Source organism: Haliaeetus leucocephalus, unplaced genomic scaffold (genome assembly GCF_000737465.1).
Source record: "Haliaeetus leucocephalus isolate CR32 unplaced genomic scaffold, Haliaeetus_leucocephalus-4.0 Scaffold657, whole genome shotgun sequence".
In the NCBI taxonomy this organism is placed as follows: domain Eukaryota; kingdom Metazoa; phylum Chordata; class Aves; order Accipitriformes; family Accipitridae; genus Haliaeetus; species Haliaeetus leucocephalus.
The window spans coordinates 3,034,921-3,281,692 of NW_010973093.1; the positions used below are offsets into that span (position 1 = coordinate 3,034,921).

Here is a 246,772-nt window from a genome sequence, read left to right on the forward strand (position 1 = left end):
TCATGTACTTTTCTTTTTAGTATAACCCCTGTAAGCTCTAGGTTTGCAGGATTTTTCCGAGACAGGAACTTAACCTTACACACATGACTGTAGCATATGCTGGAAGAAAATACATACACCACTTTCCCCTCCCTCCCCCCCCCGCCCAAAGGCCAACATCAGTTAAAGTGCTCTTTTATTTCCTCTGGAAAATATATCTACTAAGCTTAAAAAGTTGGGAAATTTGGGCTTGTGAATGCTTTCACATGCTTTGACTCATAAAGAAGTAATGAAAAGTTCTTTTCCTGACATTTCTGCAATCAGAAAAAAAACCCCTAGACACTGGATTTCCTGCTGTGTTGAATATCTGAAGAGTAGTTCTTAACACTTTGGCTATTACCTATTTACTTATATAAAAATTGTTTTTAAAATGGCTGTTAAACTTCTCGCTGATACAGAGAAATACCTGATGTATCGTTTGCTGAAACACTAGTAAACTGGTAGAAGGTTGTATGTGACCTGCAATGTGCATTAGTGGGTGCAAACAGAACTTTCTTTCCTTTCAGACATTTGGCATTTTCAGCTGTGTTTATTCCAAAATCAGTAGATAACATATTTTATTGATCAAAAATCATGTAAATATTAAGGCCCATTTTTTTTTTACAGTTCAGTGATTAATTTAAACACTGTAGCTGTGGTGGTCTTTGGTTCAGGTTTACTTCCCCTAGAAACTTGTATTGGCAAAATAAAATCCCTTAATCCATATCTCAGTTGATTTACAGCAGTTGCTATCATGATTTTAACATCTGAAAATATATTATAAATCCTTGCAGTATTTTGTTTGAGAATACATGTTCTGTGTTGAATATTAGAAATGAAAACAGTTCGTTATTTAAGTATGTAGCAAAACTGTGGTTGGGAAACAATGTGTTTCACTTTTTTCTTCAGAAAATAATAGAAATGGTTGTGAAATGGAATGTGTTGGGTTCACTGCTCTAAATTGATTCATAGGTGTGTGAGGCTGTTTTCTTAATTTTTTTAGAAAAGCATTAAAAATATTTCTTGTACAATATTTGAAGAGTTTTCTCTTTTCCTGCTTGTGTGTTGGTTAATTTTTTCCCACATCTTGCTTAGAGGTGGTACCTTCTAGTTATCTTTTTCCTGAGGAGCCAGCACTGAATTCAAAGTTGGCCTTAAGGATGTGAAAACTCATGGAGAAACTTGTAGAAAGGTGCCAGAATTTAGGAAATATGTAAAACTGAAAATGTGTAAATGTTTTGAGGATTCTATTCCATCTTTGCAGAAGCTCCTAGACAGCATGCCGAGAAGTGTGAGTGTAGGCATCCAAATGGTTTTTGTCCCGGAGCATTCCCAAGGCTATATTAAAAAGCTGTTTCTCTACATTATCACTGCTCCAGGAATTATACTGTGTTTGAATATGCTTGAATATAATCCTAATAATTTGGAGGCAGCCTGTGTGTGCCTTAAAAACAGTATTTGCTCTTAACTGGGCTATTATACAGAAAGGAGAAGTAATTGTGAAGATAAGGTACTGCAGAAATGCTGCAGTATCTCCTAGCATCCGCTACAAACTTGCTAATCTTGTGAAGAAACCATCTGATAGGTTTTTAAAGCAGAACACAGGAACAAAATGATGAAGAGATGATGAGCTTCTGCATGTTTCAGCAAAGAGGTAGGAAAATTTTAGAGGCGCTCTAGATTTTTTAATTATGCCAAAGATTTGCAGATTTTCTGTCATCTTTTCTTTAGGCTTTCTAATACAACCAGAGTTGTATGTTAGTGGGGAATTTTTTTTTTTAATATACTGATATTGATAAAAGTTATGCTGTATTTATACCATTTGTGTTGATAGTTATTTCTGTTAGCTGTTCTGGGCCTGAAGTAGTTCTGTATCATTACTGCTTTGTAAATGTAGTTTTTACAGGATGCCTTTTAATTGCCTAGTTACTCATAAAAGCATTAAAAATCTTAAATAATTCAACATACATTATCAAATTCCCCTATATAGCTTGTAGTAGAGCTGATCAGAAGTGCTAATTTAGGATCCTAAAATGCAATTTAGTAACAAAACAAAATAGAATGGGTACATAGCCTAAAGGTGTTTTTATTGCCTTGTTGCTCTTAACCACACCTGCAGTACGGGAGGCATGTGTGTGTTTGGTATGTGTGAGAAAGTACATATTTTTAAGGTAAGTCTGTTCTTGTTTAACTCCTAGGCATATTTATTGAGGAACATTTTTCTTCTGGTGAATGGCAAAGCAAGGAAAAATAAGTGACTGAACACAGTAGTTTTGATGCATACTATGTGGACTGAGGAAACTTTAAATGTGTAACATGTTTTTGTCAGGTGTTAATAGTCCATTCGTCTCACTCTAGTGGTGGGGCTTAATCTTAGTGGGATATTTAATTGTATATAAAATTATTTTGGAAGCTCTTTGCTTCTTTAAATCCCTTGGCACAGGAATTAAATTTTTCCTGTTGGAGGTATATTTGTAGCAGGCTTGCAGTCAAGAGATTTCTGTAGCTGGTTATGTTTAGTTTAACATGGAGATCTCAAAAGCTGTTGGAGAAACAGGGTAAAATACTCAGCAGTGTAGCCTGTACTGTGTCTTGGCTGTCAGTGTGTGGTTGCTACTAATAACTAAGCTCGCTCACGTGTGTCCATCTGTCGTGCTTCTTAGCAGTGACCAAAGCGTTGATGTGTATGTGTCCTGGGTCGTCTAAATCATGAGCTAGGCTTGTGCAGTTTGGAGACGTTCAGTGCCAAGAAGTCCCAAACAGGATATAGAGTTCCCCTAGTTATTCTGCCCTTATTCATGTTCTACAAATTCTGCTTCACTTTTTAGAGGTTCAAAGCAACATGAGCTGTTTGAGATAATAGGTGCTGTGGTTGCACCTGCATTGAGCTTGTGTGACCAAGCACTGAGCTGGATGGTTCAGAGAGCTGAGCTGGCTGAAAACTAGTGTCTTTTATTCCACCACCACTTACCCCCCCCCCTTTTTTTTTCTCTTCCATTTTCTCTTGAGTGTTTTTTGGCCAACGTTGGCTGCCTGCATGATTGTATGGGTGGGAGGGGAGGGCTGGGCCACAGTATCCTTGACTTGCATTGACTTACAAAGAAGTACAAATGTACCCTAAGACTCTTTTCCTTTTATGCTATTTAAATTAGTAAACACTACAGATTATTGCAGGAACATTAAAAAGTATTTTAGAACTACATGCTTGATATATTGTGGTTTAGAATCTCTATATTCTCATGTCTGTTTTCCCTGTTTTAATTGTAGGCACAGTTATTTAAACATGGCAAAAGAGAAGATTGTTTACCGTATGGTAAGTTTGTAATAACCCGATTTCTGTTTTTAAAGCCTTTCCAATAAAAAAAGTAAAAAAACATTAAACCGATAACAAGTGATGCTGTAACGAGTGAAATCAACAGGGAAGTTATAAAGCATGCAAAATGAGGGGAGAAAAAGAAGAGATGACAGTGAGGGAGGAAGAGACACCACTGGGGAATGTTATGTTGGAACAGCTCATCAAAGGATTTGGCAGGTGATCACATTGGCCATTGCTATAATACAGGAGCTGAACACAAAACATATAAACTATAAGATGTGGAAAATATTTTTAAAACTTCATTAGAACATAAACTGGTATTCATATTACTGCTGAAAATTTTGCAGAAAATCTTCAAGTTTTAATATAAGCACAGGACTTTGGAAAACCCAAGTTTAAAGAACCTGGTGTGTACAGCACCCAGCTGGAATCATGTAGCGATACTGTTGAAATGAGAAAAAGGTTTTAGTGAAAAGAGATTATAATGGATACAGTTAGGGATAGACGGGTACCCAAAAGGAGAGCACAGAAGTTTCTGAACAGTGTAGCTGCATGTTGGAGTTATATTCATCTCCTGGTGAATTGTGGAATATGGTCAGAACTGACTGCAAAATACTAGCTTGTTTTTTATTGATAGCGGTAAAGAGAGGTAGGGAAAGATGATGGCTAATTACAAAACACTACAAAAGACTTGTCAGTTTTGTGGAGCTTATCAAAGCACCAGAAATGTTGGCTTGTGCTATTCACGGGAATCAAGCAATGATGTAAATTCACTTTAGAATGCTTATGATTTCACTTAGTAGAATTATTTTGACTTCCAAGAAGAAACTTCGTAGATCTAGTGCTGGAAACAGTTTCATTGTCCCGGTTACCATGTTGGAGATACAGACGCTTCCTTACAAAATGCCTGAGATATGGGTAAAGATGGAGATAAGATAGTGAAGACAAACAGAATGGAATGACATATGTGCTATACAGCTGGTCAGGAACAAATGGAAAATACTGAGGAATGTCATTGCATAGAAATAGCAGACAGCACTGTGGAAGCTTAAAGAGTAATAAGACTGCCAGATAAGCAGAATAATAAACAGGCTAGATAAAATATGGTACAACACAAAATTATGTAATTTAAAAGATGCAGCTGTACAACACAATGGTCATAATTGATATGAAAAGAAGATACTTGGCTCACAACATTAACCCTGCTGGTAAAATTAAATGTTTTTGCCTATGGCATATAGAAAGACTATTAAGTAGTTATGAGTCTGGTAATAAGAGAAACATCGGGGCATACCAATGAATAAATTTACCATAGAAAAGATAGAATGCTCACAACTAAGAAGCAAATATTCAGACAGAAACTGTTGGGGATAAGAAAATGTGAGAGACAAAAAATATCAAAGATATTTAATTATCACAGGTTATGGCAGATCTGAGGATCAAATAGAAAAAAATAATAGACAAATGTCAAAGGAAGATACTGTTAGAAATCTTTTGCAACATAGAACTTGATTTAAAATAAGCACTAGTCCTGAAGCCATTTGCATGGGTCTGTAGATATGTTAGTGATTCACAAGTTGGCAGGACTTGGAGGATGTTTATATTTATGTATTCTTAATTTTTTTTCTATCTGTGAATATTGATGTTTCTGCAGTCTCTTCCTCCAACACCATTAGTCTCTCTAGCTTTTACAACTGGAAAAAAATCCAGGTTGCTGGAAGGTATCGAAGTAATAGTCATTACCGGCTTTACCTTTTTGTCTGCATGTATTATTAATATTTTAGTATGTCCGGATAAATCATAAGCCTTTTTAAAAACAGATTTTTAAGTCACGTCCTACAATTTCTCAGCCTTTTAAACAATTGTTCTATTTTTGATCTCTTAGTGTTTTGAAAACCCTGATATGAGACTGGAGTAAGAGGTTGCAGAGTATTTTGGCAGTGTGGTTCCATATTTCCAGTGCTTATAGCAAGAATGCTAGGTCCTTCAGAGCCCAAGTTGTTAGTTTTTATTAACTAATGATCAGCCTTCAAAACAATCATTAATTGTTTCAGGCTGAAAATGCAAAAGGACTGGTTTTTTTGTAACAGGAATGTGTCCCTTGTGAAAATTTTAAATCCTGGAACTTTATACTTCTTAATCTAAGATGCTCCTTTTGTCTATGTTTTTTTACTTTGCTGGACAAATAACTTTGTTACCTTTGATGTGCCCAAATGAAAGGTTTTGTTGCTGATTGTTTACACATACACATTATTTCTCATGTCTAAATGTTTATAGACATTCATTGTCATAAAAATTTCTGTGCCAGAGGAATTAAGTTGGTGCTGCCTGAAAATAATAAATGAGGAAAGGGAATGCTTTCTTAGTATGCAGAAACTAGCTGCAGAGTAAACGAATTAGATTTTCTGACTCTTGGTTCTGTTAGACTACTGAAAAATCTTAGACCCCAAAAGATACTTGAATGTGTTACTTCCAGTGAGAATTAGAGACATAAATACTCTCAGAATCTAGAATCATTATAATTTTCATAGTCAAAAGTAATCTTTAAAGCAATCCTTCCTGTTTGGTAGGTAGAGGATATTACCACTATTTGACCAGTGTCAAAGCTACTACAAAGTAGGTAATAAGGCATTTGCATTTCAGTAATACCTTTAAAAATCTAAATCTTCTAAAGAACTTTCAAAACTTTACAAAATTTTCTTACTGAGATTTTTTTTAAAACCAATTTTTCTAGAGTGTTTATTTTCTTTTACAGCTGCTACTGTACTTGAGTGTCTTGATAATTGCAAGCTGTCAGAAAGTAATCAGATGGTTCTTCGCAAGCTAGGGATGAAACTTGTTCAACGACTTGGACTGACATTTGTGAAACCGAAGGTAGCAAAATGGAGGTTAGTTTAAAGCTGAAAGAGTTTAAAAAACCAAATAAATCCAAAAGCACTCAAAAAACTTAAAAGTACCTAAATCCATACATTTGACTACTGGCCTTCTGCCCTCCTGACCTCCCCTCCCCTAAAAGAGAAAGAAAGAAATCCCTCTGTTATTTGGGAATGAATACATTCTTCATTTGCACTATTTGGAAAAAGTCAATTTCTTCCACTGTATTTAGTTTCCTGTATTTTTTTTCAATTTTCGTATAGTAAACTATAGTGCTGTGACAAGCCAAGTCTTCTGACTTTTCATGTTGCACATTACACAAGCAGAAGCCTGTCCCTATATAATGCATAACTTGGTAAAGATGGGAAGACAGTAACCTTTGTTACTGAAGTTGATTTAGTACAATTTTGTAAGAGTGAACATAACTTTTTCCATTACATAGTTCTACCCTGATTCGATAGAAAGTTCACAGGGGAAAAGTAGTTTGCAATCCCACTTTCGTTTTGCATATTAGTCAGGTTTTGGTGTCTGGTTTTACTTATTGCCAGAGGGCAAACTCTTTTTTAGATTTCTCGCACTGATATTTTAAAATTGCAGGCTCCCTTGGTGACTATTTTTATTGTATTTCTTTTACCAACTTTTGAGAACGTCCTTAGGCATAGAAAATTCTTTTTAGATGGAGAGTGTACCTTGCCTAATGGCAAAAGTCAGTTTAGCATGTAAAGTATATCTTTTGTAAGAATGTATCTACACCACAGGCTAAATATCTGAGTACAGCTTGGGCAGAAAGTACTAAGCTACCTTTAACATTTAAAAAACAATTTTTAATAAGTTGATTTTATTAATTTTATTTTTTTTTTTGGAGAGGTTTTTAGAGCATGGGAATTTTGCCTCTCTTTATTGTCAGCAGTGGAAAGTAGGTTATACTGAAACAGGAAAGGGAGAGATAATGAAAAGGAACCATTTAAATAGTCTAGCTCTTCTCACCTTGGAAAAGAGACAACTGGGTCAGGAGGGAGGAGAATGGGATACTTTTCCCTTTCCTTTAAAGCAACCCCTAAATAACTGGAGAGCTGTACACTGGGAGGTGTAGTAACTTGACAAGCAGGCTTTATGACAGTATGTACCTATTTCAGTTGGAACTTAAATCAGAAAAATAAATTACCTATGTCTGTTTCTTGTGCAGATACCAGCGTGGCTGTCGATCTCTGGCTGCCAATCTGCAAGCTCAGAGTTCAGCTGTGCAGAATCAAATGATAACAGTTGCTGCTAATGAAGCTGATGAAGAAGAGGAATATGATATTCCAGGAGAGATTGAAAATGTTGTAGGTGTGTTAAAACTGGACAGGAAGTATTGTAATGCCTGCAAATTAAACGTTTATTGGAAAACAACCTGCTTAGGGCTAAGACAGTCATGTGGGTATCTGTGCTAAACAATTGGAAAGACTATATAAATTTCAGTCTATGCAACTGATTAAAATATACTATAGTTTTGTCAAATGATTTAGATTTCAGTATCTTGAGCAGAAACTCAATACTGTAGCATTTGTTGTTGGGTTGGGGGGTGGAGTTACTGAAATATGTTTTACCAATTTTATCCAGTAATATGAAAGAGATATCATGAACCTTTCACAGATGGAAGGATGAATTAAAATTCATAATGAAAACCAAAAACTCGTGGTACATGAAAACTAAAGAATTACGGTTTAAATTTTTAAGCTGTGGTAGTATCAAAGGAACAGCATTTTTTTTTTTTATTAGTATGCAGTCATACAGCAGGTCCTCTGCTAGCTTGCTGGTGGATATGCTGTATATAAATAGGCAAAAATTGCATCAGAAGACTTTTATGAATAATCTAATGAACCACTGAAAAAAGCACCATGAGCACCATTTTGAATCTTCCACAGTACTTAAAATTTCAAACCAAATTTTCTCTATTAGAAAACAATTTTGACATCTTTCTTGTTTTTTTGATTTCAAGTCGTACTTGTGTGACAAATAGAAGAAATCTAGATACAAATATTTTTATTTAAACTAAGAGGCAGTTATGTTAAGAGGAAAATGAATTTTGAACATTTTAAATCTTTCTGTTGTTAAATGAGAATAATCTGTTTTGTTTAAATAAAATTATCTGCAGAGCAACTGTTGGTTGGACTGAAAGACAAAGACACTATTGTCAGGTGGTCTGCAGCAAAAGGGTAGGTTTCTTATGTTACTCTAATAAACTAAAATAAACAACATAGAAATACAGTCTGATGTAATCCATGTTTGATAATTTGTGTGTACTGTCAGTATTCACAGTTACTTCAAATGGCTTTAGCGCAGCTCATGGTATAAAGCCATATTTGTATGTTTTTCTGATATGAAATTAGGCTTCTCTTCAGGAAGGTTTTAGATAGGTTTGGAAATAAACATTCTGGATAAGACTTGATTTGAAGGGTGTAATGTAGCATTTCTTCAAAATGTTTTTTTTTCTTCCACTCTAAAAAATGTATTTCTGTGTTAAGTTCACTACTGTGCAGCTTTTGCTTCGAGTTTGAGATTGTTGTTTTAGGGTAATGGTGTTAGGGTAGTGCATTGTCATCTTGAAGTCAGTCATCTTATTGTAAGTTTCCAGTAACTAAATTTTTTATAGGACGTATTCATCAAATGCAGTACTAATGAATCACTGTATGCTTTTTTTTCTTTTAACTTCTGAAGAATTGGTAGAATAACTGGAAGACTTCCAAAAGAATTAGCAGATGATGTGATTGGGTCTCTACTGGACTGTTTTAGGTAAAAATTTTATTTTGCACTTCACATGCATCTGAAACATGTCTGCTTATGAAACATGAGGACAACAGTTAGGAAGAGAGGTCTAAAAATCTGTAAATTTTGTTGCCCTCCTTCTCCCAGATTTCAAAACCTAAGGCATGGACATGCTAAGGGTGTTCAATAAAGAAATTACTAATAATCCTTCATCTTGACCCTATTCTAAAATAATGTAGAAGGACTGAAGTTGAACTTCAGAGAAATAAAAATTAAAAATGCTCATTAACTTGCTGCTTTCAAAATTCCTGGTGTGCTCCTGTCTTGAGTGTTGTGTGCATCTTCAGAAACATAGTAGAACTGGTAATTATATTCAAAAGGTCTCTGAGGATCACCAGAAATAAAAAGCGATCTCTACGTGAGGGGAGGCTAAAATGTCTAGGAAGAGTGAGGAATAAATGGGGTATAATAGAGGTTTATGAAATCATGAATGGCATGGAAATCATTGCCCTCTAGATTTTTTGTTATTAGAAGCAAACTAAAGTAGCAGGTAGCAGGTTTGGAGTAAAGGAAAGGTGGTGGTTATTCACAGAACACATAGTTAAACTGTAAAAACTTCTTGCCGCAGGATGTTGTGTATGCTAAGAGTGTTTGCCTGAACAAAAAACGTTTTTTGTTTCTGCAAACTTGTTCACAATATGCCAGAGTTTGGAAGTGTTTTGGAGGGTGTTGCGCTATGCTTGTTCTTATACTATACCTAAGGCACATACTGTTGGCCATGTGAGAGGGAGGCTTTTGGGCTAGCTGCAACTTCATTTTGATCACATATAGCTGCTAGGATGTTCTTTTGATGCGCTTTGTTGTTGGATGTCTTGTTTCTGCATCCATGTAGAGCGTGTAAAGGACTGAATTATTAAACAAGTATCGTGCTTTTTTTAATATCAAATTGCTCATCAGGTCTACATTGAGTACTTGAACTTTAAGATCTAAACTAGTGTTTTAGACTATGCTAATAACAAAAAGAATTTTTTTATTGGCAAAAAATATTGGTAATGTTCAGTTTGTCACTCAGATGTACTCAGTTTTAAAAAATCTTCTCATATTGGTTGTGAGTACAAATTAAAAGTACCAGCTCAAAAGATAACACATTAAAAAAAGGAGGTATAATGTCTTAAAAACTTGCAAGGGAAGTATCTACTTAGCTGATACTTCCACTGCGTTACTGTGATTAATTTAAGGGGTGCTGCTGATCTCAATTATCCCTGGAGCTTCAAAGACCTGTACTCACTGTGTTTTCTTTCCTTGTTTTTCAAGTCATAGGGCTGAGTAATCCAACTAGTAATTGAGTGACCTGCTTTCTTCAGAAACACCTGGGAACAAGTGTAGACAAGGACAAAGGGAATCTCTTCTGTATTCTTTGCACTAAATATCTAGTGCCCAAAATAAAAATAAGTCAGTTGCTCATCAGAGGCACTTTAAGTTATATCTCTTGGGATAAGATTTCTTATATGTAGATAGATTAAAAGACAAGAGACAGGCAATAAATAAGTGATCATTTTTCACAGTGCTGTGAGGTAATGAGCACAGTCCCGCAAGGGTCTGTATGGAATGAGCCCTGTGCTGTTCAACATACTTTTAAAGGATTCTGGAAAAAAGGTGTACAATGTGTGAGGAAATCACTTGATGATTTAAAATTAGCTAATGTAGTGAAAACTAAAGGTGACAGAAAAGAAAATATTATATAAGCCTAAGTTAAGTAACTAGAGAGTAAATAACATATTTCATATAATATCTACTGAATGCAAACTAATGCACTTTGGGAAAAATGCACCTAGCTGTAAAACAGTTATTACTACTCAGAAAAGAGATCTTGAAGTCAGTGATAGTTCTGTCAAAATGTCAGCGGAGTGCTCAGCAGCTGTCAGAAAAAAGAAGGCAAGTGGAATGTTAGATATTATTAGGAAAGGAAGAGATAACAAAGCTGAATCACCGAAAAGTGATTTAACTGATGGGGATTCTTCCAAGTGGAAAGAAAAAGCAGAGGGATATAGTGGAGGTATATAAAATCATAAATATGAAAGAAAGAGGGAAAGCAAGTAATTGTTTACTATTCATTCATTCTCATAATGTGAGAACTGGGAAACATCAGGAAGTACGTTTTCACGCAATTATAATTAAACAGTGGAAGTCATTGCCACAGGATGTTATAGAAGCCAAAAGTGTAAAGGGAGTTCAAAAAGGGATTATACAAATTAATGGAAGAGAGTCCCATCAGAGGTTATTAAATATGACATTCCGGTTGCAACCTCTGGCTTGGAAAGTCTCCGTACTGCTGATTGCCAAAGCTAGGAGGAGGCTAATAAGGGAATGATCCTGTACGCTTCGTCTTTGGCCAAGCATCTGCTATTGGTCCATGTCAGAGACAGGATACTGGGAGAGATGAAGCTTTGATATGACCTAGTTTGTCTGTTCAGCATTTTATTCTTAGATTCGTATTCCTAGTTTAATACAAAATGAACTTTTTGCATGTTTAGTCATGCAACGTGCAGCCTTTCCCCTTTTCACTCCTTTATCTGCCAGTCCACCAAAAATTGTGTACCATTTTTGATATTTGCATTCACTGCAAGTTGCTCTGGTTTATGTTTTTTAAAGGTGGATAAACAACACTGTTTGCTTACTACATAAGCTCGTATAATGCGTTTATTGGAAACTATCACTTGAACTTCTTTTGCTAGTTAAGGACTGTGTTTGGCACTAAATTCCTTAGGTTGTTTGGGTATGTTCTGTAAATGTGCATCTTTTGCCAGTGTACTAGAAAGTTTTCCTTTTCTTGATGAGTTCCAGGTATTGTAGTCTTCTGTATTGAGTTTACATTTATATTGATAAATAGGTTTTTTGCTTATTTGATCATGTTTACAGCAGTATTTATGTTACACAAAATGGGAAAGAAAACATGTTCAACTTGTCATTCTTATATTTTAGAAGTCTAACAGAATTAATAACACAATAAACACATGCTGGTTTGGATTATGTGTCTTTTAAAATGGTAGGAATTCACTGAAAAATGAAATCTGAAAAGGGAAGGCTAGTCTTAACAAAACTTGTCTTTGTTCTAAAATTAGTTTCCAGGAAACAGACAATGCATGGCATGGTGGATGCCTGGCTCTGGCTGAATTAGGCAGAAGAGGATTGTTACTCCCTTCCCGAATTTCAGATGGTGAGTTGTAGTTGCTGAATGTTAGTAAGTTCACGAATTAACAATTTATAGTATTAGAGCTTGAATGTGTGGCAATAGGCTGGAATTTGCTGATGTGAGTGTGCTGAATAATGACTGTAGTATTGAATTCTAGAGTAAAAAATATGCCTATGGGGATATTTAAGGTACTTCTGTCAAAAGCATTGCCTTGGGCGTGCCTTTTTTATACTTAATAAATTTTTCTTTCCAAAATGAAATTAGTTTCTTGGGGTTTTCTTCTTTCTTCCTCCCATGTTTCTGTGTACAGTTGTATAAAAATAATTCTGTATGTCTGTATATTGTGTCAGTGTCATTATTTAAATAGAATATATAAAATAATTGATGACTAAGTTGCTCTTTAAAGCTAGTAGCTTATGCTGTTTGTTTCTGATTAAATTTCAGAGGCCAATTTTGCATAACTTAGTAAACTGTAAATAATTTACTGTATTTTTGAATATTTGAAAATTTTGAATTTTGGTTTTTGAAAGATCAAGATGGAAGGAAAAACAACAGGGCAGAGGAATTGTTTCTTTGTGTGTTCTGTATGTATCAATGTACATTGAAATACAGAGATATTAATGTGAAAGTAGTAGTTCTCTGTTTTGTGATTTTTGGTCAATTTTTTAACAGAGTTGAATTGACAAAGGGATACTGTAGTAGTACACATCCAGGATTGGGCACTTTTACAGCAATATCTTGAGCTAGATGGTTCTTTTGATGTCATTTGGTACTCCTGTGTTGAACAGAGAAGTTGAACACTAGTTTTCAAAAATGATTCAAAACTGGTATTTCATACTGGTAAGTTAGGTTGCCAGATCTTTTCTATTTTGAAGATCTGTTGACTTGTCCTAGAAGAAACTGTAAAATATGGTATTTAATAACAGTTTATTATTCTGTCTTCTTGAAAAGAGTTCATGTTCAGTATGGTATCTGTTTTGCATGTGAGAATTTTTGTGCAGCTAGCCTTCAGTTGGTTTCCCTTTTCTAATACTTTTGCCTTTGTATGATAAAGATGAAACAGTTAAAAACCCTACAACTTTAAGAATGGGAAGTCATCCAAACATAAGCCTCTATTTTAGTTCTAACAAAACTGAAACTGTACACCTCTATCAAGGAATCAGGATAGCCTCATCTAATATAATTTTTTAAATCTAAACTCGAAGTTTCATGCAAGTTTGATATTGTACAGGACTGCAAAAGACATGAGTGAATCCTCACTCTGCTAGTGATTTGACCTGTGCTATGAAACCATTTGTCTTCACGTTTTAGGTTTAGTTTTTGTGTAGGTAGAATGGGGATGATAGTTGTATCCTTCACACCCTTCTTTTTCTGCAGAGGTGCAGTGAAAATGTATTGCTGCCTGTGAAGGTGATTTTAATATACATAGGTTTATATGCAAATTTTTAATTTGTCAGATTGCATACGAAGTAGCCTTCTGTTACTGGGGTGGAAGAATATAAAGCTAAGATAGGGGAGGAAGGGAAAGAGAGAACACAATCATGGCAGCAAAGTCTTTCTGGGAAAGACTTAGGCATAAAGATCTATGGAAAAACAGTTTTATAGGAATTAGAAGTTTCTTAATAAAACAGTGCTAAGAATTCCAACAGTCATTATGGAAGAAGATGGGTAAGAAACCTAACTGGAGACTATCTTGACTAAACTGCAACTTCTTTGGTTATCTGATACTCAAGAACATGTTATATAGAAGGCAGAATGGTATGAGTGAAGGATGAGTAAAAAGAGGTAGTCTGAATTTGTAGGGTTATAATTTGGAAAGACTTGGACATAAAATGGGATGCAGCTAGTGAAGAATATAACTGGTAATGACAAATCATGTTATATCTTCATCAGAGTCAAACCTTTATTATTGCTGAGCAGATATAGGCTGCAGAATAGCCATGGCACACTTGACATTGTCCCTTCTCTGTTTTTTTTTTTCCTTGTGCTTTATTGGACCTTTTCCATTTAAATTAATTTGAAAAAATAATTATACTAAATACAGTATATTCTAGTTTAATTTGCAAGTCTGTCTTATTCAGTTTTGCTTTATGTAAGTTATCCAATCCACTATTAATGTAGAAATTCAAAGTTGATTATAGTAATTTGGAGAAAGACAAAGGAATGCATTCTGGAAGTTGGAAGAAAAGTTAACACAGTGGTCTTAAGAGGAACTGTGTTGTACTTTGAAAGACAGACTTATGTTCAAATTGTCCTTTACAAAATTATTTAAGAAATTAGGACAAGTGCAAAGTAGTATTCCTAGTTAGGAATAAGTAACTACACAATTCAAGACATAGGGAGTCACTTCTAGGCAGCAGTTATACAGGAAAGGATGTAAAAGTTCATGTGGGTCTCCCATATCATTCTGCAATTTTATTTATCTTAGTAGAACAAGATGGTGAAAAAGAAGTCATGAACAGTGTGGTAATCCTTCCATCTCACTTGATACTAAAATTATGTGCATAGGGTACTCATCTTAGGACATCACACTTAAAAGATTATTTAAAGAAAGCTAGCCTAAAGCAGCAGGAATCATGAGAAGAACAGAAAATAAGACTGACGGGGAAAGACTGAAGGAACTAAGGTTGTTTGGTTGAGGGAAGACAAAGCTGAAAGCTTATACTCTTCCTCTTAAAAGAAAACCTATACTTTTGACAACTATTTTCAGTGACCAGAACAAGACCATAGGTAATAGGTATAATTTCCAGCAAGAGAATAGTTAGATAAGCATTAGGACTGACTTTGTTATTCTAAAGGAACTGGAGCCCTACAATAATTTGTTTACGGACACTGAGTTAGAAAGGTTTCTGTTAGGAAGGACAGAAATCAAGTTAATCAAGGTATGGAGAGCTGTTTGAGTAGTTAACCTTCATGGTTCCCTTTGCCTAGTTTTTATTTAATTTGAGGAATGGAGATGAGGTAGACTTCATCAATGGAACTTGTTTTTAGGAACAATATTTGTATAGAGATGGTGAAGAATTAATCCTTGAATTGTATGAAAAACCACCAAAAGGTTTTTCCTTATTGATTTAAAGAAATTCAAATTAACAATAAAAGAGATACATGAGATTCTTCTTAAATTATGGATAAGGGAAACTAGGAAACATTCTGCTTCCAGAGATTAGTGAGGCAAATAACTTCATGTAGTTTAAAAAACAGCAGCGGCAATGCTAGACTCCGTAATTTCATGTTTGGAAATTACAGATTTGGTAGCATACATCCCTAAGCTTGAAGCTTTAAACTTGGCCTAGAAAGAAGCTCTTTTTCCTCTTACAGCCTTGCTGTTGTAATTTGAGTTAATTGGACTTTTTCTGTTATCATATTCCATATGGATATATAACATATTCTTTGTTCAAACTCAGATTGATATTCTTGTCTTTTGTAGAAGTTTCGATAAGCTTTAAGGCAGAGGGAACTCTGAGGTTCGTCATAGGGAGCTAAAGTACAGATGAATTAATCTGCATAATGAACTTCCTTCACTGAAGGAACCTCCTTTTTTTAGAGTTGATGGGTATTCCATGCCAAATTCTACTTGTAAATTGAAAATTTAGCTAGCAATTTCGTCGCTAATTTTTCTTCCAAATATGTGTTACAGATAGTGTAATGAATGTATTTGTGTTCATTAATGACTTTCCATATATTTTAAGTACAGGTCATAGATTTATTTGAAAAATTGCAAGTTTATATACACAGTTATAGAAGAAGAAGGTAGTTTTAGGATGTATGTAGAAGCACACTGAAACTGATACTTAGTGATACATGTATACTGAAATAACACCTTCACCAGGAGAGTTTGCCTCAGGTGAAATAAATTATATAAATAACCTTTTACGCTTGGAGTTTGAAGGTTGCCCAGTGTCTGTCTAACCTCAAAGGACTAGGCATCTAAATTGTTTAGATCTTCAAATTTTCAGTATTGTTTTCACAGTGGTTCAGTTAAAGGTGAACATAAACTGCATTTGTTAAATTAGTGCAGGCTTTCTTTGGTTTAACTTGAGTCTTGTTCTTAGTCAACATAAGAAAAGCTTGCGTATACAAGGTTTGGATCAGTTTGTTTAAACTGTCGTCTGCCTCTGAGTAACAAAATTTGGTCTGTTGTTCTGTATTATGGCATAATGGCAAAGGGCATTCATACACAAAACAGTTTTTACAGTAAATTCTAAATAGGCAGGTTTAATCTTAAGCTTATTCAAACTACTGCACAGTGAAATAAAAAGATTTTCAAAGAAAAAAGACAAAAAAGCCCTATTAAGTGAAATTAAGCCTGAAAAAGACTATGACAGTATGTTACTGAACAATATTATCTCTAGAGCTTAAGCATCTTTTAAGAAAAGAAGTTGTAAAAGTTATTTTACATTAATACAATTGCAAAAAACCTTAAAGATTCATCTAATATACTTTGGCTTTAGTAATGAATGCAAAAATTCACTCATCAAAATCTGAGCTTATACAAGGGAAAGTTCAGTTACTTAAAAATATTAATATAAAATTATGAACATTATTTACATGGGAGAGATTGAATGTATCTTGTCATGGACCAAACCCAATAAGAGATGGTTTGTAGGAATTTTATGATGCTGCTGGTAACTGGCTTCTATGACCAGAAACTCACTGGAAAGTGAAGTATTAAGATACTCTTGTTCTCTTCCTTAAAGTGAAGACTCTGCTACAGTCATTTGGCCTTACTCTTTTAGTGCCTTGCTGTGATTTTGCCGATTCTTTTTGATTTGTCCTTTTTTGTCCTTTTACTTTTTGATTGCACTGAGTATCCTGAGTATCAGAAGAATTAAGAGTAGCTTCTGTACATGAAGCATTACTGTCCTGAGGACTCTGTCCTTCGTTGTCCATTCTAACTTTGCTCGGGCTGTACGCAGCTAGCTGACAGAGAGCTACAGCTGCTGTTTGTTTCTGTTCATCACAGCTGTCAATTATTCTTAAGTCTTGAGCTTCATTACAGGGAGCTGCAAAAGAAGATTTGTCACAGGCACTGTTAGTAGGGTTCTTGGGGTTACATGCATCTGCTCCAGAGGTTTCGTTTTTGGTGTTTGGAGAAGTAGCAGCACCATTATCGTGAGATGGACTGTGGAATGATGTTTTCAGGCTTACTGTGTTACAGGAATCTTTTACTGAGAGGTTGAGAGGCATGTCTTGCAATTCCAGAAAGTTCTGACTTTCTGTTTTGGATGTGGTTTTGTATGCATGCTCATGAATAGGTCCTGTGTTTGTGTCAGCCTTTTTTGAAAGATTAAGGGGAACTATCCCTGTGTCTTCTTCCGTGTTGGACAGTGAGCCTTCACTGTTATGGCATTCGTTCTGTGTGTGTGAATCTTCATCAGTGACATTAATGCTGAAAGAAATGAGGAGAAAAGAGAATTCACTATCAGTTGCTTTTTTAAATTGGGGCTGAGAAAGTGAGCAGGAAGAAAAAAAAAATCTGTCTAGAAGTCTGACAATTTTATTGTTTCTTCTTTAACTCCCCCAAGTCCCTTTCACCATATACATCACTGTAACACAGATAATTTCCTGAAATGTACAGACACGTGCATGGTAATGGTATTGGAAATACCTGATATACTTAAGGAAAATGAGTGGTCTACTCACTATAGCAACTGTGAGTTGTACTGTGTTTTGCACAGTTAACATAGAACAAATTATCTCAATGCTGTAAATTTAAATATATTTTGGGGGCATTGCATGAAATGTGTCCATCTATCTTTGTGTGTCCCTAGTAAATCTGACAAGAATTTGCAAAGTGATTTTACTATTTTACCTGGTAGGTGATTCTCCTCTATCTTGCTGTGTCTGCACACTTTGAAGTAGAGTTGGTTGATCAGTGCTTTTTCTCACAGGTCTGAAAGCTGTGAAGTTTTCTTCTGGTTGATCATACTTGCCAAGCGATGCGGAAGATGACTTGTTAGAAAGGTCAAATAAGCCTTCGCATGCATGGCTTGTCTGAGTGAAGTTGGTTGGGCTAGGTCTGCCGGGGGAGCCTGTTGCAGCACTTCCTGCAAGAGGGCTCATTTTAGCATTCTCTCTTTCATTTTGGTCGTCTTTGGAATGACTTTTGGCATGCAATAATGTAATTTCTTTTTCATAATCTGCTTGTTTTTTATGTGAACTTAGAGGATATTGTTGGGATGGGCTCAAAGAAGCTGGATACAGCAAGGTAGTTTCTTCCATTAGATGAGAATTTTGATCTCTGTTAATACCAGCTACATGTGAAAATCTGTAAAATGGAGGATCTGTTGGCCTACAAAATCCATAAGGTATCGGAGGAGTGGAATGATACTGTTGGAACAATCGATAGTGTTCATAAGCTGATGGATTTATGGGTTTTGGAAGTGGCCCAGGGTGGGGAAGAAAGTGTCTTTGATCTTGTGTGCCATAGACAGACAGAGCAGAGCTTTCACACTCTGAATTACCTGGAAGCAAGTAAGGTGTGTAGATAGCTAGCCTATGCTCATAAAAATGGGGTGAGTACTCAGGAATCATCGGTTGCATGTAAGGTGAAATGGAACCAAAGCCTTTTGTGGGAGCAACTTTATGTGGAAACTCTGGGAGGAAAGTAGAACCTGCTTTCCATGGGTGACTTGGTGCATGAAATGCAGACTTAGTGTGAAAGGGTGAACTTTTGTTAGAGAGCGATATAATTTCAGATACTTCACTATTTTCTGGGCCTTTACTATCTCTGTGTTCTCCTACAGGAACAAAAGCTGAGGGTCTTACAATGCTGTCCAATAGAGGCTGCATGCTGATAGCACTTTCTGCTGTAGTACTGGCAGGGGTTAATTCCTTCTGAATTGCAGGTTTTTGTCCTTGAATTGCTGTGTTTGTTGCCTGGTTTTGTAATTCAACGTTCTCCTTGGCATCTTCTTTTGCAAAAGGATATTGAGGCTTTGAATCGAGATTTGACAGTCCATTTGTGACAGATTTGGAAGAAGTTGGTTTGACTGTAGATTCAAGCTGGTTGATCTGTTTGGACTCCAAGGAACTGGTCTTTGGACACTTGATAATGCGATCCTGCTCTGATACTAAAGTAATTGAGTTTTTGCAGAGGCCATACTTCATATGGTTAAAAAGATGGGATTTCTCATTGCAAGTAAAGGGGCACTGAAAGCACTTGTACTTAAATGGCTTTCCTGGTGGTCTTGGGATGTAATGAGGCTTCTTTGGTTTACGTTCTTTGAGGAGACTCATTTTTGTTCTGCTTTAAACAATTAAATGTAATGGTACTTTATAAAAACTTTCTTGTGGTTAGCTTTCCTCAGTTTTAGCCTCTTGATGCTTCCAGTTTTTCAGGTTTCTAGAATCCTTCTTCCCAGGTGAAGAGAGGAAGCCAACTCCTGCGGTGTCTCAGGGAAGAGGGGGTGCCGGAAAACAACACTTTTGCAACTGGTAGTGCAGGAACTGTAACACAAAGTTTAAAATTAGCTGTAGTGGAACATTGGAACTAAATACCAAGTAATGCATTCTTTTAACTGTATTCCCCTTCATATTACATACGGGTGTGTTGTGGGGTTTTTTAAAACAAAACAAAAATGCTAGATGCCAGATTTGAGATAGACATACATTCAAGTTTGACATCCTTCCACACCTCAACGTAGTCACAGAAGTGGCCTAATTTTCAGCAGTGCTAGTCACTTGCCGCTGCTACTGGCTTGAAGGAGTTTTCTTTGAAAACTGAAGGAACATTCATTCAGAAGATGAAAGTAGAAATCTAGGTGGAGCTGTTGAGAGAGAAGCGGAGGTGGGCAGGATGAGAAGAGGCAGGTCCTGGCAGCAGCTGGTTATGGGGCAAGCCTGTCAGGCCGGTTGGGGAGAGAGAGGAGGGAATTTCCTGCTTTGGTGAAATGAGGGTGGAGTGGATTGGTTGCACTTGGGTAGCTGACTTGGCTCTTTCAGAGACTGACCAACCCCCTCTTTTAACTGGCATGGCATTTCCTAACAGCCTAATCTCAATGGATACCTCAAAAGTGGCCAATCTCTCGAAGGATAAAACCACACCAATTTTCTTCCTCTTCCTAATTCAATTAAGAGAAATGAGTACTGCAATATCTGACTAATAGAATCTTCTGCTTGATAAACACATTTCACATTCTTCTGCTGTGTAGCACCTTACATATTGCATTATAGTTAACACAGACACACAAGTGTATTAATTTGGGTAAAAAAAGTGTCTGACAGTAATTGATTTATAGGGGAGTGATCTATCTGCCTTTCTTCAGAAAAACTAAGGTTGTGGATACTTTATACAGCCTAATGATTTGCTCAGTAGATAAGTCAGGAGGGCTTGTATCAGCTTGTTCCATTATGTTCACTGATTCTGAAGGCGTGAGAAACTCTCAGAGTCAAGTTCTCATGATTTTATAGGATGTGTTATGGCAGAGATCTAAAAACTGATGATTTCATCATGAACTATAAGCATCATTATCAAAATGATGACTGTTGCAAAACCACGTACTGTATCTATTGTGTTACCCGAAACTACAGGAATACTAATTGTAAGAGTGACTAGATAGCATGACATTTTTATTTTTATTTTTTTTAAAAAAAAAAGCTTTTTGCATACAAGTTCGGATTAGTAGTATTAAAATACTAAGTTTATGAAAAGAACTGCTGGTAATTACATGCTGTGAGATTTTAGTTAAAGGAGAGATGTTTTGCATTTCCTAAATCAGAGGTTATTTAATAGACAATGACATGCAACACGTTATGAAAACTGAAGGCAAAGCTACAGAATTGCTGCTTGTTTCATCAGGTATAGTAATTCTAGCAAATTGTATTGAATGTTGTTTCTGATGTCATAGAAATATTAATTTTGTTAAAATAGTAATTGTGAAGGTACCCTGAAAAATGCAAAGCTGCTTTCTAAGTAGAAAAAACAATCAAGCTTTTTTTTAAAATTAACAAGTGATTAAATGTGCAATAGCTGAAAGAAAAAGGAATGTGTAGAGAAATAGCCTTTTATTTTTAAGGTTTTAGCAAAACTTTTTTCATTGTTTGAGTTGGATACTGACACTGTAACAATGAAAAAAAAATTGAATTATACAGCAGCATGTTAAATAAAGTCTTGTCATTGGAGTCTGGTTTAAATGATAATTCAATAAATTACAAAAAAATCATATAGTTTCAAAAAATATTTTAAAGAATGACAGCTAGAATTCCTGTGAAAGATTAAGACTAATGCTTTTACATAAATAAAATATTGAAGCATAGGAGGGGAGGTCCAGATAGGGAACTGGGGTTTTTTGTTTGGGTTTTTTTTTTTTTTCTGCCTTAAGTGAGCTTGTTGCATTTATCTTTGACTAATGATGAATAACTAACGTGGACAGTTTGTAATGGACTTGGTCAAGTCAGTTTGTACCTGTTGTTCTTTATATCTTCTTGGAAATACTTGTACTAATTATTCTTGAAAAAAAGATATTGTTGTCAAAACTTCATTGCATTCTTAGTTGAACCATTTATGATAACAGTCTGAATTTGCATTCAGGTGCAGCACTTATAATAAAGAGATGTTAATTAGATTTTCTTGTTCTGCTAGCTTTCCTTTGCTTAATAATGAAAATTCCTGTGTGTCCTGTTCCCCCCCCCCCCGACTTTGTACTTGGTATTTAGCTTTGATTCAAGTTATTCCTGTTCAACAGAGTATTAACTATCGTTTCTTAATAAGATAAAATGCATTGTTGCAGTTTTAATCTTAAAAGTTTAGAGCGTTGGAGCTTCTTTGGCATGTGTACCACGGGAGAGAATTACAACAGCGCTTTTTTTTTTTTTTTTTTTTTAATTTTTTGGTGGTATGTTTAGCCTGCAGACAGTAGTGCTCCCAGAACCTGCCGCTCGGACTTGAGAGGTGTAGAACGAGTAGCTTATTTTAAAGGGTGTTTACCCTTTCGTAAACTTGGGCTAGTGTCAGCTAGATGGATGTTCTGTTTCTCTCTTTTACTATTTAATCCCTTTTTTTCTCATGGTTTAAAAATGCCAGTAATAAAATATTTCTAAACCCAGACAAGAAGGATAATTTCTCTTCCAATCTCTTAAGTAAAACACAGGAGTATCTGGCAGAGGTACATATTTCATAATTAAAAAAAATTAAAACTATTTGATCCCACACATACAGCTGGAAAAGACATTAGTGGTTTAAAATAGGTGCAACCAATTAAAACTGTCTCTTTATAAATAATGTTAGTTACTTACAGTTGTACAATGTATGTTTTGTGCTACCAAAATTAAAATTTAGTATTAGAAAGAAGAATCAAAATAAGTAGTTTCTTTTTCCTTAAACTTGAATGCAATAACGTGTGATATCCTTTAAAAGTGGGAAAAAATTCTTCGGTAGCAGGATGATAATTTTCATGTGACTTTTTTTTTTTTTCAGATTGAGAATTTATTTCCTGTATACCTGATTTTAGAAATGCAGGTAGTTATATAGTGTTAAAATTTTCTTTTTCTAGTTTTGAATTGTAGTAGTATTATTTATTTATTTTTTTTATTGAAAACAGTTATTCAGATAATATTGGTTAAACTTGAGGTTGTCTTAGTTGTTTGTTTCTTGTCAATAGTATACTTCCTCGCTGCTTTCTAATCTGTAGCCCTTTTCAACCTGAGACTGATAGCTGCAAGTTTTTTTCCTTCTATTTTTGAAAGTATGTTGTTGGTACCTCCTTGCCTTTAACATATTAGCACGTTCAGAAAACAAGAATATCGTTTAACATTGTGTGCATGTGTGTGTATAAATACATAAACAAAAATGTACGTGGGTATAAGTATATACACACGTATTCACAGATGTATTCATACACACACATACACACACACATATATATGTACATATATATATATGTGCATGTTGTTTTTTAGGTCTTTAAGTAGTCTAAATTGTTTAAGATGCCCAGTTGATCAAAGAGGAAATTTCAAAATGTCTTTTATTACAAGCAGGGATGGTAATTATATTTCTTTTTAGGACACTGCTTTAGCAAACTACGTAACAGTTTGTCATGCACACTCCATTATTATTGCAGTATCCTTTTGGTGATGTTGATCTCTCTGACCAGGAGTACTTACTGGGGTGGAACATTTTGAAGGACATGCTATAATTAAAATATTGTGATGTGGCATTATTGCATAACTCAAGGACATGCCATTGTCACCTACCTAGAGTGTTGCAAGAACAAGATTTGTGAGTTTTATTCTAGCTGAGATTTTCCAGTGATTAACTACCACTCCCTTCTAAACTTCCAGTTCCTTTAAACTGAAAGATAAATTTTAACGCAACTGTTTGTTAATTAGGAGGAAACATGGGCGAGAGGAGTGGGTTGGTAAGGACTGGAAAGGAAGCGTGTGTTGAAGGTACGGATCAAAGAGGACTGCGTGCTTGTGTGTGAGGGCACGCATGTGTCTGTGTGTGTGTGCGTGCAAGAGGAAGTACAGAAACAGAGACTAAGTAAGTTGATTAGGCAGTGTGGATAAGAAATAAAAAATTTTGTAAATATTAAGTTAATAATTCAATGTCTTAATACACTTTTAATTGACTAGAGAGAGGATAACTCAAAACAATCCAATTTTCTGTGCTAAATTCCCAGAAGCTGGAAAAAATAATAAATCAAAACTGGAGTACCTTATTTTCATACAAGCTTTTCAGATTAACCCGACACTACTGTATGAAGAATAGTTGGCAGACTAAACGTAGCAATTTTAAGCAATACAGCTTTTTGTCATACTTCAATACATTAACTTCCCATATGAAAAAAGGTGCTTAAAACACTGTTCACCAACAAGAATTAATTATTGTAAAAACTTGCAAGAGTTAGTTTTTTCTCAAACTAAAATATTTCCCTCTCCTGTTGAAACTTTCTGCTGAAAGCTTAAACTGGTGCAGTAAATGCACCTGCTAGGAGTAACCTAGGCTTTTGAGAGAGCTGAAAAATGAACACTTCTGATTTACTTTTTAGATGTTAATATGAACACACTTTATTTGAAAAAAATGCTCTAAAGAAATGTACTTACCAGATACATAGATGTCTGAAACCTTCAAGGTGATCACTGTTGGTAAGCTGTAGCTGTCACTGCTGAGAGAGAAGTACCTGTTCTCTGCTTGATCTCTAAGTGAAACTGCAGGAGGTTGTTTCAGGGGGAGGGACTTAAGAAGTGTAGGAGTTGAGCCCTCGGGGTGTAGAGATGCACCTGATATTACTCCAGCCTGAAGCTACGATTCATTTGTTTGCGTCCACTGCTTTCATTCAGCATTACCTCAGCATCTAAGCTATCGAAGAGAGCTCTTGTCCCTTTTGTGCCCTCCAACAACCAAGTTTTACTCTGAACTGTAGTGTCTGTTCCTCTGAGTAGCAGTGTGCAATGTGGGGTCAAAAATGGCTTAGGTAATATACGGAGCTTTTAATATATTTAACTTTCGTAGAAGTGACTTGTGAGCAGCAGAATGGACTGTACACAGGGGTTAGCAAAGCTTAAAAAATAATAATTTTACTCTTTTTTTAGAGACTGTCATTTTTTATTGAATGCCTGTGTGGCTTTAATATTGTTGCTCTTTCCTTCCTCCCCCTCTCCATTTTTATTTAAATCTTTTTGTCCTTCATAAGTCTCCTTTCTGAAGGCGGGACTGAACTAACTCCAAGCTTGCTTGCCACAGGAACCTGCCAAAGCTTGCCTATAATCAACAGTCAAATATACAGATCCTGTAAATGGAAAGGAGTCACCTCAGTAAGAAATTGATTATCATGTCTATATGTTTGCTTAGGAGCTGTGAAATTGAATGGCGAAAGGAGAAAGTCAACTGATCATCCACTGATTAGTATTAGTACTTGCTTTTAGTTGCATTTTAGTTAGAGTTTATAAATGACAAATTTATTAGTGTATTTGCTAGTCATCTAGTGACATTGCTGAGTTGTTTAGTGAAAGATTAACCTCTTGCATACTGGTTGTTAAAAGGAAAATCATTTGATAGTTCTAGCTCTCTCTAAAAAACATTCCTGTTACTGAATGTAAAAACAAAGGGGGTTTTGGCTACTAATTCTAATGTTATTGAGATATTAAAATTTCTGTTCAAAACTGTTAAATTCAGCTGGATGAACATGATAACCGTCTTGTTTCACCCACTGCTCTATAGATAAGACAGCTGCAGATTACTGAAACTTTTAAATATAGAAATAGGATTAATTTTATACTTGGCAAAGGTATGATCTTTTGAATGAAAATTATTAAGGAAATTGTCACCTGGGTAAAAGTTTTTCAAAATCAATCTCTAAATAGTCTCTTAAAAATAATTTTAAAGGTGTGGCTTTTATCTTGATGGAATGACTTACAGACATCTACTTTCCTATCTAGGTAGGCAGATCACCATCCTTCCCCTTGCTATGCCAATGTAGTTTTCTGGAAAATATTTCTGAATATGAGCAATCACTAATTTTAAGGTAGAAAGGTGGCTCTTGTGTTTTGGTTTTGTTGTTTGTTTGGGTTTTTAAATTTTTTTTTATTATTATCTTCCTATAATGCAGCTTAGCAGTGTAAAAAGATGTCATATTACAGTCTAGTTTGTAAATCCTTTGGCTTTAGATGGATTAACAAGAGTGTTTGTAGTCCATCGTTCCTCCATTTAGTTGTAAAATGTTTTGAAGAAAAGTAGTGTATTAGAAAATTCTACCTGCAGAGAAAGATCTTGTAATGTCTGCATTCAGAAACATCTCTGAAAAGACCAAAAGAGAAAAGTCCTTTGCTTTCTCAACAGAAGATGTTATTCAGTAGTTCTCAGTCCGTAGAGAATAGCCTTTCTTTCCTGTCAATAAGTTTGTGTGCCATATCAATCTACATAACTGTCCTCATTTTTCTTCTGCAAATGTGGATCATTTTATGTTGTCTGTAGCTGAAGGAAGGTACCATCAGATTTCTATTTTTTGCATGTGATGGGGTGGAGGTAGGTTTCCTTGAATAGAATCAGATAGAATTAGATGAAATAAATTGCAATTTCTGGCATCTAGAGGAAGCTATTGAAGGACTCCTTTAATATAGGTGACTGAACTGGGATAAGAGGCAGTCAATATTTGAACTTTGATTTTATTTTTTCCCCCCTTCTCCCTATCCCACTTCCCTGATCTGGTATGTCGAGGGGAGACATGATGTCCAGTTGCTGCCTTGACCCAAGGAAAACAATATTTTACATCTAGCTACTTCCTGAAAGTTGCTATTAGTCAGATCAGCTGAAATCAGAGGTGAACAAAATAGAACTGGAAAAAAAAGAACAGCTAATGCAAATTCTCCTTTTCTTGGTGCTTGGATGGTATTCAAAAATTCAAATCTGGGGAAAAGATTCACTGGTGGACCGCAGAAAAGGAACGTGAGAGCTCCTGTTTGTGTATACTTCTAGAAGTAATAAATCTTAATTGCAGTGATACTGTTTCATCACTTATTTTTATTAACTCATTATACTTGCATCTTGAGTATTAGATAAACTGAACCCAGTCACTTGTTGGTAGCACCATTTTTAGTTTACCTGAGCACAAGTCAGATTAATTAAGAGCACCAGGATTGACATAGTAAAATTGGGATTTATTGATATTTTTCTCCCAAGTTGCTTTTTTTAAAGTGTGATTATTTTTGTATCTCTGGAGGGCTGAAGCTTTAGGTTTATATCTTCTTTGGTGCAGAAAATACTTCTTTGTTCTAAGTTCTATATAAGTATTGTTTAGCTGTAGTTGAGTTTCATAGGTTTAATTACTGTAGCATAAAAACTGCCATTCTATAAATCTTACAAACTTCCTGCTTCATGTTTTTATATGAATTTTGTGGCTCAGCTTTAGCACTAAACAGAAAACAAAATGTCACTAGCAGAAGCCATACATATAAATGGGATAAACTTAACCTATTCTTGGTACACTGCTTACCTAATTTTTATTTTCCTTTTGCACTTCAAAATTCCATTTCCTAGGTGTATGAAAGAGTGCCGAATGTTGCTCTGGTCAGTTATCAACGCCTCTGTTGATCAGATAATTTTCATTTTCTGCCCTAATGCAAAGAATGGTCCTGGTGTCTGGGTTGTTCTGCTCTTTTGACTTTACCTCGTAATAGTCAGAACTCTGATACTAGCTTTCAGAGAATGTCCACTCGTTGTCAGTCATCAACAATGTTTCCATATCTTTCTAGAGATGCCTTACAAATTAATGAACTAATTAGTTATTCCAAGAAAGAAGAACTATCATAGGTAAATGTGAATAATCTCGTGTAGTTGAACACTGATAGTCATGGAGCTAGTGAAGCTTAGCTTGCCATATAAAGGAAACATCTTAGAATTGTGTGATTGGCAATATTCACTTCTATCTTTGTCATCTTAGTTATGTATCTAGATGTGTGGCTTTGAACTAAATGTTCAAGACAGTCCTTTTGGAAGAATGTCTTCCAGTCCTTCAGACAGGAAGGGGGCAAATGTATTTGAATATAATTGCTGTAACTCATGCTGTGCCCGAAAACATTACATGATTCTTGTACAATATTCTCATAATTATTTTCTTCCATCCCATATGAATAGTTATTAGTCTTAATGCTTTTCGAATAACACCTTTGAAATGTGCCTTTGTTTTTCATAACGATTCCAGTCCCTGACTTCGGAGATATGTCTGGGCAGATTACCTTGCTGATGTTTGTGAGCCACTTGTTCATGATTACTAGAGCAAATTATTTGTATGGGAAAAGAATAAAAGCTCAGCAGTTAATAGTAACTGCAGATCATATTTTTAGATATTTATTGTGGCCTGTACTGTTCGTGTTTGGCCTGGAACTAGGATGATATTCCTTCTAGTTCCCATCCTCGCCCTTGGGCACTGAAACACCTTGGGGGAAGTAGGTAACATCACAAATTGACACTGTGGGCAAAACTATGAACTGTTTATAAGAAGGTTTTTTTTTAATAGTCATTCTTTTCATTGCCAGTCATTCTAGCAGAGATGTAAAATGTACCTTTCTTCAGTTTCTACTTGATGCTCTGGTTATAATTCCCTTTTAAAATTTATTATTTTTGAAGTGTTTTTCATGCAGAATATTTTTTCCTTTTCTGCTTTGATTTTAAGACTTAAGCCAGAGACTCTAAGACAGTTCTCTCACCTAGATGAAGTTTTTCTTGTTGAATCCAGTAGTAGGACCTGAGTTGTGTCATGTGCAGTTCTAATATATATTAAGTCAGTCCCACACATTTTTCTTCAAGGCATAATTGGCGTTGTGCTGCTGTGATGCCGCTCTGACAAAGAGAGCAGTGAGGTATATAATGAATACTCCTAGACTCAAAATATTCTTAGCTTTCAGTTATTCTTTGAAACATGTCAAATTTTATAAAGATTTATATGCTTACTATATGTTGTCTACTATTTAAATAAATTTTAAAAGTGGGGAATATAAACCAGCAAGTGAAATCTGATGTTTTATTCCATTAAAAAAATACTAACTTTGCAGTTCTTGAACTGCAGTTTGTCTGTTATGTTTTGGAGTTCAAAGTTACATGTTACCATTTAGCTGTAAAATTTCAGTTGTTTTTAGAACAGGTCATGAAGCTAAATTTGCATGTAGGGAAAACTACCCTCCACCCCCCCCACCCCCCCCCAATGGCCAGAAGTAATTTAAAATCTTATGATCTGATGATGTATTTGTGTGAATTTCTACATTTGGAATTGCAGCACTCCTAAATGAAACATTTCTTACTGTACAGCATATGTTAGGGCCAAAAACTTATATTTCAGTGTGGTTTCAGTATGATTTCACATCTTTTGTTTTGTGCTGTATTTGTGGTTTTGTAGGCTTCAGACTATTATTTATAGGGGGTTTTTATTTAATTGGGTGGGGATAAATACTAAACAAACAAGAGAATCCTAGTTTACTTGAATTTCTGGTTTGCTTGTGAAAGGACGTTATTAAAATTTCTCTTGATGACAGCATAGTATAAACTTTCTAGCTAATAAGGTGTGTCATATATAGGAACATGAAACTTCCTAGGCGTTCTTAATATGTCAGTGGTGAGATTAAAAGTGTTCTGGTGTTAAACTCTCTCAGTGGCTTGCTGACCACTGAATAGTTGCAGCTGTATCTGCTAAATGGCTAGGAGCCTAAACTTTCTCTACTTAAACACCAGAAAAAGTCTCTTAAATGAAATCAGCGGTAGAACTATTAGTGTTTCACAGTCAAAGATAACTTGCTCTTTTTTTTTCATTTGTTTGTTGTGCGTTATGTGGTCCTATTTTTACTGTAAAATCAGGTATGTTTAAAGTAAGGTTGGAAACATTTGCATCTCTGAAGAGTAAGAAAAGGAAGCCAGGGAAAGAAGATTGGAGGAGCTGCATGGTTACACTTGCAATGAATTAGTGCTTATTTTGGGAGGATTCCAGCCAGAAAGACATTGTTTTTGATCTGCCTGTCTTTTTATATACCCTTACCTATTCACAGTGAATAGACTGAAGCAATCTAACAATCCCTCTCTCCTTTTTTAATTGTGGCAACAATAAAAGCAACATTTAAACAGAAGGCCACAATGCTGATGAAATACACAGATAATGGCTAATTCAGAAGTCTGCTAGTGGTGGGTCAATGCAAGTGATCCAAATCTTAAATTTGACTTTTTAAATCTTGGAACAAATAGAAAGGGTAGAAGTAGAGAGAGTGGAAAAAACCAATGCGTGAAGAACCAGAATTTATTTCTTCTGATTATAAATAACCTTCAGAATAAAAGGAGAAACATAGTGTGAGAAGAAAGTGGGGAGCATTGAGGTCTACAGTTAAGTACTGCAGTTAGTGAGGGGGCTGAGAGATTTGAGAGGGGACTTGGCAGTTTATGTTGTCTTGGGATTCAGTGACAAAATTAGTATGCTTTTTACCTTTTCAAAGAGGTCAGACACAATGCTACCGGTATCCAAAAAGACTCTGGCTTAGGGAAATACTTTGTGTATTATTTGTGCTGAATGATAAGCACATTTTTTAAACGGTTGCTTCAGTTGACATTTTTTCTTTGTTTTAAAAATGTCCTATTGTCAAGTATATTTTTGGTGAAAAGTTTGTATTAAATGTCTCTCGTGCTGTCAGAAAGTTTCAAATAGATGCAGCTAAGCTCAATAGCAGATGCTATGGTTTTGAAAGAATATCTGTATGCATGACTTCTCTGTCTGCAATTTTAAAATTCCCTCAGCTTCTGTTGCAAATATCTTATTGATTTGGTTAGAGTGGATACATGCCCTGTGATAGTACCGGATTATCTGTGTTCTGGTGCAGAGAATGCTTGCATATTTGCTAGTATTGATAAGAGATTGGATTCCTGTATATTTTACCTGAGAGTACAGAGAATGGTGCTTCCTGATATTTATATATAGCTTGATATACTTAAAAAAAAAACAACACCAAACAAAGTCTGAAAAACTCTACACACAATGAAAAAAGGAGCATTTTTGCTTGTCCAATTTCACTGTGCCATTTATTAAAAGAAGAAAAACCAAAAAGTAAAAACAATACTGTTTTCAAGTGTGTTCTAGAAAGAGGTTTAACTTGGACTAAGATTTAAATAGGCCTATAGAAATCTACTATGTAACTTCCTAAACTTGTTCACATACTGTGTTTTTAAGGATCACCTTCTGTGTTTTCATATTCCAGAATTAGTTGCTTGATACTGATTTGTAGCTGCCAGGGTTTTTGGAGGACGATGCATCAGGAAGTCAGGCTTCTGAAATGTGTTAGTCTATTCTGTAGCGGTAGTTAACCATGAGGCTTTTGGCAAGGTTCTAGGTACTTTTCATCATAGATACAGGAAGAAATGAAAAAAAGATCTACCTGTCTTTGGTGGACTCTGAGAAAATAGAGAACGCCCAAACCTGAAAGGCTGGTTACAGAAGAATTCCTTTTCTCTAACACCCAGGTGAACTTTAAAAATGATGCATGGTCTTGAGAATAGTATTTTTAAAAGTTATAATGCATATGTCACTGTAATAGTTTTCAAATTAGCAAGGAAGCATTATAAATAGTGCAGATTTTTTTTTTTTCCACTAGCCAGCAGGTATGAGCAAGAATAAATGCCATAGCTGAAGCCGTAGCAGGAAAGGTCCCTCCCCCAGCGCAACTGGGAAATGGTATAAATACTAATCAGGGAATAAATGACAATGAATTGCTTCTAGCTTTTTCACTGTAGGGTTTATCTCAGTGTTGCACAACCTTAGCCTAAAGGTTGGGGTTTTTTTGGTGATTTTTCTTTTCTGACATGCAGTGTTAAAAGTTTACGAAATTTTATACTCCTTCAGAGTAAGTAATTCGTTTGCTTAGTAGGATTCCTTCATAAGCCTGTTTCTTCGTGTCCTTAAACTGCAGTTTGCTCCTGGTTAAGTTAAAGGAAGAGCTCTGTTAGCTGTAAACCTGTATGAAGGTCTCTAGTTATGGCCTTGGGTGTTAGTGGGTAGATGAATCCCCAAAATACTCAGTACTCTGTGCTTCAGAGAAGCTAGATCAATACTGTCTTAGGTCAGCTGCAGGTCTTTCAATGTAGCCAGCTAGGGGAGCTTAAATATTTTGAGTTTTTATGGCTGCATTAGATAATGATGTTGAGATAGACTGGCCAAAATCTAGATCTGTCTGCTTCCTCATTGGCCCCTTGCCATACTCAGAAGCTCACACTAACTTCAGTGTTGTAGCACTTCTGCAAACCTGCCATTAGTTTATTGAAGAAGATACCTTGGAAATGACAGCCAGCATCCATTTCTTTTAAATACTGTAATTAATATGACTGGTATCAAACAGTAAGTCTTTGATAGAGATGTAGTTAGAATGTAGTTCTTTAGGGCAACATCCAACTTAACCGACAATCCCTTCTCTCTGCCTGAAAGCCAGTCTTTGCATTACATATTTTCCTCCCTCAGCAGTGAGGCAGACAACAATCTTCTTTGCTGCCTAGCTGTGATTCATTGCTAGAGCAGGTCTTACCTGTGTGCTGACTGAGATAGGTCCATGGAAAAAAAAAATCACGTGATCATATAATTAAAGACTCTCTTAATTCATTACGTAGTGAGAGACTGAACTGAGATTGCAACCAGACAGACACAGCCCTTCATAGTCACGGGTTAGAAAATGCTTATTTGGTTTGTGGATATGCATATATATAGCTTCATATACGTGGGTCAGTATTAAGAATTGTGAGAAAGTTATGGCAGCTTAAGAGACTTCAGCTGTTAAATTCTCACATATCTTCTGAGCATGCATGAATTGTGATACTCTTTCCTTCTTCCCTGGCAAACTCCTAACTGGGTCAGAATGGGGTGCAGGAATGAGAGAAGAGAGGCCACCTGTTGACAGTTGTAGGCACTTGCCCTACAGGATGCAATGTTAGAGCATTTCACAGAAACACTGAGAATTTTTCGACAGGCAAAGCAGCATGTGCATTTTCTGATCCTCACTGGCTAATTTATCTTCTGGATGAAATAGTCCTTTAAGAGTAAATTCTGAAGCAGACAGCTTGTACAGAAAATGAGAACAAATCATAAATGTTTGGCAGAACTTTAAACAAATATTTATTTCTGATAATGAGCCTAACCTGAAATTATCTATGTTTGCATCCGTGTTGATATATTAAATATTAGTATAACAGCCCTAATGAAGTTATGATTAGGACCTGCCTCTTTTTCTAAAAGATGTTAGAGTGCCATGTAAGAGCATGTGGTCTCAAATCTGAAATTCTTTACACTGAAAAGCCAGAGTTCTTTTTTTAGCATATGAATGATAGTGATAGGTATGCTATTTAAAACATGGGAAGCTGACATACTGTAGGTATGGCTGTTTACAATTTTTTTTATGCCTGAGGCTCACAAAGTGGATGAACGTACCGAAGGATACTTCTGCAATGAGTTAGTTTCGTTGAAGAAAAATTTGAAGAATAAAATTATTCTTTGTACTGATATTTATAAGTGTGCTTAAACGTCATGATTAATTAATTGTAATGTTCTTAGCTGCTCCTACAGTGACATTGTGTACAATACTTCCTTCAGTAATAGCAGACATCCTTTTTTTTCTGGTAGTATTTTTTCTTAATGTTTTATAATTCTAAAATAGAAGGTTTTGCACTATATTACTTTTGAATTGAGAAGGCTTCTCTGCATAAAGGCTTCATACCAAAATTTAAGACTTATCTAAGAGGTAACATTAGCTTAATCTGTTTTAAGAGTGGCATATTTTAGTTTTAAACTAAATTTAGAGAGTTCTTAATTAACTTGAGATCCAGTGAAAATCTGTTTTAAATGAAATAGAGTTGTCATGAAATTTTGCAATTTTCTTGTGGAGACAAGACCTAAGGCGAAGGAACAGGTTTTTGTTGTTGTTTGTTTGTTTGTTTGTTTGTTTAATTGCTGTATTTGTATGTTTTAGATGATAAACGTTGCAATAAATTTAAAAAAATGACAATCTGAAGTTAAAGTAACATAGGGCTCCTGATGGTATGTGTTATAGTCTAGGTTTGTGTAAAGTATGTTTTTAAAGGCACTTTTTAATAGGAATAGTATGAGGCATTTTCTATTTACATACATGTGACCTTTCAAAATACAATGTCTTCCATGAGTTTTCTTAACTAGGTGTTCAGTGTCTATCACCTGCACCTGAAAGGTGCTAAGCATCTGATTGTTTAAAACCTGTCTCTAAAAAGTAAAATATCTGTGCAACCTGTCTCCAGTATGAGAAAAAAATCCTGTTGTTTGTAATGCTTTGAAGCCAGAAGTTGTTTCTTTATTTTCACAAGGCTTGAGCAAAGACCTGTGTTGCAACCTGTAGTTATGTAGTTAGGTAAGGCAGGGTGGAGTGTAACAGGTGCTTATTAATACCTCTAGGCTACAGGTAAAGGTGACTGTATTTTCTTGAGTGTTCATAGACCTAAACAGGTGGATATTGTTTTAATAATTAGGTTGAGAGTGGACACTATTTATTCTCTGTTTTTAATGGCAAACTTCTAGTGTAGATCTATGAAAGAAATGGTACCTTTTAAAGTTAAGTAACAATTCAGGTAATCTCCTTGTTGTATCTCCTGGCCTCCTACTTTTAAATAAAAAAGGTATGTTCATAATTTCAGAAATAAAGAAATTTGTCTCTGCCCTTCCAAACTAAAATAAGTTTCTTCTGGATTTTTTTTTTTTTTAATAAATTGGTTTTAGGTATGAATTCAACATGATCTTAAATCTGAAAAATTGAAACAGTACAGAGCAGCACAGTACAACACTGTGACTATACTGAATATCTGAGAGGTGATTATAATGGTGAAATGAAATTGCATAACATGCAAAATGCAGAAGCAGACTACAAAGCTTTGAATGTCATTGCTGCTTTGTGTATCAAACAACGCTTTAGAAGAGCATGAATGTGAACAGTTTTAAATCAGAGAAAAATGTTAAATAAAATTTAACTTAGTATTTTGTGTGTAGACTGAAGATGAAAAGTGTACATGAGCTAATGTGAACACAGAGTCTGTCAAACTGTGGATTAGGAAGGTCTTTTCTAAGATATTTCAGTTACAGAGGACTAAATACTACAGATGGTTTTGCCTGTATTGCTCCTTCATGACTTCCTTCAGCCAGGCTCTTCTGACACTGTAGAAAGCCACAGCAGAAAAAAAACCTGCATTGTGTTTGAAGAACTCTAGGGTAAAGAATGAAGTGAAACCTGGAATTTTTGATATTGTTTCTTTTGGGTTTTTATGACTCCTAAATACCAACAGGAAATGTAATGCTGGACCCACTTTTTCAAACATGCCAACATTTGTCAGGAGCAATTTTTATATGTTATTTCCCATAGTCCACAAGTAAATATTTGACCAGTGATAGCATGAAAACTTTAACAGATGACCCCTAGATGAGCATTTCCCTTCTTGTTATCATTGTTGTATTTATATTTACTTAGCCCTTACTGCTGCATACTTCACCTTGTTTTCCCTGTTTCTCCCACCTTCTAAATGTCTACTTTTGTATCCTTCCTCTTCTTTAACCCTCTTTGCTCTTCAGACTTTGCAGTCATGTTGTTTCTCTTGTAGCAGCAACGCTTTGAGTCCTAGACACAGGAGTAGGACATCAAAGAGGTGTGAGTCCAAAGGCCTGCTGCAAGATAATAGGGAAAGCTTGAGCTGCTCAGAGTAACAGTGCTGCTGTTCCTGGCGTTTTCTTAGTAACTGCTGTTACAGACCCGGGCAGCATCACTTCTGTGTTAGACTGACCCTAATAAGCCAGGTGCTATTTGGTATTGTCCCTACTATTTGGGAAATTAATGCCCTGAATTGAAAAAACATGGTTTGTATCATCTGTATGAAAGAAAAAATGTGAACAGCTGCTTGTGGGTCCTTCTTCCACATTTCCTTCAGTGCATGGAGAGATGAGAGTGCACTCACAGCTGTCTAAAGTAGCTGGAGTAATCACCCCATGCTGAAGGAAATTTGCAGCAGCTTTGCAAAATTGCCTTTGGCATCTGTTTTAAGTGTTCCTGTAGAACCAGCAAATTCCATTTTTTTTTCATCAGTTGATGCAGCATTTTTCAGAACAAGCTAGTCAACATTTTTAAAGATTTTTATTGCAGTTTCTTTCGGAACTGGGAAGTGCCCAAATACCCATCCATCTTTGCTGTATCATTGTTCCTGAATGGGAATTGCTTTTTTTCCCATGTAGTGCTTGTGCTCCTAATAGTCATATCTTGTCCATCCCTCTGATTACTGCTTTATTTTCTTTAGTAGGTTAAAATGAATTTAAATGGCATTTTAACACTTCCCTTCTCCAGTTGTGGTGCATATTTTTTTGTTTAAAGTAGCAGGCATACAGTGATGAACTGTACGTTGAAGTTTAATTATTTTCTGATTATATCCACTCAAGGATATCCAGGCACAGTTTGCTAATGAAATACAGCCTTTTGACAAGTATTTTCTAAGGAAAAAAGATGCATTCGATAAACTTGATACAAGAAAGAGAATCAGGAGAGAAATTATTTCTTTTTTTTCTCTAGAGGCTGTTGTTTCTACAGACATTATTCATTTATTAAAGACATGCCATCTGGAGAAAGATGTATTCAAATTATATATCTGGATTTGCAAATACCAAAAGAAGGCCCTCTGGGGAGCCTTGCATATATATAGTATTTCATAAACTGTGGCAATATATTACTACAACTGGGTAAGAGTATTCTTCTTTAAGTTTTTGGAAGCTCTCTTATCTGTAGAAAAACATTATTGACTTCTGCAGTTTTGATGGGGATATAAGCATGAAAGTGAAATTCTTAATCTACTTGTTTTCCCAAGCTTTTTTTCGTTACTTCCTTATAATAACAGTACCTGTGTTTATAAAGCCTTTGTGATAAGATTCTGGGATCTTAATTTGCCTTTACTCCTCTTTTACTACTCTGCTTGCTCTGTTTTCCTCAATATGATTAAAAAAAAAAAGAAAATAAAGAAAAAAAAGAAGAGCTGTCGTGTACTGTTGACCCACTGTGGTTGCAGTGCTCAGCCTGGGCTTACGCTCTGTGCAGCTGCATTTCCTCTGGAGCTCCCTCAATAGAATGTGGCACAGAGACATATGTTATATTGATGTCTGTAGCTTTTAGGCCTTTATTGGCTAAACCATACTCAATCCAAAGTTTGTCAGGTTGTCCATTAAATCAAGAAACAATGCTTGATACATTCATTTCTAAGAGCTGCCTTGGATAAGATGGCTATCATATCAGTTGATTTTTGGATCATGATTTGTTTAATGAACACAGGTAATGCTACTCTTTTCCGAGAATGGGATGTCATGAGACAGCATTTTCGAATTTGGGCATTAGAATCAATTTAAGTGCATTTTGAGTACATTTGGAAGTGCAGTGCATGATTCCATATTGCTGTTTAGGTTGCAAATATCTCCTCGTTTATTTCCTCACTGTCTAACGAAAACAAATGTGTTGGTGAAATTGATATAATTAACATGACTGATAGAAAAAAAAAAAAAACATTGATGACTTTTTTTTTTTTTTTTGGTGTACTGTTTTCCTTCATCAAAGGCTTCTGGTCTTGCATGAAATCATTCCGTGCTGGTGAACAGGCATGTAGTCATCACTGTTGTTTTGGATGTCTAAGCAGAAATGAGAATAAAGCCCACCTGTTTGCATTTCTAGGTTACATTGCAGTTTTATACATATTCTGTCTTTATGATCTGTGCACTTTGGCAGTGCTGATAGGTTCAAGCTTAAAACACTGCACTGAAGTCACTCAAAGTAGCAGCTCTATGGGGAATAAAATATCATGGTTTACTTGTTTGTCATAATTTTTGCATTAAGCATGTGTCCTAGTTTCAGCTGGGATAGAGTTAACTGTCTTCCTAGTAGCTGGTGCGGTCACTTTGCTTTAAGATTATACAAAAACTGTGCTTAAGTCCCTTTCAAGATTGGTATGCTGATGATTCACAAGCATTGTTAATTAAGAAGAACTTGTCATAGGACTTCTACTATGATAAATGTCGCCTGCTAATAGATGGATACTGATTATTTTATGGTAGTTACAATACTGTATTTCTTAAGAATTTTTTTTTATGATCATAGATGCTGCTGTAATACTTAAAAGTCCACTACTTTCAAAAATGGACACTTTAAAATTTTGCATTTTAAAATTACTTTGGCTTTGAACATCTATCACTGAGTGATAAAGGATATCAATGTTACTTCTCATGTAACCCACTTCCTTTAATTATCATTGAATTATATGTGAAGGAAATAAAAAAATAAACTGCTACTGCCAAAGAAGCAAAATAGTGTATTAAAAAACCCAGCTCTTTCTAATCACAAAATTAGCACACATTAAGACCCATGCTTTCTTTTCTTTCGGAACGCACAACTCCACCCTGTGTCTTTTCTCTAATAATCACTGAATGCTCTCATACCTTTTTTTTGGTTCACTGTATGGTCCTAATTGTTGCTTTTGTACTTTTTTTTAATTTAACAGTTGTTCCTGTCATTTTGAAAGCGCTGACATATGACGAGAAGAGGGGGGCATGCAGCGTGGGTTCCAACGTGAGAGATGCAGCATGCTATGTTTGCTGGGCCTTTGCTCGTGCTTACGATCCTGCAGAACTGATACCATTTATTAGTCAGATTTCAAGGTAAGTTGTGGCAAAAAGAAACTGAGCTATTTACAGTTAATTTTTAAAATCTATTCAAAATTAGGAAGGAGCTAGAAGTTAATCTAATAGTCTAATTCTGTATCTTCTAGAAGTTAATGATCTACGAGTCTAATGCTCTATCTTTAAGAAATTTAAAATTACATATTGACCAAAAGTGATACATCTATTTAGGGGAAATACCTTCATGGTTAAAAAGTAGCCAGTGTGTCTCATATAACATGAATGAAATTAATTCATCTCTGGATTTTGTTTGCCAAGGAATGGATATTTTTGTTTCTCTGTGACAATTTTTAATAAAGTTCACTGATTCATGCTAACAGATATGCTGAATATCTTAAAGCATTGAATATAGGTGGGATGACGATGATGTAAACAGTACCGTTGGCTTTCTGTGTAATTGTTGAAGTCTAAAATTTCTTTCTGTTGTGGTATGATGCAGTTTAACTTTTCGGATTGAAATGCATTTAAATATTTCCTTATCAAGTGTGATGACTTAATTTCCTTCTGTTTACCTGTCATAAGAAAACCAAAGAAAAATCCAAAGAAATGCAATGTAAGAAGATTCAAAGAAATTAGGAGAGCATTGGGATGTGGGGGGCAGTCATCTGTTGTCTGCTTAATGACCTGCTTTATGGTTAGCTCAGCAAACAGATTGAGGAAGTTTAAGAAGATTTGGTTTCTGTTTCAAAAGACTTTCAAAAGCAAAATTTTCAAAAGATTTTCAAATGAAAACCTGTGATACTGCAATGGTGGACTAGAACTTGGTGCAGCTTTTCACTTAATACTGATGATATTTTTGCAGATACAAATTAGTTTTACCTTTTTTCTTTCATCTCATGCTTTTCCTCCTATTTGCTTGTGGGATTCTCTCTTTAGCATTTAGTCTTTTTGTTGGCAGCACACTGGCTGACATTTTGAGGTGTCTTTAACGGGTGATTTGCACTGCAAACACAAAGAGGTAGCTTCTAACAGTTTCTTGGCAGGCTTTTAGTACAACCATTGATAGGAGCAACTCAGACATCTTTGTCTCCATCGGAGGAGTTTTGATCAGTAGTCATTTAGTATTATCTTTTTTTAAAAAAAAAAAAAAGTTTGGATTATACAGTGGTTTGTGGTCCTGGATATCTGTTTCAACTTCTAGAGACTGACGGAACTATTTCAATCTCATCCAAAAAGCCTGTTTTGGAAACACAGGATTACTTAACTTAGCTCATCAGGTTCCCAAAGAATATGTAATTTTTTCTTTCCTCTTTAAAACTTGTTTTTAAAGTTCTTTGGGACAGTATGTAAGACCTACATGTCCATTTTTATTCCTTCATCCTTGTATCCCCACTTTCCAGTGCTGGTCCTTTAATGCAGCGTCACACAACAGTGTCTCTTATCTGTGTGGTACTTGCTCCTGGGGTTTTTTGAGACCTTGATAAAATCTTTCTGTCTAAGAACTTGCTGTCAAATTTCTTCAGGCCAAACGCTGTTTTTCTTTTTTTTTAAGCTGTCATGTCTTTTCTCTGAAGTGAGCAGAAAAAAAATTCTAAGACATCTTAGCCTTTTCTCTCTGATAAAGCAGCCTCATGTTTTGATGATGTTTCATGTACAATAGTGTAGATACTAAAGGAGAGGAGTCTTGTAACACCAAGCTGTGCTAGAACATGATGCCATCCACTGTCTCTGGATGACTTTCAGAGAGTGTGGTGCACCAGAACACACCTGCTTCAGTTAAGCATGCTAGAAACAGTGATACTTGCCATAGTAAGTTATTAAAGAAATATTTTATTTTGAAGGATCATATTTAATTCCCTTCTAGCTGAGTTCATGGTAAATTATATATAGTATGAAATTCTTAACATAAAGGTACCTAAAGATGCGTTTGCACAGTGAAATAATGATGTGATTACATCTTGGGTTGTATTTCCTATTTTTAATCTAACCAGCACGAGCAATGGTAGCAACGAAGACACAGTGACACTCATGACCAGAATGCTAACAAATGTTTCTAGCAGGCTGTTACCAGCTGTGCAGATTTATTTACTGCTATCTTTTAACTTGCAGGAATACATTTATATTCTCACTGCGAGCAAATCTTCAGGATGAGAGTAGCCATACCAATACTAAAGTCTGGTTCAAAACTGGTCCTTTTTGTAGATTTGGTCAGCAGCCTTATGAAAATAAGTCCTCTGCTTCCATCCTCTGACTTAGTTGAACAACTTTAAGGTTTCTTTTAAGGTCTGGCAAGCTTGTTCCTTGTGAAACTTAAAAAGGCCTAAGTGTGAGTGTGTAAGCCTTGTATTTATCAGAATTCTGATCTGTTCTGTTTATGAGTATTTTTCTTCTACTCATGATGCTTTGAGCAATATATTTCTTTTACTCCTTTTACCCCACCATGGTGCAAAACAATGTTGTTCTCCATATGTTAGATGCAAGCTCACCATTTTGATTTTTCATGGTTTGTGGTATTTTGTTTTACTGTCACAAAGCTGGTGGTGGGAACTTGTGGACAGGTATGAAGGAGGTTATGTTTCTGAAGAAGCTCCTGGCTTTTAGCTTTCAGACTGTTCTGGAGACAAATTCTTTTCTTTTTAGGAAAATGTCAAATGAAAATAGTTGATATCTTCTACCTATGGTAGTAATACCAATTAATGCTGTGGCTATGCCAGCTATGACAACCTCAGTTGTTTGGAGTAAGTTGGTGGAGTGGAGAGACACAGGGCGGACAGCAAGGGGGAATCTGAAAATTGCTTATGATCAGTTGTAAGGTGTTGTGGTTTGTATATGCTTAGTTTTCTAACAAATCTGCACAGTATTTTAGCAAGTATTAATGCTATATTAAGACTTTACTTAAAAATCTTGGTAGTTATGTTGGCCATACCTTTTCTAAATATAATCAGCACTTGAAGGTAGAATTGCCACTGCAAAGAGAAACGGTGAAAAAAAATATTCAAATAAAGTATGACACACAGTTTCACCTATTGTGTCAGCAAGCCGATAATTACATACAGCTTTTTTTTAAATCTAGCCTTAGGTGTGTCACTGTTTTACTTAAAGAAGAGTCATACTTCTAGCCACAAGCAAATTGTTGCTACCCGTAAAAAAATGCAGAACTCAGCATCTTGAAACAAAGTACATAATATCCATTGTGAGCTGAATTACACAGCAAAAACAGCTGCCTATATAAGAATACAAGCTATTGGATTCTTACAGAAAAATAATAAATCATTTACCTGAAAGGAAAATACTACTTCCTTAAAAAATTGTAATGAGTGATTGCAATCCTGAAGAGTTTGCCTCATCTTGGTGCTAGAAATTGCAAATGGTTTATCCATCATTCACAGTCTTTAACACTGCTGTTTAATTGGCTGGAGGAACACAGATAATGCCGAACTTGGAGCATAAGTAGCTGGTTGCTACACAGACTCGAAAGGCAAGGCGGTCATCATGGTAGAGTAAATGCACTGGTGGTAACTAGAAGTTGTTGACTTAAACAGTGAGCTGCTTCATGTCTTCCTACTTCATGTCATGGCCTTTGGCACATGCTAGTGTATCTTGCAGGAAACTCACTTGGGTATGAAAATACAGCGGAATTACGCTACTTAAACTGGGTCCTGCCCCACACCCCATTCAGACTGTGGTACAGCAGTTACAAATTAAAGCAGAGGGGTAATTTGGTGGAGGGTTGGGTTTTTTTTTCCTTTTCTTGCCTGCAAAGTTGTATCATCGTGTAATGGAAAGACATTGTTTTCTGTGTTTTCAGTAGCCAAGGGACATAAACATTTCACTTTTGACTAGTGAAAAATCACCTTAAACTGTATAAAATCATATTTTTTTAGTAAAATTTATGGCAATGTTTTAAAAGAAATATCTGTCTCCATATTCAGTGATAGCTGTTTCTTCTCTGCTTTCTTATGAATGTTCTGTTATTAAGTGATGAAATTGTCAGAATATTGAAGTTACAAACTTAGATTGCTGTAGATTGTAGATCAGCCCTTTTCCCTCCTGACCTTACCACTCCTCTTCTAATGAGAGGAAAAAAAAAAAAGAAAAAGAAAAAAGATGGAAAACACTTAGTAGAAATACTCGCTGGAGAGTAGTTCAAATAGTACTTGCTTGTAATTTTACACGTTGGTATTTTTTCCCTATCCATATTTCAACAAGATACACTTACTCACATATGCTTATTTATTTTTTAAAGTCTAGTTAAACTGGTTCCTAAAACCTTGCCTGATGTATTCAAACTACAGGACCACAAAAGGAAAATTCTTGGCAAAATAGATGAAACTTCACTTTTATTGCAGGATAACCTTACGATGTTTTGAAATGCATGTCCTGAAGTTGCTATTCAAGCATATCTTTATAAAAGCACTACTTGAGTGAGCTTTTTTCTCTCCCAGTCTCTACACGCATGCTCTCTTTTCAAGCTTACCTATGAGGAAAGTTAAACATAATATAACTTGGAAATACGGGTAATTTGATTCTTGCCCCCTTGGGTGTGGAAGTTACTGTGTGTAAAGTGGCAGGTGCACACTAAGAAGCTGAGCTGTTTTGTTTAAAACCTAAACAAATATAAAAAGAAAAACATACTTCTACTCTATTACACAATTATGGTGATTAAGTTGTTGCTGGCTATCTTAATTATTTGGAACTGTTGCATAGTCAGAATGTAGTTTCATTTATCTGTCATTCGATGGTGTAGGTAATCAATAAATAAATCGTTATTTAGAAAGATCTAATTGCTATCTCCTGTTCAGCAGAATACTAACACAAATAGTGCATACAGTGTAGGAGTGCAGGCGGCTTTGCCTTCCCTGCGGTGGTGCGTTGTTTTTGAAGAGGGGAAAAAAAAAAGGAAGGTGTGGCTATGGATGAATGATGTAGCTTGCTCCAGGGCAAGATTGTCCTGCAGAATTGGGGAAATCTGAAGCATTGCTTTGAGCTACATCTTGTACCATGATGAAATATTGAGAATAGCTTTCTTCTTTTATGTATTTGAATGTTACCTTTAGAAGAGAGTTGTGTGCCTACTGTGTCTTGGACTTGTGTAAAGTTATTTCCTGCAGGGGCATCATAGACCTTTTTTTCCTTTTTTTTTAATAGCAGCATTTATAACTCCTGTTCTAAGCATTTTTCTTAATGTTCTTTTCCACATGTGTATTTATTATACTTTCTTCATTTTACCCCAAAACTTTGGGATTGGAGTAACACACTGAACGGTGTAGGATGCTGGGTGGCTAGCAGAAAGTATGAACTCAGTGTAAGCTGGCTTAAAGGGACTGTGAAATATGCAGTGTAGAAGTGGGAATGGTCACTGCATTTCTCCTTTTCCTCAGACGTTCTCCTTGCCTAGATAAACAGGAGGAATTAAATCTGAGACTGTATTCTGAAGGGCCTTTTCCCCTAGCAGTGCTGGCTGAAGCAGGCTCTTTTGTTTGCTCCTTCATCTGCATTGCTCCTGCAGTTGAGCATAGCATAGCTGCATGTGATAAAGTGAATGGGGGAGCTTCTCTGGTTTTAGAAAAAAGCTAGCAAAAGAAAAATTAATTGAGCATGGATCTGTTTTCATCATCCAGCTTACTGTGTAGCCATTCCAGTTGGGGTACTGGCAGGACTGAAGAGGTGTGAAAAGGGCTGTTTGCAGCAGCAGCTCTCAACAGACTCAGGTCTGAACTCAGGTCTCGCCTCCTTTTTTTAACTTGCTTGGATTGTTCAAAACTGTTTTGCTTGTGATGAATATTATGCTTTCCCTTACCTAGTGTATAGTCGGGAGGAGAGTCTTCTGTCCTAAGTTAGACTTTTCCCTTTTTTGGGCTCAGGAAGGAAATTTTGGTTTTGTGCCAAATTGGCAAGAGGTTTGAGAGTTTATTTTTTTTTTCTTCCTGCAGCTTCAGGGTGGTATGCTTGAATTAATAGTAGTAAATTCTCAGAGGTTAGCAATAGGATGAGCTTTGTGCTGCTTGTGACTAGCATAGACTAGAAGTGCCTGCTACAGGTGATAAAGAAAATTCAGATTTTTTTGTCTGGTACATCTGGTGCTTATAAGGAGAGGGTAACATGATATTTCTGTGTTGTGACGTCCATCACCTGGCCAGCCTCTGCTCTCTGATTCTTTCTGCCTTGTCGGGGGAAGGTAATGAGGTCAGTGTTGGGCTGAGGAAGTGAGCAGCTAACATACTTTGAGTCCTTTTAACTTTCCCTGAAGCCAATTAATTGAGTACTCGGGGGAAAGGGGAAGGGATAGGGAAGAAAGGAAGAATTATTAGTTGACTGATAGAATTGCAGCTTGCTTTTTAAAGTCCATTTGTGTTTACTATACACTTAACTGCTTGTCGTGCATACAGGCTAAATATACCTCAAGGAACTACAAAAGGTGTTTCATAGAGCCTGCAAGATGCAAAGACATTCTTTGCTCTACCTGTTAGTAGTCAGGTGTGGTACATTTCAGGCAAGTCAAGACATGATTCTTTAACTAGCTTAAAAAAAAAAATCCCACTTTGTTTGACATAAACAGTTTCTTTATGTTAGGAAATCCTGGTGGAGTATCACATAAACTCCCACGACAAAGCAGACAGGTGAAGACACCTTAGACATGTTTCATCTTAGGCATGTTGCCTTCCTTGCTAATCCTGGTGTTACGGCAGACTGTGTCTGCATTTTCAAATAGGAATTAACTTGAAAAAATTATTCGTGTAGTTTGATAAGTTTAAAATACTTCTATTAAAAGGATTAACATAAAACAGTGACTACAATATGATTTATGAATATAATGGGGCTACAGGGGCAATGATGAAATTCCTGGGGTTTTTTGTTGTTGGTTGGTTTTTTTTTTTTCTTAAACATGGTATTCAGTTGCAGCACTGAATAACTCAGGTGGCATCACATAGACAGTATGTTGTTTTGCTGGTTTTACTTATACAGGTTTGTCTTGAGGTAACAGAAGAATAAGAAAAAATGGAAAAGTACAATTTGATTATAAGCTGAACTCTTGTTGTGTATAATAACCTGAAACTGTTTTCCATTATATTTAATAAAGCACATTTTAAGTCTAACTATGAAATTATGAAATTCAAAGAGCAGTATTTATTCTCCAGTGACGGTCTTCTAACATTTCCAGTTTGAAAAGACTGCATAATCTTTCAAATCAGTATGTTAATATTTAATATGTGTGTCCTTACACTCATCCCTAAGTGTCACTTTTGGGCCACTGTCAGAGACAAGACAATGACTTGGAAGGATTTTGCTCTGAGCCAGCACATCTCCTCTGAAATACTCTGTAATGCTTAACTTCAGGGTACCTTTGACACAGTAAGGGCAACACTCTGGATTCTGAGCTTCCTGCCTTGTTGAGGGTTTTTTTGGTGGTTTTTTTTTTTTTCTGTTTTCTCAGAAGAGAACAATATTGAAATATTGCATAACTGACAAAATAATGTTTTACCTTATAGTCCATATAATCAGAAACATCAGGCAAAAATTTGCTTCTTTTTGCTTTCCAGGACGATTTTCATCCAATTCCTTAGTTTTGAATGTTGTCTTCTATAATTAAAAGACTTATGGGAGCTATTCATATAATTAAAACGATATACTTCTTAAATGTCCCTTTAAAATTATTTTTAAGTTTGCCAGAGAAGAAAATTAGCAAACATGGTATGAAGATGATGTATTTGACCCCGCGCTTTTTCAACAGCTAGCCATGTATGCTGCTACTTAATGGAATGCTTCCTGAACATTTGTTCTTCCAGTCGCTATCATTTGGATGACCGTGTTTTGTCTTATAATCACCTAATGTCTTTGTGGCAGAGGGAGGAATTGCTCATGCAAGTAGCAATAAGAAAGCATTAACTGTCTTTTGAACAATTTATTGGAGTTTATTTTCATTTCATTTTTGCTTTCTGTCTCATTTTTCTTAATGGAGATAAACTGAAATTACAGAGGCAATGTTGATTATGCATTTCAGTGAATTTTAACAACACAGTATTCTCCACTGTAGGAGACTGATAGCCACTACCCAGGGAAGCTTGATATTATCAGTGTAATTAATATCTTTATGCTAAAGCAAAGCTATCTTGGATTTACTTTTCAGCCAGTATTTATTTCCTGTTTTGCCTGGAGTCAATAAATAATGTAATGAAGAGTTTCAGAGTTTGAAAGGAATAATTTTCTGGTTAAATGATTCTCCTGAAGTGATGTTTATTTGTCACTGAAGTTAATTGAATGCTGGAGGTGGATTTCTAAAGCTGTAGACGTCATGTCCTGGGATATATTCTCTCTCTTCTGTTGTGTAGCACATCTTTTAAAAGCAGTTCTTTTGGGGTAGAAGAATTAAACTGTGCAGGGTTACCAGACTTCATGCACAAAGAAATAGTTTTGTATAATCATGTCTCTGTATCTACAAGTCACCTTTTAAAAAAACTGCTTTGCAATATGTCTTGCAAGTCACTTTTTAGCAGGATTTGCATATTGTTTTCTGATTTTTGTTACTTACAGGCTGTGATTGTTCTTGCAGAGATAGCTGCAAGTTTCCATTGCTTAACTTTCAGTTTTGCATAAGCCCTACATAAGATTTGCTGTGTGTTTGGCTATTGAGAAACTGTATTTCCAAGTTTTAACTTAAAATTGCACTAAATGAATCTCACATTAGAGATGATAGTTATGTCCAAGTTTTAAACTCCTGCTATATTTAAAAAAGAAAACTTTCTATGCAGCTAAACATATTTGCATACTTAAATTGCTTGACACAGTAGGATGGTAGTTGTCTCTTTATGCTATGGGAAGTCCACAGCAAACTAGAGAAACGAGGAAGTACGTGGTTATTTCAACTCAAATTTTAGTTTAGGCTTGTATTTATAAATAATAAGCTCCTTAGAGGAAATGCTGTGTGTTTTGCTTAGAAGTCTAAATGTTGAAATGATGGTGTTACACATTTCTTCTCATATTTTTGGTACTAATACTCAATATTTTATTTCCTTAGTGCATTGGTTATTGCTGCAGTATTTGATCGCGATGTTAATTGCAGAAGAGCTGCTTCTGTAAGTTATCACATTCTAGCTTATATGTTTCTGTTACTTTTGTTTGTTTTCATTTAATGTAATTTGTAGACTTAGCTATGTAGAACTACAGTATATAAGCAATATATTGTGTTGTGGACAAAAAAGTGCTTTTTTAAATCCTTAGAAGTATGGTGTGAATTTAGATTCTAAATTATATAATCCACACCTTGATTTATGTCCACAGTTCACAATATGCTGCGTTGTTGTCATGATGGTTAAGATAATGTATCTAAGAAAGAGCTAGTTAGCATTTTCTAGTCACAATATCAAAGACAAAAGGATCATACATAATATACAAACACTGTGTCTTTTTCAAGTCACCAAGCTGGTAAGTTTTGTGAATTTTCTAATTGTTCATCAACTCTTACTCTGTAATTGTGGTAAGTTGAAAATTTCTAGAATAATCTCTCTCCTTCAAACATATTTTCAGTTATTGTATAAAAGTCTTTTCTGTAGGACTGGGAATTTTTAAAAGAAAGTGATAAATCCATTAGGTAGGTATTCTTATCTAGTTAATATGACTGACACCAAAGTATATTCTGTGGAACCTTTCTGTAGAAAGTATTTATGCTGTTGAGAATTGAAAAGAATGTGTGATTGTTCTTAAGAGAAGGGAACTTATGGAGGAGAGGTTATAGAATTTGGTAAGAAGAAAGAATGGACATCTTTGAGAATTTAAGTCAGTGTGTTGTATATATTGAACTTGCTTTCTTAAAGAAAAAAAGTATGAGTTGCCTGTTTCCACAGATAAAACAAATTATCTTATGCAGATGTAAAAACCCCCACCCAATAACTGTATTAGCTCAAACACGGGACCAAACAATATCTGTCAAAGAACTGGGTGTCTTTATTCCTAAGAATAAGCGTCACTGTGAATGCATTTAAAACAAACAAACAAAAAATTAAAAAAAAAGCTGTCTTTGCAACATGGAAATTAATTAACAGGTCTATCTTATTTTTTGACTGAAAATTTGAAAGCTAATGCATTTATAGCATAAGAAGGATTTCTCAGGGATGCCTGGATAGCATCCTTATTTTTTCTAGCCACCCCTCTGCTTGAGAGTTTAAGCTGTTGAATGAAGCTGTAGCATAATTGCTGGGGAAGTGAGTCAGTTGCTTCTGTAATCATATCACAAATCACTTTGTCTAAATAGGTTAAAACCAAAGCATAGAAGCTAAGATGCTGTAGATTGCTGAGTACTGATATAACATACTGTTTGCATACTGTACAACTAAATTAATATGAACAATGCTACTTTCCCCCAAACTTCAACTCCTGAACTTTAGAAACTAGAATTCACTATTCTTGGCTAATTTAAGTCACTTTTTTCCACTAAGGATTTTATTTTAATACAAAGGTAGCTTTGCTTTCCCAAGAACTGCACAAAACATTAAGGAGTATAGATGGTGAAAAGTGAGTTATTTATTTGCTCTGTAGGAATTGTCCTAGGAATCAGCGGTAATATATATAAAGACGAGAATTCTTTTTAACATGATTGCCACTACAAATGTACTTCTTACCTTTAGTGGCTTGATCTAATAGTCGTGCGTAATCTTCATTATGTTTTTCTGCTTAAACATAAACCGATAGTTTGACCATGAAATATGGTGCTAAATCAGATACATTTACTAATGCTATAAGCTTAGTGCAGATTGTGCTTCCATATTTCAAATGAGTACAAAATAAAGTACATTTTCTTCTCATTTCCTTCTTCTACTTTAAACCAAGCTATTGAGCATTCTGCAATTAGGTTATTTCCAGTCAAATTAATTTTTTCATTAGTACATTCTAATTTAGAGCTGGTCAAAATTTGGAATTGCTGTTTTGATGGATAGTTATGAAAGTACTGAAACCTTTTTTCTTATTTTAGAAAGGCAGGCAAAGAAAAACATTGTGTTTACTAGGCATTACTACAATTTCGAAGAAAAACACTTGGGAGTCCTAATTATTTCCAGTCATTACTACAGTTAAATACATATTTAAATAAATAACATGTTTTACTAGATTTTCCATCTATTACAATATGCAATATATTATAATGCAGAGCCCCAATAAAACAAAATAGCATGTAGAGATATTTTGAACCCTGAGGTTAGAGAGAATAAAACAAGACTGTTCTTTTGAAGCTCCAAAAGCATTCTGAGCTGACTTTTGCAACTGTTTCATGAATAATTATTATAAGGAATAATCACACGAACAAGTGATCTTGGATTGGGCTCCATTCAGCTCTGACATCTTAAAGAGAGGGTTTGGGTTTTTTTTCCCTCTCGGTTGGTTGATATGTTTTAAAATCATGACTTAGAGAATGTTTTAATTTTTTTTAATATTTTTTTCAGTTTTTGTGGGAAAGTGAAGTACTGGGGTTACAAGGCTAGTTGTTCATCTTGGTTCTGATATCATGGAATCTTTACATTAAGATCTTTGCATCCAAGTTTTCCATCTCCAGAAGGGGATTGTATGAAAAATGAAAAATTATTATTACAAAACAATTGAAGTATTTGGCATCTTTTAGGAATTTGCAGATGTTTGAAAGTATGATTGAAATAGTAACATTTTCAGTTATTGAAAATAATCTCCTAAGTATTCTGAAGAAAATTCTTTTGTGAAACAATAAAAAAGTTCTAAAGGAACAAGGAGGGAATTCTGTGAACATGAAATAAGCTCTAGAAAATCACCTTTTCATTTGGATGAACAATATGTTTAATTATTTTCATATTTTTATTTTACTTTCTTTCACAAAGCTTTAACAGAATAATATTGTGGGGATGATTTTCCTCGTAACTTCTCCTGTTCAATGTACTCTTTCAGACCCAAGAAAAATAGTTTACCGTATCACATTTTTGTTACTAAAATTGGGATTAGATGCTGTTCTCCTAGAACAGTAATGTCTTTAAATTGTCACAGCTGGAATGTGCATTGTCTACAAAGTCTTCTTAAATCAGTGGTGAAATTTTCCAAATATAACTCTAAACACTCTAGGATTCTGTTTTTTACATTCCTTAAAGGGCTTTTTCTGTTTTTCTTTGAATATCTTGCTTTTCATTGTAAATTTCCCCATAATTGGCTGAAAACTTATTTGCAGAAGAGGCACCTTTTAGCTTTTTTTTTTTAAATGCACAACAACAGTGCTGAAAATGACAGAGGTTCATGGTGATACATAGGAACCTCCCTCAACCTAAGTAAACCGCTGTGAAACAAGTCACTATACAGTTTTAGTCTGCAACTGGAAAATTTTCTAGCTACCGAGCTATGTATAGAGGACTTTGCTAGTTACCATATTTCTCTTCATACTTTCATGAATTGTAAATTCATGACACAAGCATGAGAATCTATAACAGACTGATTATTTTTCTCCAAGGCTATTAAATTGAAATCATTGACATATGTATTTATAGTAAGGCAATACTAATATCTATCTTTGCAAGTAGTGGTTAAAGTTGTATGTTTTCAATAGATAAACTAATCAATTAAGTGTAAATTAACATGTAAATTAGATGTTTAGAATACATCAGGTGAATGCTAAGTATTTTTGCCATGCTGCTGGACTGTTTCTTAGATCTTCATGATTGTTCTTCTAAGTTAAAAAATGAAATGGTGATATTAGCAGTGGAATTTTAAAATTTCTACATTAAGTAAAGAAACTATGTGAAGTCTTCATGTACAATAACTGTTTTGCTGCAACATTGTCTATAGACCCCTATACATCTTTTCCAATGATTTTGCCACAGTATATTTCAGTTCTGGGCCTATAAATATATATTGTAAGTAGAATAAAACTTTCAGTGGTTTGAGACCAGATTTATGTTGTTTGGACATTGAAGTTTCTGATTTAAAACAAAAAAAACGAACAAAAAAAGGCTTTACAGATTTTGTGTCATTAAGGCACTTGTCTGAGCAGTACATTTTTAAAAGAAATTGTAATGCAGTGATTAAACTATTAAATCCCTTGGATATGATAGTTGAGAGCATTATGCCTGCTGAAACATCCCTATGCTGAGTAAAAGGGTCTCAATAGCATAAAAGGAGATCTAAAGCTAATATGTAAGTAAAAAGAAATAAATGATGCAGGGTGACATGAAATGATGTTCTGGCAAATCCTGGCTGGGAGCATATGTTGGTAGAGAGGTAAGGAGTGAAAAAAAATCGTTGTCAGAAGCTGGGCTACAGCATACAATGAAGAACAAGTGTAAGGCATTGCTGCAGCTTATGTTCCTGTTCTGGGAGGCTGCTTTATGTGTTGCCCAAGGGTGTATCTACACTGCCGCCACCACGGAGCATAGCCCATACGGTTGTACCCGAGGCAATCCTAAACTGGTTAGCTCAGGGGCACTGCTGGCAGCGTGGCTGCAACTGCGAGCAGGCTAAGGTGGGCTCCAAAACTTGCTAAGGTGGTGGGTAAGCGGTTTAGAGTCAGCCTGTGCTACGTGTCCTGCAGTGGATATACACTGCAAGTAGGAGCTGAACTAGCCTGGGCAAGTCTACAGGAACTGCAGTCATTATCCTAAACAGACATAACCTCAGAAATGCACTAAGAGACTCTGGCTTCATTAGGGCTTGCTTCACCTGTGTTCTCTGAGTGCTTGCTCCATATGTAAAGTATGATACCTTGGTGAGCTACCTTAACCTTTTGTTTTTACAGGTGGATTACCACATGCGTACTGTATTTATGTAGGAAATACAGAAGCTCTGTCTGTCAAAATTCTTGTGGCGTTTTCAGTAAAGATTGGGACTTCCCCTTGTATGTTAAATATCAATTGTCAGGTGACAAATGCTGTCCATTGCTGGCGATCTGTGGTTGTAGATGGAGCGATATTTCTTAAGAGAAGTGTCCAGATAGTGATGATCTCTCCTTTCTGAAAAGAGTTAAAATTTACAGAAGTTTTTATTAATACTTATTATTGTATATCCTTTTAAGGAACAAAAAAATAATTGACTTTTTTGAGAGAGGGAGAAAATTCAAGCAGGGAGTAGGGAGCTAAGTAGGTTTTATTCTGTATACCATGCAAGTAGAGAGATTAACTTTATTTGTTGCGTTTTGCAAGACTTTGAGTTTAGGTAATGCAAAACACAAGAAACATACATTAATTTTGTCTTCAGGTTTTATAATGTCAGTGTTTCAGCGTGCTTTCAGATGTGTCTTTCAAATAAGTATTGCATTCTCAATAATTTTTTGTCTGAAGTTCTCATTGACAAAGAATCAAACTTTGCCTATTACTAGCACATTAAGTTGAACTAGTCAGACAGAAGTGAGCTGTCTCAATATCTGTTGTCTATAGGTATTAACTTTCAATTCCAGTGCGAAGCCTTGTGTCACTACTCAAAAGCACTCTTGTGGGTGTGACTAGTTTAATAAACTTGGTATTCTTAAAACTGCTGTCATGCAACATACAGCTTTAAGAACACCAGAACATAGAGACGCAGAAACAAAAAAGCCCCGTGGGCTTGTTCTACTGACAAAGCTTACTTTATTTAAAAAAGAAAAGCCATGGGTCATTTATATTGTTGTGTGTTTTGAATTCATCATCTGGTGTTTATCAAAAAGCAAACCTGACTCGTTTTGGTATGTTTGTTCTCTGTTCCTTAGGCTGCCTTCCAGGAGAATGTTGGGAGACAGGTACGGTAACTTTCCTGAATCTTCATTCATTAGTGCCTTGGAGGTTACTGTAAACGTGTAGTACCTAAAGTCAAAATAAGACGCTGTGGCTTCAGAGAAATTGAGTAAAAGGATGTCACAAAATAATTATTTTCATTATCAGCAAACAAGTTCTTGTGGAATATTTTTCTGATATGTGAGTTTTATTTTAATAATCTAGTTCTGGAAGAAAATGAGCTTTCTGGTAGTTTTCAGTCATTCTGAAAAGCAAAATCAGCAGGTGTGATGGCCATTCTACACCTTGCAAACTGCAATGCTCTTAAAGGAGGAAAAGTGCAATGTTTTGGTTATTTTTTTGTTTCATTGACTTTCTAGTTTTTAATAGAACAACTGAAGTGTGCTGCACAATCTTTGTTCTGGTTGGTGATACACTACCTTAGGCTTAAGAGTCTTAAACTCAATATTTGGTTTTGCCTGTGGCACCATAATGCTACCACATAGATATTTTGAGAAATCTGTTACTCCAGGAGGTACCTAAGTGCTTTGAAAAAAAGTATTGTGGTAAGTTCCTATGAAACTTAGCGACCTTTAAGTAGTTAAAATGCTCAGATAACTTTGATTTGCAGCCTCGGAGGAGAAGCAAATAGCATGAAGACCTGGATTTCAAAGTTTCCTGGTTTCTCATGAGGAATTAATAAAGCTGAATATACAACTTAGAGGGAAGAAAAAAGTGGGGGCGGGGGGGGGAGGGGGAAGATTCAGTTAGTGAATTCTTGTGACAGTGTGGGCATGTGAGCATGGTTAAAGTAAATTTTGTTATCAATAAGACATTCCTTAAGGGATCTTTGTTAAAATCCTGTCTAGCTTTCCCTGTTACCATTCCTGAAGATCTCTGTTATGAGCCAGGATATTGTTCCTTTAGAACTATCGGTATTAGGCAACGTGTCTGTAACTGGTGTGTGTATTTCTAGATAGAATTAGGTTAATAGCAGAGAAAGGGTGCAAGAAGACTAGGAGGAAGAGGGTAGATATTTTTGGTGACCTGACCCAGCTGGGTTTGTGATAACTAAAAGCCAGGGTGATTCTTCTCTGGGTCTATAGTTACTGGCCTGGAGAGGTTAGTCATCATACAGCAACTCAGCCTGATTGCACTTTGTGAGGTACTGAATGAAGTAAACACCTTGCTGTGACTTTAGTTCTAGGTGAGATAGGGCTCCTGGGTGCTGCAGGTTTAGAAATGCTTCCATGTAGCAAAAATTTTGTGGAGGTTTTTTATTCTTAATCAGAGGAGTATGGTCTACGTTAGTTTAAAACTAGAAAGTTTCCTTATTGACTCTGCTTTCACCCATGATTCAAATTTTTCAGTGTTGATAGAACACACAACAATTTTAGCTTGTATGTTGGCATGTTAAGGAGGAGTTTGCAGTGAAACACTAAGTTTTCATGGCATGAAGAATGCTATCAGTCTCCACTTGGTTCCTGTAGAAGTTCAGAAGTTTTACTTACTGAACCATTCCTTACTGCCTAGGAAAATGGTTACTTAATCAGTGGATACACCCTCTGTAGTTCTTTCCCTGGATGTAATGTGTTGAAAGAGAAACCCTTTCTCTGAATTGGAAGGAGCTGAAACGTATTCTCCATCTGAATTAACAGTGCTGATAGTAAATGGTGGAGAAAAAAGTTGACCTCACTTACTTCCTGGTTCCTGCCTGCTTCACCTTTGCAATTCAACATGTCCTGAATCCAAGAGCTTGCTTTTATGGCCTCGGAAAAAGAAGCCATTGTAATTTACACTTCATGTAAATGAAAACTTTGGAAATTTTGAAGAATTTTTTAAAAGCATAAATCATGAGAAATGCACATGCTTCTAATAAGACAAACTTCTATATTGGAGAAGTAAGTTTTAAGTGTACTGACAGAATAGAAACTTAGCTTTTCCTCTGAAGACTGTCTGTCCCATCAGCCATGACCTCTGTACTCATGAACTTGGTGTCAGGAATTTTGCTGTCTCACTGACATGCACTGTGGCACCATGACCTTTGGCATCAAATTGGCACACTTACAGCCAAGTAATAGACAGCAAGGTCCAACTAGCAGCTAGAATTGAAATTGTTTAGCTGTGATTTTCCTTATGTACGGTATGCATTTGTATATATTTCATTGTTTGTCTTGTTGTTTGGCTATAAAACATACTGAGGTATTTATCATGTGTACATTTTTCTCCCTAATCAGTGTTTCATTAGGCTTTTGGTGCATGCAGTCATTTCACCTTTTTATTAGGGCTTGCAGGTAGTCTCTTGGATAAGCCATAAAAATTCTGTCTATCCTTCTTGGTTCAGTCAGATTCCAGGCCTTGCTTTTTTGGACTGTTGGCATTATGCTTCCCAGAATAAGACCTCCGCAGTAGCTGTCAGCTTCCCACTGCTTGCAGTATATACTTCTTTAATTATTCAGGCTTAGATCTAGAGATATTTTCTACTATTTTTGCATGGCTGTATCCTAATGTGGAAGGGATGAGTGAGCTGTAAACAAACAAAACTCTATCATATCCAGAACCTGTACTTCCACATAGCCTTATTGCTTAAATATCATATGATTGTCCCTTCTGTAAGTGAGTGTAGTGTCTCTCAGTTGGCTGTTTTCCATTTGTACTTAATTATGGCTTGTGGAGGCTATGCTGCCTCCTCCATTCCAAAACACGGCCTTGCTGCGTAATACTGTATTAAATCAGTCATAGCCAATCAAAATTCTGAATATCTGAATTGTATTGCTTATATAAAAAGGCAAATTTTTAGGTGGCAATTGCATATTTGGAAAGATGATTTATCTTCTAAAACCAGAATTTTTTGAACAGTGATGTCAGAAGTGTGATACTTCTGTAGTATTCAAAGTTTCAGGCTTTGCTGGGAACTAGTGTTCTTTTTAAAAACAAACTAACCCCAGTTTTTTAGTTCATTAATAAACAAGTCATAAAATATATGTGTAAGTAGAAACAAATAGAAGTAATAGAACTGCCATATATTCTACGTGATGCATATCTTGGTGCCTAAATCTCTAATTTTGTACTACATAAAACTTGCAGCAGATACTTGTCCCTTCACATAACCTGAAAACATGTTTACATTTATCTAAACCTTCTTTTAGAGAAATAATTTTTTGTGTACATACACAGTCATGCATTCACCAAATATATATTTGGATATGACTTGAAGGTGTTAAGATAGATATTGCATAGTTTATCACCTGCTGCTATTTACTTTGTTTGTCACTGACTCATAAGTGAAGCTAGGTATTTTGCTGTTTGTATATCCGATATCCTTTATACCTTTAGTATAAGTGATTTTACTAGAAATTAGAAATTAAATTTTATTTTTTCACTGCTTGGAGAGTAGTAGTAGATTTGTTTTCAATGATGTTGCCTATTTGGAAAGTATTTTACATTTTTAAATAATATTTTCTTTTTGGTTTTTTTTTTTCTCCCCTCTTCCCTATGATGTTTGTAGGGCACTTTTCCACATGGCATAGACATTCTAACTGCAGCTGATTATTTTGCTGTTGGTAACAGAGTTAACTGTTACCTGACTATAAGGTAAGTTTCCAAGCATTAGTTTTCCTAAACATGAGGGACCTCTTTTACATAATGAAATATTTGTCTGATTGTTTCACCTTACTGAACATTATGTTTATTACTGTTGTTTTTGAATAAATTAAAATTTGATTTTTCTTATTTCTGCATCAGACTGCTTATTATGTGTAAGACACAGTGTAAATGTGACCATGATTTCCTTGTCTACGTGGAGGAAGCAGCCAAGAGGTAGTGTTTGCAGGTGTTACAAAACCATCTAAGCTGGTCAAGTTTAGAGAAGACTAGGGGATTTTGAAGAGTTGTAGTAAAAGGAGAGGCTGTTATGATGGCAGATAGACTCTGATGTGCGTAAAAAATTAATACCCATTTTAAAAAATACTTTGGACAAGTTGTTGAATTTGTGGTCTGTGCATGGACCTTAACTTGAGTGCTTATATTTTTCATAGATAGCTCAGTGAAAATCTAGCCACAGTTTGCAGTAGTGTTTGAAAAAACAAACTGGTCACTGCAGTATGAAGTCTGCAAAGAATGTAATGGGAAATACCAGTACTGGTGTGGTGCTGTTATAAATCAGTGACTTGTCTTGGAATACTGTGTTCTGTTCTGGTCAGCTTTCTGAAAATACAGTAATGCTGAAGTCAGGGGAATTCAGAGGCAAGCTGGGTGCACAGGATGACTAAAATGAGCATAAGATTGTACTTCCTCATGAGAAGATGAAAAAGACTGAGGGCTGGGTTCTAGCTTTAGTTACACAGACAGACAGTCTAGCCTAGGTGTCTAGCCTCTCTCCATAGCCAATGCAAAGAGACAGGCACCTACAGAAGGTGATTCAGACCATTTTAAGATAGGTCAGATAAATTGCCCTATGGAGTTGCATGTTGCTCAGTAGCCAACAGGTTAGAAAGGCTTGAAGAGATTATATTCTTGGGGAACAGAAATAGCAAACAGGTATATGATGGTTTATGCTCTGTTGCCAGCTTTGTGACTTCCAATGAGCAGTTTTTTAAGATGATTTGCACTGGAACCCTCTGTCCTCTTCTTGACCATTTTTTTAATTGATATGTCCACCTCCATGTTGTCCCTCTTGTGCATAATCATTTCAGTCTGTACATACTTCACCTTTTACCTACTGTTGTCCCTTCTGGGGTCCACGCCTTCCTCCTACACTCTTCCCCAGAGCTCCCGCCTACTGAGCTGAGATGGAGAAATGCAGTGGCTTGGTATTCAATGCTGCTCTAGATCTGTATAGCTTAACTGTGGTTTTTGAAACTCTGGCTTTTTGTACTAGTGGAAAATTGAAAATATTCAAAATTGACAAAGCAGTTTTTATTTTCTCTCTTACAATTTTGGTTTGGAGACTAATTATGTTCTCCTTACTTTTTGAGAGCTGACTTGTTGATTTCTTTTTTTTTTCCAATGCTCATTTATTACTCCTTTCATTGTGATTTCCACAGTTTTTATGGGAGTGTTACTTATCTAAGTGAAAATATTTTTACTGTTGATTGCTTTCTTCCACTCTTGTGCCTTTCTTTAAATTGTGCAACAGAAAGAATAAATTTGTAAATTCTTTATAAATAAACTTATGCACTTAGTAGCATGAATCCTTGAAACCATGTTCAGTGTTATTAATCAAACTCTTCTTTATAAAGTATTTGTCATCTCATTCATTATATTACTTTTTAAAATCTTCACTACTTTGCTCTTCAAGCAGTATGTCATTATTTGGGTCAATACTTAATTATTTCCTTATTTTTGTCTGAGTAACATCAAAGGAAAAGTACATAAGAGTATATTTGGCTGCACAGAAAACATGTATCATTATGATGTGGTAGCAAGAATGGACCTTTCTGATTGGTATGCCTTAAGGTGGTGTAATTGTTTATGTAGCTGGAAAAAGCTGCTTGAGGTTCATATTCCAGATCTAGAATCTTTAGCTGTCCTTCCCCCGCCCAGATAAAACAATCCCAGGACACTTTGTATGCCAGCATAATACCGCTATGTGAAAGGAAGCTGTGCAGGTGTGAGGGTTGGTACTGCTAGATTCCTTTAAGCAATAAAAGCTTGAAAAAGATGTGTCAGTTTCAACAGAATTTGGTTTTGGCTGATAAATGATGATATATTCTGGTAGAGAGGCAGTATCGTATATATTTTTATATATATATATATGGTACGTGTGTGTGTATAAATAGTTGGTTATATCCTTTCAAATCTAAATATTTTTATGCACATTTTTCATGCTGGGTGCCCTTTTGAAAGTTTTTGCTAATGTTCTTTGGAGGATTCAGCTCAAACATCATAATCTATTTCTGAGGATGGAAGGTAGAGGAAACCCATTTTGTATGAACTGGGAGTAAAGACATGTGATTTCAGGAGTTCTGGGCTTGGTAGAAGCAGAGTTAAGGAAGAAGCTTCTTAATCTAAGTAGAGTGGGATACAAAAATCTTACCAGCAACATTATCAGGAAGGCTAGACTTCTGGCCAAGGTTACTTGCATTAAATACTCAGTAGGGTACTAAAGATGAGGACTGTAGTTAAAGGTGGATATAAACTAGAACTGAAAGTGGGATTGGGCTACAGACATGGCCCAAGAGATCAACTTTGATGAACCAGGCAAGGAAGTTCAGATTAAAATGGTTGGAAAGAATGGTGAGTGCTAAAACTAGGACCCAAAAAGCAACTACAAAGAAGAGAGGAGAACTCAAATATGGCAGGGGAAGTGTGTCTATTATTGTATGATCTTCGAGAACAGGGAAGGGAACCAAAGAGTAATGAATTTTACTATTTCTCTGCTGGCATCAACAACCAGTTAAACCAACTTTCAAATCCCCCTCTAGGGCTCATAGCAGTAGTAGGTAGTACTTCTATATCCTGTATGGGCTCAAGTGACTGAGGTCTGTGCTGTGGATTTAAGGATTCCTACTCTTCTGATGAAATACATAGATATCATTATGGTAATATGCAACAGTATTTGGTTTTTGCCTTTGTTTTGCTTCTAATTACACACACATATATTAATGGAACACTATTATGGTTGCAAAGTTAATCACTCAAAAGATATGAAAAGGTGAAATTATGGTAATCCATGTGTCCTTAATTTTGTCTGTTTGCGCATGATGTTTTGACACAAAGACATTCTACTGATTGTTTAGCTTTCCAAGAATATTTAGCATACATCAGATGTACTAAAAAAACGTTTCACTTAACTTCTGTTGACCTTAGCTTTCAATAGTTGATGCTTCTGAAGATTGGAAAGCAAGTGCGGCTGTAAAGTTAGGTAATTATGCAGGCTACCTAGGTAATTAATTCTGGTGTTCCCTTACATCTTAGGTCTTGACTTGGCAGCTTTAACATTTTTTGTCAGAATTGATTTTTTTGGTGTACATTTGATTTTTTAGAAAGGACAAATTGAAAACCATATTCAATTTTGGACCCCTGTATTTAGGAAGATGTAGCACATTTCTGTAACTTAATTTTACCGTGTACTGTGGATTACATCATGCATACATTTCTCCAATCCGAAATAATTGTATAAGTTAATATACAGATCTAGATTTTCTAGACTGTAACAATGGGAATTGAATGTTTATTTTTGCTTTTTGTTACTGTCAAGCTTTTTGTATCTATAGTATTTATAAGTAATCTGAAAGTTTTACAAAAGTTATTTACTTTTTTTTTCAATAATTGTAAAATATGTCCTATTGTATTATTTCATTCAGCTGCATCTCATTTAGGAGAAGGCATGTTTAAGTAATTTTTTTGGTTGCTTTAAAACTTTAAATCTTTGGAGTAACTTGTGTTACAATGCACATAGATGTTGATTCTGTACTCTCTCTATATGGGTATTTCTTTTCCAGTGTGTATATTGCTGGCTTTCCTGAATATACACAGCCAATGATTGATCATTTAGTTAACATGAAGATTAATCACTGGGATAGGTAAGTTCATAAAGTCTAATTATTAATATCCAGGAACTGACTGTTCTGCATATCATGCTTTCCTAGATTATTTTTGTAAATTTTACTTATACTAGAGTTTGCAATAGCATTTGACCGAAGGAAACTGGACAAGTAGTAGCTCATGTCATCTATCCTCCCTAGCATATTGTCACTTAAAGCATGGTTATGAATTTTGTCTTTTTACCATGACCTCAATCTGTTAATAGATTAATAAAACACATTTATATGGTGTATAGTATATGTGAGGGGTAAACACTATCACTATACAATTATCATAATTAAAGTAGATTTCATGCATAGAGATGGTGCTTAGTCATATTCAGTGTTCATGAAGATTAAAATGTGTACATATAACACAAATGAGATTGTATCAGTGCTGATAGTAGTTTGCATCATGAGAAATAATAATAGTTTACTGTAGTGTCCTTGCCAATGCATAGAATGAGCCCTCAGGTTCTACCGTCCACACTTACGTTTTTCTTTGTCTCTTTCAGCAATAAGTTCTATTCATATAGCTAAAAGCTAGCTGTAGGCTGTCTGTTTGGTCCACTGTTTTGTTTTGTTGGCTTTTTTTTGAAGGGGGGAAGCATAGGATGGACAAAGAATACTGTAATTTTTAATATTGTTGGGGTCTTTATTTTGTTCAGAGACAGGAGTCCCTTCCTGACATTATTTTTTTTTAATACATTACTTCTACTGAATTGCTAACCCCCAAAAATCCCAAACTGCTTTTTTACATCTTCAGTGTTATTCGAGAACTTTCAACCAAAGCTCTGCATAACCTTACTCAACGGGCTCCTGAGTACATGGCAAATGTGGGTAGGTAACAAGTAAGTTCTGCATAGTGTGCCGTATCAAGCTTTCTAGCTTACGTAGCAAAAATGTGTTAAGAAGATTTAAACATGCACCATGACTTAATAAAAATTAAGATTTCCCCTGCAACTTAATACAGTGTAGTGACACTAATAGCTTTACCAGTTTTCAGATTTTATACAAAAATTATAAAATACTGCCAGATCTTTTTTTACCTGGCGACTGGACTTTAGTTATCTGGGTACACTGGACCCTACCAGTTCCAAGATGAATAAATGGGTGTAGTTCTGTTGCAACAGTTCAGGCAACTAGCCCTCAAATTCCAAGCTTTTGCTTTGTTGATATGGCTTTGATGTCGTAAAGGGTGGGGGGATCTGTTTTGTCTTGTCCAGTCTGACATCTTCAGAAGAATTCCTTTTTGACTGTGGTGTGTGTAATCAAATGTTTCTTAGCATGAATTCAGGATTCTTTGCTTAGCCCACTCAAGATTCTGAGGATGTACTAGCTGCTTTTTAATATGGCTGAAAGACAGCAGCTGACACCCAGGTGAATCTGTAGTTACAGATCTTACCTAGGGTCCCTATAGTGGACTAGGAAGGTGGCAGTTTATATGGAAGTAAAATTCCATGGAAGTACAAGCCTCATTTCCCTTACAGCTCAGCCAGCCCAATGCCTAACAGCAAGTCTGTTATTTACTCCAAACAGGGAGGTAGTTGTGAGTACAGAATTTCTTGGTGTGGTTTACTATGGTTTGTCAGAATTTACCTTAAGTTTTTAAAACTTGGTTTTCATACAGTGGCCAGGATATATTGACCTGACTTTCCAGAAATGGTTTTCCCATGTTGTTTCTAGGCCAACATGATTACATTTAGAAGTGTGATCTGTCACTATGCTTTGTTTAAAAAAAAAAAAAAAAAAAAAATTTTTTTTTTTTTTTTAGTTTTCCCAAGACTTCTACCTTTATCAGTGGGCACAGATCTGCACACACGTCATGGGGCAATTCTTGCCTGTGCTGAGATCACCCATGCACTGTGTAAACTAGCAGAAGAGAATAATAGGTATAAATGCAAGATTATCTTGACTATAAATTTTCCTTTCATGTCTGGTCTATTGAAAGCTTCCTGAGTGTAATTATGGAAATCTCCATCTTACTGAACTTCTTCGCCATTGAATTTTTGTTTGTTTTGATCAGTCATGCTAAGCCTTCACATTTTATTCAGTGATGGTATAAACTTAAGTCTAAATTCATCATCAGGAAATTGAGGTCATTTGCTGCCTTACTTGGAATGTTCAAAGTTATCATTTAAATACAGATTAAACCCCCTTTCCTCATAAGTATGCTGTCTTCCTTGTGAGGGGACAGTCTTTCGTCTTCAGTGTTAGAAAAATACTTCCTGAAGCAGTTTGTTGAGTTGGACTGATTTAATTGTCACTGCTGAATGCTCGTCCATGTATATATGTGTGTGTGTGTGTATATATATATATATATATATATGGGTGTATATACACACACACCTATTACATATAGGTGATGTAGGCAGAATAACTGACAGAATTATTTGGAGATGTCTTTGCTTTAAAGACCTCTGTGATTAAAGAAATGAGTGATTTACCTTTTTATTCTTTCACAAGAATCATGTGAAAAATCATTGAAAATCTTTTAGATTCTAGAATCTAGAATTTGGAGGTTACGTTAACAGTAAAATTTTATACTAGCATGACGAAAATGGGGATGTGCGGGTGTTTCAGATCAAGGCAGTGGGAAATAAGACTCCAGAGTGCCAGCTTCACTGAAAATACAGTTCTGCAGGAATCATAGATACATGTACGCTGAGGAAATATATTTTAAAAAACAGACAGACTTTCTGGGTCATTGTTGTTCTACAAGTTAGATAATTACTCTCTTATTAGCCTTTTTTATTTTACTTCTGTGAACGTTCTGGTGCAGTCATACAAAGATACCTAAAGTGGTGACATTTAACAAATTTGATGTTATCATTGTTTGTACAAGCTAAATATACTGAGATAAATTCAAATAATAGATATCAAAAGTGTGGACTGATTTGTATGGCTTTAATTATTGACAAATAGGAATTGTATTTGCCAACAGTGTCTATCAAAAGAATTTGTGTTAATCTTAAGAGTTCCCTTTTCAAGTAAGTTGAAAAGTTAGAGAAAAGATGCAGAGCATTTTTAGTAGGAGGAAACACTTGAAATTGATGGAAAAATCATAGAAGTGTAGGAGTCCAAAAATACAGCTGAACTGAGAAGGGTTACTGGTGTTTTACTGATTACAATGTTATTAGTAAGTGACACTAATTTTTTTATAGTCCTTTAAGAATGAGTTTGCTACATGATAAGGAAAGCACTTATGTTGTTATGTCTGCTGAACTATTTAAATTTAAATATTGCATATTTCTGTTGAGCATAATTTGGAAATCAAATGGTTGTTTTTCTGTTTGAAAGTACAATGAAGTCATGGAAGAAAAATTATTTATAGCATGATTAGGAAACCAGTCTTAAAAAATTTGTATACTTTTACAGATCTATAACATATTATTTCAATGAAAAATCATTGGAGGGACTTAAGCAAATCCATCAAGAGGTTTGTAACAAGTATAAGTGTATCTTTTAACCTGGTATGTTGTATTATTTTTAAACAAACATTTACAGTTAAGACAGCTGTTCTCCACCTTCCTCTTCCCCTTGCCAAAAGTAAACAAACTCACAAATAGGAATTTGGACACACACTCCAGACTGTCTGATAGCTCTAGTCCTTGATCATGTGTCTTGCTCCAGTATGGTTTTGTATTTGATCCCCTTCTGTTCTGCCAGCTTCTTAGCTAAGCCTCTTTCTCTGATGCTGTCAGTTACGGTTCTGAAATACTGCATGGGGTTTTGCTTTGTTTTTCTTTCCCGTTCTGTTTCTTCGCCAGTTCTGTACATACTAACTGCCCTTGCAGATAGATGTATGGCTGTTGCCTTAATGTGACCATGATCAAGAGAGATCTCCTAGTGAGTCCATTCTCTGTCCTTTCTATTCTTCTTTTTTTTTTTTTTTTTTTTTACTTCATTGGGATTTCATTGCTAAATCTTTGCATTCATAAATGACTTATTTATAGACCTTGAAAGTCATATTCTGTATTTCAACTGATGCATTGTCTTTATTTCTACTTATGACAAATGAAGTTTTGTCCTGCTCATAGCAATTTAAAATGTTTCTACAGAGATAATTTTGCCTAACTTGTCCCTTTAATTCTAAGTCATCCCATGTTGGCACCTATTTCTTCACCTTATGGAACAGACAATACTTCAGCATTCAGGCTCCTACTTGATTTCTGCAGTATCTCTAGTACCTTTAGTCCCAGTTCCATTGTGCTAAAGCTGTGAGGCTTCACCATTTACCCATTATGCTTTAAAGTACACAGGTGCTTGCTTAATTCTGTGCATAGGTGAAGGCTGCTGCTACCGGTTGAAAAACCATCTTTGTCCTTGTTTAACTTTCTCATGTCAAAATGCTTGAAAGCTTGATCAGCAGTATCTGTACTGTTACAATGGCCTTAATTTGTTATGATACTTTCCAGTTTCTGCTGTTGTCTGTTCTTATAATAAATCTGCAAAGGTGTTATAAACTCTTTCTTTTTAAAAATCTGGTTTTTGGGGTTTTTACTACATAGAAATTTGATAATCTCTGATTTTTGAAGATGGCCTACTGTAATGTTAAGAATGAGATAATAGTTTTCAGTTACATTTGAACTTTTAAGTTTTTTCTGTTTAATCTGTAGGTAATAAAGTTATTTTCAGTTTTCAGATAATGCAGTATATTATCATTTTAGAAGGGTCAACTGTGGAAAGCAAATGGGTTTTAAAAAGCCAAACTAGCTTCCAGGGTATGTGCAGGAGCAGCTAGGATTTGGAATTTAAAAAGTTAGTGCTTTATGAATCTGTTAAATTGATTTTCTTTGAATGTAAAATTCAAATGGGTATAGAGAGGTTTTTTAAAAAAGATTTTTTCCTTTGAATTTCATTTTTAAAATAACTCAGTGTTGCGTAGCTCACAGTATATAGACATTGTATGCGAGGAGGAAAAATGAAAACACTTGTATCAAATTAACTCTGCTATTATTAATGTTTGCTTTTTTTCCCCCCAGCTTTGCAGTCGTCAATTGTACAGGTAAGAAAATGGATGCAAAAAAATTATTTCTCTGGAAAGTATTAATTAGAAGTAATGAAAACAGTAGGATCCTAGGGTGGTTTTTTTTTTTGGTTTGTACAAGTTAGTTACACCTACCATAGACTGCCAGTCTCTCACAGTTCATCACAATGCAAGCGCATGCATTCTTTTGGCTTTTTCTACCTATTACAGAAGGTGATGTCGTTTTATAATGGTTGTGGTGTTTCAAGAGTACAACTCACAGGCATGTTAGATTAATGGGAAAGTGGTAAGTACTGGTCTCAATATTGTGATAGAGACAGTTAAAGAAAGGAAAGAATGTGAAACAGAATGTTCTCACTAATCCGTGGCTTCAGCAGTGTGTAATGGATTTCTTTCCCATTATTCACCTGTACTGTATTAGTTGTATGGTTCAAATAGGTCTATAGAAATTACCTTTAACTAGCAAGTTAATGAATCCAAAATTTTATTATTTTTTTTTAAAGGAGCTTCTATCTAAATTCTAGAATTACTTTCTCCATCCTGTGTAATGAGTAGGCCAGGAGTATTACAAAAGGTTCAATGCAATTTTTCAACTCCTGTGCCAAAGAAAATGTAAATGAGTTTTCACGGAGTTGTTTTTCATTTCCTATTGAAGCTTCCAGGAAATAAAGGGAGTTTGCCTAAGTAACTGTTAAGTAAATGTGAATTAAAACTGGTATGTGACTTCAGAGTTTGTTCCTAAATTTAAGGAAATCAAAACATAATTAATGACTTGTATTCCCTAATGATTGTATATGCGAATGGGGGGGGGTCTGCTTTAACTGATATTCCTTGAGCTTTTGGACAGTTTAGTTCACTTCTTTGCACATGACATATCTGAAAACAGTAAATGTTAAGTAGTTTTTTGTGTAAATATTAATTATAATTTAAAGAATTTTTATGTAAGTTTTTGTATCCTGAAACTTTCTGAAAAAATGTTAAAATTTATTTCTTGAGGGTCATACATACTGATGTGAAACTTCCACTCCAAAGGTAGCTTGTACTGGTGGATGGTTTTAATGCTGATACTGTATATTAGTGTCTTTGTGGGTGGCTGTCTTGGCTCCCGTAAATTCTTTAATGTCAGGGTGGAGCTTGGGTGTAATTTGTTTTTGTCATAATATGCACTTCTTGCACTTAATGGTATTTATAAGATGCCTACAGAAATGTTTTCATTCTAGATAAGACTTATAATTCAACTCCAAGCAAAATTGATTCACTGCTGTTTAATACTAAGGCTGAGACAGGGATGTCTACTATAATCCATATTTTAAGATATTGGTATGCATAAAATATTTTAAAACAGGACAAGAAAAATAAACTAGGTTATAAAAACAAACCAGCAATTTGAGTATTGCTGGGCAAGCATTTAGTGAAACAAGCCAAACTTGTTTCGTGATGAGTAATTATTGCATATAATATTCCAAAGATTTCCATTTGAGAAATTGCTACTGGGAATTTTCAGTGTAACAACATCTTGTAGGAATGTTGAAAACCAGTGTGTTTTATTTGTGTTTCTAGTTTTTAAACTGCATTAACAAATAGCATCAGGCCACACATCTCAAATGTTTATTAGATATTTTGCTTTCACTTCTGGCAACAAAATAGCTGACTTTTGGGGGACTGAATGGATTTTGATGCTTTGATCAAGCTTTTTTTAGAAATTGTGTTGGCCTGTGAGAGAGGGAAAAGGAAATAAAGCCTAAAAACGCTGTGATTTTTTTTTTTTTTTTAAATTTTTTAAGTTGTAATTTATAAAATTTAAGCTGGAAAATGGGTTGTGAGTTTCTTGATTGTCTAATGCTTAGGAGTCCATTGAATCTATAAGGACCTCAAGTCAAAAAAGATAAAGCTGAAGTACGGTAATGGAGACCTTCATTTAACTAACCATCTTACTTTGTTTAGCAGCTCTTGTAATGTCTTTAACTTGATTTTGAATGATGGCCACGAATTATCCTTCAGTCAGGACACAGTCCAAGTTTTGAGTTATACTTCACAGTCTCTCAATTTTGGGTATACTTGAAGCAATCAAATATGTTTATGCTAATTGTAGAAAATCCTGTCCTCTACTGTATTAACATTTTTTTAAAAATGCAAGTATCTTTCTGTCTTCCTGTATAAGTCCTTTTCTGGGTTTACCATAGTATGGTGAAAAAGGAAAATACAAGTCCAGGCACATCAGTGTGTACTTCCTTCCATTAGTCTTGGTTCTGACACATTTGATGCACTAGTTTGTCTTGAGGAGCTGGTTGGTATAAGTATTTGCATGTGCACTTCCAGTTGAGTATTGCGCAGTGAGCCTTATTTTCTGTATTAAATGGGCACTAGTTATAGCAAGTCATATGCAAACCATGCCACTTAAACAGAGTATTTTTCCGTTGTGCCTGTTTTTTGCTATACAGGTTACAGAGTTACAAAAATTGAGCTATGTTTTATTTGCTTTAAACATTACATTTATACATAAAAACCTAAGACAAAAACTTGTGGCATTTGTTGCCTTAAACTGTCTCACTTGGAATGGGAAGTCAGTCTGCCAGTTTAAACATGGTGTTAATGATCAGCCTGATTTATGTTACGCTTCCACTGAACCAGCATGGTTAGTATCTTTTTTTTGTAGCAGACATATTTCTGTAGTGCATCTAAGACGTTGTACTAGTTCTGAATATGAAAAGTTCTCAAAAAAGTATTTTTAATAGTAGTTCTGTTAAGATTCTTTAAAAATGCATCATCTGATGCAAGGTTCTTGACTGAATGTTCAGCTGAATAGATGTTCAGAATTTATCTCCTTTCTTGTAGCCAGTTCTGAGTCTGATAATGTAGTTCTTAATACACAGAGTCGGGTAACAAGATAATTTAGGGACAGATATGGAAGTGGTACAGATAGATATGCTGGGCTTTTTCCAGGTAGTTGCACTGCAGTTCTGTATTTCAGCAAATGTTCTATTTATTGGGCCTTCAGGGTTCCCATCAGAGCTGGATATGACAGGATGCACAGTGTTTGTTAGTGACTCCCACACTGGATGATTCAGTTAGTGCAATGTGCTGCATGCTGAGTTTTGCTCTGATCTCATTCTTGTAACATATGAAGAGACCGGCTGTGTGTATTACACGGTCAGCTATGTGAGACGAGCAATTTTAGGTTTTTAGAGTAGTAGTCAGTGTAAGTTGGACTGTCATCTTCAGATTTTCAGCTTTTCCAAAAGAGTAAGGTAGCCTGTAGGTGTTGACAGGTGCTAGGCAAAAGAGAAACTTGTCTCATTTCAAAGACCTTTAAGGTTGCAACTAGTCTTGATGGTTTCAGGGTAAATGTGTTTCTTGGCAGTCATCTACATAAAAGAGTTTTTAGGCATATTAATCAGCACATAATCCCAGCCTTGCAAGAAAGCTTATCTTAACAATTCTTCTAAGTTTACATTATTTTTTGCATCCAGTAGCATGATGGCTCTAGGAGATGGTACTATACTATGTTCTGAATAGTTATAAGGTGAAATTCTTTTGCTACTAACTGAAGTCACTGGGAGAAATCTTACTTCCATAGAGCCAGGATTTCACCTGTAGTTGTCTGGTGTTAGAGTACAATACTAAACATGTATGGTCAGCATATGAATTTACAGTAACCTAAAAGTAGGTGTTTGTCAGCTTAGTACAGTTTATTCTCTGCATCTTCAATGGAAGACCATAAGAGCTTTATTAAATACACAGGCTTTTTCAGCTATGCTCAAGAGGTATCTCTTTCCTCCTCTGTGTACCTTCTGATAAAGCCATTTTGTACTTCCAAAGCCCAGTAAGTGTACAACCTAGACCTTTTAAGATACCTCAATTCTATTTGGGACAAAGAGTTCCCGTGGAAAATAATAGGTTACTAGTCTTATGGAGATGAAAATACTTATTCAGTGGGTGTTTTTAGCTTTCTGAAAATTGAGTATTTGCAATCGAATCTCTTCAGCTATTCCAGTAGTTTTAACTTCAGATTCAGATGTTTATGAAAATGTAGATGCTATTCAGTTCTAAACAGCTTCAGTTACTGTTATTTTATAATCTTAAAGATCAATTCTGAACTCACAAAAAGCAGGTTTTAAATAATTAAAAAAAAAAAAATCCACAAAAGTACCTTGAACTTCTATATGCACTGAAAACAGCACTGTCATTGGTTCTGATTCAGGCCTACATAATTTTAAAATAGATACCAGCATTCTTAGGTCAGTAATCTTAATTCATTTGTTCTACAAGGGGTTATACATTTTGATTATATTTTCCACAAATAAATTGTGACTCATTCTAAGATGTTTCTAGGAGAGAAACATTGCTGTGGAACCACATGTAGGAAGGAATGCTTAGGAGCTCATGGAACCTCGGCACTGCATCAGTCAATTTACAAATTGAATTAATAATTAAAACTTAAAACAGGTACATCTAATAAAGTGATGCAACTTGTGGATGTGTCTTTGGAAGAAAAAAGAGAGAATACTGACTGTACAGCAAAATTCAGAATCTCTGAATTAGGTAGATCCGTATCTTTTTAATTTAGTGAAATATTACAGAGGGAGATAAAGTTAATAGAAAGATGCGCATCATGTTTGACAAACTAAACACTGACTGAGGAAAGATCTAGGATTATGATAGAATTCTCAGTTCTTAAAATTGAAATATGTATGAGCTGTGGAAAGGGGAAAAATTTTTAGATATGTTGATGGACATACTGTGGTGTCTAGGCAAGAAATAACTTGAAAAGTTTTGCAGAGAAGAACACATGGTATCGCAGTGCCTTCAAAGATAGTTTTCATTATAGTTTCTGCGTTATGTGGAAATCTTACTATGCAAATCACTGTCACCATTCTTCATTCATGCACAGGGACAGCAATCCTCAGTGAAGCTCTAAACTCTGAAATTAAATTGAGTTGATGTAATGCCAGAGGAAGGGATAGCTGTCAAATTATTAACATAAGAGTAGCTTTAAGTGGCCTGACTTCCTTATTGGCAGTGTGAAGAAGTGGAGAAGAGCAGCCTTTATGACTCAGTTCTTGCTTTGTAGTTTGAACAGAAGTCCGTATCTGAATCCTTACATCAGCAGACTCTGTTGCGCACCAAACAAATTTACAAGATCATTATTTTATACTCATTTGCAACAGACATAAGGCGACAGAAAAAAGGCAAGGAATGGTTGAGGACAAAATGAAGGCAAAAGAAATGGTGAAGAGGAAGCAAGCCTTGCCACATCATTCTTCTATTTTTGCCACTGTCTTGACTCCTTGCATCGCTTCTTTGTTTTCTAATTTAAATTTTTTAGAAGCTGGAGAGCAGACAATGTGGCAGGAGGGTGGGGTAGATAATATAAAGACCTTATCAGCATGGGGATGTGGAATCTGCACTTGCTTCCTACAATGATAAAATGTGCTGTGGATTATTGCGTTGAGCTTAATATATTGATTGTCAAAAGGAAAAAAAATCCCAATTAAAGGAAGTGCTGATCTATGGCAAATGAGAATATTGTGGAGCTGGCATCTCTGCATTACCTGAAAAACCAATGAAAATGTTGAGCAGTCAAAAACCCAGTGCATGTTACAGGAGGCACCTACTTGTATGGAATGGAAAAACTTGTTTAAAATGTTTAGGCTTTTGAAGATCATATAAAAGGATAAATTGGAGAACAAAGTTCTAAGAGTTGTTAGGGTTGCTAAGTTTGCCTTCTGAGCATAGCTACTAATTTTATTGTGGGGAGGGAGGAGGAGAGGAGGGAAGAAAAGGCTTAAAAAAAAACAAAACAAAAAACAAAACCCAACTAAATAAACAAAAAAGCCTTTGTTGTTCCTCCCCCTTGCTGGGAGTTTCTGCCTGAGCATGGCCATACAAAGAGGTGATTAAGGGTTTGGCACACCTCAGGGAGGAAATATTCCAGCAGAAGTAAAGGGAGAGAAGAATAAGGAGTCGAGGGAGGAAATATCCAAAGGAAGGGCAGGGGTCAAAGGTTCATAAAATGGAAAAATTAAGCCACAGAGGATGACACCGAGCAGAACACCCCAAGCAGTGCTCATGGCACCTTGGGGATATCCATGTAACCAGCAAACATTGCTCAGCTGGTTGAGGAGACATCTGTCTGTCCAGAGACATGAGAGGCTAAAGAATGGAAACAGGCCCTGCTATTTCTAGGACGCTTCTCCCTCTCCCCACTTTGTGCCAAGTTCATTCAGACTTTCTCCTCCTAGTGCTATCAGTGGCCAGGCTAATATTCAGATAGGATAACTGGGCTGGATAAGCCTGAGGTCTGAGCTGGTGAGACCATCCTTATGTAACATGCACTTACTTCAGGAAGGTCAGAAGCATCTTGGGCCTTTTCTGATGTGTTGGAAGTTTTTACCCCCTCACTTGTGGTGATGAATGCAAAATCACCTGGGAGGGGGCTTTAGCAGGGAAGGAGATGATGAAGAAGAGAAAGGTGAGAGACTTTGCTAGGAAAGTAAACCAGTTAACATTTGCAAAAATGGGAACTGGTAAGTGAATTTTCTATTTAATGTTTCAGAGATGAAGATTTTTTTTAAAAATTGCATGTATTTGCTTTTTAGTTGTGTAAGACAGAAGCTCTTAGAGGCTGTGTGACTGAACAGTCCTGTGGCAAGTCCCACAGGTTTGGAATGCTTCTGAAGCAAGTGAAAAGAAAAGCAGAATGAACTTGACAGTCTTTATTATTCACATTAAATATTAGAAAGACTGGGACCATGTTTTTGTAAGAAGAAAGTTAAATATTCAGGAAGGATTTGTATAAATCATGCTGAAGTCAAGACAACAGTTGATTTAAAAAGAAGTATTTTAGAGTTGGTCAAATACAAAACTGCAGGTATTTTGTGATCTGCTTTCATTCTGAAATGGTTTTGAGGGTTTTTTTTCCTCACTAGGCAATGCACTCAGCCTGCTTGTGGTAGGTTATTCTGAAGGCTCTGTTTTTGCTTTGCAGGGGTTTAGGTGGAGAACTGATGAGACCAGCAGGTAAGTATCACAGCTGTGGTGTGAAAGAAGAAAATGTGCAGTAATGAATTCTTCTGTTTACTTTTTTCCAGTTTGTTTTGCGTATATTGTGTTGAATGCATAAAAAAAGTACGTACAGTAATTAAAAAAATAAAAAGTTTGGAGGCTGATCAGAAGACAGGTACTCCAGAACATTGGTTGCCAGCACACTTGTGAATAACCCTGTTTGTGTAAGAGTTGGAGATAGTTCTTGGGTTTATGTCACGCATTCTCTCCTTCCGTTGTTGCACACAGTGAACTTTCTTCGGGGTTGAATTGGCTTCCTTCATTGATTTACTGAGATTCCTCTCCAGAAGAGATATGATCTGTCCATTAAGACAGATGCCATCATGTAACTAATGATTTTATCTTAATATGTGTGTGCGCAAAGGTGAAGAATAAAGACCATATAAACAACAGTTTGTGAAAAGGGTGGTATCACAGAAAAGATGATAGGTTGTTCACATGGATTTTGAAGATTGTTATATACAGAACCACTGTAAAAAGGAAGGGCATTGCAGGAAAAAGCGCCCATCCAGGTAGCCTGGGTGGATAAGGAAATGGTGCCAACTTGAGCTTCCTGCTCGTGGGTTGCATGAAGGAAGTGCTACATAGCAGATTCTGGCTTTGAAGATGTGAAGCCATCCAAACTTAGTGCATAAAGGAGTTTCAGTACCAAGGTAGAAGAGTGATCAAATAGAAGGGGTGAAGTGGGCAAGGGGATTTCTGCAGCTTTTGTATGAGTTTACAGTCTTGTGAATGATAATGCAGGCTGAAAGAATAGGTAGTTTCTTAACATGTTTTAGCTTTTAAGCAGCTGAATATTTTTTAGTTTTGGAGAAGTACAAATGACAGTATTTTGGCATGATACAACTGTGTAGGCAGAATAAGAGAAGAATTGAAAATGTTCCACAAATTGCCTGCATGTCTAATGAAGATGATGGTCTCAACCACAATAGAGCATAAAGAAGCATAGAGAACTAAGGAGGAACCCTAAGAGACTTGGGTTTAGTCACATTGTGCTTAACCTTGTCTGTGAATAAATATTAGAACAAAGAAGCTGACAAACAATATTGAATGGAGTTTGAACAGAGGGAGTCTGACTGTGTGACATTACCATAGTGAAGACTGAATTCAAAAATAGATTCAGAGCCCAATAAGTTGATTATAAATGAAGATGACCTGTGTACAGATCCCGGAGTAAGATTCAACAATTAAGTTGTGGGAAGAGAGGAAAACAAAAAGGTGGCATTGTATAGTAGCTTGTTCTGTCCTTTCCCTCCTCTCCACCAACTCTAAAGCAGTCAGATAGTGAGTATGGATGTAGACCGATCTGTTTTATTTGAACTCATCACCAGGAGGTGAAAGATACTATATTCCTTAAGTGCTGAGTTTTCATTTGAGCAATGCAGTCAATCTATAGTATAGTAAAAGTTTGCAATATTTACTGTGTTAATCTCTGTTCCCCAAAACAGCCTTGAAACATTAAAAAAATACCATTCTTAAAGTGGTATTGTAAGCTTAGAACTCATTTAAGTTTATAGATTTAAAATAATAAGGACTTAATTATTAAAATGACATTTTCTTATATTCCAAGTATCAAAGGAAATAAAGCTGCATCCAGTTTTATATCTCCTAGCTCTGTGCAGTGGACAGATGCCACTCCTTGAAGGTCCAAAAAATTGCTAATAAGAAGTAGGAAAACCTCTCATAGGTATTTGAATAGTTTTTTAGTGACTGTAGTATTATGCGTATCCAAGTTGGTTTACTGTCAACATTACTACATAGCAATTTACAGACTGGTATGGAAACAGAAAGGTGGCTGATATGTACATATGCACCTTAAATGGCAGAGTGGGAAAAACATACCACCAAACAATGGATTTGCATGAATGGTGGGACTAACTCATGTCAGAGAACAGTTCCTGCATAGTAGCTTTTTTTAAATATAAGAATCACAAATGTAATTTCCTTTCACTTTCTAATTTCACATATTTTGGACTTCTATTTGCAGACTTTCTTCAATTTAAAATTAATACTAATATAACTTGATGTGATTGTATCTTCAAAATTGCTGCAATTTCTCTTTTTTATTTATCCAGTTATCAAATTTATTTTCTTACAGTCTGCACTTTAATTGAAAAGTTGTCTCTATCAAAAATGCCATTTAGAGGAGATCCAATAATCGGTATGTCATATTTTAAATAACCTTCCATTATCTTAGTAGTTATTCATTAAGCTAAAGTATTAACGAATGATGTTTTTCAAAACAGCAAGATTAGCGAGGTTGGGTGGCCTAACAAATAAAAAATATTTAAAAGATACACAAATTCTGCAACAGATGGTGATGTTTTCTGAAGATGTGTTTTGTAGCTGTTTACTAACCTTTTTTTTTCCTGTCAAGTTTTCAGCATCACCAGATGCAGTGTTTGTGCTACATACATTGTAAACCAAACCAGAATAGCTATACTAATTGAGAATCACAACCTTGTTTATTTTGGAAAACCAAGGAAATACATCAATGTGTATAATTTCTGGTCTTTATAAAAAAATAAAACAGAGAACATTGAAGTTCAGAAAGCAAGAAAAATGAATGCCATTTATATTCCTTACTATTTCAGGTGGCTGGCAGTGGTTAATAAATGACAGTCTCAGAAGTCTCCCTCTTGTTTCAAGCGCTGCACGACAGCATATAAAGGTACAATAGTTCCTCCTCCTTCATGTAGTCACATTAAGTACAGCATTAGAAATATTTTTGCTTTCTGTTGGTGGATTATTTTCCATGGAATTCAATTGGTTCTTGAATATTTCTTAGATTGGTAAGAAGGGTTATGTTTTTTTTAAAATTTGAATTCCTCAAAATTCAAATGAATGGACCTTTTTGATTAATACTTGAACAGCTATCACAAAGGTTGTTCTTGTATGTACATTTGGACAAACTAATTGACAGGTGCTGGTATTGACAGTGGGCTGGCGGTGAGTAGTTGCTGATGGTTGCTTGAAGCTACTTGCTGTCATCTGTATGGTTACATTGATGCGATATTTTGCATCTGTTTTGGTGTACCTGTAATATGTGCAAGATATGTTGATTTTGGTAGTTTCAGAGAACTTTTGTGAGAATTAAAAACAATCTCTGGATGATGTCCTCAAGCCTGATGTACTGAGGGCCTTTGTTAACAGTGAGCACATTGGTGTGATCAACCAGTTACTCAGGACAACGTGCTTAAATTTTCCATTAAACTCTGTTGCAAATCCTTTTACTGTGCTCTCAAGCTACTCTAATTCTGAATATTAAATCCACTGATGGGTATATTTCATGCAATTTTATGTACATGATATTAACTTCTCCAGTTATTTGCCTTAATTTTCCCAAGTAATACCTTGACAATTTGGTCTTGCACTCTTAAAGGCTCTACTGAATTAAAAAGACAATTTTTGTCTGCCCTTTTAGAGCTTATAGCCATCACAGAGACAATTTGAATGTAATATATTGTGTTCGTTTTGTTAGGTTTTAAAAATAAGATAAAAAGCCATTGCAAGTATCTGGTAGCTCATCTTTTAAAGTCTTCCTTGGAAGACAGAGTAGACTAGGATGTATCCAAATCACTGAAGAAAATTAGAAGATGAAATCTGAATTCTTGGAATATTCTTTTGGTATTAGCAGTTTATTCAAAGAGTTTGTATGTCTTATAACTGGAACTTCTAAAGCTTAGAAGAATTAATTATAGACTTTAGAGATTTTTTTACTTGTTTGGTAAACATTAATTAATGTTGAGCAACGTATGTGTACTAAATGTCAGTTCTCACTTGATTTCTGTATATAATTTAGAGAGAAATAATTTTTAACAGCAATGCTTAAGACATTGAAAAGTAATCTTTTTTTCCAGTATACTCTTCCAATGTAACTTCATGCATTTAAGGTGAAAACCATTCGCTTTAGGAAGTGAAGGGTCTGAGCAACCTGATCTAGTTGAAGATGTCCCTGCTTGTTGCAGGGGCGTTGGACTAGGTGACCTTTAAAGGTCCCTACCAACCCAAACTATTCTATGGTTCTATAATTTACAGCAATTAGAGAATTCTGTATATTTTGCCTACTATAATGCCTGTGGTAGTTAGAATATTATTTAGATCAATACTGGTTTTCTTTCAAGTCCTTGATTTTGCATAGAGAGCAAGTCTGAGGTGTCTTTGAGGGTAGAATGAATAGGCTGTACAGGGTTCCTGTGTTATCATTTAAGATTTCTTGTACCCAGAGAACATGAGTATTACTAAGTATCGTTTCTATTAATATGGAGTGAACGGTGCATAGTTCTTGCACACTCTCAAATTTATTATAATTTTGGTCAGCATTATATTATTAGCTGAAAAGTATAATTCAACCATAAATTTTATGAGAAAACTTGTTACATGCTTTTTGAAATAGCAGCTGTATGACCGAAACCACTCTAAAGATTAGGAGGTTCAGGCATAATACACAACCTTTGATCCTTTTCTAAACCAATTAAGATTGAGACACAAGGATTGTGATACTAGATATTTGGGGGTTTCTGTTTATAACCTTCAGTCCATGGGGTTTTTTCTGTGTTTCCTTTCTATAGCTTTCTGGGGAAGTAAGGTTTGTTTCTTATCAATCTGGCATCAATACATTGAAGATGAAATAATGACTTCTGTATTTTGTAATACTGTGTCATCCTGGAGGTCTTTCAACTGAACTGAAAATAGAGTTGATACATCACTATTAATGTCTTAAGTATTAATTCAGTTTACTGGTACTTTTTAAGGTATAAGAGTAGAATCTGTTCTGTTCTTACATAGGTTTCCTGTTCAACTGTTCTTAAACCAGTATTAGGAAGAAATAAAAAGAAAGTAAATGTCAGTAGCTGAAGGGAATGATTTTTTTTAAAAATCCACTCTCTTTTTCTTAACCTTTTAATTCTAAGCACAGTTATCATAAAGTATGACCTAAGTAAATATATCAAGTTCACAGTTTTGCCTTTGTTGCAGGAGTCTGCAGTCTCTGCACTGGCTGCGCTGTGTAATGAATATTACATCAATGAAAATGGAGAAGCTGATCCAGCTCTACAGGGTAATGACTCATGTTTACAGTAGAGGCAGAAAATATTGGGCTGGACCTAACATGCACTTTGGAGGTATTGGATAGAATGGCAAGGAGCATCACTAATTTTAAAGGACCTTAAAATGCTTCAGGAAAGAATGATAAAACCAACTGAAAGTCTAGGAAATGTCTCGGGGTTTTTGCTTGTTTTAGACTGGAGGTGAATACAAGGTACCATAATAATGAATATTAGGAAAACAGGTTGCTTTTCTATTCCATACTGTGAAACAAAGAAGCAAAGAATATGTGTTAGTGGGAAATCCTAAATTTTAATGAAATGAGACTTTTTCACATCATATTTTGATAAACTGTGTGCGAGAGTTTGTGGCAGACTTGAAGAATTGGTTAGTGATAAGAAGAGAAGACAGCAAGGACACCCAGAGTTCTTGTAAATGTGCGTATGAAACCAAATCTGTTTGGATTTGGATCAGTAGTACAGGAGTAGGCTTAAACTTTGTTAGGAGCATATGAATCAACATCTTTTTTTATACTGGTTTTTCTGGACCTTTCTTTGTTTCAAGTATGAAATTGTATCATGTCCATCAGAGACAGATTGCTGGATTGTATAAATAGATATTTTAAGAATAACAACATTTTTGTTCTTGTTTTCCTAAGTATGACAGCGAACTTAACAAAATAATGATTTGTTTTCCTATTTTTTGCCATTACTAAGTCATTCCTAAATCAGGTAACAGAATATTTACTTCTACTACGGTAGTTCCTAGAATGAACCTGACACCTATCACATATATAGTAACATGCAGTCCATGCCCCAAAGAAGTTATGGCTGATATGTAAAAGCAGCCTATCTTGATTTTTAAATCTTTTCTATATTGCTAATCTCTATATTTTTGTAAAAAAAAAAAAAATAAAAAAAAAAAGTCCTTTCCTTCATGCAGGTTGGCACTGCATGCCTGATTTTTTGTGGGCAGCACATGTGATATGGTACTAAGTCAGATTAAAAAAACCCAACCTCAGGAAAGAGTAATGTTTTGTAAAAACTGAACACTTTGAGCAGGAGGAGGCAATGCTGAATCAAAGCAAGCAAGCTAAAAATGAGTTGAAAGGTTAATAGGTCACATTTTATGTAAGGATAACGTTTCAAGCTTATGTAGAAGTGGACTGAAAAACTTGGGTGGATGTCAAAATCAAGAAGGAGAGGGAATCTACTGGAAGAACACGCAATAGATGGCTGCAGCTGTTCTGATGCTGGACTCTTTTAGATGCCTGTGAAGCTTAATTGTTTTTTTCCTGGATTCTAGGTTAACTTTTCATCTGGCATGTGCTTGAAGGAATCATGGCAATGTAGCTGTGATGGTCTAGGGACATAATTAGAGTGAGATTTGTAGATACAGGCAAAATTTTTCATCAGACTTTCTAGAATGATTTAGAAAATAGAATTGTGAGTTGGAAATTTTTCTGTTCTAAAAGATCTCTAGTCAGCTCTGTCTTGATTATGTTTTTATTTGGCCTTGTAATGCTCTAAAACCTTTTCCACATATGGTAACACAAGTGCCATTATACATGCAAGCATCTTTTAAAACAAAAAAAAATTGTGTATTTTCATTTCTGTGCCAGTAAAAACTATGTATTTCATGACCATTAAATTCTGTATGTTGTGGAATTGAAATCCACTACTAAAAATCCTCCCCATAATGTCTGACGTATGCATGTATGTGTGGAAGCTACAGTGCAGAAGACATTCAATGACAATGCAGGTGCCTTAGATAAGTCAGTTAAAGCAGGTCTAAATGTGATTAAGGGGATTGGGGGCGGGGGGGGAGGAGGGGGGAAAGCTTTTGGTAAAATTTAACCAGTGTTTCACTATGGCTTGACAGATTAAAATCAAAACAGATCAAAGATATGTTAGTGATTCAGCATTCGAAATCTGTCCCTATAAGACTGCAATTTTATTGAATCACTCCTTTTGACTCTGTTTTCACCTTTTCTTTGTTTTATTTTTTCTGTCTTAATGTGTTCTGGTGTGGTTTTGATGACTTTCTCTTTTAATACTCTTTCAGGATGGGTTGTTTTGAATTAATATTGTAGATGTTTCATAGACCTGTTGTTTTGTGAAGCTGAAGTCTCTTAGAAGAGTATTAACATTTGCATTACCCTTGCTAGCATAATTACTAAGTAGTTAAAAGCAAAGAGCTGCTCGTTTGCTGGTTGGCATGTCTTAATTTTATGTCATTTGGCTAAAATGTCAATCTTAAATTTACATCAATCAAAGGGAAGACTGTCATAGTCTTACTGTCTAAGATCGTGTTGCTGTCTCAGCAAGTATTGCATCTTCCTATGGCCTCAAGACTCTATCTTACAGTCCCTGGTTTGGAAATTTTTAAATAATAGATGTGCTTATGTGGAGGTATTGCTAACCTCTGGACAGGGAACTAGTTTCCTGATCTGAGGAACTAGTTGAGGCCTGCTAATTGCATAGGGACTTTAAAAAAAAAAAAAAAAAAAAAGTCAGTTGTGAGTTATGATTAATCTGTAGTTTCTTATGGTAACTATTCTTTCTTCCTCTAGCAAATATTGCTCAATCATTTAACTCTTAGATGATGGTAAGCAATGGCACAATTATGTAAACTTCTTAGGATCTCTTGATTCTTTTTTTTGAGGATTAAAAAGTGCATATTCAGTAAAGTGATTAATAAGACCACCTTTCTCCTTTTTGTACCAGAGTTCTGTTTATTGCAGCTATCTTGGTGGTTCTTAGAAGCTTTTCTGGAGTATGTTGTTTTTCTCTGCCTTTTACAGAAGAGTTTAATATAGTAGCTGAAAAATCTGGTAAAGGAAGTATTGTCTGTTAAGTCTATGATGAAGACTACAGTAGAAATTACATAGATAGATTCCTGACTTTTTTCTTTTTTTCATTCATCCTCATTTTCGTCTTTGTATCACTTCACTGCATTGTTGAGATTCCTTTTTCCATGCCCAGTTCAGTTTATTCTTGTGCCTTTTGTCTGTGCTACTGTTTGTAGAGCGATTGTCCCTGTTTTATCATGTAACAGTGCACAGAATGTCAGCACAGCATCCCTACTTCCAAATGGGCACTTCCTTTTGAGCTTTCTCCTGCAAAAAGCCCAACTTTATTTTTGTCATTTTATATAAAAAGTGATATAAAATTATCTCATTGCTTAGGTATGATCTGTCTGTATGTTTAAACCCTGAGTCCAGTTAAGACTTTTCTGGGGGAAAACTGTCGAATATCTGACCTTCATAAATCCAGAGACATCTCTTTCCTAACACAGAATACTTGTCTAATTATGGAAAATGATGACCTGTAAATATAAGAGAACTTGTTGCCCTGTGTTTGCATAGAAATTTGTGCTTACATTTATTCTTTGGGTTTTTAAAACATTCTAGCTTTTTAAAATTGAGAACTTTGTCTCTCTGAATGACTAGGATTATTCTGTCTAAAAATCTGACTTCATATTTAGAAAATAAGAATTCATTCATGTAACAGTGAACATATTAAAATTTTTATCTTTTTTTCTGTAGGAAATTAATGGTATTCTGTATTTTAGTTTAATGAATTATAAAACTTTCTAGCTGCTCTGTTCGGGGGATCTTTCCCTGTTATATTGTTTTGTTAGCCAAATATGTAATGATAATGATGTGGTAGTTGCTTTTCACTCTGGAATTGTATTTTTTATAGATGAGCTGGTGACACAGTATGTTTCAGAACTACAAAACACAGAGGAAATGATTCGTTGCGGCTTTTCACGAGCACTTGGGGCCCTTCCAAGATTTCTGCTAAAGGGCAGGCTCCAACAGGTGAGAAAATACAATGATTGTAATGAGAAGAGGACACACGGTGTTTTTGAATGAAACCTATGATGGTAATCAAATAAATAATAATGATCATAATTAAAGGTCTTTGTGAAAGGGATTTGGATTCTAATATACAGTAACTCCAGAAAATCATCATGAGTTTAGCTTGTCATAGATTCTGATAATTAAAGTTTAGTCCTGCTTTAGTAGTGTTAATGGAAAAGCCAGAGATTGAATTATACCTTTGCTATGGAACATTTGTCCAAAGGGAGAAGTGAGGCAGGCTGACAAGTCCTGGTGAGAAACCAAACACTGTTGCCTGCTTGGTTCTCTTGTATGTGATTGAGCTTATTTTAATATGATACCTAAATTTAACATGTATCATAAATAATGCATTGATTTAAATAACTCGATTTTTATATTTTTTCAGGTTTTGGAAGGTTTGAAAAAAGTTACCTTAATTTCCCCTGCAGATGTGAGCTTTGCAGAAGCGAGAAGAGATGCCCTGATAGCAATTGCAAAGTATGTTTTGTTTTGTCTAATTTTAATTCTTTCTCTAGAAGCTTTCTCCTGTTCATTCTGCTTTCTGTTGTGAGCTTGTAGCATAATTCTTGAAATCAAGCTACACTATGATGTACATTTTTAGTGTGGGACTGTATGTATCTCCATTATTCAATATATCTTTGATTCAGAGGATTATCTACACATCTGAGGATGGAGTACAACTCTGATGGTGTTGTGGGGTTTTTTAATCCATTAACTGACTAGTTAGAGTATATTTTATAGATCACCTTTCTCATGGGCTGCAGTTTAGTGAGGAGGAAGAATATATGGTTTTTTCCACTTTTTTAATAAAAAGATGGAATTGGTTTAAAGAAGTTGTACTTTTTCTCTAAAGGAGTATTTTCTGTGTTGACATGCCACAGTGTAGTTAGTGTTAATAGTATCATATTATATATGCTCTGAAACTTACAGTGCAAAACCCCCATGTCTTCAATTTAAAGAAGCTTTTTAGTATCAAATTCAATGCACATTGTATTAGTCCTTTGCTCTTCTCGCTCACTTCATTTTAAGGAGAGTTCAAAAACTGACAGGTACTTCAAGCATGTTCCTTTTTGAAGTAGTATAGATGTAAAACCAATCTGCTTATCTGTTGATTATTTTTTTTTTAGCTTGCCAGTGTTCCTTTAAACCCGAACACTGATCAGAAATCCTCAGGTCAAATACCACACAGTAGGCTCAGAAATATTCTTCATACTGTTTGTAGCAGATGTTATAGGTGTTTAGAATATTTTATGTCCGGGGAATTTTATTAAGCAACAGAACAAAGCTATGATCTTAATGTTTCTCCTTGCTAGTGTTGTGGTTTCCCCTCCCTTTTTCTCTTTGTAAAGGGTTTGCCAGACAATAGGTGTAAATGGAGAAGGAACTCAGGAAGAATATGTCTGCAAAGATAACGTTACTCAGATCTATGCTACACTACTTAGTGGTATGACAGACTACACCACAGACAGCCGAGGAGATGTTGGAGGATGGTAAGATGCCTTACAAACTGAGACTTAAACTTAGCTGTCATGTTCGATGACTAATTAAAAACTGATGTCTTTTCAAAACCTGTTGGAAATAGATAGTTCTAAGCTTTTGGAGATTTAAGTATAGGTTGAAATACACTGGGGGAAAGGAAAGGCTGACAAGAATTTGTCCCTTGCCTTGGAAGTTAGGAAGATGGGGACTATTGTGTTTTGAACTGAAGTTCAGCCTTATTCTGGTTTTGTGGATGACATAATTTTCTTTTAGTGACTATTAAGAATGCATTTAGTTGTAAGAAGTACAGAGATTTAAAACATTACTTCTGTTTCTTTGAAATAACACATTTTCTCCTACTTGGTGAACTCTCCTATTGTACGTTTGTGTTGTGGGGATTTTTTGCCAGCAGAGGGAGCAGTTGCATAACGTGTTAGTGACAAATTTTCAAGGCTAGTGACTCTGAGATGGATGAAAACTTTATCAATTGTGCTGTGGTATTACTGACTCTTTTGTAAGTTTAGGGTTTCAATTATTTCAGCTATGAGATTGCAAGCATAATTAAATCATGTCTGTAGAAATGTATCTACTAATGTGAAGTCTATAGAATAGGTATAATATGAAGTCTGTAGCAGTCATATTTTTGTGACATTCTTCACAGTTCCCTTAATATATAAATAAGATTCTGTATATAACACAGCATTCATCTGAATGTTCTTTATTCTTTCAGTAACAGTGACCTGAAAAGGCTATTTCTAAATTGACGAACCAAAGCAGTATGAAGGCTTATGCCCTTCTTGGGGTTTGTGTTTAATTTCTAAAGAAGCTGTAATTGGAGATGTAACATCTCTTACTGATTGGAACTTCCTGTGATCTTTGAATGTGGTAGACAGAGCAGCAATGAAGGTTTCATATTATTCACTTCTACTATCCTGTAGTTACAGGCTGAGAAAACCATGTGAAATATGGATCTTAGGGATCAGATGAGAACTAAGGAGACATACAGGCTGTCTTGTCAGGGTGCTTTTCTGCATGTGTTTATGAGCACAAATATGCCCAGCCTGAAATAGTACTTGTTAATAAAAAGTATTAAATTATCAGAATTCAGGAATAAATCCAGTATCTGCAGATTTATAATATATGACAATTTTGCTGCTATGTAGAAGGCTCAGAGCAGTTACACTTAATCCTTGTATAGAGAAGCCATAAACTAAGTAAATGAACGTGATAAATTAATTTTAATTGTCTGTTACTTGTTGGAATTTGATTTTGAGTAAAATGCTGTTTTTGACAAAGACTTCTTAATTTTATTGTCTTAATCCATAATTATAATTTGAAAATATGCAGATATATGTTGCTTTTAGATACGATTCTATACATAAATTATCAGCCCTGTTTAACGGTATGGTAATATGTATTTGACCTGTCTGGCAACTATATGAAGCATCTCAGGATACAGAGATGCATGTTCAGGATTATAAATTAACAACCTCTTGATTGTTCAGATCTAGTATCTGGCTATGCTTTTATTACATTCCAGGCAGGAAGTGGGGAGTGCCTGAAAAGTACTGGTATTAAATAATTTTGTTGGTTGAAAAGTTTTCCTTATTTTCCCAGTTTATTGAAGAAGCTCTTGTCTAACAGTGCTGAGTCACATGAAGGGCTTTGGTGATTATTTTCAGTAATATCCTTGCAGAGTGTTTGTATGAAGTAACTGTTTTAGACATTTTTTCAGTCACTGTCCCCTTCTTTGAAGGGTGTTTTCAACAGTAGTGTATGAACATGAAACCTAATTTCCTTTTAATTTAATTGAGTGGCATCTACTATATTGTAATTAGCAGCTGTGACTCAACAGGTGAGGAGGGATAGAGGACTACTGAAATTAAGGACTCCAAACTAGGTATGTTGTGGCTATAGCAAAGCTGGCAGAGCTCACAGATGATGGTTGCGACCTGTGATGGTAATTGCTGACTTGGGAAGGCTACAATGGGCGAGACGTTAGCTGGACCTTGTAGGGGAGGATGTGCACTCCTCCTTACTCGTCATACTTCTTTCTGTGGCCAAAACAGTCTCAGTCACTTGCTTGCTCCCTCCTCCCTGCTGCAAGCAAAACAGTCCCGTTCTGAAGCATTGGCTGTATTCTGCTTCAGCAGCCATGCCTAGCATGCTGATCTCTGTTCAAATCCGGTATAATAATACATGATGCCAAGTTTGCATTGTGTGAGTTTGGGAACTTTTTCTTTAGGCTCAAATTTTTGGTTATGTCTGTTTTAGAATTCTGTCCTACGCACTCTTGGCTTTAATGTTGTTATTCTACTTGGTAGCCCCAGGTTTGCTTTAAAAAAAGAAAATAAGTTAATTACACTGGCATTCTTCCCTTTAGGATTGCTTATTAGATAGCTTGAGCACAGGGGCAGGTGCTGTGAAGTACATTTGTAATTACCATGAAGAATCAGAACTACTATAACACATGCTATAACCAACTATTGTCTTCTGTAGGAAGAAAAGTTGTGATTGTGCTTTTTTTTTTTGTGAAATATGTATCATCCTACATTTTTTGTATTGCCAGCAATTGCTGGGTAGTTTATACTGCTGTCAAACATTAATGCTTGTGCTCTACCAAGTCATTATAGGTCACTGAGATCTCATCAGTTCCAGAGTGAGTTGCAATAGTTATTTATAACTACTCTGTCTTTGAACAGAAAGTAAAGTGTAAGTTCTACAGTGCAAAGTAGAAGAAAGATATTTTGTGCCATGTTAGTATTGGGCACTTTTTAAAATTATTAGCCTAGTTCCTTTAGGGTGCTTCACTACAATATTTACAAATGTGTTGGAAAAGTACACAAGGCAAATAATCCAGACTACTCTTATCAGCCTGAGTTAATATTTACGTGTTTGTATTTTTCTTGTTTTGTATAATGATGCCCAGCTCCTCAGCTGTCAGTACTGGTTGTTAAAATTGTTGTACAGCGGGGAAATACTAACACAGGACAAGAAATCAGAGAAAAGTAGGCATGTTTGACATCTCAAACTTAGAAGAGGACACAAGGATGCAAACTAGTAAGGATCAAGAGCAGGTCCTTCCAGCTTGTGCAAGGGAAGAAGGAGCTTGGCTTTCCCTCTCCTCCTCCTTCAGCTGTCAAAAAAACAAGAGGAAGGTGAATGGGTCTCTTGCTCAGGGAATGCAGTAGTAACACAAGAGAGAGACAGGTGTAGCTGCAAGAAAATGTAAGAGCAACCATATAGGGTGGGGAGTCAGAGAAAGGGAAGAGATACTAAGCTTTATGCTTTCAAAATCAGGTGCGATGCTGAAGTAGATAAGAACCTGGCTAAGTATAATTAGGTATTCAAGTTAACTTCCACATCTGACAGCTCTCACTTAAGTTCCCCATACCTATTGTTTATCCTTCTGTCTATGTCTTAATTTAAAAACAAAACAAAATTCTACAAAGTGGAAATTTTTAAAGAAATCCTGAGGAAATTAAATTCCCAACACCCATTAAAATTCAAATGTGCTTTGAGCACCAGATTCTTTTTAAGCTTCTTTGGCAATGCCAGCCAAAATCAAGTCAAGAAACATGTAAATTAAAGGGGGAAGGGGAATCCTTTCTCATAGCAAACTGTTGGATGCTAAATACTTCTGTGGCCTCTCAAATATGAATGTTTTCTCATTCTGTTTCTTCTAAACCATTGACTAAGATGGAAGGATATCGGAAGAATTGCCATTTCTCTAGAGAGACCTTGTCTTTGGTGTGTAATTTTTGTCTTTCTTTAATAGAATCGTGGGAAAGTTTAACCAACTTTACTTTCCATATGCAAACCTTACATTTCTTTTGACAGATTGTTTGCTGGGACTTGTCCAATCTGTCTACAGGTGTTAGACTTGAATATCTAATAGTCAGATACTATATGAAAAACTAGGAAAACATAACTTTGATGAAAGGTTGCCAAACTTAATAGAGTATTAAGCTACTTAGGAAAAAATGATGTAATTTACCTTTTTTACCATTATAACAAATGTCCCACCCAGTTTTAGATTGCACAAGCAACTATTTTCAGCTTGTTTGGGAAATTAGAAACAGGAATTTTACTTTTCACAGTAGGCAGGTGTAACTTGTCAATTTTTTTAATTTTTTTTTTAAATTATTACTGAGAAGGGATGAGATTACCATGAGTGAATAATGTGATGAATGTGTTGGTCCTGGTCTTCTGCAGGATCAGTTGAGGATCTGCCATAGTATTCCTTATGTCTTGAGAAAGAAACTACTTTTAACAACTCACGTATTGACAAGGCGTGTGGTTTAAAACAAGCATGTTCTTTTCTATTTTTGATTGGAATTATACTCTTCAACTTTTTTTTTATATTAATATTATGTTTAGACATTTTGAAGGCAGAAAATCTTCACCAAATAGATAAAGATGCACTTCAAGCACATCTTAGCATTACTTTAGCTAATCTTTTTCATAAAACTAATTATTATTTAGCATAGAGATTTAAGCTGTTCTGAGTCACAATTCTTTTTAACGTTGGAAATACTAAGCTTGAAAATTTACAAGAATATGACACTTTTAATAGTGCTTAAATATCTTAATGTCAAAATGTGGGTTGGCCTTTTTAGAAGATGATTTGAAGCAGACAAAGCACTTAGGTTTAAATATATCTACCTGCACACTAAATATTAATAATCATTATAAATTTTAACCTTCTTAAAATAAAGAATAAACCTGATGACATCTGGTTGAAATAAAAAATAAGATGGTGAGGCAGGGGGCTTGCCTGGAAACTAGGATGACTATTGTACCCTCAGTGCAATGTGGGCATCACTTCATAGAACGGGGCTTGGGTGTACAGCTGTACACCCTCCTCTTCCTCCCAAAAATATAATAGCTGCTCTCAGTGGTCAATGCTTTCATTATTTTGAATATTTGCCAGTGTCTAATTTAACTGCTGATGTATTTATTTAAATAAATACTGATGTAACTACTCTAATGTATCTCTGTTTCAACAGGGTACGCGAAGCTGCTATGACGAGTTTAATGGAAGTGACGCTTCTGCTGGTTCAGAATGAAGCAGAGTTAATTAATGCCAACATGTAGGCTACTTGTACTATTTTTGTGTCTTATCTCTTATAACTACATTCCATTCCATACAAGAAAGCATTGCTTATATGTTGTAGTCTTACCCCTTTATTAAGTGTGACAGAACTTTTGATAGAAGTGCATCAAGCTTACACCCATACAGATGCTGAGAATATTGTATCTGTTTTTCAGAGAGACTAACCTTATTGACAGAAACTGGGTGGCAGTCCCACCTTTGAAATGCAGTGCATATGTGAGATTTGGTCTATACTTGCTGCCTCTGTGGAGCTTGCCTGTATTGTTCACTTAAATAGAAAGCAAACTTGCCTGCTTATCCAGAGCATTGTATCATTAATTTGGAATGTGATAAAATGTGGAGACGAGTTTGTATTCATTTCTGTCTTCTTTACAGAACTATTAGTAAGGAAATACAGAAAAAGATAATTTACACTGAGCTTCTGATTTTTATTTTTTGTGATACAATTCTCCTAATAGTTAAAAAAAAAGAAAAAAAAAAGAATACTTACCAGTTTTTAAGCATAGCTTGAGCTGCAGCAAAACTTTCCTAGTAGCGGTGTTGGTTTATGAACAGAGCATGCCCAACGGTTAGCTGAATATATGCATGATTTCTTTTTTAATTTAAAAACCCCCAAACTTAGAAGGACGCTTTGAAGGAAAATACTGGATTCTGTAGGAATACACTACTCAACCAGTGCCCATTGTCCAGGGGCTTCCTCCTATTGGTCTGTTGCAAACGATACTTTATTCACCTGAAACTTAGAAAAGCATTCCTGCCAATTGGATCGTATTTTCTAAATATTCTGGGTCTTACTGGGTCTTTCAGTTACTGGGCAGTAACTGAAAGAATTCTAGCTGGTTTTACTGTCATTAGATGTCCTTTCTGAAGGTGTAAAGGGCCTTGTGGAATACAATATTGTAGCTGTGAGTTTAGTTATGAATGTAGGCAAAATAGGATATTGTTAAAAACTAGCCAGAGTTGAAGAAGTGATTAATTTGGGATATATGAGATTTGGGATAGACGTTGTCCTCTGCTACATGTGCAATTTTCTACTTGAAAATTTCTCAAGGTTCTTCCTCTATTTTCAACTGAAATGCAGCGGTTCATCCAAACTCTAAAGCACCTTCATATCTTTTTGGATGAAAGGTGGTATGTGAATATCAAATACTGTGTAACATTAACGTCATAATGATTTTTTGATTGATCTATGGAAGATAAAGCTTTAAAGATTCTGTCACCATGTTGATGTCTTAAATCACTTGTACGTTCATTATGAAGAGTTAAACCAGAATACTTTCATAGCAGGACGTTGATGTCGTTGAAACAATTTAAATACTCATTCTACTGATTTAATTATGTGATTAATTGTTTTCTTCTTTGTAGCTGCAAACAGATTATGTGCTGGCTGGCTCAACAGTCAGCTGAAAAAATAGATAAATTTCGAGCGCATGCAGGATCTGTGTTCCTTACTCTTTTACATTTTGACCATCCTCCAGTTCCACACATACCTCATCGAGAAGAGCTAGAGAGGATATTTCCAAGGTAATAGATTGAAAAACATATCCTAAATCAGTGGCGGTAAAAGATACATGCACACAGTTACACCTAACACAAGCAACCAGATTTAATTTTTGTGCCCAAATGCCTAATATGTGTATGGAGGAGTATTTGGTGCTGTTTGTCAGACTTTCATTGAAGTGTCCAATGAAGATGCATAAACATATAAAATATTCAAAAGAAGAACTTAATAGTATGAGTTCCTGTTAAAACCATAGTTCCCGAAGGAGATAGGTCTTACATGGTCATGCTACATAAGTCTTTCTCTGGATCAACCCCAATAATTTCTGAACCCGTCAGCTAATTTTATGGTGGATGGTAGAGATCATGTCAGTAGTAGATGGGAGACCATTGGTAAAACAGAACTGCTGGGAGCTGTGTTTTGGTAATCTTTCTGTTTATGAAATATATAATCTCATTTTCTTTTCATAATGTGAGAGCTGGAATTTATTGGCAGTCCCCCTTCCTGAATTTTCTTTTCCCAACTGGAAAACATTGATTGATCATAATGATAATTTTTAATGAATTGCATTATTTTAACCAAGCTCTAGTTGCAGTAGTTTTCCAAGACGAAATTTCTAGTTAATGCAAGAGTGAGAGCAACTCATTCCTAAATGGTGATTATAAAACCTGATTATGATGAGGAACTTCCAACTTTGTGTCTGCATTCTGTTTGTTCAGCAGAATCTCAACCTCCTGTAACTCAGGAAGTGCTCTGTCTGCTAGGCTGCTGATTGATCTGTGCTGGGGTGTATGTGTGTCAGCCTTTCCTGGGATAAGTCTGTCTTTGTATCAGTTGTTGACTAGGTTAGTGGGAGAGAACATGAGAATGGAACACAAGAAAGAGAACTTGTTTTCTTGGTGTAGAGAAAAGTGCATGTGAAAAGGAAACTGTGGTTCAAATCCCTTATCTGAATCAGAACAAGGACTTGAAGATTGCTTCACTTTACTGAGAGTGGCTGAAGTTTTGATTTGTATTTTCCCCTTACGCTTAAAGACCAATGATTAATTTGATTTTTAGGTAATTCAGAGACTTTGTTCACTGACGTGCTGCTTGAGGATGAGGAGCTATCATAGGAATGCATGGAGAAGAAAGGCAGTGCACACATACAAGATTATTTTTTTTCTTCCCTTTTCCCCAGGTCAGAGAAAGAGACTCTAAACTGGAATGCCGCTTCAGAAGCTTTCCCTCGAATCACCCAGCTTTTGGGTTTGCCAACATACCAATACTATGTGCTTTTGGGTCTCTCAGTGTCTGTTGGTGGATTAACAGAGACAACGGTAAGAAAGCAGAACACCTTACCTGTTTGGTAGTAGAATGCATTTACCTGATAAAATGGTGGACTAAATTGTTTAGTCTGTTACAATGGATATTGCAGATAGTTATTTCTGTGAGAATTTCAGATACAAGATTTTTAAAAGAAACCAAGTCATACTTTTAAACCTGATGGGCTTTATATTTTAACCCTTAAAAGTATTATTTTCTTGACTTACTGAGCATGCAGGAAACACACTTTGTTTCTTGTTTCCTGGCCTGATAGAACCTGAGAATTCCAGCCTGTTGGCTCAATCAACTCTTATGTTTATTTGCTCACCCTTCTAAGCTGTTAGCAGAGGAAGAGCCTTTCAGCTAAATGTTGTGGCTAAATGTAAGCTGATTGCTCTTTTTAAATGAGGTGAATGCCAGTTCTCATTTGTAACCTGATGCAAGGTGCTAAATATTAGTTGTCGATATGTGTTAACAGTATGTTGAGATTTTCTTTTTTTTTTTTTTTTAGTTTTGATATGCTTTCTACAAAAGTACCAGAAAGATGCCAGAAGTTACATTACAATGCAGTATCATTCAAATGTCTGTCTGAGTCCTCTGAGCTTTGCATCTGTTTCATTCTTCTGTGCGTGAACAGTGTCTTTATCACTGGTTTTGGTAGTCTGTTATTCTCCCAAAATCTTCCAGACTTTATAATAACTTTAGTGTATCTTTCTGTCCTTATATTACAGCTTGTCTTGCTAGTTTCAGAATTCTTGGTTTCAAGATATTTGGCTTCTAACTTCTTTGTTATTTGATGTAGCCAAGATGTAACATATATGAAAACAACTATTGGGGGTAAGGACACAGTTCAATATGACACTACAGAGAAATATCAGACCAGTAACAGAAAATTCTGGACTGTTAGTTAAATCTTTAAATTGCAGTGGTCCTGTAACAGAAGAAGGAGGTCATGAGTCAGCACCCCAACAGTGTTTAAGAGTGTTTCTAATAATTAAGATTGCCGTCTCTAATTAAGAAAGCTGGTAGAAAAGCGATAAGTGTTGGGAAACTGTTTTTGTGGAGAGAGAACAGTTCCTGCTGGGTTCACAGAAGGAAGGCAGTAATCATTTCAAGCTTGTCTCCCATGGCTTCTACTTTTCAGTCTTAACCATGAGCTGTTCAGAATATGCCGAAATGATGGTTTTTGCCTGGTGCCATGGGTTCTGTGCTTGTGATCAAGAGATACTCATATGCCTTTGGGTTTCACGTAGCTGAGAAATTGGTGTCTGTGCAGTGTCATGTATTTAAACCAGTTTTGAGAATTTTAATGTTTCTAAAATTGCAACTAATTATATAGCAATGGCTATTTTAAAACTTTGAAAACATATGCTTATTGGTTTGTGACAATAATTATTGGATAGACAATGTAACTCTTAACAGATTTTTTTAATAGCAGACATACACATGAAATTCAGCTTTTAGTCAAACACAGTTAATTATAGGAGGCTCCACCAAAACCAAAGTTATTCGCATAAGTATAAAAAGGGAAGAAAGTTGTGGAGAAACAGACATTCTGACTGCTAACCGAGGTCAGAGGAAAATTCTTATTCAACATTTTAATATCTTTTTTCCTTTTTTTTTTTTTAAAGTTCTGGTTGTGCTTGGTTTTGAAAAGTGTAAACAGTTCAGTTACTTCTAGCTCCCTTCCCTTGTTACCATCTGCCAGTATATTTAAGGGCAACCTTCTGTACTGTTTTCAAAATGCGATTTTGAAATGTTAACTTTCTGTGACCCTGCATTTTTCTTTAATGCTAAAGGCTTGTTCTGGTTAAAATACTCTCAAGGGCTTTGGCTTTAGAAGGAAGATGACCTATTTCTCTTTCGAGCCAGATAGAAGTGCAAAGGAGGCTCAAAGTATAGGGTACTTACACTTGGGATTATACGGTGTGTGGTGAATTACATTTAATATTTAGAATATGATATATAAATTAGAATTGATATGTCTTATAATGACTTGTGTTTCAAACTATTTTATCAAAGCCTGTAGTGGTCCTTGCTGAATATTCAGCTGATTTAAAACATTAATAGAAAATTTTAAGAACTGTTCCTATTAGATCCATATGAAAGAAACAGATTTTTTAGATTTTGGATAAAGGACAAGGATTATTCAAATAAGTGTTCTTGCAGTAACCTCTGTGCGTTCCTGTGATCTTTCCTTTCTTCCCTCTCTCACTTAAAAAATATATATGCACATACACACGTGGAGACAGAAGTTAGAAAGTTAGAAGATTCTGGTATACTGCAAGATAATCTGAGTTCAAATGTCGGTTTGTCTTTAAGACATCTCAGGGAATTAGTAGGAGAAAAGGCTCCATTGTAATTCAGTGGTCAGTGGCTATTTTTTCATAGTTAAAATTGCTCTGCAGTATATTTAGCAAGAGTAGTTCTTTGTTTTGCTTTTTAAAGAGATTTTCTGGCATGAGCTGTGTGGGGTATCTCAGAAACATTTTGGTGGCAGCATGGTTGCTGAAAGAATTGTAGCTCAAGCATTTTGAAGTAATCTGGAAAAACAGAAGATGTCATTCCCTTTGGGATTTGGCATTCTGCTTCTGTCCCTTGGTTCAAAGGGCACTTTCTCTGTGTAAAAGAATCTTCTAATTATATATCTGGCCCACAATGATGCATATTTCTTATGGTTGCATAAAAAATCCTCTCAGTATATGGAGATCAGAACCATACAATGGTTTTCTTTCTCTAGCTCACAAACCCTGTAGTTTCAGGGGTCAGGATATAATTTTTGTATTATTTCATTATTGTTGAACTACACTACATTTAAAATTTTGTTAAAGCACAGAATTTCCTGTGATTCCCCTCCCTCCATAAAGAGTGAAAATTACATTTTAAAATGTTAGAGAAATTTTAAAAAAAACAAAAAAAAAAAAAAAAAAAAAAAAAAAAAAAGGCAGCAACCTATTTTGAAAATTAAAGGTTTTTTCCCAGGCCAGTACCAGGGTTCCAACCTGAAATGCCAAAGACCTGTAACAATTGGAGTAGCCAGTTCTGAAACTATCCAATGAATGCCTATGTATGTTAAAGCACCTGACAAAAATTAAAGCCCAGCTATGGCATACAGATGTTAACATTACCTGTGTGCCAAATACATGATACAATTTATGTTTTACTTTCCTCAGAATGGACTCATTTTTTGCCAGCAATGTTTATGACTGTTATGTACTGTTTGGAGCCAATACTGGGCTTTGAACAGCAGTGTTAGTTCTTACAAATGAAAAAGTTGGGACATTTGTAGGTGATGTTCTAAACCATCTAGTTACTGTTGACAAATTGTATGCAAATTAATGCATATTTGGTTTGAAGGAACAAGCCCTAAATCCAGTTTCCTTGGTTGACAATTCTTGAGCAAAATACACTTGAGAATAATTTTTGGCATTCTTTTTTTAAAGAAAAAATAGCGTGAATTATGATATTCCTACTTCTTGTAAAATATCACTGACTTGAGTCTTAAGAGTTACTGAACTCCAAAGATTTTATTTATTGATTTATTAAAAAGAAAATTGCAAGTAAAACAAGGGAGACATGGTTTCACTTGTGTTAAAATTTAAATGGTATGGAATTTTCTCTAAAGTTACTGGTAAAAATAGGCTACTGCCAATTCAGCACTGTAAGTTTGTCAGGATTAGAAATGATCCAAACCCAGTGTTATTTATTGAGCATAACATGGTTTCTTCTGCACTTGTTACAGGAATGTTCTAACTCTGTGAGTAGGTCTTGCTCTATCGAAATGCTTCTGTGAAAACTGGAGCCTTTAGCAATTACCTGTACATCTGATTTTCTCCAAGCTTTCTCAGTAGTTACTCACTTGACTTCCATTTGTGATGCATTAGGTGCAGAAGACTGAATTTTGTTGAGATACCTGGGGCTCTGAGGAGACTGGTTAGATGGGAGACTGACAACCACTAGGTTATGTCGATCTACTGAACATCTTCAGTACAGGCTCTTTCTTTCTCATCATGCCCTACTGGCTTTTTCATCAGGTCTGTCCAAGATAGTATTGCAAAGTAAGAATCGGAGCCCTTATGTGGATTGGGCATCTTTATAGCTGACGGGTAGCTGAGATTTTGAATGCTCTGTTACAAACTGGATGCCTAAGGTAATTTTCTTTTGGCCATATCAATCCCACTTGTTGCCTTGAGACTGTTTTTAGAAGCATTGTACTTCAATTTTGCAACAAGCTGACTAGGAAACAATTTCATGAAGGTTTGTGTAGACACCTTATTTATACATCGTGCACCTGTCCAGAGCGGTAATTGCCTTCTCCCCTTGCTTGTGGCTACACTTCCTCATACTTTTCCCCCTGGTTCAGGAGGTAAAATCTTTAGGACTTAAATTTTATCATCAGATGAATGGTCCCTTTGAATACTCTGTTTGCCTTACCGTGGCCTATCATTGAAGTATCTACTGTTGGCTTAAATGATGGGAGAGTCAAGCCTTGGCAAACCCTGTTTTTACCATGTTTAATAAGAACAAGGTCATTCTCAGGCCTCCTCCGAAATTCTTATCCAAAGTTGTCCCTGTTCCAACCCATTAACCTCCTAATTTCCTTTCCCAGTCCTTGTGAAACCCCAGGGAAAGGTAAATGTCACACATTTGATACAGTGCGAATTCTGTGTTCTGCATAAATGAAGAAGAAATTTGGAAATGCTCTTCTCTGCAAATACTCATGAACAGTTAAGGTTATAGCTCAGATATTGTCCTCATAGGTTATCTGGGGAAAAAGGAGCACTCACCTAAGGAGAAAATATGGATTTAACCCGTTCATGTAACGTTATTTTGTTATATTGGAGTTTCTTCCGGTAAAGTTTGTAAGGCCTATGCTGACTATTTGGAAAATGTTCCATTTTTAAATCTTCCAAGCGGTTATGTGCTGGTTTATCCACACCTGTACTTTTGTATTGTTTAATTACTTGCTAATGAAGAAATGCTGTCCTCATCATACAGTTTTTCTGATTATCCTGCTACTCTGTCTTGGTTTTGCACAGCTTTGGAACATCCTACATGTAGCTATGCTTGCCCTTTTGTTTCGTGCCCATTCTTGCCTTTCCAATCGCTTGAATCTGCAGGAAAAGCATTGAGTAATTAAGCTTTCTTCAAAAAATGGTGAGAGATCTGCAAGGTAGTTTAAAAGACAAAAGAAATAGGAGAGAAAATTACATGGTTAACCATACACGTTTTAAGATCTTTTCGTGAGATTTGACTCGGATGTAACCTTTCTTCTGCTTATAATTGATCTCTGCTAGGTTGAGATATTAAGACAATATATTTCTTCTTTATTTGTAATGGTCTTAAATGGACAGATTGTTTTAAAGGGTAGTATATAATAATTAAGCAGGTTTTAAATTTTCAGGAAATTTCTCTTCACTACAATTGTATATCCTGTAAAGACCTTTCAGTGCAAGGATACAGTTTATACTCGGCACACAGGGAAACATATCAATGTTACTTTTGGCACACAAAAGAAGCACACTCAGTTCAATTCAGTATTTCAGTTTACTATAGCTAGCTTTTACAAATGTTTAAACAATTTTTACTGAGATTTGACTATCATTTTGAAATGCAGAATAACTGAATAATTTCTTTAAATGGCTTGACCTTTTTAAAGAAATATTTCTGCTTCTGTGTTGCCCAGGATGTTTCGCTAGAACAAACTGTTAAAATAGCAGACTGCCACTTTGAGATAGTATGGATTGCTGTACTGTGTCGTTTACAAGTGGGCTAAAGCTTTTGAAAACTAGTTCAGAGTTTTGATTCAAGGCTAAAATGTTTCTTGTACTTCTGTGCTGATGCACCCATAAACATTCCTGATAAAAAATTAGATAAAATGTTTAAATAGAGATTCCTCTCTTTTGCTTTCAGGAAGACACTTGTGACACTTCTTATACTGATCTAATTATTTTTTTTCTTGATAAAAGAGTCAGTCTTCCAAGGGAATTGATTGTACTTCTGAATGAACTCTCAAAATGCTATGTATGAGCTTCAGAAAGAAAATCTCCACTGACTGAATAGGCTTACAAACTGCTTACAGCTCCCTCTTCACTCAACAAAAAATTATTTAACACTTGCAACCAAAACTGAAAAAAGTTCGTACTTCAAAACTGATCTGCCCCACCTACCCTTCCCAGAGCCCCCTTCATTGTAAGCCAGTTTCTTATGGGGGACACCCCCTAACCACCACCCCCCTTCCCTAAGCGACTTGACCAAGCCCCTGAAGGACTGATAATCCTTCACATCAGAGTCAGGAAAATTCTGAAATCTGATGATGTTTATCTTTGATGAGATATTTTCCTTTGAGGCAGTTTCTATAACAGAAAACCCCAAATTTTTATTCTCACCCTGAAGTGAAGTCAATTAATATTTTAAAAGGTGAGCCCGGAAACCAAAATTTCTACCTCTCCCAGAAATGGAAAATCTTAGGATTAGTAGTGATGTTCATATATCCTGTTGCAGCCCTCGTCCTGCTGCTCCAGGGTGTGCCGTTAGCTGCCTGGGGGCATGGATCCTGCAGGAAAGGGGGATCCCACAGAGGCGCTGCTCTGCCTTCTCCCCTCCTGCACTGCAGGTCCAGGTTTCCAGGCTGAAGCCTGAGCAGGTCCGGGAGAGGAGAAGCCGTCCTGGCTTGTGCTCAGAAGCACTGTGTCTCCTGGAGATTGGGGACCATGACAGCAGGAGGCTGTTGTGCGAAGGCTGTAGTCTGTGATATTGAACAGCTGGCGTGACCCAAATGAACTGCTTCCAGCTGAGCCTTGAACATAAGCGCTAAAACCTTCTGCCATCTTTCTAAACTAGCTGATTAACATAATAAAGTTAAACCAAGAGTCATTATTTCTGAGTTGTTTTTAATTTTTAACCCAAGTTTACTGCTGGTTTGTGTGGCTTGCACCATGTGCCCAAGAGCTTGCCTGTATTTTTCAATTACATCAGCTTGTTTAATAAATATTACCTCTTGAACTTCTTGTGTACTCTTTAACTTTCAGAGCCATAACAATATTATTATTTGAAGTAAAGCAGGATAATTGTAGCGGTTTAGGGATATTTTATTTTGAGAGAAAGACAACAGTGAACCTTTAATGTGGTCTTTTTTCCTACAATGGCAAAACTTAAGAAGGAAAAAAACCCCTTCCTTGAAAAATGATTAATGAAAGTAAAATAGCCATCTTTCTGTCAAATACTGTTACTGAATTTATACACTCAGCTGCTGTTGGAAGAGTGTGTTCACAGTGCAGGTGTACACCTCAGGTAGTGAGGGATAAGCGTAATTCTGTGTAGTCAGTGTTTTTGTGTGTTGCAGCGGGGTTTATTCCCTGTGCCTTCATTTGAGGTTCCTTCTGTTGTAGCTCAGATACTCTGCCCAGAGCCTTTTTGACTACATGAAGAAAATCCAGAATGATTCCAGTGCTATGGAGAGTTTTTGTGAGACGTTGCTAAAGGTCTTTGAGGACAACCTGCGGAATGACCGGTAATGTTTTTCTTTTGCTTTTTTATCTTTAACAGCAGGACTATTTGAAGTCAAATGTATCACCCATCTTTTTTAATACGCCTAGATGAAGTGTGCCTGAGCCATGTAAATTTGCTTTAATACATCTGTTTGGTACAGCAGTGCCTTTGGTAAAACATGTAACAAAGGAATGATGGTAGAATATTTTGCATTTACTATAGTTTAATATTGCACATAATGTGATAAGCACCAGTTTTTATATAATGCAGTATTGGGGCTTATATATTGCTGCACACTTTTCAGTGTAATCCAGTCTGCATTTTGTTTTCATAAATACGTGAAGTATAATTTTCTTGTGAAGATTTTTCTTTAAAGATGACTCATTCTGCATAATGAGATGAATTTCTCTAAGCCTCACTTATCAAATATGTGCAAAATAGAAAATACTCCCTAGGGGGAAAAAAACCCCACAACTATTAATAGAATTTTCAGTTTTATTTTGTTTTTATTTTATTTCTTCTCTCAACTGTTCAAATAGAAAACATGACCATAGTTATTCCAGCTGACACGTTGTGTGTTGGTTCATTTGGTAATTACCTGTAGTGAGAAGGTGGTGTAACTTCCGATATATTTGTGCAATACATTGTTTATATACTAGAAAATAAATTAGTATTTTCTACTACTGTTAATTGTGTTTTCAGGACCCTGCAAGTTTAAACCAGGCATGTTGTTAATTAGGTTTTTTCCTTTTGGCTGCAACAGAATGTCCCCCTCTCAGCCAATGAGGATGATGTAGCCAACACACAGAAGTTACCGAGCAACCCTCCTCTGTGTAAATTAGAGTTCTAATTTAAATATGTGTAGGTAGATAGGAACTTTTCTTTCTTTGCTTCTAATTAAAAATAGTGTATATATGTATGCCAAGAAGTGTATTTACATTGTTAAATTATTTTCTTTCACCAGGGTGTCTGTACCCCTCCTGACAATGCTGGATCAAATGCTGGCAAACGGCTGTTTTGATATATTTACCATGCAAGAGAAGTAAGTTGCTGAAAGTCTTTTTTGTTTATTTTCCACCATGCAACAGGCCTCTTAAATCTTACACTGACTGCTGCTGAATGTTGCTTTAGATGTGGGTGCATAGGACTCTTAACTATGAGTGTACATGGATATAATGTTTTAATTTTCTTGAAGTGGGACAGCTGTGACAAATTCTGGACCAGACAGCCTTGAAAGGGTCTTGATAAAATCTTTGACTCTCATATCAGTGTAGAAGTTGGTTATTGGTTCATTGTTTAACAACCAGTACATTAACCAAATTCAATTTGCATGTTTCAGCTGGCAGGCTTGGGCCAGTATCAGATCCATTTAGCTTCTTTCTTTATTAGCTTACTCAATGCATGGTTTTTGGAGTACATTCTTTGCTGTATTGTGAGCCTTTAGCAATGGCAGTGTCCTGTCGTGATGCTGCAAAACAGTGTGCCTACAAGATATCTCTTCTAAAATCTGACTGCTTTTGTTAATGTGAATATCTCCAAAAGAAGTTAATTAAGATTCTAATAAGAATAATAAAAAAGGCATGTCCCAGCTTTTCCACATTGAGTTCAGTCTTCTGGAAAGTATTTAGTTCAGGAATGGATAAACATGGAATAAAATATTCCAATGTGAAATCATAGTTTTCTGCAGATGTTTCAGAAGAGAATGATTTTAACTTCAGTAATAATAAAACATATTCCAAAAACTCTCTTAGGCAGCATCTTGGCACATCTACAGATATTTGCAGAATTGTACAATGTGAATCCTACAAGCACGTACACTGGATTTGGAATCTGTTGATTCAAGAATTGCTCACAGCAGATAAATTTGAAAAGCTTTTATCACTCTCAAAGTTTTAACTGAGTCTACTCTTGTTTTGAAGTGTGTATTTAGATAATCTGTCTTAAATCAAATTTGGCAGTCCCTCTTTGAATGGGAATTTACAATGAGTCAGATACTCACAGATGGAATGAATATTACTTGTTTGGTTTGGTGATCATGCCAGTGATCTGGGACTTCCACATAGGTTCCAGTCTTCCCTGCTGGGGAAGATGATAGATTATGGGTGGAAATCCCAGGTAAAGTCTGTCTCCCACATCACGGGTCACTAAACAGAAAGCATGTGGTAGCATCACTGCATTTGTTGTGTAAGTGAGACTCAAACTCAATCCTGTGGTGCCATTGTAATGCTTTGTTAAAAGGGCCTGAAATAAAGTCCAGGGGGATTATGGGGGAAGGGGGGGAAGGATTTTGAAGCTGATCCAAATGTATTTGCTTCCAGTTTGATGATGAAACCAAAAAAGAGAATTAATAATTATACAGCCTAGTGGATCATTCTCATGGCAAGGGAATGAAATACTGGCATGAAGCACAAGAACTCATCATACAAAAGCTCTGGAAGGCTAGAGCTCTAGAAAGTTTGCAGACAGCTAGAAAGAGACAGACAGTTTAGTTCCTGCATGTGACATTTTTTTGGTAATACAGGTACCTTATGGTTGAGAGGCAATCATGAATGAGTTCCTGTGTGTACTTCACGGAGAGCCAAGTGAGCCTGACGTACTGGGTTCTGTTGTGCTCTAAGAGCCTGTGTGCAGATCAGCTGATCGTGGTAGATGGGAAATTACATTTAGTGCAATGTTTGCATTTTCTTATTTTGGCTTACTTCATTTGGGTGTAGTTAGGGATGGATATACACTGATCCTGGCCCCCAGGGCCTGCCCGCCTGCACTGTTGGATGCGACCTACTCCTTTTTGCATAGAAGAAAAGCGTGACTTTGGGCCTGGTTTCTTGAGTGAGACCATTTACTCCCTTGTCAAAGTAGTATGCCACAAAAATGTAGAAATACAATGCAGAATGAGCCTGAAAATTGAGACATGCTTGGTGGCATGAAAAGGCCATGTGTGTATGCAGTTTCAGATACTTTTCTGTACAGTGTGCCTGGAATAAGAGGGATGGGGTGCACAGTTGTTTTTAGAAAACAGACAGTCTTACTGCTGGTGAGCAGCTTCCCTGTTGCTTCTGTTCTACTGTGAACTTCTTGCTTGTCATGTAGCAAATGAAGAACTTTTCGGAGAAGCTGGCAATGAAACATTAGCATTCCTTGGGGTGTTTGGCTCCCATTTTGTCTCCTTCCCTTATTTTTTACCACATTGGGCTGGGTGGAGTTTTAGCAAGGGGATTTCGGTTGTAGGATGTCTGGCATCAGGATTATGCCTACATCAGCCACTTAATAGTCAACTGTCACATTATAAAAAAGTACTTGCAAATGGATCTTGAAGTTTCAGATGGATATTGTACACTATCCTGGACCTTTTTTTTTCCCTAATAAAATGTTAGCAGTCCAGAGCAGGTAATATCCTACACTGCTTAATTTAAACAGGATTAATAGCTGTTGGCTGAATTAGTTTGACGCTCGTTAGGAGCTCAGTGCTCCAGTTAAAGCAAATTGCCACATGGTGTCACTCCTGCCCTGCAGAGACGTAATCTGTCGTGCATTTTCCTGCCTCTTCACAGCCTATAGCTCATAAAGTTTAGAACACGCAGCTTGACATTTCTGGCGTAGTTTGGTAGATTAATTTCAGCATTTGTGAAGCTCTCTGTATGGCTGGTCTTAGGATCTCTGTGCAGGAGGGCAAGTGAGCCACTGCATGTTTCTCTTCCATTATTGTATTGTGAATGCTCATGTTTAAAGTGAGATTTATTTGTCATGCGTGGGTCATTTCTCTGCCAGGACCCTGCTGAACCTGCCAGCGGGGAAGCGAAGTGTAGGGTAAATACCTGTCCAGTGGGGTTTGAAATGAATCAACTTTAGTATCACCAGGGTAATCAAAAGGCTATCAAAAGCAGCTTTTCTTTGTTGTGCTTGGCTTAGTTTGAATCTGTAGTATGAGAAGAAAAGCTCTGCCTGCCATTTTTCAGGCTGTTACTTCCTACTAGTCTTAAGCTGGCATAAACCTGCATGTCCGGCATGAGAGTTTCCCCCCACCTTGAACTGGCAGGAATGGTTTGTATTGCTACATGATGAATGGCATTAGAGAACTGTTCCAGGTTAAAAATACCCTTCTTCCAGTAAAATTCAGCTTGAGGTAGTTCCTCGATCTGTTCCACTCACAAATTGTGCCAAAATAAGGAGGGGAGTGGGGGGGAAACCATTTCTTCTGGCAGCAGTGCAGGTGTATGATGGCCTGAAGTGTTTGGGAAACTGCTATTTCCTCCCTGCCCTGTGTGCCCTCCCACCCCAAACAGGGTGGTAGTCTTCAGCTGAAATGTAATTTCTCCTCTGTGGTAGCACAACCCGAAACCTCCTGATTTCATCTTAGTGTACATTGTGAATTTGTGGAGCCATATTCATAATAATGTAGGGAGTGTTAATTGATTAGAGAGACTGCTGGAGGCAAAGGGCAACATGCAGTCTGCCAAGAGCCCAGATAGATTGCTAGTTCCTTAGAAAGTACGCTAAGATTAGTCTAATACTCAGTACCATGTGAACAGAATAGCCTTTGAATGACAATTCAGGATCTAATGCTTTCTGGAGTAAAAAGTAGAAGTGGCTTTTCCCTTTCTTATGTGTATATATTTTACATATTCAGCAGAAGTGTTAATGCCTTGTATAACATTTTCCTGGTGGTTTTACAGTGGTTTAAGATGGTATGTGTCCCCACTGGTCTCTGACTAATGACTTCTATGTATTACATGCTCCCATGGATTTTTTTTTAAGCAATTATACTGCTATTGCATAATAAACCATATAGTAAAGAGCATAGTAATATCTGTCATGGCCACCCCAGGTGATGTCAGCTGAACTGTTGAAACTCAGTTCACCTTTAGGAGCAAAAAGCCCGCACCTTTTTGCAGCACCACGTGCGCCCAATTTACATAATGGGAAGACTTTAGACTGATCCCTTTTCCCCAGATGTCAACTCTGTTTCTGCTGGCACTGTGCCCACACAGGAGAAGGAATTTTCTCAATTTCCTTTAAAGAGGCCAAGCTATTTGAGTCATCTGAGATCACACATAGGTTAGGTTTAGTTATTACAAATGTGAAATTGGCAAATGACAGAAAGGAAAGTGCATCTGTTTTAAACACAAAATGCTTCACATAAGGTTATGTGTATTAAATTTATTCCAGATGCTCTTGTTCCAATTGGTCTCTTTGTTGCTATACTTCTCAGAGATGTCCCTGTTGTTCAACCAATTTAAATCTCACCTAATTCACTATATTGCTGTTGTTCTGTGCTGAAAGCCAGGCATGCCTTGCAGGTATTGTAATTAGTTGTCTACACAATGTCTTTGTGTAATTTGGGGTGAGAAGAGGAGAAATTTCACCAAGGTAAGAAAAAACACACCTCTTAATTTTAAGAGAGCAGATATGCTCTTCCCTCATCTACCCAGACAAATCAGTGTCCGTAGACACACATGCACAGACTCATTCATGCAGATGTCTGTCATTGTCATCATGTGTCTCCTATGTGCATGCTTTCTGTGCTTATCATACTCCTCAACATGTGGAAACAGTGGTGATGTGACTGCCGGCAATGGATGGCAAGGAACTTGCTCTTTCAGCATCTGATGGAGGTATTTTAAGTCAGCCTTCCCCAGACTCTTTGGTCCTGAAAGCCACTATCAGCTCTCAAAATTCCTTATGCAGCCTCAGTATCAACATTGAAAACCTGGCAATTTGATTTACTCTTTTCGTGTGGTTTTCTGGACGATATTGAGACAGCCATAGACAGCATTCTTTAGCTTAATGGTTCCATGGTTTGTTGTTCAGTTTTTTTAACCAAGTCAGTATTTGCCAGTATTTTGTTAAGAATTTTTTATAAGTAATTAAAAACCACTAACTCTTGTTTGGAAAACTATATATAACAAGGTGCATTAACTTAACAAAACATCTTGTCATTCCTATAAACATCTTGTTTTAAATGTTCTGTTTTTCAGCAGATTACACTGCACAGCTTTTTTGAGTAGTTTTTATCCACAGCTTTGAATCATGGTAGCAGAATATAAATGTTAGTATTTTTGCTTTCTACTTTACGTACACAATACAATGAGGTTTCCAAAATATGCAGTTTAGAAGTAATTGTGCTTACTAGACGAATATGAAATAGTTTCTTTTGCATGTATGGCACTTCAGCTTTGAGTGTAGCAAGTAAAAGATTAAATAATTTGTACTGAAATAAAAGCAATATTCCCTCTTTACTTCTCTTTAATAGATCCTTGGAATATATTAACGATACTTGTGTTTGTACGAGTGTCTGGGAAAGAGCAGTGAGAATCACGTTTCCCAGACTGTGGAAAAAGAAAAGAATTTGCTAAATATATTTAAAGATGGCTTCATGACTCGTACACTTAACAGAACTGTAAGCCCTGTGTTTAATTACGTTGTCTGGAATCACTGAAGGAATTTGGGCTCTGAAATGGTAGAGTACTTAAGAACAACATTCATCCCCTTTTATGTAAAGTTTGGTTGAAGACCTTGGGGCACAACCAAGGCACCACAATGATACATAGAATAAATCATTTTTATTTGGCTATAGAATATTTTAATTCCTGACACAGTATTTCTGATCATACCATGCTTTGTTGTAAACACAAGCCATGACTAGCTGATTATCATGCATATACTGAATCAGTTTGGATAAATGTAGTTCGCTCCTCAGCATACAGGTAGTAGCAATGTAAATAATTAATACTAATTTCTTCTCTTCCCTGTTACAAAAAAAAAAAAAAAAAAGGCAAAAAAAAAAAGCCCAGTAACATCGTGGCCAAATGTGCCTGCGTCTTTACCAAAGGTCCACCTAAAGCAGGGTGTGCTGTTGTGGAAGAAACTTGTACTGCTCTGTGTTGTCCTTCTTCTCCGTTGAATGTTAATTTAGCATCTTTACAATCATTACACGTGTTTGAAATTCTACTGAAATGTATTGCTCATCTTCTTTTCTTTCCCATTTTCAGCCAGCCCTTTGCAGTGAAGTTATTTACACTCTGTAAAGAAGAGATCAAAAGATCCAAAGACATCCGGAAGCTTCGCTCCAGTATAGGAGTGTGAGTTGATGAAATAAAGTAATCTTTTCTCTGCTCATAAAAAGTGAAGAAAATTTAAGTACAGATTGTAACGGCTAGGTCTATTTCATGTGAAATTTAAATGAAAAATGCACACAAATAAGTGTAATATGAAGTTGTGAGAATTTCATGTACTTCTGGGTGGTTGGGGTGAAAACATATGAAGGATCTGATAAAATTTACTTTTTAAATGTTGATATTCTTAAAAGGTGGAGTGAATCGTTTGCTTTTGGCTTGTAGAAAGTTTGGCTTGGTGCCAATGCAAAATACATATAATTGATTAGATCTAACATGTGCACTAGAAAGAGGTGAAAACATCTGCAAAGTTCTTGTCTGGCTTTAGGGTAAAAGCCCTCAGTTCAGATAGCAGAGAAGGCAAAACACAAGCACCAGTCAGGAAAGACAGCACTGGGTGAGGAGAGGAAGGAAAAAAAAAAAAAAAAAAAAAGGACAAAGCATTGCAAAGCTGAACGAAGGTTCATTGGCAGAAACTTGGCAAAATTATTCAGGTATATGAATGTCAAGCAATTATTTTCTTGACTTGCATTTCATTTCTTTATTGATAATATTTTAAGAGCACAAGAAAACCTAAAATGAAAAGTTGCCCATGTTTCAAATTCATCTTTCACTCTGAACTGCATCATCTGTGCACAGCCTCCCCTGTCCTTTTGTTCTCTATGCAAGAGCTCAACTCACTTCTGGTTTTTAGCACACAGACTTTGGTGCTGCCAGTCAGTAACTTTAAAACCATATTTGTACTTGGCATAGATGTGTGGCATCTCAGTAACCCTTAAGGATTTCAGTACACTTAGGCTCAGTGTTTGCTTTCCCACAGCACTTAGAACTGAGATTTCCTGGGGGAAAGCTTCCCCTCCCACCCTTTTTTCTGATATACATCTTCACTCTGATCCACAGAATGTACTTTTGCAGTTATAACACAAGATCTATTTTTTTCTTACATTTTCTAGGTTTTGTGGCCTGATTCAATTTCAAGGAGACATGAGAGAGAAAGTTTTATTTCAGTTGTTTCTCCTTCTTTGCCATCCGTTTCCTGTAGTAAGTAGTGAAGACATTGCATATTATCAAATGTATTATTTCAAATGCTTTACAAGTAAAAAATAATTTCAAGTGTATTGAAGCAGCATCCTTTTTTACAGATATTAATGTATAGAATAGGTTTTATTTCTCAAGGGTCTGCTATCTGCAATGCTGCCACCTGAAACAGGCCACTGGATACTTGCAGCATACCTGGCTATTCCATATACTGCTTTTCCACCTTCTGTCCCTACTGTTTTAAATTAGAAGCAATTCATTTGTTTCTTTTTCACAGCACCCAGCACAGTGAAGATCTGTTCACCATTTAGTGCTTGAAAGCTCCAATCAGATAAATTACTGTTAGTTTTGCAGCATTTCTGATAGTAGCAACACTGTAGTAGTTCTGGTTCAAGAGAAATATATTTGTTCTTTTAGTCAGGTGTGACAAAAGCTTGTGCAATGCAGGAAAGTTCATCAGAAGTTTACCTTTTTTATATAACTAACTGAATTAGGGCACAAAACCCGAGTTGTTATGCAGTATGTGTAAGAGAAGATCATATGTGGGATAATACTATCGTAGTCCTTTAAAATTTTTGTTGACTTAGGTTTTTGGGAGCGGGGCTATGTTCACTGTACAAGACCTGGGAGCCCCAACTTAGAGCAGCTGTGACAACCAAACACGTACAACAGCTCTCTGTGGCATTGGTGTTCAATACAAGGGTTTTACCTGGGAACAGTTGTGGATGCTCCTGTGAGTAAGTGAGGACTAGCACCTCTGCTGCTACAGGTCGAGCTGCATCTATAGTCAAAAGTGGCATAGGAGAAACAAAGGCTGTCTGAAGTAATTGCAAGGGCACATAATAAGAATGTGAAAACCCAGGAGGTCTTAAAGGGGTTTGAGAACACATTGAATAGCCTGGTGTCTGGCCAATGCAAACCAACTTTGTTTATTCTAACATTGATTACTTTTGCTGATTACTGATAAGGTTAAAACCATATGGTGCTCGGAAAAGTTTGATACTTCAGATTTTTAGTCCAACTGTTTCCATGTTGTGCGTACTTGCTACGTGAAGAATCCTTTGCAGGAAGGGCACAATATAAGAACTGAAGAGAGAGCATTTGTTTCACGTTCTATTGGTATTTTACATCATAAATATGTTTTGTTTTTACAGATGGTTTTACAACCCTATAGTTTCTTTGTCTTCCTTCAGTTATCATCAGGCTTTCTTGAAAACAGCATTTGGTTTTGTTGCAATTTTGCTGTGTTCCATTTAATATCTTTCTATGCATTGTACTTCAGAAACCAGCCTAGCTAGCTTTTTCTGTATGCACACCACTATCACTACTAAACAGTGCTCTGGGAAAAATACTTGCAAATTAACTGCTTACGGAAACTGGAGTGTAAAAAACTTAATGTTACTCACATCATCTATCTCCCAACAGTTTTTTAAAGAGTTTTGCTGACTCTTAGAATCTCCAGACTGGGAAATCTGTTTTGTGAGCCTACAGCAACAAAAGTTAGAGCCAGACTTTGGCTCAGTGAGTAATTTCAAGAAAAGAAATGTTCCAGTTGGGCCAGTCTCAAACATTTGAATTCATTCCCTGTGAGGGACAGAGCTGTAGCCTTCTTAATCTGAAATGCTGCAAAAGTTTAGTGAAAATATACTGACTGTAGTAGCATGAATTTCCTTGAGGTGCAGAAATTAAGTCCCTTCCTGCAGCAAATTGCTGTCAGAGGCAAGAATAGACTGTAGTTCTGAATATTACAAAGTGTCCACCATAAAACAATGGTCAGTATGAGGAACCAGTACCAGTAATGGCACTGGGCTCTTCCGTACAGGACTCTGGATCCTTTACTAAAGCTTCCTCTGCCTCTTCCTCATAGATACGGAAAACAACAGCCAGTCAAGTTTACGAAATGTTGATAACCTACAGTGATGTAGTTGATCCTGCCATTATGGATGAGGTTATGACCATACTCGGTGATACCAACTGGTAAGTCAATTTGTTGCCAGATAGTAGTAATAAGAGCTGAAATAGTTTTTGTACCACTGAAGTTAAAAAAAAGTCCATGCCTTTGAAAGCTGATGGCAAGGAAGCTGTAAGAAATGATACCATAGTTCCAGCTATTTATTGCTTCTAGGCCAGAAAAGCATTGCTGAAAACAATTCTTCTGTTCTAAAGAACTATCTAGTATACTGTCCCACTGGAAGTGGTATGTATAAAATTACCACTAGATAAAGTAAAATATCTGTATTTTTCTAACAACATAAAAAGGGAGGAAGTCTTGGAAATTCTCCATGAAACAGAGAGAGACTGGGCTGTGCAAACAGTCAAACTTCAACTGCACAGACAGTTTCTTGGCATTTATGAGCACTGGCAGGATTTTGGGAAAGGAAGGATCTCTGCAAGCTGGAAAACAACAGAATTAGCAGAACAGCTCAAATCTCCCATGAAATGTAATTACTCAAAATACTACAAACGTATTCAAGCAAGTATTTTGAATCGGAACACTTCAGACATTTCCCAAGTATATGATTGCATGAATTAAACAACCAGTTTTATATAACGTAATTCTTTTTTTTTTTTTTACCTACTGTTACCTGTAATGTTAGCTTCTTCCAAGGGCAAGGGAGATAGGGTCCTGTTCTTCATAAGCAAGAGTCACCAAAGCAGCCAAGTGTCTTTCAGGGGCAGGAGGAACTCATTCTGTCAGCACCTTTGAAGTGACAGGACGAAGGAATACTCACCATAATTTTGGCACTGTTTTTTTCCCTTTCTGCAAATTTTAGTGTTGTGCATTATAGTCACCTGGAAAAGTTTGTAAAAGACTGCATGCCTCAGGTATTTGAGGAAATATTTTAAGATACTACTTGGTGGGGGTTTTTTTGCTGCTGCATTAAACAATTTTCTTGACAACTCTCCTGGGTGATGGGTCTACTAGCCCAACACCCTGCCTCATAGAGTAGTCAAAGGTAATACGTGAGAATAGACAGATAGAAAAAATATGTATTTTATTTAGTCATTATATTATATGGCTTTTTGTCTTCACTGATGTTTCATAGAAATAAAATTAACCTAGACATTTTCAAAGAACACATACACCTTAAAGTTGTAGTTTACATATCTTCAGACTGCATGCTTTTATTATTTAACTTTTATTTACTTTCTAGTTTATTTCTGTGCTGGAGCTTAAATAACTTCATATTTGGGAAAAGAAAACTAAGTGTGTCACTGTTATTAGACTAATGGTCTCAGATTTGAAGAATTGGTTATCAACAGTTCTGCCTGTTGTTAAAATTACTTGCTTAACTACCTGTTGATGTGTAGTATTGTGTTTAGTGTGATTCAGTGCTTGCTTATGAAATCTGAATTTAAGAGCAGGCTTGCTCAGAAGTTACATAAAGAATTTGTTAACAGAAACAATGGAGTAGGATTAGATTACTGCTGTCACAAAGGGATGTTTACAATACCAAAATTAGAAGTAAGTAGTACACACCGCATGGCTACAGAAAAAGCAGTGGTAGTATAGCTCTACTCACTCATAAATGGGTTACTAAAACAAAGCAAAATACTTCCTAAAAACCACTTCAGAAAACTAGATATTCTGTTTTCACCTTGTCATTTTTAAGGTGTGACTGCCTGCCTGTTTTATTCTGTCTTAGTTCAGGGCTTGATCTAAGTTCCCTGTTGCAGTATGTCCACTACACTGAGATGAAAGATGAAGAGCTAGTTTACTTAAAGCTTAATTGTTTTATCACGGTAGATTTGAACTGTTTACAAAAGAACATATTTGAAGTCATTGCTGAGTGTCAGAGAAAGCTGCTTGTTATTCTCAAGCTCTCTCAGTGCTAAAACAATCATAGTAAATTCTGAATTACAATAAGCATTAACTTCAGGAAGCCAAATGAGAATATTTGGGGAAGATAATAATTACTGGCATACGCAGATTTGTTCTTTGTTGGAACTACAGAGAGTTTATCATACAACTGTATAATTCAGAGTTTAAACAAATTACTGTATAAATAATAAATTTTGTTTAGCTAGAGGAAGGTTTCCAGTATTAAACACGACAAATTGTTCAAGGTGTCAAAAAAAAAAAGAGTTCAGGTTATTTCTAACTTGCCCTTTATGCTTCTTCTCTGTAGTTTTGGACTCTCTATGTGCTAAGAGTTAAATTTTTAGTAGCTCATTTACAGTTGTTACTTTAGAAAAACAAAAGAAATCCACTGAATTGGTGAGTAATACTAGCAGTCTCACAGCATTCCAGTTAGACTGGCAGATTTTTTTACAACAAGGAAAAGAATGTTGTCTGTATGGATTTTTGGCATTTGGGGGCTTTTTGTAACTGACAGTTCTTGAGGAAATTATCTATGTATGTCATGGACATCATGCTATTTCAGAAACTTTTGAAAAGACTCACAAATTTTAGGTCTGGATTTTCAATTTCAGGAGAAACCTTCTTTAGATAGTAGAATATTCTCCAAATCTAGTGACATATATTTAAATTCTTGATGTGAAATTTTCTAAAGCAAAAAGGAGCTGTAAATTTAGATAATAAATCAGTGAGCGTCTAGTCAAAAGGGTTGTATGAATAAGTGCTATTTTTTTGGAACACAAAAATCTAAAAGAATAGTCTCAAACACTTTACTAGTAACTGTCACTTCTGGAAGACCTGCTGTGTATTTATGGTTTATCCATCTGGCTTACAATAGTACAAAAATGTTACATTATTCTTAAAATGTTTTCTACAATTTGAAATGTACAAACAAAACTGATAGCTTAAGAAGTTGTATGTATGTAGCCAACTTCAGGGTTTAATTTTTGAATTAACTGGAAAATACTTCCTCATGCAGGGAAGCTGAATTGCCAGTAGTAAGAGAGAAACGCAACTGTCTCTGTGACCTCATGAAAGTGCCCAAACCGCAGCTGGTATCCAAGGTAAAGTATGGAAATGTGCTCCTGAGGATTTTTTCAAAGAAACAAAGTAATGATCAATTGTTCCACCAAATCTATGGTGTACTTCTGGATTTCTTCACTGGTTCATGAGTATATCAATGCGTACCAGGAGGGATGTCCTCACAGCTTACTACAGAATATATGGAATTGCTGAAGACTGTTGCCTTAAGCCCTTCCAGTCTCATTCCTTGAAAACATTCCAGACTTGTAGTGTGACATCTTACTCAGACAAAACGCAAGAATGAAATAATACAGTACAGATGTTTCAAAAACTGTTCATCTGCCTTTTCTGGGAAAAGAAAAAGGATAACTTCCCAGTCAATTTCAACAACGAAACTGTAACGTGGTTGTGCAAGCCACAGAATTGTAACACTGCCTAAGAGCAAGGATATAATCACAAAGTTAATACATTCATAAGAAGACAGACAATATATCCATATGTAGGTCCTGTTTCATTTTAATGCAGATAGTTTGGAATTGCCCATCTGCTCAGTATTTCAGAAGTACAGAATTTTCTGCTCTGGTCAGGGTTTCTGAGAGGTTCCTTTTCCCTCTGTCCAAAGATGGGGAGGCTCAATTATGACTGTTTCAGAGAACATGTGTTAACATGACAATTTAGAAAGAAAAATCAGTTTTACTTTGAGTAATACAAGACAAGGTAGCAACGCTTGATGACCCAAGGCTACTTCCCTAGTATCACAGGCATCCACAGCATGTAATCTATTCCATAAACTGATTAAGCTTAAAAATAGGGGTATATCAATTTATTCTTGTCCTTGGTAATGTTTATTGTTCTGCTTTCATAGTTCTAGAAAGTTGTGTCCTCTGTAATTATTTTAGAATTCAGAAACATCACCTGTGCAGTCTTCTTTCCTAAGTTTTTCCTAATAGGGTGAACCTTCATTCCCTTCATTATTGGAACACCATTAAGTTTATTTTCATGACTAGAATTATGCAAAGCATTATTTTCTTGTCCTGCACAGTTCCACTCCAGAATTGCATTAGCCTTTTTCACAGCTGCCGCATTTGTGGCTGAAAGACACCAAATCTTCTCTCCTGCACAGCACCTAAAGGTGATCTTAGCTAATGGCGTTTTTAAAGTGCTTGTTGAACTTGCTCTTTGGGATATTGCATTATGTTTCCTCCTGTGTAATATTCTAGTAATCCTTTACACTGAAGATGCTTCCTAATGTAAGTACAGCCTATGTTTTGAGTTACCATTCATATAAAAAAATATATATATTTTTTTAAAAAGTATATTTTAAAAATTGGTCAGAAGACTAATACTTAAGACATCTATGAATAACCTTCAAAGACACCCTGCTGTGCCCCACAGCAGTCTTCTCTGCTCATCTTCCTGTTCTTACCAAGTCATGTCTACAGTTTTCTGCTTTTAGTAAAATTTTAAGACATCTGCAACTAACATTTTTGTAATTTTGGAAAACAAGAATCTGAACCTCTCGCCCATACAAGGCATTGTTTTTAGAGCAAAAGCTGACCCGAGCATTGCTGTTTCAAGGTTTTTTAGTCAACCAATAGAAATGTTATGTTCAGAATGAAGATGTTACAAGATGAATTCACTGATCTCAAAAAAAAAAATCTTATTTCAACTCCTTAATTATTGGAGGCTGAGAGAAGCCTGACAAGTTAGGAGAAAACTGTCCCAATATAAACAAAAGAATAAGAAATAGCCAAATATACATACAGGTATTCTTTCAGATGGAACTGTTACAAATAGTATCATGTGCAATTTGGAAGTTATGTGGCCGAATTTGGAACCTCACATTTTCTTCCTCTTAACATAAGCAAATAGTTAGTATAACTTTTAGCAAAAGAGCTAAGCCTGCACCTGCCCTGAGAACTGTTGGAGTTCACTCTGAGAGTGATACTTAGTCAACTTAAAGGACTTCTCACAGCTGTCCAGATGTCTCTACTAGCAGCCAGTTTGTGCTCACACTCTGCTCTTCTTCAAGAGCTCACAGATCCTGAGAACAGGAGAGAAACAATAAAGGAAGACAAGCATAACATTTTGAAAAGGGGAATGAAGTCAATTTTGTATGAAGCCAACACTTGTCATTCCTTTAAAACTTGTAAAAATAAAATTTGCTAAACGGTAAAGGTGTTAAGAAGGACTATAAATATTATAGCTTTGTATGTCTATATTTTCTTCTCCATTTAGTTTACTGAATTACATGATTGGGATACTGTTAAGATAGTGATAAATGCTACTCCCTGTGACCTCTTTCTTCTTTTCTTCTGTCTTGTAGAGTTCAGCGTAATGAAGTTGCAGGCACTGGCTGCTGGTTTGTAAACTGAAGCTCGGTTCACGTGCCATTAGGACTGAAGAGTTTGTGCTGCAGCATCCTGACAAACTGGATTCTCAGCATGAGCTTCAAAGTGCGCTGTTTAACAAAATAAGAGACAGAGATTATGTCTTAAAGCATTGTGCAGATATGCCACAGGAAGGCAACAAAGATTCACTGTGTTTTCAGTTTTTAAAGTCATTATCTGTAGCCACAAGATGGCGGTTTCTCTTCGTATTTCTGTCACAATTGACCTGAGGTTTTTTTTTTATGTCAATGATTTATACTTCTACAACTCTGAATGGAGCCATTCAGCCTGTGCTTGCTTTACACACATTAAGTATTAAACCTGACTTGCTGCATTAGTCTCTTAAAACAATTGTTTTTCAGAGGTAAGAATGGCAACGCTTAGTGATAATGAAATCTTCCTGAACATGAAGTATCGCTGTGGATAAGAAGTCTGTCATGTCATAGTTGAACAAAAAAATCCAGGTTTCACTTCAGCTAAAGTCAAGGCTTCTCTTAGTAGCTCTTTATGTAACTAATTCAAGCAAATGTTTTTTGTGGTAAACTAGCTCTAGGGACTGAAGCTTTTTTTTCCCCTTGAAGAACAGAGGTGAATCAGTACCTCAAGCACCTTGCTAAGAATTTAGACCCTTACTGACTATAAAATGAAATGGCTATAACATTTTTCTTTAGTAAAACTAATAATATGATGGGGAGGACAAATGCACAGGCAACGTGATATTCTAGTTACACTGTATTATTTGATGGTTCTAATTAAATCCCACTATCCCAGCACTTCAAGTAGAACAGTGGTGCTGTGTGTGAAAATTTGAAAGGAAGGAAAAATTCAGGCAGAGAAGCTAAAACCAAGCCAGTTTCTCTGTGAAGTACCTGCTACAAACCGCAGCAATCTTCTACTGCAGGTGTTCATTTCCCAAACTGCAACCTGTCTGTCTCTAAGATTCTTTTTCATTTTCAAGAATATAACTATAAATTATATTATTCAATACTTCTTAAGTATACTTGCAACCTGGTCTGGCAGATGAAATTCAATGTAGATCAGTGTTACTCACTGACTAACTATTAAACAAACAGTATTCAATTCACACACTGTGCAACAGACAGAGTTGGCCGTGCGGCTGCACACACCACAGGGGCTCCTTCCAGGCATTACTGCAGCAGAAATACTCCTGAATCCACAGCCCCTATGTTGTTACGCTGCCATTACTACAGAAGTTTCTAGTACATTCTTGAAAGATCTTGGGTTTTGCAAAGTTATACCTTTAGGTCCCTGCTGCAAGAAAAACATGAGTTGTGCTTACTCAAAAAAACCTGAGAAGGTCCAGTGAAAATTGTGAGCATCTGTACATGTGATCATCTGGCTGCCAGATGACATTACAGACACAACTGTACTTCTCACACAGCCCCGAATCAGAGGATGCCATTGCTGGATCTCAGTACTAGCCCTGTGCAGAGCTTTACCTCAGCAAGCCCCAGCTGCTGCTCCCTGCAGCAGGAAATGAGCCAGTCACAGGGAATGGGTGAGGGCCCCAAGCAGTGTTTGACAGAAACCTCTCTTTACACTTCCAGTGGTTATAGGCTTTGCTTGATGCATTTTTAAGGCTTCCCTATGGTAACAGTCCTCTTGTAATCTTCTGGCCTGTATTTGATGGTTATTTAAATTAGAAATACAATTTAACAATCAAACTGAGTTTGGTAAACAAGTGATGTGCAATAAGAAAATGAGCAAATAGCATTATCCACAGAGTAACTAGGACCTCCCTTAGAAAGGGGTTACTCAGTACAAAGAATAATGAAGCACAAATTACTAAAAAATTCTAAACCTGTGCGCATTTTGGTCTTCCTACACACAGATACACAGAGGATAACACAGCTTCAGTATCACTGCCTTACCTTGGTTTTTAGTTAAAGTGGTAGTAATCCATCCCTTCCTTCAAGTTCAGCGTGTTCAGGTTTGTTTCAAATGCTCCACCTGTCAAATCCTGTGAGGGAAGAAAAAGAGAATTAGATCAACCAGACAAACTCCTTTCAGGTTGTAACAGGTTTTGGTAAGTTGGTTCTTTAGACCAAAGAAGAAGGTCCCATTTGTGGAACTAAACATAAATAAATAAAGGCTCAGAAACATTTCCATTCAAAGATTAAGTGTATGCTGAAAACTTAGTGTTCAAATTAATATGAGGGGGTGGGGTGGGCAGATATTAGACACCGCATTCTCCTGCTGTGTAGAGCACAAGGGCTATACTAAGCTCTGCAGATTTTGTTTTCTAATGCAGGCATTTTCAGAGACTGGACCAAGGGAATGAGTTTGACAAAACAGTGATTTTTGTAGATTTTGAACAATGATTAGCTTGTCCGATGAACAAACCTTTCATCAAGTAACTGAAATACTTTGCATAGTTAAAGATGTTTCCTTTTGAGCCCTAGTTACATTATCTGAACAGGAACCTGTTCAGATTGCTCCATGAGCAATCTTGCAAGGCAGTGATGTCATTAAGAAAACATGACACCTTCAGCGTTCCTACTTTGTTCTTCCTGAAGTCCTTAATTGTACTGATCTTCAGGAATCTCACCAAAAAAAAAAAAAAATGAATTGAACCTCACAACACTGTAGGAGGTAAGTAAAGAGATCACTGGTGTTCTTTTGGTTGGCCCAGAGCAGCAATATTGACATTTTAACAATGTACAACAATACTGCAAGTGTTTAGGACAGGAACTTACAAAAACAGCGTCCAACTGAAACTGTGGAATTAAAGGAGGTGGAACGCTACACTTTGGCTAGAATAATAGGCTTCAAAAAATTTCTCTGGGATCTTTAATGAACCTGATTTCAGAAACTAAGGTTTCTGTCCCACATGGAGGACTGTACAGCCAGCTTCCCAGCTCACTGTGGACCCATCAGCTGAACTGCTTATAAAAGTGCTTATCGTATTTGGGTGTTGCTTGGAAGCCTTCCATTCAAGAACACTGCCCTCTCCGTCAACAGGGGGTCTAATAACAAAACAAGCTGACCTGTCTTCTCCAAACCTCTCCATTGTTTCTGCTGCCTGAATTTATATAGGAAACACTGTGTGCATACATTTCAAACTTCTTGCCCAAACGAGCATGCTATGCCTGAAGATCACAGATTAGCTCTCCTTTCTTCTATATAATTCTCATCTACCTGCCACATTCTTCTATTTTCACTAGCAATGCCAAAAAATAAAAAGATGACATAATCTGATCCAGAACTTCAACAAAAGACAAAACCACCAGTCATAAAATTCATAATTGAACTCTGATCTTTACTAACCCTAAAAAAAGCATAGCTAATGAATAATTTGAAGTGCAGGAAAGGGCCCACGGCTTTTTAAGCAAGGGCTCCACTTAAGGTAACCAATTTCTTACCTGAGCAATAAGGCCCCGATTGTGAAAGATGTTTAGTACTTTTTGTTGTTGTTGGTTTTTTTACTTCCTGAAATCAAGAAAATACTTGATGGTATTTAGTACTTTGAAGGACTGGGTCCTAGTTTTGCAATTCAGTTTAAGATCCCAGACTGTCACTGGTCCATCTGCAAAACTTAACACACCAACAGGGAATTCCACTCAGAAATGTAGGCCTTGATTACGACCTTTAGCCTCCACTAATGATTTCATAAACCCAAGATTTCGCAAGTTAGGACATAGGGTATGGAACAGTTGTGTTTAGCTTGCTGAAAAATCAACCTGCTCAAAAGAAGGGTTAAAAAAAAAATATATATATAAAAGAGCCCAGATGCTAAATTAAGCAGGAGAGTTAAATCTTTCATTCGCAGAGCACAAGACTGAAGTGACAGAACAAGGCAGAGTTTTACAATAACTGGTCTAACAGTAAATTTACTGAAAACTTTATACAATCAAACTAGTGTAATTACTGAGACAGAAAAATAAAAATCCCTTTCATTTCAAGCACTTGGAATCCATGCCAAAACAGGGCACAATACATGATTTCTAAGCATTTTGCTTTTACCTCAAAGCGAGAGAAAACACCCAGTGCAGACCCTTACGTGACGTGGTACTGCAGGCTGCTACACAATTTTGACAAGCTAAAGCCAGAATTTTACTCTCTTCAGCAAAAACTTACACATGTACACACACACACACAGAGCAGAATTTCAGCTACAGCCATTTGTGAAGACATTTTAAAATGCAAACTGAGCAAAGATCACAAGGATGACTGCTTTTCCAAGTATGATTTTATATGGTAACAAAGTAATGCCAATGCTAGCAAGGGAGGAACTGCCTGAAAAAATAAATAAGCAAACACTGCTCCCAACTACATGTCCAGCAGAGTTGTTTCTTGCAAACAGCTCGCTCACTTCCTTACTTAATAAACATACCTAATCTTCAAAATCACCCTCTTAGAGCTGTATATAAACATGCAGGTTTTGCCTGTATCAAAACTAAAAATAATCCCCTATCAAGAACAGCAACATGAAAGACAATAAGGTCTCAGGACACTTCCTTCTTCAGAAGGATGGTGATGAACTTATGTTGGTAAATAATAAAGCTAAATTTGGAAGTCTGGGATGTTCAGGAATTTTTTAATTACTTTTGTTTAAGAAATTAGCCAAAAGAATCTGCAGCTACTTCTGCCTTACCTAAACGTCCAATAGTTCCGTGCAACATGGAGCTAGGTCGTAGTTGTTGCATTGACAGCTGTCTACACAAGAAACGTCCGTGCGTTCACTAGGGTTTTTGTATGTTTGCTTGCTGCGTGACCTGAAACACAGGGCTGGGTAAAGCTACTTCCCCTAAATAGTTTGAAAATACAGGTCATTTGTAACCTCTTCAGCACAGGAGTTTTGTTTTTCTCCTTACAGTATGCGCAAGGAGAGCACCGTTTTTGCAGAGGAATTTTGTGTCTCAGATGTAGTATTCCACAGCAGCCTGGGACTTTAACTTGTAACAGCAACATTATTTGCACAGTTTGATTTGATAAATCTGGATGAATAGCATCAGAGAGGCAGCGATAGCTATTGCAAAAAAGACAACATTTTCCATTTGATGCAGTCTTAATATTTTACGTACTTGTCCGCTATCCTACTTTTCCTATGCTCCCACTTTCAAAAAGCATGTTGGAAGAAGAAATGTAGAAAAGGTGATTAAAGAAAAGCAAGTGGGATGTTTTGTTTTTAGCTGTTCTTCAGATGTGGGCTGCACAGAAAGCAAGGCAAACTCAACCCGTAAATACAGCAAAGATTAACCCTCAGCATTATACCTGGCCTGCACAATATCATTGCAGATGAATGAAAAAGTTCAATACTTTGCTCTTCTCAACCCATTATAGAAACTATTTCCTTTAGTGGTCAGGTCTAGAAGCTTGAAAGCTGCTGCAGACAGGCTACCTGAATTATTTTAAACCACAGACTTTTATCAACTTGTTTTGTTTTGGTAGAAGACTATTCTCCATGACAAAACTACTGCTGAAAACAGTGCCCGTTTCAATCCACCCACAACCTTGCAAGTAGGAAGAGTGGGATTTCATGGATTTTGACAGCCTCCACAAAGACTCCTAATAGGAATGAAATACAGCAAGTACAACAACAGCTGAAAGAGGTTACTAAAAACTATTCCTTAAGATCAGCTGCGAAACCAAATGGTAGGAAAAAGGAGGGTCCGGCAGACTTGGTTCGGGAGTGGGACTTGGAGCACTGCTACTTGCTTCCTGAGACCCTCTGGTTCCTTTTCTCTCTCCACTGGGTTTATATTTCCTACACTTTGCTACAGATATATTTATGGGTTTTATTTCTTTCTTACGTAGTCTGTGGTTTCTCAGGTGATAACAGGGTATTAGGCACCGCTAACAGAAAAATCCGGTTTCAGTTCTTTATTATAAATTTGTTTTTCCAACACCCTGATTATCTGTCTTCATAATATTAAAATAATAATATGGTATAACAACATAGGTGAACTGTGAGGTTCATAGTATTAACAGGTATTTTTAAAATCTGTAGAAAGGTAAGCGCCATTAGGGACTTTCACTATGTTGTTATGCAAGTTCATTATCAGCATTGTTCTTTTCTGTTTGGCCACTATTTTGTTTTCCCAGTGCATAACGCTGCTGGAACTCCACATGGATTGATGTTTATTTACCTCTGCACTAGGGTGTTTTTGCCATCAGCTCTTATAACACCAACATTCACAGTAGCTGTGTAATTCAGTCATGAAGTGAGAGGGGTAAGGGGTAACTTGCCTGCAGTTTCTAGAGATTTGGCTCCATACAAATAGCTTTTGACTTTTTTTAACTTCTAAAAAGTGACCTGCTTCAAACACAGATTTTAGAAGCAACTTTACAAACTCTGAAACTGTTTCAAGCAGGTCAAACTGTATTTCCAAAGAAAATACTGCATGTTACTTAAACGATACTATGGCTTATAGCGTTCTGTGATCAGCAAGTAGAAAATGCTCAGTGGCCAGGAGTGGAAAAATACACTGAAATCACAACTGAAGCCATGGACCAGAGTTTTCAGGCAAGATGTTGTATAATAGTCTCATTGTAAGGGCTTCACAAATTAAATGTGCTTTATAACAGGTTCCACAGATGTTTTGTCTAGGGACTTCCACCCACCATTATATGTAGTATGAAAAATTAAATTAGTTGTAATATTACTAGCTTATCCAAGAGTTTATCAACCAACAGTACATGATAATGCCCTAAGGTACTTTCAGTCTGGCTTTACAACTCATAGTTACGATCTCAGAGTTGATCGTAAAGTCGGGAGTGCTAAGTTAAAAGCAGGCTGTACCAGATGAGATGAGATTCAGCTAATCAATCTTTGAACAGATCTAGTGCAGCATTAGAATGTCGGTGTTTATATGTAGCTACAGGTTTTAATTACTGTTAGAGACTTTTTTACTAGCATTTGCAAATAGAATGTATTTTCTGTTTTGCTTTAAAACTTCTGTGTTAACCCATACACTGTGCTCTGCTATTTTAAATGTAGCAGCAAAATAACTGCTGGTTATCATCTTCTAGTTATGTTATTAGGTCAGTTAAACCATTTGAAATAAGAAAGTTACAAGAGTCGGGCACAGAAGCAGCTATGGAATTGGCAGTGCCAAAGAAAACGGCTTTTAAAGTCTGATTTAAAAAACAAAGCCTTTGCTATACAGAGGGCAGCAAAATAATAGGAATAAACGAGGCCAGGTGGCTGACTGTATGTGTTCATTTATGTTATAATGTTGGGCAAGAAAGTAAAACAGATCCAAGCGCCTTTACAGAAGCTGCACCTTTGATTATTCTTAATACTACTTTACTTAATACTGCTTTTTTAAATCCCTGAAATACTCTGCACAGTCAATTTGATAAAAAAGGCCATTCAATTGCATAGTAAAAGCTTCTGGGAAAAGCTATTTACCGTGAATAGAAATTCATTTTTCATAAGGAGCAAATACTGATTTTTGCACATAGAGCTAAGGCTAAAGGTGGTACTCACCAGCTTCACACAGATAATGAAAGGTGGAGTTGCATCTCTGAAGTGACGTATAGGAATTTTTCGTTTTGGTGTCTCCTGCAGGAAAAAGCAGCAGACTTTAGTAGAGAGGCACAGAGTGTTACTTTTGTTAGCTTAGTTTTAGGAGCTACTAAACACTAAGAGGGGAAAAAATTATTTTGAGGCCTCATGCTAAATAGTCCAGCTGGTCACATCTTCCACTCATTATTTTGCCAGTCATTTCAAGTACCCCTTATTTTCTTACCCTAATCTTTCAATACAATTGTGTTTCTCTGAACAAAGTTACACACTACACCAGATGCGAATTAAGAGCTTTCTGCTTTTGAAAGAAGGTCTCACTGCTCTCCTCCACTGCTTCTTCCTTACCTCCAAGCTCTACTTCTACCCCTTTCCCAAACAATTCCCTCTTTCATCTGATTGCAAGGTATGCTGCTTTAATAGCCTACCCCATAAAAAATATGTTCTTTCTTTTTTTGGCAGTTTAATTTTCTGCCACTTTAGTAAGCTGCACCAGCTTACTGTGCCAGCAGCGAAGCATTAGAGCAGGCACAATAGCGGATACAAAGGAGAATCTTTCCCTCTCAGTGGGAGCTGTTAAATGGCTTATGCCCAACTGGGACTTCACCATGGATCCAAGCTGCAGAATTTTCTGAGGATTCACAACAGGTTGCAGTACAATCTTCTTTACAACTGATCTGAGAGGATGGGTATGTCTTAGGAAGACAAATGCACAGGATCTGTAACAATTCTGCTGACAGTATTACTGCACTGGTAGTTAGTGAGTCCTCAGTATTTCAGGTCAAAATCCTGCACTCCAACTGTTTTCATGCAGCTGAAAGCACTCATTAGCTTCCCAGTATAGAATTTGATTTTACAGTTACTCTAGTCTAATCACAAGCTATATCTGAGGAGGTGCCCCTCCTCTCCCTCTACCCCTCCCTCAGTCCTACTCCCATCAGATATAAAAGGATCATGCAACCTCAGGGTAATTTGATTCACAAGATAACTTGCTGAAAAGCTTATTTTGAGGGTTTCTTTTCTGCCAGAGCAACTAACTGAATCAAGTCATCCTTTAGCTGCAAGATTGCAAGACCCATTATAAACAAAGCAGTGGAAGTGTGTGGCTGAGGCCAGTGAGCGAAGTCAGACCACCCCTGCACTTAGAGTGGCTAAGGGGTAATGTCAAATTGCACTCTCGGAAGACCGCGCTCACAGGATCGGGTCCAATGCCCAGTGAAACTAAGAACTGTCTTTTCACCAACTGTTGTAGGGACTGAATCTGGATGAAGCTTTACTCCAGGTCTTGAGCTAATTGCTATCATTAAATTAATACTGCAACAAGACAACATTTTTCTTCTATATGGTTTGTTTATTGCCATCTAAATATTGGCCTTCCTTGTCTAGGGAAGAAAATGTTGCTGCCTACAATTTTAGGCTCCCAAGGATCCTATTAAAGCTTTATTCAGATACAGTGTAACTATAATATACAGATAGGTTACAATTAATCACAGAAGCTTACTTTACTTTAATAGAGATTTCACTTTTATCCATCATGAGCCAAATTCTACCCCCACTTAAAAGAAAAAACTGTCAGTGAAGGCTATGTTTTACTCCATCATTGGAATCCTTTCAGAGTGTATATATTTCTGTCTTTCTAAACTGACTTCAGTGAGTGTGAGGTGCATAGTTCTGGCTCCATAGTTCACACTCCAGTATCAATCCCCAGCTATCTAGTCTTCTGTCACGGCCTCCTTAGCAAAATGAGTTGCCATACAATATTTAAAATCAGTGATGTATTCTTTCATCACATTTCCCAGAACACTTCCAGATCACAGTAAAGAATGCAAGAGTACTTACAACTAACCTCAGATTCTTTATAAGTGTAGAATCCTTTTGTTATTTTCTTTTCATCAACATCACAAAACGCAGCTACCTGGCAAAACAGAAGCAGAGCATTTCAATACTGTTCTTTGCTACCAGCAGGTATTTCACAGGCAGTGTATCTACGTAAGTAATGCTACAGGTATGTGAATGAACACAGCAATAGGGCAATGCACCCTGGTCCTCCTATGGAGCTTAAAAATTAAATCCTTTCCAGGTGTATCTTAAGGAGATGGGCAAAGTTTGCAGTTGTCTATGAGAATGTTGTTTTTATGAACATGAGAACAGGTGATCTAAGCTACTGACTGGGTAAGAGAAAACCTCTATGAGATCAACTTCATCCCAAGTGATATGCTAAGTAAACTAAAACCAGAGACTAGCCTCCTCATTTTGGCACTTCCACTAAATATCTAAGCTTATATAATACAAATCTTCCTCTTTCTGCCCACCCCAAGCATATCATCTACCACCAGATACCTCAGTACAGCCGTGCTGCTCTATTGCTTCAGATGCTCTGGCAATACTAGCCTCAATTCTTGGTCATAACACACCAAGTTTGGGAATTCCTATGGTTTTGGACTTTGTGTTTTTCAACTGAGAAGTTCAGCAGATTTGGTGTTTAAACACATATAATTACTGCTTCATTTTGGTTATTCTTACTGTAGTTATGGAAGCATTATTTGCAGCCCTAGTTGCCAAACATTTCAGATGGTTTTTTATTTGCATTCTTTATAAATATGCAGGCAGAATAAATGCCTGCAATCCAAAATACACAGTGGCCTCATTTTTAAGCCACTAGGTTGCCAGTAACATTTTGGAAGACTTTTTAAAATAAACGTAGCTGTGTTTTCCTCTGACTTCCATTGGATCTATTCATATTATCTACACAGAACTCTTACACTGAAGCAGAACAGTTAAGATAGTTAAGGTCTTGCAGAAATCAATTATTCTGGTGAAAGCTGGATAGCGTTTTTCCTATCTTTTTAATTGTTGCATTAAAAATTGATTAACAACACTTACTGCTGAGAAAATCTGAAAAGCCAAACAGCTGTTTATTAATTTATTAAGTTAGAGAAGGCTGCAAAAGGCTGGCTTGCTTTCTGTGTCTATGTCGTGGTTTAACCCCAGCCAGCAACTAAGCACCACGCAGCCGCTCACTCACTCCCCCACATCCAGTGGGATGGGGGAGAGAATCGGGAAAAGAAGTAAAACTTGTGGGTTGAGATAAGAACGGTTTAATAGAACAGTAAAGAAGAAACTAATAATGATAATGATAACACTAGTAAAATGACAACAGTAGTAATAAAAGGATTGAAATGTACAAATGATGCGCAGGGCAATTGCTCACCACCCGCCGACCGACACCCAGCCAGTCCCCGAGCGGCGAATTCCCTGCCCCCCCCTTCCCAGTTCCTAAACTAGATGGGACGTCACATGGTATGGAATACACTGTTGGCCAGTTTGGGTCAGGTGCCCTGGCTGGGCATGAGAAGCTGAAAAATCCTTGACTGTAGTCTAAACACTACTGAGCAACAACTGAAAACATCAGTGTTATCAACATTCTTCACATACTGAACTCAAAACATCGCACTGTACCAGCTACTAGGAAGACAGTTAACTCTATCCCAGCTGAAACCAGGACAGTCTACAAATCTCTCTCACACATTTTCCTCCTGTAATTAAGATAGTTTTCTTTTACCTGAAGTGACCTCATTCTGTCTGTGCAGAGGAAAACACCTACACAAGAGCATAGGTGTCATAATGCTGAACTTTTGCATTCTTTATTGGTACTTCACTCCCGACACAGAGTGCCACCTTTACAGCCCAAGGGCAAAACTGCAGAGGAACAGAACTGTTACATGTGTTTTCAGGCAATGGCCAGATAGAGCTGCATTGTCTTGCAACATAAAAGGTGTTTCTACATCAAAAATACTTTGGAGATATTTCCACTATCCAACTGAACAGTTTTCTATCCAAATCCTTAAATACCATGATACCAGTTCTTCCATTAAACTTCAATGGAAAGAGAATACAAACAAAAATATCAAGGACTACAAATATGGCTAAACACCACCACCATACAAAGTCAGTGTGGAAAATGCAATAAATAATCTGGAGAGGGTAGGCAGGGATAGTCCTTGGAATGACTTAGAGGTAGATGTTCATACCTGGAAAATAGGTTGGTTGAAAACAGGCAACAAAAGAAATACAGAACAGAACATTAAGGAAACATTAAATTCTCACTTTGGGGCTGCATGACTAAAGGAATCACATTACAGGCCAGCAGATCCAGACTTTTGCTTTGGATGATCTGATGCAGGGATCGCCCAAAGGACACTTCCCCCTGTTTCAGGCATTTTAATGGAAATGGAAAGAAAGGAGGGAATTCAGGGCAGTCCTAGGAAGTTACTAGTCATTGTACAAGGTGCAGACATTGTACAAGGTACTGGGTTAGACAGCAGCAAACACAAGCAACTCCTTCAAGTACAAAGATGAAGAACCAGGATCTTAGCTTTCTTTTTTCTCTTAAACACAAGTTAGTACACTTTACATCCCTGACCCCATTTCCATGACCACTGTAATGCTTTATTGTAGTTGAAAAATCAGGTGGTGTGGACTGAGCACAGTAAACTACATCCCAAGATTTCCTCTACCCATCTTATTTATATGTGTGCATATACATACACACACATGTATATAAATATGTATACATATGAAGGGAAGCAAATAGAAGCCACTGTGGAAAGAGAGGTTACTCAGCTGTATACTTTTCATTCTGTGTTAACCACTTTTAAAAGTCTCCAAAATTCTGCAAATCTCAGTTCCACCACTAATGTTTTATTTTCCTAGAAGCTGTGATCATTATAAACAAAATTTAGCAGGCTACGTCTTCACTGTCAACCCAACAGAGGGAATAAATACACTCCAATACACTGATTGACATATCTTCCAGTAATTGAAGCTAGTTTTTTAGCTGCTTATACTCCTATAGATTTTAAAAACCAAAACGAAACCCCAGAACCTTTGACATAAGGTAAAGTGAAATTCTATCTACACTTTAATGTCCATAACTAAGAATTCACCTTCAAGATCTGTGCTGGCAAGTATCACACTATTCACCTTTAGCATGTTATAATACAGATAACAGAAACCCCTGACTGCTGCATAGATTTCTTCTTAACATGAGTGGTGTTAGAGAACCAAAGATAGTTCTTGTATCACTAGATTACCAATAATCATAACACTTCCTCTCATCCTGTGCCATAAGTCATACTACCGTATGCAGAAAATTTGGCAAACTGCCTTTGCCATACTAACCACCCAGCCCCCAGACACTCTTGCATAAAAAACCCCCGGTAACAGCAGCTGTGTGGAAAAAAAACAACAACCAAACACCCAACCTGACAGGTAAGTCTGTGACAAATTTCGCTTGGAAGATGGAAATGACTCTAAGCTTTTTTTGAGTTACCACTAAGGTATCTCCATGTCTAATTTTCAATGGATTCAGCCAGCTTACATCTGGTATTTACAGTATTATAAAACAGGTCAGACTTGGAATGGGCAATTTTTCTGCCAGACTGTACACCATGTGGGTGGCCAAAATGCAAGTCAACTATTTTTCTGACACACACTATTTATTTTCCAATTAAAGAAAATCTATGTCTGGAGTCTAAATACAGGACTTACGCACAGTTGTTTATCCTATAAGGAGAACTCAAGGCATCAGGCTTATATAAGCTGTTTACTTTATACTATTAGGATAAACTCAGAGTTACCTATTTATTTTCCTGCATTAATGGGCTTCTTTCTTGTATTTTTTTTATGAAAACCATCCATCCATACATGAACTATTGTCTCCCAGGGAGGAACCTATGAACCAAAGGTATAAAGCAGTCTCAAGTTGGGTTTTTTCCCCTCCTTCTAGCAAAATGGCTCTTTTGCAATGCCTCTGACAATACGACACCATTGAAGCTTATAGAGTCCTCAGATCACGCTTCAGTTCTAACAAAATATATAAATGATTACATATTTTTATTTTGGACATCACTTGTATGAAAATCTGCACAATTCCAAAACAAAGAAAAAAAGACTATTTCTCCGAGCTAAAAATTGGAAGAGACAGCTAGATATCTGTTATATACAAGCTACATAATTACTATAAGTGATTTTTATAAATATGGATTGCAACATACATTAACAACAGTGTAAGGGAAAAAGGAGAAGTAGTTTTCTCCCTCATAAGAGAAAGTTTATATGGCTCAAAAGATAAGATATTTACTCAAAAAAACCCTCTGCTGGGGAAGACACGTTTGAGGAATATAAAAGCTATTCTCTGGCTGCTTCTTTTTAATAACACAGCAGCTGTGTGAAGGGACACACAGGCTGGGACTATCAGACCTCCCTGTGGTAAAAGGAGATTAATGGGTAGTAGATTAATCCTACTCCAAATGTTCAATCTGAGAAGTCAGTAAGAGTGGGCTTGGGGTGCAGCTGTAATTGCCTAGCTGTTTGAGCTGTGCTACTATTACACAAAAATTAATAGTTTCTTTCATACTTAACTTGTTTACTGCCTTGTTGGCTACTGCAGAGGATGTTGCCTTACACTTCCCATTCCACTCAGATTTCCTAATGGAAAAACTGAAAGATTTCACCAGCCTAAAGTCCTTTTATGGTGAATGATCTTCATAGGATTTTATTCCCTCATCTTATTTTCACCTGTGGTCTGCTTTAGGCCTGTAATGTTAATTTACAGAAAGCAACAAAATGTAATCACAGCAAATTCTCAAGATCTGTTGTAGCTTCAAGGGTACGAGAGGCAAGTTTTACAAGGGAGAGTGAATAACTTAGTAGAGCATGACAGAAAAAAATGGACAACCTTTTTGATAAGTGGTCACTTGTACATTGTCTCCTCTCCCTCCTCATTACATCAATTGGTCTCATAAAATTTATCTTTAAAGAAGACAACCTGCAAACTCTCTACAAAATCCTGTATGAGCAGATCTTCCCTACTGCATTCCCTCCACATCTCATGCAATCCTTCATCCATTTTAAACTTCTAGTGACCCTGTTGATTCTTCTCTTTATAATTCTTTCATTCAAACTTCCATAAAGCCTCAGAAGTATGTTAATATACATGTCTGCAAAAGTTAAATTGTTTTTGGCCATTCATGTCAAAGCAAACTAACTGAAAGCATTATAATGCAAGTTTAAATAGATACAGTTAATGACAAACAGAACAAGAGCCATGCAGAGGCATAAACATCTCCCAATACACCACAAGCAGAACCATGAAACTAGCAAGCAACTCTGTCACAATCTGAGTGATTTTCAGTATCAGGATGCTGCTTTTATTTCACCTCTTTAGCACTACGGCTGTGACAGAAGCTGTGGGTATCATTAAATTCCAAGCATGCATTTCATGACTCTATTTAAAGACACTATTCCATTAAAGATAGCAGCATCTTCCCTCTTTCAACATATACATAACAAGGTTGCTCAAGACAATTTTAACACCAGACTCCAACGTGTAAAATAGGCTTCTAAATACTGTACCTACAAGATTTCCCTGATTACATTATGTAACAGTGTGGGAACTAGCTGCAAGCGTCTCATTTCTCTAGAACAGATAACAACATTAGTTATGCAGTAACTTTTCGAGTGTGCATGCCTCTGTACTGACAAAACGGATGTTGCAAAAAAGCACATCTTCCCAAATGGAAGCAGCAGGGAAATTTCCCTGCCATATTTCAGCATGAAGTATTCACTGTAGTCCAAATTAAAGCCTCTATTTTACCCCATGTCATTTTAGGATGCTTTATACCTGGATTTAACTGAAGCTTTCGAATTTCATTTCTCTTTTTTTGTTCTGTTGGCTCTCTTTTAACTCGCTTTCATGTTGTCATTCTATCTTTTGCTCCACAGTCAAGGTAGGTGTAATATTCTTCCCTTTATTTATGTTTCTTTGCTTTTACACGTCCCCACTTCACACTCTCATACTGCCATTCATATACTTTAGAGTAGTTAAAATGCTACAAAGCTTAAACATTTCTTGCTTTTGTGAGGGAGTTGAAGGGTCATAGTTAAAGTACATGGTTTAGTGATGTTGCTCTTAGAAAAAGGTGAAGAGAAACTAACAGATGATTTTAAATGGTTAATGAGCTAGGAAAAAGGGCATACGAAATACTTTCTTGAAGCTTTCAAGTTTGCCACTGGCAGATAGGGTTGTCATAGAGAAACTTTATGGGCTGGCTGTGTACTAGTACTGTTTCCATGCCACTAATTAGCTGATGCTTATTTCGTCCTTTCCCCCTTCTTTTCTGTTAGCTTCTTGAGCACTATTTTCAGCTATCGGAAATGACACAAAATGTTAATGCTGAAGTTCTCCTTTTAGCTAAAGTTTGGTGGAGAATAAAAGAGTAGACAAGACAGCTCAGAAAACCCTCCAGGCATATATAGCATCCCCAAAACATTTGGTTTCCATCTTCAGCTGCAAATTATAGACAAGACGGATGTGTTTTAAACAAAAAAAGGTCTGTTCGATTTCATTCTTGCAGAAATGCTAATACTGAAACACTGTCAACTGCGTGAATCAAGAAGGGGACAGCCAGGAAACAGAATTTCCCTAAGAATACCGAGATCCTGGTAATTAATTCATAAAAAAACTACTAGTTGAATAATTTTTTTTTCTTGTGTTGCTGTTTAGCAAAAATACTGAGCCTTGGATTTTTGCCTAAGCTCTTTGGAGACAAAGAATTATTTTAATATTCACCATACAGATGTCTGGAGGAAAAGAGACAATATTGCTTAGGTGTCCTTTTCTCTTTTAACATAGCCATAATTCAAATTCAGACTGTTTTCCAAACAGACTAAAGTAATAATTTGTTAGTGAGTATGAACATACACAGACTGCTGCTTCCTGGAATTGCCAAAATTTTGTTTTCTAAGAAACAGTGCTGTTCAGCATGCAACATACTTTTCAAACATCCCACAAAAACTTAGTCAGTATAAGAAATACAATTGCTTTGTTTATCAGGTTCTGAAAAGACAAGAAACGCTCTCTTTTGAAAAAGATGTTTTCTTACATGCCCTAAGCTTGACAGTTCAGATTAATTAATTCTCTTCCTGAAGATTTAGTAGATTTTAGTTTTTTTCACAATTACAAAATAATACAAACGGTATGTAAGAGGTTGGGGGGGGGGGGGGTTATTATTATTTCATGGAGTATGTGTCCCAAATTTTCTACAGGTACTTAGCACCAATTTGGAAAACAAGGCTGCTGTGACTCCACATTCCAACCAAAATCAGTCTCATGACACTAATGAAATTCTGAATCTTGATAAAATGATGCAGCAACAGTGAAACAGAGTATAGGTAAAATTTTCAAGAGTCTAATCTGACTTAAAGTATAAAACCAACTGAAATTAAATTTAGACAGTTAAATTATACAGCTCAGTTAAATTATACAGCTTATTTTGGCAATTTTACCTGCATTTCAAAGGGTATTATACCTGTTCAGATCGCACCGTTTTACACAACTGGACCTTCAGAGGAGAAAATGGTAATTGTATTGATGTAATAAATCATATTTTGTCTTAAGGGGCTTTTGGAATTGTATTTTAATGGTGTCTATTTTACATAATTGATGAATTCATATCCCCGGGGCCTCCATTTACAAGACAACACTAGATTCTACTTGTAGATTCAAAATTATATTGAATCTCTAGTGTTGTCATAATTAACAGAATATATGAAAGCTTAAATCTTGTTAAGGTAGTCTTTAAAGGGTGAGACAAGAAAAGTATTTTATTGTTTTTAGGGCTGGAAAGTATGAAGCAACAACTATTTACAACCTTTGTTCATATGGGATTTTAGAGTCTTTGGCAAGAGTTGAAGATTAGTCACAAAATACCTGATGGATTTTTGAGGAAAAGTATAACATGGAGTTTAACTAGCCTCCTCTTACTGTTATTAATTTAGAGTAAAATGAAAACTGCCATGACCTACCTACTGCAAATTTTATTAATTTATTTCCTGAAACTCCAGCAGCATAATCCTTTGATTAGCACTTGGGAGAAGCAAGATGTTTTAACTACTTTTACAACCTTTTGCCAGTGACTTACCGTGAAACATCAGGATATCATTCAAGCTTCAGTTCTGACCGAGATGGACAGACCTGGGATCTTACTTTTGGAAAAGCTAGGATGTTATAATGGCAATCATAATGAGCCTGAACAACTACATAAAACTAGTGCTTTAATCACTACAGATAATACTAATTTCATCAGAGATTAGCTATCTAAACACTAGGCCCCTGCTCTCACTTAAGATGATACAAGTCACTTTCTGAAGGTATTTATCTCTGTTAGCTATTGAGAAAACCTCTGAATACTTCAGATAACATGTCAGAGTTAGTGGATAAAGTTTGATTACTCTATATAAAGTATTAAGGATCAGACTGTGCCTGCATTTTAGCAGTAGTTTTCTGCAGTACATTTGCAAAATGAGCCATACTTGGCATGTGCAATTGCATCTGGCATGTAAGCTTGCTAAATGTGTCTGGTATCCAGTAATTAATGGGTTAATGCTCAATGCAATATTTCACTATCAAACTAAAGCATACTGTAATATGTGCAATTGTAACCTTGACAGAAGCAAAATAGTATCATGGCCTGCAACACTGCCAAAGCAAACGTTATGTAAAGGTCAGCTGGAAAGAACGTCAAGATCCAGTTAATTAGAACCACACTGTCAGTGCTAGCACAGCGGGGAATGAAGGTTGTTCCTTACTGAAGGAGAGGTAAGCTTTGGTTCTCTGGCAGAAAAATGGCAAAACCCCACCAATATAATAATATTTCTCTTGCCCTTTTTATCATCTCTGCAGTGACATCTTCAAATTATCATTGTGTTTGCTGAACAGGATGTGAAGTCCTAAATGAGTCACCTATAGAAGTAGGTGGCAAATGTAACCCAAAGCTAGAGAGGTGTTCTATCTTAATATCAATCTCCATTTTGGCTTGGCACACAAAAGCTAGAAAACAAAACAAAACCAAAAAACCCCTAACACCTAAGATGGTGAGACACTGCTACAAAAACAACATAGTCTATTTTTTCCGTAACATCTCAAAAATCTACCAGATGAGCTGCCATCTCTTCCCTTGGAACTTATTTTCTAATTCTCATAATTTTGCACACAGAAAAGTGCAATGGTTGCTAGAAAGTTAGTGGAAGTCACAAAGTGCTATGCAAAATACTAACAAAAGAGAACATTTTCATAAACCCCCCAAAGTCATGTGTACACTGCACCGCATGACCAAGATAACTCAATACATTTAATGGACAGTTCTGTCCTCTTTGAATGAAGTAACTGATTGGAGACACATAGCATTTAATCTTCTTTCTTCATACACTTCACCCACTACCACGTGATGGCAGTGAAAGAGGGGTGGCATGGAGTATCGAGCAGGAAATTCAGGTTCAATTCTTGTGTTGTGTATTTACTGTATGAGTGTCTCCCATGTCTATTCAGTAATTTCAACTATGAGTATACAAATTTCTTCCTTTCTTTTTTTCATATGTGTGTGGTCTGAGGGCCACAACATTAATCAGGTTTACATATATATTTGTCATTTTGTCTTCCCATCCATATTTTCAAGAAAAGAAAACACATTCGGTAATAAAATGAATGTTCTGTGGCTCTTGATAAGAAACAGCCATTTGACATTAGCCCTAAAGCCTTTATCTAACAAAAAGTTATTACACAAAAGAAAATGCTATAAAAGTTAAACTCTAAGACAAATCTGTCCTGAGAAATATCTGCCATTGCCAAACATAAGTAACCTCCACATTTTCAACTGATTGTAAATTGGATAGTCATGTTCAAGAGCTTCTACTTGCCTGTTCACCCCGCACCCCACTCCTATTTTTAAACAATCAAGCTTTTCAAAAGGGAGTTACACTACAACTAGTCCTCATAATACAAATCAGGTTGATCAGCATCCGATAGCGACCTGTCCAGTATCCACTTAGGAACTGGGCAAATTTTATCCACATATGAATAATTCTGGACAAGGTAGTTTAGTATTATACCATCCAAATAAAGAGTTAGTCTACTCATCTACTCACCTTGGGTACCTGGCTACTACATGGCTAGTTACAGAGTAGCAGGCCATAAACAGTTATATAGTGCGTATAACCTATTACTATGCTTAGTCACCAGCAAGCAGGAACATGGATGCATACACAGCACTACATACACACCATATGCTCTAAAAAAAGTAATATAGCATTTGAAAAGAAGAAATACATTATGCAGAATATTAAGAATTTCTCCAATTTATATTAATCAACTAGTACTTTGGGGACAAAATATCTTATGAGAATTTTGCTACATTATGTTAGAAGAAGCAAGGAGGCATATGAAAGAGAAGAAAGTGATTTTGTACAGATATTACCCCCTCTTACTAGCTCACCTTTTTCCGATTAGCTGGTGACAAGCTTCTGTAGAGCTTCTTGCCTTGCTTGCCTGCATTCCAAATGGTGAATGATGTCCAGGAGCTCAGGACTCTGTCTTCGAGAAACCTGACTCGGTGATTCCAGATGGTTCCCCTGGAGAGTTAGAAAAAAGGTGGATTTTGATCCCTAAAACTTCTAGCATTATATACATATATGCATATGTACATACTCACATACACCTAAAGCTGACCAAACTGATTCACACATGATACAACAAAATCACACCAAAACATTATACTAGAAATTTCCAAGAGAAATGTAAACTGTTGCTAGAAAAAAAGACATTTTGTGGAAGTTCTCAGACAAAAATCATTAGGATAGATTTGAAGCTGTAGCTAAACCACTATTATTTTCAAGAACCCTAACAGAAGATCACAAGAAGATGAAAAACTGTGGCTATGGTAATCAAATTCAATACCAACAACTCCAAGTGCCCACCAATACACTGTTTGCCCATACCTGTACTCACCGTATGAACTGCTCTATGACCCTGCAGTGCGTACAGGCAAACTATCCCTTAAATCCAAGATGACCACTTCATGTTCCATCTGCCCATGCATTCATTCTCCTTTGTCAATGCAAAGTTGAAATCTCACAAATTCAGGACTCCAATTCACCCAAATATACAGCCCAATGCTACAATGAAAGTCCATTTACGTTGTGGTATTCGACTCAAATCTTCAGCAAGTCCGAATCAGTGGACACCCATACAGCAAGAGATGATCACTGAACTGCAAAGTCACACACAACACTGAAACTACCGTCTGTTACACACGATTCACACTTAGGAATGTGCACACACACATTTTAGACCACAGAAGAGTGATTTAATTTTAAAGGTTCCAAAGTATTATTCAGCAGTGACATGAATGTGGCTGTGCCTTTATTTGAAGACTACTTTTAAAACAAATAGCATTACTAGAAACAAAGAGCAGTGGAAATTATTTTTCTTTTTTGGAAGAAGTGGTATGCCTCATAAAACTCCTTAAAACATGCTTTAGAAACAAAGCAAGCTGACAGATGTCTGTGTCCAATTACACCTTCATGTCTTCATGTTTGTAATAAGTTCCACAATATAATTTAAGCCACATAGTTGAGGTAAACAACTGTGAGACTAACACCAAATTATGAACCCCATGGCTTCAGAACCAGTAACAAGGGAACACCTAACATCTGTAAATACTGAAGACCCGCTGAGATCTTCAACAAGTTAAAGAAAGGTTCTCGGAAACAGAAGACAACTCCAAGGAAAGAATTTTGTTCATGGACCATTCCTCCCAACTGCCAAATTCACTTTGACAACTACAACTTTTTTCGTGTGTGTGTGTGTACATGTGCACGTCCACACATTTCCTATTGCTTTCAATCAGGTATGCTTTTAAAATAGCAATTCCCACCCTATAATGCAATATATAAGACTACATAATTTACAATGGTTTAAATAAAACTGCCTGCTGTTAAGAACACCTGTTTCATGTCTAGCGTTCATTTAGTATTCATTAACTAGGAGCCTATCTCATACTTAATAAACAATTTTCTAGAAACAATAAATTGATATCCTCAATTTACGGCTTGATGGACAAATCTTCCTAATCTACATCTCTTGAACAAGGCACTCTGAGTTGAAAATTTCTTTCATAGGAAATTCTGATAAACACCTAATTGTCTTTCCTTTCTGAAAGCATTTCTTCAAATAGGTTTTTCCATCTGCTTTATCATGACAGAACACAATACACTTTATAATAATTGTTACAACTTGTTCTAGAACTTGTAATACATCTTGTGATCCAAGAAATCAGATGCAGAAATTAGTTAAAGCATTAACAGAAAAAAACTAGTAATTTTCCTGTGAGATCCTAAAGCTGCCTATGGTTTTCTTTGTCTTGGGAAGCACATATTTTTTCCTAATATATACCTTCTTCACAGTTCAACTTTGAGCCCCACAGTCTCCTGACTCCATCAAGTTGGTATGGAATTTAAACACTGAAATACTCAAAGAATATGTTACTACTTCTGCTTCAAATAAGCTTTTGACTCATGAGTCAGCACAGGTTATCATGGGGCAGCTACATTAAGCTACTTCTGGTCTGAAAGTGCAGGTTGCGAATTTATAGAAAAATCAAAATCCATTCAAGTTTCCTTGATGTTAAGGATCTAAACTGCCCAGGTGGGTGGATAGTCAGGTACAGGAGCTGCTACAGCTATGCTATTCATTCACTGATGAGAATGACTGACAGTCTGCTCTGTCTCCTAGTTGCAGCTCTGATTATGGATAATCCTGCATGCATTACACCAATTTTGGTTCTATTACAAAACTGTAAAATACATGAGTATGATCGCTAGAGATGTCTGATGATCTGGCATTACAGTAACATCTGATTTCTATGAAATGTTTTCAGATTTTTCCTTCTTATAACAGATTATCAAATTTCACAAAGCTCTGTAACAGATACAAATTACTATTCCAAATTATTCTTACGAAGTATACCTCTGAGGTACAAACATAACATTTGAGGTTAACAGGTAACCTAATTTGTTCCCAAAAGTTTGTTACCAAACCTTCCTAATATTTTAATGATAGGAATTTTGTGTTTTTATTTGCATCATTCCTTCACAGCCCTGAGTTACGGTTTGAAAAACATGCAACCCTCATAGTACTAAGGCATATGGATTCTTGCTGGGATTATTAGTTAGCTCCAAGAGCCCACTTCACTTCAGTATGCAATTTTTGAGCACAGCCAAATCCTGCTTAGCACTTCATCATTGATCGTGGCGTGATAACTTGGAAAGAACTTCACACGCAAATAAACGCACCCAAGAAGAACAGCTACTCCATATAAAATTTCCACACTGTTTTGAGGACGACGGCCATGCACCAGCACTTCAACTAATGGAGGGAAAAAAAAATCTTGGATTTGATTGCAAATCTCTTCTAATGCAACCACAAGCTGCATTCCTGCTGCAAAGCTTTAGCTGCTGCTGGCATCCTTTGACACTTGCCTTTTTCCATGTTCATTAGAGCATACTACATTCCCAGAAGTAAAGTTAAAGGAAAGAAATATGAAGGTCAAGTATTTTTCCAGGATCACTTTACTGGAAATTTTAGAGCTTCTGCTACCTTCTAAAAAGGAAGATTATTGCTTTACACGTAAATGGAGAGGTTTTAAAACTGATTTTACTTTGAAATGTGACTTCAGAAGGATAACCATTACATTCCAGAGGTACTTCAGAATCTGTTCTGTTGACTTGAGTGACACAGGCAAGTTAAGAAAGCTAACAGAAAAACAGGGAACCTTACAAGGCACAGAAAGAATTATCAACTTCTAATTGTATGGCAAACAATGGAATCTACATCCAGGCGCACAGAAAATGTTTCTATTTGTCATGGAGATGTCCCAGTACACTCAGTATTGATTGCTTCCAGACAGTATACATTTGCTGTCTAGGTGATGGGTGCCTATATTCCACAGAAGGCCCTATAGAGGTAAAATTCAAGCAGACCAATCTTCCACAAAGATATCAGACTGAAGCAGATTTACTGACCCAATCTTATCTATGAATGCTATATTGAGAAATGCAAGTAGGGAAAGTATGTAAGGGAATTGCATTCAGAAATAAAAGGATATGGAAGTTATTAAACTCCAAATTAATCGGATCACTGTTCAATGTTGTCAGACAGCTTCATTTAAGCACCAATAAATGGCTTTCTTAAATACCTATTTTGGGTTGTGAAAATGAAACCAATATACCCCAGCACTTGTGATTTTTTGTTTGCAACACTATGAGGCATTCTCATGAAAATGCTCACAGAGAAGAATTTAAAAATCACATCCCCCATGCCACAATATTGTGTGGGCCCTTTTTAATGAAAATTTTAAGTTACACTGAACAATTTGCAGTCTTGAGTTAACCTTGAAATACTTTAACAGTGCAAGCCGAGATCATCAGATAAATACAGAACTGAGGGGAGAATTTGTGACTGAGGTTTAGAGTGACAATCACAGACTCAATCTTTGTGAAAACTTGCTCTGCGCTAACAATGTATCTCACACGTTGAAGCAAAAGGTAGCTTATGGAGTGTCAAAAGAGAGTTTCAGTTATCCCCTTCAGGTTTCCGGTTCACCTAATTTGCCACTTTTTTTGATGTTTCCAGAAGAGATAACTGGGATTCCTGCCTTGAGGGATGAGGGAATGCCATTTTCCCATCCTTTAAGAGCCAGTGCAGGTGCAACAGAGGGGAACTGTAGCAACGTGCAAAGGATGATTAAAGAAAATGCCTGAAACGATCTAGAAGTTGTACAAACCACTACTCAGACGATTCTCACAGCTATTTTCAGATTTTGCGTTATTACATATTCATAGCCACCAGCAAAAACTAGGAGGTATTATTAGTCTGCATCACCCCAAATCAAGGCTGCTTTTCCTACCCATGTCAGAAGGGATTAAAGCAAGCCGTTTCCCAGTAGCCTTTAGTATGATTTCCCAGCCTGTATTCAGTTAACAAGATTTTCCTCAGCCAGAAGGGGGATACAAAGTCTTCTGACCGCAGAAGTTTGTTCCCACATCCTAATACTCCTCTTTGACCAAAATTCTTGAAGTATATTATTTTTCACGTTTCTTTCATTTTCTTGTCACTTCTTTACTTTACAAAAGAAATGTTATAAGTATACATTTTTCTACTTGGAAAATCATTCTCCAGGCTTACGTGATTTTCCTAAGATCTCACTTGCCATGGCCCCTCAATACTCATCAGTTATGTAGCCTGGAAGGAAGAAGAGGAGCCAAAATTCTGCAGGAGTGAAATGAGGGTATTCATGCAGTGGGTGAGAATGACTACAAAGTGTGTTCCTCAGTCCCAAGCAGTTATTGCCATACCATCCACCCAAGTAATATAACAATGGAGCTCTGTTAAAATGTGTGGTGACCTACTGACTGAATACAGGAGTCAAGAAACATCTGCTCCACTCCTATTTTGAAATGAAAGATAATGTGACAATAAAAGCTATATGATTTAATGTCTGAGCTCAGTTAAACCTCGCCATATTGTTTCACTGCCTTTCCCCTCCTTCCCCCAGTGAGGCTACATAAGTGAATCAACAGAGCAAAGACAGATGTACAAGTACTTGAGAAATGCACAAATACAAGCCCAATATCCTAAACAGTACTGGGATTTTAGGCATTGATTACCATCCACAGTAATACTATAAATCTGACCTTTTCTATATACATTGGTCCCGCACGCTGCTCAGGTAACACCAGACAGGAAGAGGAGCTATTCAAGCGAACAGCCTCTTCCAGTGGTTTTTCATTCATGCCAGGATAAGGGAGTTCTATATTATAGGTGAATCTCACCTGATAGATAATCCAGAGATGGAAGAACAGAGAACTTTTTCATCACAGTGAGAGCTGAAAGAACAGATTCTTTATAGCTAGCTTTGCAGACAGAATTCAAGGTCCTTACAATCCACAGGAAATTCAGAAATTAATCCCATTTGAACCTTGACCATACTGGTGAATAAACTGATTTTTTTTGTTGTTGTTGTTCTGTTGAACTTCATGTGAACTTATTAATTGCTGGACTATATCGTCCCACTGAGTTATTACAGCTACACTGTTAATAGGTTCTATTAATGTCTGAGTTCATCTTCAGGTCATGGGTCATTAACTGAGGCATGGTTTGCATTGTGGCCTATTTTTCATGAAAGGCTTATTAAGAAAGACAGAGACTATCAATGTTAATGCCATTTACTTTTCAAGAATCTAATGAGGTCATTAGTTTTCATGTTTAATTGAAGTGCCAAATGCGAGCATAGAAGATAAAAATGCAGTTGACCTCATCTTTATTGCAGTTGTACAGGAATACGTTACGTTCTTCCTCTCTCCTGCCTATTTTTGGATGCATATGTTTTTGCAGGAAATGAAGCAGGCATTCCTGCACTCATCAGTGATATGAGACCCATGCCTTAGAGTACCTCTAAAACAACCAAATGTGTGTTTCAGACTAAGTGCCTGTTCCCCTTCGCTTAGATGACACTGGAAGCTTCTAGTGCCTGAAACCAGATGGTTTCAATAGATTACGTAATTTTGGTTATTTCTGCAGAACAAGCTCTTAAAATATTATACTCATTCCGAATACACAGCATATGAAAGTACTGTAAGCCTTGTAAGTACACTTTACATTTCCTGCATAAAAGGGAATCGCCTGAATCTCAGATGGAAGGTACAAACCTTATTTTCTGCGTATATTAAATTTCTCTTGACCAAAAGCTTGTAAACTGCTACAGAATTAGCTACCTGCCCCAACTGCCTGTCTTCATGAGCAGCACTACCTAAAGACAAATACAATGTTTTATTGCTCATCTTGTTCCAAGCTGACTTTTATCTTTCAATGAGGTACCTTGTTTTATCTACAGTTCCTTTTTCTCCCCTTTGGCAAGATAAAAATCTAAGAATTTTACAATGTTTTTATTATACACCAAACTTTCTTACTACAGTACTTCTCACTAAAAAACCAGCTCTGATATTGTATCAAATCAGTATAATGTAGCTATGTAGCACAAAGTACACACAGCCCTAGGATACAAGCTGTAATGTGAGATAAAAAGATTTAGATCTAAGAGATACAATATGTGGGATTTTGTGTTGTAAATTCCTTGCTGAAGAGAAGTTTCTCAAAACTTGTATTGCTCATTCACATTTAGCAGGTATCCATCACAGACTTTAGATGAAATTACAATGAGAACATTTATATTTCTGTATGCACCTAATGAAATCTAAATATAGACACCATACTGCATTTAGATTCTGTCACACACCCAAAACATTTAATAACGCAGTCTGATGCCTCCAGGGTAAGGGAGAATGCAAATAAGATTTTGTTTCCTGCTTCACAGATACTTTCACCTCCAGATATTTGTTCCAGAAGGATACTAATCATACAAAATGACCAAAAAATCATTACTGTTTACAATTATACATACTAAATAAAAAAACCTAAATGTCGCTTGCCAAGTAGTTTTATATATATTTTAGGAAGTCTGAAAATGCAAAATCAGGCATTTTTTTCCCTGAACAGTAATGAAAGACACTCGTATAAACTGAAAGCAGCCCATAATAGGCTATGAGCAAATTTTGTCTTTGCTGAAAAGATTGAATCACGCATCTTTGCATAAACAAGTCCTACTAACCAGCTCTATTTTTTAAGACTGAAACTAGGCATAAACTGTTAAAAAAATAATAAAGCAACATTCCTACAAGCATCATTTTGATCTCAGACAAGATATTAATCTGGTTGGTGAGTTACTACTTCCAAATCCAGGTGTAGGCTAACTCTGAAAATTCAAAAACAACACAGGCCAATGGTGAAAGGCAAAATGCCACAGAAAACTGCTCAAACAACACACATCACACAAAAAAAAGGGGGGGGGGAACGGGACACAGCAACAACACAGGACGACACTTCTAGAAAATGTAGAATACGCATTAAATAAGGTTGGGTGACCAAAAGACAAATTAGAGAAGACCCAATTTAAATTATAACCTTAAACCTCTGTGATGAGTCCATCAATCTCTTTTTGCTCAATGCACACCTTGGTCTCTAGAAACAAATGCTGGCCAGCCCTTCACAACTTAGGCAACAAACAGGGGAACAAGCCAATAAGAAGAGATGTTACACAACCTCGTATTTGAAAGTTCACACAAAATGTTATTAACAGTAGTACCAGCAAAAAGCCAACAGGAAGAATGGCTAGCCTGACTCCTTAGAATAAGACAAGAAAGGCGCCAATTTGGACATGCAAACTGCACATCTGAAACAGCTTACAGTATTTCCACATTCTCACAGTATGTTGTAATTCAGGGTCCTTGTGCCACACAACCTTGTAGATCTGAATAAGCAACAGCTTGCAGTAAATTCAAAACAAACTCATTTCCAAGAATAAGATGTTTTCCCACAGATACAAGCAACAGACTTCCACGAGTTCTAGCATCCCATGATGCATGGCTGAAAAGTTTGTAACTAACTGCCAAAATGATCACACACTAAAAGAGAAAAAAAACCCCTTACATTTAAACACCAATAAAAAGGAAAATAATTTACCTCATATTTGTTTGCAAAATCTGAAGAATACCTTCTACTTGTTTGGAATGACTGTTCAGAGTAAAACGATTTTATATACACATGCATACATATATATATGTATTTATAAAGATCTATAGTGACATTAACCATGAGCACGATATTTATGCTAACATACTATAGTATTTACAGTAATACAATAATATAGTGATATACAACTAAAATGCACATAAAAATGTTTAGTTTTACTAGTCAGTTCTACAAAGCCATACAAATAGGACTGACTGAAAAGTGTATTTATATCATTAATCAGTAAGAAAACAGCTTACTTAATTACCACTGTGATTCTGGTTTGGGACTCCTAAAGTACAGTAAAACTTGCGTAACTTGTTATTAATGTCAATCCATAAGAGAAAGAAACAACTTTGGCTCAGCTTGCAGGACTTCTGATCACGAAGAACACCTTTGATGCGTACAATGAGCACACAGAGGAATCCGCAATTAACAGTGTAACATTTTCTTTAAGGGTAGACCAGCACTGTAAAAGCAGTAGGCAACAGCTTACAAGGGAGCACCTGAGATAATTACTCCTAAACATCCTCAGGTATTTTTCAAACCTTATTATCTGATTTATATGGTCTAGACCTTTTAAAATAGGAAAATAATATATGTAAATGTAGCACATTATCAGATGAAAGGTTTAGGTTTTATTGTCTTTTTCAAAAGATGGTTTTTGTTGGTATTGCAAGTTTTTGTTTACTTTTTTAAAATTGAGACAGTTCATTTTGAAATTAAGCTTTAAAATTAAAAAAATATTTTTTACATTATGGTTCACATGGCAAAAAAATATGAGAATCAAAACCTCACATATCAAAAATCCTAATTAAAAACTCACCACTAGGATATCTTTCAAACACATTCTTGCAATCATGTTCAAAGTATTGAAGAAACTACTGCTTCACTGCTTGCTTTTGCCATGTTCAGCAGATAAGATACATAATCATAGAAAGTATTCTTAATCTGCTTTAAGGGTAAGAAACTCAGATGCTTTAGATAACCAGAGACGTTATTCAGGCAGATTACGAGATCTCATGTGATCAGTTACAGTCTCAGCCAAAGGAATGGTAACTGGAAGTTGAGAAAACAGTACTGCTGTAATGCAGTCCCCAAAATGCTTCATTGCTCTTACAATACCTATTGTGAAATTACTTCAAAAAACAGTTGCAAAGACAAAACAATTACATAGAATTTCTATTTGTCAAATGTTAAAGTGCCCCCACCCCACCCCTGCCTCACTAAATCATTAACACAGGTACACAGATAGTGTACAGGCAACAGTATGCAAATGAAAGATTTCAATTCATAATTTCAATTCCAGCATTACAGTATGTTACTCAAAAGCAAAATTATAGCAAGAACAAACAGAAAACTAACCTTCCAGCATGAAAAGAGGATACTACCAACATATTATGTTATGCTTGCTTTTTAGCCTTTTTTTTTAAAACAGACACACACAACACTAGGTAATTATTTTGCTGTGTGATGTCTTGAAGAGATTAAGCATCTTCGCTGCTAATCATTCAAGGCGAAGCTAATTTTTAAGTTCTACCAAAAATGCAACTTACTCTAGGACGGAATGAGTTGCAGCCTGTGGATGGTAACGGTACAGCAGGAGGCAATGGTTTACTCGAAAGACTTCACCACCCTTTTGGATATGTTTATAAAAAAACAACAAATCTTCTGGAACACCCTGGAAGAGAAGCAGCTATTTCAAACCAGGAAGTGACCAGTATTCATAGTTACATCTGAAGACACATTTTATTTTTCAGCCAAATGAATAAGCTTTAACATAATTTTATTCATATTATTTCTGTATGTCTCCATGAAAATATCTAATGGGTCATTAAATAAACATATCTCTAGAAAAGATAAAGCTATTAAAAAGCAAGCAGTGCTATTTAAAAACTAAGTACAGCTGACCACAAGGACAAAGGTGGAAAAATAAACATCATCTCATATTGACAAGGACATAAAGCTTGGTACAGGTTAGTCCCAAAAGAAAGAAACCCAGCTGCTGAACAGTTTATGAAGCCTGAAGTGCCACGTAACCAAATAGTTTACTGAAAGGGATCAGTGACTTCAGAAGAGTGTTTTTTCATTTTACTAGAATTATCGTTCTTTCTTTGGTTGCCATACAAATATGTATATTGGTCTCTACTTAGGGAAGGTAAATCAAGCCCCATAATAAGACACCTTAATAAAAACAACCTCAGAATAGGGCGATGTCTGAAAACAAAACTTTTTTTTTTTTCCTTGTAACTTATTTCCATGGTACATTCTTCCTAATGTGATTGCAAGCATACTGCTGAAACACTGCAAGAAAAAAAAGCTCCTAGAATTGTGAATGTATCAGGCTCTAGGAAATATTAGAGATTTCATGATCACATGCAACATTTCCCACCTAAAAATCAGAAAATCTTCATGCCAGACATAGTGTCAGAAGGGCAATCTTATGGCACATAGTATTCAATTACACATCATAGCATACAAAAGCATAAACCCACCTTTAAAGATACAGCCCTATACTGAAGGTAAAAAAGTAGCATCTATTTACATTTTGCAATGGTGCAACTTCTTCAAATAATGGCTAGAACATTTAATTTTTCTATGTTTAAATACAGATTTTTCTTTCCTCCAACCCAGTGTTTAAAAGGCCCCATGATTTTATCAGGCTAAAGATCTCTGCTATATAGAACCAGGTGGGCCAAATAAAATATTTAAGTGTCGAATCAATAAAAACCTGGAAGTTAACATGACAAAGATGAGAAGGAAAAGTAAAAGAAGAGAAAGATACTGAAATACATTCCTTTCTGTAGGCAATATCACATACATGAATAACAGGGGCATAAACCTCAACTTTAGGTATTCTATTACAACACAGAAAAACAGTATGAGCGTAAGTTTAAAAAAAAAAAAAAAAAAAGATTTTTTTCCCCATTACCACAGCTTCTGAGTTTCTTCCATAATTAAGAAAAGGAGATTCTCTAATTAAACTGCTGGACACAGAATCCCTCTGTGGTTTCTTCTGGCCTTCTACTTACAAGAGCAATACAGTTCAGTGGCTGCTTCTCATACCCACCAGACTGAGCAGCCAAGGGGGTGTGGGGAGGGGAAGGGAAATGAGACAAAAAAAGCTTTGAACCCTGGAAAACAAATCCAAAACACTCAGTTGAACATAAGTATCTTGGGAGAAATCAGAACCACATCAAGCTCTGTACTTTGTAGCTCCAGACTCCACTATATGATAGATTGATTTAAGACCCTGAATTGGGCCACACTCTCAGATTCCGAATAAAATGGATTCTGATCTGACTGCTTGCTAAGGGCAGCTTATCTGTAGCTATTGTTTGTCTTTGTAGATATTTGTCTGACTGCTAGTTTAAGAGCTGCGATGAAGAAGAAAACTTTTAGAGAACTTCATACAATTTATGCTTTATATGAACCAACTTTGAAAGTCACAAAAGAAATCTGGGGGAAGTTGGAGTAGCAGACACAGTCATCAAGAATATACGAAAAACACAAACTCAAATTCTTTCAATTTTTCTTGTAGCCCTTTCTATCTTTTTTCTTATTCTGGACTTTAATGGAAATACTGAGAGTCAGCAGCAAAGTTTAAACCTTTTTCTCTTTTCCAGTCACAGACTAGACTGTGTCAGACAGGGCACAAATTTTGTAGCACATATCAGCTTACTGCAGTAATCATATTTTGATTCACATATATGATTACATCACATACATATCTGCAATTCATTTTCTTTTGGGTAAGCATTTTTACATTATTCAAGATAACCATTAATATGTATATTAAAAAAGAGAGTTACTACAAAAGTAAAAGGATCTTTCAAAATGCTGCTTGGTTCTGAGTGCTCTTTTACTTTAACTGGCAGAAGTACTTTGAAATAAAGTACACTCACTCCTAGGAATGAGCAGGTGCCTTGTGTTGCTCAGCAGTGGCCTCTCACATTACAAAGGAGCAGCACTGCCATGCATTTTTCAGGGGAGGAAAGATGTTGACTGTGTTACAGATCCTGCAGGGATGGGACTTCCTATGGCTCTTGAGCGTGTAAGTTTGTTGCAATACAAGAGTTTCTTCCCAATTGAGACATATTATTGGATCCAGATGGCATTTTAAACACCAGGAATCTTTGTCAAACAACATAACTTTCAAAGAAAAAGCTGTTTAACCACTAAAGGGATATTTTAATGTATTTTTGGAAAATTAATATCCAAAGCTAAAAGTATCAATTAACAATCCAGCATTTCAGCAATAGGTTACCACATAAATAGTTTTCAGCATTAATAAATGCAACTAAATTGCACAGTTTACATGTTACTGGACTATATACAGGATTTTCCACATTATAGGCAAAACCCAACCCTATATGCTGTGGTGCATTAAGGGACTGGCCTGCCTCACTCACGGTTGTGCTCATCAGCTGCTGATTACAACTCCTAGTGAAAAACACCGCCTACACCTGCTCTGTTCTAACCAGCATGCACTAACCATATGCAAAATCATCAGCTTCTTTAACATACTACTAAAGAGGTGAAGGATTTGTGTTTACCCAGTATTTTGGGCAGGTATCACTTGCTGTGCTGATGGTTGGCTGTATAGATGAGGGGATTGATTTTGAGTACACAATCGGATGTCAAGCAGAACCTAACTTGAATTCAACTAATTCCTTGTTCAGGGACCAAACTAAACATTCTTCTCTTATCTTCTCATTGCTCACTGTTTCTCCATCCTAGATCACTGTGCCTGAAACAGTACTCCAACTACAGTGTCCTCAACATATGTATTTGGCAAGGAGGTGCAAGCCACCTACCACTACAACAAGCAATGCTGGCTACAATTTTTGCAGCTCCACCATCAGTAATGGTGAGGAGCATCAGTAGGGATGAAGATACTGATGAGCAATTTTGGGGGGACTTTTAACGTAAGAGTGGCCCTTTGTGCAATGCTGTAACTAGTAACACCTGGTGAAAGATCATGTTGTAGCCCTGGGGCGACCAACAGTAACCACTGCAGAACTTTAGGCTGACAGAAGTCTTCTTTTGGTCACTTGGACAGAACTTACCATTAGGCTGTACAGGCACATAGACAATATAAGGGCTGCCTTTTACTGCTAAACCTAATACAGGAGATTGATTCTGCCACAGAACCAGGCTGACTCAACTTCCTCATCCATCTCTTTTCCCTCCATTCAGCCTTCTTCTCAAACATCTTTGACATGTAGTCTTCCCCTGTCCTCTTCCAGCTGACAGGCACTGTAGTACAGGTGGCAGATCCTTGTAAGCAAAACCAGTGGACATTTAGCCTATGCAGGGCAATCTAACTAGTGAAAATGGGAAATCTAACACAATGTTTTATATTTCAAGAATACATGCATTTTTAACAAGAAGCAATGACAAACAAGACAAGGAAAGTAAATCTATCCACACATGAAAAAACCCTTCAGTTCTGGAAAAGTTTAACCCTTCCTCTTGATCACAGGCATCATGGAAAATTGGGCTCTAACTTGGTACGCTTTTTGCAAACCAGACAGCAACATCAGGGTAATTGTTGGACAGAATAAGCCAAATTGCTTTAATTCCTCAGAAGAGCCTAATACTGGTGAATGGAAAGAATGAATCAAAAAGGAAGTAACTTTTGATTCTGTACTATTCTGTTTCTTACAGGACTTTGGAAAGAGTTTGTTTCATTGCTATTTTTTAAACTCATTTCATACTGCACATTTTAGGACATTCATTAAAAAAGAAAAACATTTCAGTATTAATATTACAATAGAGTTGCATAAAAAGCAGATCAAATGGTGTGCATTACAACACCTAAGATTAAACAGGAAGAAAAAAATCTAAACTAATTTAGCAACAAAGCAGAGGTGTTGAGTAAAAAAAAAAAAAAAAAAAAAAAAAAATCAAAGTAAGTTTGTTTGGTTTTTTTAAAAATATGTATGCCAAGAGCTGCCCCACAGCATTTCCTCAAAGTCTTGAGCTAAATCTTGGACTTGCAGAAATAACACACACTGAGCTGTTGGCTGGATGGAAGCGAACACAAAAGACACCCTATTTTAAAGGAAGTACCCCTGCCTTAGAAACAAATGCTGTTCTGCCAGACATTAAACACTCTTACTCACCAACAAATGCTGTTCAAAGTGTGCTGCTGATCAGGAATGGCTACTAAGCTGCTGGAAGCTAAAACTAAATAAGATATTGCAGCTCTTCTCCAATTTAAATGTAAAGGTGAAAAAAATTAGGAACTGAACTAATTTATCAAGAATTATCCATCCTTCGTCTTTCCCTGAAGACAAGTTTTATATTACATGTCAATTGTATTTTTCTTTTGTAATGAACAACTTCTCATTGAAATTACTTATTTCAAGGAGAAATTATTGTTAATTGAAAATACTCCTTAGTTTAACTTCCTTTAGAATAGTCAACCAGAGGTATGCAAGCAGACTAACCACAGGCTGACTCCATATTGAATAGCTATTAATAGCTTCTCTTCAGGATTACCCAAGAAATTCTTAAGTCTCTCTTTCTGCAGATCTGTCACTTCACTTTTTGGCACCCATCCAAATCATGTCTTTACATCATTTTGCCTTGGTTATAAGACCTGAAGCCTGAAACATTTACTTCATTGTTTGGGAAATAACACAGCTTAGAGGAAACTCCAAAAGATTGCTTTCATCCAAATGTACTGGCACAGAGAAATTCAGTTAAACAAAGATGATGGGGAAGTCAAATGGAAGGGAGGTGGTAAATTCTAAATGATATTTAATAACAGACTAGCAAAAAATGTCATTAGACATGGGGTATGGGGTATATTTTTAAAGAGCTTATAAAGTATACGTAATCATTGGCTCCACCACTGTTTCCTTCCTTTTTAGATCAAATATTGATCGCTGTTCAGCCTTAACTATACCAAGCCAAAACCATTAGTGCCTGTGTTTTATCCAGATTCTTCCCTAGGCACCTTGATAGGTTATTTGATAGACTGACCATTTTTTAATTCATGTTCCAAAAAACCAAACTCCTACTTAGCCTTTTACCTTTCAGGCATTATTGTAACTGCTTGCCTTTCTGGAGGGAATGACATTTGTGCGCTCTGGCAGAGAAAAATGGAAAAATGTGTTAGTCAGCACCTAATAGCCTACAAAGTTACCTTAGAGCTTTGCAACATGTGCTACAGTCTCCTGTGCACCAAAGGGTATTTTGACAACTGCTCAATTTGTGTTTTTTGTGACCTTTTATCACAAAAATAGATCAAAACAGCTCCAGACGCTTTGTTCGGAGCCACAGTTTCTATTCATAGAGGCCAGTGGCTTATAATACGCTATTCCATCTGGGGCTCATTAAGAATAATTTCCCCCTGTTTACACTTTGAGATTAGTTTAGAACTTTAAGGCTGTCACTCCATTTTTAGTTTTCATACGCTTAAAAAGGAAGGTTAAATACAGAGGTGACAGGAAATTAGGGACCAAGTTGTGGTAAAACTCTAGAGAAAGAAACAAGTGTGGCATATTACAGTTGTGATGTCAAGAATAATACTGCTTGAATAAAGCCAAGACTACACAATTTGCCACATTTGCATGGAGTGGAGTCTGCAGGTTAGCAATGCTCATTTATACAGTTCTTACTGTACTCAAGATTTCTTAGGGCATTTATCTAAAGCAACAAGCTAGGTTGTTTTAGCTTAGTGCCATTACACACAAGTGACTAGAAAAAGACACATAACGTGCCTTCCCAGTGATCTCCATTTGGACATTAATAGCAAACAAAATCTGGTGTCCACCTGAAGAATACATTTTGGTAGAAGTACACAAGGCCAGTCAGATACAATTGCAAAATGTGGGTTTTATATGCAAATTGAAGTGCACTGTCAAACATATGAAGCAATAACTTCGCTTGGCTAATAACAGATCCCACATCTACTACTACACGTGACTTTATAAGTACCCTACGTTAACAGATGATATGGCTTCAAAATCTGCTTTTCGTATTATACAAGACCATGTACATTTTTTCCTCAGCATAACTTTTTGTGACACTTTCAGACACAGTTATGACTTTTCAGCAATGCTGCTAGCTGTTAGAAGACACCAAAAAGTAGAGGAGTAAAACCAATCATGCGGATAACATCACACACTAATTTTCAAGTGTGAGTTCTGAAGAGTTTAGTAAAGTCCTGCTACTTCTTTCAGTAAGGAAGTACTGCACTCTATCCGAATCCATTGGGTAACAGGAAGATTATTTCCCTTTAGTTTCCTAAAAAATTAAGTCAGAAATACGGTTCATGTGACTCTCCTCCTAGCAGTGGGTACTATTTAAAATGTTACTTTATAGGCTTATGACTGCTTCTATTGTATTATCTTCACCTCAGCACACCATTAGAGCTTGCTAAAATCTACTACTTTTAAGTACTTCTGCTTTAATTATCATATATCTGAGGTTGCATAAATAACACCTCTACCATTGTAGCTAATTAACACATAAAGCAAACCTGTCAGGTTCTTAACCACCATTTATGAAGACACTATTTAGGATTTTGCTTGAACATTGCCACAGTGATTACATAAAAGGAATACATTTCCAACAATTGCACATCTTGACCAGAAAGAATTTTATTTCTAAAAGCATTCTGAAAATATTTTTAAAAATGTGTTTCATGTAATGCCTGGATGGAGGGAGAGATACATACATACATGCATACCTACCTGTAATTAAAAAAAAGATTATATCATAGCTTATATATTTATATTCTATCAGTCCACCTATACTATCAAGATAAACATCAAATCACAATTTCTTCCATGGAAGAATTATCTTCCATTTGTTCTAAGCACTGAAATACAAAGAACAGGTGTTTGGATTTAATTCCAAATGAGAAATGCAGCTTTTTGGCATGGAAACAGTTTAGCAATGGAGAAGGCTGAAATGTGGAAATTTGTTGGCCTGTTTCTGTGTTTACTTGCAGCACTATGACACTTACAGGTTGCACTGTTAAATACTAACCCAAAAATGAAGATGGAAGTGATCAAATTAACACAGTCAGATCACGGGTCAGGTCAAAACATACACACATGGATATGATCCTTAAGAGTACTCAGTACTAGTTTATAACAGTTCTGTTGATACACAGGGAAAATCTTTTTTTGCCTCAAAGGATTTCTTTTCAAATGAAAATGAATGAGTTATATCAAGGCTAAATACTTTACAGTGTTAAATGCTGAAAGATTTAGGACTTGATTTTGTGTCCTCTAAACCCACAAAGGACAAAGGTTTGACTTCATTGCTTATGTGCATTGCTTTGTTCATATCTGTCGCCACCCTTGTTTGTATGGTATCTTTTTGAAGGTCCTCTATCAGCCAGATAAGTTCAACTTATCACTGGTAATTTTTAAAACTAGAAGGACATAGCATGCATTGTGGCTGAAAAATCATTAGGATTAAGATTGTCAGCGTATTACATCTGAATAAGCAGTGGCATAGTTCCCACACAATTACATTTATATAAAGCAAAACAAAAAAACCACCCCAAAACTAAAAGCAAAAAGCACGGAACAATAGTCTGTTGAACTTAACCTCTTGAAATTTATCATTAGGCTTGCTGTTCTATTGTTGCTACTATGTTTTAGCTTGCTTGCTTTCTTTTATGAGCTTACTAACAATGCTCACAAAGTCAAAGATTCTTCAAAAAATGAAAATACAATGATAAGGAATAATAATTAAAAAAAAGAAATAAAGAGCATGGGTCAGCAAATGTAGATTGTATTGGGAGCCAGGCACCATTCCCAGCTCTTCCACTCACCCGCCGTGTAATTAAGGGCAAATCTTTTCACCACTCTAAACAATTCTGTTCTCTGCCATCTCCTTAAATTATAATGTTTTTGGCAGCCCAAAGAATACTATTTGTATATCCTTACACATATACACATGTGTGTATACATACACACTGCATGGCACAGGAGGGCTCCATGTAGAAGCTATAAGAAGAATAATAATGATAGTATGTTGTAGTTTAAATAATAAAATAGGAAATAGCCTTAGAAGATTTTTTTTTTTTAGAGTACTCTTAAATGAAGGCTTTCGAAAAAAAATTCAGAACCACCCATTCTAGCCCTAAAATCTCACCAAACCCACTGGAAGCAAAACTCCTCAGGTCCAAAACACGCAGAATGGATCCAAATGCGTCTGAATTAGATCTATTTGCCAGCATATTTCTACTACTACCACAATAAATACCACCAATAGACAACCTTGGATTTTATTCCATAAACATGCTGATGAGCCTAAAGCAACCAAATTGAACTCATATAAGAAATCTATAAAGAACACCTAACTGTCAGTGGAGGAACACTTCTCAGATAACAGTCATTTAATTTGTAACCTCCCAGTCCTGATCTTTGCGGAAAAGCTACTTAACATCTTCCAAGGACAAGCCTGAGAACCAAGATTGACAAGTGGATAATGAGATAAGTGGATAAATAAGATTTAATTGTAGTAGTTTTATGGCACATTGCGATCTCCTCTCCTTCTTTCTTCATCTTAGGGATATAAATCTTTCCCCTTAGGATAATATATTACCATCTCTTTGCCATCATGCACCTTTCTTCCCTTCCAATCTCTTTCACCAAATCTACCTTGTCTTTCAGAGATGGCTCATAATGAAACTATGAGCTGACTTTTGTTTAGCTTTCAGATCTGCTGTATCTATTTCAGGGACTGAAGAAGGGCTTGAACGCCTGAATCCTTCTTTAGTTTTTCCATGTATGTTGCCGTATCTAACAAATGTGTTAGATTTATCTACAAAGCCCATCTCAGTTATGTCCTTCAGTCACCAGTTACCCCAAAACAACTGTACTTGTTTAACAACTGGTTTGTTTTTTTTTTTAAAAAAAAGCCAGGTATACAGTACAACCCAGATTGTTTTAGACCTCAGTTTTTATCCATACCCCCTTGCCTAGTGTTTCTTAATAACAGGTTTAGGGCTTTCAGAGTCTGTTAATCAAAGAGATGGTTCCTGGACTACATATCATCCATATCATACGTAGCACTCACCTTTCCACCCTCATCGAATTTTCCGACATGAAAAAACCATTCTCGAGAACAGAACCAGGTTGGCATGATCACAGTAGGTCCATGGGAGGTAAACACCTAGGAAAAAGATGAAAAAAGCCAGTCTTAATTAACAGAATGTCAAAACCAGCATCTGTTGGAGGATGAAGTAGACCTTACACATTCACCTGAAATCCTGCAAATACTTATGCCTATACTTAACCTTCAGCAATTTTAAGCACTGAGAAATGCAAGTGCTTAAAATATAGCATGTGCTTAGTGTTTAAACTGCAGTGTATACCAGCACCTTTGATGTGTCACAGCCCAACAGATGAATCTACTTCCTGCTTCATATTCCATAACCTTCTCTTCTATCATAAGTTGCAACGCATGCAGAGTACTTCAAACTTTATTTCAAATTTAGAGAAGTATACAGGAAATTACACTTCTATTAATAATGGTGATATTGATATCAAAGTGAATGAATTGAGAAGAATCTTAAAAAGTTAAAAGTTCTTAAACTTAATCCTACAATTGTTGTGCATTGATTTTCCATTTTATATTCCTTACACATATATTAAGTAGGAACTTCCACTGATATTTTATTTCTGCCAAAGACACTTAAATCTTAATCAAGTTTGGACAAGTAAGATGCAATTTATTTTAAACATTATCAGAGCACTATGGATTTGCTACCCAGTGGTACCTACCTTAAAAGGTTGTTGGACAGAAAATGCTTTAGGGACTGAAAAGGGAGTGGCTATTAATTTCATCCTCTTGACTAGTGACAGCCAAGAACTATACAAATGGGTCTTTGCAGCTTTAAACAAACTTGTTGTAAACACAACTATGAAATAAACCAGAATCTGGATTATGGAAGGTAAACTGGTTCTTTCTTTTATTACAAGATGAAGTATCCAGCCAAACAAGAAACTGAATTTGTCACACAGAATGCACAAAGTTCAGACAGAAGACCGTGCCTGCTTCCAAGAACCACACAGGAAACAGAGCACAGCCTGGTTTATGAAGGCAGAAGAAAGAAACCTCGCAATTACTGCCAGTCTTCAAACAGTAATGAAAATGCTGATCTTATGAGCAGATGATTTCATAGCATGCTATAGTGGTACTATTAATATTCCTGTAGAGTTGAAATTTTTAAACATCAGTGCATGAATGTAAATTTTGTCACGTGCATCTAAGCATTTACACTTTAAAAGTGCTCCTCAATTTCAACCTGGAATGGAGCTCCTTAAACTCTTCTTATGTCTGGCAGCTTCCATTTCCACAAATAAACATAGATTTAAAACCCAAATTTTACACGCTCAGTTCTACACAGACACATAGACCAACTCTCCAAACAAATTAGGTTAGAAATCTAATCAAAATTCAACAGCTGATCTACTTGCACTCTTCTTATGGCATGAACCATCTGACCAAACACAGGCATCCACTTTATGGTAAAACACACTGCATGCTAACTCCACAAACATAATGATAGAACTTCACTGTCCGTAAAGGGGCCCTAGGATGACTCATGTTGATATAGACACTCAAATTTTAGGCAGTCATATTTAGTCAGAATAATCCTATCACTTCATGGCTATAATTTAACACATTAGCAGCTTGTTCATAACTGAAATACGCTAGCTTCAGAGGTGCTAAATGTGAAAAACTCCCCCCAAAAGTCAGTGGGAGCTGAAAGAGTCAAAACAATCCCAGAAAATCAGAGCAGACATGATTACTCAGTACATGGTTATTAGCTCCACACTAATTACAAGGGCAATTGAATGTAGCCTGAACCAAACAATGACCAAACAGTAATCCCATAAGAAAACAACAGTAGGGAGAAAAGCTAGGCTAGAATGCATTGCATTGAATCTCATTTCTGAATGAAAGAAAATCTTCAAAGAAAGTCTTGAGCCTATTGGTATATGTGAAATGTGTTTGGAGAGGCTAGAATGCCATTTCCTTAGTGCAGCCACGTTCATCAGAGAACATAAATGCACTTAATCTTAAAGCTGTAGCTCAATGTAATTAGTCATGCTCATGTACAAAGAGCATACATCCCAAATATCTTGGATAATCTGTGTTCCGTTGACATATATACTTAAGTGAAACCAAACAGAACAAATTTGAAACACTGAGAAAAGAAAAAACATCAAAATGTCACTTATGTTAACATAGATGATATGATGATGATGATATAGTAGACCATCACATACTACATACACTGATGTCTCTCCTAAATCAAACAGTGCTCTATGGCTCACTGTCCACCTCAGAAAAGACGCTAGAGGGGAACCACACAGACAAAACTGAGACTGATGATGCCACATATGATTTCAGGGTCCTATCCTTCAAGAAAGTGTTTGAACCTGGAACAGTACACCAGCTAAGAGTCAATGAATTTGTAAATAAGCTTTTTCTATATGATTATTTATAATGCGACATCAAAATAAACTTTAGGAAATTTAAATTTGTGCTGCTGCCAAAATGTACAAATTCATGCTACCTTGTCCCTTCCTACACCAATGACAACATTTGTGAAGCTGAAATCCTTTTTTTTTTTGTTAGCTTAGTTTTCAGCTGGATCTGCTCCCTGATCCAACTAACCACAAAAACACTAGTGTTACCACAAAGTAGGACATAGGAAAACACGGCACCCAACACAGAGAGGACAGCAAGACCATTTGTCATGGTTCAACCCCAGCCAGCAACTATGCACGACGCAGCTGCTCACTCACTCCCCCACATCCAGTGGGACAGGGGAGAAAATCGGGAAAAGAAGTAAAACTCGTGGGTTGAGATAAAAACGGTTTAATAGAACAGAAAAGAAGAAACTACTAATAATCATGATAACACTAATAAAATGACAACAGCAATAATAAAAGGATTGGAATGTACAAATGATGCGCAGTGCAATTGCTCACCACCCGCTGATGGACACCCAGTTAGTCCCGGAGTGGTGATTCCCCGCCCCCACTTCCCAGTTCCTATATTAGATGGGACGTCTCATGGTATGGAATACCCTGTTGGCCAGTTTGGGTCAGGTGCCCTGGCTGTGTCCTGTGCCAACTTCTTGTGCCCCTCCAGCTTTCTCACTGGCTGGGAATGAGAAGCTGAAAAATCCTTGACTTTAGACTAAACACTACTGAGCAACAACTGAAAACATCAGTGTTATCAACATTCTTCACATACTGAACTCAAAACATAGCACCATACCAGCTACTAGGAAGACAGTTAACTCTATCCCAGCTGAAACCAGGACACCATTCTTTTCAGCAGCAGCATAGATAATCCATAAATAATCTCTAACCTGATGGGGGAACTGTATGCTCAAAGTCTAAATTTACAGTACATCTATATTAATTTAAGAGCTCTCCCACTCATCCTGCCTCTGGCTATACATCCCAGTCACTTATAACAGCATTGGCACTCACCTGGCCCCATGCTCAGCTAGATCAGAGCACTACATCAGTAAGAAAGCTATTATTTTCTTTTCTTTAGTGTTCATTTTCTATAGCCTTCGTTCTCTGAATCTGTTCACTGTAGGGTCAGACTAGCGATACTGCTGACATATTGGAGGGGGAAGGAACAAGCTTTGGAGAAGAAAACAAGACCTCCCTTTTTGGTCGTTGCTCACAGTTAATCAGTCCATCTGAAACATAAAACTGCACCCTCTGTCTGAATACTTGCACTGATGGGAGAGGAACTTACTCAGGAAAAACACTAAACTCCTAACAACTGTATTGAAATACTGCAGCATCTGCAAACTTTTGAAAACTACCTTCAAGAGCTTTTGAAATGTCATCTTCAAGAAAGAAAAAAAAACCAAAAAACATCAACCTTCTGCAGTTTGGAAATTCTAGATTTCAGCTCAGTTTAGTCAAAGGGGAAAGTCCCCTCTGGATTTCTTTTTTGCCTACTCTTGCCATACACTCTGGCCAAGGTGTTAAAAAATAGCTGAATTGGCTTACTTTGTGATAAAAGCTGCAACTTCTCACTTTGTGAGATTGCCACTAAAGATTTTATCCATAAATCTCTTAGATTGCGTGGACTGGAACAAAAGAAACAAAGAGGACATGCTAGCCTTAATCTGAAAATCAATCAGAAGCAGAATTTGAATTATGATGCAGCTCTGTAACTACTATGTTTAGTTTTCTTGGAAATGTTCTCCAGCTCTGCCCAACAAATGTACTGTATCACCCTGGAACCTCAGTGGGTTTTCAGTCCTCCTCGAGGAGTTAATTCAGTATATTGGAAAGCAGTTTGGACCTGTGAACCTTTCACACACAGCTGTATTGGAAGATTAATGCTTAATAATAGTTGTTCTCAATTACTGTACACTGCATGCCGTAAAGATTATCATAATATAATCTAGTTGAATGAAACCAACTTGTTAAAAACCAACTACAGAGCTTGTAGATGAAGGTATAAATCTGCTCAGATTTAGAATTCCTGAAGAACACAGTGTTGTCATAACCAAATTGGAATCCATCTTCGTCAGTTTCCAGGTGACGGAAACAGGCTGCTATTTCAGCACTGTATTTGTTAAATTATTTAGAACTTTTTTTGTCATCTGGTTTTATTCCAAGGATCAAGTAACAAGTAATTGAAACTGATTTACTCTGGTTTGTTCTTGCTAACTGTTTCGCTATTGAATTACATTCAACTATCACAGAGATTCTCTGAAAATATATCTAAAGAATATAAAGAGTTGATAAAGTGGCTTTGATTTGTTGTGTTTCAAAGCTGTCAACAGCACATGTAAGTCTGGTCCCCACTGATGCTCACTTCAGATCATGTCAGCAGTCAATATGAAATTTAAGTTCCAATACTGAGAAAGGCATTCATGTGTTTATAGTAACTCTTCAAGGAAACATACATTTCCTGAAGCAGCAAATCAAAATCTAACAGCAATGTGGCAAAAGAATACATGCAGATGACAAAACAACCTTATCACGTTATGTCATACAGAATACAGAGGGGAAACCAGGCAGTTCACAAGAGCAACATATTTAATCACGGGCCCAGACTGCTTTCCAATGTAACAAGCTAATTCCCCCAAATACACCACACATTTAATTCTGCTTATGCTATAGCATTTATGAAAATTATATCCACACAAATCAAGGATTAGAAACAATCTCTTATGTCATGATAAAGAAAACTTTCCAATACCCAGGGTATTGGATACAATACACATTAGAAGGTGAAAAAGAAAACAAAACAACAACAACAACAAAAAAACAAAACAAAACAAAAAAAATCACATGGCAGAGGGCCATAATGATTGTGAGCTGTAGGTAGACCACAGGCTAACGGACATCACTCCTGACTTAGAAAAAATTATGTGTTAAGATACCAGTGCATTAATTCAGCAGTGAATGTACCAGGACCTCACTACTAAAGATTACCAGGTTTACATCCAGAATCAGGTGCGTGTATTAGTGTGACAGAAGAGGTATGGAAGGTAGGGAAGAGAAGAAAAGACTGCTTATCTTACTTCAAAAAAGTATTCAGCAAATAAGATTTTTCAAAAAAAGAATTACAACAAACTTTATTAAGCTTTAAGGAACCCGAACACCCAATCTGGTACAGATTACATTCAGTTAGTTTATATTGTAATGAACTGTTTTACCCTTTCATATGCCTATATAAATAATTGCCTGTATCACATAATCATTGCATGCTTTGACATTAGCTGAAAATCCCTGCTCTAAAGAAGCTGGGATCTGGCAGAGCAAAAAGTACATTTCAGAAATAAAACATGCCATGACTCTCCATACCGAAAGGTTGATATATACATAGTAATTCTGGTACAGGCTTGACTAAAATTCAGCACTACTTAACCTTCACAATCCCAAACTCTACTTAGCAACAAAACTAATCAAAAAGCATTCAAGAGTCCTGAGAATTGCTAATGCCAGTGAATACAGAGAGCATTCAGCACCTCCGAGAAGGTATTCCAGTCCTGCTCCTGGAAAATTTATGACCTACAGCTTCCCCATGATTTCCTCAGGATTTGAAGCCTTAACGAAGGCTGAAATGTTTCACAGTTTGCGGGAAACTCGGACTCTTTGCAAGAATGGAACCAATGAGAGCAGCTGTAAGATGATGCTTTCTCAGTTGCTGTATCTATTTTTATATCTAGGGTTTCCTACCACTGTTTGAAGGGACCTACATTGTTTCTTTTCTGTAACAACTAGCTAGATTATACAGCTAGTTTCCTTTTCAGTATATAGCTGGGAGTAGAAGTACTGCACCGCAGAGATGTTCTCTCACACCTCTGAGTACAATCCCTTCCAACATTTCAGAACTTAATTGATGTTCAAATTAAGATACTATTAAAAAAAAAGGGGGGGGGGTTATAAAAAGTTTATAAAAGTGATGTCTCTCTCTCTTTGGTCAATCTTCCACACAAATACAGTCCAATGATCAAATCTGTGTACAAGCTGTAGTAATAATAATTTATGTTTGATACTTTTAGCTACACAGCCACTGTATGATTGACACTTAACTTTTTTGAAATATACATAAAAAGTCTTAAGCCTATTCAAAGGTGCAGCCAGTCAATAGTATAGTACAGAATACCTATGTAAAAGTATTACATGATTTATGGACTGCCAGGAATATACATAAATATTAAAAAAAAAAAAGAAAGAAAAAAGATTCTGCATTCAAAGTTATTAGAATCCTAGTTATATAGGCTTAATAATAACACCAAAAGGCTGTTATTCCTGAAAGCCCAGAAGGTTAACCAGGACATAAATGTTATTACATGAAAAGCTGATGTTTGCTTTTTGTTTTATCTTTTTATGCAGATTAAAAAGAAAAACTGTTCATTAAAATATTTATGGTATATTTTAATACTTTCTAAAGCATACCTAAATCTCGAGGGACACAATGCATGAATCTCTCATACAAATCCCTGCTCCCCACTTCCCTACATCCCAACACTTCCAAGTTCTCACAATGTAACCAGACAACAGTAATGAGAGGAAAGTTGAGAGAGCAGTAGTGCTAGGAGAAAAAAGTTGAATTTGTTTGAACTGCTGCAACGAACTCCCTTGTCCCTCACAGTTTATAACATTCGTAGTGCTTTTCGCCAGGCCATTCCCTTTAAGAAAAACATGACAGTCCTCTGTATAGCTATTTGACCATTATACCAAAACATAAAATTCTATACAAATAGTATTCCCTATGTCATAAAAAATTTTAATATCGAGTCTCTGCACTGTTGGATGTGAAACCACCATCTGAAATGATTAAGAGGGTGTGTATTAAAATGGCAACACCTCCTCTTGACATCTCTGGCTACAACAGAGTGCCACAAAGAATGAAATGCAGGGTAAAGACTGCTTATATCAGGCTGCACTCTAGCTAACGTGGTTTTTTTTTTTTCTCCTTTAAATCTGCTGCTGAAAGGAAATCTGTTTACAAATTTCTAAAGGTAAATATATTAACTTTGGGTTTATAGTCTAATACATACGTACTGAATTAGCTGTGGTTTTGCTTTATTTGAGCTAGCCCATGCCAGCCTCATTGTGCTGGATGATTGAGAGCCGACTATACTGCTGAATATCTCTTATTCGTAGTTGAATGCTCCTAGTAAAACCCAATAGCAAGCACCATTATTCTAGTCTTTTTCAGAGCTTTTATCTGCTAATGACGATGAATTAACCTACTGCTGAAACCAAAAGAATAGATGCTGCAAAGGGAATAGCCTGTATGATTTTAGCATGTCTTACATCTTTTTTTCTTGTCTGTAAGCTGCTAAAAGTGGTCTTTGTAACATCCATGCCATAACAAGTCTCTCTAATTTTTGGAGAGTTTCCAGTATTGAAAGAGTCAAGTATTTACAATAGAAGAATTACTCCACCCGGTAAAATAAAGCATTCTGTACCAAGAGGTTGTCTACTTGGCTTGCTGTTTATGCTGAGCTTTTACCACAAAAGAAAAAAAACCAATCTGCTTAAAGTCATATTAGCAGATACTAAATTGTGATTAGAACAAATAAAGAAATCTGCTAAGAAGCAACACGGACCAATGCTCATGTAAAAAGTCTCAAAAATGATCTTTCCATTTGACTTTTGGCTATGTCATTTAGTATTTTCACAAGATGAAGACTGAATAGGTCTTTTACATATTGAGACAGTACCCAAATGAAGGTAACATAACTGAAGTATTCTAAGTTATTACAACAAAATATATATTTACACAGTGATTTTTATCTCAAAGATCTATGAAAAACAAAAGATGACATAAATGTCCTTTCTGCAATGACAGGACAATTCTACTCTTACAAAGAGTTATAAAATCTGTAGTGTTCAGAAGACTATTTGAAAGTATTATTCATTTTCTGGCTATAAAAACATCAGCTAAGTTTGTGACTTATTAAATAACATTTAATAGATAACAACATTTACAGAATGAAGATAATCATGCAGCCCTGCAATGGTCTGGAAAATCCTCTTTTCTCTGGATTCACACTGTTAAACCTGAGGAACATCTCCTGCTTCAGTAGTAAGGAGTGCCAGCTCTGTGGAAGCATATGCTGCTGTTGGCTGAGCATCTTACCAATCTTCTCCTTTCCTACCCATCTTCTTGACAACTTCTCCTCCAACATCATCTCCCTACATGGTGTGCAGCAAAAAAAATAAGACTACCTTGCCTTTTAAATTGGATGATGCTATGTCCACAGTTAAAGTAGTCAGTTGTTTGCTCCTCTAAAATTTGCTCATAAAGAGGAAAACAAATTCACATAAAAAGCAACACATGAAACTTTTCCACATACCACCTTCTAAAATTAATGTTCAGCTGGTATGTGAATAAACCTCCTGGCAAATTTCAACTTCAGCGAATTTTAAAATACAGGTGTTTTGAGAGAGAAACATGAAATATTTTTGAGTGTTCAGGTTTATCAAAAAACATAACATATCCTACCTACTGATTCTCACTGATTCTCTTTTTCAAATGAATGCTCATGTTACAAAAGTTGTATGCAACTTGGAAGTCGGGGGACATATGAACCTCAGTTAAATGAAAGAAATACAAGCACCTTCTATACAAGCATAGAATTGTAGGTAAGGAGAGCATTTTTGGATTTGAAAAGTTCAGCTGTGTGCTAACGTACATGCAAAAGATCCACAGAAGAACTACTAAATATTCATGCAAACTTGCTGTATTATTTCAATACAAATGGTATTTCTTTTGTGTGGTTTTTTTCCCATATAGACTTTTAACATTTAGAGTAGGCAAAAAGAGAAAAATTAGATCAGATTTTAGACTACAGATTCTGATTATTTGATTAACAACTGCAATAATAGTAGAATGTTTTCTTTAGGAAATCAAAGCAAACTTTACCCTAAATCTCTCCCTTATGTCTTCCATCATATCACAAGTCTTTTGGGGGTATCAAAGCACCAAATGCCTTCCAGTGCCCCAAGAGTGTTTGATTTGCATTCTGCATCACTTCAAAATTGTGAATGAGAGAACAAAGAAAGGACAGAAAATAAAAATCAGTTATTTAATTATTTTAGAAAAATAAATTTCACTGCTAGTGCAAGAAACAGTAACACAACATATTTCACAGGGGGGAAAATGAAACTCTTCTCAGAGTTTTGTTTCACATAAATGGCCTAATACTAGCCTTCTGCACACTGTTTCTAATCTTTCACCCCACAATACACTTTCTCATAATGATATATACTAACGGAGGGGAAAAAAACCCAACAGTACCTCAGCAAAAGTTTCTACATACACATCTATTTTTTGATAATGAAGGGGACCTAATATATGTCAAGAACCCAGTGATCTGTTACAACAGTTTGTTTTTCAACAGTGCAGAAGACAAAACCGGAAAGACCTCAACCAATCCTGAGAATATGCAGAAATAAAAATTAAGTGCCCACCAATTTGTAAAAGTCTGAGAAAAAACAGAGCTGAGAGCACTACAAAGATCTTCCCTCATATCTACATTCTCTTGTTTCAGCCTCCCTAATAACTTGTTGATGGGTTTATATGTGGGATTTGATTTTGTAGGTTCTTTCACTGCCTCCCAGCCAACAATCTGATTAACATTTCCTTTTATTTGTGACTGCTTACTTTATAACCAAAACTCTCATAGCACAGGTAGTTTGAAAATCATATCATATCTCTGAAATTGGGCTCTAAGTATGCATCACTCCTGACACTTATTCTTATGTTAAGTTCTGTCTGAACTTGGCATTCCCCATCACTGGTTTAAATTAGTTACTATTCAGACAGTCAGTCATTCAAGCTACCCAGCATGTTAAAATATTTTCAAAGTCTCAAGAATTCAATAAGAAAGAAGGCGATAAATAGCTTAAGATCTTCCAAGTGGAGGCTGATATGAATTAGCTTCAGGGCATCTATGCTTCAATTAGAACAACACAAATCAACAATAAAGAGCAAGGATTAGGGCCCAGATTCATCCTAAATCAGAGATGTATAAAGAAGCAGCCCAGGCAATATGGGTCCTCTCAATCATAGAGAATGTCTGCCATGGGGCAACTCAACTCATCTAAGATCTCTGTTGCCATCTCTAATGAATACAGTGGAGCTCCAAGAGAACGAGGCTTCTAAATTTACTAGTTCAGGTAAGCACCTTTAAATGGGTGAATATCTGCCTAAGCCTCATGTATCCATACATTTCTATAATCAGACTATTATAATTATCCTCAAATTGATTAAATTAATTTCTGTAATAAGAAATAATATCTAAAAAAACTGCTTCAGTATGCTACGTGAATCTGATAATAAGCAAAGCACAGCTACAATGTTCAAAGAATTAAGAGGAAGTCAATTCTGCTACACATATGAAAAAGATTTTTTACATTCTTTTTTAATACCTTTTTCTTATCCTGTCCTGCAGAAATATTTACACCTAAAGGGATGCTAGACATGTACTATCTGGCACCCAGCATGTATCATTAATAAATAGTAATGGCATCGTAGAAACGTGGCAGCAAAAAGGGTCTTGCTATAGTTCCAAAGAAAAAATATTAATAACTATCTAAAGGAAGCCAATCAAGTCAGAAAAGAAAATGTTGATTTTTCAGCTGCCAGAAAGCTGAACATCAATAGAGGAAGCAGATGCTAGAATTGTACTTAATGTAATTTAAAATTTGAAAACAGAACAGCAGTTTTGGCTATACTGAAAACCAAACATAGTTATAGCACCAGCTGGGAAGGATCTACTAAGCAGCTCTTGTGATTTATATCCTTGAAAGCTTCATGGGTCACTCAACATAAACACCTTTGTTTGTCATACACATCCTGCTAAAAATGATTAAGATTTAAGTGAGGTTTCAAATGTCTGAATTACAAATTCTGAAAAAAGGTAGTGTAAAACGCAAAAGCATAATAACAATGTATCTTAGAAATACTGTATTTAAAAATATTTAATAAACCTAATTTTTCTGTCATTACTTTGTAAAATTTAGATAAAATCTTTGATAATTTTCCCAAAACTCCATTAAATTGATAACAAGAACTTTGGACATGCTACTTGTAAAAAAATAAGTTAAAACACAGCAATCCAAGACGAACTTTCAGCAAAGCTTTCTTTTTTCTAATACTCGTTGATGAAAATTATTATGAAGGTTGGTCCAATCTATTCTATAGTAAGGGAAGACACCAGTTTGGACACTCCTATAGGGAACAACAAATCTCTCTGCCAGCATGGATGGAATATTCAGTGGTACAAACTAAACAAATGAGGAGTTTCACTGCAACAAACTAGTCATGGTGACAAATATCTGTAACTTTGAAGCTCAAGCACAATGCCAGTGTAACAAAAAATTAAAGAGTAAGAGCATTAACCAGATCTCCCAGTAAGGCTTTACCCAACTTATCTTTGTATTAAGCACAATCAATATATTAACAATACTTACTCCTATTTCTTATAAAATATTTACTACTCTACATATCTGTTGCATTAAGACATTATAACTTCTAACTATTATTTTGACTCTAGATATCCACTGAAATCTACAAGAAATCAAGCTTCTAAGTAAAAACATAAATGATTTCTAAACCTGAAGCTCTGAGTCCCTGTGCAAGATGCAAAAAAAGCACATTTCTAGAATTAAGGCACCGCTGCCCTGCAGTATCCCCCGGCACATTTAGAGTTCCTCTCAGCCAGTGCAGGCAATTCTGGCTGATCTGAATCCACTTCAGAAACACTTACACATCCTTCCCTGCATTCCATAAGAAACTCTGCAAATCTAACACTCTGGGAATTAGACTCCTGTGTTTGGTTTAATAATATCCAACATAAGCACTATAACCTCTTTTTGGAAGTGGGGATCTCCACCCTTTTCAAAACTGCACACTTCTCAGGGAAATCCTATGTAAAATAAATTATGGAACCAGAAGGATCCACATACTGCAGTAACAGAGACTAAGTTCCAAAATCAGCATAACCTCAGAAATAATCTTTTAAATCCTGATTCAGGAAACCATTGGTTTAGTAGCATATATGTAGGCAAGCTGCATATGTTTAAATATTTAGCTAGGTTGAGATACTGATGAACAGCAATTTTTCACACATGCACGTGTTATTGTGCCCAGCAAAATTCTTTGGAGATTGGAAGGAGAAAAACGCAGCTTTTTAAAGAGAAAATGGATCTTGAAAAATATGCAATTCATCTATAAAAGCTATTTTTACGTTGCAAAGGTTACCTACGCCGTCTCTACTAGCAACAAGTCTTCTTTTCTAATTTGAATTCAGTGAAAGAACTGCAAGTTGTGAACTTCCAAAAACAGCTGAAGCATTTTAGCCACACACCCAGTTTCATGATAATAAACATGTCCTTTCCCTTCAAAAAAAACTTCAAATACTGCCAAAAGACCATAAAACTAATGAGGTATAATACCTTCAGGACTTGTTATTCTGGCATACTTCAACCAACACCCTGTGAAAAATGACAGCAATGTTGGACCTATGAAATATAGCCTGTGTTAGTGCAGTAACTGGTCACCGAGGTACCAGCCAAAGAAGAAAGAGGGAACTCCAACAGCAGTTCTCTGGACTCAAACCTCAAACGCAGCAACATCATTTCTAAATACGCAAAAAATACTGACTGGCATGTCTTCCAACTTGTTAATGAAAATGAAAAGACGACGACGACATCAGCTCTTTAAAGCTCACGGAACATGAAAAGACATCCTGTTCAGTTAAAACTTCAATTTATTTTCCTACTTCACTGAAATCTGAGAAAACTTAATTCTAAGAAGTAGAGAATATGGTGCTGTATGTTATTGCTGCTATTTGTTCTGTACAACTGCCATGGAGGATGAGGAAAGAAAATATCCTCCGGGCTGAGAAAAACCTCCCTTTAATAGAAGTACCAGAGGAAATGAGGGAAGTACACTTACTTTAATCCATACACATGCTTTAGCTGCTTCCCTGCACCAGGTGTGCCAAGTTTTTAGCATTGAAGCAAGTATGACAGACACTTCAAGCACTTTAATTTGAATTAGGTTGTTTATAAAAACCTCTTTCTTCCCTTCTTTTCCAAAGAGAACTTCTCACATGTTTCATTCTATACAATGATACTATGTTTATACCAGCTGCCACTTAGAAAAGACATAAAACAGGTTTATAAACAGTATCTGCAAAATGTAAAGTTAAAAAATTGCACAAAGCGGCTGTACAGTGTTTTAAGTCAAATGGAAGATGTTTCTGTTTCCACTTATATCAGTGAAAATATACACTACCTTCGTTGACTTCAGCAGAATTACTGCATCCACTGCATAACTGGATGTAATGTTTATACCTTCTGATCCATAATACATTTCTGACATATCTACAAGATCCTCTGCAGGCAGACATAAGCTCTCTTGGAGAAAGGAGGTATGTTAGTTCAGGCATGGTGCCATGCCAAGCCTGGACAAAGGGCTTCCAATCAGATCAATGAGTCAGCAAAATTAATTCATCACTACTTTGACCTGGGATCATCATCACTGAATGTGTCAACATACCCAGAGCAGAAGGTGTTTCTGCTGATTTATGAGGCCTTCTAAAATGGCCTGTCCAAACACCAGGTCATTTGGACATCAAGAGTGTACCTGAAAGTTTTTAAGAGAGTATAAATATTTTAAAGCACAGCTACAATTAAAAAACCTCCCATTTTCATACCAATAGAATAGAAGAATAGAATATTTCAGTTGGAAAGGACCTACAAGGATCATCGTAGTCCAACTGCCTGACCAATTCAGGGCTGATCAAGTTAAAGCATGTTCTTAAGGGCATTAAATGCCTCTTAAATACTGACAGGCTTGGGGCATTGACCACCTGCCTAGGAAGCCTGTTCAAAAATAACAGACACTTTTATTTTATCGCCACCAAAAGATAAGTGGACAAGTTTTACTCAGCCTCATCATATTACTTTTGATATTTCTGTGACAGGCTGGTCTTATTCTCAGCTTCCAAGTTTTAAAGTTTCCAACTTCCAAGCTATCAGTCCAGATAAATTTCTGCACATCCTTTCCCTTAGCATTTGCCCTGCTAATTCCACTGAGCCCTGCTGGCCACCCCACCCCATCCCATCACCTTCTCTGAAGTGCCTGCTCCCACAGCAACCCTGCAGCAGGACTACCGATGGGATGGCAGCAGACAGTAGTTTGCCTTTCATGTCACTCAAATTCAAGTATTCCTTCTTATGCTTGAAATGATCATTAAATGAAGGAAGGGTGTGTCTCCCTGTTTTACTTTAGGGAACACAAAACAAACAAGCTCTCCTTTGAAGGAGAAGGATAGGAAAATAATATGGTCTTCAAAAAAAAGAAAAAAAGAATAAAAGAAGAAAAGGAGAAAACTTGAAACACAGCTGTTCTGTTCTTTGCATTCTGTTTAAATATTTTTCAGTCTAACAGTCAAACAGTTCAAAATAACATAATGCATATGCTGTACAACAACTGTCAGACCTGGATTATCTCATTTCTGCTGCAACATGAGACTTAGCACCTCTTCACATGAATTGAAATAAATAAAGGAAACTTTTAAGATCAATGCCATGACAAATGATTCAAACTTCATCCTTTCTTTTCCTAAACCTTAGAAAGCTAATTATATCTTTTGATAACAAAATGTTCACTGTAGCTCAGAGAAAATAGTGTATTTATGATCTCAGTATTTTTGCAGAAGTATACTAATAGAAACTATAGCATTATGGAATTAGTTAACTAATTTTTATTTCAAATAAAAAGAAATGTACCTTGAGGGGTTAGTCTATCTTCTGAGCTACACAACAGATTACAAGGCTAGCTATCAGTGATTCAAATCAACTTATTCAAATTAAGAAATACCATGCTTTTTTCCTAAAAATGATGCATTTCCTAATGATGACACTTTACAGAAATTGCAAATTACTCTAGCTTCAGGAGTCATTTACTAAAAATGAATCTCAATGTTTACTGTACTAAACTAAATATTGCAAGTCAGAAGTACTATGAAAGAAGAATGGGTACATAGAAACATGTTACTCTTGGACTGCTATGTTTTAACAGATGTTATTTTTGCAGGGTGGCAACTTTAAAAATCTCAAATGAAGTTTTTTCAGTGATGAACACTGATACAAAGGTTTGCTTTCTAAGCATATTTCATGCATTTCATTTCTTCGCTTTATGAAAAAAGGTCTGGGTCAATGTTCTTTTTGTTTAAAACAAACCATGCATAGTTTTGACAGCACCTTAGTGCTTCACTAATTTTTTCAGTCTTATCACCTGTTGTCACAATAGTCTTGTCTTTCTAAATTGTTCTAGACATAATTTATTTTCTTAACTTACTAAGAATAAGGTACATAGTTTGTATTCTCCAATTCAACGTAATTTCTCATTAGCCAGCTGCAATCAGAAGATGTCCTTAGCATTGCAGCTGCTTCACAAATCCAACAATGATTTTAAACATCAATATTTAAAATAGCAACAGAATATAAAATCCAAAATCCATTCCATATTAAAAACCATAATCTTGTGCAGGCATGTCCTTTATGTTCTAAATATTTCCATTTAGTTGAAATAAACCATTCTCTTGACAAAAACGTGAAACCAAGGCTTTTTCTAATGCAAGAGAAAACTAAGAACTTTTATGCTTTACATTTGAAGCTCTTCCTGACTGTGCAGTTTCAAAACCAGTTTCAGCCATTCCAGTCAATGCTGCACTGCTCCTAAATGAGCCCTTGGACTGCAAATGAACCCTGCAGCTTTAAAGTAATTGCAGAAACATAGAAATGTATTGTACACTACTATGTGGGCCTGTACTATAATTCATTTTCAACAGTTGGAGCAAAGTATGAGCTTTTTACAGCATATTACTTTGCCATTGTTGTTGCTTTTCATAAACAAGATAAATTGTCCTGCAACACACTGGCCTGTGTCCTACAACTCCAAGGCAGTCCAGACCTTGGGTGGTGGGCTGACCTTGGCTGCCTGCCAGGTGCCCACCAAGCCGCTCTCTTACTCCCTCTCCTCAGTAGGATGGGGAAGAAAATAAGATGAAAAACCTCATGGGTCAAGATAAAGGCAGTTTAATAAAGGAAAAAAAAAAAAAAAAAAAAAAAAAAGACTGATTCTCTACTTCCCACCAGCAGGCAATGTCCAGCCACTTCCCAGGAAGTGGGGCCTCAGTACACATAGTGGCTGCTTTGGAAGACATGCCCCCCTTCTCTTAGCTTTTATTGCTGAGCAGAAGTGATATGGTATGGAACATCCCTTTGGTCAGTTGGGGGCAACTGTCCTGGCTGTGTCCCCTCCCAACCTCCTGCCCACCCCCAGCCTACTGGGGGTGGGGGGGAAGTTGCAGTGACAGCCTTGATGCAGTGCAAGCACTGCTCAGCAATAGGCAAAAACCTGGTGTGTTATCAAAACCCTTCCAGCTACAAATACAAAGCACAGCGCTATATGGGCTGCTATGAGGAAAGTTAACTCCACCCCAGCCAGACCCAATATACCTTGATTTGCACTTAAAAAAAAAAAAAAAAAAAAAGGGCTTGTGCATTCTATCAGTAAAATCAAGCAATCTCCTTAAGCTGCTGTGCTTCTGAATATTTGCAAAGTTTTGGGCCCCTCACTACAGGAAAGACATTGAGTTGCTGGAGCATGTTCAGAGGAGGGCAACCAAGCTGGTGAGGGGCCTGGAGCACAAGTCTTATGAGGAGCGGCTGAGGGAGCTGGGGCTGTTTAGTCTGGAGAAGAGGAGGCTGAGGGGAGACCTTATCGCTCTCTACAATTGCCTGAAGGGGGATTGTAGTGAGGTTGGTGCTGGTCTCTTCTGTCAGGTGGCTGGAGATAGGACAGGAGGAAATGGCCTCAAGTTGAGGCAAGGGAGATTTAGGTTAGAAATTAGGAAAAAATTTTTTTACTGAGAGGGTTGTCAAACATTGGAATGGGCTGCCCAGGGAAGTGGTTGAGTCACCATCCCTGGAGATATTCAAAAAGTGAGTGGACAGGGCACTTCAGGACATGGTTTAGTGGGCATGGTTGATGGTTGGACTTGATGATCTTGAAGGTCTTTTCCAACCTAAATGATTCTATGATTCTATGAAATATTTGAAGTTACTCTGTTAGTAGTTGACATCAGTGAGCAAAACCATGAGGTTTTTGAATGTTTATCTAAAAATTAAAAGCTCGGCTACATATTTAGCCTTCATTTAAGAAGAGTAAATAGCTTCCCCTAAATTCAGCAGAAGACAGAACGTGGTGCTAAAATCTCAAATAAGTAACTCAAGATCTGGTGACGGATGACAAGTTTCAATCCTGTAAGGAAAAAATTCTTTACTTAAAAGAAAGGCTCTTGGAACTCATAGATGATTTATGTTACCCTTGGGCATTTCTCTCTTGGTCTCAAAATAAAAAAGAAATTGTTAACACAAACTTCTGATCAAAGAGCGTCACTAGGAAACAGAATATAAATTTTTCTTTTTGTGTTTGAAAAGGTAAAACATCAGTGTCCTCTGAGGAAAAAGAAAAATAATCACAGTTATAATTATGAAAGAAAGATTCAAAGATAAAGGAAGATTAAAATTCAGGTCTGCTGCTAGATATGCTGTCAGCCTCCTATGCAGACATTCCACACTAGAAATGCCAGACACTGTTCAGGTGCAGACTGCTGAAATCTCTCTCAGATGACAATTTTAGTATCTAACCTGTATGCAACAAAACCAAACTATATTCAATTTTCAGTATGGAATAGGTAACCAAAGCAATACAAGGAGAGAGGAGGAGAGAAATGCAGGAGGGGGGAAGGTGATGGAAATAAAAGCACCCTGCGGAAGACCAAAAGCTGCAGATAGGACTGCAAGAACTTGTAGAAAAAACCTACAAGGCTGAAGAAATTGCTTACTTTTGCTTCCTTTATGCTTTATCTGGGGAAAAAAAAAAATCAGATTTTGCATGGGTAAAAAACTAGACTATGACAAGAAATATCTGCTGCTTTCATTAGCTTATCCCATAACAGAAACAACTCACAAGACCCCAAGTCTGCCTATCTACTCAACTCAACAGAGGTGATGTTGTGTATAAGGCTAATACCTTTCAACATGTTCCAACACATCTCGTAACTCCACAGTTGAGTCTCATTCACATGAAGTCATCTTAAAGAAAAACAAAAGTAACATGATATACCAGTTTATTTTATAAATGTCTGCATTTACAGACTAAAACATGTGGATTTGGTTTTAATTTAATCTATACAGTTTTATTAATGAGCTTCCTAAATCCATCCTAAATCACCCTACATCAAATAGATAGCTGTAAATTAATTTTAATACATTTTCTCACTCATTGCTGAGCTGTAGAGGCTATTAGAATATACAATAAAAATCTCTTTTACAGATTTCATATGATAAACAGAACATGGAGAGAATCATTTCAATCATTACTCAAAAATTACTTCTTTTCCATTAGCATTTACTTTTTTCTCTGAAAGTTTATGGTTCACCAAAAGCAGAAACAACAGATGAGTAAGGAAAACAGTCAAACAGTTTTTATTTGTCTTTTCATAAACATTGCCTCTCAATAGAACCTGCTTGAAGCTTAAGGTTTGGCCCAGTATGCAACACATACCTAGTAAGAGGATTTGAGATACTGGTCTGATAGAAAGAGTCGCAGTAGCAATTTACAAAGAGAATCCAGGGGATGCACTTGTATGGAACATATATTTGGCATATACCAAAATAAATCCAACCAAACATAAAGCTTGTTCACAGTTACGCCTCATTTAATATTTGAATATAGACCACATGTTTGAGGATTAAGCTGGTGAACACAATCTGTCTCTTCCAGGAAACAGTAATGTAACAATCAGGCTATAGAACTGTCAATTACTTCATATAGACCAGCTGTGCATGAAGCATGGTGTGCTCCAAAGCACAGACCGTTATACAAGATCTTCTGTAACAAGAGCCTCAAAACACACCCACGTGTAATTGAGCCAGCAGTCTTTCCACAAGAGGAAAAAAACCCCAAAAACCCTACACTCATTAATACTGCAAAGAGGACACCCACTACTTTTCAGAGTTCTCCCAGTCTGAGGTGGACTTCAAATAGCCCTTTTTTCATTCAATACTTCATTTACTGGGAGTGTCTTTTTTTATCATTTTGTATAGGAAAGAAACTAAAAAAGGGAAATTGCACTTGTACTTTTCCATCTACTTTGTTGCTGCCCAAACTATGTTTCACCAGACAGCAAGCAGACCTCTATGAAGAAAATAGCCTGCCAAATTCTAGAATTACAGGTTAAAAAACAGACACGAGCCAAATGAGCAGCACAGGATCCATAAATCTCAGGCAACACTAAATTGAACTGAGGCTTATTTTTCCTTTTGATCTCACTCAGCAGATTAACCAGGCTTTTCAAGCGATCAGTACCTAATACTTTGAAAAAAGACACACAGAAAAGCTGACAGATTTTATAATTCATTTCTAATACTTGCGCTTTTTTCCAACCCTTTTCAAGAGTTGATACTTGCACATGACTTTAGAGATATATAGAAAAGATGGATAGTAAATCCCGATAGGGAAAAAGGCCCCTATTGCTTCTGGTCTTGCACTTCTAAGAAAGTAAACGTTAATGTTATGAGTTGTGTTAATGACTTATGTTAATAAGTCATGTTTAATCATATATGTTTTGTAAAAAGCTTCCAGGCAATAACAGCTGAAGCAAAAGCCACAATCTTGTTTATGTGGGTGCCTCTTCTTCCTTTAGAAGACAAACTTTATCTATAAGTAAATCAGGTTGTTAACTGAACTACAGAAATAAGTCAATGAAGTCTTACAGTTAGGAATCAGAATGAAGTGGAAGAAATAACCAGCGGTACAATTCCGACAGTCACAACAGCCTTAAAGAAAACATGACTCACAAAGTTACTAAAAAAAAAAACAAACTCTTTTAAATAATCAAAAGCTTATTTTTGGATACACATTGATTTTCATTATTTGAAGAGTTTCCCTGTAAAAAATTTTCTTATGTGACTGTGTTACAGGAGCAGGGTACAGTTCCTTCAATCTTTTTTAAAACTGTTCCTTCAATCTTTTTAAAAACTGCACAAAAAAAAGTCTCCTGCAGTGGAGAATTCAATTTTGTCCTTCAAATCACCTGACTTACTAAAACAAACATGCATAAGGTTACATAAGCTTATGTGTAACATAACCTTATTCTGCATACAATAACCTTATTCTGCACATAAAACCTTATTACATAACAAACATGCAACACTAAAACAGACACATTTTAGAAATGTCAGCCTAAATATAAAGATGTACATGACTTTGTGTAAGAATACACCTGCAAGACAGAATTGTTGAAATTCTGTTCCAAGCTGACACCACAAGACTTTTAAGTCTAAAGATCCGGTGCCCATGAGTAAATATTTTTACTTACAAGCAGTATTGCTGCCTGTCAAACAGGTGCTTATTTTTTTATTTTCTAATAAATGCTACAGGAATACACTGATGACAGAAAAAGGCCATGATAAAAGCACATACCTCATGCTCCAAAATCATACTTTCTGTTTGCAGCATTTGTATTCATCTCCATATATTTCCAATCCTATGACAAAAGTCTGTGATACTAGAATAGGGCCTAAAAAGAGACTTGGAATACTTTAATGAAGTATCACTTCAAGAAATGAGGTAAACATTATATTTCTATTATGAAACACTGACATGAACGGTTCAAATGCAATTCCACGCAGGTCAGAAGTATGCCTTCTCTCAGTAATCAATACAGAGTTAGAATTGTAGGCTGTAGACTTTGGCAGCTTCTCCATGTCACACTGTGGCAAGCATGATCTGAAAACTCTGAACATAATTCAGTATTGAGACAGGAAAACAGATTAGAAATGAAAATCTTGTTCAAAGTTGATACTTACGCCAGACCCACCAAGTTGCTTAGAGAAAGCTTTATACAGAGAGTTAAAGCTGCTTTGTTAGGCAGCTTTAGAAATATTTTGAGCTGTGGGAATTTCTCCCCAGTTCTCCCTTCTCCCCTCCCTTTTTTAAATAAGAACTTTTATGAACCAGTATTCAACTCCAAACTTCAGAAAGCATACAGGGCCATTGGGTCATGTGCATTACAATGCCTGATTCATCATGTATTTATATCGTAAATTATGTTTCACTATAAGAAAAATAATTCCCTGTCAAAATGAAAATGCTCAATTTTGACAGTTAATTTATATGCCTGACCAAAAAATAGACCCCAGCCAAAAAGCTTCATTAACTTAATTTTATCTAATGCATACCAATATGGAGACAGAGAGGACAATTACAGATTCATAATTTTATTATCTGGATAAGCAGATTATTTTTTAATAGGTGAAGAATGGTCTTACACAGCTATAAACATATAAAATGTAAAGATACTGGACTACTAACCACACTTGTATTGGTTACATCAATTTGGTTACATATTTTAGTAATCTTTTGGGGTTTTCCTCATGAAATCTAGGCTACTACTTTAGTAGTTTTAAGCTTCAAGCTATCTCAATTTTTCCCTTAGAATATTTTTGTATGGAAGAGAAATATTGTATATTACCAATTTTATTTTGTATTGTTCCCTTCCAAAATAATACAAGATTTCTGGGGCCCTGCTCTCTCCAAAGCAGAGAAAAGTAATGTGTGAATAAATCAAGTTACATTTGCTGTGTATCTGTGAATGTAAATAAATCAGTGCTGTCAAGTTTCATTCAGTAACTATGGAACTTTCAAATATGCCCTTTTCCAAATGCAAATTATTTCTCACCAAAAGACCTTATATAATTCTACAGTCTCACCATACTACAAACTATCTGAATTTCTGAGACATTGATGTTTACATTCATTTGCCCCCTTCCCCACCACCACCCCCGTTTCACCCCTTCCCCCATCTTCAGTGAGTCCTTGGCTTGAAACTTCAGTATCTAGTAAAAGACAGCCCATCCTGTCCCTAGGAAAAAAGGCCTCGTTTATAACCTTCTGGCTTTCAAAAATGCCACTATCAAAGAAAAGACAAGGAAGACTCAACCAACCAACAAAAACAAAAAGTAGAAAAAAAAGGTGAGGGATTTTTAGAAAAATAAGGAGAGCCCAAAAAGTGACCAGAGCGCTAAGCTTCTACTCAGCAAAGTCTGTGAAAACTCTACTAATTCAGCTCAGTGGTCAGGAAGGATTTAAGGTGCAGAAACACTTTATCCACTTGTACTCTACTGGTACTTACATCTTCCCAGATATTGCTTTGACCAGATACTTCTTCAGAACTCTACACTTTGAGCTTTGCAAATCTTTGAAAACGGGTATGTGGAAACTGCTCAAGGAGAGCACTGACCTCCATTAGCAGAATAATCAGAATGATGGAAAGCAGATATCACACTGGAGTTTTATTTCTAATAAATGGGCTGAAACATTAGGAGGCTTACTTATAGAAATCTGTTTACTAAGGTGAGAAAGTTATATTCTTGATTCACCATCTACTAGGATCTACTTCACGGTTTTCATGGGAGGAATTGCAATGAAGATCAATCACCCCTGAAGAAGCCAGTAGGAATACTTAAACCATTTCAAATGCTAGGATCTTGTACCCCCTCTTTGTTAGCAGAAACTCTCCCGTTATGTACAGACTATACTATTGGCAGATGCTGCCAATATTTTGAGGCATTTTTTTAAACGTGTTTGTTTCTCTATATCACACTAGAAAAAACCCCTCATCGCTCAGGAAAATTATACATTAGTCCAGGTGTTTGCCATTCTTGTTGTTTCAAAATAACACACAAGAAAAATGTCCACATAGATATTTCCCCTCCCATACACTTGAAAATCAACTAGTAAGTCTGGATGCAAGTTCACAATGAACACAAAGCACAGAATTAGGGCAGAAAACCAGCATTTGCTCTCAACACCACTCCTAACAAAAAGTGGCAACCAACTCTTCATCACTCTCAAACTTAAACTATTCCAGATCAATGCATCTGGAATTAATACACCTGTATTGATACAGAGCACATCATAAAAAACAGACCTTGAGTAACTGCTGGAACAAGGATAAATATAACTAGTTTTCTACTTTTTTTGAAGAATATTTTCCAATTTCTACAGGTTTTAACTTTGGTCTTGGATGCAAACAATAGAGCTTCAGAATACCAGCACTTCCAAATAGCTTGAAAATATAAGTGTCACTGATATATTTCATTCAATGAAAATGACATTAACTGTCAACAAACCAAATACTACGAATGAATTAGAATTCCTTTTCTTCATTAAACTCTCCTAATCACACAATTACTGCTTGTTAGGACAAGTTCCCTACACAGTCCTTCTGTCAACAACAAATCATCAGCTTCACCCACCTGAAAATTCAGATAAAACTATTTGAAATAATAATGGGGAGCCTGCATAAGTCCACTCTTTGTCTTCATTCAAGCATGCTCAAGCAAACAGAAAACACAGAGCAGATTCAATGAGATTGAACAGTGCACTCATCTGCTCAGTTATCTAAGACGCAGATATTTTGGGTTCATCTAGGCAGCTATACAGACCACTACCAGCTGAAAACATGATCCATTTTCATCCGACAACCTTTTAAGCTTGTCACAGAAATGTTAGCATTATTATATCCAGTTTAATCAGGAAGAAGAGACATGACCCCCTGGTCAGGAATCTGGGAGAGAGCCTAACTCAACCTCAGATACAACAGAAATCTATCAGCACTACTAACACATCCAAGTCATTTTCTTCCCTTGACCCCCTATGGCAGTTTACCACATTTTCTGATAGGTAACTCCTTTGACCTGGGATTCACATACAATGAATCCTGAGCCATGGGTCTTGCCTTAATCCACCCTTAATTTTCTCTGTAATTCCCAAAAGAGGGAACCCTGAAAAACAAGGAAGTAGTCTGTTCAATTTCTCTGCTACAGTATATGGGAAAGAAATAAGATTTGGCCCCACTGTCTTTTCCACTACAAACTGAAGAAGTTAAATTAAAAATTTCATGCATAGAGCAGAGTAATACATTTTCAAGAAGTTATTAGTCCTTTTAATACAGGATTACTGAATGTAGCATTGCAAGCTGTGATGCTATTAAAACAACTGTACGAATCCACCAGGAAAAGAGCTTTGCTGGAAATCTTATGTAAGGACAAATTCCTTAGATTAAAGGATTTAAACAATGAGCTGTCAAACAAGGCTTCTAGGGGTATTTACAAGATGAATTACTATTTTAAAATCCATACAGAACTTTTTTGCACTGCCCAGTGAAAGCCAATATAGCATGAATGTTAGAATGAATGGCTAACAGCCCTGTCAAGCTATGTCACATTAAAAACTGCAATGCTTAATAGACCACGAATGAAGAGGTATCCTCCTTCTTATGGGAATGAGACATAAGAAGGACATTAGAATGCCCAACTGCCAGATTCTTAAGAACCCACTCGTATGCCATATGTTTGTTGTGTAACTCAAATGATGCATATGTATGTATATACGTACACGCAAAGATCTGAAAAATACCCAGTGCTTGCAGGTGCAACATTGCATCTGCTGCAGCCAGTTTTGATGTTTTTATCTTAACACTGGGCTCAGTACTACACTGGATACAAGTAGAAATGTAATTTGCTTTTGATTTTTGAAGAGCTCTAAAAGTTAGAAAAGCTCTAAGGAACTTCGATATGCACCCCTAACTTTTGTTCGAGCCTTTGAAGCTTACAGCAACATTTAATTGATGGATACATTTCCATCCAGTTCAGTAATTCAGAGGTTAAAGGGGCGAGACTGGAGGGAAGAGAGAGGCTTCAGCAACTTCTTGTCAGTATTGAATTGTAAATAAAGGTTTAAGCCACTCAAAATTCTATCTTTTGTGTGGATTTCATAAAGTCTTCACAGATATCAATTAGCATTATTCAAGGCCTACAGGTGTCTCAAATTCATTAAATGCCCTGCTGATTTTAAAGTGCTTTTAAATGTATGCTTCTATAACCACTGTTATGCTTTCTAAACAAGCAAATTAAAATTCCATAGACTAGGAAGGCAAGGATTGTTTCAGTTCATTAGCGTGTGATCCCCAACTTCCATTTTCCAAAAATCCATTTTGTTAGACAAGACTCAGTTTATATTGTATTAAATACTTCTCTTCGTTTTTTCCAAATATTTACCTCAAATTAGCTCTACAAGTTCCCCAAGAAGTTTCTCAAAAGCATGTACTTTTATTTTTAATCAAGGGATACTAGTCTAATGGACAGCACATTGAACTTATAAATGTTCTACACTACCTAACAAAACTAACCTGAATTGCAGTTTATTTTTTTAAGGGAGAAATCACAGTAATTGCTAGAATTTCCAGATCTAATTACTGATTCCCTAGCAAAGAAAAGTTAAATTCTCCTATGCCAAATAAGCATGAGGGTTATGAACTGGTAGGAAATAAACAGAATAGATTAAAACTAACACTAAGAGAACGTATTTGGATGACCTGTAAATAAAGCAGTGAAACAACTACAGATGACAATCTAGCAAAATACAGTTACATGGAAATGATCAATTTATATTTTGCAAGAAAATACATACTTCCTCTGCACCAGCAGCAATCCTCGCTATCAACTAATAAAGATACCTGTGATTTCAGAGGTGTTTTCTTCAAGCTTGCGAGTTAAAGATGAACAGAACCATAAACAAAACCCATAGGAAAATTTCTGAGTTGCAGCTAACATCAAGCCAGGATCACTGCAAACTGAAAGAGGAAAAAAAAAAGGAAAAACATCTGTCTGGATAATCCCTTTGAAGTTTTTCAATAGACAAATGTCATGTGGGTTTCGTTTATAGCATAAGAATACTGTAAACTCAGAAGCATTATGACTGTGAACTGAATTTGCCCCAGCTACATCTGAAAAAGGGCTGATATTAACACACACCATTGTTAAAATGCTTTACTAAATGACTAGCTACTTAATGCAATGTCTCAGTTGTGAAAAAGCCTTAAACTCTCCTGTTGCTAAAACTGGAAGTAGACATTTGCCCTGATCACGAAGATTCTGTGTATATATCGTACTGCTTCTCTTGCTTTATGAACAGGATGCTCATATCTTCCTAGAATGCCCTTATAGAAATGTAACTATGAAAGTGAAGCTAGGCAAAAACAGGTGGCATTGCAGAAAAATCTCTTATCTAAGCAGTGGCTCAACTAAGATTTCTGTAACATAACAGGCTTTGTTCACCTACAAAGTATTTATGATCTTTAAAAAAAGACATTAAAAACCATTATCAGTTACTGTCTATACAAGACTGGGTATACAACACCGAGTATACAAGACCTATTCCCCTATGTTCTTCTGAAACATACATACAATTGCCAGTAATTTTTTCTGGTACTTTACTGTATAAACAGCCTGTTAGAAAAGTCACCATCACCAGCGATGCTCCTCCCCAGCTAAATCCCTCTTTCAGCTTTACCAGACTGTCTTTTTAAACAGGAAGCCAAAACATATAGGTTTTCTTTTTTTCTTTTTTAAATAAGGTTGCTATCTTAGTTTAAACTTTTTTTCATAAATACGACTTTTAAGTCTTCATGTGAAAATACTTCAAACATTGAGACTACCCTTCACCCAACTGCTCCACCCACAAATCAGTAATACAATGCTAAAAGAAAAGCAGAACTTTCCATAAGTCATATTCATAAACGTATGAATCAAATATTTAATTTTCTTCATTATTTTTGCTTTAAAATAATGTGCATAGACAATAGTTCATATAAACTGCAATGATGGAGTGTAATTGTTAGAACAAACTTGTTTTATTCTATTTCTTGATGTATATCTAGGGCAAGTGTAAGTTCTTCTGAAAACCACATTAAAGGGCAAGAGTGACTGGACTGGTGACATTACAAAGGAAGACAATGTATTAAGGCACTGAAGAGGTGCTAAGACAGTTTGATTACTCATCAAGATAAAGGGGAGTGAAATTTGGAGAAATAAATAACTTCTGTCAGATTGTTACCACTCTCCCTTTTGAAAGAAAGTGCTGCACCACGAGTTCATCTGCACTGATCCATAGTCAAAAGGGGAGGAGGTGGCCCCGTATTCCCCATGCCCACCATCCCTTCCTGGCCTCAGTCCATTCCCTCCCCTTGCATCGGTTTTGTCACTTCCTCAGCTATGTGATGAACTGATTCAGTTTACTAAGCTGGCAAAAAAGGATACCAACAAATGAGAAAAAAAAGGAAGTGAGAGGAAGAGAGAGGGAGGAGCTTGGCTGAATTTTTTGGTGGCAGTAAGCCATGAGATCAGCTCTGCTGCATTATGTAGCTGCACCGTGAATGCGAAGCTCTGCAAAACTGAGCTGACGTAACTGCACACCACTGTGGTTATGAAGAGGATCTGCTGCTCCTTCCCTCCTGGCCACACATTCCCCGCTATTTCCCTTGCTACAGCCCTGTTTGTCTGAACACTCAGCAAGTCAATTCAGCTTGCTAACCAAGAAAAAAAAAAAAAAAAAAAAAATTATTTTTCTCTCCTTATTTCCTACCTGATTGGCAGGCTAAATTGGCTCATCCAGGAGGAGACAATTACGAGAAATGGCTCAAGAGAGGGTGCTGGGGCTGCCCTGCTGCCAGTGGGGGTTTTTGGGTGACAATGAATTCTTAGACAAGCTCAGCAGCTCTTAAGGAACCTTAGGAAGCAACCCTTATACCAATCTAAGTTAACAACTGCCTTGCTTCTGCCTTCTCCCTCCATTGTGCCAGCACAGATGCTCCTCCACACCTTGATGAAGTAGTTCAGTATATCAAACAAACAGGAAAACTTTTTTCTTTTCTTTGTGAAGAGCTGAATTGGCTCATTAAGAAGTCAGCTAAACCCTTGTACCAGCAAGCAAGTCGGTGGGATCATGTAGAAAGGAGAGAGAGAGGGTAGGATTTATGTAAACTAAAATGTCAAAGAACCACAGCTTAAAAATACAGTGAAGTGCATTTAAACACAGAAGCCAAGAAAATCAGTCTGAAATAGGTATTCACTCTAAGAGAAACTTTATGCTGAATGATGCTTTGTTAAAAAATAAAAATGTCACTGCTGCTTTGTTTAGACTAACAAAGGACAGAAATGAACACACACAACTTTGATTTACAATTCTGTGAAAATAAAATATAGTTTGTAATGTTTTCTGTCTATTACTTCCCATATCACTGCTAACTATAAGTCTTCTACACATTTACCTTTCTCATTTTCACAACTTTTGGAGGTAATGCAACAGCATCTACAACACAACCATAAAGGATCTAATACAAAATGACCTGGAGACATGACAATGCTATCGCCTCTGTAGTATACAGAGGTAACAGCCACTTACTTTCTGATAACATTAAATATTAACTGCTGTCTGTGAGCCATGACTTCTGAGAAGATGGCTTCCACAGTAAGGACAGTTCTCAGTAGTTCTCTACAACCACAGTACTGCTTAATAACATGAAAAAATATTGTACATGCATTTGGTTCAGCTGTAAACAGCAAAGGACTTGCTGATCACACATTTTTTACTTCAAATTTCCAAGTACAGCTGGATACTGGTGTTCTAAGTAAATAGGCTAATGTGGCAATTATACAATACTTCAGCCCAGATCAGACTGATCATATTTCGCTTTTAATCCCACATATAAAATCAACCAAGCAAGCAAGGTGGAGGTCTTCACTCTAATCCCAATTTTGCTTTTGCTATAGATGTCATCATAGTCTTCATTTCTCCTGAAAACAAGGAGACAGGACTGCTTTGCAGAAACTAGAAATCTGGAAATGCTGCAATCATGAATGCTGGCTGAAAGATGTCACGAAAAACAACTGCAGGAATTTAGCCTGTTGTGCACATGGCGGAAGGCAATGAAGAACAGAGTACTCCCCTCCTGGACACCACCAGCAGAGTGCCATGGGAGTCCTTAAAGTAGGAACAGATTAGATCTTTCATAATTCAGATACTTTTCCTTCAATGTGGAGGTCTTTCACAGAGGCTTGCATTTATTTCCATGGAAAGCCTGAAGCTCAGCAGAGTCTCTGGGCTGGCAACCAAATGGGACGCATATTCAGCTGCAAAGACTCCTTTACCAGACTTCCCTGGAGTAAATCCCTGGCAGATGTCTTTGAAGCTAACAAGGTTGGAATGAGGTTAGCCAGTGCTTCTCCTATGGCTAGGCTGGCTCTAGTTTCTTGCTTGAGCAAGTGATGAATCTTGAAGCTGAGACTCATTCAAAATTCAAAAGCAATTGCAATAGGACTTCTCTCTTGGCCATTTTCCAGACAGTACAAGCATCAAAAATGCAGATCTGAATGTAGAATATGATATTCAGATTAAAGGATAAAAACAGAAGTCCTTCAGAAAAGGCTTCAAAATAGACAAGGGAAAACACTACTCAGATGGAAAATTGAACAGCAGGTTTTTCTGACTCAGATGTGGGTGAGATATTCTTCAATGGCAACAGACAAACTCACACTTAAATGAAAGACACCAAGCAGTTACAGCTCACCTCTACAGATGTTGCAAAAGAAAAGCTTTCCAGTCCCTTAGGACAGGTTAACGGACATACTCAGTGTAAGACTGCACGCCAGGATTCTCTACCAAAGGACCTTTCTGTCAGACTGCTGGCTTACTTGCCAAAATAAACTAATTACTAAAATAGTCCTTTAAAGGAGATCAGTTCCAGCTTAAGAACAGTTAATAGAAAACCGAACCATTTTTGTGCTCTGGTTTCAGCTATATTCAGAAGCATATTTGAAAGTAGTTTTCATTTTAGAGACTACAGTACATTGTAGCTTAAGGTTCACAGAACAGACAGATGTGTTTCTACAACACTTAGGTGACAATGAGAAAGGTCTCAGAAATTCTAGATACCAGACATAGAATGAAGTAAGATTTTGAAAGATAGAGTTGTGATGCTTCTTCTATAAGCTTTTGCTTAACATGTTACAGAGGTGACTTTCCACACTCTTAATTATTCCAGGGCTTCACGTATCATCCAACCTATTCTTATACCTTTGCAAATGACTATGTCATATTGCCTTATGTAAGACACTGCTATTCATGTTCAGTGACTCTAAATTCAGGCAAATAATCCAAACATTTCTGCTCAAATAGAGAGTAGCACATATAAACCTTTATACGGTCTTCATTGGTGTATATATGCCTGTCGCATTGCCCCCAAAATATTAAATCATGGCATGGTATCATGACAGACTTTTTATTTGTCCCAGTGTTCTTGGAAACCAATGAGCCAGACTTGACAATGCTGATCTTTAATGATGGTTAAGTCCTTGAAAGAGCCACCAAAAAAAACGTATCAAGAACCTAAGAAATGGTTAATTATTAAGACAGAAATATGCATCCTTTTTTAATCAAGTTTTCACTATTTTTAGAGATCAATCCTGTGATGGTTTAAGTCACACAATTTTGTATTACAATTCTGAGTGTATGTTCTCATTTCCAAGAGCAAATACATCCCATTTAAGCTAAGTGCACAATGAAGGTCAAGTCTGTGAATCCATATAGAACCTAAATTTACTAGTGAGTAGAGAACAGTCCACATATCTCTTGACTGGCTGAAACTCAAGTAATTATTAGAAAAACATACTTGAGAAAGTAGAAGCTGAATAGAAATCAACAATCGAAGGCTGTGAGATGAGAATAATAATGGTTTTTAAACTTTTTTAAAAACTGCATTGTTTTCATTTATGCTGGACATAGGGGTTTTGACAATGAGCTGAAAACATTTTCTGTTTTTTTCCCCAATCATACAAACAGGCACTTTACTTGAATACTACATGCATTGTTCTTTTTTTCCTGGAGCCTAAAGTAGTGAAATAACAGCTACTTTATAATTTAAGAAATAAAACCGTTCAAATTCAGTCACTTCTGTGCAAAGTTAGAAAGCCATACAGTCTTTAGCTCCCCCCACCCCAATGAGTCACTTAACCATTTTTCAGCTGCTAATATTTATTTTCTGTTGGACAGTAAAAATAGACATCTTCAAACAAAATTCTTGCGCGCACTTCACGATCCACTGTATACTGTATGGTAACTAGTTTGATGTCAATACCATAAATAAATTCTTAATCTGTTTCATAATTAGTACTGTGGCCAAAAGGTGGCCAACATTTACTACTGATAACCATGTTCACATACTGGTTTTTTATTCTTTTTTTTTTTCTGAGACGCTAGTAGAGTAAGGCCGACTGTTCACTTTACCAGGAAAAAAAAAAAAAAACCAAACCAACAAAACTAAAAAAGAACCACTTCCCTCTGGTGCTCAAATTCACCACATCTTTAGATTCATTTTAAGTTTATGCAGCTGACAGAATTAAGAATAAACATTACTATACAAAAAATGCTGACACAAGTACTAAACCACAGAGCAGCTGATCTTATGTGCATGCATCATAATGAACTCCCTGATGTAGTTTTCAACTTGGAAAAAACCCTATGTGTCTTCTATTTTAGATTCCTTTCAACAGTTAACAACTAAAGGCCTTATTCATGAGGTAAATTTATCTTGGGAAATGCCCTGAAAGCACAGACTGTACTCTTCCTATGTACAGTAGCTTACTATTTTCTGAAGATTTATCACATTTCTCATTAAGAGATTACATTTCCATTATTTCCAAAACTGATTATATTATATATATTATACAGCACTTTTACTAAAAACGTAAAGGATTTTTTCATGACCCTTCTCTTCTGAACACACTTACCTGGTTATATAAATCTTGTAATTAAGGGATTTAGGCTCAATCATTTTATCCTTGTTTTTTATTGTCTTGTGTTTATTTATTGTTACAGCAGCAGCTGAAGGAAGCATTTGGAAAGATCTCACAAGGAAAAATTCTTGTTGGCTTTTCCCACTATAAGTGTCCAGCCAGCTTCTGTATAATCACACAATAGCTAGTGAATTATAGAGTGTGATTTTTAATTTATTGCAAGATTTTTTTTTTTTTTTTTTTTTTGGCAACATGGATCTCCAATCCAAGAACCACATTCAAAGTCTAGATGGCAGTGGTTTCTGGTTTCAGTTCATTCTTTACTTTGGTCATGATGTGAAATGTAAATCAACCATACAATGGAATGTAGCTGATGTTTGCTAACATTTCTTTGACACTGAAATGCAGGGATCTGACATGAGAAAGCCAAAGAACAAGAATATAAAGATGGATGGTGAATATTTATATAATTATTAAATTGTAAGCACTGTTCTTCTCTTGTATTGTTATAGGGTATGATTCCACCTCCTGAGAGCATCATCCCCCACTCAACTAACTAAAGAACTGAAGAAACTGAAGAAAAAAAATAATGTTCTGTTTTAACAAATTATGCATTTAGATTATATTCTAAATTATGATCTGCATAAAAGAATTTAGCTCTCAATGACATACAACTTGATCAAATACTTATAGGTAAGGATACAAATTTCCTTTAGGTTTAAACCCTTCTCCGCCAAAATGTCCTATCCCGGGCTATTTTCTAAAAGTATAAAAATGCAAGTAAGCTTTACTCAAAATAGTTGAAAGATATCTCACATTTTATTTATACATGTAATAAGAAACTTGGATCTCTCTGAACACAGGAAAGTCCGTTTACTTTCTGACCCACAGAACTCAAAGAAAATGATTCAGAGATTTAAAGGAACAAAACCATACACACTTGGAAGGATGGTTTTGAAGCCAAGTACATAGGTATGATAACATAGCTATTCTGTATGAGCATCTTAAGAGTGAGTATGAAACTTTTGGTTTATAACTGCTTTGATATACATGTAATCTATGCATTCTTGTGCATCAGTATTTTACCAATCAGGAACTGACAAGCTACACAAAACACAAAATAGATCTACCATTTATACTGCACTTCCTTGAATTTCTTGAAGATTCCCAAGGTAGAAGGATAGCAACAACAAAAGAAGCATTTGAAAGGGTTGTACCACCATCCAACACATGGGATAAGGGATGAACAATATTGCAAACATGGACAAGAGAGCATGTTCAATTGAAAAATCAACTGAGAAATAAGTGAACTCATTTTAAAAGAAAAAGAAGGAGATGCCATGTATTCAGAAATAAAGACTCGTAAAAAAGGGTGCAGGACAGTATCCAACAGCAGGACTCTTGACTACATCCAGAAAGATGAGGCTGCAGTCTATGCAAACAAAAAAGGAGCTGAAGAACATTTAGGTTTTGTGTACTAAAAGCAACACCTAGCAGCCTGGTCAGAGAACTAAAGTGGTTTCGTTCCTGCAAATGCTCCTTAATGCATTTAAACAGACACTGTATTCCTAAATAGTACCCTGAACAACGATGAATAACACTTCTGTGTTAGCTCTTATAAGTGAAATTACTTTTTAATATAAACAAACATTAGGACATATAGACAAAGTGTGAACAAGCAGGGGACATGCTTGTGCCACATGCCTCTGTAGATGTTATTAATATTCAGCCAGTTCAGTAACACAGTCACAGGAACTCAGTGCTGGTTCAGCGGAGACTGTGGCAATGCCAATAACCTTAATCAGTTTAAACTTTTAAGAAGCTCAGCCTACTTCCACAGACTTGACTTCTTGGCCTGCTTTTTCCTATAGATTTCCAAAGTATCTCCTTGGTTTTAATTTCCATATTGCTCAGCTCAGTGCACTCCAAGTGACACTGCTGATCCGCTGAGCTCTGACTGTTCTGTTTCTGAAGCTAGAAACTCACAGTCCATCTCTTTTTCACTTGTCCTTCACTGCAAAATATGGCAGGTAAATCTTCGCCTTCTTCAGTTCTACTCCTGTTTAATAACCTCTTCATGGGGCGAAGAGACTATAAAATACAACCACTTTCTCTATTATGTTTTGCCACTATTTATACTGAGTATGGTGGCTGCATGGATTTTAATTTGTGATCTTTTCAGAACATAGAATACATATATAAATCCTACAGGATTGTGGATTTGGTGGTTTGGTTGTTTGGGTTTTTTTTGCATTTTTGCATGAATTCCCATTATCAACTGCTGCACATTTAAACATCCCTCAGTGACAGGTGGTCTGGGCTTTTTTGTTGTTTTGTTTTGTTGGTTTCTTTTTTTAATTAAACAGCTTTTGTGGTGGTGACAGTCTCAGTTTCAAGTTCTTTGTCATGTTTCCATTCTGCTGTAACTCAGCAATACCTGGTAGAGGTCTGAGTTTAGTTTTCTTTTTAAGTAGCATTTAGGCTTTTCTGATACCATAGTTCACAAGACTATTATATGACAGATACTCCTAAGTACCAGGCATAAAATCACACCATTCTGGCAACATTTCAACTCATAACAATCAAATAGTGATATGCTGTCATTTTTAGAACCTGTAAACCATAAAAATGAAATACAGCTTTTGCACACAAGATTTTATACCTTTTCCAATACTTTACTTCTCTAAATAAAAAAACCAGAACCCATTTATCATTCTTCATTTGATGGCCCTACCAAATTGTTTGAGAGCAAAATAAATTACCTGTGCCACCTTTCCTAGCACAGAGTTAGGTTTCCTTCTGGCACATTTGCATGGCTGAATTTTATTTTTTGTGAGGTTTAACTTCCTCTTGGTAAAAAAGGTTCTTACTACATTCTCCAAATTTTTATGTTGATTGGAATTATCAACTCATTGGAAATTTAGTTTTTCTTTTACTATACCTGCACTTTCAGTTCTGCTTTTTCTCTATATCCTTGTAGGTTGTTCTTCTGCAATAAAATCTCTCCCAGCAGCTGACAGCCTTAGTTCATAGTGGCTATATTCTCATCACATCTTGCAATCTGATTCAATTATGTCTGAAAAACTTGATGGGCTTTTTATATATTCAAGTTCAGGTCTTACAGTCATATTTTCCCTCATTTTTAAGTCTCTTTCCTGCACTAAGGTTTATCTAAATTAGAATTTCTATGCTCTCAAAAATTACACATCTGAAGAGAAACAAACTTGTTGACAAATGGATCACATCCTAGTCCCTCCTCTTAATGTTTTCTATGAGAAAATTAAAGAAAAATAAAATCAAAAGCCAGAAACAGAGGAAAGAACTTGCAGGGCATCACAGGGGGAAAGAACAGAGTGAGAACAGTACAGGCCTCTCAGGATACTGTGACAACTGCTCTCAGCAAAAAAAATCTGCTTCAATAAAATGCCTAGAAATGACACATTTTAAACCCAACTTCAAAGAGCCAGACACAACATGCACAGTACAAACTGGAATTCACCCATAATTCCCCACCATGAAGAGGTAGAAAAATATAAACATAATCTCATTTTGCCATTATTGCTTAAAGATAGTAGACATGACAGAAAAGCCCAGTGACAAAAAGAGAAGCACATTTGCCTGTGATTACCTCATCTTCTTGCACACTGCCTCACTTAATTCTTCTGGAAATACACATTGTGTTGTTTTATAAACTTCATTTTCATTTGCTTTTCAGGGAGTTGTCTATCAACAGTCATTATTATAGTGCCCTAACTATGTCAACTCCACATAAAAGTTCCAGCTTTCTATCCAAACATCCCTCAGCTCCTTTCACAAAGGCTTATAAGGAAACAGAAGGAAACACAATATAAAAGCACTGGAGCATATATCTATACACCTCCACCACCAAAATAGAAAAAGCAGTGACCCAGAAATACCCTGAACTGTGTACAGTTCTTTAAAGACCACAAGCAATCAACAGAATGTATCTTGGGTCTATACAAATCATAATAATATTTTTCTTTTTTCCTCTTTTTTTTTTTCTTAAACAAGTGTAATTGTAACCTCTCATGGCATGTGATGATGTCTGTGGTAAGAAGGCTAGAAGTAAAATCAGGGTGTCCCACAGTCTGTGGACATACAGACACTGACTCAAATGAAACTAGAACTCTAACCTGCGAGAAAAAAGGGTTGGTTTAAATATGTTTCTTGATGAAAAAACTTCTAAAACCTCTGTTAAGTGTGGCATCCAACTGAGTGAAGTGAAACAGGTCGTTTTCTCCAAAACATAGCATAGTGCATTTTCATAGCAGGTGGAAAGGAACAGTAGAGTGGAATTCTGTTGCAGCAGTAGGTGATGGACTACTTGGCTCTTCTAGCATTTTTTTTTTTTTTTTAATGTTCTATGTTGAATTTGTTGGACATTTACTTAGGAAGCACGTGCTTGTTTGCAGCACAACCTCAAGAACTCTTTGTTTTTCTCCATCTAAATAGACAATACCAGATTTTTTGGTAGGTTTTCAAGACCTCATCCCATTAAATAATTCAAAAAGTGATGCTTTGATTGTTTTATAACGTAACACCAGGAAAACAAGCACTTTTAGCTGCTGTCATATCATGACCACCTTAAATTGTTGAATGCCTTCTCTAAAATTCTCTCAAGCAACTGACATTTGTTACCTCTGTGTAGCATTATGCATTTTCTTTGATTCCGATGTACAAAAAGAACTGCTTTATACCCAATCCTGTAGCGGATCTAAAAAACACAAAAATGCAAGCATGTCTCTCTTTAAATGCTTACCTTAAAGATGCTACTGCCTGTTTAAATTAAGAATAAATTAGCAAGCAATAAGATAGCACTTCCTAAAACGTCTAACATACAAAATAAAAATCATATTGCTAAAACCGCTTTATCAGTGAAGAAAATGTCAAATAAAACCTAAACCTATTGGCTTCTAAGCTGCATAATAATCTTTGTGTCTTGTGCAAATATACTAGCTACTAGAATACATGCTTTAAAACACAAACAAAAAACCCCCAGTTCTTCCATGATATTAGTCAAAGTCTGATTCTTCATTAAGGACAGAGACAACACTAATTTGTAACTTAAAGGAAGAAAAGCCTAAAAAGTAGGCAAAACACTGAATAACCTTATCTCAATATGTTTGCATTCATTAAAAAAAGCCATCAAAACTCACAAAGCTTTGGTCCAGATTAAAAAAGAAAAAACCCTAATCCTTTGTTTAGCATCAATAACAACTTAATAACAATGTTGCATATACAGAACTCCAAGCTGCCTTCATACACAAACTGCCACAGTGACAGTAAGTCAGCGAGTCTTTCATACACCAGTCCCTTTGATCCAAACATGTAAGAAGCTCATGCCCAAACACACTCACTGCATCTTCATGCTTCAATTCACAAAGTACAGAACAGCAGTTTTAGTGTCAGACTTGTTAAGCAAGAGCAGGAAGATAATCCAGAAACAGTCACACAGTTTGTTATTTCATTCCAACAATTGGCATTTTTAATCATTGATTTTTTTACCATTAAAAGCAATTTCTGAGTGCTAATACAGCTCTTTTGATGGTTCACCAAATTCACACTAAGCCATGAAAAACAAACCCCCAAGAGATTGGAAAAGATTTGGCAATTTCAGTTTCCAAGGTAGACAAACCAGTATTGTTAATTTTGCCTTCTCCTCTCAGTCTTTTGCATACAAATTACCTTTCTTGAACTCGCCTCTCTCGTTTCAGATTCTTTCCTCCCATACCTCTCAAGACAACTTTCAAAACTACAGTCCTCAGTAAGCTTCCCAATCCTTTTCTTTCTACTGATTCTCTGAAAAAGAAAACCCCACACGCACAGCATTTCTTATCCCATTCCTGGCATCTAGCAGACTCACTGTCCGGTGGACATAGCAAACCATTCTATTAAATTGTGATATGCTCTGAGGGTTGCACAGCAAGCATCTAAGACGGCTCTGTGTGTCTGTGGAGAGCACTTGTGCATTAGATTTGAAACAACACGCTGAGTTCAGCAAAAAGATTGCTGGACCTTGCAACTGCATAAAAAAAGCTGTCAGGGTGAGAGAGGGAAGCCATTCATGTTTGATGAGAAAGGTAGAAGTATTTAGGTTTAAAACTATTCTTTTCTGATTGAAAACAATCAAAGGCTAAGGAAAAAGAGGCATTTTGTTGTCTAACTGTATTCCAAATTATGCCTTTATTGATGGAACACAGAATTCTGACAGGGAGGGTGGTTGATACAGAGGAAAAGTGGATGAACCCAGGGGATACAAAGAAATCATCTGCTAGAGAAGGAAAAACAACAGACAAAATGGACTGCAAATCTCAAAGAAAAAGAGGCAGCAGTAGAGGCCTGCATGTCAAGAAAATGAAGGGGACTGAAAAATAGCAGGATATCTCTGGGTATCAAAGACTAAAAGTCCAATGGCATTATACATGCAAAAGCAGTGCATATTACTTAAGTTGTTTATATTGGTAGGTGTGAAGGTCAGCTACTTATGTGCACTTAATGTCACTTGACATTAAAAGGACAAAACAGGATTCTACTTTAAAACTGACACTTTGTTTTTACTGACTTCTAATGAGATATAATCTGAAGGGCTTAAAGAGGGACTAGCAGCCAAAAGAATTCTTTATTAATCTAAGGATAACTAGCTAAACATGCAATTAGGAGTGGAGAGAAAGGGTTAAAACAGTCAGTTTTGTGCTAAAACAAACAAACCAACAAAATCTTTCTTCAATTCAGGCTTAAAGGTTCTCACTTCTTCCATTACTGAATACAGATGATTCACAGCTGTTTGGCATCTGTTGCACTTCTACCTAGCAAATGCATTCTCTTTGTCATTAGATATCTCCAAACACATGAACTGGAGTACTCATATCCAGTTCACTGGAGTATGAACATCCTCTATGTTACTGAACGTTCCTTATACACTTCTGATGGTGGAAATCAAGAACTAGAGACCTACAGGCACGGTAATATGAAAGCAGTATCTGCTTACCTACACCTAAGAAAAACACATGTTCACTTAGTACAGCTATCTAATTTGTGAAAGAATCTAAAACCATCACTCTTCAATTCAAAGTAAGATTTTTATTACGTACATTGTTAGCAAATAAAAAAAACTTCTTGCATTTAGAAAGGCAGAAAAGTTTCGGTTCTTCTGATTTATGATCAGAGAAGTCTCATGTTTACTGCATGATTCGGAAAATGTAGTTGTTACTTAGCTGCAGTATTTTGCAAATGCAGGATGAGCCAAACTTTTGATTATTTTGTTTTGAAATGCAGGAGCTTTTGACCATATGAAACCAATTTTATGTATGCCACTGATTCAAAATAAAAAAGAAATGTTTATGTATTACTTTTGGCATCAAATTATTATAAAGTATCACATGGATGAAATATCTCAGTTGAAACAGCTGTGCAAAGTACTCTAATTGGCTTGCTTTCTTCCTCTTTGATAAACCTCTAGCCTGCTTGGAAATTCCTATTTTTTCCAGACCTCAGTTTGGTAGGCTTATTTGGCAATCTGTCATCTTTCACTGGCACATACTCTCTCATTTTCTAGCAGCTGTGGACATACAAATTTCCATAAAAATCTACACATATCCACTTAAAAGATCAGATTCAGAAGCTTCCAATCTGCTAAAGAAGGAAAGAATAACAGCAAAGCACAAGTAGCAGTTCTTGAGATAAATTAGAAAAATAAGATATAAAATTACCATTTACCTCTTTTCTCTTCTAAAAGTAAAAGAAAAAAAAAAAAAGGCATCAAGTTTTCATGATAATACAAGCACATCTACCAGGAGTGTATTTGAAACTAATACGTGCTAGCCCTGTAACACTGCGCAAAAACATTCAGAACAAATGTTTTTCCTAAATGCAATATTTTAAAATGAGTGAACAGCAACAAATGTAAAGTTCTGGTCAAAAGATACACAAACTTAAAACAGTTGATGTGTATGTAAAAAAACTACAACATGGCACATGATTTGCATACACAGGCTATATGTGGACACATATATATTCCACAGCTCTCATTATTTGTAAATTCCTGACAATTAGAAGCCTGAAATAACAATAAATATTTAACACCATTTAATGCCAGTAGAAATACACATTTGCCCAACATAGCATGTTAAGACAATTCGGCAGCCTATTCATGATTATGGCTAAAGGCTACAACATCCTTGCTTTTAGCAGAAGTGGAAGAATTTTTTCACATATTGTTAGAATGATTCCCCCATCCTCCCTCCCCCCACAAAGCTCTGCACTAAGATTAATGAAGTAGTTCATGCCTTTCAGAGCTACAGGAAGCTGAAATAATGACTAAATATTCTTCGGTTATGTTTTCAGACTTGCCTGTACAACTCTCCTGAAACTCAAGATTCTGATAAAATTACATTGCTCTCTCTCTCAAGGAACTACCTACCTGTAGCACAGTCTTGTTAATATTCTGATTTTCTCAGATGATAATTATTACAGTTTATTGGAGGACCCAGTGGCATAATTCCTTGGTAAAGTATCTCAAATTCAGACAGGCATAATGAAAATACATTTTAGAAGACAATTATGGAAACTGTTCCTGAATAAGAATCTGGTTTTGCAAAAGGTAGATAAGCTACTTTTCTTTACCAGTTGCTCACACAGAATTACACATAGTCAGTGAAGCAGATGTTGAGTTTTTACATACATGACATTTTTTGCTTTAAAAAGAGGTTTGAGAAGTTATAAAAGCCAAAACCTGTTATTTTTATCATCATTATAAACAGACAGTAAAAATATTACTAAGAAACATTTTTGGTTTGCTGGTATCGGTGACAAGTAACATTTCTACAATCACCAAAGTTACAACGTAAAAATTAACCAAATATATCAAACAAATACCAAATGAAAATTCAAAACAAATTTCAGAATATGTGAAGCAGTAGCAGAAATATGTAATGGTTTTAGAAAGCAGCTTATTTCTTGGTAAAATTTATTATTTGTGTTTATAGGGCTCTCTGGTAAAAGGTCAAAACTGAGAAAAGATTGCACTTCAGGCTATTCATCAAAATTCCTACAAACAACAATAAAAAGTCCTAGTGTCACAAAGATGGAACATCAGTCTGCCTTACCACAAAATGAGATAACTATTTTGCTTATAATTTTACTTGTAACTTTGGAAAGCTTCTGACTTGACCTGCAAACATAGAGTCAATATTAAAAACATAAACAATGCCCCCTCAACTAAACAATGTTAGTCCCCCCCAAAAAACCAGAACAACCCCACACCCCAAAAACCAAATTCTCTTTCTCTTCCTACAAACTTTAAACCTAATCATGCAAATCAATAACCAGCAATCCTAGCACCATAACAGTCCTTTTGTTGATGTTCTCACCATTGTATACAAATACATTTATTTTCAGAATCTTTATTTTAAGACTTCTGGGCTGGCACAAATGAAGCTAAGTAACTACTAAGCATTTGCCTTCATTAAGGATTTTTAATACTTGTAAATGCACCATCTATATTGCAAAATGTATGTACCAACGCTGTCACTTAATTTACCAATTCTAACAGATTTGGAGATGTTGGGAAAAAAAAAACCACGGCATGTAGTTTACTATTCAGAGATTCCAAATCACAATTATATAATTCAAAGAAAGCTGACCGCATCTAAATGGGGACACTCATCTATGTGTGTTAAGTACAAGTAAAAAAATTTCTATTGATTAAAAAAATTCAGTAGCCTGGACTAAAAAAAAAAAACAAAAAACCAAACTTGGTCCCTACACTCCAATGGTTTGCTTCCTGGTCTCAGCAGAAAAACAAAAGCCAATCTGCTCCAACTTCCCCTTGTTAATATCCCCCTCCATATTACTATTGCCCATCAATATAGTATTCTACATGGCACAGCTTAGAAATTAATCTAGAGAAAGTAGATGATATTGTAATCTCATAATTCATGCTATATTAAAAGTAACAGCTACCATTTTCAACACATTTGTAGCTAAATACTGCCTTAATTTTCATATTCACCAAACATTTACCCTTCACAGAAATAGGTATTACATTACACAGTTTGGCCTAATATTTGGCTACCTATACATTATCAATATGAAACAATGGACAGTTTCCTGTTAATTTGCGGGTAAATACTTCAGCATGACACATTCTAAATATGCGGTCTGGCGCAGATATCTTTATATTTATACAGCAGAGTTACAGGAAACTGTCATTACTAATACATAATTTCCCTGCCTTTACAGGGCTAAGAATGTTATTCCCCTAGCTACTGCTCATCAGCAAGGTTCTCTTCACTGGCATGCGACCCAGCTGCAGCTATGTGGCTGTACAGCACTTCCATTCACACAGCAGATGCATTGGCCTCTCCCATACTAAAAATTTATGTATGTTAGCATTGCTTATGTCTTATTCCTAACAAATTAGCACAAGCCCTGCCACAGTAACAGCAGTCTGATATTAAGACTCAAGCTGTGTTATCATTTTCACTAAAGAGAAAGTTGAATTGTGTTCTATGTCTAGCTGCTTGCACCTGGTATCCTACTATAAAAGGAGACTTTGGACTTCACCTATCCTTAATACAGAACTTGAAACTAAAGTATTAGAGAAAACATGCTTGCTACTGAGGCATGTAATTTCTTCCTTCCTCTTTATTCTAAAATTATTCACGTTACCTACTTGATGAAAAAAAAAAGTGTAAGCAACCTAAGATTTGAGTCACACACAGAACAGGGTAGATTCTTATCACAGGGACCCTTTTCTCACTAAACAGTGAAACATGTCGTCCTCAGTAAGACAGAAAATAATTTATTGTTTCTGAGTAACAAAACATGTATTTACTACAGATACTGTTTCAGCTATTTAAGAAATATTTTTATGCTCTGCTTTTGTCATTTTATCAATACTCTATCTGTGTTCAGTAGCATCCTATATTGTATAAAACAGCAAGATGACAGACCCAATCATTAGCACTTGACATTAACATGCTCACATTCCATGGCCATGGATTTATTATAAAAGCCATGAAAGAGTGAATTTAAAATATGTGAGAACATCAGAAAATTTTTTCCATTTCCAATTCAAGAAACCATCTTTCTGATCCAAAATAGCAACTACAAAGTTTCTTCTCCTTCCATTAAGCTATATTTTTGTTCATTCTCCTCTTCCCATGGTCTCCAAAAGGGCATGGGATGCTTCTTCCATCACTGCCTATACCTGTTAAACTTGAAGATCAAAATTATTTATTTGCAGTAGAAAATTTTATTAATTTTCCATCACCAATACATAGTTATTTATACAGCTCTACCAACAAAGAGGAAAATGGGAATTAATTGGACATGGCATCAGCATCATCGTTACTTCAACAACCCCACCCTGTTTGAGACAAAATGAGCCATAGTTAAAATTCTTTAACTACTGGGAGATGCCTATTTATACAAGCATGCCAAGCAGTGCTGTCAACAGAAGAGATGCCCCAGGTCACCTGCAAACCATGAGAATTTTAAAGAAAACTTCTCTGGAGCCAAAAGGATAAGAATTAATCACTTCTAATTTGGAGGAAATAGCTACCATTTAAGTTCTTGAATAAAAATACATTAAAATTTTGGGGAGATTGTGCTTTAAATATGGTTCAAGCTAAAATAATTAACATGTGAAACACCACACTGGCATTTACTGAAGTAAATGAAAGGGTCAGTTGTTATACACTTTCTAAAAGGAGGCAGCAAAAAAGAAACACAAAATCCATAAGAAGTTTTTAACCCACAATTTTGTATCAATAGACACAGATCTTAGAAAACAGAACACTGAGCCTTCTAGTACCATTATTCTTTCAGCCGAGACACAGAACCAAGGCCTCACAAAAGTGACTTTGTATAATTTAACTGGGCTATAGCCCACAAAAACTGCTATCACTGACGCCCAGCGTGCTGACAGGAAATAGTTGCTGCCTTGAGCCTTGATCTACCCACGTGAAATGGAGCTTGCTGGCTGACCACAGACCGGCCTCTGTTCTCTTTGTAATTGTCAACATCTGCTCTGCAGATCTATGAATAATTTTATGACACACACACAAAAAAATCTCTCCTACTGACTCCAAAGGTTGTTGGTTTTGTTTTTTTCTTTTTAAACACGTGTAATCTGACACTGAGATTAAGAGAGAGCCTGTTTTGGTCATAGGTTAAGATTTACATTCTTCTGAAAGATTCCATTAAGATGGAATTCAGGGTACGTAGGAAAAGCTAACATTGCTGACTGTTACCTTCTAAAATCAGGTGGCCAAATAAATGTTGGCAGTTGAGATAATACATCATTTTCAAATATTGTAGGTATATGGAGCAACAGTCCACGGGTGCGGGCTCCTTAGTAGCTACCTCCATGAGAGGTAGCTGTGATTCCTCCGATTGCTTGATTCATGCCAAGTACAACAAACCTCAACTCAAACATCTTACTCGTGAAGAAGTGAGGATGCAGATATACCAATGGACACATTCAACATGACTTGAGTTTCAGTTAAAAGAAGAAACACATCTGAGGATAGAACAGCAGCACTACCACTTGAAAACTCAACTTTCCTACTCTTTCAAGCAAGCCATCAGGGGTTCTAAGACTGTCAAGCATCTGAGTCTAACAGTTTCTTATTTATTTTCCTTTCACAATCATGGACTTATTGAAATTATTCATTTATTTTTATAGAAGTGTGAATATGAAAGATATGGCTAAAACTCTGGGGACATGGCCACATTACAATTTTAGATTGTCACCATGCCTGGCTAAAAAGGAAGAGAAGTAAAGAAAAACAGAGATGCATAGATGCATTGCCATTGGCCTGTCCGCAGTACTCATTAGCGATATTACTCGTCATGATCAGTAAAAGCAGAAGAATGGAAACAGAAATAATTAAAGAACAAATCTCAAGGGGAGTGAGTACTTGCTAGTATAATTCTAAGACAGTTCTCCAGGACTGGAGCATAACATGACAAGGCTTTCTTGACTGACTCCTGAGCATAGCATAGGTAGACTGTTGGCTGCATATGGGACAAAACTAGAAAAAAAAGAAACCCTTTCTCCTTTAGGTTAAATACCCAGGAAATACACAGAAGGAAAAGAACAACGATAAGCATAAAGTTAAACACGGTCCTTTCAGTGTCTTGCTGAAGCATACACTATATTCAGGTCCACTGCAATGACTTCTTTATCTCTCTTTCTTGCTTCTATTATAATAAAGCTGAGAATTTCCCTGCCATTTCCCAGATGTAAATGCTCTGACAGTAAGACTGCTTCTTGCTAGCTTGGGTTCAGTACTACCCTTCTGGCGTAGCAGTGCTCTAAATGAGGTGGTATCAAAGTGTATGAGCATGTTTAGTTCAGTCCTGCTCAGCAGAGGTCTGTAGACTTGTAGAGTCTGGTTTCTCTCAGAAACATTAAAACCTGTTTAAACGCAATTGCCAACCTGATGACCAATTTACCTCCTTTCCCTGAGACTTTGACTCAATAGATATAGCATTTCATGGATACCGTACAGTTTTCTCCTGAAGATGATTATTAATCTGCTACTTTCTTGCACTCATGGATGGTTACATTTAAATTTCTTTATTAGAAACTACTAAGCAATTTGCTCGTTGCAAAATGAATGGGCAATTAAGTACGTGGTGAACTTGTGGCTCTTTTGTGAAGCATCAGGGAAACACAAAATTCTTTGGGGGAAGAGATGAAACTGAGAATGAAGTGGGAAAGTGAAAGCTGCTGAATGATGGCACAGCCATAAAATCAATTCCAAAGGTTTGCAGTGGAAAACAGCAAAAAGCTTCAGGACACACAAAAGAAAACATATAGTATGAGACCTGGCCATATAGTCCCAAAGTTCCCCAAAACTACACGAACAGATGGGATTCAGACAAATAAAAGTCTGGCATGTATGTTCAAAATAAATTTCAATTAAGGTGTATAAAAAAAAGTCAGTATCACTATTATGTGATATTAAGCACGAACTTGGACCCTATTTTACTAGCTTTTAACAAAGAACATGGACACGACTTTCACTCTAGAGAATTCACAATTCTGCTGCAAAGGTTCTTAAAAAGGACAGAGAATGACAGATGGAGAAAAGAATAAAGAACGTGAACATTAGATGAGGCAAAAATCAAAACAGAGGCAAATCAAGTAAATCTAGTGCAGAAGGCTGTTTGTGTTAAGTGGCTATGGAAGGAGCATTTGTATAACATGCTGCAGTCTGATTTAAAAAAACCAAATACATCCCCCAAATAAACAACTAACAAAAAAAAACCAAACAAAAAAAGGATGTGCATCTTAAGAGTCACTGCTTAGGATTTGAACTCCCATCAATCAGTATTATTTTGTCTTGTTATATACTTATACAGTAAGAGAGGACCTAGATACAGAGAGTACAAGGAAGATAAAAAAACATTAGGAATACATTACATCAATTCAAAGCTATAGCATCAGTCCAACAGGCTACATGAGGCATAAATATTTTCATGTAAGAAATGGCTATGCTACAGAGACTTGTACATATTTTAGTGTAATCACAGCAGCGCAGCTCTCTAGTAGAAATGTGGCTGTATTTGCATAAAAGTTGTAGGTAATTAAGATGTAACTACAAGGTATACTGATACAAATCACTTTTATACAAGTGAACCCACATAAGGGCTTTCAGTAGTATATTCTGGCATCAAATCCCTAATCAGATAGATAAAACAATAAACCTTCTACAAGCTTACAAGCTAAACAAGCTAAATTATAAACAGCACGCTTATTTTCTCTTTAGTGGCAGAATAAATCCTGCACAGTAATGAAGATTAAAATGGTATTTTAAGTAACATTTGAACCATTCTTTAAACAGCAAGAGCTTGTCTTAATTTGTTTTTACCACTTTATAAAATAATCATAATCCTGAGATTAATACGTTCATTACTATATTTATTTCATTCTGACATTATTAGGGCACAGGTAGGCAAAGAATTATCCAAAATAAATATCGATCTCCTGGCATGCTAAGAAATTATACGCCTGAAAATAATAATTCCTTTTATTGTACAAACTTTCTGAACACCTATCTTTTATGTTGAGAGGCATGCTTAATATCTACTCCAATAAATTCAACACCATAAATGAATGGGAAGTCTTAGAAAATACTTCAAATTTGTCTAATAAAAAAAGGCTGGTAAGATTTGCTTTTTCTCTTTCAGTAGCTCTGAAAAAAATCACTGTAATTTGCAGCAACTACTAAGCCATCATACTTTGCTTACCAGCAGCATCAGAATTTTCAATTTCACTAAGGTATTATGTTTGTAAAATGAAGGGTATAAAACTGCTGGGTTTTCATTTCTCCTCTGCTGCTTTTTCCTGTGCTGTGGGAGCAGTCATTGCAAGTGATGCAAAAGGTTAAATCCACCCACATCATAGAAACCAACTCATCCAGAGAGGTGGCAAAGGACCAACAGTTACACTGGAAGCCAGATGCAAGACCATTTCCTTCCTTGTTATACACCCCATGCATTGCAACCGCTCAGATTTCCGTTTGGGCCAGGGCTTGACTATCCCTCTGCTAACCACAAAGCACATGCCTACTCCACCTCCTTTACATGTGATCATTCTAGTTCTCAAAATGCGAGCTGCATACACAAGCACTACTTCTAGAGGAACTAGCTGCGCTGATCATCTTTAAGCTCATGTAATTGCAACAAATGAATAGACAAATATCTATTCTTTATGAAAAAGGACACATTATTCACAGCTGCAGTTGATCCAAGCTAATGCTCTGCAAAGCTCACTATTATTTTTTTATTTCCATAAAGTCAGCTCAAGAACTTCTAATTACAGTCCATTTGGCTAAGGCTGTACAAACAGAATAAAAATCCCATGTCCCAGTTTGTCACACTTGCACTAAGAAAAAAAAAATTAAATTGAATTAATCATTAAATCTGGATCCTTGCACTCAAAAGCTGTTAGACTGGACCAGAATCTGTTTTTTTACAACACAGAAAGAAAAAAAAGCCTCAAACATAACAGTATAACATATATTGTTAATACTTATGAGAGGATATAGTGGATGTAAATATTTTAAAATTCAGTTTCCTTAACTAGTCAAAAGATCAGAAAAGCAAGAACTACTGTAGAGACAAATGTCAAACATGGCAGGGTGAGGTCAGTATAAAAAAATATTAAGAAACAAAATCTTAACTGCGATAGATAAAACTGGCCTTCAGACCTACTATCTATTATGGGAAACGATGCTTTCATACTCACACACTCAGCCACTCCAAGTACTATGGAAATTGCTGAGCTCTCCTGAAAATCTGGCCCAGTACTTTTATCACTAAAAGCCGAGACCAAAAAAGGAAGTTGTTCTCCAATAATAAATACAATGCACTTAACTTGTGCTAATAGACAATTTTTAAAACAGTGAAGAACTGTTCAGTGTCCAGTTGCAAGAGACAAAGAAATGTTTTTTCCTATATATACAGCTATAATAGGGAGCTGAATTGCAGTGAAAATATGTTTGAAATCAATAATTTTTATTACACTAAAAGCCACAGTAAAAATATTTCCATTTTTTGTGGAAGCAGCACTTTGATTTTCAAATTTTAAGAAAGAAAATTACAGGAAGTTAAGGGTGTATCTGCTCTGTGCTCTCACATATGGAAGACCAAGTGAAAAATAAACATCACTAAATTAGTTGGAAACTTGTATTTGAAATAGGCTTTTTGTTTTGAAAGAAAAAAAAAGTTATGGCTACTTCAATATCTCACCTATCATTTTAAAATAAAAACTGTTTTTTGTCCCTCATCTGTTAGACAAAAGTAAAGTTTCCTTAAGCTACAAAAGGCAATGAGATAGAAGCCCAAAGTGAAGCTTAAAGGCTGTTTATTTATAAGCTAACATATAAACACGATAAATATGGAAGATCAAATATAAGTGGAGCATTCAGAAGCTAGAAGTTATTAGTTGGTTCCATCCATGTCCCTAACTGCTGTCCTACATTAATAACCAGATCCTGAATTTATTTTAAGTTCTTGCCCTATTTTTCAAAGTAATTTTCAAAGTAATTTTCAGAAGTATTGAGGAGACAGAAATGTTAATAATAGTTTGGAAAACAAATTATGCATTTCTGAAAATTTAATCCTTGATGGTTTTCCTTTACACTTGGCATTACCTGTCCATCTCTTACATCAAATGTTCTAAGAAAGATGGTTTTTAGGATGCAAACATGTTGTAATCCATATTGGTATGACTGATTACTTAAATTACAAGAAAAGATCATCAGCTGGAACAAATCATAGTTCAAATCAGAGATAAACTGTTTTCTACCTGCTTAATTTCAATGTCCATCAAAATCGTATCATGCTTTTTCTGCCATACAGGCATCCATCATGCTGTAAGACTGTATTCATCAAGAACTTCTTGGAATAAAGCCAAATTTATTGTACTCCCAAGTTGCTTTTATACTATATTATAATGTTTCAGTTCTATTTAAATATTACCACTTATTATGAACCACATTCAAGCCTTGTTTAAGCATGAAATTATCAAACAAAATAGGAAAAGGAAAAATCCAAGTTATTTAACATTCTTTCCCCTATGGTATACCTTTAAACTCATGCGAAATTGCTAACACACAAAGCAAAATCTGCATACATTTCTGAAAGACTGCAAACCTGTTTCTAAGTTCAAAAATATTTGACCCTGAGATGCCTTTACATAAAGCCTCACTAGGAAGTTCTAATTGTGCTTTAAGTTCACAGATGTGGGTAAGCCACTTCTCATTAAACTTTCTAGAATTCCATGAACCCCTTTGACACGCATTTTCAAATGTAAATATAAACACTGACTAGCTTGTGAAACTTTGTTTCATTCTCCTCCAGAGGAGAACAAGGATCAACCACAAAAGGAAGCAGCCAATTGGTTTTGTCTTACATGCTTAATCCCATACAAACTAGTAGAATCTACTGTAATTAACCAGTTTGTGACTTCAGTTCTTTCACTCAGTAGAAAAACATCAGGACTTTGCTATTAATGACACATTTTTAGATAACATTGGGTGAAAGAAGAGGAAAAGGAAACAGTGAGAAAAAGTCCCAAGAAAGTGTTGAGTATCTTTTTACTGAAAGACAACAAATGCAAGTGATTCCCGTTTTATTAATTCTTAAGAAAGTGTTACCCTCTGTCCAGTTTTTGCCTTTACTAATATAACCAGACAACAGGCATTGCATATATCCACTTTCAGATTGCCACCTCAATTACTATTTCAGTTCTGACACACTGACAACCAACCCTAGCACTTACAAAAGGTGGAATTTTCTGGTCTGCGAGCAGACATACAGATGCCAGAGATATTAAATCTGTGGCCCACCTGGAAAATTCATTCTACCTGCAATCTACTCCCTCCAGCTTTTTACCAGTAATAAGTTGCCTATTGAGACACACGATGACAATGCAATATTGAGTGTATCGAATTTATGGAAAAGGTCTGGCCATGTTATCAGGTCCTTCTTGCCTTCAGAACAAACTACATGCTCGACTCAACCAAAATGCTGGATCTGTTTCCAAACTGAGTATCTGTAGTAAATGCTTATTTGTAGCATGAACTTTTATCAAATATTACTTACAGGAAGACTTAGTAAGTAGAGAAGCACAGCTTTTAAACCTATCAGCTAAATTTAACAGGCACCTCTAACAGCACAGAGAAGTCTATGTTATGAAACTCTAACATGTTAATTATTGTTCTTCTATCAGGTGGTCCAGAGAGATTATTGGTAAGAACTACAAATCACCTGTGAGAATTTCCAGATTTATCCAACACAAAGAGCTCTGAGATAATCTGCAAAGTACAATATGTATCAGGAAGCAAGACAAACACATTACAGTGGACAACAAACATATAGAATCATCATGTTTTGTTCAGATATTCTTCTAAATTAGGACAGGCCAGTCTTACCAACCATAGAGCCCACTCCTTTTTGCAAGAGTCTCCTCACATGTCACTTTAAGCTTGCCAACTGCTTTCTAAGCAAACAACCATATGAAGCAGAGGTCTCTTGTCTTTGGGAGGAAAAATGGTAGGTCAGATGGAATTATGCTTCAGGCTGAATATAATACTTCACAGGCTGTGGGACTAAACTAACCTAAAGTAGTGATTTAACAGATATGGATATGAACTCAGCTGTTTTACTTACAGTCAGCAACAATCCTTAAAAACTACTTGTATAAATATTTGTGTAATTAATCCAACCTTAAAACCATTCAGACCTTTTTACTTATACAGCACAGTAAAATTTCCAGTGTACAAGAAGGGCTGCATGATCAAACTTCAATCACATTTCAAGCACAGTTCAGACTCGGGTATTCTGTAGGATTAGTTTTAATCTACATTTTTTCCACTTCAACATCAGAACAGTCAGTTCTCTTAAATTTGTTTGCTCATTTTCTTCCTGTACCTGCCACTGTGATCTGCACTTACTGAACAGTTAAAATTACCTTTTTTTTTTTACTCTTGGCCAGAAAGATACATATACATGTATACATACATGAAATACATATACATGTATTTTAAGGCGTGTATTAGTACACCTATAAAAGTGACTTTTAATCACTCATCATTTAAACAGAAGATAACATTAAACTAGCAAATGTTAATCTTCTAAAAAGTAGTTTTCTCATTATTATGCTCTCTTTGTACTCTCTTACTCCTACCACACTGTCTAGGGTATATATTCCGAAATTTCACGCATACCATAAAGTATCTTTGGAATGTTACAGTATAATTGTTTAGAGAAACATTTAATGGATGAGTAAGCATCAAGAGGCCATGGCTAAGGGAAAAGAAAATTTAAAATGCTAGAAGCATTTTGTATTGAATGATCTTCTCAGCATGAGGACAGGGGACAGACATTTGATCCAAAAATCTGGTATTGACTCAAGTGATATAAAACCAGCAGCCAGCATCTAGGCATATGAAGCCATCCAACCACCCAACAAAATACCTGCTACCACCCATCTCTTTCAAAGTGGACTTCAGTCGCTGTCTAGTAAAGCAATCAAATGCTACAGGATATTATTTGATCAATAACATGAATATTATGATCAGGGATTACATGATCTTGGCAATTGGCTATTTTTTTTTTAATTGGTTGCTTGGTTTCCCAATTTACAGCACAAATAATTTGCATGTGCATGATACAGAAATGCAACAGAAGTAACTGGAAAAAAAAAGCTGGGCACTGAGTACAGAGACAGCTAAAAAAAGCTGAACATTCTTTCACTACAGGAAACTGCTGGAGACAATATGCTGTAAATTAAAGCCAATTTTCCTGAATTCCCTGAAGGAGTGCTCCTCCCAGAGATTCTACAAACCCATTAGCAAAGGCCCATCATTATAGTTTTCTCTGGGCTTATATACTGAAGACAGTTTTAAAAAGCACACCCAAAATAAAATGTACAGTGTACCAGGGGGAGAGGAGTGGGACAAATCAGGCCTAACCTTACATAATTGATTCATAACCTGATTATTAGAGCACAGCTGAGATGGTTTTTGCTCCCAATTCCTCCTCGTCCCCATACTTTAAGTCAAGGAAAAGCAAAATAATTACCTCCCTACCTGAATTTCTGATCAGAAGAATGGATACTGAGGCAGGAGAGGTGGCATATGCTGACATGCACTGCTCTGGAAATCAAGTAGTTCTTTTAGCACCACAGTTAGAAAAGCCAAGCTTCCTACAGACTTGTGTCACAGCTGAAGCTTGTCTTATGACTGGGTACCTAAAATATCTGTCCAAGTGGATTCTGTGGTGCTTAACAACATATGAATTGCAGCTGGTGCAGTACAATCCATCCTAGCTTCATACTTCCACAGAATTTTCAGAAATCTAGTGTCTTTGAGGAACTTCTATTTCTGCATTAAATTTGGTGGAGAACAGGTAACAAGCTAAAAAAATTAATTAGGAACACATAAATAGTGTGATTCTATAAATCCCATCTTGTTAATAAACTCATGGACAAGTAGCACCAGTTCTGCTATGCAGCCTTCTAGTTCGAAACCCAATATATTTCCCAGAATTCCTCATCTATTTGTAAAACGTGTGAATCTAAATCATATGCAAAAATAATGGATTGTACATGCTGATTGATTAAAACTTTAAGAGATATTTGTAGTCACATAAGACTGCAAGGGTCACTGTATTTGCATCCTACTCTCAGAAACGCTATATTAAATAATCTCTTCCAGAAGACACACACCCCCATCTTAAAATGAGTTTTCTTTTTGCATACCTCCCCCTTAAATAATCTCAAAATTAGGACATTCCTTCTAATTTCCAGCTTAATTCATTAAAGACCCCATCCAGTGGCCACTTAGATGAAACTTCAGATTGTGTAGGACAAGTTTTTACATCAAGATTTTCTTTCTCTTCTCTTCAACAACAGAGTGATCCAGATGTTGCTGTCAGATAAATTCACTGGTTTAAATCTATAATTTTTTTCTAATGCCATATGCAAAGGCAAATCCAAATATTCCACAGGTAACTTTTTCTGTAACTACTTTCGTTTGGTGAATTATAGGGAACCATAATACCGCTGCTGATTTTAAAACAAGGTCTATAGATTACTTCTTGTGTTACAATGACCATACCAGAATCTGTAACTATATCTTTGGGGGGTTAGAGTAATGGGGAACACAACACAGTTTACAATGAAGTCTAACAAACAAGGGTATGTTGATCTTTTCAGCCACTTAAATCCAGGAAAAACAAAAGCAAATGTCTTCCTACCATAGCATCACAAAACCCAACCCCAAGTACTTGCATCTTAATGCCTGCTGAGATGTTTTCCGCTAACCATCCAGTAGATTTCTTATAATACTCAGTACACACATTCCTCCACAAGCTGGATTGATTTCTTCCACAGTTTAACTTGTTTTTGCCAAAGTCTCTTTTAGTTCAGCATTGGCTGCCTGCCTAACGTAACAACCTTTCTTCATGCCAAAACTGTCATCTTCAGTTGCACAAGACGCATCTTACTAACAAACATGTATAATGAGCCCAATGTTTAATGCTTCAAGAACTGCTATTTTAAAATGATCTCTAGCAATAACTTAAACAGATACAAAAGTGGTCAGTACCTAACTTTGGGGGGCAGGGGGGTGGGGATGGAAATCATTCTCAAGAAAGATTTTTTTCTCCTTTTGTATTTAAATACACCTTTTAAAAAGAAAACCCTTAACCATTTACTAGAACATGAAAGCGTATGGATTTAACCACAGACAGCGGTGAGAAATGTAAGGCTCACTCAGAACCTGCAGTTGAAAGCTTCATTCTCACTCAGTGTGAGGTCATCATTACATAATGATTACATGCACCATAAATGTCTCTTACTGAAAAAATTAGCCTTTAAATATAAGAATCTGATAACTTAGTAAATTATCAAGTATTGCTAATGACTGAAAAAAATCCATCTAAATAAATCTCTTGCTCTATTTTTCTGCCATGATTTCAGTCACAGCTGAAACAATAATACCTGTGTAAGAAGCTGTTCTTCAGTCAGATTATTGATCCAACGAGTATACCTTTCAGTAGACTCCAGTGGCTCTCTTCTGACTTGGCAACCAATAATCTAAAGCAAAATGAGATAAATCACATAGTGTAAACTGCTGTATGCGCACATGGCAACAAAATAAGGTCATAAAATAAGCATTCAAAACATGGGAACTGCAAGAATTAAGATTATCTATACAGCCCTTATTAGCTACCTTTTGTGTTCATAATATCATATCATATCATATGTCACAGTTGCTCTGCTCAAATGTTAGTTACAAACTTTCAAAGGTCTCTAGAAAACCAACATTGAGAAGTGCCTTTCCAATAGCTTCAGTCTTGGGAATATTTGAATCATTTTGGTTGAAATTTTCAAAGGAAAGTCATCCAAAGGCAGACATCTAGAATGCAAAATTTCAACCAAAATAGTTAAAAGTTTGGCAAATGAAAACTAGAACTTGGATAGCATCATACAATCATACCAACAGTGCCATAACCTATAACACCACACATTACTTATAATTTATATAAAATAAGGAAAAAAAAAAGTCTGTATTCTGAGTTGTGTCATTCACGGTAGAACAATGTAGACACCCCATTTTGATTTGTTCACTGAAGTACTATATTCCCATTCGAGCAACATTTTCTTTAATACTCTTCTGCAGTTGTACAGGTTAAATATGAATTTCAATATTCTGAACACCTGTTGGCATAATAGCTTCCAATACGCATCAAACAGAATATTAGAGGGATTTCATATTATCTGTAACTGCACAGACATGCATTAACGCAATTTCATACAAACACTAAACTGTTTACTCTACAAATCTCTGGTTAGTCAAGGAAGAAGCGAGGAGAACCCTAGGAGTATGACTATACAGAACTGTGCTGTTTGCTACTCCCAATGGTTTGCAGTCTACCCTAAGCCTTCAGGGTACTACAGGACTTAATTGTATGTGCAGAGAAAGCTGATACTGTTTTATACCAACTACTGCACTCCTGTCATACTGTTAACTGTCTATTTCTCTCCCAGAGTTTGATGGGTGCTTCCTGCTGAGGATGTGTTCATTCATTGAGAATTAATACCAAAGCATAGGTATTAGCGTTTCTGAACACTAATTTCAGATAATCAAGTTTTGTTCAAGAACAGTGTGGAAAACTTACTTGGTTTATTTTCTACCCTAAGCATTCATAAGGAATGTAAGTGTACATGCTGAGCACAGCAAGTTTAAATCTTTCAGGTATCTCTATCTACAGAGCTTTAAACCCCACACAGATGTAAGTAGTCAGGCTAGAATTCTGCACGTGCAGTTATGAATACTTTTGATGTGGGAACAAAAACACCACGAAGAGATCTTGCTGGGGGACTGCTGGCAATGAAACATCACAATTTACCGTATGATTAAATACAATCAAAATAACAAACATGAAAAAAAAAAAAAAAGAAAACATGATTTGCTTATCCCATAGGAATAAAACAGAATGACTCTGAACTATGAAATTTTTCCTCAATGACAGTTATGAATTACTATGTACAACTTCAATTCTTACCCTAAATTTCTCCTGAATTACAGCTAAATGATACTAAGACATTTTCAGAAGGCTAACCCAAAATTCTTTTAAACTGAATATCAATTAGAAGAGTTCATAGATATGTTTTTAAAGGGGACACTCCACAGATATATATTAAAAAAAAACTTCCCAGAAGTTGCATCAGATGTACATATATTCTGTTCCGTGAAGACGATTTTTATTCAAGAATATAACTATATACAGAACTCTTGACAGTATTCATTAACCAAGACCTTATTAACCTTCTCTTGCATATCCTAGGTTTTTACAACTTATAAAGATACTTTACAAAACTATGCATAAAAGTCAGAATAGAAAAACTACAAAGCACTTTTTTCTCAAAAAGTATTGTATAACAATACAATAGGGAAACTTAGTTTCTTTATTCAAATAGTCACAGCATAAGCTAAACGAATACAGAATCACAAACAGCTTTCATGAAGTAAGAGATAAAAAGGAGAATCTCAAATTTGTTTTTCTGAAAACCTGGTCTTCAGTTAGAGCCAAGTAGTAAGTGCAGTCATCTCTTTCTATGGAACCTGAAATTTAAATGAGAAGCAGAGGACAGTTGCATATTCTTGCATTAATTTCTGTCCAGTCTGACTGTTTTCATAAATGCTGTTGATAGTTTAAAGCAATCTGAAAAAAAAAAGTTGAATCCAGGTGCTCAGCTAAAGGACTTTAATTCCCTAAAGTCCAAAAAACAATCGGTTCAAATCTCAACTCCTTATGCTTCCAGAGAAAATTGAATAGGTTTGATCAATTATCTGTACATACACTCAAGGAGAGACGAAGGCAGACAGAATAACTGCTATTAAATTGGATCCTGATGGCTCTTTTCTGTATTATATATTACTTTTTGTAATTTCTAGAGTTTGACTTAAATTCTTAGCCAAAATTTCCTCCTCTTTCCATACAGCCATATAGATAATTCCATTGCACTCTCCGATTTACTTCTCTGAATTTTAGCTTGTAACAATGATTCTGTACTTCCTTTATGTAGGTCTTCAAACACTTCGAGCATTTTGGAATTGAAAACACCATAATTAGGAAAAAAAAGACTCGTCAAGTAAAAAAGTTATTTAGGAATTACTGTTATTGCAGTGATGTATCCAAAGCAGAAAAAACAATAGGTTACATTGAATTTTGCCAAAATTTGGGGCAGAATCCTTGGAAGTGTAACTTTCCAAACTCCTTCCTCAACTGACATGCCTAACAGCGAGACAGAGAGGATAACAATCTAGAGCCTTATATACAAACACAGTAATCAAATAAAAAACTATGTTTAAAAAAAAAATAATTTTTTTTACACAGCAATTTTGTTTTCTACAGCAAAGCTCAACCTAATGTTTAGAACAATAGTAAAGCCAGTATAAGGTTATCAATCTAGAAAAATATATAAAGAAATACAGCAGAAAGTAATAGGATTGGCCTCTGACTTTTAAGTGTCAGATGTTAGAGTAACTCAATGTTTCAAGAATCGAATTACAATTTTTACCTAGTCTTATGAAAACTTAGAATAATCATTAGGGCAACCCTTCTATTGTTGCAACTCAAAGTCCATTTAGCAGCACACTGAACACCTAAAGGTCCGTGGCATTGAGTCTGAATGTAGTTTTACTAGAATTGATGGCAAAGGGTTTGAACATCGAGCTATCTCCAGAGCAATGGATTTCACTTCCATGACTAAACAGGACACAGTTAATGACTCTTGGTCCTTGAATTTTCAAAATCAGACTCCAAAAACCTCCATTCTGCAATCACTAACAAAGTGTTATGATGACCTACTCTACTATCAATGAACACTAAAAAGGAAAAACAGTAATACCAATGCCGAGAATTAATGTGAGGAAGAAAAGCTGCTTGCTGGAAAAAATGAAGACAGTGCAAAATGTAACTCTGAAAAACAAAATCTTCTGACTCCAGATACTAAAGTCCTCATTTCTCTAAATGATACTTAGTATATCATACCTTCTTCCCCATATCTTTGGCTTTTCTTACTCTTTTCCATTTTGAGCTCTAGCAGACAGGCATTATTGATGAATGAAATGGCTCCAATGAAGTTAATATAAAGATGAGGTTAAGATTTCACTCTAATTTCTTCTTCCTTACACACTGAGTAGGATCATTATCTAGACAATAAAATATCATAATACATACTTAGCAATCCTATACTTGTTTCATATATGGAATTAAAGGAAGACAGAGAGGAAAAGAGGGATTAATATAATTAAAACTTTTCTAAAATGTCTTCCATAGTAGTGGTTTTAAGTTTGCTTTTTGTTAAAATTACCTAAACGTGCTATCTACGCACACAACTAAAGTATTTATTTCCAGAAGGCTTTCTAATTATTCCTAAAAATCTATTCTTTCACAAGCAAATTGAATTGCTGTCTTCACTCCTCCTCCTCATCCAAAAAAAACAAACCCACAGCAACAACCTGACAATTCCTTTCTTCAAAAGCAAAGGAACAAAAAAAGCCATAGTCGGTATTCTTAGTGGCCTTTTGTAACATTTCCATGGATGTACCAAACACATCAGCAGGGCACATAAAAGCAAGGATCTCCCTCCTGCAGAAGACAGTATTGTAAAACATCATTTAACTACTTTCTTTAGTTACAATGATATCACAGCAAAATACACTTAACCATATAAATGCATGTTATTGAGAACAGCTGCATTTTGATCTTGCAACACAGCAGGAAAATAACTACAAATGCATAACGAAGTTAACATTTTGTAAGAAGTGAAATGTTCACACTTCCCTCTACCCTAACATAACAGTGAAATGTTTTGCACAGCACAGACTTCCTGCTTCCTTTTTACTTTCAGAACCAATACCACTCAAGACTGCTTTTAGCATCATCTTAAGAGATATGTTTTACAAACAAATCTTAAAAATTGTCGCTATGCAATCAAATTTATTTCTAGATCCTCAGCCAAAAAAATTCCACGCCTTTCTGCTCTTTAGCTGTACCATTCATCCCCCAACAGGACTCTGACTCATGACTAGGATTCTTGACTTATGTGGTTGCAAGATAAACATCACCAACATAGACAAACTCAACCTGAGCCTTTGATACAGCTTCTGTAAAGCATAGCTCATTTAACCAGCTTCTTTCATCCAATCAAACTCAGAATTATTTAGAGTACAAACAGCTTCCTCTAGTTCCCCTGTGGAAGGTGTGGCATCAGAAGCAACTGCACACTGTTTTCCGTTTCTTCCACGTCTCAGAGCTTTTATATTCACTTAATGGAATATTTCCTTAGAGCTTTTAGATAGAAGTGAAAGGTTTTTCACTGTTGCTTCTTTCATAAGTTTTAAAATACTTTGATAAAAATCTTTCTAGCCTATTTTACACCCATTCAGACTTCCAGAAAGTATAAGAAACTCTCCATATCAGAAATATTCTTCTCAGTATTTTGAGTATCTGTTTCTATGCAAAAATGGAGTTCATCCAGGTTTCACCTTTTTGATCTAATTAGGCAAGTTTATTTTTATTATTACAAATGCTAACTGTATACTGGCATATACATGTACTAGATTAAACTATGTAATATATACAAATGCAATATGCTTCACATTCCAACTGCAAACTTGCTGTAATGCAGTATTAATATTACTTGTACAGGAAGCAGTAACATGAACTATAAACAAAATGGTTTTTTGGCTCATAGCAAATGACTATGGCAGTTCATGGAAGAGCAAAACTCTTTCTCTCTAAGAAGAAAAAATCATGACAACCCTTTCTGCTACATCATCAGATGAGGTAATTCACTTTCTAGACAGACAGTTACTTTTTTTTTTGTATTAAATGTAACTTATAGCTTATTTAGCTATTTACTTAATTGCAGTCAGCGTTGGCTTCTCTGGAAAGAAATACAAAATAATTTATAATTTATGGCAGCAAGAGACAGTGATAGGTAAGAATATTAAGAGCATAAAATAGCAGTCCGGTTTTATCTTAACTACCAACATATACATACACTGAAAAGCCATAGAAGTAACCTTTAAAAATATAAATGGCTTAAAATGAGCTTTGTGGGAGTAAGTGGCCAAATATAAGCATCTAGCTTATGGCCCTATGGCCCTGCCTAGCCTCCAACTACCACTTCCCAGAAGGACCAGGCCTCTGGTATCTGCTGGTCCTGTCTAGATAGTGTCAGACAGCCTAAGGTGTCAAAATAGCATTACATGTCTATGTTTAGCCACCTGAATCTCTCTTCTCTAATAACTCTACCACTTCACATAATTAGGAGTGGAGTTAATGAATCACATCTAAATAAGATTATCAGAGCTAAAGTCATGGATATGTATTTTATGTCACTACATCTAAAATATTTTCAGGAGTTAAAGCATTATAAAACTAATACAATATAACTATGATACAATTAGAACAGTACAAATAACAGTATCAAACTAGAATAATGGGGCTCTCCACGAAACAGAGGCTCTAAATTGGTCACAGCACACTGGGTTATCTTACGAACACATTCAATGACTTGTTGATCAATACGAAGTTCAGAGTTACGATCACATTCGGAGGAACTAGGCAGGATTATTACACACGTTACAAGATTGTACTATGAGCACATATAGTCACTGTTCCGTGAGTTACAAAATTGTTCCACTGAAATACAAGAGTATTTCAGTCATATCTAATATGTACAAAAATCAGCATTCTATACCCATCAGCAACATCAGCCATTTGCTTACATGCCATAACTCGTTCCAACTTTTCACTAGTGTTTGTTTTTAAATGCAATATTCAGGTAGAGATGTTTCTTATTTTCATCATTTTAGGTTTTCATGTTTTCCATTGCACACATAAATGGAAAAGGAAGTGGGTGAGAGGAAGCAAAGATTAAATGAGTTGACAGTAATTGAAAACAACACGCTTTCTGCAGATGTGGATTTTTTTTTTTTTTTTTTTAATCACTACAGCTTCCCCTAGCACAAAGCATCTTTCTTATTCAGGAGACAGCCTATGGGTCAGAACCATCCTGTTGTACTAAAAAGGAGATAAGGATGAAAAATTAATTGGTCTCCAAATTTATCCCAATCTTTTCCATCCTAGTTTTATAAAAGAGGGAAATGAACAAAGACAGGCAAAAGCATAAACTCTGTAAGGCAGTAAGCACTAGGTATATATATGTATGCATGATTTCTTCATATAATATGTTTTCTTTTAAGCAACTTTGTTTTATGAAGTTTTTTTAATTAACCGACCAATAATGATACTGAAGTAGGTATTGGAAAAAATATGCATTTTTTAGCATGGAAAAATCCACAGCTTTCCTGTACAAAATAAATTGCTTTCCACAACTTATGGTATTAAATGAAACGTAACTTTCAAAGGTCATATAAAGTACAAAACTTTCTACACACTGAGAAAGAGTGTGCAGTGTTGAGTTTCATGTTAGAAATATGGCTGAATGACATAAACTTCCTAGAAGAGAATGTAATTAACTACTTAGTGAAGCTTTAATTAGAAGTATCATGACACCTGACCTGATCCTAGATAACATTCTATGAGAAGAAAGGCTATTCGAATAACAAGCAATACAGGAAGGATTATCTCTAGTGCACAACATCTTTTTCCTCAATATGCCTGTTTATGAGTGCCCACAGAGGGACATTTCCTAAACTAAAAAAGCTAATATGAGACATTTACCTTATCCTGAATGTTTAAGAACAGCTTTTGTTAATCATGCCTACATCTTGTGGTATAAAGGAAAGGTAGATGTCACCTGTGCCGTCTCCAAACCCTACTTCTATTATTCTTGTGGTAATTTCCACATACACACCCCCTCAATTCATGAGATGCTGCAAACATATTCTGAAATTCAGAAGAGAACTTGACCGGAGAGTGAAAATTTTTCTCTCTCTGTTGATTTATTTGGTTTTCATTCATGTAGTATTTTAAATATTATTTGGTTGTAAAAACTTCTATAAAAGTTTTCATTTTCTTCCTGGGTACACACAGCCCCATTTATAAATACATTTATTTATAGATATTTGTCTAAAAGATCAGCAAAGCTTTAGGTATTGGTGCAGTACCTCTAACACTAGTTTCTTACAAGTATGGATCAGCAGCATCACTAGTATGTTTTATTGGAAGTGTCCAGCAGAAATATTACCACAAAAAGAGCAATCAAGTGAGACAGTACAGGATTTCAATTAGACTTATGAAATAGTGCTTGTAGCATATTTTTTAATTGCACAGCTGTGACTCGGCATTATCTCGTCAGATCACCCATTTCTCTCAGGAAACATAATTAACACAATCTTCCACATGTCTTTATTTGTAATTTACTCAGAATAGCTAGAACTTTATTACATTAACTAGCATGATTGTAAAACTAAGATCTAACCATTAAAATATCTAAGTGTTGGATAAGATTTTCAGCCAACGGTAATAAGCATTGTTTCACTCATTTTAACTAAATGTGAACAAGTGATTACACTTAGATTATTAATTTGTTCCTTCACTCAATTAAGGAAAAGATGAAGAATATTTGGAATTATATGTTAAAATCTATTTTAATTGCAGAATACTGGAGCAGGGAAGCAAGATCATCTTGAAGAAATTTATTAGCTCTGTTTCCAGTTCTGCTTCTTACTATTTTTACTTTGACCAAGTCATTAAAGCTCTATATAGCTAAATGCGTATTTTATATATATCCCAATATATTTTTACAATAGACATAGATGGGATATTATTGGATGGTCTTCCTTCAAATTGTGATGGTGCTGTAGAAGAACCTGTCCATAAAACGCTAACCATTAAGGAAATAAAATTGGTTCAACAATAACAATTCTTGTTTAGGCCTGATTTATCCGCCATTTGACCAAATTTCCCTTATGCTATCGTGTATTACATTAAAAGTAACACTAGCTACAAGAATTCACAAAGTTTCTTTAAAACTCAAGAAAATTTGTATTTGGATAATGTGACCAAATTACAGGGTGGTTAGTCAAAAAAAATACGTTACTTGAAAGATGAAGAGAGATTTACAAAATATAGTTGTCTACCGAGTAAATTTTACACTGAGTTCCTGGACAAGTACATGGTAATCACAGTAACTAAAACATCTGCTTTAATGAATAAGAAACTTACATGTCACAGCAACACCTAAACAGATTATATATTTACACTAACAGTTAGCATTTTGGACTTTGACCTTACTAAAAACAAGACCTAAAATTTATGTTGTTAAAAATGCTGAAAGATTTTATTTAAATTATATTGTGTTTGTCTAGAGGCCCACGACCTTGTAATTTTTTATGCAGCAGAATGATGAAATGATTTAAGATACTAGTGGTTTTAAGGATTTTGTGATCATCATTTAATGCAATCAAAAAGGAAAAATAAATGGAAGGGATATTTTTATGTGGTTAAAATCTTTCCAAAATTATATACTGGGGGAAGAAGATAGTAAAATTATTTCCTCTCCACTCCATTTCCAATGGAGGAAACAGTGTTCTTCAAAACACATGACACCTGTGAGGTAATTTGCATTAGGTATAAAGATACAAAACACACCCTAGGGTATTTAAAGCATGTTTTAAAAATTATAAAGTGTGTTGATAGTGCTGGCTCCCCAGAGAATCCTTTAGGTCAAGTGAATATTCACTTCCACAGATGTTCTTATCTTGTAGCAATCCATTTTTAAGAACACCTGTTAAACATTCTACTTGGTGGCACTGGTTCAAGTCCAAAGTCCACAGTAGGATGTTACATGTTTATTTTCAGCACATAAAAAAAGAGTAATTAAAAACCAAGGAATTCTGAATTTTCTTTAGTGATTTTATATGAAAAACAATAAGTCAAGGTGGTGTACTCAGAACGAGCACAGCTGAGCATCACACCACACATACATTTAAAAAGGATGTTGTCATGCATATGAAATCATGAAGTTCAAACATGACATTTTTTGAAAAACTTGAAGTAAGTATCACTGAAGAGTTATTACAGCAAATCTGTAGATATTGCAGCAAATTAAATAAGTTTCAGAAGTCCTTTCTGAATATAAATGAGTAAGCTCCAGTATTTTGATAAGTAGCTTAGGTAGGAAAAAGCACCAGGCCTCAGAAGCCCTCATTCAAAATCTGCCATCCTGGGATAAACAAGATCTAAGGGCTCAACCTCTATATTAAGGCTAATGCACACGCAATCTGAATTTAATTCAAATTAAGTAAACTCTTTGGACCCTGTCAAGATGCTTACACAACCAGTCCTTTACATACAGCTTAAGAACAGTCAAAGAGAGCAGTATGTTTGTACAGTTTCTATTTTAAAACCAATTTCTCTTGTGTCTGTAGCTCCACAAAGTATGATTGGATTAGTAATAGTTATCACCACAGCAAAATATCTAAACACAAGGAGGAGGGGATCTTGATTTTCAAACATTTTATGCTTCAGGCATCGTTTTAAAAATGAAATATGCTGGAAGTCTACATTACAATCAGACATTCATGACTATCAAACTCTAGTAATCACAATCGTTTGATGGGGTTATTGGCATGTGGAGGCCATATTAAACACAAATTTAATTACAAAGTCATGTAAGTTGGGATGTTTCTAATTTGGGATATTTGATTAAATGTAGAACAGACTTAAACTGACATTGTGACTTTGAAAATGCACTGTGGTTTTTCAGAAATAGCAAATTAAAAAGAATCTTTAAGGAAGCTGCCTAATAAAAAGCAAAGACGCAGCTGAATTCCAGCAGATCTGGGTGATATATGTGGAAAAGACCAATTAATGAAAACCACCATAAGAATAATACTCTCACATTGTCAAACAAAGAATTTTCATATTCTTCAGTGCAGAAGAAGAAGAGGAATCATATTTTCTCCTCTTAGACATACTCCACTGTCACCACTTCAGAACAAAACCTTCGCATAACTGCTGCTCTAGTTTCAACCCTCCATACCAAAAGAAGATTACTGAATTATAAATAACTTTCAAAAACCTCTAATGACAATTTCCCAAAGTCATAAATATATATATTTTTGTGTAAGTATCTATACTGAATAGCCTTAATTTATTTACATTTTCCATAGGCTGGAGAAAAATATTAGACTTGTAGTTTGTTTACGGTGTGCAGTATACGGGAACAGAGTATAAAGTATTAAAATTCTGATGACCAGAATAGTTAGACTAGTTCATGAAGATATTTCTCTGGCCATTTTTTTCTCTACATCAAAAATAAACTGATTTGGTATAATCGACAATTATAGGTAATCACCTGAGGAAAATAATCTCATTTTCCCCTCTGCCCATGCCAAAAATGTACAAGACCCTCCTCAGATCTACTTAGCCCATTTAGTGGAGCAAATTCCTACTAACAGGGTTAAGCAAACAAATTTGATCTATTCATCTATTCTTCAAGACATGCCAGTATCCAATTAATTTCTCTTTAATAGCTGTTATATGAATTAATACTTATATTACAGCTAAACTCTACAGGCACTGCTTGCTAGAACACGCCTGAGCAACACACACTGATCTGTCTGAAACGTGCTGAGTAAGGGAGACAGAAGGAGAGCCGATGCAAATTAACTAAGAAGAAACAAAGATTACTTAAGCTCTACCCGATGAAGATTTTAATCAACTTCATGTCCAAAATAAAAGCATTTATCAAAGAAAAATCTGCTAAGCTATGTGCAACAACTGGAAGACAAAACAATGAAACGCAGATTGGTAAAACCTGGACTTCAGTAGAAGACACAGAATGAGAGAAGAACACCAACAACCATTAATTTACTGCACACAGGAAGGATGGAATTTAAATGGAGGGACTTTTCTATTACACCAAACAGAGAGGTAATATTTCAACAGTATGTAGTTATAATTAATGACAGTTTAGTAAAGCTTCACATATGCTTATTATCTTTTCACACCTGCAAAATTACATACAAGATACTACTTACCCATTTTTGCAGTCCACACTAAAACACTAATTTGAGAAAAGGTAATAAAATCCCTGAGAAATAAAGGCTCAGACTACAGAACAATGTTGTTGACCACTTCCTTAAACAGTAGATGAGGAATGGCAAAGCCACTCTGGAGGCAAATTTGCATCTTCTCACTCCTAAATGAAGTCCTTGTCCATGCATCACACTACTTCAATTAAACAAGACCTGATCTAAAGGTACTGAGAGTAAGTCTTTTACAGGCAGATATAACCTCAGTCTGCCCATGTTCCAGGCTGACCAGAAGCTGCAAAGCTGCTGTGAGAGCAGATACAAACCCTGCTAATACTGTTGTAAGGCAGGAAATACTAGCTAGGGTTCAGCACTGCTCTAATCACAGCTACAGAGTTTTCAGACAGAGCAAGCTTCTGCCTGCTAACCCCCCACACGAAGATATACTCCTAATACAGCACACATTTTTTTAACTGTGTAACATCATATTGTGATCCAAATATGCTGAATAGTTCATGAACACATTTATACTTCAGGTCACTTCTTAATGAATTTACTAAAGACTTGTAACTTCACTAGAACAGCAAAACATCTAATATACTGTTCCTTTGCATGGTTTCTAGTTTAACAGAAAGAAAAAAAAAAGACTACTAGTTGCAATTACATGAAAATCCATACAAGTTGTAGAGCTTCTGCATTCCAATTAGTACTGTGTAACAAAAGACTATTTTAGGAACAAGACACAGGTATAGGAGACATGCATTATCTCAATTTTGCCAGCTCTAGCCATACAAACAAGGCTACCTTGTTCATTAGATAGAATAAATCCATGTCTAAGTACAATGTAATTGCCCGACTGCCTAATAACAATTTTGACTCCCAAGAGAAAGCACAGCATGTAGTCTGAAAATCAACGTTATATTCAGGACTACTCTAACATTAGCCTAATAAGAAGACACAGCAAACAAAAGGCTTTAAGATCTTTCAGAGGTGACCAAACTCCATTGGTATGTGGAAAGTAAAAATCACTACACACCGAGGACTGCCAATATTCCCGAACTGGTACTGTTGACTGTCAGTGTATAAGGTGACCTCCTCTATTTTTCTTCCCATTTTTATTTTTTATCCCATGCTCCCTTTCATCATGAAGCAGCCTGGCCTGGCACAAGACAGATAAAACAATCTTCTGCCTTTAATCCAGACTTGCGATAATAAGCAGGAACAAAACCCCCCCACATTAATGTGATATATTATGGCACAGCTGCTCAGTAAAAGGCTACACTGAAAAGTTTCTGTTGTACAAGCCAGTGTTCTAGCGAGTGATGCTGTGCTGGAATTCTATCACAAGAGTTTCTACACATGCAGTTGCACACCTGAGATGAGATGGAAACAGTTGTCTGGAGGTTTTTTCCACTAGTTGAGTACACATCTCAACTACTCAGCAAAACAAATCACTTAGAACACGCTATTTATATACAGTGCTCCTTGTATACAAAACAATCAGTACACACTCTGATTTAAAGAACTGCTCTGATATGCAAGACAGTATATGGAAACTGGTCCAGACTACCTAGAATTACCCCCCTCCCTCCAAGGACAAGAGCTAGATCTAAAACATGGAACTCACCGACAGATGATGTAAGAATGTCTAGTAATCTTTTTGCACTCAGAACAAAACAAAGCTCAGTATTTGTTAAGCCATTCCCACAGAACTGCTCTCATGGATTAACTCATAAAAACCCTATCTCCTGCCAATGTAAAAATAGTTGAAACATTGTCAATCTTCAGGTATTTTGAAAAAGAATCAGATCTCATTATCATGACAGCCATATAAACACTCAGAATGCTGATCTTAAAAGTTCTGTTCCACATGAATGTACCACTAAAACTTTACTTTAATTATACCTGTAAGAGAGGATCTACTCATTTTATTGTATACTCTTTCTATTGCTACTAAGAAAATCTTTACTTGCAATTTCAGGTATTGAATTAAATGAATAAGGTGGAAGCTAAAAGGACTGACAGAATCAAGAATCAATGGAATCTGATCACTTTAGTCACAAAAAAAGAAAAAGTGAAATGATTCAAACTAGTGCTCAATAAGCAATAGGTAAGGCAAATGGGGGAGGAACAGTCTTTCTAACACATAATAGAAATGTGTAACAGGTCTAGTCAAGTAGAATGGTACAGGGTACAGTGACAATGCAAAATCTTATCTATTAGACTAAAACTTTCAAAATCAAGAAATGCATGTGTCCAGACCAAAAGACAAAACAAAACCAAAAACAAAACATCACAAAAGACTTCAAAGACTTCATTTCTAAGTTTAGTTAATCTGTGAGCTTCAGTAGGGGTGGACAAGAGACATACAATACCTTTGGCCTAGAGTTGTGCCTTAAAGAAAGGATCAAGCTCAGCTATCTCATTCATTTGTTCATTTCTCCAATTCATTTGCTGATTGTGTAATATTTGTTTACAGCTCTCCCAGAGGCAGATGAACAGGTCTCTGAACTAGTAGTGCCATGCATTGTTCAAGTTCACTCAATCCAATCAACTAACTTAGAGTCACATTAACCATCAAAGATACACAGAATTTAGTCAATTGTTTAACACATTCAGATAATGCAATAGGTTAAAATGGCCTTAGGCATCGCAGCTCTTGATCTAAATCCAAGCTACAGAATATGCCACAAATTTGCTTTAGAGATGCAAACCAGTGAGAATTTCTCATTGAAGAAATGCAAATGGTTATACTCAATGTTCTCTCATATGCCTAAGTATCCTACATGTTTGAGAAAGAGGCTAGTAATTTTACAACAAAAAGAAAGGTGTTCATTCTGACACTGGTACAGATTCATCTCTTATTCAGCCAATGAAAACAAAGGAAATAGTGTTCTTTATCTCCATTGCCCACATTTTGATTCCAGCTGTTGGGAATATGTCAGAGACAGCGAGGAAGAGCTTAGCTATTTTATAAGCAATTCTGCAGAAAGAAAGATACAAAAATTTGAAGCCACATGCTGTTCATGTGCACAGTCATATTGTGGGGGCCATATACTCCAATTAATCAATGGTGGGAGGAAGAATAAAGTAATACCACACCCAACAGATGATATGGCATCCAAAAATATTCAGTGTGGCTCTAAGACAGATGAGAAGGTTAGTGGGTTTTGACTGTGAATAGTACATCTCATTTTAGCACCCTTCTTTTCTCCTTCCAGTATCTAGAATCCCTAGGAAAAAGAAAAACTGGAAGAGTATTCCAAGTGCTGCACTATTCTTGAAAGCCTCCATAATGGCACAATGGCTGGCAATGTGTGGCCAAGTACCTATGCATCTCAGGAATGAAGCACATTCCAGAGAAGCTCTTTAATGCTACGCAAGCTCTCCAAGAGCATACTCAGACCATACCCGGCAATTTCACCTCTGCATGCCCATAGCGGGTCCTGATGCAAGCACATGGCAACAAGACAACCTGGGAGCAGATACTGCTAACTATCTCCTCTCTCCTTGAAAAGCTTTGGGAGTTCTTAAAGGGTACTACTCTGCTCAAATAATATAACAGAATAAATGTGGGACATAGGCGTGAAAGACTGCATTGTGCGTGTGTGGTTTGGGAAGTAATTTCCTGAGCTACTCCAAACTCAGAAGGCTTGTTCAATAGAACACTAGTATGTACATGAAGTTGGATCTCCTCCAGAAGAACACAAGTATAAGTAAAATAAGATATGAAGGCCTAATTTTTTCAGAATTAAGGGAAACGTGACATTGAATCTTCCCACTCATTAGCTGCCAACAAAGCATACATGATTTGTGGTTGGTAAATAAGCAACACCTGGCTTACCCTGGATAAATGGGACAGATGCTGCTTTTAGGGATAAACAAAAACTTGAGCGAGAAATTTTAGTAACAGTTGATCATTCTCTAGTAACAAAGTCATTCCTTATCTGATTAGAGCATAAGCAATTTGAAGCATGGTTGTATGCAGCATAAGTGCATATGTGCACTGGACAATCAATGCCAAAGTGTTGGTAGCTGTTATATTATCAATAGATAGTACAATGTCCCTAAGCTTTCAAACTGCTAAAAGTAGGTATTCATATTGAGCTAGCAGAGCTTAAGAATTTGTAGTACAAATATGCGAAGTCTCAAAAACTTGTGCCTTCTGAGAGTGTCCTATTTATAGAATCCTTGTCAACAGGACTTGGAGATAATATAAAATATTCACCAGAGGACAAGATGACAGCGATCCTAGAAAGCTGCATTTAATAAAATCATAATTTATTAGTAATTTGTCTTTTGAGATCCAAAATCCTCTACTCTAAATGTTAATGATGACAGAACAATTCTATCCTACAAGATTTTTTTTAAAAAGTCTTCCAGGCAAGAACAGCTTAAGAGAGTAGAAATTAATTTGCTCTTGCTCTTTAAAGCATGATTAAGTAGTCTACAATACAGGAAATTAGACTGATAAAGCTACGGACTGCTGCAGTGTCACCCTGGTCATATTCCAGTACCTGAACCTGGGGGCAAGTCTCTTGCTTTTTCAGAGATAGAGCCACCAGTTTCTTTGAAGAACAACTGGTTGGGGAATCATTCCAAAGGCATCTGATCTCTTTGGTTCCGCTGTTTAGTAACCAGGCTTCAAGTCAGGGTAAGGCAATCTGCATTTAAGAATAACATGAAAGAGGAAGAACCTCACGGACTAGTTAGGATCTGGGAGAAGATTTCTCTTAGTGGAGAAAGTTGGAGACTTTTCTCACCTGTAAATCTAAAGTAGTAACAACAGTAGACTGAAGCCTCCAGTATTAGAGCCCACTGGGAATACTAGACTTCCAATCTGGCTCTCAGTAACAACCAGCAAGGCTAGGATTAGGAACAAAATTTCTGAAAGTACACTGAGACTACATAAAGTCAGAAATCCAGGTCAGAAGAAGTTGCAAAACAGTGGAAAGTCCAAGTCTGCAAATTAGAATTTCAGGAACAAACCAAAAAAGCTCACTGCTTCACAGGCATGTCTCAAGCTTCTGCTTTCCCCGCCGCCACCGCCTCTGCCTACTCTGGTTTATCATACTGACTGAAGCTAGGGTCAGAACTTCAAATACAGAACAGAACTTTATTCAAACATCCCCAACATTCTTCCAAGGCCAGAAAATTCAATGGCACGATTATTCTGAGGACAGTAGAGAGATCACTCTTTTAAGATCAGCAGTCCCCCCTGACACCGCTCAGTAGACTTGTGGCCAGAAGGTCAACTTTTCTTTTCTCAACGTAACTCAGGTTGTGTCAGAACTATTGGGGGGCTCTAGACCAAACTGATCTATTTGCTCATCAGGAACAGCTGGATATGTTCCCATTTATCCTTTCAGGCCTTTGAATCAGAGTTCTGTAAAATACAACATGAACCCAGAAAGTATACTTCACATAAGTGTTACAAACATTTTCTGTACCTGTAAAATGGAAAAACACATTCTATTCAATTCAAACATAGATTCATTTTTGCCTTTGTAGGGTTCAAGAACAAAGAAGAAAAATCCTTACACCTAAAAGGCAACAACACAAGGCAAGAAGTAATAGAAAATAAAACCCAGCAGAAGTTTAAAGAAAAGAAAAAAAGAAAACCAAGGCCATTGCCCAAAAAGCTGCGAGGACACCCCCCGATTCAGTAGAAAGTTCAGAGAAAGTGATGGCATGAGACAGGCTCTAGCCAGATATACTATCTCTATGCCATATGTGGAACACAGAAACATCTACCATTTTTCTTAAGGTTTAAAATCTCAGGCCTTTCTTTCCATCCATTTCTGAGAATTTTTACACTTCCTAAATTGACGATTTTAGGTACTAATATGTCAGATAACAGAAAAGTGGAAACCCTTATTTCCCATGCTAAATCAGACTGACTTTGGCTAGTTTTGTTTAGTAAAGCACAAAGCTCAAGTTAAGCTTTGCAAATAGGCCAGTAGTACTATATTGGGTCTGGCTGAGGTGGAGTTAATTTTCCCCATAGCAGCCCTCATAGTGCTGTGCTTCGTATTGGCAGCTAGAAGGGTGCTGATAACACACCAGTGTTTCAGCTACTGCTGAGTAGTGCTCGCACTGCATCAACGCTGTCGCTACAACATTCTCCCCTCACCCAGTAGGCCGGGTATGGGCAAGATCCTGGAAGGGGACACAGCCAGGACAGCTTACCCAAACTGACTAAAGGGATATTCCATACCATATGAATTCTGCTCAGCAATAAAAGCTAAGAGAAAGTGGGATGGGGCATTTGTTATTACAACGTTTGTCTTCCGGAGCAACCTCTACACGTACTGAAGCCCTACTTCCTGGGAAGTGGCTGGACATCGCCTGCTGATGGGAAGTAGAGAATAAATCTTTTGATGACCTTTGCTTCTGTGCGCAGCCTTTGCTTTTGCTTTTGTCAAACTGCCTTTACCTTGACCCATGAGTTTCTTCCATCTTATTTTCTCCTGTCCCTCCCCGCCCTCCTCCCCCACCCCACTGAGCAGGGGAGTAATAGAGTGGCTTGGTGGGCACCTGGCATCCAGCCAGGGTCAATCCACCACAAGTACCACACTATAACAGGACCACAAGTTTAGATTAGTCTAGAGCATGGGAAGAACAAGTTTGTGTTGCTTAGAATATATCATGAAGACATACTCTTCAGTCTACTCAGGCACTCGTTACTTGCTTGCTGATTTATAGTTCATACTGAATGTTGTTAGGCACTAAAGTGTAACAGAATATAAACAAAACAGTTGAAGTGTTTTCTAAACAGACTACGAACTGTTTAGTTGAAATTAATCTAATTAAAAAGTAGTTTTAATATATAGGTATATAACTCATATAAGCAAGAAATAGGATAGCTCTTAACAGTGGTTTCTATGAGACAAGCTTACCTGACTAACTTGCCTCTCCGGTTTTTTGGCATTTTACTACAGAATTACATTAACCGATTGATATCAGAACAAGAACAACTTTGGATATATCATTTTATTATGTTCATAATGTGAATTAGGTTAACTGCTACTCAGGTGTTACTGAAACTGTAATTTGATAAATTACATTGTAAGGATTATCAGATTTCATAAGAGATCTAATATAGGTGGTGTGATGAGCAGGTACACATCCCACCACTAAGCAGCAGGTTGTGTTTGGCAGACACCACTCAGCTGAAACAACCGCAATAATCTCTACTTTGAAGCAAGTGTGTTTCGGAGGAAAAGTTTAAAAGGTGTTTAATTCCCAGGGAGTGATAATCCTAAAACTGTCTATTTTGTTCTGAGACCTGCAGGAAATACCTTCTTGACAGATCAAGTCAATTGACCTTTCCTTTCCAGAAACCTCTTGAATGTTGAAATAAATCTCACAAGAGAAAATGTCAAAGATGTGAAAATAATAAGCCTATTTTTGCTGAACATTGCTGACAGGAATACAAACTCAGTTTTCAAGTTTATAAAGGAGTATCTATGTCAATAACATTGACTAATAAAGTAATTGCCATAACAAATTATTTATATTTATTATCTTCAGGTAAATAGAACATATACACAAACTATCTCTAAAGGATACTGGCACTAATCACAGAAATTTATTTAAAATCAATATTACATTGATCATAAAACCACCATCTCACAGAATATTTTTGAGAGTATATTTCACAAGAATAAAGAATGGCATTTTAATGTTTTCTTTTCCAGGCAGACACAGGGAGAAACATCAATTTAAATGTAGGCCAATTTATTAATGACAACAACCCATACATTCCTTACAGTTTCTTAAATATTAAAAACAGATAAACCATAGCTGTAGCCAATCCTTTGCAGCTTTTCACATTACTTAGTAAGGCTACATAAAAAAGGCATTCTCCTTTAGATTACATGCATTAACAAAACCTGTATAGTTATTTGAAAAAGAGTATCACTGTCATAATGAGATTTGGTTTACTGAACAGAGAAAATAAATGGAGAAAAAGAAGTTCAATCAAAGCTACTATTCAGTGCAAGGATTAAAAATAAAGGAAAAGAATACACTGGGTATTGCTTTGCCTCCATCAGCCCTACCGTGAAATTTTCATATCCTTTTAAAGATGTATCCGGCACTCTGTAAAAGAAAAATACACAAATACACACAAGAAAAAAGTACTCACACTGTTTGGGTGTTGAATGGCAGCTTCGTGCTGCAGTCTAACCCGCTGTGGCATCATCACATCATCCTGGAATAAATAGCACACTGTTACTGAACATAAAAAGGGTCACAGTACAGTACTCAGACACACATTAGAATATGCTGCTAGATTAACATCATTTTACTGGCTTGCAGTCAGAAATACAAATGGAACAAATATTAAGCGACTTTACACTTTTAGTGGATTAAACTCAATCTTGTTCAAATTGGAAGTGATCAAAACTACTACATGAGAACCGCATTGTGATCTCAATGTGTATCTTATGGGCAGCCACACATTTTACATTTCTAAAGAAACTGACCAACTCTTTAACAACTCTAATAGCAGTACTGGCAGTATGTGTGGACAAGGAACTAACCTTGATTAAAAGCATGAGATTTGAGACATTCTAGCAATATGAGGAAGTGTTCTTTGTAGTCTGGCTGTACCTTGTCTCTGATAAGGAAAAGCCTTCAGTCTCTAGACCTACCGATATATCCTATTTCATGAGCACAAAAACTAGTATTTGTGAAATTATAAAGTTCTAAGGAAAAAAAAAAAAGTAGCATAGAGGTCTATTTTGTTTACATACAAAAAGACAGGTTGCCTTGTAAAGAGTAAGTAATCTTGCTACCCTTCCTTGAACAGACAGGAGTTATTCCTTTCAAAACTATAGTATTTCCTGTTCAAAATTTTATCCTTTCTAGACTATAGTTTTAGGACCTATTAAAATGTCTACTGTAGCACAACTTTTCTTCCCTAAATTTAGTCTCCTGAGGTTTCTACCTATATTCTTCTCCATTCTGGTGCCATATTTCTTCCCTTTTAAAGGATCAGTTCAGTCATTCTTAGATGCTGGTTAAAGCTAACACAGCTTTTCTTCTGAGTATTTCTGAAGAACCCTACCTTATCAGGCAAACATAATTCAAAGATGCCCTGAATTCCTGGTCTAGATCCATTCTTTTAACAGTTCCTCACATTAAAATTATTCTAAGGAGATTTCTACTAAAGCCAAAACCCCAAATATTGAATTTCTAACAACTTTCACATTAAAACTTTCCAGTCAAATCAATGGCAACAAAAAATATATTAGTGCTTAAATATCTAGAGCTTAGAGGGTTGAATAACCTTGATATAAAGGTGACACTATAGTTTTATCAAAAACAACACAAGGATGAAAAAAGTTTTAGAAGTAGATCCAACTATTTAATACCATTCAAGGTTAAAGATAAAACAAATGAATAATAAAACTGACCCTTATCACATGCAAGTTTATAAAAGATGGAAGGAATACATTGTCAAAAGCATTCTCCTGTATTTTGTATTTAGGATACATTTAGTAATAAGCATAGGAGATGTTACTGATTTTCAAAGCAATGAGTGGGAAAAAAACCCACCCTGGTTTCTCAACTTCTGTATATCAGTTACTTCAAAACTACAATATTATTTACCATCTAATCCGCTTTATCAATAAGGCATCAGAATTCAGGTACTGTATCAAGGAAATGTTCCGATCAAACATTTACCCTATTTCCACAAGAAGAACCATAATCCTATTGCTTTATGCCAAATACAGAGCCGATTTTTGTAAATTAAAACCTGGTTTTCATATAAGCAATGGGAGATACATTTTAACTGAGCTTTGTTCACTCCTTTATGAATTACTTGGGATGCTTAGATGTTGTCTTGTTAAATCCTCAAAAAATGAGAATGCAAAAGAAACCCATCAAAAAGCAAGGAATTTCAATGCTTAGAACAAAGTTACTATTATCTCTTACAATATACAACATATGCTCTTGTGCAAAAAGATTCCACTGTTTATGATCCTGCACAACAGAAATAAATTTAACAGAACTCATACATTCACAAAGCTGAGAAATAATCTACTTGATTTAAAAAGGTTAAATCAGCGTGGAAAGTATTCAAACCAAATTCAAATATCCTATTCACCAAACAGGTCAATGTTATGTTTTTATAAGCAGACAACTTGACAGGAAAGGTCTAGTTCCCCCTAACAAAACACTATGTCATTTTGATGCTACTGGCAAAGCTAACAAGTCTACAGATTTGGGTCTTAGGCTATCATCAAGATCATCAGTATTCTGTAAAATCCAGCTAAAGAGGGGGCACTATAACCACAAAAAGTTCAAAATGCCTTTTTTTATTAATACATCTTTGTTCTCTAATGCTGGAAAACTCTATGAACTTTTATTCTGAATGACCTTTAAATTTTTTTTTAACTTTTTTTATTAACAGTTTTACACATGTGATGCACTGCTGTATAGTTCTGTGATACCTTCCAGGTTCATGGAAGGAGAAAGAAAGAAATAAAAAGAAGAACATAGTAGTTTAAGACGTAACTGCTAATAAAACAATAAAGCTATTAGGCAATGAGGAAGAACAGCGCAAAATACAAATCGCATCCCAGACAAAACAGTCACATCAGTGATTTAGCTTTTCAGACTCAGGTTGGGCAACTATAAAAGAAAGCTAACTGCAAAATCCAACTTCAACGTGTTACAAATTCTTTACTATTGATGACTGGGCAGGTAACCACAAAGTAGAAAACAGATATATTTATACAGAAGTAATCATAAGGAATGCAGTTGTATTCTGGACCAGTGTTTAAAAAACAAATTAAATTCTAATGAGTAAAACCAAAAAGATTGTACCACAAAATAAGAGCACTTTAAAAATTTTTCAACTTCATAGGCCATTGATAGGAGCGAGACACCCAACCACGCACTGTACTGGTAAGGGTTTATGGAATTTAAGCAACTATAGTATCAGACAACTAGGATGTTAAAAAATCTTATCCAAATTTTATCCACAAATTTTCTATCAAAACTGTTGTATTTATGATATTGAATTCAGCAACTGTGTTGCCAGACTTTGGTTCCTACAGTCAACAGTTTGGTCATCTTTTTGGTTTATAACTCAGAACAAAACCTCAGTAATTAGACACTTTCCAAATTATTTCTCAGTCATGTCATGTCAGACCAAAAAAAAAAAAAAAAGTACCTATCTTAATGTAGCTGCTATATCAAAAAGGGAAGTATTTTTAGTTTGTTTCTGTCTCCTAAGTACGAGTAGGGAAGGTAACAAGGTTAGCAGTGAACTACATTGACTATATAATTTTTTAAAATGGAAGTTTTTATAGAAGTTTCCACTAAAATTCAATTTTCCCTGTTAACATGGAAGTCTCTAATGGTTGTCTCCTAGCAGATATAAGGCAGGCAGGATGAAGAAAGATATCCCCCACTGAAAGAATGGACAAAAGAACAGATTTAAAATAAATGCTAGATAATTGCATGCCTCCACTGAGGATATACTTGCAATAGGATAGCTAAATAAAAAAGAATCTGTAAGTAGATCTATTTTCACGTGACCCCACTCACCAAACTTAGTAGAAAAATTAAGAAAAATCTCAGGTAATAGCTGGGTTTCCTGTCATCTAAATATGTACATATGTACAATTCGAACAAGGCTGAACAAACAGGTAAACAGCAAGAAATAAAACAACATAAATAGAAACCTACTTTAGGGACTCAAAATAACCCAGAATTTATAGGAATTTTGTTGACTGCAAACATCCTTCCTGTTCTCCAGCATCCATTCTGAATAGGAAAACAATTTGCTCAAAGATGGGAGAATGAAAAGGACTTTATTTCACATGAAAAGCCAGCAGGGATTTCTAAACAAGCCCAGATGTGTTTCTGCCAGTGGGGGGCCGTGATCTCCATCACCTTTCAGTCCAACAAGCGTTCTGCCTGCTTGTGTTCCTATCAAATATATCCCTTCTGCAGAAAACTCACTTGCTTCTGTCAAGTTACATACCACTTACAGATGCTGCCAAATCAGAAAAGCTAGTTATAAAACTATCAGCTGGGTTGTTTTCCTTCCAACCAGAGGCACCATTCTTTATAAAAACACATGCAATTTATACTGAGCTAATTGTTTTGTTTTACTTTACTGATATGTTTAGTTGAAGAAAAGGAAAACTAAACCAACAGACTGAGCTTAAGAATATTACTCAAAGCTGATGTTGTTTCAGTATGTGTTTCTTAAATCAGTTTGGGTAAATTCAAATGACAAGCATTTACTGGCCTCTTCATCCAGGCCGTCTGGACCACACTGAACTCCACAGTGGTAACTTCATGATTTTCCCTTAAAAGTGGAGGTTTTTGCACTTCAGAAAGTAAAACAAAACATACAACTCAATGTACAATACACATCTACTTTTTAAAACCATGGATAAGTTCACATAAAACAACACACTAATTATAGGTCAGTATTGAAGTGCTTTCTTAAGCTCACATTACAGACTCAGCATCACATGCTTTTCCAAATTCCTTTGTATTTGGCTGCTGGGGGGGGGGGGGGGGGGGAAAGAGTGCACTGACACACTCCATCCTCACAATAATAGCATCTTCTTTCCATTGCAGCTATTACACATAAAATACAACCTGTAGCAACACCAGAAGGAACAACTGACTCACTGAGAAACAACATGGCATCTCCAAAGTCTTTCAATCCTTCAAACGGTCATTCATCTATCCTGCACCTGCTCAGACTATAGTGAAAATCTTTCTTTGCTACTGTTCAGTTCAACTCCTTGAACCATGGAAGTAAAAGGCCTGGGACCTCCAAAAACTGGCCTGTCAACAGCACTATCAAAGCAAATACACTGATCCTAGGCAATTTTCCAGAAGGCAGGCTTCTAAAGAAGCCCCACACTATCAAACACATTAGAATTACGCACTCTAATGGCCATATAACTCACCTGAGCAGAACACGCCCTAATGATCTGTCAGTATTTGCAAGATCACAGGAAAAAATGTTACTTTTCTGTTTCTACTTCTGCATTAAACTGACAAAGAAAACACTTCAAAGTTTAAGAAGCTGGCTTTATTGAGTACCTTTCTTTTCTTAAGCGTGGCAACAAAAAGGCTTACATGGGAGGATATATGTGGTGTTCTTATGTGCCTGAATGACTAGTACTTTCCATCAATATAAAATTAATTACAATCTTTTTATGGAATATTTTAATTCACTATCACTATTAACTGATAAGGAAATTTCTGCTGCCAAAGCAGCTCCCACCTTGGTGTATTTGTTCAGCAAATGCGGACATGTGCCTTTCCACATCTAGCCTTTCTGTAGTTAGCGGAGATCACCTTGGATCTTTCTCAGTTAGATTACTGAAAAAAAAGTATGTGAGTGTTTGCAGGCAAGGGAAGCAAGTAACTCACACAGTGTTCAACAGCAAAGTCATTAAACCGAGACAAGAGTAAAATCCTCACTGTCAATTCCAAACACCCACTTTAACTAATAAACAGATGAAAGTATATGTAGGGAGAGGTTATGGCAACCAAATTCTGAAGGTTTGCTTCTTCATTTAGGAAAGAGAAAATTAACATTTTACATTCCAGATAGAGGCATTTAATCTTTTTTTAATACATGCACTTCTTTACAGAACAATAAAAGGAATTATGCTTTCCAGCACTTGTAGTTTCATTTTTTGATGCTCATTAGTGATTCAGAAACATGCACAACTCTTCTGAACAGAAGGGGCTTCTGGTAATGGAGTTCATTACTACATCCCCTTACATGCTATTTGAGTAACAGCTGTTTCAGTTTTTAAATCAAAGGATCAACTTTGCAAGGAATAGTACGTAAAAACAAACAAAAACCAAATACATGAAGTCTGATCACTGCTTCATTTCCTAAGCTATACAGATGTTAATTTGAAAGAAAGGAAGAATATTTCAAAAGTTTATTAGTGCTTGTAGAGTAATGTATAATAGCAACTAACAAGAAATCTATCTTTCCAAAATCAGCAAGTTATGGAGACTGTAAAAACAATCAGCTATGTTTATAACTGAGAGCTAGCTTGAAGGCTGGAGTCCCTGAAACATCTACCAAGTCTGGCTAGTTAAGGTCCAACCACCTCTTTCCAAACCTTTAAGAATACCCCCTCAATGAAGTGTTTTTGAACTTGAAACTCAAGAAAAGCATGCAACTTCACAGCAATTAAGAATTAACATTCCCAACTTAAATCATACAAGCAAATCTCACAAATGGAAAGGCACAGGTCAGCAGCTGCCAATTCAAACACAGGAAGGCTGATTCCGGTGGTCCACCCTCACTTTTGGTGAGCACAACTTAACAGTTTCCCCGTGTCATCTTCAACTATCAGCAAGCAGTGACACTGTGGCAACATGGTTTAGAGTCACATCTTTGAACTGCGTAAGAATCTCAGAAATAGCAATAAATTGCCAACAGAGCCTTTCAAAAGGCTAAAACAAGTGTGTCAAGGACTCAAGTGAATATGACTGGGTTCGAAATACTGCAGGTCAAAAAAGGACACATTTTCACATTTCCTCTTTAACAGTCAGGAAGCCTCCAACAACACATTGATTAAACCTGAAATAACGGGGAACTACACAGATTATTAGGATGAAATGAAAGCATGTTCCTTTTTCGAGAAATAGTTTTATACAAGTATGACATTCACTTAAACATGCCTAATGAAAATAGCAGCTCAAAGCAAAAAAAGGCATTTTTAGTCTGAATGTCCTGCTATGCTGCAACTGGATAAGTGATTATAAACAAAGATGGTAACCACCCCAGAGAGCTGACAAACTAAAGTTATGATAAAACGCAACTGGTAAATAAAGTCATAACTGCAGACAATTTGAAGAGTAAAGCTAACAGTTAAATGTATTTGCATAATTAGTTCATTCTATTGTCATTATGACCAAGATTTTCTGAGACTATAAATATTAAATACAAATAATTTGTTAAGCATCTTCAATTTTTCTACTTGTTTTCCTGGTGGGAAAAATGCCTCAGTAGCTTAGAGGTAAAATCTTTAACAACCACAGCAAAAAAAAAATCCATAATAGCTATTAGTCAAACAGCTGCCACTTCATACTAGAATAGGCTGATCAAATTCTGACAGTTCTGAGCTCTGTAACCTTTTTTTCCACATTTCTTCCCAATTTGTTGTCCTCACAAATCTGTGTTGAGAGACATAACACAAGCAGCTTGACTCCAGCTGGAACAGCAAGTAAAACAGTCTCTCCGGAGCCAGTACTTCCAAAGATGTTCCCAAATATGCTCGTACATTCATTTCACTCAAAGAAGTGAAATTAATGTACAAGGAGCCATGATGTATTTCTCCACCTATATGAAATGTATACAAACTACTGACCCAGCCCCATTTCTCTCCACATCCACCTATAGCAAACCTGAAATTATGGCTGCACTTCTGAAGGTCAATTCCCTGGCATTACTGCAGCACATTCCAAAAGGCTGATATCAACATTCCTTCCTAGAGAGCTTGATACTGGATTGGTGACTGAAACGAAGAAGGTAGGTGGCGTGTAGAAGCAGAGTTGTTAAACAGCTGGCAACATCTGTGTTCCAGCTATTATCACAAAACATTTACTAACTACAGCCAAAATATTGAGCAATTTTTAGACTTGCAGGAGTTTCCACATTCATTTTATTTCCTCCAATCTGTTTTCAGCAAAAAATGGTAGTCACAAGGAGAGACAGTAGAAAATACGTTTAAGTAACGCCAATCATTTAGTATTTCTTTTGTATCAAAATTAGGCTTCTGATAGTTCAGAATGCCTTTAATAAAAGTCAAAATATTGAAGCATCTAGCTCAATAGCAGGAATAGAAACACATAGAAGAGAAAATCCTGGTAGCTTCTTCCAAGCTTATCCACACTGTCATAAAATTCCCAAATCACTTCAAGTGGGTCTTAATTATATTAAATATAAACTGATGCTAACGAATATTGCAGAAATCCAAAATCATCACCTGTTACATTCCTTAATATTTATAATTTGTTTCCCTGATGTTTTCTTATTCTGCACAGCTACTCAGCAAATAGAAACAACACAGCAGTATGAAGATGCATACTGTATAAACACCATAAGGTAAATAACAAATTAAGAATTCTGAAGATATCTCTATAAAAATATTAATTAATTTCATTTAAAGAATTTAATTTTCTAGTTTACTGCTAGTGATTTACTAACTAGATCTGTCTGGATTGAAAAGAAAGACTAATCCAAAATTTACCTCAGTAAATTATTCTATACAGATTTGAGACAGAAGATACGAAGCTCCATGGGACAAGAGAATAGTAGGCTAATTTCTCAGTCATGCACATGGACTCAGCTAACTTCAGTCAACCTAAGTAGGTATGTAACTCATCCTATGTACTCCCTAGAACGCTCTATACAATGTATCTGTCCAAAACTTGAATACCTGAACTTTGCAAATTTTAAGTAAGATCTATTTTTTTTTTTCTTTTTAGATGTGTAAACAGCCTCACTGACTCACAATATAGGAGAGTTAAATCCATGGTATCATTCATATAAATTAAATGGCACCTGGGTTTGCATGTCTACCTGAAGTAAAGCAAAAAGAATTGGATCTTGAGTTCATTCACCTCAACAAAACTGGCATCACTCCAACTACTTCATGGCATAATTTATGATGTCCCTACACACTTCCAAAATCTGGTGAGTCAGGTGATCAAAAACAGAGCAGCGGATTTCATGCTCATACTTCCTCAAAATAATTTGTTTATGAAACAGACACTGACACTCAGTGCTAGATATGAAATACTTATTTTTTGAAGTATGAGAAACTGACCTTTCCAAACACCATTAATTTGTACATGTGATTGTGAGTTCTGCATATTCAATGGATGTTCAAAATTTTGTTTCCGAAATACCCATATATACACATATGTATAAGATACTGCATTTGACTCCATAAACTTTAAAGATTTACATGAAATACTCTGTAAAACAAACAAACAAAACCCCTAAAACAACAAACTGTTAAAGGGAAACTAGGATAAATTCAAATAAACTCATTTAAAAAGGCACACTGTTTTGCTAAATACAGCAATAACTTAATAAAAGCAAGAATAAAGGCCAGGAAAGCCACCAGAAAAAATTTCTTATATGGTAAGACACTGCCTTGGGTCAGAACAAATATACCAGCACTTAACCATGTCTTGCAACAATATGCTTATTAATTCACAAAATTTTAACACACAAACAAACAAAATCCTTCTATCTAGCTGATAGAACAAATGGAGTTTGCAAACTGAAAGATTACCCAAATTAAAACCTGTGTGGTTTTAAGGCTGTAGAGTTTACATCCCTGCTCTCATGACACTTTCTAATAAGCACAGACAATCATAACATTAAGTTGAATCCTACCTGAAAACCTACACTTGCAGTAGCCAGTTCATCCTACCACTACACTAAACCAGAGTTCAGTTCCAATTCAGGGGAAAGAATCAATCTTCAGGTGAAATTACATGAGATCAGTGAGCCTTAAAGGTCCTGCACTTCTTGCCTGATCCTAGCCACATGGCACCATTCCTCAGATCAGCTATGCACATTTGTGAAACCCTTCACTGCATATTAAGCTGCATAAAGTCAGATAGTTATCTGTGGGTTAGTGAGCTGAATGGGTTCACAGAAGGTATCCAACAAAGGACAGAAAAAAAAAAAATCAAGATGGAAGGCGGTGAGACCTCTCCTATTTTGCATCAAAGAGCCAGTAGATTAGCTCTTAGTTTCTCATCAATATAATTTTTTGAAGAATGTGGAAAAGAAAAATCCTGAAGACACCTAAATACCAACCTTGCCCAAGCCTGCTCAGAACAGCTTGTGAAATCCGATAGGATCAAAGAACGGTGTAAGGCTGTGTGCTTTCTACAGGTTGGAAGACAACTTTACACTTATAAATAGTAACCAGCTCGTTTAACACGCAAACACCTTTAAACAGCTTGTCTTTAAGGCAAACCAACAACTACATTAAAAACAAAAGAATTTTACTGACAAAACTAAGTTAGACAAAATGCATTAACTTACTGAATCCAGAAAGCAGAGATAGGTTCCTGAGCTCTGAATTACTGCTTGATTTTTAGCAAATCCAACTGTTGAGAAAACAAAGATAAAATTATGTGGTAGTTTTTACCTTTGTTTTTTTTTTTTTTTTAAATCTTACTACAGTCAGGAACAGATGAAAGGAAATACAAAATATGGTATCAGGTAAATTATACGGTTTTTCCATATTTGAAATGAGGTAATTTGTAAATATTTAAATAGTATGCCTATTTCAGTCATCTTCTCTGAGTGATTATCCATTGTATGTGTTAGAATTCTACCACCAAGTAGAATTAGACTACTTTTGCTAGCCCTCCACAAAGACATACTGTGTAATACATATCTCGAAGAGTCCAGCCACCTAGGTTTCACATCCAGTATCTCCGATCATAGAATCACCGAATGCTTTGGGTTGGAAGGGACCTTTAAGTCATCTAGTCCAACCCCCCTGCAAGGAGCAGCTGTTGAAAACCCTTGGCTGTATATACATATTCATCTCAAGTCATAACAAATAGTAACAAATCATAAAAAGGCAACAAAGAACCAGAAATTGCTAGGCAAGTTGTTCTTTCCATCAGGGGGCCAGGTCCTCTGAAAGACTCAAAAAAAAATTCTGTTCCATTATACTCATTAAATATAAAGTATGCAAATACAAAAACTTCATGCATCATTTATGTAATGGCACATTCAATGCAGAAGGAAGCCAAAGCAGAAGAATATATGTACAAGGAGCACAAACCTGGCTTATTCATACTATAACATGTTATACCATCTGTGGAAGACCACACTGAAATACAAATTCAGTCAAATGACAGACAACACTGGCATCTAGGGTCTTTTTCATTTCTGACCCCATGACACTTGTTGAATCTTTTACCAAGCCATTTCAGGAAGTGGAATCAGAAGAAAACTTTTTTGTCAGCTTAATTTCTGAAGCAGATGACAGCACTGGAGGGTCAAACAAATGGCAGAGCCAGAAAAAAAGGACGGGACCAGGAATACACATACAAGGGTAAGGATGGGACTGCAGCAACCAGCAATAAGATGAACTCAGCTTACCACTGAAATACATCTGCAAGGTAGGGGTGTTTAACTCGGATAATTTTTGTATGTAGACAAGGTCTACCTAAGAACATTCTGGTCTTCAAATTCTTCTCCTGGGCAGCATTGTAAGAAAAGACCATGCTATATGCAGTGTTATTCTGAAAAATGCTGTATGAATTCCACTTGGCCATACACATAACATTTAAGCTTTGTTTAAAGTATTTATGGAACCAAGTCAGGGAATCCAGCAAAAGATTGTCCTGACATGCAAACCAAATGATGTGAAGATATATACTGTGGGGTTTTTATTCTTTAATGGGAAAACTGAAAACGTAAAGCCAGAAAAATCTCACCAGGAAGTGGAGCAGGATAATTTTAAATAATATTTTCCCTAAAGTCCCTGATTTTGCATTTGAAAAAAGCAGACTTCTGTAATTCCCTACTCTTTTTATGTTATACAGGTTTAAGTTTGCTCAGGAAACAATTTAACTGGGCTCAAAAGTTCACTTAGTTTTAACGCACATGCTCCCTGGCTATTTTGCTTAGTTGTCCAAGTACAGAAAAAGACATGACTGCATTTCTTACTGCCTCAAAGGAACATTATGTCAACTACCAACAGAACACTACTAATAAAGGCTCTTCCTTATAATTATGTTATTCTTTTCTTATGTATTTTGAGTATTTTAACCCTCACCTTAACTTCTCTTAATCACAGATTTCTTGGACTTACTATTTTACAGTAAATTTACATATTACTTTCTATACACATATGAATATCTAATCGCACATATACAGTTGCTCTCATTCTCCTTCCTATTGGCAGTAAAAAAGCAGCTGGCAAAGTCAGTAGCTACCACAACAGCAGAGCTGAATCCTGGCATGAGCAGTATTAGTGGGAAACAACTGATGCAAGTTAGCAGGTCCGGACATGCCAAACAAGCAAAACCCTAATACTGTGGAGGTCCCTACTAAAGCAAGAGGTAGAAGAAGAGGATAGAACTAAATTTGCCTGACATCAGTCAAATAAATACTTTCATACATCATTATCAGCTGTAAAGCAGCTTGTACTTACATTTCAATGCTGTCATTAGTATACCCCAATATTTCAACAACCTTCAGTAGAAAATAATGAAGTAGTAGGAATCAATAATGTAGAAAAAAAGTGAGGGAGACTCAAAGGCAACTACAAGATGACAATTATATTACTCTATGAACTTTCTGAAGCATTTCAGATCTCATTTTCAAATAAAACACTTTAAATAAAATAATGAAATATTTAATATTTGTTATGAGAAAAAGTTGGAAAGTATTTCTTTCTAAGATTAAGAGAGAAACCATCCTGAAGCTTTCATATACCAGCTTTTTTTAGACAGGAAGGAAGAAAATACACATATTTTAAAAATTATTAATAAGAGAGATGTAACTCCCCATAGAAGAAACTAGATCTTAAAAATTGTTTCACCACAACAAATCCTATGTTTGGCATGAGTAAAAAATTTTCTTTAATATTACTCTACTGAACAAAATCAAATGTTTGTGCCAGGTCTCTGAGTTTTGTAAGGCCTGCTTACTTGGTGAAAAGAGCCTGTTACCATGGTTACAGCCGTAAAAACTTAAGCCTCAGTGAGATATTAACATTCCTCACTCTTGGAAAGAAAAAGGTTTCCTTTTTTTAGGCAAGTGACCCTTTCTTTTCTTCTAGGTTCCCCCCCTTTCTTTTACATGTTAGAAAAGAATCAGAAATAAATCCTAATCTTGTGTAAATAGTTGAAGATGTGAAGCCTGACTAGTACATTGTTTCTGTACTAAAGCATCTTCTTTTAAAGGAAAGACTCCTTACAGTTGTAACTAGTCCTTAACATAATAAAAGTAAATCACTGAAAGCAAACAAATACTATGGATTTCAAGTAACCTGCTCCTAAAATGTAACAACCATGAAGAAAAGATGTCCTCATTTTAATGGTGACCTGAGAGTGACTTCCACATGAATAAGCTTGGTTTTGTGGGTTTTTTTTTGATTTTTTGTTGTGTGTTTGTTTTGGGTTTTTTTAAAGAACTATACATTTCATACTATTCTTTAAAACAATGCTCACAGCTGCATCCCCCACCCCCAATTTCTTAAATATTTGTTCAGGTTTCAGCCATCACAACAACAAAAAATGTTAAAACAAAAAATAATCTGACATATCTCTAATGGCACAATATGCTCCTTGTAGTTCACAACTCAAATTTAGTTTTAGTTTCAGTTTCCTAAAGTGCAAAGGTGAACTGACTTCAGAATTCTAAGATAAGTTACCGTCAAAACATTGCACCTGTGTGTTCTTGCAAACTAAAAACTAGTTTACACACAATTAATACAACACTCTATTAGGAACATGACTTTATACACAGAAGATGTTTTATAAAAATGGAAAATATATAATATAACAGGATGGTACTAACAAAAACATTACTAACCAAATTTCCTAAGCACCATAATTAACAACCTCTGGTATTTTTCCTTGACTTTTTTCCTGAGAAATCACAACCTAGTTAGCTTCTAGATCATCAGCTACAAAGAGAAGTAAGATTCAAAAGGAGACTGATCATCCAATAGTTGGGGGAGAGGGGAGGAGAAGATAGATAAATTTCCAGGAATACAAGCAATTCTCGACATTCCTCAACTCCAGCTTTATCAGTTGCCCAAAAGAGAAAAATTCCCTCTACGTTATGCTGTGTTACTTCAGTATTGCTAGGTCTGACAACTTTTTAAAAAACAGCTTTGAAGAAGTCTACACTCAAAAGAAATGACAGTAAATAAAGCCAGGGGCCTATACCAAGCTGCTGATTAATTCAGTGCACAAACTCCAATTTATTTGTGTGTTTCAACAAGGGGATGAAAATTAAGCCTTCTGAAACAGAACCCGGCTTTTTCATAATAAGGTCATTTTGAGGAGACTGTAATAAGCCTAGGTTTCTCTCCAGTTACAAACAGGACATTTTGTTAAAAAACAGAAACTGACCACATTTGGTGTTACACTGTTTCCAAAGTGTGCCTTTTAAATGAGATAACCTGAAAAACAGAAATTTGGAACCAGTTTTATATCAATTCCTACCTGTCTACTCATTGTCACAAAATCCAGAATGATAAAAACATCAGTTACAGAGCTCCCATACAAAATGTGAGCATACTGTTCTGCTTGCTTTGTCCTGTTGTTCTCCTTCAGAACACAGACATGATCTTCCAACTTCAATGCCATTCAACACCAGCTTCTTCAAAAAGCTATATAATTTTATTTCTATTTTACATTTTAGCAAGCTTGTCTGCTAAAAAACCCTAAATGTAAAAGAACCAAAACAAGCAAAAGAAAAACTGTTAGAGAGGTTTGTTTGTTATCTCTTCCCGCGGGTAAATGTAATTCATATTAGCATGTAAATCAATGGGGAATCACACCATACACCTATCCAGTAGCTCACTAAACATACTGGTTTAGCCCTTTGTGTAAATACTTGGGAGTTTAGCAAGAGTTTTTAATTCACATCAAAACTTTTCTGAAACTTCTGTTTTGATCTGATCATCAAAGGGATATCAAAAATGTATTTTGTTCTATTTCATGGTCTATTCGACAATACTGAAAGATATGCATTTACTTTTTAAATTTTTATGTAAGAAATTCTGGATTTCTTTTTTCTTAAAACCCATTTCTTGAAGATAAATCAGATATCAGAAAGCCACAGTAAAATTGTAAGCATTGACAACATTGTATATACTACAATTAAACAAAATTCTTTTGCAGAATAGAGCACAAGTGTTAAGCCAAGTTCTTCTTTCCTGGACATATAAACAAACGCTACAGAGCCAAAACCAAGAGGGCCAAATTCTAAACCAGAACGAGTTTTTGAACAGGGCGCTCTGGAAAACAATGTGGGTTTTTTTTCCATTGCAACATGAGTGGCTACAAAGACACTTTTCAAACTAAAAAACAGAAGATGCCTGCAGTAACAACCCAGCTCAAAAAAATCACTATTAAGTTACATACCGCCTCGAGGCTGAGATGAATCATTACTACCAACAATTACTGGAACACCAGCATCTTCCAACTTGATCTTCCATTTTTCAATTATTTCAGCTGAACCGTCCTAGAAAAATGATGACATAGATGCAGCTATTTTAACTTGTATGGTGAACCAAACACAGTCCAAAACAAAAAGTCCTATCAGAGACAGCATTTACTTGGACTGTATTTTACATAAGGTGTGAAACATACCTTACTGGCATCATTAAAGATTGACAGCTCCATGGTTTCTTTAAAATCTTGTTCCCAAACGGACTTCAAGCATTCATCTAACCAGCATTCACTATTGTGAACAGGCACAATGACAGACTACAAAAAAAACAAACAAAAATCCAAATGTATGTCAGTAAGTACTATTTTTGTTTACTTACAGTATGAGTATTAATTAAAAAGGGGAAGTGCCAGATCCTTCTGAAACTAATTTCCACAAAAAATGCATCTTAAAAATATAAAAGTAGGCAAAGATCCTTTATTTTCATTATAAATATACAATTCACTTTCTTCTCTATCAAACTTTTTTTTTCTTTGAGTTCTACAAGATAGCTTTTGATAGATGTCCAAGGAAACTTTAAAAGAGACTACTGAACCAAAAATGCTAACAAAACACCTATAACGCCACACTAACCTGTTTCTAGTATTCCTCCATTTCTTACAACACTCTACTTCTGTCTTCCATTAATGTAGCTTACTCAGCAGTTTTTCTTTAAGCTTACTATCCAGTTGGAGATGCTTATATACGCATCTTGGCTCTAGCCATGTTTCTAAAAATGATTCTGTCTAAAACTGCTATTAAGTACATTAGAAGATGACATATGACATAGTTCCACAGTCTACCATTTCAATTGCAGGCTTCCCTATTACAGCCTCTATTGGTTCAGCCACATACATGCAAAGCATGAAAACTTATCTGAAATATTTTAAAATTGGTTAGAAACCAGAGACAAGGGGTTTATCTGTTCAGTTACTCACCACTGTTCTAATTACCCCCAAAATGCCAACAACCCCCCCCCCAAATTCTTTCAGTATCTCAAAAAAAGAATATATTCCATTCATAGAATGCAAAGTCCCAAGAAATTAGTGCAGTAATACACTGGCTATGTTTGTAAAAGGAGAGTCCAAACCCATACCTCCTAAGATCACTTATAGATGGGGAACTTAAGGCAAAGAGCCTAAGTAACTTGTAAAAAGTCTCACGGGACAGTTTAAGAGGTTCCTAGAAACAGAACTTAAACTCCTTATCGTGTGGTGTAACCATAAATGCATAGTTTGAACAAACAGAGGATTAGTTCCTATTTTGAGCATGTGAGAATCTTAAGAACCAAAATACTAGAATACTACTGAAATTTAATTATTCAAGATTTAGTGACATGTGAGTACATGTACACTGTGCAAATATATGCATATGTATACATTAGTAAGCAGATTTTCTAGACATTTAGGAGTGTATTTTTGGTTTATTTTAGAGTATGATGTATGGTACAACAATTAACAAATAAGAAACTTAACATTTCACAGCAAAATACAAAAAAATATACTTGTCTAAAATTAACAAAATCCTGATTTTTGGCAGGAGGCTGTAACAGGCAAAAGGGGTATTTAAAAGAAGTAGGAAGAAAGCTATCTAAAATTTTATGCAAAGCAGGTCTTTGATTTCCATGTTGGAGAGCTACATAAGTAAAATAAGGAAAAATTTAAAAAAAAAGTTAAATTTATTACCAAATAATTACAACATACAGACAAAAAAGATTCTTTCAGAACTGTCTCAGATTAGTACTTTGAGACTGAAAAAAATTAGCAACAGTCTGAGATTCTAAACCAATATATTCAATTTACTCAGGATTTTAATATCCTTTATGTCTAGATAGCAATTAAAATATGACCCTATACTTTCATACTAATCAATCAAATGTATTCATTCAGAAAGAAAAGGATTCTCCAATTCTTCCAATGACAATATAAACCAGCTACAGTTTTGCACATCCAGAAAAATCAATGATTTTTCCAATTTGTTTTCTAATGAACTCAGTAAAAATTTGACTACGCCATCACAAACTAGCTTGATATTGGCTTGAAAACTGTAAAACTGAAACTTCTTTGCTTTTTTCCAACATGAACTCCTGTTTTAAGTCTGGACAGCAGTGCAAAATATCAAGTTTATGTTTGGACCTCTCTGTTTAGTTTGAACTGAAACCAGAAAAAACAGTACTTTAACAGCAGCACATATAAAACAATCCATAAATACCTGATGCCACTACGGTACTCTAAACTCAACATAATAACTCATAATATATTAGCATGCTCCTAAACACATTACTGTGAGCAAGTTCTACTTCCACAGAACTACCACAATGTTGAGCTAGGTGCCTGCCAAAGTAAGGTACACAGCTGAATTGCTGATGATACTTCCATGTAAAACCTGAAAAATTAACAAATCCATACAAATAATGTACACAGCCACATGATTAAAATATCAGAGTACTGCTAACATTGTATACTAAAGGTTCCTTAGGTTCTACCATTCTTAACCAGTTTGCTCTTTTTCTGTGTTTACTTTTTTTTTTTTAAAGCCAAAAATAAATTAAAAACACCGCAGAGCTAAACTTTCATTTCTCCCTACTTCACTTCTACATTTGTAGCCTGGCTTAAAAGTTGCAGTTGCTACTTGTCCTGAACTGGGCATTCATAAATTGGCCTTTATCATCGTGTGACTATATCAGAATACTTCAGTCTCCTTGGCTCATTTAAAGAGGGAAAAACATGAACCAGGGCACTTGCAGGTGCAGATTCATAGCAAAAAAACCAGGTGGTAGTAACCCCAAGAGACTGTGTCTATTTCTTCTGTCCCACAACAAGATCAACTACAGCTACATCATTGCTGACAAACCATAATCTCCAGGGACAGAAACACCAACCTTGCTAAGGCAATCTCTGAAAGCAGGCATAAGGGAGACCTGGAACACAGTTTTCCCAATGTCTGAAGTCCTTTTGCTGCAGTTTATGCCAACTACTACTTCCCGATCCCAGCACAGATTATTATTCTGGTTCTCTTTGCAGCAGCCTTTCATGTATTTGAAGACTGCTACCATAACAGTGAACAACAGGAATACGCATAAAGCTCTTTCAAGCAATTTTGAGTCAACACAGGGATGTAAATTGCAAACAACTAATGTATTTTTGTCATTACAAGATCAAGTGAGTGACAACTGAGCCAGAATTATAATTTCATTAGCTGAGACTTATTGATAGCAGAATCCAACAGAGGAGCATTTTCACAGCCTATGAGCCAAGCACTACGGTTAAAATACAGAACTATGAATCAGATCTGGATTTGAACATTGTGACAGTACCTGGCATCACACTAACTTCACACATTCTAGAGTAAGACCTGAAGCGATTTTAGGTATTTTTAGTAATGTAGTTTTGCCATCACTAAGCTGAAGATAATTATTCTTGGCTTCACTGCAAATGGAATTTTGATGTATGGCAAAAATGGCAGAATGCAAAATGGTTAACGGGTAGTTCAATCCCCTTTCTTCTACAAATGTATTACTCGGCCAAAAAACTCCCTCCCTCAGCTAGACCACTGAAAAACAATCCATCAATCACAGGATTGAAGAACAGTAGAGAAATGTGAGGTTTTAAAAAAAAGTGTCAGAAAATGTGCAACTAAATGTTTTACATCCAAATCTCGTTTCTGGCATTACCACCATCATCCTCTACTAAGAATATATACAGTAACTCCAAAGTGAAATTTTCAGTTTGCACAAATTTCAGTTCAAGTAGACTCCTCCCTGCCTCCGCATCTGAATGTGGAAAATAAATTTTTTAAAATCGTTTTAACACTGCTGAAGATTTTATAGAAGTCAGAAACTATGTCATTTTTAAATGAAGTTTTCAAATGAGTCATTACTCCAAACCATTTAGAAACTCATCGCTGTTGGCAGAAACATACTAGTTTTGTCAAATCTCATATATGGGATACTTTAAATAAACGCCGAGAGGTATATTTTCAGGCCACAAACTTTGACCTGCCTTTAGGATCCGAGACTCCATGAAGTTGTTCATCATTTTTACTTGCCCACTGACCTGCGTGTTTTTGTTTTTCAGACGCTCGCCTGGCTAAATTGTCGCCAAACCACATTAGTTGTATAAGTTTGCAAAAGAAAAAACTGGTTTTTAAAAAAACCAAACATTGTTACAGGGAGTAACAGAAGAATGAAGTACCGTAAGAAAATTTGAAACCCGTCTTTTCACACTCCGCGTCGCCAGACACGCCCGCCCTGCCATTCGGCAAGGCCAACCAGCACAAAACCAAGGCCGAAAGCCCCTCCCGAAAAACCCCGCTGCTTTCCTCCGCCCAGCACCTACGAGACCTCCAAGGCAAGCCGGCGGGAACGCGCCTCGAGCGCCGCAGCCGCTCAGCACTCGCTTCTTCCCCCGAGGCCCCCGGCTGCCCGCCCGGCCAGGGCCCCCCCCCA

General features: G+C 36.1%; 3 protein-coding genes across 3 annotated transcripts in view; 1 reads left to right on the plus strand and 2 right to left on the minus strand.

Annotated features, from left to right (window-relative positions):
• Positions 1–99,346, plus strand: part of TBCD (tubulin folding cofactor D) — a 115,791-nt gene extending 16,445 nt beyond the window's left edge. The window contains exons 8-33 of the mRNA XM_010579427.1: positions 3,286–3,331; positions 6,090–6,222; positions 7,395–7,537; positions 8,346–8,406; positions 8,909–8,983; positions 12,079–12,173; positions 38,140–38,296; positions 47,274–47,331; positions 52,938–52,967; positions 56,450–56,535; positions 60,387–60,467; positions 61,234–61,307; positions 62,242–62,359; positions 63,846–63,906; positions 65,453–65,475; positions 72,446–72,477; positions 74,621–74,683; positions 75,117–75,193; positions 77,500–77,581; positions 81,273–81,391; positions 81,819–81,910; positions 82,783–82,923; positions 87,922–88,005; positions 89,394–89,552; positions 90,710–90,848; positions 99,290–99,346. Of these exons, the coding sequence (XP_010577729.1) occupies positions 3,286–3,331; positions 6,090–6,222; positions 7,395–7,537; positions 8,346–8,406; positions 8,909–8,983; positions 12,079–12,173; positions 38,140–38,296; positions 47,274–47,331; positions 52,938–52,967; positions 56,450–56,535; positions 60,387–60,467; positions 61,234–61,307; positions 62,242–62,359; positions 63,846–63,906; positions 65,453–65,475; positions 72,446–72,477; positions 74,621–74,683; positions 75,117–75,193; positions 77,500–77,581; positions 81,273–81,391; positions 81,819–81,910; positions 82,783–82,923; positions 87,922–88,005; positions 89,394–89,552; positions 90,710–90,848; positions 99,290–99,346 (2,286 nt within the window). The remainder of the gene's footprint in view (positions 1–3,285; positions 3,332–6,089; positions 6,223–7,394; positions 7,538–8,345; positions 8,407–8,908; positions 8,984–12,078; positions 12,174–38,139; positions 38,297–47,273; positions 47,332–52,937; positions 52,968–56,449; positions 56,536–60,386; positions 60,468–61,233; positions 61,308–62,241; positions 62,360–63,845; positions 63,907–65,452; positions 65,476–72,445; positions 72,478–74,620; positions 74,684–75,116; positions 75,194–77,499; positions 77,582–81,272; positions 81,392–81,818; positions 81,911–82,782; positions 82,924–87,921; positions 88,006–89,393; positions 89,553–90,709; positions 90,849–99,289) is intronic.
• Positions 16,818–19,589, minus strand: ZNF750 (zinc finger protein 750). Its single transcript, XM_010579426.1, has 2 exons — positions 17,962–19,589; positions 16,818–17,538 (listed from the first exon to the last, which is right to left on the minus strand). The coding sequence occupies exons 1-2, from the start codon at positions 19,386–19,388 to the stop codon at positions 16,818–16,820; spliced, it is 2,148 nt and encodes a 715-aa protein (XP_010577728.1). The 5' UTR covers positions 19,389–19,589.
• Positions 99,347–112,801: 13,455 nt separating the features above from the next.
• B3GNTL1 (UDP-GlcNAc:betaGal beta-1,3-N-acetylglucosaminyltransferase-like 1) lies at positions 112,802–242,598 on the minus strand. The gene is made up of 12 exons (XM_010579428.1): positions 242,487–242,598; positions 242,259–242,358; positions 237,181–237,245; positions 227,248–227,313; positions 207,575–207,670; positions 152,810–152,905; positions 143,314–143,438; positions 133,569–133,704; positions 123,083–123,151; positions 121,201–121,275; positions 115,640–115,728; positions 112,802–113,818 (listed from the first exon to the last, which is right to left on the minus strand). Exons 1-11 carry the CDS (start codon positions 242,517–242,519, stop codon positions 115,648–115,650), a joined length of 942 nt encoding a protein of 313 aa, XP_010577730.1. The 5' UTR covers positions 242,520–242,598; the 3' UTR covers positions 112,802–113,818; positions 115,640–115,647.
• Between the last annotated feature and the right edge of the window lie 4,174 nt (positions 242,599–246,772).

Excerpts from the sequence above, each read along its gene's own strand:
- ZNF750 (XM_010579426.1), bottom strand. The coding sequence starts at position 19,388 with ATGAGTCTCCTCAAAGAACGTAAACCAAAGAAGCCTCATTACATCCCA. Across the intron at positions 17,539-17,961 it reads AGAGGAGAATCACCTACCAG|CATTAATGTCACTGATGAAG; the intron begins GTAAAATAGTAA and ends CATTTCTTTCAG.
- B3GNTL1 (XM_010579428.1), bottom strand. The coding sequence starts at position 242,519 with ATGGAGCTGTCAATCTTTAATGATGCCAGTAAG. Across the intron at positions 237,246-242,258 it reads TTCATCTCAGCCTCGAGGCG|TTGGATTTGCTAAAAATCAA; the intron begins GTATGTAACTTA and ends TTTTCTCAACAG. Across the intron at positions 143,439-152,809 it reads AATTCGATGAGGGTGGAAAG|GGTGTTCCAGAAGATTTGTT; the intron begins GTGAGTGCTACG and ends CTTCTCTTCCAG.